This window comes from Amblyomma maculatum, chromosome 11 (assembly GCF_055883805.1).
Source record: "Amblyomma maculatum isolate TAMU_Amacu chromosome 11, ASM5588380v1, whole genome shotgun sequence".
In the NCBI taxonomy this organism is placed as follows: Eukaryota; Metazoa; Arthropoda; class Arachnida; order Ixodida; family Ixodidae; genus Amblyomma; species Amblyomma maculatum.
Window position 1 is genome coordinate 75,052,590 of NC_139354.1, and position 249,936 is coordinate 75,302,525.

Sequence of the window (249,936 nt, forward strand, 5' to 3'; positions counted from 1 at the left end):
TTCCTATCAAAAGCTAGAACAAAAACAGAAAGAGAAGTTATCGAGGCCTTTTTAATTTCCAAAAAGGGCGGGAGTTGCGTCAGCTCACCTTCTTTATCACTTTCAAACAAGGAGATACAGTTCTTAGATGGCCATATCATTCCTTCTCATCAGCCCTAAACCACTCGTGTACGCGGTGTTCCTGACCTACGCAGTTTTTGCGTATTGATCCTTGTATTATCTTGTTTAGCGCCTTTATAAGTGCCTTGGTTCTTAAAAATAAATTCAGTCGGAAGTTCTGCGCTTCGTGTGTGCCTCTCTGTTCTTCTTGTCCCGTCTTTTTTGCGCAGTTTTGTATTTCCTTACGACATGAACCGACTAGCCCAACATCACATTTTACTTCTCTTTGTTTGACCATATAAACTCAGGTGAAGGTCCGAATTATTCGCATTCACGCCAGGTGTGTCAGGCATGTTCCTATGACCAAAGAAATTCAATTGAGGTGGAAAGAAAACTGCGTTAATTGTTGTTGCGACTCTAGGAAAAAAGAAAAGAAGATAAACAGGCCTGGTACTGGCCTTGTAGTTGAATCACCTCTGCTCTCCAGTGCCTACAGAAGAGAAAATGGGAAGAAACAAAGAAAAAGAGGGATAGGGAAAGACTCGTGGCAGGTGGGTGAGCCTTCGTAGTGGGCCACCATTACCAGCCCCCTAAAGCCACGAGCAGCTCCCTCCCCCCCCCCCCCCCTCCGACCCCCGCGTTGGGGTGCTGTTGTCGTTGCAAAAAAAAGAAAGAGAAAATGCACGGGCCTGCTACTGGCTCTGTAAGAGAGCCATCTCGGCTGCCTAGTGCGGTCAGAGGAGAAAATAGAGAAGAAAGAAAAATTAGATGGAGATTTTGGATGGGAGTCAGTCTCATGGCATTTGAAGAAGCCCACGTTGCTCATAAGCTAAAAACAGTAGTTTGCTGCAGTTAAGAGAAGGTGTGCCTTATCAATGCATGCACGGCCAGGAAGGACTCTAAAAAGCGATCGCGTTCCATTAAGCAAACATTTAAAAATAAATGCACCATACGAGAGACAAACATTTTCTTCGACGAGCGCATAATATCCTCTCCAGCTCGTGAGAAATAAACTTCTTGAAAGTGTTGGGTTTTGACATTTTAGAAAGCGCAGGTTGTCTTTATGATGCGCTTGATCCCACGCTCGCGTATTCATGCAGTGGCCGCATTTGTTTTCTTGATGTGCAAATGCTCCTTTTTTGTGCTTCTGTTGACTTTTCAATGGGATATGATACCTTTATAAATATGTCTGCTCCAACACTATAGCGACCTTTGTTGCTTGCATGAGCCTCACGTATCTTACCTACAAAACCTGGCACAATTGGGTAGCAAAAGAAACTACGAAATGTACGTGCCAAGCCGTGGAGAGCAGACGGGGATTGTATGCCGTACACGCTACTCCACTGTCGATGCAGCATTGCTACTGAAATGCAACATAATGAAAATAGTGCACAAAGGTTCCTTTAGTGGCAGCGTTATTTGGGCTGTTTCTGTTTATGCGGGAGATACATACCTTTGACCAACAATCATACCACAGCGCAGTGGGTTAGATTAGGCGTAAACCCGACGAGACCGCTAATTGTTCAGAGTTCTATCAGAGTGTAAAAATGAAATTAAGGAGACCCTTAAGCTCCGGCAATAAATGTTAGACGCGATAGCGCTTCACACACTGTAAAGTAGTTTTCTGTGTTTTTATCTTTATTTTTATAATTTTCTTTATATGGCCTGCTGAGCGATGACGTCAGCGGTTAGCTCGAACTCCTCTTCTTAAAACTCTATTGTCCCGGTGGCACTACTACTACTACTACTACTACTACTACTACTACTACTACTACTACTACTACTACTACTACTACTACTACTAATAATAATAATAATAATAATAATAATAATAATAATAATAATAGTATTATAGACTTTCTCAAGCTAGTGCCGCGTCCGACATGACGCGCATTGAAAAAGTATGCGCCGCTAATCGCTAGGCTGCTTGGCTCCTGGGGGCGGTAGATGCTAGTCGGAACAGCCCGATTTCTTCGTCTCTTCTGTCGTTTTGTCCCTTGCGGAGCCACCGTACCGAGCAAAGCAAAATACGCGTCCCCGGTGCGTGTCCAGGGTGCTGTTTGTGCTCAATGCAACGGCGAGGGGACGCCGCCGTTAATTACGCAATAGCGTATGCACGAAAAATGTTTTTCGCTTTTGTTTTCTATCATTCATTGTGGATTTTCGCGCTTCAACCACTGATAACAAAGCCGACACCGGCATTGGTGCGACACGGGGCCCTTACCTCTTGCGCAAAAACGAAACGCCAGGAAAATGACGCCACAATATGGGGCAGCTAAATGAAAACTCATCAGCATGCTAGAAATGACTACCAAAATGTCGATCTTTGCTTACTCAGAAAATACGCTATTTGCGCAAACCTCGCAATGTACTCTAATTGTTCCAGGCATGCTGGCAAAAAGAGGCCATCACCTAACCTCAGAGCACAAAATTTGACCCGAGCGGTTTTTGTGCAGACGTCCTTCAAAGCCTCAATAGTCAAGAACAAAAGGGCCGATGTGGCCCTCGAACCGGAAGTAGCGGACGCGGGTCGAGCTGGAACGGAAGGGCGGAAGCATTCGCTCTGCCGCAGACTGGAGTTGCCAGCTAGTGTACCGAGAGCTCTGGGCGCCACCGGAAGTGGAGTCTAATCGAACTTCCGCCCACTTCCCCATCCCCGTCCACCTCCTCTTCGCTCCCCCTCGCCCCCGCCAACACCACCCGCGTGTTTTCGGTCGGTTGTTGCTGCTTCTGCTGTTACACAGAAACCAATCATGCAACGCGAGTAGGCGTGAGGAAGTGAATAATTGCGCCTTTCTGCACGCGGCCTCTCTTGCTCTTCGACGCGAGATTCGCCAGCTTTTGTTACTTGAAATCGGAGAAGCGCGTATGTAGCAGTAGCGAATGCCGAGTCAAGGTGGCGCTTCGATCGCCGCCGCGTTCCTGCGTCGTCTGCTACTGCCGCAACTGCGGACTCTTCTTGGGTTGCAGACGACACCACCCCCGCTTGCGGCGTTGAGGACGAGGAGAAGGGAGAACGCAGTAGCGGCACATGACGAAAGGGGGTGGAGAAAGAGAAGATAGGCCTTATCGGAGGTCAGCAAACGGTTCCAAAGGTTCCGTGCGAAGCTATTCCTCCGCTAAAGCAACGCATTGTGACCGTGGTCGACGCTGTGTCTATCTCAGGCCTGTGTATCTCCGCTGTGCAGCAGAGTAGCGGACCAACATCATCCGGCGTCCGCGGTCAGAGAAATGTACTCGGCTTCGGGAATTGTGCAGCTGTGCGCGTCAGAGTAAAATGACATGCCCCGGCGTCGGGCTGCGTGCTGCCTCGTACTCGGGTGTTTTCGTTGTGCATGATGGGGCGTTTTCGAGCCAAACGCGGGACGCTGCTCGCCTTGCCCACGGCATGGACCGGATTTGCGGTAATGCTCCTCTCGTGCTCGGCTTCTCTAGCGGTGAGTAGGATGTTACAATTTCAATCTATTCGCTAATATGCATTTATAGACGATGTCATGAGAATATTGCCTTGAAACATAGATGCTTATTAAGGTGTACTATTGTCCCTAACCAAGCTGCCCGGTTTCAGTTTGTTGCCGCTCGTATAAAGTAGCACTTCGCTAGTAGAAATGTATTGGATATTTTTTGCAATCTTTGTTGGAGGGGAGGGGGGGGGGGTGCAGGTCTGCAACGCATACGCTGTGAGCAGGAAGGGTTCTCACGAAAATACTTTTACCATACTTACGAATCCGTGTTCAATTTTGAAGCGCATGCTAGTTTGGCGATATGAGAAGGAATTTTGTTAAAAGATAAAATAACCCTAATACTGTTTTAAGACCAGTATTTGTGCTACTGCTAGCTTTAGGAGACTAGTGAGTACGTTGTAGCATCTTCTTAACAAAACAAAAAAAAAACTTGCGAACTTTCTTTTCCTCTGTCTTGTCAAAACGTCGCCAGAAAAATTTCGACATACTGATTACTAATTACGGAAAATAAGTACATCGGGCCTGCATTTCAGAAAAGATGATAACTAGTCAATATGTGTGGCTCGCAGTGCATTGTTAGTATAAATTTACGCCCTTTTATATCATGAAACATTATATAATATCAAAGCTTTTTTTGGTCGCAGTTGTAACTACTATTCGAAGGGTGCACCGTAGCGCCCGCTAACGCTTTACTACAAGCAAAGGACGGCTATGTAAACGCGGCAGCGAAGGCTATGTAGTACGGTGATATCATGTAAGACAAATTTGAGAAAGCTGCATTTGTCGAATAACATATCTCAGCGATATCAAACATGTTTGTTAGCAGGATACAATATTTGACCCAAAATTCAGAACGTTTATTTCTGCGGAGATGAATAGAGAAAATGAACTACGTTCTGTGCTGGATATGTATTGCGTTCTCTGCTGTTGCGTACGCCTAACATCCTCTGGAGTTTCTAGTGTTGTGATACTGAGCCCTGTGCTCAAATAAAATTCCATGATTGGACACATTGTCGACCGTGATATACCACGCTAAATTTAGGAGCCTATAGACATTTCCGAGTGACTCACTGAGTTCACCGCAAACGCCACACGATGACTATCAGGAGCGACGCAGTTTGAGGGCAGTTGCTATCAAACTACTGTGGCGTGAAGCCAACGACTTCATCAGCTTAGGTGGCAGCAAACAGCAGCTAGATTTGCCGCATACTGGAGAAAAAATTGCTGCACTTACATACAGAGGTGGCATTGCTGTCGCACTCGCTGCTGTGATATCACTATTTTTTCTAATCGCCTTCGTTGGGATTTAATAGATCAAAGTAAAAGATAGCGTCTCTTACAAGCGACTTTCATTAGGGATAGTTTTATTTTGTTTCCATTGGGCAAGTGTGCCAAGTGCTCGAAATGACCTGCAGTCAGTAGCGCTTCCAAGTTTTTCTTTTTTGTTTGCGAACAGTGAAATATTTAGTAAAGGTGTTCAAATGCAAGTAAAATAGAAAAACCTACCTACGTGATAAGTCTTTCTTTCTTAGCAGCTATATTTTTACTTGTACGTCAATAATTCTGCTTTGGAATTTGCACTGAAAGGAAATATTCCAGAGACATTGATGTGATCACCGCTATAGAATAGGTATGAAGAGAACTTCTGCAATCGCATTGGTTCTTATCGGAGATTATGGCTAAGTACTGCCATTTTTGTGTTGTAGAAAAATTCAAAGCTCTTTTCAAAGCTAAAAACTGTAGCACTAACGTAAACAGCTAGGTTGCTGAAATAACTCCTTAACGCATATGTCACCCACAAAACAAACTCTAAATCACGCTTTTGAGACCGCACAGAAAAGATGATGCCTACAAGAGCATGGGATAGCCTTCACACAACATATCCCTGAACATGATAAAAATCAGCGTTGGTGCACTGACTGTCCGGCCGAGCGACATGTTATTTTGAATAGGCTAATAATAATGCAGCTCGTCAGCACGATCTCTACATAGGTTTTTCAGTGCCAGTGACATATCATATTGCGGCGGAACAAATTTAAAGATAAACGCGTCCGCGCAGGCTGTGCGGCCATTGCTTAGTGACTGAGAAGTCTCAGCGTACGAAAATATTTATTCAGCCAGAGGTAAACATCCGGGATGCTAAAGACGAAAAAGAATGCAGGAAATGCCTCTCTTGCAGAAGCAGTCTCTTCACTTTTCAAAACGTCTCTCGCGTAAAGGCTTTCATAAAATCCTGTCGAAATACTTTTAGCATACGCCGTGTTTTCTATATGACTCTCCGTGACTATCATTTACATTGAGTAATTCAGGGACCATTGCATAGAGAAACGTTTTCCTTATCGTTAAGTTTAATAAAATAAAGTTCAATTAATTTAACCGCCTGCCTGTCGATGACCAGAATCTGTGGTCTGTCCATATAAAGTGCGTGATGAGCACTGGTGTAATAAAGGAGGAACTGAATAATATCAGCCAAAGTATGTAGCCCAGACAAAGGGCCACTATACTTTAGTGCAATTATTTCCAGGATATTTTCGCTATTGGGTAGGGCTACAATGCTGCCATTTTTCAAACGCTTGCTCAATGTAAAGTTGCAATAAAGTTCACACATAATACTTCGTACCGTGTTTGTTTTTCCTGTGTGTGTCGTATGTTGAGGCAGTTTCTTCAAATCTTAGTTTCTCTCCACATGAGCCGAAGACAGCACTCTACCTCCTGCCTGAAGTTCCTGTTGCTTTAGAAATTGCCTTTGTAGCTTAAACAGAAAGTCTATTACTAAAATTCAGTCAGAGTATTTAATCGGGTAACCAAAATGTTTTCGTCCCTAATTGTAATGAACAAAAATAAATTTGTGTCCTAGTCCAGTTGTTTATAATATTAGGTCGCACCCATTTATAGCGTGCAATGCTCTTCAATTCACTTGCAACAAGGCTCGTGTGAATTCGAATTTACATCCACTGTTAGACAAATAAATCTGAAGTGGGCACGCGAGTGTGTTTCCTTTTTCTATAGCGCTGTTTATTGCTTCAAAGCTTTAGAGGTTTGTTGAGATGAAAACAAAGGCAGTGTAAATGTAAGTAATGTTTGTAATGTGACCAGTTGGTTGTGCATAGCGGCGAATTGTGCAAAAAATAAAATGGGTTTCTTTTTTCATGTTGTCTCCGGTTCTCGCCCATGTATGTCTACTTTAGAGTTTACTCCTTTTTCTATGCAGGGCTAAATGGATGCAAACATTGTGGTTCGTTATAACGAGAACATGAAGCGAGCGCTTATGGTATCTATGCGTCAAAGCGCGATATACGTAGCGTTTGTGCACTGGGAGATTCGCTGCTACCAGGGGTCGAATTCTCATTGTCTTCAGAGCTTTGTAAAGCCAAAGAAAATTCAGTGTCTATTACTCTGCTCTAGAAAGGACGCTTTTAGTGCTGGAAAGCAGGTACAATATCCGCATGATATATACATCACGGCAGGGAAACAACAGGACGTTACACGACTTTATTTTCTCGTAAATTTCTTAAATATATGTTTTTTGGCATGGTCACAATTAGACACATATTTGGCTTGAAAACTAGAAGGTTTAAGGTGAGAAAGGTAGCAGTTCTAAATCCTCCAATATTGCAATGCCTGTGCCCAGCTTTCGAATTGTTTAATGGTGCATTTCTCTCCGCTTTACCGCGTGTCAGCAATTTTAAGCGGCAGAATTTTATGTGTAAATCAACACGTGTAACAAAAACAGCACCCATCTCGTCCATCAACTCCACTTCCATAAGCGCATGAGGCCCAATGAATTGCTCTAAATTTTGAGCAACAATCTAAATAAACGGTTAAGCAGTTTGTTATTATCTAAGCTTGTAAGCTTAGATTGCTATATATAACAATTTGTGAAAAATATAGAACGCAATATAAAACCTTCTTGACGAAGTAGTTGCAAAATTTACGTGAATTTTTCTGATCTGCTCTTTTACGTAAGAAATTGATAAAATTATTGGCTGCCTAACATTAGGAACCCAAATTAACTTACTGAGGAGGTCCTAAAATGCCAAATTAAGAATACAACTCAGTAAATGCTCCATAATCATCCCAGGCGGAAATTGAAATCAGTCTAGTCTTTAGTGCGCACCCTTCACACTTAGGTTCGAACGTAAATACGTCAGTTAATGAAAATGCTTCTAAAGCTGTGTTTTAGTTAAAAAAAGAACTCAAACATCCCTGACTACAAGGTACCACTGAGTGGAATGTTTTAGAGGAACACCAGATGTTCTCGTATCATCACGTGTGATAAACTATACAAATAACTCTAATTAACGCAATCAAAATCTACCTCTCCGTGTTTAAAGACAATAACCTCCTCAAATAACCTACAGTAAACATTACTGCCATCATTTTTGTCCTTATTAAATGCAGTGTTACCATCAATGTCTCCTTGTCGTCTTCAACTAGAATAAAACGCTCTGGAATGTTCTGCGAGAGCTACTCAACGCACGTTTCCTACTTATTCCTATAAGCCCAGAAATGTTCTCTCTATGGATGATCATGTTGTGCTCATTACATTTCTCCAGCTTATAGCGGCGAAGCGGTACCATGCAAAGCCACATGCTACATGCGATCTAGTTGTGCTTTTTGGTTTGTGGAATGTTCAGGCTATCAAATGAAACAGTGATCAAAGGAAAATCAGCCTTTCCTTGAAGCTTGACAGTGCTCCGCCACATAATTGAAACATAACCAGCTCTTTAGCTGTTTATGATAGAGCGCTGCTGCTAAAGCACCATTGCTGGGTTTCGTATGCACAGTTCAAGTGCCACCTTGGCGGCCTGCTTTCAAAGCATGGTCACAGAGCGAATAAACAAGGGGCACCTCAAGCAGATGATAAAAGCGTCAAGTTCGCAGTCTGGGAGTCTGCAGGCTTCTCGTACATGTTTCAGACTCTTTTCAAACGATAAGATACGCCGACCGAGGACCTTGGATGCTGTCTTTGCGCTGTTGAGTTTCGACAGTGTCAAAACTTGCGCATGCAAAGAAAAAAACAAGGATGTACAGAGGGCTCGAACACGACCCCAGACGACAGCGCAAGTGTGAGAACTACAAAGTCAGCAGCAGTAAATGTCGGTTGTGTTCATTGTCGAGAGCGCTGTGGCCCTCACGAATTCTTCTGTCAGAACATGCTCCACTAAGCGGGATTGACTTGAGCTGAAGACAGTGCATCCGACACCTTTCGCAATTTTGTAATAAAGTGAAGGCATCTGTATGCGTGCATTAAGAAAAACTCTAATAAAACTTTCACTTATGTCATCCTCCTTTCTCTAATGTTCTATAAGCGGTAATAAGATTGTTTCAGTCAGAGTGATAAAGAGTTGCAAAGCGTTATGAGCCAAGCGTAATTTCAGCTTCAACTGCTTGCTGTTACAACTCCTACTGGTACTCGACTGTTGTTCGCAAAAAGGCGGGTTTTATATGCTCCGTGGCAGCAACGGTACCATTAGGCGAAAACACGACACAAGGCACCTTGTGATGTGAGTGAATGCTAACAGCCCCAGGTTACCTAAGTTCCCGAGCCCTTCGCCATGGAAGTCTTCCCAGTGTGACTCGCTTTGGGATATTAAACGCCTTATAAGCCAATTTCAGCATGTAAGCATTAAAGAAGTGCGAAGTGAAAATAGCGTTAGGTGCCTTGAAGAAACCAAATGAAATTTCAAACATTGAAATTTACAAAATAAATAAATTTTTCTTACTTCAGCAGAACTAATGACGTGAAAAAGAAGGGCACCGCGTCAAAAAAAAAAAAAAAAAAAAAAAAAAACCTTGGGTAACTCCTGTAATTACGAACACAGTAACATTTTTTGAAGCAGCAATAATACAGAACAGTTAGTGCCCGTTAATGCCGTCGGGCGCAACAGCCCTACCCCTGCAATCGAAGCTTCATAGAAAGACGCGCTGCATGAAGGGAAGTGAAACTTTATCCTGGTTCAGTGATCTGTGGTAGGGAACAGCTCATACGAAAGAGACAGGAATTACTTAGGTTACTTCACCTTATTCATTTTCTACGTATATTGCTTCCATGTTCATTTTTTTTCGTTTTTTTGTTTTGTTTTTTTTTCGTTTTTTTTTTGTTTTTTTTTTCTGGTTTCATTAGTCTTTCGAGCTGAAAATAGGACAGACAGTGCTGGATATACTGAACTGGGGCCTCACTGTAAGGAATTCTCTCTTCTGTTAGGATGACTTTGGGCACTGTGATTTTGCAGTCATGGATGTAACACGATAGCTAAGCGGCCCAGTTAGTGATACATTTTCCAAAATATAACAGCGCGAACAACGGCAACGAAGGGTAGAAAAAAACAGGACAAGGACTTGACCTGTGTTTTTTCATCGTTCGTCCCCATTGTTCGCACTGTTATTTTTTAGAAAATGGATTACACACTTGCCCTACAAAGGTCAGCATCAGGTTGTCACTGATGAGGAGCTTTATTAGTGTTGACTAATGCAAGATATCTAGGTAGCACTACTTATTCACTGCCATAATGATATGATTTCTTTTTATCTCTGGGTGTAAAATTGCCGTTAATTATTATCAGTTATTGTGTCATTATATCTTTGATAAATCTATTTTTCTTCGTAATTATACAAAGGATATTGCGGCATCACTGTGGATGTTCTTTGGAACTGTAAGACTGGCAGGAAGTGGTCAAGGGATATGAATGCACTTAAACCTTTTTCTGCGGAGTAATATTAGCTTGTCTGAGATATATGGGGAGGAATAAAGGGGGTTACATTCTATTTTCTCCTGTGACAGCACCAGCAGTTTATATAGTGGGGATACACGATCGTTTTTTACTACTGACGGCCCGCAAACGTTTCCCCTCGATAGCGTTATCTCTACAGATTTGCTCTTATTTAGAATACTTGATATCAGAAAAGCGAGAAATGAACAGAATGTTTGGCACAAAAAGTTTCAGGACGTTCAGCATTATATTTGTCTGCTAAATATATCTGTAAAGTTTTTGTTCTGTAAAGAGAGTCAAATTTCGTTTGCACTTTAATCTGTAAAACCTTCGAGTCGTGGTATCTGGTCGAAAAATGAAAAAAAGATTTCAAATAAGAAAAAAATTAAAGCAGTGAAATTGAGTTTAAAAACCTTAAACGGATACCATTATCAGCAAGAATGCGTAGTCTAAAAATATTTTATTCACTAGCCACATACTGATCTATTCATTGGAAGTCAACAGCCACTCGTGTACATTTAAAATTTCCCTGCCTTTCCTCCTCCTCCTCCTCCTCCTCCTCCTCCTCCTCCTCCTCCTCCTCCTCCTCCTCCTCCTCCTCCTCCTCCTCCTCCTCCTCCTCCTCCTCCTCCTCCTCCTCCTCCTCCTCCTCCTCCTCCTCCTCCTCCTCCTCCCGCCCATCAATCTGTCTCTCTTACCCTAGGCTGCAGCTTCTCAATTCTCCAAATTTCGCATTGGCTCTTGTACACGTTAAGATGTTACAATATGCATGGCCAAGACGATTAGAATGAAAGGGGTTCAGGTATCCCTCACGTTTTTTCTTAAGCACCTACACACGAAATGTTTTGGGTTTTCATGGAATCCACTTTTCAAATATATCAGATGACTTCTTCACATAAAGGCGAAACAAGTACTCGACAAACGCGTTCAGTACCGTCTACTCGCAGAGGGCGAACAAAAACAGTGAACGTTTCATAAAGCATTAACGCAGAATTCAGAGTGACCTCTACGTAGGTGTGCCATATGTTATTTTATATTAAGTGAGCTGGTTTTGCTTTTGCTATATTTATTGTACTCAATAAAAGATCCACTGTGGCAGCGATCACACATGTAGAAGCGTAGGGCGAAATGACAAAAAACAGCTCGTCCAGTTTGGTAGACCGCACGTTTATTAAAAAAACAACAAGAAGGAACCCAGTTTCAAACTTTCTCCATATTTCTAGGTAAAGAGGGGTGTCCAGAAAAATTAATAGGCACCGCAAGGTTGAGGTGGACCTACTCAAAGTTTGCGTGCATGAATAACGTTATAATGCGGTGAATCTGACATGAAAAAAGAAAAAATGTGGAACTTACAGTTGCACCAGTAAACACGCCACGTCGGTTCAAAATTAAAATGTCAAATAGCCGTCGCAATGATGCCGCTCGCTGAGATATTTTTGGGCGTAGTTTTAATACCATGGTGTATCTCCAGCACAGAATATATTTTTGCGACCAGAAACATATTGCCTGCCTGCGCACGGCAAACAATTTAAATGCAGTTAGGAACATTTGTCTCAGCATTATTATGCAGGAAGGAATATGAAAAAGCAACCATGGTTGTTTTGTTTAAAAAAAAAGCATGGTTGTTATTTTGTTTCCGAGAGCGCATTGGTGGTTAGATGTAACGTTACTACTTCATCCAAAAGCAACTGCTTTAGGATGAAGCCCCCCAATGCCCTCTCTGCCGCATCAGTGTCTCTGAGGCTTGTGCATACCACCTGTTAATAGGAAATCCCTTCTCTATCTCCTGCTCTTTGTGTGTGCTATGGCAGCGATGCTAGTGCTGCAGGACTGAGTCGCATCCAGAGTCACCGGTGCACACCGTGAGAACAGAATGAGCTTATCCTTAGCTATGTTTCTCCTGTAAATTTCTAGACAGTAGAGAACGTAGTGTTTCGTGCAGGAATCTTCTCTTGGCGAAGTCCCCTTGCAGTTCATGCTTTTTTATGTAAAACAGGCTTTATTTTGTATTACAGATTTATTGTTCTGTCGCATAAAACAGACCACGAACTATACAGGAAGAGTAGTACTGAGATATTCTGCGTGGACTTTTATTGCAGAAGTCAGGTAACAAAAATGGTCTACGTAACTGCAGTACAACATTTTTGGTGCAGCAATATATTTGCGCAAATCATGTGGGAGTTGGAGATAACAAATATTTAAACATGATATACGTGAATTTAAGTTCATAACTTTTTTGAGCAGCTTTGCACTAATTCTTATTCAGTTTCACAAGAGTTTCCTTCAAATATTTTTACGCACGTTCACTTAGCGTGGGAAATGTACTTGGAAGGTCATGTACGACTGCCAGGATCTCCGCGTTAGTTTTCTGTCTGAAATACACTAGAAATCAACAAGTTTGTATTTTTCTTTCTTTATCTCTATTCCACAGTATTATCTGCCATACTGAATCAATTCGAGATATATTGAGGGAAGCGCTCAAGAAACTACGTTAACACATTAGGCTGCCGTCCACGTCTTAGGGCTAATTTGTGGTTATTTCAAATCGCCTATCTTGCTAATTGGATTGCAGTGCTGTTTTTGTTTTGAACGGAGGTGCTGCAAAGTCAGTGGAGATAATGTCCTCCTGTATGCCATACAATCGATGCTCGTATCAGAGAAGGCAATAAGATACAGAAGGTGTTAGCAAGGATCTATGGGTTCATGTGTTTTATTTTGGTCGCTGGGCTCGACGCCACAAAGCGACACTGTGAGTGATGTCGTTTTGGAGGGCATCGAAAATTTCGTTCACGTCGCTCAGTAGACGGCTTACAATGCGTTCGAGAAGCGGCCGCCACAGCCGGGATCTAAGCCATGCTCTAACACTGAATCACCAAAGCAGGTTGTGTGCATATGTATTTATGTATGTGTATATGGGGAGGAAAGAGTGGATGCATGTAGTATTATATATGTGCGTGTATATGGATGTGTACGCTTGAATGTATGTATGTATGTATGTCTAAATGAGTGCCTGCAGGGTGTCCCGGAATTGTGCGTCATAAGTTCCTGTAATGTCTGATTCAGTAAGGTCACGCATGAGATGCACCGACATTTCCGTTCAGTGCGTTGCCGTAACGCTTACTGCCGAGGAATTCTGTCTTTCTCCTAGGCCAGGATATTGAAAAACATCCTTTTCTACAGTTTATTATAACCGTGTTTGTATCATTTCGGACTGCCACTCTTCGCCCTCCTGCCTCAATGGTCCTAAACCCTGTGAGACACAAGTATGTGTGCATGCAATATGTATGCATATATGCATACATAATAATAATCATGCATACTGCATTATACTGCATGCAGAATATACCACACGCATACTGCGTGCATCTTTGCGTACATGCGCACATACATATATCGTTATCATCATCAGCCGGACTATTTCTAGTGCAGGGCGAAGGCTTCCCTTCCTCCGATTAACCCGGTACTGCGCTAGCTGCCTCCACTTGGCGCTGCGAATTTCTTAACCCCACCCGCCCACTTTTCTGCCGTCCATACATACATACATACATACATACATACATACATACATACATACATACATACATACATACATACATACATACATACATACATACATACATACATACATACATACATACATACATACATACATACATACATACATACATACATACATACATACATACATACATACACACATACATACACACATACATACATACATACATACATACATACATACATACATACATACATACATACATACATACATACATACATACATACATACATACATACATACATACATACATACATACACACACACACACACACACATACATACATACATACATACATACATACATACATACATACATACATACATACATACATACATACATACATACATACATACATACATACATACATACATACATACATACATACATACATACATACATACATACATACATACATACATACATACATACATACATACATACATACATACATACATACATACATACATACATACACGCACACGGCTGTCAATACCCGTTGTTGACATTTTCCCCCGTCCCTTGCAAGAGCTCTTCGCCGAGGCTAGTCTCACCTGTGGAACCATGTTCCCATCGTCATTACTTTGTGTCAATAGGTCGTAAGCTGGCACCAAATTCCAAATGATTTCCAGTGCGGAATCTGCATGAAAAAACGCTCATCCCAACCGAGATCCTTGGCGTGGCGCCAAGGCCAACGACTTGCCTAAGCAATACGCGCAACGTCGAAGGCGTGATTCAGAGCCGACGCTTCCGCTAAACGGGGAACACTCGCCTGAGGGGGAACTTCTGTGTCGAGGAGATCTCATCGGAGGGAAACAGGATGCCGTAGCGACAGGACTTCTCGCTGCTCTCGAGATGCCTTGTCGGCGTTGACGCAAACTGAGGCTGGAACGAATACAGGAAGGCAGTCACCCATTCAATCACTTCGATCCTGGCAGCGATTTCAGTTTAAGAAATTTTATTACGAGTTACGTACGTACACACTTAGTCAAAAGTCCTGAAGCCAAGCGATTTTTATTTCAGCGGCAGAATGGAGCCGCCAAACCATTATTAAAGGCCAAAAACATTTAAATTGCTTAGAAATGATTTCTTATCACACATACAAAATCTCTTGTATTATTTCATAGTATTATATACTTTATTGGCACTATGACGGCTTTCTTTTGTGGCTGAGACGAAAATCCTTTGACTTCAGGAGCTTTGGCAAAGAGTTTCATCATTATCATCAGCCAGGTTGTTCTCACTGCAGGACAAAAGCCTCTCCCATTTTCTTCCAATAAACCCGGTCCTGTGCTAACTGCATACACTTCATCCCTGCGAATTTCAATCTCATGCACCCACCTAATGTTCGGCCTCCCCTTGATACGCTTACCTTCCCTTAGAATTGAATTCGCTACTCTTATAGACCATCGGTTATCCTCTCTTCGAACCACATGTCTCTGCCCATGCGAATTTCTTCTTTTTTTATTTCAACTAGAATATCAGTAACTTGAGTTATTTCTCTGACCAACTCTGCACGCTTCCTACATCTTAACGTGGCACCTACCATTTTCCGTTCCATGGCCCTTTGCGTTACCCTCAAAATTAGCAGAAGCCTTTTCGTTAGGTAACCTTCATGTTTCAGCTCCACAGGTCCGTACCGATAGTATGCAACTGGTTCACACTTTTCTCTTCAGTGATACCGGCAAAGCTGCTAGTCATAATGTTTAGTACCTTCTAAATGCGCTCCATCCCAATCTTATTCTGCTAGTTATTTCCCTTTCCTGGTTCGGATCTGCGGTCACTACTTGTCCTAAGTAGACATATTCGCCTAACAGTTCCAACGCTTTGCTGTATATTTTAAACTGCTGTTCTTTTCTCAGGTGTTTCACCATTACCTTAGTCCTCTGCATATTAATCTTTAGGCCTACCTTTCTGCTTCCCCTGTCCAGATCATTTATCATTAGTTCCAGTTGGTCCCATGAGTTACTTAATCAGGCAATGTAATCAGCCAAGCGTAGATTACTGAGATATTCTCCAATACAAAAGGCATCTGAGCAAGTAGGTCCATATACACATGCGTGCAATTATGTATAAATAAGTGAATTCGTAATAAAATAGAGCATATATTACCTTGAAATAACAGGTTACAAAAGGTTTTTTAATTTTAAGGTGTGCAAGGTTAGAGAATATAAGACTTATAGAATTTTTACACTTCTAAATATTTAATGACACAGCCTTGTGTGCAAAATTGCGCAAAGTGCTAAGTGTTAAGTCACAAACGTGTTAGAGGGTTGTATTTCGCTGGCTCCAGAAGTAAATACTGTGCATTGTTTTCTGAACAAATGCTACCGTAAACTGAAGATGAGACAGGAATCAAGACGCACCCGCAGGCATTATTACACAAAAATGAAGCCCCGGGCATAGCTGTCTTAATAGAGCTCCGTAGTTCTGGATATATTCTGGATATATTACTTTGTCAGATGACGAATCAGGTTACCTCGAATAGCCCATGCATCAGGAAGATAAAAAAACTTATTGTAATCCTTGACTGTTTAAAAGAAGGCACGCAAATTATTAAAAAAAAACAGATTTATCAGTGAAATAAAATACTTCATATACATTCCAGTACTGCCAATTACTATAAGCACATCCTTCCTGCGGCCTTCCTTCCTTCCTGCGGCCTTAGAATGAGGCGGCCGCGTTCGAATCAGCATGCATATTCCAGTAAGGAGCGTTCCAATCGCTCTATACTAACAGGCGATGAATGGTACAAGATTACCTGCAGTTATTCTGTGCTGTGCTGAAATTATACAGAAATCGAAAAGTGGGCACGAATTCCGACAGAAGTAAGCTACATAATATGCGGTCAATGTGTATATTATGCAAAACGCTCAAAAGTTACAGCTTTAGTACCACAAGGAGAGGCTGGTGATATTGAAGACGTGTGTATTTAATGCCAAATACTGTTCGCGAAAGTTGGGAATTTGCAAAATCGGAACTTTAACGCCTGCCTGAATTATTTCAGTATGTATATAACGCAGTCAGCAGAGATGAACTATGGCGGAACTCAGGAATGTTTATAACTCTTTATCCAGTATATGTGTTCTAGACTAGCACATTAAGCAAAAACTGCGGCAAAGAATTTCAGACACAATTACATATAATGGTGGACATAGAGTGAACTATGGCGGAACTCAGGAATGTTTATAACTATACTCCGTTTCATACATCAGGTGCAACGCAGCGAAAGCTACGCAAGTAGTCCGCAAGAAAAAAAAAGGAGGCGTATCACTACGCGCTCGTTTTGTAGCCGAGTGGTTCCTGCGGAAAGGGCTCTATTCCGAGCATACACGTTTGCAATAACTTGCTTAGCCTGCCTAGACATCTTCGCAGTGCGGATCTTATAAAAAAAAATGCACACCGAAGAACCATTTTCTCAAAAAGAGATGCGCAGCGAGGAGGGCACAGCCAGCGCCATCTAGTGGCACAGCTGGCAAGGTTGTGCAGCAGCGAAAAAGCGACACGAACGAAAACGGCATAAAAAGCATACAAATTCACTGAATCCGATCCTTTCTCCCTAAAAATCGTGCTCTTTATGAAGTTGATAGCAAATGTAATATGTAATAAGCTTGCAGACAAAATAACTATTATTTCCTCTCGTCAAGAGCAGGCACAATTTTTAATCGTGGATGCAGAGAGCGCAAACAAGAGCTGTAGTTTTGGCAGTGTTGCACTTGATGTATGAAACGGAGTATATTTATCCGGCATATGTGTTCTAGACCAGCACATTACGCAAAACCCGTGACAAAGAATTTCAGACGCAATTACATAGAGTGGTTAGTGGAGAAAGGTTCTTTGTGTTAGCATTACGAAGCCAGTACATTTATTGAGAGCGGCCCAAATAATTTTTGGACCTAATTCACCCCCAGCGGAAAGAGAGGACATACCAATACTTGTGAGAAAAAGGCATGACAATGCATCTCGGGCATATATTTGTGAAAACTTAAAAGCATTGCGATGGCCACGACCGAGAGAAAAACGGCACGCAAAACCCTTCTGAGCATGTGTGGATGGTGTGGTAATCGTCCCGTGTTCTCTTAATTTACTGTTCTGTAGAAGAGAAAAACCCAGAATCATATTTTCAGCAGTTTTGGACACTATTTGGCTGTCATGTTCAGACTACATTCTGAACGACAGCACTGCACATATATGGACATAGTCCAGTGCACCTGAGCGTTGCAGTCAAGGCCAATGAATGTCCATCGTAGGACGCATTTTGAAACAGACTAGCAGAAAAGAGCCACAGCCATCAGGCATTTCGATACTTGGCTTTGATCTGTTTTCGAGCAAATACTGCTATCTATATGCAAAGCTAAAGCCATTTAAACTCATCAAGCTTTAAAGAGATCAGATGTTGTGGAAAATGGAAATTTAATGCACCCATAAAGAGACGTTGACTTCATTTCATGTAGCACATTCGAGAACGAGTTAATACCTGCGAGCACACGCCGATGCCACGGGATATTTCACACCTGTGTCAGAGCGCACACTCAGACATAAGTCAAAGCAGCACACTAGCACCGTGAATGAGTGATAACACAGTGCTATTCATAATTGCTTTATCATCGAAATGCAAATTATCACATCGTTGCTTACCTGTACATTGATAGAAGGATGAACGCCTTTTAGGCGAACTTTCAATTGCAGGTAATATTGCTCCATCAAAAAGTTTTGCGATTTTTTCATATTTTAAATGAAGAGTGAAACAAATACCTACCTTCCTGGCTCCTTACTTTCACTGAGCTAGCCATATGGTTTATATTTTGCAGAAAAACTGTTGTCTGTGGGTCTATCTGTGCCGTACAACTCATGGGCATGGCTCCGCCAGGTGATAGTTGTGAGGTGACTTGGCCGGTCCCTGTTTGCTCGGCGGATTGTGCGACGTCACGGGAGTAGATGACATGGCCGAGATAGCGGGAGCTGTCAGCTTGGTCTAGTCTAATCTATTATTCATGATGTTTTGATTCTACTACATGAGTCAAGGAGGAAGATATAAAAGGGGTATCAAGACGTCGTACACAGGCCTGTTGTCTTGAAAGGGCATCACAGGCTTTCGGAAGATGTGAAAACAAACGATGTACAAAAAATTAGTATTAGTCGCGAACACGGCGGTGGATAAATATACGCACTACTGTTCGTTTAATCGACGTTCCGATGAGCGTTAGCAAATCTTTGTTTGCTAAATTTGATAGGGAGCCCACCAGTAGATCGATCTTTGTAACTGGCAGGCGTTTTGAATTGAATGTTTTTTTTTTCTGAAATTATAAAATCAAATCACAATAATTCCTTTGGTAAATGGAAATGTGTGCTAGTAAATGAAAACAAAAGGAAGGGACTTTTACATTTTTTGAAGGGCTATTGGAAATGCCATTTCATTGTGACCTTCTATTTAAACCTTATAGCTGTCTGTCACTCTAATTTTCTTATATTTATATATGTGCTCCCAATTACAAGAACCACTAATTGTTGTCCAGTTGTAGTTTTCGAGAAGCAACTATCTACTTTGCTCACTGATGAAAACTAATTCACAATTCGCTGAAGAGCTACATTAGGCGAATGATCTAGGGAAAACTAAGTGTCATAGCTAATGAATACCTCAGAAGAGGACTGTAAGGGCTGTTTTATAAAATATGGTGCAGTGAGTGCACCTAATAAGCTTGGTATTATAAAATGTGAGAAGTTAGGCTGTTTGTGACATAATATAAAGTGTTTTCGTGGACGTGATGAAACGCCATATGCACAGCTCACTTAACTGCCATGACCTACCATTCCAGGAATGGTACATGAATAACGAAGGTCCCTACACTTCCTGAGATTCTTTTGTTATTGAAGAAACTAATGGTAATCCCATGCAAAATGCCAGTGTATAGAAATGCATAGTTGTATTAATATTCAGTCATGTCCGCAAGTGGTACACCGGTCCGTATTTCTTCATTTCGGTGAACGCATGGACAAAGAAAGCGGAGAAATAAATCTATAGTTATTTCCGATAATTTCGTTTTAAGAATTGATAGGTAACGAGTGACGGTAATACATTCGCTGTGTAAAATATGCACGAAAGGCTCAAATTACTTTCACTGCCCCTTTCTGTGAGTATAAAAACTCTTGTATTGGCAGTCTTGCAACGTAGCCTGATATTGTCGATACGACCTATTGCATCGACATTGCACCGTAAAAAGGAGGCTTAAAGTACATTTTATTTTATCGCTATTATTAAGTCCGAAAGGAGAAGTAAATGCACTCTCAAGCTGATCAAATTGAAGACATAAAATTGGAATCTTTGCTCTATAGAATGTGACTGGAGTATTATTGCCGTACGTTATTTTGGGCACGTTGACTGGCACTCGAATCACGATATCAACAAATTCTATCTAGCTAGCTTAAACTGACCGCCTCTTACGAATTTGAACGCGGGAACTATTGTTATCATCATCAACGCCCTGAATATGCCGAGTGCAAAAATAAATGCATCTCTAATATTCTTCCAATTGTCCATAGCATGTTCCAGCGCAAGCAGCCGCAAATTAGCGAAATTCTTAATCTAATGCGCACACTAATCTTTCTACGTTAGCTAACACGTCTGCCTTCTCTTGGGATAAAGCATGTTACCTTTGGCGGCCACCTCTTCTTAAACCATTGCATTACATTTCCTGCCGCTGCCCAATTCTTATTACTGATGTCGACTAGTTTGTAAGTGAATGGTACGGGATTTCGGATCCACTCTGCGCACTTGCGGTGAACGACACACCTATCATTTTCCTTTCAACAGATCTCCGTGCTGTCCTAAATTTAGGTTGAACCGCCTTTTTCCTCCACATTTCTGTCCAGTACTTGAGCAGCGCTGATATAAAGCTGTTATGGGCGAGGACTTATAGAAAGGTATTTCAGCAATATGACACATGTGACTCTTGCCTCGCAACAAGTAGCGGCGGCTACCTCTGCCCGCACGCTGTCTCTTCGGGTTCAACGGCATCGACGATAGTAGGAGCGGTTTGTCATAATCAGGTTTCTAAAGGCCCCTCTCATGATCATTAGTGATAGTGGCTGGTACTGGTTGGAACTACTTTGCTCGTCAAGTTCACGTGCGCTGCATGAGGAGGGTGGATGATGGGAGTTACACACATACCATTTTAGCGTGCAGGTAGGTGTGCAAGTTTGCAGAGTGGGACATGTGCATATTTCAGCTACCACTATCGCACCTTCTTCTTATGTTCAAAGTCGCCGCCTAAAGCCTTATTGTGATACCGATTAGATGCACAACAGCCTCCACAGTGCTAGAGAGCCCTGCACAGTATATTGCAATTGACCGTCGTCTGAGAGAGCTGCTGCCATCTCACCTTGGCAGATTTCTCAGTATAATCCACCCATATAGTTCTCATTGAATGCATGGTTCGTGCTCAATAATTCTATTGAAATACACTAGGTTAGCCTAAGTGACCATCGGTTATACGCTCTTCGCATTATATCTCCGACCCGTTCATATTTGCTCTCGTAGATATGGATCCAGTTACTCCATCTTGCATGGTGCAATGCCAACGTGTGCTGGCAGTGCATTGTTTTCAGTAACCATGTGTAGCGCCGAAACGTCGAACGCCACTATTGCATTTTTTCCTAAAACGTTCTGAGAAAATATTCTTTGCCCTTGTTTTTCCTCTAACACTCTGTGTTTTGTAACTTTTAGCGTTCACATTTTCCTTACGATATGCCGCTATTCTCATTTCAATTGGACTTACATGATCCCAGTTTAAACATTCCTATTTCTTGATTCACAACGACGTTGGCCGGTCTTCACCAACTCATTAACAGCCGTGCGACAAAATTGCAAAAGTAACCTCTTTTAATCTCAAGAAATTCGGCAGCTTTTAAAATGCAACCTCTTTATAGTTTTTTTTTTTTTTTGTTTTCAATCTTGTTGCCAAGATGAAAAATTAATAAAAAAAAGATGTGAATGCTAAGGAATCCGAGAAAGGGTCTGTTTTATTGCTGACAGGTTAATTAAAAAATAAAAGGGGCTACACGGGCATAGACAAAAGGACAGAGGACAGCGATACGGGTGCGAACCTTACTGTTTATTGTGGCCATAAGGGCGCATACATTTAACAGCCGACATTAACCTTATTCTGTGCTTAGCATTGTCTGAAATATAATTTTTGGATCTTGATTTCTTAACATGCGCTCCAAAATACATATACGATCGCGAAAATTTCAGCCTTGCTTGCTGCCACAAGTGTAAGCTACCGTAGTATACGTTTTCGAGTATTGGATCACATCTAATGCACTGGAAGGTACTGTCTTTAGCAATGTCATGAAACTACCCTACTGAAAAACCAAACGCTCTACGTGGCAAACCCCTCATAAAATCTCATCTAATCGCATAGACCCTCATACGGTTCACAACATTATCACAAAATATCATACATAGTTTATGATAATGTACAAGAAACTTTGAGAACTTATGCAATTATATGCGACTTGTATGCAATTTTTTATGTGAATGGAGTGAGATTATGTGAGAAAATGGGAGATTAATGCCTCATACAGTTTTTTCAGTAGAGTATCATCGAAATTATTTACCCGTTGGTCTTTTTTGCTGCAAAGACACAGCCGTCACCTTAATGGCGGTTATAATGGGCTATAAACATTCATTATCATAGCAATGCACGCAGCCCTGTTTTGGCTAATTGTTCTTAGTTAATCCCAGTTATTTTGTTTCGCTGCGAAAGCAGCTTTCACAACTTCAAGCAAGAAAGAGAATCAGTTATGGCTACTCGTAACCAGACATACTAGAAATTGTCGCAATAGGCTGACACGCGTGATAGGAGGCACAACTAGGAGGTGATCGACTCCACAGCCGTTAGCATCGTACAATTCAAGCGTGTTCTTTGATAGTGCAGGCACTGCCCAATGAAAAACAGGGCTGAACAATTAACGTTTATCTCTGCACCTGCAAAGTGACGCGGATTCGAATGATTAAGATGGGTTGTTGGCAGAATGGCTCTTGATACAACTTTTCGTCATTTTCCTCTTCTTTTTTTGTCAGTCAGTGGCCTGACGTTATGAGCACGGCCATTGTTTCTACGAAGAGCACTCATGTACGCTGACCACGCAATACAGCCGAAGCGTTGCGACATTTCCGCTGTGTAGTGAGATATATCAACGACTATCCCACGTTTTCCAATTATGCTTGGACGTTATTGCTCTTGCGTGGTGGTTTATGTAGAATGTTTATCACTTGTCATTACGCTATAACTGTAGCCATTCAATACCAAATTCATAAATGCCTTTATGACTACGACGTTGAACGTCGTGATTATTCATGAGGCGTGCGCCATGGCTGTGTTCAGAACTGGGCAAACTATAATTAGGTTGTGCTGAATGCGACCTTAAATCAGCTACGTTTTCCGTGAACTTCTGTAAAATGATTTATTGCTCGCTTGTATTAAAAATTCTTTCTGTGCGAATTCAATCTAGATTCCTGTGAAACTGCTCAATGTAACAATGGACTGTCTTTCTATTGCCACTTATCACGGCCCATTGCCCCCCTCTGTCCTGGTTTTATTTACTTGGTTGTTGCTCTTTGGTACCTAGCATAGGGCCAATTTGCTTGATATAAGCGAGCCTTACATATCCCAATGGGTAGAGTTACGATGATTGAGAATAGAATAAACGTCTTTCTACCTCCTCCTCTCTTGTAATTTCTCTGCAGCAATGAAATATGTTAGAAACACAAAATTTATTCATTAAACTTTCGTGTTTTTCTTGTTGAAAATTTGACAGGGAACGAATTTTGCAATATTACCTCGCTAGCACATTTTTTTTAGAAATGAATTCCAATAAATGATAGTAGATGTAGAATAATTGTAAAAATATATATATATAGCCACAGATATTTGATTATTAGCCGCTCAGTGATGACTGTAGGTCCTGTGCGAATACCTTCAGCTCCTTATTGTTGCAGACCAGGGGCTTTGTGACCTAAAAGATGTAGGGAGCTCAGAATATGCTTAACTAGTAGAGAGCTGCTGGTTTCTGACATTTCGTATAATTTTGACAAATGCTGTCGAAACGTTAAGGACGTTAGTTTTAACTAAATTTTCCGTTTATGGGTTACGCCGTGCGTGAAACATTCTCTCTGTTCAGAGGGTCGCCCTGGAAGCGAGTACCGGTGACGGTTTCTACCGTCGTAATGCCTCATATCCTGCCCAAAGTACCTGATGAAAAATGTTGTCAAACCAAATCGTTGACATATCACAAGACGAAAACAGTCGTTGAATGAATTATTTTATCGGGTCAGAAATAGGTCGCTAATTACACAAGCGAACAAAATTAAAAGGTATGCTCGAATTCACTCTCTATGCGACCAAGTGTCACCCGCTGAGCGTTTGGTTAAAAAGTGATCATATTTGCGAACAAGAACAAGCTTATTTATCGGCACCTCTGCAATTATGCATAACCGATGACTTTAGATTGTGCTTTTTAACACATCAGCACATCTAACACATTGGAGGAAGTTGAAAAGAGAACTCACTACGGCTGACGAGCAAGTAAGTTCATGTGCTCTCGCTGTTCCGGTCGAGTTTACGACTGTGGTAGCCATATCTGCGCAGTTACCGCTGCCCTTCCGTCTGCTAGGCGAGCTCCTTTTTCTCGCTTAGGAAATCCTGCTGACGAGGTCGGTGACCTCGTGGCTGCCCTAACAGCGCAATACCTCATTGCACCTTCAAGTTGTTGTCCTGTGCATCCGCATTGCTTCACGCGACAAAAATATGCCTATGAAGGAACTACTATGTCGGCCACACCTGCATGCCGCTTTAAATGGAGTACCCGGTTTCGCAAGGAGGTTTTATAAGGAACCTGCACTTGCAGTTTATAAAGTGTAGATTGGTGCATTATGGGTTAGGTTGGTTCGTGCAATGTTTTTGTTTTTAGTGTTTTTATAAACAGAAGTTTTCTGGAGTACGTGCATATTTGTTTCCTTACCCATCTTTCTCTCTTTCTCCTCTTTTAAATGTACAATGCGCTTTCGGGAGAGTAGTAGCGCAGAAAAGCAGACGTAAAAAATCACTATTTTACAGATGCATGTTTCAGTGCTTGTATTCGGTTTACTTCATTCGAGCTTTCGATTTTGAGGTGTTTTCTATATATAAATCTCGTCCTCTAAACAATGTTCAGCAAGCAGAGTAGCTCTGTTACACATTTAGCAAATGTTTGTGGTTAGGATACGACCATGAAGACCCGGGAAAAAATTCGTAGATAGAATATTACTAAATAATATTGACGTTCTAATTGTTTGTATTACGCTGGCGCATAAGTATACAAAACATCCAAATCCAAGATATATACGTACTATTCATTTACTGCGAACGCTTTCTAAAACAATATCTACTTATTTTCGCCGCCTTTGTATTTAGCCTGTTATGCAGTCTGCAAAAGAAACATGCAGTAATCATCCCGCTGGCCCCCTCCTCATCCTTGAGAAGTTGTAATGAGATTTCTTCGGCTTCGACTATATGTTGAAAAGAACAGTTTCGATAAGCAGGTTCACGTCTGGTTTTAGACGCAGATGTAACCGGTAATGACTGCAGAACAAGGAGACACGAGAAGGCGTTGCTCTTGAAATTACTTGTAGCTCCCATGGCTCTTCGTTAACAAGTAACGTTTTTGAGATAATAATAAAGTCATCTTCGGGCAAACAAATCCGACAGCAGTACCAACAAGCTGGCTTGCCTCCGAGCACCTGAGAACACGGCAGAATACACCTGCCTTTTCGTCCCAATCTACCCTTCACTGACTCCACCAAAATAAATTATCGCATACTTCACGAGACTCGCGGTGCGATACAACTGTCATCTCGCACTAGAGCACTCATAAAAACAAAACGAAACGCTTTCAAGCTGTTTGACGTGCCGAATATGAATATCGAGGATTAGCTCATTAAAAAGCCATAGCTGAGGGCACAGCTCTATAGTAGCATTGCTGAATAAACATTAGGCTAGAAATTGAGTTCTATATTCCATTTTGCTTGAATGATTATTTGTCTTCCTTTCGTATTATTATGATAATGTAATCATGCAGCATGCATTAGCTGACGTGGTAGGCACACTGTCTCAACGTTGCAGCAAGCACGTGTGGTAACAGTAATATCAAGTGCCAATTGCGGCGTTACCCCAGACGCGCTGAATGTGCACAGGTAACGCTCTACAAGAAGGCGCAAGATCAACCAGTAACCACGGAACTGCTACTTCAGCGGCCCCACTGAACTTTTCAGTGAGCTTCAGCACGCTGCATTGAAATAAGGCAAGGGATATATCTGGAGACAAGAAGTATCAGCGCCTGTAGGATGCCTCAATCCGAGTTGTCGCCTTTAGATTGCACTGTAAAACGATTTTGTTTTGTTGAGATGGATGAGATATTATGTGTGGCTAAGATGACCAGGTTGGTGTACTAGTTCACTATTGATATAACATGTGAAATTAGATGTATTACATACATATGACAATCTCATAGGGAAGAAAACAATAGAAAAATTATCCTGGAACAAAGATTATTGATCTAAGAAAGCAAACAAGGAAAAAGTCTTAATGCACAAGCCAACAACAAAGGTCTACAGGGCGGCTGAGACAAATTCCAGAAGGAAAAGGTTTGACAATTCCTAAAGAAGGAACTTACTTTTGGTCGACATAATATGGGCCAAACTCTGACACTACAGAAGACAGTGGCTGGGTTTGCATTCAATGGAGGGAAACCACAGAGCATATACTTAATCATGGTAAACATGTGAACCCATAGAGCTCGATGCCGTCAAAGAAATTCTAAAAGCGTTGCGATTCCACACTGCCATTGCGCGCACAATTTTCACGCAGTTCAAACAAGGAAAAGACATCTGTGATATTGGTGAACAAGGTCAAAAGACTAGTTTGGGACTGTGGAGAATAATCAGTTAGAGAGTCTTAAATGTTCAGTATTTGAGGTATGAACAGCCAGGTAACACCGTTTAAAAGCAGGGGCGAATAGTTATCTTGCTATTTGTTTAACTCTGATCCGCCTATAGTCGCATGGAATGAGCTTTTTGCTTCGGGCTGCATGCAGCTCTGCTCCTTGTGCACATAGGTTGCACTGCGTGCCTAGACAAACAAGCATACGCAGGTGCAGAGGCCATTTCATTCCGATCTTTACGAGCGCCGTCCAGCTGACAGAAGCGTTGCGTTCCGCGCATACTATTGCCTGTGTATCAGACAGCTCCGGTTACCATGCCGACAAGCAAACAGGAAACGATTTCGGGGGAGAGAGTAGGTGAGCACTGTGTAAGCGGTTCCTTTTTATTTCATTTTGTCGCTGTTATCTAGCCGGCTCTATCCATAAGGGAGTTAGTTTATTAAAAAACGAGCAAAAGAGGAAAGTGGCACGAGGTCCGTGCCGTTTTCCGCAGACTGGTGGCGTAGCAGGGTGCGACGCGATATGACCGCGAAGAGATCAACGGCAGCTGGCGAGCTTGATAAGGGGGTGGTTTTGATGGCAATTGATGTGACAGAGATTAGCGTTTACGCACTGTACCTAAACTCTGGCGGGGTTAATCGCGAGTCAGAAAAAAAGGCGTTTCTGACAATACAGCGGGCATTCCCATGCACATTAGAAGGCATCCTGCGCTGCTCAAAAGTGCATTATTTGAATACCTTTGTTGGTGCTGATACAATTAGGCATGCATGCTGAGAGTCTACTAAAGGGTGGTGGATTAGCAGTACTCGTACATAGAAATCGTAGCAGTTCTACTCTCATCACGTTAAACATCATATCTTTAGCTTACCTTCTAGCACATGTAGGTAAAAGTGATGTAAATAAAAAAAAGCTAACCGTTTTAAAAGGTAATTCTGGTGTGGTTGTTTTTCTGTCATTTCGAGTTACTGATTACAATAGATTCCTCTTTCTTGTTTGTGCAACGAAAAACCGCTTTTGGAAATTCCAAGCAGAACTATTTTTAAAAATGAAGAACAGCAGATCAAAACCTAAGCTGGTTGCGTGGTAAGAAGCGAAATTCCATTTGGCGGAACGGTGACGTCACATACAGCATTTGAAAAACACTCGCACGCACATCAAATGATGAAAATAACGTCTGTAAATTATGCCATAGTGCACATAACGTCTGAGATAGGTAAAAAAATGCTTCGAAATTTCGTGATCCCGCTACGAGCGGGCAATAACGCGGGTATAATGTCTGTGACGTCACAAATTCAGTGCTGCCCTCAGAAATCGTCTGAACTGAGGCCATAAAACGGCACAGTTTAAAATAGAGTTGCGCCGGTATGAATTATCTCACAGCATTCAAATTTGTTGTAAAGTAAAGGTATAAAAATGAGGACGCGCTTTATAACGATATATATCTCAGCGCAATTGACTTGCAGGGTAACGTGTGAGCAACTATATCGCCACTAAAATAAAGTTCTATCGAACGGGCCAGAAAATTTCAGGTGGTGAAGCGCGCTTCATATTGTACCGGCAGTAAGTATATGTGTATGTCGAACACTCACGACGCCCCTTCGCATAGACCCTAGCCGCTTGTTTCGATATTGTGTTTTTAACAATGATAACACATATTATAAAAATCTTGTGCTAAGCTATCCCCATAAGAGACATTTGTGCATTAAATCTATTCTGCACAGCAAGCAGCATGCAGATTCGCTACGCAACACCGCAGACATGAAGCAGCTATGACATTCTTCTCCAGTTTGGAATTATCAGCACAATAGATAGCGACCGCGTTTTCTTTACCTTGGTTGTGGTTTGTGGGGTTTAATGTCCCAAATCGACTCAGGCTATAAGAGACGCCGTAGTGGAGGACTCCGGAAATTTCGACCACCTGGGGTTCTTTAACGTGTACTGACATCGCACAGCACACGGGCACCTTGCTTTTCGCCTCCACCGAAAAGCACCCGCCGAGGCCGGGATTCGATCACGCGTCCTTGGGAACAATAGTCGAGCGCCGTAACCACTGCGCCACCCCGGCGGGTTTTACCTTGCACAATAGAGCCAGCTAGTATCCACGGGAATATAATTTAGCCTAATATCCAAAAACTGGAATTTATCCACTTCGGTAACTTCGAAGGTGAAGTTCATGCCTGACATTGACCGGTAACCGGAGTTCTGAACAGCTCAAACACGTAAAGATTTTCATTTCATTTCAATAGCCTAGGGAAATATTCCATCATACTGAGCTGTCTATATTTAATGGTCAGGTGTCCAGATTATCAGAAAGCTGCCTAATTATTGTTATCCTCCTTTCAAGTGTATATATAATGAAATTACACACAAATCAATAAGACCAAAAAACAATAAAGAATGCCATTATCTTGAATACCCGTGAGAAAAAGCACGTGGCAAGAAGATATGATGTGATAGCAGCCCCTTCCTCCCTTTTAAAGGTGCATGTTTATGTCCGAGGTTTAACCCTCACTATATCAGCAATTTACCCCAATAAAGCACCTGCCATCAAAGCTGAGTATTTAAAACGCTGGGCTACTTAAACGGAGTGCTCAGTTTCGAACACGACTATCTGGAATCCAGTCCGATAATTTCTTTTCGTTTACTGTTGCATCGGTACAAACAAGAAAGGCAAGTATTCTTGGTCGGTGGTTGTCGTTGCATTTATTTAGCATACCAGACAAAATACGAAGCCTTTGTTGTGCCCATAGCTAATGGCTGGTTGCGGAGTCAAGATAAACTTTGAATGCTAAAGCACAAATACGCTGTTTTATTGTACAAGTGGTGAGCATATTAGTGCCTTCGCATTTAAAATTGACCGCGATGGCTTGTCTTGCAAAATTAAACACAGAATTAAATTTATGCGGTGAGAATTTGCTGCCTTATTCAATATTTCCCTCATATGTGGACATGTGCACGCAAGCCATACCTGGCGTTATCTTGACATCCGTCTTAGATAGCATAAAAACGATAGCTCAGCCGCTGTGACTCACAGCGGCCGCCAATGCTGACACTTCTGCGGCCTCTTTAAGCAACGTCAAGCCCTGTTACGCCACTTGCGTCAGCATATCATTCAGGCGATGGGATGATTTCACATCCTTTATGGTAGTAATGGCATGTAAATACAATCGCTAGCTTTCAAAAAACTTGTATATTTCCGGAAAATTTATTTCTGCGTCTCCTATTTCACTCTGAATTGGTGGGCGATACTTTTTTGTTCTGTCTTTAAAGTTTTGTTTTTCGTTTTGTTGGGTTTAACATTATAAAGCGACTGAGGCTATGAAAGACACCGTAGTTAAAGATTCTGGAAATTTCGACCACCTCATCATCATCAGCAGCAGCCTGACTATACCCACTGCAAGGCGAAGGCCTCTGCCATATTTCTCCAATTAACCCGGTTCTGTGCTAGCTGCATCCACTTGACCCCTGCGTACTTCTTAATCTCATCCGCCCACCTAACTTTCTGCCGCCCCCTGCTACGCTTGCGTTCCCTTGGAATTCAGTTTGTTACCCTAAGCGACCATCGGTTATCCTCTCTTCGCAGTACATGTCCTGCCCATGCCTATTTCTTCTTCTTAGTTTCCACTAGGATGTCTGTAACTTGAGTTATTTCTCTGACCACCTGGGCTTCTTCAACGTGTACTGACATCGCACAGCACACAGACTGCTTGCTTTTCGCCGCCCTGGAAAAGCGGCCGCCGAGGACGGGATTCGATGCCGCATCATTGGACAGAGTAGTCGAGTTGCCTAACCACTGCGCCATCCTGGCGGGGTGTTTTGTCTTTATTGGTTCATATTTAAGTCACCACGTCCTTTCCAACATAAGCACTGTGGAATTGGTTGTGTCGGTTGTCCTCTTTGTCCTCGTAAAATTTGCGCCAATTACTTGTGGACATGAACAGCTACCAATAATAATCAATTGACCCACCAATGACGGTGCTGCCTATTCTGCCGCTGATTCTCCTTTCGAACGCAGCTGCTGATGGTATCTCATTAACTAAACTACTAACGAGTTTTCCAACTGCGATTAGAAATGACACTGATACTTCTGTAGCCTTTGATATAATGATATTTCTACTGTATGTACCGACCACTATTAATGCCGCTGCTTCTGATACTGTGACTGCCACTACGTATTGAAAGGCGATGTCTTCTGCTGTGCGGAGGTCGGTAGGCTGTCGCTTAGTGTTCCGTGGGCGAACTAATCGACACGCAGCTGCCACTAACGTGTTCTCCCAGCGCGGCATTTGAATGTATTGGAGATTGTTTTATTTCGTGTCATCGCCAGAGCACTCGTCTAGACAGTGACCATTTGCGCCTGAGAGCGCAAGCATAAGTTCATGGCGATGATCCAATGCGCTCCAATGGGCATGTGCCCATCTGAGCCAGCGGGCACCGCCAACGTGACGTTTTCGTTTGCGACGATTTTGAGAGTTTGTGCGAATTCTAAATCACTAAAACTGACATTATGGACATTGTCCATGTCTCAGGCAAGCTACCTCTTGTTACATGTAGCTTCCATGAGCATCAACGTGGAATGGTAGTGTTTGGAGGACTTTCATGGAAAGAACCAACTTATTGGTAGCATTTCTATTTTTCCCCTCCCCTTTCCTCTTTTGCTGCCGCTGTAACTATGTTTAACAACCTAAGACGTGTGATGTTACATTGAATTCGCTATCGGTGTGTGATGAATTCGTGTTAATGCAGGAGAAAGAAAAAGTGCCGTCTTGCATATTGAGCACTTGGCACGGGAGAAACATCACTTTGAACAAACTATAAAGTTTAACACGAGGCCTTGGTGACTTGTGCATGGAGATAATCAGATGTCGTTAGTAAAGATTAAGGAATGGCACTGAAGCGAGAGACAGGAACGTTTTTTAAGTAGTGCAAATGGCGAGGCTATGCCCCTGTAAGAGTTTAACGCGTGCAACTGCAGCTTCTTGCTGTGTACGAAGAAATATAACTGCAGGCGTAAGCCAGTTCCTCCTTTGAAATGAACAAAATGTCGTGAAGGCTTCGTTTGACCCAGATGACATGATTTAATTTAGGATCACTGCGGGGAAGTATTTACAGACAGGAGCTAATGAGTCAATGCAGTCGCCAGCGAACAGCGAGCTGCAGAAGCAGTTCATTAAGAATAGTTTCGCAGTGCTCTTCCTAAAAGAATGCAACAAATGGTTTAGCGTGCATGGAATTTGCATGGATGTGGACTTGATGATCACTGAAGAATTTTACTAAAATGGAATACATTCATTGTGCCCTAAATAAGAGCAATAAATTCTATTCCAAATGCTATTTCTATATAAGCCTAATAAAGCGCTCGCACCCTTATTTGCGCATCATAACAACTTTTCGTCACCGAAACCCGGTGATTTGTATTAATGAGCTGCGGCATTAGAGTATGCAAAATTACGCCTAGTATATGTGCTCGAAGGAATAGAACAGCCACAAACGCTTCACATTACTAACTTTGTGGAATGCTTTCATGCTTCAGCTGATATTTCTGGTTTTCTTTCTCATATCTTATGCAGGACGCGCAAGTATCCGGCAACTGCACGGAATTTCCGCAGCTGTACGTAACAAGGAAAGGCACCACGTTGACAGTCGTCAGAGCGGAGCCCTTTGTCGCTAATCAAACTGAAGAAGACGTCTGCATCTGCTCACCAGTTTTTGATGTGGCAGGTGTCAACGCAACCTGCTCAAGTAACCATTCAGAGGAAGTAAACTGTCTTACATTACCAACAGACGACGAGATCGAGGTCGAACTGGACAGCAAAGTGCTCACCGAGAATGCGTCGCTATGCCTCTTCTCTGAATGTGGTAACAAAGACTGCACAATTTTTGACCGTGAGTGAAGCTTTATTTCATATCTTCGCTAGCTTATCACGCTGTCTACGTAACGTTTCATACACGCTTACATAGAGTGATTCAGGGCTGAAACCGTCTGGAACAGTATGAAGAGGATTGCACTAAACGAACGTGCTGTGAATGCTCCGTCATTTTATTTTCTAAATTTCACTTAAACTTTTATTGGTCTTTGCTAGCCATTCCCTTAATAAAACAAATTAAAACAACTATGTGAACTAAGCTCCGTGGATGGCTATCTGAAAACAAACAGCATCCGAAAAACTATAAAATGCCCTACACTTTCTCTGAGTCTAGAGCGGTGTTCGTGATTGGATCAACGCAAACTGATCACATCTCTTGCCACTGCTTGTTGCGTAGCTTTTTGAAAACGGTCACCTTCATTCACTTTCCTTCCTAAATGGTACTCTATAAGTCCTCCAGAGACATTTTTTTTCTGAATCGTTGTGTTCATCAAAGTTCTTACATGTGCAAAAAGTCAAAACACAAGATCAAGTGAAGCAAGCGCGTGCACGCCCAACTTCGAACACGCGACCAGTTAGAAGCTTGCCCTTGAGTAAGCGTTTTACTGAGCTTGGCACATCGTTTCTAGAAACTCCCTACATATCAAATGTCGAGCTTTTGACGACGGACGCCATGCCGTAGCAGCGGCGTGCAGAAAGCTCTCCATGTCCTCGGCGCTTGCGTGACTCTGCATTGAAACGGCATTTTACAGTGGATTTGGGAAAAAATGGCCAACTTACTAGCGCTACCTCATCGCAATCAAGTCGATTCCGTTCACCCGGTAGTTCTCTCACATATTTTCCCCAGCCAATTTTCTCCTGACTGCACACTGTGCGATGAGAGAGCTACGCTCAACTATATATTCTGGGAATGCAAGGAGAACCCCCCACCTCCAGAATCAGGAGAAATTCTGCATCCAGATGACTGGGAGACCCTGCAGCGCAGCTCGGACCCGGCCATACAAGACCGGATCCTCAAGCGTGCTATGAGGTCGCCAACAGGCTTGACCTGCTAGCCATCTAGTGGGGCAATGTAACGCGGCCCTATGTAAATATTCGGCAAAATAAAGGTTTCTGCTCTCTCTCTCTCATCTTGATGAGGAAACAAATATAGCGTTTGTACACGTGAAACTTGATGACAAATGCTGCTAGACGTAGCACACTAAATTCCTGTTCGGGCACCTTAGTGGGAAATATTTTGCATTTTTTTTTTCACAGATACAAATTAAAATTTATATTTTATAGCACCGGACCTCAGCTCAGAGCTGGAGCTTCATTGTAAATCCCTATCACAGAGTTAAGTGTGAATATGCACAACGTACTGAATATCAGTTCAACTATGCACAACAAACTCAATTAAGCTTTTTCACTATCCAAAACGTGTCTGATTAAGCAGCAAAGCTACACTACTAGTCCTTGCTTCGGATCAGGAGAAGGTGTCATTCACGTAAGGCTAATACCTGCTCCTTTTTGTTCCAGCCTTTCGGGACAAAGAGGTGACGATTAGTGCACTAGACGTGGTTCCGGAGAGCTCGTCGGCAATTTCTTTAACGTGGAATGTATCGGGAGTGTACGGAGATACCGTAATCAGGTCCCACGTCACCTGGTGCACCGAGGACAATAACTGCTCTGTACAGGCGACCTGTTTGGAAGAAAAACCGCCTCTCATCTCAGAACGCGACGTTCTCCACACCAGTGTACGCATTGACGGCTTGAGGCCGGCTGCAAGTCTGAAGATACGAGTGTCGCCAGTTGGTCTTCTCGGAAACACATCGGAGGGCTGCTTCCTAACTCCTTCGGAAGGTGAGTTTGTCATCACACCATTTGGAACAGAAAGCTACATCGGTTTTTGGGTATGCACAGATATAGCGTAGTAAGACACAATAGCGTAGCCGCACACCGCTTCACTGGATGTCGCTACGCACCGCAGAGACAGAAATGGGGGAAAGGTGTGGCCACTACGCATGCGTAGGGGGACACCAGGTAAGCCAGTGTACGGCTGCCCTAGTATGTCTCCGTTACGCTAAATCTCTTATATATAAAAGTACTTTAGCGTACCTTCATACCTTCGCTAATGGACTTGAATGGCAATTGGATTTTGCGAAAAAATTGATAGCCTTCTTTTGCAAAAATGGCAATTATATTTCCAAGATCACCAAAACAAAAATATAGACGGCATTTTTAAAGCGGTCAAGATAATTTACATGATGCTTGTAATACACGGAAAAGGTTGCATTAGTGGACCTACATGTGTCAAGCCACTTAAAGCGTCATTTGTTACAGCAACACGCAATTTGACAGGCTGCTATTCATTGCATAGTTCCAATGTGGATCACATATTCTACGAACAACGTGATCAATTGAGATAAAGCACACTTTCCATGTGTTCCATCATTTATTTAAAAACAAAATTCAGTTATATAGTTGAAACCTTTACTGACGCTGCGAAATTACGGCTTGAAGAAGTGCTTAATAGAGGATGTTAAATTTCACCCTTGATACTAATGGCGAGTAAGGGCGCCAGCACCTAACCGTGTGCGTTGAGCTGCAGGTGAAACCAAATGTCCGGGGAGCGATACTAGGACAGTAACCGTAAACCATGGTGAACGTTAACTGACTGCATTGAATAAAACGCTCCCTAACATCTAGGTGGTTTCTTTGCGCCTTACCAAGAATATTTTCTGTCATTTACAGTTCTTGACCCAGTGGCAAGCATCAGTGCAGTGGCAACAGAAATTGATAGTCTCCGGATATCATGGACACAGCCGGCGGATTATAACGACTCAATTGACAGCTATGAACTTCGTTATTGCCTCCGTGAAGAAAACGTAGACTGTCCTCTCAAACAGCAGCAGCAAGAAGGCCTAAACAGCTGCCTTGCTCCTGGAAATGTCATTCTAAAAGAAGAAGGCACCTACAACATCTCCGGCGTTATGCCGGGCTCTATTGTACTTGTTGGAGTAAACAGGACAAGGCGATATCCAAGCGGGGTTCAAGGAAGTTCGGCAGAAACTGTGGAATGTTTCAAGGCATTTTGTAAGTACAAACTTATGAGGAATTTGAAACTATGAATGAATATTCAAGCATCACTGCAGAAAGCAGCTGTTCTTGCGTGTAGGCATATACAGTTTTCATGTGTCTTCTTCGACACAGCCAAAGCCTAAAATGTGTGCTAAAGAATCGCGGTCCGCTGAATTGGGTTCAAGCAGTTCTCTTGTGCGTGGGCATGCGCTTCGTATGTGCTACCTCTAACGAGGGAAAAGGCATCATATGGTAACAAAGCAGAGAATGAAACTTTCCAGGTGTCCCCCCCGCCTACAGAAGCGTATCACAATTTTACAGAACAAAATAGCTGTGGTTTAGCTTGTAGTTATACCTGGAGTTATGCGACCGCAATCTGGAGGGCTACGCTTAGGTTCGGCTTAAAAGAAACGACGTGGCCTTTGTACATTATAGTTTACTCTATAGTTTCAGCTTTATTTATGCCATAGGAGATTCACTTCACGTATGAGCGCCCCGTGCCTCTCGTCGTTGAACCTTCTCATTCGGGTCTACAAGAGTTCTAGTGATACGTACATACGTCGAATTCAGGGCACACCGCTGTAACAACGTTCGAACGAACCTTCTGTCCTAGCAACTCCCTGTTGTCGTTCGCCTCTACCAGCTAACGAGTTATCTGTCTTCTTCTTCTTCTTCTTTTCCTCCGTCTTCGTCTTTCTCTTCTTTTTTTCTTTTTGTTTCTTCTTCGGACAGGCACGGCGAAATAGCGAGACTGTGGCCTGTGTAGCTTTCGCTACAACAGCAGCACAGATGACCTTAGCTTTGCAAAGTATGATTTCGATTAACAGTACTGCTCGCGTGAGTACAAGCAATCACCTAAAAACCTTCTTCTAGTTTTAATGAGGTCGGGTTTTAACAGATTAATTACCACGCACGTAATATACCCAGCACGACATAAGGAGCTTATAACAGTGTCTTTAATCGAAATATTAGGTGACAGTTGATTTCATAGCCATCAAAATGAAAGCACAGAACCCACAGGACCAGGGAAAAGTTGCAGGCTACATTTACTGGTAGCCTGTCTTTGTCGCAGTTGAAAATGCGCTCAAGAATGTTTGGCCTCACGGGTTGGATCCTAACGGACAATTTTTGTGGTAAGAAGGCTTGAAAAACTGCTCTTTTCCTCACGCGCAGCTCCTGGAAACGTCACAAATGTCGTGGAACAAGACATCGGTAGCCGACGTCTTAGTCTCCAGTGGAACTTCTCAGAAGAGGCGAAACAACAGGTGCAGCCATCTGCGTACAATGTCACCTGGTGCGTGTTTAGTACCGATACAAACTGCACCATCGCAGACTGCAAGGAAACCGAAGGAAACAGTACAACTGTGCAAGGAGATACTCTCGACATTGAAGATTTGATGCCTTGGAGTGTGGTGTCTGTGAAAGTGTCGCCTCTCTACTGGAATGGAAGTGAACAAATCTCTCTCGGTGCACCTGGTTCAACGTGCTTCAGAACACTCGCGGAAGGTGAGCCTAGATGTTAAATAGATGTTTTTATGGTTTACATTATTATGAAACGAAGAAGTTTTTCTTTCCATGACGCTAAATGATTATTTGTTTGCATGCTATAGGAAGCATATGGTTGTCAGTACAAATATCCCTCGAGAAACTGCCTCCGTTAACAGTACTGAAGGTGAAGACCAAAAGGGAATTCCCAGTAACTAAAGCCGATTATACTGATGATAATACGGATAGTCATTGCTTGAAAACTATTTTGCTATCTCCCTATTTATTATTTCGTACATTTTGGCGGTCAGTGAATTATTCCGGGCCAATAACGTTTAAAGCGAATGCTTTATATGATCCATTAGCAACAAACCCGGGCGTCATAGAGCAACAATGTGGCCCCGAGAATATTAGATTAATCAAGCGAGACCATTACATCGTTACTCTAGAAACCAGTCAGCACTAGGCAGCAAATTATAAGGGGCCGCTAGCCCACGTTTTGCTACAGGTGAAGCAATCGCAATCGCAAGTAAAAAGCAATCGAGCTGAACAGGAAATGGTGTTAATTATGGTAGGGCAGGAATTGGACCCAGTACCTTCATATCTGCGACGGAACATTGCCGACAAGGTACGACGTTGTTATTTGTTATTTTTGCAGAGAGCACGAAGGCTCATCGGTAGGCAAGCCTAATAAAAGCGAACCTAGCGAATACTCAAACTAGTCAGTAATTCAGTGTTAGAAAATGAGGGTGAAAAAAAAAAATTGAATTAAAAAAAAAAAGCAAAACTGAGAATGTTTAATCTTTTCGCCTTCACAGCCTGTAAGCAGCCTTTAGTGTCCTCTCTGACTTGTTCTCCCTCGTTTCTTCTTGGTGCCCCGTACTTAACTTTTGTTGAGAGGGAGACGTCGGTGAAGCGTCATGACGAACCCAGACAAACAGCTACTCAGAGTTAAGATTAGAAAACAATGACAAAGGACGAATCTGAATCGAGACCATGCTGTTCTTCTGCAAGTACCCCGATAATATGAATGGTCATGAAGGGGAGGAGATTAAATTAATACTCTAGTTATTATCATCATCAGCAAAATGCCGACAATATCCACTTAAGGGCAAATGCGCCTTCCATATTTCTTTGGTTACCCGTCCTGTGCTGGCTGCATTCATTTGATCCGCACAAACTTCTATATCTCATGTACCCACCTAACTCTCTGCTGTCCACACCTATGCTTGCTTTCGTTTGGAATGTACTGTCATTCTTAGAGACCACCGGTTACCTTGCGTTCGCATTACTTGACCTGCCGTTGCCCATTTCTCTTTCATAATTTCCAGGAAAATGTCAGTAATCACCGTTCATTTCCTTAACAATTCGGTACGCGTCCTGCGTCTTAATGTTGCGTCTGTCATTTTTCGTTCCATACCTCTCTCAGTAGTCCTCAATTCAAGCTGATCTCGTTTTTTTTTTATTCTCCATTAACCTCACATAAAAACAGTATATGTAGCATAAGATAGCAAACAGAATAAGCATATCAAAATGCGAGAAATGCAACTATTATTGCCATTTTTCTCAAAAGAGCCCATTCTTTACCATTAAGGTGCTTTCACAGTAACTTTGTGGATTAGAAGAACGCGCCGAGGAACAGGCGCGCCCCATTCCCCCTATGTCAGAGGAGTTATCGAAAGCCAAGCAGACATTAGTCCGACGCCTCGCAACTAATACTATGTTAACCCCGTCATTGAGACAAAAATTATTTCAGAACGACCATGACGAACGGATGTGCCGTCACTGCCGATGTCCAGAGACCGCTGCGCATATAGTATGGGACTGTCAAGAGTATTCTGACATTCGAATCAGGGTTCGCGCCGATATTCCCACTGCCACCCGCCCGGCCAGCTACATCGACTGGGTCATTCCGCTGTCTCTCGACAACGCGGCCATCGCTATGCTCTGGGCAAAGCTTGGAGAGTTTGCTGGCTTAGGCCCCAGAGCTGAGCTTTACGGCAGATGTTAAAGACAATCTAACCTGCACCCTCCTTGACCGCCGTGATTGTGGTGGAGCCAGATGCCCGCATAGATGACAGCAGCAAAAGTGCATTACAGGGCTCTCAATAAACGTGTTTCTATCAATCTATCTCTTAATTGTTAATTTTAATAATTTATAATTATGGCACCTTCCCAATTTACTGCTACACTTGTTATAAGCTGCGTTTTCAGTTTTTGGTTATTCCTTAACATTTCGTAGAATCGTCGCTTGGCAATAATGAAACTTGCTGGCACCAAGTACAGATGTAGCATGGAAAGCCAGCCCTTTTTTTCGCGCCTAAATACAGGCCGAGTCTTGAATTACTAAAACAGCATTTTACTTGGACTTTGGTGTCTGTGCATTGAAGTACACTAGGAGAGGGACACAACATCACATAATTGCACCTCCTTTGTGCAGGCCTTATAATAACTGTGCGTGGTCGTTGTTAACAATGTCTAATCGACTGGGTTTCCGCCCACGCATTGCTCTGTTGTCGACGCGTCATTACTAGCGCTGCAAATCCGTTAAAAAACTAGCATACTCGCACTCGTATATTTAGAATATCGGACATTCTTGAGCGAGAAAAGAGGCTCATCGTTCTATTTGCACCACAACTCCTAGGGCAACATCATTTATGCAAAGCGTGAAGTTGAAGCGTAAGATATCAAAATGGTTGCTACAACTTTCTTTTTTCCTTGAAAGCTACATATAGCAAAATAAATTGTAGAATGCTCCACATTAGGCGAGGGAAGGCAAATTTCAAGATATATATATATATGTGTGTGTGGGGGGGGGGGGGGTCAGCTGCGAGAAGAGTTCGACAAGAGTACCTGTAGTAAGTAATTTCACCATACAAATATAATCAAAAGCACCAAACTATTCATTAGTAATAGGGCACTATTGGATGCAGGACTCCGATTAATTGGAGCAATATTGGAGAGGCCTTCGCCGTGCAGTGGGTATAGCCCGGCTGATGGAAATGTAGCACGGAGGTCCTTTATTATTGTTGAACCAGAATCAAACATTAGTATTTTTTTCTCAGTCGTTTTACGTTTTTAATGATAGTAGGATGAAAAACAAGCATACCATTGACTATTTACTTATGCGTTCTGCTGGCAATCAAAAATAGGAACGGATAGGTTATCGCGAATTATGATTCCAAAAATTACAGGAATAATTTGTTTGAAATCTTAATAGTGAAAGCCTTCCCTCCTTTCTCTCTCCTTCCTCTTCTGTCTGCCTCCTCTCTTCATCCACCTTGCGTGTTTATGTACTCATTTTAATTTTGTTACTTCTTTGACTTCATCGTCAAATTTATTGTCACGTAATTACCAGGGACATTATGCTGAAGTCAGAACCTATTGCGACGTCTTGCTGACATATCTCGCGAACAGATCGCTCGAAATCTCGCGGCCGCATCTTGCAGACGCGAGGTATTGACTATGAGCCTAGACAGGCTTTTGTCTTAAAAAGTAACCTGCCACTCCTGAGTCTTTAATGTCGGTTCCCTCTTAAAATTGTGTCTTTTAATAAAAATACGAGAGCAGCCTTCATATTGTTTCGAAAAAATTTAACCCTCTCGCATTCTCCCAGCGCCTGCAACAGTGAAACACCTGCAAGTTCGACCTGAAGCCACGTGGGCCATAGTGGAGTGGAAGGAACCAGAGCGGAAAAACGGCCCTTTGGATGGATACATATTGAAGTTATGCCATGCCACCGACTACGCGCAAGGCTCGTGCTCAGATGATGCAAGTGAGAACCTCACAATCAACTCTTCGATCAATGAGCAAAGAGTGGATGGACTCACTCCATGGACGAACTACACTGTCATTGTGGTGGCATTCAACAATGACACGAACGGCTTCGAGATGACGAGCGCTGAAGTTGTGATGGAGTTTCAAACCGAAGCTGCTGGTGAGTTCAATATTTTTAAGGATAATACCTTGCAATAGAAGACAAGGCGATATTCATAGATATTCGGTGCGCATCTTTATTCAACCGCTTTTTAAAGAAAAAAAACGCATGCAGAAAACAAAATGACGCCAGCAGCACATACATGTATTCTTGATGCTTCATTTTGGTTCCTATATTAGGTTTCTCCTTATATTGTAGCCTGAACAGAATCTTCTAGGCGTACGGAAAGAGAAGCAGTTGTAGACATAAAAAACATTTATGCACTGAAGAAGGAGTTCATACATGGTCGCGTTGAAGGGTGAGAGTGCAATTTAACTAACCCCCCAAAGAACATACTATCAAGGAGAATCCTTAACGAAGCATTTTAGTCGTCAATAAGAAATCGAAGAAGCACTCAAAGGGCGCCTGAAATGCTGCTGGTGCCAACATTCCGGTACAAGAAATTCATACGGGTTCTCTTTGGAATTATTCGAGTCAAACTTCAGACCTTTGCGTGGGGCGTATAATTTAAAGATATTTTTAAGAGGTGCTCCTGGCGACCACTCGCAGCCGATTGGGGCGACACATCCTTGCGCGCTGTGGTGGCACAGTGGTTAAGATGCTTGACTATCTTTCCGGAGTAGACAGGTTCGAACCCGACCGCAGTTTTCTGCGTTTCGATGGAGGCGAAACGGAGAGGCATCCATGTCGCTACACGTAAAAGAAAACCCAGTTGGTCGCAATTTCTGGAGCCCTGCATTGCGGCGTCTCTCGTAGCCTGAGCCGCGTTAACACGTTAAACCCATAAACCAACCAGCCAACATCCTTGCATGCCCCGCGCAAACTTCTCACGTGATGTCAGTGGGGCTTGGTGCTCCCGCCCCTTGATTGGACGCTCAGCGGGCGGAAAAGGAATGATGGAGCGCCTTCACAACTTGTTTTTTTTGTTATGTTCCTTTTTTTTTACTTGCGTGCTGCCGTGGGTTGAGTTCAGGATGAGAACATTGAGGGTGAGGGTGAGGACATCCCTTTCGATCGCCAATATGTTCGGTGCTAATGAAGGTTACTTAACACCTTGCGGAGATGATTGGTGATATATCTCTTACTCATTGGTGTTTTCTAGATTTAGTAAATAGTTTTCCGGGGAGCTTCGAGCTCTGCACCTCAGGATACCACGAGATAGCTGTTCTCTTGCTGATCCTGGTTCAACTGCATGCCCTTTGCCACCCAGTAGATTACTAATGATCTAATTTTTGCATTGATTACCTCGCGCATATTCACTCGCGTATATATTTAACCTACACAGTTAGGCGAAAGAATGTCTAAAACGATATCAAGAAATTCTGGCTTCAATCCAGCCGTGAGGACGTGCCTGTGTGCCCTACTGAGAATGTCTTCCTGATCTCCCAAGAGATCACTTCCTACCTAAAACTTGCATTTCAAAAACCAAAGTCTGATTTGGCAGTTCCTGCCATTGCCATTCCATTTGGTCTAGGGTCGTCGCAGAACTCACCAACCATTCACTATCCGGTCACTGCTCTTGCCAAGTTTCTCGCGATAGGACTATGTCCATGACTGTTCGCGCACAACAGCTACGATATCGCATTTTAAGCAGAGCTGGGCTTTTAGCAGTCTCGCAATAAAGCTACATGTCACGCTGAGCTTACATCTAGCCAGCGCTAGAAAACTATCATCCGTAGAATCACAAATTGAGCTAGTCTGAAGGGAAATAGTTGGCGCAAAATGTGGTTCAAATGTGAATTTTGAAGCAGTGAACCACCTCAGTATGTGCATTGAAAGCGCTGTGAAGCACCCTATGTTTTAAGCAGCTTGTGCCGCTTCGGTATAAGCAATAAACGCTGAACATTAACTAAAGAAATGTGAAATGGAAGCGCCTCCTGCTGTTAGCTCAGGCGGCCAACAGAACTATGCCCGACGAAAGCATGACGCCTTATACGAAGCGGCAAACTGAACCCTAGCAGGTATACAGTTTATTTTTGCGTTTGACCAGTTCCATGGGAAATCAAAAATAAAAAAAAAAGACAGTTTCCCGTTTGCAGGAAAAAGAAGCTAACTAACCAACCATCCTGCTAGGTCGGTCAATTTATACGCTGAGATGTTTGGTTGCATTCATATTAACACAACTGAAACAGGCGTGCGCAAAATCAAATGGAGGTAGCACTCCAAGTAAGGGATATTGCAATATTAATAGAGTAAAACACAATTCATATATTACATGCTTGAAGTTCCTGTGTGTGCTTAAGCATACCTTTCTAATATCATTAAAACCTGTATTGTACACCAGCCCAAATATATTTTGACTTCAAGAGAATGAATAAAAGCTAAATGTGCCGAAGGCATTTTCAACCTCACTTTACGCCTGGAGCGTCAATGTGCTTACTCGAAATTTAGCTGTGCTTCTATCGGAACACTAAACGAGTGCTTAGACGCCAGCAAATAAATATAAATGTGAAAGAACGGTTGAAATAGTGCCCTCAAGCGATACAGAGTACAAGATTTAGAACTCCATGTTAGCGAAATATTTATACGAGTGACTAATGAGGGGAGCCGGTCCTAGCTTCCACTTGCGACTATTATGAGCGTAACAGCATCTGCCATGCTAATGCTGTATGTAAAGTAGCGCCATGATGAAGTAAACAACCGCCCCTTCTGAGCCCATATTGATGTTCTGGGCTTTAGGAGAACTGATAGCCGCACGTGACTAAGCATCTACCAGACATTATTAGTCTGGAGAACCTCAAGTTGCACAAGAGCAATCTACGGTAGAAATGCTGGAGTATATCTAAAGCGACAGCTTAACTACTGTATTCCAAAACAAATAAACAAAACACAGCAATGAAATCTGGATAAGGAAGAAAGTCAAGCCAGCTGATGTGATCTTCCCAACGCTATTCGCCGCATGTTTATAGAATGCATTCAGCGGCCTGGCTTGGAAACCCGGGCACAGAATATTTAATGGAGATACCTTAATATTCTGCGACCAGATCAGCACATAATCCTAGTTGGTAAACTGAGGGAATGAAGTTCAATACTTGATTATTGAACTAGACAGGCACACAGAAAGGGGAGCATAAATATTACGCATAAAGTACAGCAGTCTCGAGAAAAAAACAGCAAAGTGCTTGTAGTAGCAGTAGATAACTACCAAAAAACTGTAATAACTAGAAGAATAAGACGAAGTGGAGCGCATTTTGCGGCTATTTTTGCATTATGATTGATATTTTTGTCTGTATCCATCGAGACAAAAAGAACGTAGTAACCATTTCATACCAGTAATTACCAATGGGATAGAAATGTGCATGCTGAAAAACGGGTTGCACTTAAATTAAAGAAAACGCAGCAAAGTACAGAAAGGAAAGGGAGAGGTGTAATATTATGAGAGAGAACGGTAGCAGGCTTTATCTGTGAAGAAATCAGCGTTAAACTGATCGGAGTCCAATTAAGAAAGAAAGCGCTTGGACGGAACGCGCTGTGCCAAGGAAAGAAAGCCGACGGTCGCCAGGGGTACTAGACTGGACTCCGGGAGAGGGAAAATGCAGCAGCCAACCACAGAATGTTAATTAGAGGGGTAAGCATGGGAAGTTTGCAGTCCTAACGTGGGAACCGTAACCACAGAAACGAGTTATCCGAGGGGTTATGGCAGACGCTATTGTTGTGGGCGTAGTCTGTCCAATGATAATTATGGCATTAGGGTCAACAAGCTTTTATTAAACTCATTAGCGCAGTTCTGACCGGCGTGAACACATAGCAAAATGCCCAAGCACAGCTGCCACCTCTTCCCCTGTAGTGTTTATTTCATCTTTTGCCGAGCAGCAGCGAACAGCACACAAGTAAAAAAAAATTGTCGGTTCTATCCCGCCACACTGAAAGCGTTCTCGGTCATATTGAAGTTGACTGGTGACAGCTGTTTGTTGCGAGGTCTTCCAGTCCTCATATCTGCTTGCCTTCTGCTTTGCACAACTATACATAAATATGAGACGTCCAGGATTCACGGATATACCTTAATAAATGAGATCAGAAGTAGAACAAGCGTGATTCCTATTCCCTGCAATCAACACTGGGCATTTTAAAATATTTTGTACGTAATAATGCAATCGCTTACCTGAACGAGTCAGCTGCAGTACTCAAGCAGGCGGAGGACTACGTGGAGAGCGCAAGAGTGTCGTTATTCTATTCGTGCTTCTTTCACTTCACGTTTGCGCAGATCCTTAAAGGCCTACAGGAACAACAACAGACAAAATTTGGCTAAGTATTTGTGGTCGAAAATAAATTTGCTTTTTTGGCGTCTCGAAAACTACACGCCTGGTAGTTATGTCATAAGTAGAAAAAGAATCGTACTTTCATAGAGTCTGTGATAATGATTAGCAGAACGATATTTTCTGAAATAAAAATATGGTTAGAGAAATCCTCCAAGGCGCTTCATATATACGAAATAGGTAATGGTCGCTTATCAACGTGTAGCCGGGCACGGGCACGCGACCACAAGAGAGCGGGCAAGAGATTCATCTCATAAGGCGATCGTATTCTGAACTGAGCACATATGTGCTAGAAAAGAGCCTCAAACGTGTGTTGCGTCGAACACAGTTAATCTTGTCGGGACGCTGCCTGTGAACAAATGCCGTGAAAGCGTAGTTTTCACGTATTAGGCTACCCTTGCAACACAGCAAAAGATCAAACCGCTATCCTAACGCTTTAAGGTGTGGTGCCAGAAACAAACACATGCCGCAATAGGAAAATTAGAAAGATGTCTAGCTAACGTTCGTCCAGACGGGCGGGTGTAATGAAGGTCTTATAATTTTCTCCTGCAATTACAAGCCCGTTTTAACGAAACGTAATCAATATTATGGGCGTGTGCATGTTGTGTTTCCTTGGCAGGAATGGAGCTAATTTTTAAAAGTGAAATTGTCTTCCGCTGCCATATACAGGCCTACCTTACTGTGTACGCTAGTTGCAAAATGAAAATTCACCGATGCTAAAGGTCGAGGCCAGCCTGCTTGTTTGCACCACATGCTTTGACTTGCGGTGCGACGAAGCCCGATAAAACGTTGATACAGATTACAGTGCACTCAGGAATAGGACGGTGAAAAGGAGACAGAATAACTGGCATCACTCAAGCACTCAATATAGTAATAATTAAAACAAACCAAATATATTCTGAGTCTATATGTCTTCGTGGGCTGAATGAACGCCTGTAGATATAATTTTTCTTCCACATTTAAAGGAACACTCTTACTAGAGGCTCGCGGAGCATCGGTTGGTTCGAGGGCACCAAACAGCAATTGCCTCTCTCCGCGGATGGAGATATCATGATTGGCACTAGTGCTTCACTTATAATGGGACAAAATGGTATGTCGTAATATCACTAAAAATCGATAATTTTGCTTTTTCAGGTTAGAAACATAGTACCAATATGTGAAATCACTGTGAAGCGCTCGAACTTTGTCCTAACCTAGAAGCGGCGCCAGTAATGGCACTTCGCACTTCGGCTTCGAACTATGCGAACAATATAAAAGATAGCAATTTCTTTTGCTGCCAGTTTTCTAGGTGAATTTAGCTATCGATCTGACTTACCCTTTCTCCCAATAACCCTTGCGTTTATGTCATAATAGTGCTATGTCCGGTCGAGGGCTATAATAGTTCCCTTTTTCCCCGTCTTGTCCCTCTGTTCGACAGAAAAACTAATTGCGAAAAAGTATCGTGATTACATATAAATTCATCATTCTTTCACTCGCGTGTTTGCAGCTCCTGAGGAAGTGAAAGACCTCACCGTTAAAACCGTCGAAGCAACGAGTGCTACTGTGGAATGGAAGGAGCCGAAAGTGAAGAATGGTCCTCTAGACGGATACATTTTGGTGTGGTGCCTTTCCAGTGACTACGTAAAAAACGAGTGTGCAGAAGCCAGAAGTGAAACCGTGACAATTAACTCATCTGCAATAACTGAGAAAAAACTCACTGACCTCAATCCATGGACAAAGTACAAAGTCACGGTGGTGGCGTTCAACAAAGACAAGAATGACTCCGAAATGATGAGTGACATAGCTGTGGAGGAATTCGAGACAGACGGCGAAGGTGAGCTTGTGGTTTGCACGAATAATAGAATTACCTGTAAGTGATAGTAAGGCGTGATTCAGATAAAATTGGTGTACAGTGTAAATCATCTCCATTAAAAAGCGGCCGCCGTGGCCGGGGTTCGATCCCGCTACCTTTGACGAAGCAGTCGAGCGCCCTAGTCACAGCAACACAGTGGCGAGTTTTTTTGCGCTGAAGGGAAAAAATAACTGCTCAATAATTATATTGGGCAAACAGTTTTAGTCATGCTACTACCGAAGGGAAAATAACAACTTACACAGCATGTCACGCATTAATCAAAGTAGTTTGTACGCGCATTTTGAAATGTTCCGAGTTCGGCAATAACGAAATATCATTTGGCAGGTTGGGCGTTTACATTCGTCTCTTGACTGACAAATACTTTAAGAAAGCAGTTTATTAGGGTACTATTTTTATGTGTTTAGTTTTTGCTACCGAGTGATGTGCAACATCTTATGAGCTGAGTGATGGATTGCGCATTCGGGCGATATACGAGAGATGAAATGGGAAAGTATTTAGGGTGTTGGTTATAGGTGTATTGAAGTAATATGTAACATACGCTGATCTGAAACACAGGCCATGAGTGCTAGAAAAGCCGCCACCTTGACTAGGCGAAGAGATCCTGACAGCCCGTATCAGTTTTCGTGCTGTCGGCGACCCGGCAGAGCGTATGCGAATTCTTCTACACCTGTGTTATTCCCCTAGACCCAATACAAATATGTTATCATGGTCGTTGCAGTACGGTTAACGCACTCTGATAAAATTCTATCCCATAGTTTACATTTATGTGAGGAGCGAACTAAATGAATAAGCATACCTGGCTGTTTCATTCCTCGGCTTTTCAGTGCCATGTTTATCGGTAATTAATCAATCCCTCTGAAAATATATATTATTGATCTTCTGTCGGGACGTGCACGATCTCTTTCATATCGACGCTGACTGCTTTAGACGCCGCTGGTGCAGACGTATTTATGACTAAGCCTTGTATCAATGTCTTCCTCTTGTCTGCACATTTGCTTTCCAAAATAAAAGTGACGCTGTCACTCACAAACCGTGAACAAAGGAGTTATATTGTAATATATACGGAGTACGTCACGAGTAATTCTTGCATCCTCCATACGTTTCGCGACACCTGAACATGATTGCTGTACAGCGGTGAACGCGCGTAGAAGGAGGCCTAGATTACAATACTAAAGCAGAATACGCGCTCTGTTTGATGCGCAATTGTTGTGACTGCGCATCTCGCGCTGCCATAATTTCTCATTAGCGCAGTCCATAAATGTTGACTTGTACAGATGCAAGGAAAACCTTCTTTTTTGACGGGTTGTGGCTAATGTCTCTACAAATCCAATACCTAGCGAATCAAAGTATGTTATTGATGCAAACAGTTGAACAATCCTCGGCACCTCACAGCTGTAGATTAATAAGCTGTTTATTAATCGTCAGCGCGGAGAAATAACAGTATTTGTGCATACTCATTATCGAAGAAATTGTTTTTGGCTGCTATTCCTTTAACAAAAAAACTGTTGTTGGACCAACCTCATGCTGCTTCTTAGTATAAACCACCAACTTATTAGAAACAATAATTCCATGTATGGTGTAATATTTCAAGTAGACCAGTAGGTATAGCACGTACAGGCTCACTGTAATTCACGGATGCGCTTCCACACTGTTGGAAAGAAAAGCGCTGCAGCTTTCACAGACGTTCGGAAAGGCAATCCTTGGTTGTGTTGTAATAAAAATTGTAACTTCTGCCGCTCCGAAACAGCGGTAACATATCGTTACATACTTGCTACTACAACATGGTTTAGTCCAAATGCCCTATTGGTCCTTACGTCATGGAGAAGCCTAGTTTTTTACTTTTTGCTCTCCCTTTCTGTTCAAACCGAAATTACTGCAGTTAATGCTACACCATATTCGAGAGCTCTTAATGCAATGCCAAAGGAGCCAGCGGAAAGTATGACCCCAGTGCCGGTGACCTTGATAACCTTGCGATTTATTATTTCATAGCTTCCTCCACTATCTTTATTTGCTCCTTTGTCTGTGAAGCCATGTTCAAGGAACAGCTGCAAAAGGCATCAAATGTTGTGCTTCCTTCTGAAACAGTCGTGCATCTATCCATGCCTTACACTTCTGAATATATTCTGCAGTGCGTAACAGACAAAAAAGAAATTTTACACAATTTCGGTATATTTGGCGAAATTATCGATGATAAAATTTTCTACATCTTGCTCATATTCTTTTTTGACGACTGAATTTTCACATCAGCGGCTATCAGCGATGCAATGCCTTTGGAAGAATTCATCACATGTAGATAATGTAATTGCATCCGGTCTACGGCATGAGTGATACAGGGCGCGTGGTTGAAAAAGACTGATAGTGTGTTTATCCTCTCCAAATTCAGGCCATATGTCATAAGGTCGTCTAAAAAGCAGCAGACTTACAGCTCCGGGTGTTTCCATGAAAAATAAATTGTTGTGGTCAGCTTTTTAATTTAATTTGGTGCACAGAACGAAAGCAGTTTCCCCGCGTAGAAGTTCACTTCTCAGCATGTTCCAGGTTTTTATCTTAAAATACTGAGAAGACTCCCAAGCTCGGTAAAAGAAGTTCTAAAATAAAACAAGAAACAGTGCACTGGAACGCTACTCTCTCGAGGGTTTCCTCAGCTTCATAGTTTATAGCTATATAGTTGTTAAAGCAAATGAGCAGTTTGGTTTCACCTGCTAGCAATTTTGGCTGGCTTAGTCAGTGGAGCGACTTCCCAAACAACCTGTGCATCCTGCTGAGGACGGTAGGCGTCTCATAGTACAACACATACAGAATAGAGAAGCGCCAGATGTCGTCAGCTTTGTGTAACCATCTAGCCCGCATGCGTTGTTTACTACGCATCCTGGGTTTATTAGGTGGACCGAAATAAATCTTGTCTGAATTTCGAAGTTCCTCAGAAAGCTTCATAGTTTTTACTTCGCAGACGTATATCTCCCTTTTTAGGAAAGGAAGCCCTTCAGTCGTATTTACCTAGAATGAGATACGCATTTTTTTGAGGTACTTCTGGCGTTTTTTATTACGACCGAATTTCATCATTGTGGTCGTGACACAACAGCATTTGGTGAATTCTCACAGAGCTCCTGTAAGCTCTACGTACTCATAATCTTTGCAGGAAAGTGTACTTGGCGACGCGTTGCCGATTGAGGTTTGATATATCCTTTGTCTGATTTCTTTTCAGAAACCGTTTTTTCAAGCACGGAGTATGTATTATTAAAGCGTCATTTTATGGTTTAGTTTGTTTTGTAGGGTTTAAAGCAACTCCGGCTATGAGAAAAGCCGTTGTGGAAGGCTCCGGATATTTCGAAAACCTGGAGTTATTTAACGTGCACTGACATCGCACAGTAGACAGATACATTGCTTTTTGCCTCCATCAAACATAATAATATGGTATTACACTGCAGAATGCGAGTAAAATATATCACAGGTCAGGCAGCTCACAGTGTCATTTCATTTTGGTTGCCGGTCCCTTTTGGTGTTTCAAGTACGAAAGGAGAACGCAGTCGCAATAGTATGCGGACAGCATAATTATTCTGCGCAGCAGGGTTCATACAGAAAATTTCTAATTCCGCTAACAGTTCACTGATTTTCAGCAAATTCTTGAATGCAATGCTTTTATCATTATCATCATCATATCATAATTTATTGACCCTTAAAGACTCCTACGAGGGGTATTACATAAGGGGGGGGGGGAGATATCGTAACAAGACATGACATTTTAGCTCAGCAAACAAAATAGGTGAAACAATCGTAGGGCAGGCTTCAATGCAAATGGGGGAAAAAAAATAAGCGTATCAATCACGAAGACAGGTACAGTGAATCATACAATGAAAAAACGGAAAGCCAACAGTTACCACATTAGGATTGTAAGTGTAAAGACAGAATTGGCCGTTATTTAGAAGCATCTCTTTAAATTTTAATACATTCCGGTAATGACTTTCATTCTTCAATGACAAGAGGCAGAAATGACGTTAAATTGTACAATTGTAGTGAAAAGGAACAACGAATATGTTTCTTCTTGAATTCTGTGTGCACGCTTTTATGCCGTCAGTGAAAGAACCACCGAAGTGATCTATGTAGCTTTCTTACCCCAAAACTGAGGTTAGTGTGTCAGAAATGAGATTTTCTGAGAAGGAAAACTAGAGGCAGTAAGCTCTGAGAGCGTCACTATTTGCACCTGTCTACATAATCGGCCTTTTGTATACGGTGGAAAGGTGATGAGAGAATAAAAGTGATGTGTTTCTCTGCAAATCTATGCATAAAATGTCACATTGGACCTTTTTTCGAGTCACCAATTTTACATAACCCAAAAGAAAAGTGATAGATTAGCTTCTGTTGCAGTAATTGCTCATGTAGTCGTGTTCAAAACTGCTACTGTAACGAACTATTCTTCCTTATTGATAGAACCCATTGATACCAAATATTGTTCCAGGTTTTCTTTATTTTTGCCGAACTAAGCCGAGGCGTTCACAGCTACTTGTAGGGTGCTAGAATGAACTGACTTTAGAGCCGTGCAACCTGTTCTCCGGTAAAATGTTCTGCGATATGAGGTCATGTATAAGCGAAACGGAATGGAACGAAATCTAGCTATGCTTTTCTAACATTTTAGGTTGTTTACCGTGTTATGTTATAAAATGATAAAACAGGAGGCCTATTGTTTCGACCTATTACGCTGTTTCTCCAGAGTTCGTGCCTCTTTTAACTCCTATGCGAGTGTAATAACACTTTTATCCTTTATCCAAATATAACTTGACGAAATATTATGAGTATATGCTCATGGCAAAGTACTGTTGTTTTTCACTGCGGCCGGATGGTTTTTCTATTCCCCTTGTCCTTCCTCACAGAAACTATATAAGCAGGAAAACAAAACAAACACTCTCTGTACTGCACACTATTAAACTGCAATGCAAGCATCTGGTCGATGCTACATAGCAATCAATCACGGCGTGAGGCATTGTGAATTTACTCGTGATAAGTGATCGCAACATTACCTTTTGGGACCAAAATTTATACGAAAACTGTTACCGATTTGTCCCTCCCTATCATTCAACGGACGCTTGATGAACAATGCTATTATAGACATGTGAAGCTTAATGTTCAATCCACAGCGCCGCTAATGGAAAGAGTATAATTTGGGGCTGTTGATAGGTCGTAATAAACAAAGAACAAAGGTAGAAGTACATACATAGCAGAGAAGTGGATGGAACAAGCGCTATCTGTGCCATCCAGTTTTCTTTTGCGTTCGTTGTAGTTTTTTTTTTGTGTTTTGTGTTGTTGTTTTGTTGTGAGATTTTGTCTTGGCGCTCTCACACCTCATCATGCTCAAGAGAGGATTACATATTGCCACCTAGCGTTGCCAGGTGGCGCATGACTGAGCGAAGGACGACGAAGTGTCGCTTGTGGGTTTTGCGTCTGTGCTGCTCACCGCTGTTGTATCGGAGCTATTCTTGATATTCTTGATATCCTCAATCACCTTGTACGTGACATTCTGGTGGAGGTGCTGGGTAAGATCACCTATGCAAGAGTCTCCATCTGAAAGACGTCGCGCCAGCCCTGTGCCATTGGACACCCCCGTGCATCGCTGCAGTCGACGGCTCCAGGGACTGCCTCCGGAGTTTCAGCCATCACCCGCCGCCATGACATCTAGTGCTCCTGCTCAGCAGGTAACGGGCGTCGCACCGGCCTGTAACTACACCTTGCAGGCCCCTCGGGTACCGAAGTCTTTTCACGGTGACCTCTTTGAGGATGTGGAGGACTGGTTCCTTCAGTTTGAGCGTGTCGCTGCATTCAACCAGTGGGACGATGCTGCCAAACTAAGGAACGTCTACTTCAGCCTTGAGGATGGCGCCCGGATCTGGTTCGAGAACCGAGAGCAAATGTTAACGTCGTGGCGGGAATTCCGTCGTCAACTGCTCGAGGCCTACACTAGCGCGGATCGTCGCGAGCATGCAGAACAGCCATTCACTCCCGCATCCAGATGCCCAATGAGAGTGTCCAAGCGTACGTCGAGGACATGATGCGCCTTTTCAGGCGAGCGGATCCCGCCATGTCCGAGGACAAAAAGGTCAGGCACTTGATGCAGGGTTTGAAAGAGCAACTGTTCGCAGGCCTTGTGCGCAACCCACCGTCGACTGTAAATGGATTCCTTGCGGAGGCCACCACAATGGAAAGGGTGCTCCAACAACGTGCCGCGGCTTATAACCGACCCCTCCATACTGGCACAACTGCGGAGTCATTTGCATCTTCCGAGCGGCATCCTGATGCTTTGCGTGAACTGATTCGCAGTGTCGTGCGCGAAGAACTGAGAAAGTTCTGGAACCCCATGCAGCAATCGCCAGCTTCCATTTCTGCTATAGTGCAAGAGGAGGTACGACAGGCGCTCAAGAGCCCTCTTTCGCCTATAGTTACGAGCCCACCATTGCTGTCGGGGACCGAAAACCGTCCCACATATGCTGAAGTTCTGCAGAGTCAGGCTTCCCCTTCACCACCACCCATTCCCGCGCCGCCTACAGTTTCGCTGCCCTCAGTGCAACCAGTGCAGTACTTCGACGAACGTCCCCTGCCCCGACGCAAAGCCGACATTTGGCGCACGCCTGACCGCCGTCCACTCTGCTTCCACTGCGGTGAACCAGGCCATCTTTACCGGGATTGTCCTTATCGACGCCTCGGTCTTCACGGCTTCCGCATCGACGCGCCTCCTCCCCGGTTTGGTCAACGACCCCGAGTTATTGAAGAGTATCTGGCGGAACAGCGTTCATCTCGTTCGCAGCGTCAGTCCCGCTCCCCTTCACCAAGGCGCTCATTGACGTCCACCCAAGGTTCCTCGCGAGAGGGACAAGGCCGCTCGTCTAGCCCTGGTCGGGAAAACTGAAGACAGCGACCTTCGGGGGCGAGGCCGCTGGTAGTCGCTGCGTTGAAGACCTCCCGTCGTCGCCGCTTCGATCCGACCGCGAGCTGCTGGTACCGTCCCCTAGGGAAGCCAAAAGCGTTTCTCTGGACATTCCTGTTATTTTAGACGGTCGTACTCCAGTGAATGCATTAGTGGACACCGGTGCGGATTATTCGATTTTGAGTGGTCGCATGGCGACTGTTTTGAGGAAGGTGCTCACTGCTTGGCCAGGTGTGTACCTTCGAACCGCCGGCGGTCATATAGTTACCCCAAAGGGAATGTGCACGGCTCGTATTCAGATTGACAGATATACGTTCGTCGTTAGTTGCGTCGTTTTGAGTAACTGTTCCCGTGACCTTATCCTCGGCATTGACTTTCTGCGAGAATACGGAGCAGTTATCGACCTGCGAAATAGACGCGTCACATTTTCGATGGGACAATTTGCCGAACGAGATAGTAGCAGTCCTTGCAATGCCGCACTTCGCGTTTCCGCCGAGAGCGTCTCGCTGCCGCCGCGAAGCAGTGTTCTTGTGGAAGTTACCTGTGACGATTTCCGTGCCGGCGATGCTGTAGCGGAAGCGAACCATTCACTCCTGCTTGCTCAAGGCATCTGCGCTGCTCGAAGTTTATTGTCGCTTCACAATGGCCGGGCTGCACTCCTTGTCACAAATTTTTCTAATGAGCACCGGCACTTGTTTCCGGGAACTGCTATCGCTTTCGCTGACCCTGTTACGCACGATCCGGTCTGTTTTACATCCACGGCAGTCGAAACTAATGAACCATCTTTTGACAACATCGACATTAACTGCCACTTGTCGAAGGAGAAACGGCGGGCCTTAGAGCTACTGTTGCTGGACTTCAAGCACTGTTTTGCTTCTTCCTCGAAGGTTCGTCAAACGCCCATCACACAACATCGCATCATTACTTATGAAGACGCTCGCCCTATACGACAGCAGCCTTATCGTGTGTCTGCCAAAGAACGAGAAGTGATCCAGACGCAGGTTCAGGAGATGCTGGATGATGGTGTTGTACAGCCTTCACAAAGTCCGTGGTCTTCACCAGTAGTCCTGGTCAAGAAGAAAGACGGCACTCTTCGATTTTGCGTCGACTATCGGAAATTGAATAATGTGACAAAGAAAGATGTATACCCGTTGCCGCGCATCGATGACTCACTGGACAGACTGCGACGTGCGAAGTATTTTTCATCTATTGATTTGAAAAGCGGCTATTGGCAAATCGAAGTAGACGAAAGAGACCGAGAAAAAACCGCATTTGTCACTCCAGATGGCCTATATGAATTCAAAGTACTCCCATTTGGATTGTGCTCTGCCCCAGCTACATTCCAAAGGATGATGGACACCGTCCTCACTGGACTCAAGTGGCAGATCTGTCTTGTGTACTTGGACGACGTAGTTGTTTTTTCCGAAACATTTGACCAACACCTCGAACGCCTTCGAGCTGTACTGGAAGCGCTCTGTTCTGCTGATCTCACGCTGAAGCCCGAGAAATGCCACTTCGGGTATACAGAACTCAAGTTCCTTGGGCATGTTGTGAGCGCCGATGGGGTGCGCCCGGATCCCGAAAAGACTGCTGCCGTCGCACGGTTTCCCGTTCCAGCTAACAAGAGGGCTGTTCAGCGGTTTCTCGGCCTGTGCGCATATTATCGGCGGTTCATTGCGGACTTCTCTCAAATTGCGGAACCTCTAACGCGCCTCACAAGGAAGGACACCGCCTTTGTGTGGAACTCTGAGCAGCAGACGGCCTTCTCTTTGCTTCGCGAGCGCCTTCAAACATCCCCTGTTCTGGCGCACTTCGATGAAGCGGCTGACACAGAGGTGCACACTGACGCCAGTAGTATCGGTCTTGGTGCAGTCCTTGTTCAGCATCAAGACGGGATTGAGCGAGTAATAGCCTATGCTAGCCGCACACTCTCTCGCGCCGAAACGAACTACTCTACCTCGGAAAAGGAATGCCTGGCGGTCGTGTGGGCCACTATGAAGTTTCGCCCCTATCTTTACGGCCGACCATTTAAAGTCGTCACTGACCATCATTGTTTGTGCTGGCTGGCAAATCTGCGAGACCCATCGGGACGACTTGCACGCTGGAGTTTACGACTTCAGGAATTTGACATAACTATTGTTTATAAGTCAGGCCGCAAACACGAAGACGCTGACGCGCTGTCACGAGCCCCCGTTGACACTGACGATGCTGCAGCCGATGGCGACAGCGGCTTTCTAGGAGCTCTCAGCGCATCTGAGCTCAGGGATCGACAAAGAGCTGATCCAGACATCCTTCCATTCATCGATTATCTGGAAGGGCGTGATACGCCGCTCCCTCGACGCCTATCTCGGCACATTGGTTCATTCTGTATGCAGCAAGGCGTCTTGTATAAAAGAAACTCCCAAGGCCAAGAAAGAGCTTACCTTCTGGTAGTACCATGCGAGCTCCGTGCGGATATTCTACTTGCTTGTCACGACGAACCGACGTCTGGTCATTTGGGTTACTCACGGACGCTTGCTCGCGTCCGCAACATGTATTACTGGCCAGGACTCTCCGCAACTGTGAAACGCTATGTAAGAAGCTGTCGCGAATGCCAGCGCCGTAAAACACCGCCTCTGAAGCCTGCCGGATTTCTCAAGCCCGTTAGAGCACCACGTATTCCGTTCGACCAAATCGGCATGGACCTCCTTGGCCCTTTCCCTTTGTCGCAGGCGGGAAACAAATGGATAGTAGTCGCTACTGACTACCTGACCCGATACGCTGAGACAAAGGCAATCCCTCATGCAACAGCTTCCGAAGTAGCAGAGTTTTTCATGCATAACATAGTCTTGCGGCATGGCGCCCCTTCGTATGTCATTACCGACAGAGGCACAGCTTTCACTTCGCAGCTCATCGACCACATATTTGAGTTGAGTTACACGACGCATCGCAAGACCACAGCGTACCATCCGCAGAGCAATGGTCTCACCGAAAGGTTAAATAAGACGATTGCGGACATGTTGTCAATGTACGTCGATGTGCAGCACAAGACCTGGGACGAGGTGCTGCCGTACGTCACATTTGCATATAATACAGCCCAACAGGAAACAACGCGCTTCACACCATTTCGACTTGTGTACGGGCGTGAAGTTCAGAGCATGCTCGATTCCATGCTTCCGTGCCCAGATGATGACCAGCTTCCACCAGGTGCCCAGCAGTATGCCATCCGCGCTGAGGAAGCCCGCCAGCTTGCCCGTGTGCACATCGGGCGGCAGCAGACCTCTGACGCGCACCGCTACAACCTCCGGCACCGCCAGGTTCACTACAAACCTGGGGACCAAGTCTGGGTGTGGACACCAGTTCGCCGTCCAGGCTTGTCAGAGAAACTCCTTTCCCGCTACTTCGGGCCGTACAAAGTGTTGCGTCGTGTGAGTGATCTCAGTTATGAAGTTATTCCAGACGGCGCCGCACTTTCAAAACGCCGAAAGCCCAGCTCGGACATTGTGCACATTGTGCGGCTGAAGCCGTACTACCAACGATAACGCACGGCCACCTCCTGTGACGACTCTCTTACTTTCACACCTTTCTCACCGCCCGTCTTCACTTTTTTTTTTTTCATTTTTTTTTTCGGAAGGGGGAGTAATGCCACCTAGCGTTGCCAGGTGGCGCATGACTGAGCGAAGGACGACGAAGTGTCGCTTGTGGGTTTTGCGTCTGTGCTGCTCACCGCTGTTGTATCGGAGCTATTCTTGATATTCTTGATATCCTCAATCACCTTGTACGTGACAATATGAAGTGAAGTTGTTTATTTTAGGAATCGTGGGCCATTGAGCCCATGTGTCATGCGGAATATTTCCCGCCCATAAGCAATGCCATTAGGATGTTTGAAGGCGTTCGTTCGCATATCAGTCATTTGCATATTGTGCTCTCATTACTCTATCATTTTTTCGATCTAAAGTGCCTCACCCGATTGCGAAACGTTCGGCGCTTTTCTTAGGTTCTTCCAGTCTCCAACCTTCGAACTTTTCTTTTGATTGAATAGTAAAGGGATAGCAATTTGAACGTTCAGCCGCAAAACTGCGCTCATGTAAATGAGAATTCTAACTAAATTGAGCCGCACGCGTAGCGTGCTGTCGTCGGACGTCTTTCATTATATACAAAAACTTGAGTTATGTAATGGTGCACGCAAATTCGAACCGCGTCTTATTCAGTAACGCTTTGGGTAAAAGCCGAAATGTGTCAGAAGTAGTCGAAAATATTAAGATCATCGGTGGAGCCGAACATGAAAGTGCATGTCGATTAAAACGCTTTTTGACTAAGAGATTGGACATCCCTTTCCACTTCACGTTTTCTGGCACTGCTGATATAGATGGTCTAAAGCAGTTAAAGGTCGGTAAGGGCCAAGCCCGGTTCTCATAGGATGGGACACAGGACCCCTCTGTTTCAGCAGTAATTTGAAAACGTTCATATAAACAGCCATGTTGTGGGCTTGTTTGAGCAATGACCAGTGCCACTTCCTCTCACATGGTATATGCAAATGAGAGCAGGGGCCAGTGCAAAAGAATAAGCGAACGTTAATTAAAACATAAAAAATACGGCACGTAGTAAGGAATAGACAGTGTAAAAGCAATAAATAAAATAACCTATAAGACCACTAGATTCCCAGAACGATCAATATTTAGTCCGGGGCTTAGGGCTGAGTTTTTAGAAAAGTTGACTTTTCTCACGCAAATGAATATAAAAGAAAATGTCGTCAAAGCGTTCCTAAACTGAGAGAAAAGGCGATCGAAATTCCGGGTACGTATTGTCGGCTATCCAGGTTTATAGCCACATAGGATAAACATATTTATTTCTTATTTCTTGCAGCTGTATAGCCATTGTCGTCTAGAGGCACGCCTTCGTCGTAAAATCTGAAATCTCACTTGTGGAACGAGTTCACTGTGGGCTTACATCAGCTCAGTTAGGTGTTCTGTAAAAAAAAACAAAAAGGGGGGGGGGGGGGAGGGGGCAATCGTCATCCTGTGGCCCACGTCGTCTTTAATGTTTTTCTAAGTTCCAAGAATGCTTGAGGGGGCGAGCATGGTGTGAAGCATTGGTATTTAAGCCTCGTTCAGAGGATCAGAAAAATTTCTCCGGATTTCCGATTAGATAACAAAAGGGCTATCAGTACCACGGATTCTCGTCTATCGGTTCAACCGCCTTTATGCACACGCCGGAAAGCATGTCAGCTTAAAAACAAAATAAGATTAGTATGTAGGCAACCGGCTGATAAAAGCTAATAATCGAAACGCTTTTCCGTGAATGCAAGCAGGCACACCACATTTTTGCCCGTCGGAAAGCTGACTCAATACCTAACGTCTGGAGATAATGTGTCTGTATCTAAAGCTAATGATAAGGTGCCCATTGTGACTATGATTACTCGTATCCTGGCATTCTGAAATTGAGGAAACTTCTCAGTGATTAGCCAGTCCCACAAGTTCCAAATTCATAGAAGGCCTCTAAAGAGATCATTACTGATTTTTATTACATGTCTACCTCGTTTTAATTGGACGGACATAAGAATAATATAAGAATGCGCATGGGCAGGACATGTAGTGTGAAGAGAGAATAACCGATGATCGCTTAGGGTAACAAACTGGATTTCAAGGGAAGGAAAGCGTAGCAGGGGGCGGCAGAAAGTTAGGTGGGCGGATGAGATTAAGAAGCTCGCAGGGGTCAAGTGGATGCAGCTAGCACAGAACCGGATTAAGTGGAGAAATATGGGAGAGGCATTCGCCCTGCAGTGGGTATAGTCAGGCTGATGATGATGAAGAAGAACAATATGGAGAAATTTTGATGTGTTTTTGCTCGTATATTTAACCGTACTGCGTGATGGCCAGGAAGTGCAATATCTGAATAATTACACCATGTCCGGCCAGCTCACCAGTCAAGACATTTTTGTGGTTAAACAAACTAAAACTGTTGTCAGCAATAGAAACACGTTAGCAGCATACGCCAGATAAATAAAAATGTCCCCGCCTGCCCTTTCTTGGATTATTGGACGGAAGATAAGAGAGTTTTCGTCAATACTGAGTGGTTGCAGATGTCATCTTGCTCGCTTTACTTCATATATGTTAATTGTTTATAAGAATTGCTTTATAAAGGTGCATCTCATTTCAGTACACTTTTGTTCCCGCACTTCTAACCTGATGTTATCTCGCTACTTTTGAGGTGTCTAATTTCTAAACATTTTTTGCGGATTTGTAAAGTTGTAAATAGTCTGCCTTGTTCAGTTTCACATTTAGCAAATTTGTCGCGGTTCATTTCGGTACTTTTCATACTTTTCCAGTTCCCGGAGCTGTGACCAAGCTTTCCGCCATAGAAGTCACCAACCAGAGCCTCTCGTTGACCTGGGCAACGCCGGATATCAGCCCTGACTATCCACAGCACTACAGGATTACGTACTGCCTTACTGACATCTGCAGTAGTGCATTGCCTATCAGTGACAGTGTGAATTGGAATTCCAGCGAATGTAAGACAGTAAATGCAACACGCAAGGACGCGAAATTAACTGGATTGCGTCCATGGACATGGATTGCTGTTCGTGTAACAGCGGCGAGCATCAGGAGGGACGGGACAGAATTGTTCGGAAGCGCTGATACAATCTGCGAGAGGACGAAGATGGGCGGTGAGTTCCAATCTGTATCAATTCATATTTGCTCTCTTTAAAGCAAGGGCTCAAAACTCTTTTGTAACAGTACGTTAGGCGTCCTTGTCGACAGGTTTTAGGGGTCTGTGCTCGTAGGACAGCAAAACTTTTAATACTGCGCACTAAATTAGGTAAAGCAGAAAAGTTGTTATATTGGAGCACAAATAAAATGGGAAGTTCTGTTGTTTCGACAGAGGCACTTCTCGTGGTGAGACGATGCGAGGGGAACCTGTTTGGTCTATTGAAACTTCGATTACATATACTGAGCTATCGTCAATATTGTTGCACTCCCAATTTTCCTGGTTGTAAGCAGGGACAAAAATTCCTAGAATTCGCGAACGGTGAAACTAATGCACGCCCCTTTCGTATCGGCCTATGGTTACAGACGATACTCTTTGGTGTGGAAGTTAACACGTGTGCTAAAAAAAATGACATATCCCTGCTGTCTTGTTTCGAATCCAAAATCATGATACGGGCTTTAAGGCTATTCTCGCCGACAGTAGATTTTCTGAAATATAATATCCAATTTTTCAAATTTTCTCCTAGTCAGAGTTTTGGGCTCAAAATGAAGCCAAATATCATATTTATAACGTTTGATTTCCTATGCGCCGACGCCATCCTCTTAGCAAAGCGTGTTAAGCACTTCATGTGATATCCTATACTGCATTGCTGTGCCAGTGCTTGACATTCTTTTTACTTGCGCAACGTAGTCACTACTTCAGACTCTTTTTTCACTTGCCCATTTACTCGCAATAAGGTGTGAATAAAAGACGGGCGATATTTTGAAAATTATCACCTGCTTAAATTCTTAATTCGGGCTTGATGTCTATCAAGAGCTCCAATCTCACGAATCGCATAAGTACTTAACACTGAACTCCAAAGGAAGTGAAGCCTTGAAAACGCATTAGACATTAGAACGAAGCGTCGTAAACTCGTAGCCTACCGAAAAAATTGGTATTGCGGCACGTTCCAATGAAAAGGTGATTTTAGAAAGAAATTGAGGTTGAATAACATGCTCTAACATCTCCCAGCACAACGGCATTATTGAATTTGGTCCTCATTAAAATGCGACGCTCACGTGGGCGTTCGACCGGCCACGGCAACCTTGTGCCAGGGAGCCGAATTTGAAAAACAATTTGCCGTCAGGACGACTGAGTGTGGACTTGAGTAATTGGAAAATTGAACGAAACTAATACCCGCTCCGCCGAATTTGTGCAAAAAGTGGGGTCCTATTTGAGTGAACGCATTATAACAAAGAATTTTTCATATTCCTTAAAATTTGGGTTGGTAGCCCAAGCACTGAAAACTGAACGTTTACGAGATAATGTAATAAAACGCAGGCATAAAAAAAAGGCGCCTGAACCTGCGACTTACGCTCCCTGCACGGAATTTGGAAAGCTCCTTTTAAGTGAATATCAAAACCCGCTGCCCTGTTGCGCCCTTTATGACCCACTCTCCTTTGAAGTGCGTCTCTTGAGAACCAATTTGAAGTAAGCAACGAAGCAATGCGAGCTGGTAGGTTGTATATTTGTAATACATTTAGCGAGGCACACGAAGAATTACATCAGGCAAAGCGACGAAAGAATGCATGGAACAACACCAACAAATAAAAACAAAAGAGGAACCTAATGGTGTTTGTCCAGTTCAGTACTTCGTTCCGTCTGGTCTACAGCGTAATCTAGCGCGTTAAGACGATCAAAAAGTTGTAGCAATCACGAACTTAATTTACACCACAAAGAAACCTACGATACAAGTACAAGGCACGAAATTTGTAAAGAGCGCATGAGGTACCCTAGTGAAAGCAAATTTTTAGGCTTGCTTGGTAGCCCGCCCTTGTGATGCTTTGCGAAAACGTGCGCTAAGAAGTTTTTGATGTCTGCTAGAAGGTGGCGCAAAAGTTCTACAAATAGGGACTTTATGCAAAGATTTACCGTTATTCACCGCGCTTAAAACTGGCTTGCAAGCTTTCTTAACGGGAGGGGGGGGGGGGGGGGGGGGTGGCGTGGGTGTAGTGTGTTCAACAGTACCAAAACTTTACTTTAAATGCTGCACAATTTTTGCCCCAGAATTCTCATGTTTTCTTTGGACATCCGACGTGCAATTCGCTGATGAATCGTCTTTTATCGAAGCATTGGGACTATGAAAGGGCTGAATTTTCTTAATCACAAGCATACACTCTGGTGGGGAGGAAAGGCGGAATTCCACGTCTCTCTGAATGTGTTACGTACCAAAGTGCGCTCTAAAACTATAATAAAGTTCTCGCTTGCTCAGGCATTTCGAGGTAACTATATTCAGCGAAAGCCGCACACATGATTACGCTTAGTAGACTCTTTCGTAGCCCTATTTCCTGCCATTACTGGCGATTTACTGGGTGACGTAACGCCATCCACGTGTTGAATCATGTGCTACACCCTCTTACACTCTCTTCTAAGCTCCAAGTTTGATATATCGAAGATCAAAGGGCACCCAAAAGTTAAAGGGTAAAGGTCATGACCTTGTTGTGCGACACCAAGGTGATCCACAAGATTACACTTAAAGTGGTCTGATGATTTGGGGAAAGGAAGGCACGGTGTATTTTAGTCACACTTATCTGAGTGTTTTTGAAGGGAAGAGGCTTGTACGAGTTGATATTGTGAGTTGGTTTACAGGAAAGGAAAGACATAGTATCTGCCGCAATTTTCTGTGGACATCTGAACCGACAAAAAAAGAGTCTCACCCTAGCAACGAAAAGAAATGTCCAGTATCGATCACATTTCTCTGCAGACACCTAAACCGCATATCAGCAGTTTGTCCTTCAGGTCCTTGAGGGTCAAATGATGATCAAAGTGAAGCTCATGAGAAGACTGGTTCTACTTAGCTTAGTGAGGCTTTCACTTCAAAAGTGGTCTGAAAGATTTTGTGAACATCAGGTTAAATGCATCGCAGAGCGACGAGCCCGAGCTGCCTCGAATTTGTCATATGATATGAGAGACGCATAGAAAACATGAGTCCATCAAAATGCCCCAGTGAATAGCCCATCGAATACAACTACAGACTCTTTGGAATGGAGCAAGAGTTTGGAATAATTTGTTAAATTATTGCTTATTGCCTCAATCATGCGACGATTACCACGTGTAGCGAGCGCTGACGAGTATTATTGTTTGATATGTTTGAGAAAAAAAATTGATAATTAGCAAGATGAAAAACAAAATAACAAGGAAAATGCTTTCAAGCCTCCCGTGCGTTTGCCATTCAGCTCTATCCGGATAGATTTTCCTGCTATGGTAGATCAGTACCTGTGGTAGTATTAATAATGAGGGCAAATAGTGCAGGCGGAATTTTGACTGTACTCCGAGACACTGTAACAAAATTGCACAACACAGGAAAATAGATTTCTTCTACGTAATAGAAACATTCGAACAGCCTACTGCCTATAGCAGAGTCTGGAGGAGAGAGAGTTTGTGTACAAATGTTCTAAATGTCGATTATTTTCAACTAGGTTTTGAACTGCTGGAGCTATAATTTAATTCCTCGTCACCACCTACTGGCCTCTGCGAGAAACCTCCGAAAGGAAGAAGGCGTGATTGTTTAAATAGTGATCTTTTATTGGTCACTTGGCATTACGAGTAGCCAGAAGTTTTGTATACTCATATTTTTTATTTATTTAGAACATACTGCAGGCCTACAGTAGGCCCAAGCAGGAGGGGCGAATACATAATATATGCAAAAAGTACAGGATTAGCAAAATTGAAAAATGTTAAATACAAATTGTAACACAAAATACAACAATAAATACAAGGCTCAGATGCAAAATACAAAAAGTAAACGTAGAAATAAATGGCTCTCAAATTAAATGCTGTGAGGAAAACATTGAGTCAAAAGAATCAGCTCTGGTTAAAATATCTGGCGGACACCTGTTCCACTCCTCAATGGTGCGTGGAAAAAATGAGTATTTAAAGGCGTTAATCCTAGCACTGTAAGGGGTTAATGATTGTGCATGATGATTTCGTGTTTGGCGCGTAGTGTTAGGTTTAAGGAAGGGGTCTGCATTCATAGACAGTTTATGGTTTTTTAGTAAGAAAAGTAGTTTCAGGCTTTGAATTTTCCGATGCAGCTGTAATCTTTCAATACCGTGAGTTCTCATGAGGGTCGTTGGTGAGTCAGTTACACGATACTTTGAAAAAATAGAACGGACGGCTTTGCGTTGAATCATTTCAAGGGCCTCGATGTTACGTTTAGTGTAGGGATCCCAGATGGTGCATGCATATTCTAGTGATGGCATTATTATTGAAAAGTAGGTAAATTTTTTATGTTCAGGTGGGGCAAGTTTTAGTTTATGTCTAAGAAAGCGGAGTTTACGAAAGGCTGAGGAGCATACGTTTGATACATGTTTATTCCAGCTAAGGTTTTTCGTTATTGTAACTCCTAGATACTTGTACTCGCTGACCTCGGTCAGGAGGTGAGGTGAAATATTGTAAGGAAATGAGAAGGAAGCCTTTTTGTTAGTTATCTTCATGTATACTGTTTTTTCTAAATTTAGCTTCATGTCCCATATGCTGCCACATGCAGTAAGAACACAAAAAGTGATAAGTCGAATGAGTCCGAATGCATTCAGATGCGATGGTGGGCTTGTATATCTGCAAATTGTATTTTTTGGTTTTCCAAGTAAGCAGGCAATGCAGCTCAGAGAACGTTATGTATAAGAAAACAGCTCAGGAAAATATGTGAAAGGGCCATTGATTGTTTATCGAACCGTTTCACTTGAGACAATGTTTCTCGGCTCTCGCTAAGTTTTCGTAATACCGTCTTGCAGGCGGGCTGTCATTGATAATTGAATTTGTCCATGAGCTCAGAGTAGCACCTTCGGCGGAGTTTACGTTGTTGTACTTGATAGCTGCCCTATAGACAGCTAACCCATGTGGCTAAAATGTCAGTGCGCATGATTGGCGGAAAGTCTCTCGCTCAGCATGGATGTATGTGAAAGCGACGCTGGGCGCAGCACTGGACAGATGTATCCAGAAGCAAGTGGATGATGATGTTAGAAGGAATGACGCAGATATGGCGTCACTAGTTCATTGCTTCAGCGTTTTATATTTTCCTTGTTATCTCGGCGTCCTCCACCAAATCTTCATTTGTTCGGAAGCAGAAAAAGTTGTTGTAAAGCTACGTACTACATGTTCCTGTGCTATCTTCTTTTCTCAAGCTCACCGGACTCATGCAATATGCATCTGTCAATATTATAACACAGATTTCCAATTGATCTGCGTGTTTTGATTACTCCGTGTAAATCAGTATGAGCGAAAGACGTTTTTCTGCCAAGTTATTGGTAAACTGTCGTTTATGCCATTTTGTTGTAACAGACATATCAATGTACTTGCCTAAAAAAATTATAGAGGCTGCTTTCATCCCAGAATATTGCGTCAGTCGATGGCTATGCAGCTCCATCCAACAACAGATATCAAAACTGGGTTTCAGAATTCTAGGCCTCAAACAGTTTTGACAGAAATGCAGGTTTAGATTAAACCCAGACTGTTCGTTGTTCCTGATGCCATCGTTTCATGCTGCTAAGATGAGACTCAGTTGATAAAATAAAGTGGCCGTGCGAGCTCGTTTAGGCGAAGACTTCAAAGCGGCTTGCCTGTAACAGTGAGCGCTGCATATGAAACTTCACACCATTCAGTAATGCCCGGTTATGTAAAACGTTCGCCTGCCCGAAGAGGCGTTTTTTTTATGGCTATCTGTGGCGGCTCATTCTACAATTCGGACGTCTTTATGCATAGCTGCACTGGGCAGCGATTTCGGAATCTTGTCTATGGACTCCAGACAGGCAGCTCATTTTACCTCAGTCATAAAAAAAAAAAAGAGGTGAACGTGAGAGAAACAAATGGCACCACGATAACTTCCTACTAAATTTTATTGACGGCATGGAAGCATCAGGCTGATGTGGCTGGAAGCTATATTCCATTCACCATCGGTAAATCACCAAGAAATAAACAAGAAAACAAAGAAGTCGAAGCGCAGTACCAGGTGAAAGTGCCGCTGCTAATCAGTATCGCAGATCTGTCTTTTTGATTATGCAGCGCTCCCAGACACGTAGTGCTTTCCGTTGTTGGGAAGAGGAAGTATTTTTTTGTTTTGTAGCGCGTCTTGTACAAGTCAAGCTGAAAACCCCGGTATTCTGCTCTGCACTTCATGTTTCTCAACCGACGGGCCCCTCCCCGCGCGCATAACACGAACTTCCAACGGCCCTGACCTCTACGACCAATCTAGGTGGTGATATCCCTTATACATGGGACCTACGCCGGTGCCGTCTAGTATTGGCCGCGGGAGTCAAAGCCTTGGTAAGTTTCTGCCGGCTGAAATTAGAGGGCGCGCAGTTCGATTTCGCTTTTCTGTTTCCTTGTTCGACAGCCGCAGATTGAGCGCGCTACCAGCGGGTACGTCTCGCCTCTTTTTATGGTGGCTACTTTGCTCGTGCGGGCCCAGCAACGCTAAAGTTTGCTCTTTCGGGTATAACCCAACATGGCTTGTGATTCTTCGCGCTCCGAATTCCAAGTTCAGGCTCATAGCTGACGCTTAAAATAACAAGGATTAATGAGGAAAAAGTGAGGAATGGAGCTTCGTGGTATTTATAAGTTTGGATAATAAATAAAATCGGCAGGAGGTGGTGAATGGTCTTGTTCTATTCAAAGGTGATGCAGGGCGAAAATCAAAAATAAATTAACAGAGCCAGTCTGCCGAACTGCGTCAGGCCAGACATTGATAAGGTAGCACTGTAATTCTGAATGTGCACCACACTAGAATATTAGAGTGGAAATAAACTAACGATACTATGAGTGAGGGTGCTTGAAAATTGATTATTTTGAGTGTTTTATTAATGATTTTGAAGGCGATGCTCCTGAGGTCATCAGTGAAGCAGCCAGCACTTGAAGCTCTAAAAGAACATGTCTTTTGTTTTTCAAAAACCATCAATTTTTGCGCTATTCATGCAGTGCGTTCGCCCATACTTCACAGTGGCTGCTGAATTTGTTTACCTTTTGCAACCTTAGCAGTTTTCAGCAACGCGAAACATTCACTCGCATATTGTCTTGCCAAAAATACGCACGTAAACCTCGACAGAGATTGCGCCGAAAGTATCCGGAAGAAATGGGGCATGAGTGGCATATAACTGAAAACTAAGCAATTAAACTTACAAGGGTTCAACGCTGCTGAACCAAATATTGAGCGAAAGCATTACCTGCGAGTGACCGAGCGTTCTTCTTCTCTTCTTCTTCTTCCTCAGCCCACATATAAAACCCCGCTTTGACCAAGCCGTATGAACGTGCCTTAGTGGCCTATAGGGGTAACGAGAATTCCAGGGTCCCAGCAGACTGATTCTAACATAACCGTCCCATGTGAAACGAGAGACCCAAGTTGGCAGCTCCTGCCAGCCCATCTCTCGCTTTTGTGTCCCGTGGGGTGTGACGTCACGCGCTGCACCGTGGCTGCGACCGCGCTACGCTGACAGCTTGAGTTGGTAGCCCAGCTCTCACACTAGTGTCACGTGGGTGCGACCGCGCCACGCCGAAGGCTCCAAATCTAGAGTTGTGTTGCTTTCGCAATAAAATAATAACCCCACCACATCAATAAACTCAGAAATTTGGACGTCATCACTGTCGCCAGTGCTGCTGCAATCACAGCGGCATTAAGGGGGCTTCAAGGTATGGAATAATGTGTTTAAACTTGACGACTTGAATCAACAAATGCTAAAAAATCACCTCTACTGTAGTAGCAGCACCTCTCTACATTTTAGGAAAATTATGACGTTCCAAGATAGAGCGCCACAAACGGCCCGAGCATCAAGGTTATGGTAAGAAAGTACTGCTTGCGTAGACGATTATACAACACACTCATATGGTTAGGGACTAAGGCAGGGAAGATGAGGATATTATCGCTATGAAAGCTTTAGAAGCTAATTTACTCTTGAATGTGAAAACGCAAGGCAATTACATAATAACGGACAACTGAATAATGTACTATAGGCTTGTATCCAGCCCCTTGGCCAAATTTTTCTCTAGGGCTACAGATTAAAGAGGCGGTATATACTTTAAATCAACGGCTTTGAAACGTAGCACTTACGAAAATATTTATTTCAGTATTCAGTGCCGCATCATAGAATAGACATGTGAAACCTGACGGTATGTGTGTGCATTTATCAATGGATCACTAGGTACTCTGAAGGAATCTGAGAAACAAAGGAAGTATATGCCATTTCCCAGATTGATTTCAATATACAAGGTAATTTTCAGTTGTCAACCCACCTGTCCAGAGCACGATAGCATTATGCTACGAAAAATGCAATATGTAGACTGTTCTACTCTCTGACTCGCACTGGGTAACGGTCAGGGCAAATAGCAGGGCCACGAAAATTCTCTAGCGCTAACGCTTTCCTTAAAGCTGAGTGTGTGCTTAAACCATTTTGCGTTTTCATGGTGACAAGGCGGGGTTCGAGGGCCGTAGAGAGGCGTGCCGACTTGTATACATATTAGCGATATTACTAACTGGAGAAACAAAAGACATGACGAACAAAAAAAAAATCTAAGTTTGAAATTTGCAGAAATGCGTCTCTATCGGGATCGCTATAAGAACACGATTCTCTTATTTCAGATGTTTCCCTATATTCTCAGTTTTGATTGATTGGCGTGAGATTCAAACCTATAAGTTATTATATATATGTTTTCTCACCCGCATTGCAGTGCCTGGGAAGCCTGAGAACATCTTTGCAGAAGCAGGTATCGATGCTATAACTATTAGTTGGAAGCCACCAGCGGTGCCAAACGGGGAGATAACGAGCTACAAAATATATGTTTGCATAGTCGAAAATGATACCTGCGACACCTTGAACTGGCCTGGTAACAAAACTAGGGTTGTCTTGGAAAACATGCTGCCCTGGACGCTGTACAATGTATCACTGGCTGCACAGAACAAGGAAGACGGCATCCTTCTGGAAGGCGAAGCTATCGCAGCGACAGTGAAAACACTTTCGGCGGGTAAGTCTGCAGCTTTAAAATCTCCACGCAAATCGATTTATTGATGGGTTAATTGAAGTGTCTAATACATCGCTGTCCTTGAAAAAAGAGCAGAAAACTGAACCATGTCAGCTCAAAACCGCCCGCTAAAAAAGCATCTTAAAAATTAAATCTCTTATTTACTCGCTACACTCGTTTAAGGTGTAATAAGAAATCAGCACGCGTAATTCTCGATGCATATCTTCAGAATAGCGAAGAAATAACTAAACTATCGCGATATCTTTGAAGCGTATTATCAGCGACAGTATGAAGGTGTCGTCATTCAACAGTCGATTGAGCCCCGCCAGGCACCGGCCTCGTCTAGCAGTTCTTTCATGTTCAGCGCTCCAATTGCGAGGCTCTGCTGCTGCTGAGAGGATTCTCGGGCATCAAGTTTCCTATTAAGCATCAGAAGCACATTGAGCCATAATTACCTGCGCTCGCCAGGCGGCCCTTTGTTACAGGATGTCTTCCTACTGTAAAAACACTATCAATATGCGCTATAGGCTAGACGTTATATATGCATCCTTGCCCAGTGACTACAAAATCACTCATACCCGGGGTGTTCAGCTGTTGGTTACTACCCAGTGACAACAAGATCACTCGTAGCCGGGATGTTCAGCCGTTGGTTACTACTGCAAAATAACTAAAAGAGTTGTCGCTGAACAGCAACTTGCAGAATTATATTACACTTATCTGCGCTTATCGGCGAGGTACACGTTGATAAAAAAGGAAAAAAAAATCATCCCTTTTCCGTTCCTTTGTGTCAGTGACTGGTGGCTACCATATATGTGCTTCACAGTTCCGGAAACGTAATCTGAACACGAGTAAATGCTTATACAAAAGTATGCTTTCCCTCTTTGCATTCATCGCTGATATAAATGTCTAATATGGCATGCTCGCCAGTTGGCTACGCTAGGCAGTGTTGCATTGACACCGAAGATATTAGGCTAGGGTTAGAGGAATACTCTAATTTTTCTTTTTCTTTTTTTTTTTTAACAGAAACCTGATTTTTAAAGTTGTGTGTATTAGCCATCACCCCACATATGACCTGTTATGGGCGTTACAATAGATAGTATCGGATTTTTTTTTTTGGATTTAAGCATCATTAGGATTCATTGATAAAGATTTTTCAGTTGCAACAATGCATCGGTTAGACTGATCGGTTCACTACTGCCCTATGCATAATGTACTGCTTCGGAAGCGCATCTTTAAAATCTAGGAAAATATTGTCGTGTCCTTTCATCAGTGCCATTAATTTCGCTGTGGCTTTTTTGAAAGCTGATTTGACTTGCTCATTTTAGTTTCTTGCATAGAACGGTACATACAATGCTTCTTATCATGGTATCTGCAATGTCGGTCATGTCCTGACAAGGTATACCACGCAGACCTATTGATATTATGATAAACATTTGGTATACAATGGTTCTAATGCATTTATGTACTAACAAAAATATAGATTTACACATTGTCATTCAAGCTCCATTTCGGTTGTGTCAGATACATCCACCATTTCCCTTTTCAAGAGGCTTGGGCGTGCCGAAATTGTTATCTGCTGTTACTAAGGTGCCCCTGCACGACATATGCGTACTCTAGACATGAGAGTCGTAAAATTGCAACCGCACAATGTTTATGACTGTGGGGTTGCGAGCTTGAAATGTCCGTTAACACCGGCCTACAAGAAACACAAAAAAAGCCTATGTATATTTTTCCCAAAGTTTCAACTTCCTTGAACGCATTTAAATGCGTAAAATGCTGAGGCGTGAGCAACAATGCTCCTATCTGAACTGACGCCGAATGTTGTTCAGTATTGCTTAGATCTACCAGCCAATCAGGCGAGACTAAAAGACCGTCTGATTTTCTATTCGGACGAAAGGGGAGGAAGGCCGCATTCATTGTTTTAGCACGCAAGTAAAAGCGGGGAGGAGGTTAGGCAAAACTTTAGGGAAGTTTCTAATGAGTACAGTTGTACGCACCTTGCAGCAGTAGAAACAAAGCATGGCGCAAATTGGCGGCCCTTCATTAGCAGCAGATCTCAGAGGGTTGTGTTGAACACTGATGGGCAGAATGAAGCTCTAGTTCAGTAAGACAAACTGACATCACAACAACATGTGGTGTTGTCAGCACAAAAATTGCGAACTATAATATCGAAAAACAAACGTCTGCAAATATTTTTTCTTGGGCCTTTATAGCGCTATGACTCACAGGAGAATTCTAACTTCACATTGTGCACCGCAAACAAGAGGCCTTCTTAACCCTAAACATACACGCAAGGAACTACAACAGGAAGCATGAAATGTGACGAGCGACGCTAACTTTGCTTTCACTTGATTTGGCTTTGAGCTTGATCGCCGGCTTGGCCGGCCAGGCCGGTTGTTCCAAGTGCCGGCCGTTGATGGAATGCTAGCGATTATTATATAACTGGGGCCGGTTTCGCTAAGCTCAATCTTGCACGTGTACAGACAACTTATCGGAAGTTTTGGGCAGTAGTCATGCAATAAAAAAGTTGTATAAAAAATCAGGAGTCTCCCGCGCTAATCTGGAAGATTGGGAGGTAATTACTAGTCCCCGATGAAGCGGTGGCGTTATAGTAAATCTGCTCTCATCGTCACCCTGACGACTACAGAGGCTGTTTATTAATGCGAAAGCCTTTATTGCCTGATCGCTGTCGTCAGCAAAAGTGTCACGGGATGACGCAATGGAGGTCTCGACTAATCATAGCGCCCCACCACAGTATGCGCAAATGCGTGCCTTATATGTCATATGGAAATCAATGATCAATTACTAATTGATGACTGAATAAATAAATATTTACTTAATACGGATTACCAATTTAATAAATATTCACTGATTACTAATGAATAATTATTTAGTAATTACTGACTACTTATTTACTCATTAGTGACAGTTGCCTAATTATTTTATAATTACTAAATAACACCGCGCACCCATTAAAATCAACTACACAACCGTAAACGTAGAACAACTGCGAAGATACAAGGAGCGCGATCTCGTCGCTGCCAAGCAGAATTCACTGATTACATGCACTCGAAGAATGTGAGAGAGTAGTCGCTCGCTTTACTCGTAGGATCATTAATCGCTACATGCGCAACAGTCGCGTAGCGGAATGCAACACTTAGGCGTTCGCCTGTCATCACTTTAGTCGCCAAAGTGCCCTCGATTGTTTTGTTTTGTAGCAGGGACAAGCACAAATTCTGGCTTTTCATTTGAGCCTTACTTTTCTTGAAGTAATTCTAAGCTAATGTTCTTGAAGAGTAGGATGCCAGAAAAAAGTGGTTAAACGCACTGAGCCCTCCATTATCAGCGTCTGATATCCTGATATTCAAGGCGTTAAAGGCATCACTTATTAGTTTTTACGGTCACGTCTCTAAATACTTGTCTACGCTTCTGTGTTTTTTTTTTTTTTTGCCTACTCTTATTAACGCCTTAATAGCGAAGTATTTCTCGTCATCTCGTTGCCTGCTAAAACCGACGGCTGAGGGATGTCAGTTTATGTGATAATGGTTTATCGCTTACGTGCGGTTGCTGCGTTGCTTAAAATATTATGCGTGATTTTAACGCAGGAAAATACAATCGTATACATGAAAAGACGTTTCTAAACGTGCAGAGAACGAGAGTTGTTTAGAAATTTGACCGCGAATGATAAAACGAAGTTGTGGTTTTTTCAGCTCCTAGCGAGCCACGGAAGCTTGCATGGAACGAAATGCGAGAGAACATCCTCGTGACGTGGGAGGAACCAGAGAATCCAAGGGGGCCACTGAGTGGCTATGACGTATCGTGGACAATCACAGACTGGCTCGGGAGGACGACCGGGAGCGATTCATTGAACACCAGCGATAAAGAAGCTCAAATCCCGAGGCTGGCTTACTCGAACTACACAATATCAGTCAAGGCTTTCAACGACTTGCAACATGGGGCCCGCCTTTACGGCGCTGCGACATCAACAGCTTTCAGGAGCGCCGTAGGAGGTTAGTTGTGAAAACTCTCTTTATACTGCAAGGATTTCATTTTATTGCGAAAACAATACTACGCCAGGTCTAACCGCTCGTCGCTGCGTGCCGTGTCCGTGTTCGTGGTCCCTCATAATAAAATCAGTTTCCCATGACGTTGGCATTCACGTTACCCCTATGCCACGGGTAGGACATGCCAACACCGGTCGCTCCTTCCATACGGGAGGGTAATATCTGAATCAGCCTGCCAGAAACGTTTGTATTCTCGTTACCCCTACCACACGCAGGCACGTAGGGCAATAATGTAGCAGACAAAAGAAGCTTCCGCCGTTGCTTTCGCAATTCAACTAGGCTTAACCAAAGCTAAACCAGAAATTGACTTTTTTTTTTTTTTTGCTGAGAGCGTGAATTGTGTGATATGTTTTCTTTTCGATCACATTGCTCGCAGCTTTGCATGCAGTAAACGGGGCGGAAGTGCAAGCAATTGCGATAGTATATACGAAATTGCGTGCCTCGCTCGCTGCGGGTACACCACTGCAAATTATACATTCTTTACTGACTTCAGAGACGGAGATTTGTCATGTTCATTATTTGTACATTGAGTAGGAATCGCGGTTAAACCACATTCTTCTTTATGGAGATGCTAGCGACAAGCAGGAAACAGGACTACAACTAGTGGACTATAAGACAGAAGAGGACGTGGTAATAAAAGGAACGAGAATTACCATAACAAGAATAGTGTAACGAAGTCGCAACGAAGTGTGTCTTATGACAAAGGGTGTATGTAGTTCACGCTCCAGGGTTGTAGCTACGTTTTGTTGAAGAAGGCGATTAGCAAGATTGATTAGGAACACCGAGGTATCTTAGTTATTAGAGACAGCCGCCTCCTAATTTCAACTGAGAAACAGAACCAGTGCAGAATAGTAAAACGCTATGCTGCACGAACTGCTAGCAGTTGTGCTACCGAGGAGCGACCAGGTGTTGGGTGTTGCCCTCTTGAGTATCGAGACAGTCCCCGATCCCCTTGGCGACAAAAAAAAAAAATCTTTTTTTCTTATACATTTCCTCGCATTCTGGGAACACACGCAGGAACCAGATGAAAGAGGGGGGACGTCGGTTGTGCTCCACGCTGCCGATTGGGCTTTTTACTTCTATAGCGCCCGTTGCCGATTATAAGCGTCATTTGCTGGCTCCTAATGTCAGGGTGAGAATTCGAAAAATGCCTTGCGAGTCTAATGGAAGACATCTTCAGACCACGACTTCAGGATGGGAACTTTCTGGCCTCTAGTATGGCGCCGAGTCGGCCCACAAGCAACTATTAGGGGGGGGGGGGGGGGGGACAACAAAATGGATAACGCAGCCACAGACCCTGTCCGCGTATCTGGTATTGGTTAGAAAAGCTGCTACACGAAAATAGTGCGAACATGACGTGCTATTTGCCTTTTTTAAAGACATGCGTGTAGAGGGCTCTATTCTACAGTCCGCAAATATCGTAATTTTAAATTTTAAATATACCGGCTTTGTGGATGGCATTCCAAAATAAAAGCAGGTTTCATGGCAAATAGTGACAGGGACGTTGTTTGCCGATCGGTGATTTCGGTTCTGAGGAACCTGCAATGAACGTGCAAGACGCCGTGGGAATGACTGCAGATTTTTAGGGTGTGCTGGCGGTTGTTCTTACCTTCACTGATGTTTTAACCCGTAGCGCTGTGATCGGGGATTTTCTAACTTCGCTTTCGTAGGTCGCACTGCTGTGTTTAATATCTATCGGTAGGTATTGTTGAAAACACTATTGTTCCGAACATGTAACCTGATTAAACTTACGCTCTCGGCAAGCAAAGCGTGTGGAGGAAAATCTTGTGTTGGTCTATTTTCTCTGGAGACAGGAACCGTATGCTGAGCGACCGGATAAACCTCAGTATTCTGAAATAACGATTTTTGATTTCTTAGAGTCGAATATCCGATTGACTATGTTTTGAGGCTTAGAAAAGGACTCCATTTTTTGTTCAATTAATATCTCAATTATTCTACTATAAAGTGCAAGAGGAGAAATAGCATTATTTTTTGTTTTGCTCGTATATGGTGAGCAGGATTGGCTCTGCACTATATTCGATAGACCAAGAGGTGAGGCGATATAAGTTACGCCATAGATACAAGGAATATTGTTGATAGGACGATGAGACAACCGAATGTTTATTGGTCCTTGCACTGTAGCATCAGCGAGAACCGAACATGCAGCAACTTTGTAATGGCTGTAGTGCTTCTTATGTAAAACCAGTTATAAGAAATTCACATAAAACAAGCCTCTACTTTTTTAGTAACCAAGCGTTATTTATTACACTTTTCGCATGTTACGTTCCACCATTTGCAGCTCCGGGACTGCCAGCGGTGGACATGGAGGTAGGCGCACGTACGGCTGCCGTGTACATGAGCGTTCAGAAGTCACCAAATGGACCCCTGGACGGCTTCCTTTGGACTAATTGCCCTACTGCCCAAAACAACGAACGCGAAGCCTGCGCCAATGAGAACACCCCAAAACATCTGATAATGCTGAAGAAGCTGAAGCCTTGGACGGAATACACATTCCGCGTTCGGGCCTACAATCTTGGTCCCAATAATGCGACGCTGACGGGCCCTAGCAACTTCAGAACTTACAAGACGGATCCGGCTGGTACGTTTACTCAGCAGTTATATGAGAAAACGGAATGAGCGGAGAAATGTTGGTTAGGCGCTGCGAAGACAGCTTCAAAATTTCGCTTTCTCTCTGGTTAAACGTGGATGTTTTCTACCGCTATCTTATCGTAAAACTATCAGTTAATAATAAAACATATCTAAAAAACTGTAAACTAGTAGGAAAACAATATCTAGGCAATTTTTAAAAAACTATAATTCATTCGGTAGGAGCTTTCGGGCTGTGAACTGCATCAAGGGGACCATTTTTAGCAACTTTATCTGTCTGCCGCTCCCCAACATACCCAGGACATCAAGAAATAATTGAGAGTGTTTTCAACTATGAAAAACAAGCTACTGCGCATCGGTAAATGATGGGAAGGTATCTAGTAATATGTTCTTATTGGAATCAAGAAAGAAAACTAGAGATGGCCAAGAAACGTGATGTCTAAAACAAACAAACATTTAGGGCACGAGACGTACTAATGCCAAAGAAGAGGGAAGAGTCAAAATCGACGAGAAGGCAGGAAAAAAACACTGCAGTATAAGCATGGACAATGTCCCCTCAGCAAGCGAAGGTAAGGAATGAGTCGCGTTTTTGGTGGCCAACCATTTTATATTGACAAGTTTTATGTGGTTGCTCTGCCCCTCCATTTACATTTCACTAGGTTTGGGTTAAAATTATGTTGAGCAGACTTGTTCATTGAAATCTGTATCTAACAAAGCAACTAATGGATGCAGATGGAGGCAAGCAGTTCAACGTGGCGCTCTAGGGATTATTCGTTCATGTGGCGACACTTTGTGACATCATGAGGCCTGATACCAACAAAAGTGTTACAGAAACACCCTTTGCAGCAACGACTGTCCAATATTAGATTAAATTGGCTGTTGTAAAACCGGGTGGGGAGATGCAGGATAGCTTAGTTTACGGTTTCTTTATTCTCGCCTGCTAAAATATTAACGCATGCCGTCGAAGTATGAAATGACACCTAGCAACAAACTTCCCATTGAGCGAAGTAAAATGTCACCTCTATTGAATGTCAGGTACGAATGGCAGGCGTAGGCAGTGCTAAAGTGGGGACATTCAAGCTCTGTAGCCAGGGATAAAATGTATAGTGACGATTCCTTCTCTCTTCAGCTCAATAAAAACATCAATATGTTGGATTATGAACCAGAGCAATAAAAGGTATTCAGCAGTAATTTGAGTGACTATTTCTGTTGAGCCGGAATTTAGCCGACTTCACATGAACGGAAGTAGGAAAGTAGAAAGAAAAAGAAAAAATTGCAACAGATTGATTAAAAATTCAAAATTTTGAAACAGCCTTAATTAAAAAAAAGGTACACATCATTCATTATAAGCCGTCAGATAACATTAACGCCTGCAATTCTAACCGTATTTCTAGCAGTGAAACACCAAGTGCCACTCCGAATCCTCATGGTCTGATGCCGTCACATATGTATCACAGGTATTGTCATGAGTGCCTATAAGCCTCCTTGACTGATTTCTTGTTTCCGTTGCTGATTTGGTTCACTGCAAGCATATGCTGCTACTTCCGTACCGCACTTCAATCGCTAAAATGTCTTCTATCGACCTAAAAAATACGTGCCACCTAAGCTTTACTGCGCGTATTTCAATCTCATAGTGAAATGAAACCTTCGACGGCTTTTTCTGTTTTGTATTCTCAAATTCGAACGAGAGGGTATCGCTGCTATTTCAGGGTATTGGTAATGCTCATGCTTGGCGATATCGCTCAAAAGCGCTATGAGCAAGTGTATGGGTGTGTAGTCAACTGCTGAACCTTTTACCAAAGTAGTAAGGCAGGATGACGAGATTAGCGGTTCGGCAGTAAGCTTCGTTAAAAACATTCCAAGAGTTCTTGCACTGTAACAAAGCACCAGCGTTACCTGCTGATGTAATCGAGAGCTTTTTAATTTGAAACTGCACTGCTGCTCAAGGCACGAAATTGCTGCTGAATTAAAAATATTGTCTAATTAAACTAAAATGACTAATTTGCCTTTTGCTATACCATATGATATCCTTGCAAAAACAACCCCTAAAATTCTGCTGTGTATTATAACCTAGATAGAATCAGGGAGATTTTATTCCTTTCATGGTGCACATATTCTCGGTAACGAGATCAAGACTTATGTCAGACGCCGAGGTCAATAGGAGAAAATTATATAGGAAACTGCTACGGTAGGTCCGAAACGGGAACGCAATTAAACATACTGGCAGGCGGTAGCGAGGTTGAACAAAGTTATTAAAAAATATTTCACAGTGAAAACTTCATGGAGTACATACTTCATCAAACAGCCAGAATCACACAAGCAGCCAACACCGGATATTATTTAAGGACTGGCGTCAAATTACTTTTTTCATCAACCTATTGGTCTGCGCTACTGTATATTTGTGTTACTCCTTCTTAAAAAAATTAAAAAACATATTGTTCTTGTAAAATTGGCGAAAACGCTTCCATTTTCTAATCTTTCACACTTTTCACTGCTCGCAGAGCCTTCGGTGGTCAGGAACTTCTCTGTGGCCAAAATAGAGTCAAGAACTCTCTTTGTCAACTGGTTGGAACCCGTCGCGAAGAACGGCGATCATCCTGACTATGTGCTTAGCTGGGGCCCTGTCGGTGATTCTGAACAGAATCACACGGAAGTGACGGCACGAAGTGTCGCATTGCCTTACTTGCAACCTTACACCGAGTATTTACTGGAAGTGTTCGCCTACAACAGATACCAAGGTGAACGCCTGCAGGGACCTTCGTCATCGGCTAAGGCTCGCACATTGCCTGAAGGTGAGATTTCATGGCGTGCCTCTGGGGGACTTAATAATCAACCATGGTAGAAAAAATAAACGAATGTATAGATACAGGTTAACATCTACGTCGGAGTTCTCCGGAAACGTAATCTCAATCGTTCCGTATACTAAATTGTTCACGACATCTAGGCCTGTCGAACTGTTCAATGTACTTTATTTCCTTATATCAGGACATTTAAGCTTTACCGTGATTTCTGGCGGTTATCCTATTAGCACCTCAATCGAATGAAATTCAATAAGGAAGTTGCAAATGGCTGGAAAATGAATTTCTCCAACCAATGATATGAAGCGGCTGCGATTCTGCAGGTGTTTATCCTCTTAAACCTGCCACGATCACATTCGAGCCACTAAATCGGGCAAGCCGGTGTACTACGAATTACATCCGTTAACGGTGACGTCATGACGAATGGTCGAAGATAATCGCCGAATTGTTTCCTCTGAGTTTCCTCTGAGGGGAACCTGAGGTGCCACTTTAGAGCGTAGTTCTAAATTGGTGAACGCGTAGACAGTAATAGCCTTCTAGCGGCGAAAATTAAAGAATAGTAAAAAGAGAGACTGTTCTCGAAACTTCGAAACTTTCGATCGTAAAATTTAACCATGGCATGAAAGACGACTCGTGGACTTCAGAGATGTTCCGCGCGGAAGAAGAGTATAACAAAGCTAGATTTGCTGCTTTTAAATAACGTTATCTTACTATTTCGTACCTAACACGGCGAGTGATAAACCTAGCTGATATTAAATCAGCTTTTTTCTTCAAATAGCCTGTGTTAACGCCTGTAAATTTTCAATCTCTCTTAAGAACATTTCCTAGTGCAAATATTACAATGCTTTATCACTAACCTGAGGCAGCAAATTAATTTTACCTTTTGACCACGAGCTTCTTAGCTCAAATCACTCTCTTCGGCATGACTCAGGGACTTTTTTTAACGGTCTCTAGCGAACGTTGAATGCCCCGCTTTCAAGAAAATGGGTCTCCATAGCCGTGCCCAACGAGTGACAAATCCAGTCTCCAAAAAAACACCGGTTTATTCAAGATAAACGAAAAAAAACAACATTCAAAACGAAAATTGGGTGTAACTGCGCTACAAACATTCAGTAGAAATTCGCGACAATGGAACACCAAAAATAAAACAAAGCGAGGGTCAGGGCAGAATAAGAAGTTCGCAGGGGTCATTTGGTTGCAGCTACACAGGGCAGGGTTAGTTGGAGAAATATTGGAGAGGCCTTCGCCCTGCAATGGACATATTCAGGCTGATGATGATAATGACGATTAGTAATAAAGCGAATATATAATAGCAGTAATGATAAGCAGTAATGTCGCTCTTTTCTGGCCTGCCTGCAGCAGGGAAGAAATGGCAGCCCTGATACTGTGAAGATGAACTTTAGGTCTCTCACGCCCGGCTGCGTAAAGTTGACGAAACGTGTAACATGCTTTCCGCTGTTGAATTTGGAAGAAGCTCCGTAAAAACAGGCCAAGATCGCATTTACGCCGAAGAAAGATATATAACTTTCTCTGGGTTTCACGGCATTCGATTTCAGTTCATTACTGTCGCCTTCGTTGCACCACCACCGCACTGGCTTGACATCGTCAGCTGGAGTATCCACGATTGCAGGGCTGCAATAGATGAAAAAAAAAAAAAACGTTTTATTAAACCTATGAAAGCTTTTATACCCAATCGAAACAACCACAGAAATGTGTCGAAAATACGACAAAATAACCTCTAGTTCTGGCGTAACCATCACATTTTTCTGTAGTTCTGTAGATTTCTGTAGTATATTTCTGTTGTCTGCAGTTCTGCAGCACTTTTCTGTTGCAACTACAGAAATTTCTGATGTTACGACAGAATGTTCTGTTGTCACAACATGTTTCCCGTCAAAAGCCGCACAGAAATTCTGTCGTAACATCACAAAATTTTCTGTATTTTTTTCCGACTGGGTACCCTGGCCGCTTTAGAGCGTGTACCCTTTCTTGAGAGAAACTTCATGTACAGCATAAAAATAGGGAACTATGAATTGTCGTTTCCTTCTGCTATACCGAATGGCCTTATGATCTCGACGAAACTAGTGTTGGGCTAAAGCTGCATTTTCGCATCAGCTGCTAGAATCGGGGTGCGTGACGGTGATGACCATGTGTTCAGGGGTTACAGAATGGCGCAATACAACAGAATGATTGTAGCTCCAGTCATTCTTCCTTCACCATTGACTGAACAAAAGGAACAAGTCAGAGTGTGTGATATGTGGGAGATAACCTAACGAAGTGACACAATGGCTGCTAAGGACACTATGTGGAAAGTTGCGTAGTAATGTTATCCTACCGTATTCTATAGCGCACATTCTATCTTCCCGGTGGCTTGGCTCACAGGCGATGTCCTTTACGTGATAGCAAATTGAACGTATCCCGTCAATATATGACGCTGTTATATTGTATGTTGCTCTATGAAGATCACGATCACATTTGATTATACAGGAGGACACAAGTTCGGCTAACGAACGCAAATGTGGGAAACTGAAACCGTTGAGACTGTAGGGGCAGTGTTCCCGCCATACTATGAATTTGTGGTTTGTATTTATTTAGGGAGCCGTTCAGATGTTGTGCACACAGAGATGTCAGGTTTCTATAGTTTGCGCTCATTTAGTCCTTGTATCTGTATGTTTTATGCAGTGCCCGGTCCTGTTAGAAACTTGATGGCGAAACCGTTCAAGAACAACACCGTGCTCCTTACCTGGAGTGCTCCGACTGAACCAAGAGGAGTGCTTTTGGGCTACGTGGTAATCTACAACGCTACTAAGGTATACAATTCTTTTTATACAGAGCAACATCTATTTTCAGATCATCTATCAACAGATGGCCAACAATCACAATCGGTGTATGCCGCAATTTAGCTCAAGCATTTTTTTTTTCAATAAGAATGTTACTGTTGGGTCGCTTTTATTTTATTATGCCTGAGCAGTATTCATCCACTTCAGCTGCATTTATCTAAAAGGGCTGTGATGTTCTCATAGGAATTATTTAGAATATTGATGTAAGCTTATTTTATGCATTGTTTAGGCAATACTTCCATCACTGCTTAGTAGTATTTCTACACAATGTAGCTATGTGGCGCTCTACGAGGACGATATATAGCATTTCACTATCCACGTCCGTCTGTGCTGTTCAGATTTATTTATTTATTAGTGTCCCCAGAATAAAATGGAGCACACGAACGAACTAATTTTTTTTTCGTTGCGCGCCCTGTAAGCGGGTACGTGTGTGTATAGCTTGGATGCATGGGGGCCACCCGGATGTTCAGCTTCACATTTTGTGTTCGCCTCATCAGTAGCCCGGATGAAGGAGACCACTTTTTCCTTAAACCCTTGCCTCGCTTTATTTTATGGGCGCTAGTACACGGTCCATCGCAATGAAAAGATTGTATGAGAGAGGGGTTACCAAAACTGAGCATAAAAATGTTGCAACCGTCGATATGAAACAAAACTTCTTTACAAATATTGCTCGGCACTTAGAAAACCTAATGACGGAAATTATGTACAGCCTTTATCAAAAGTTTACAGCCGAGAGGGTTTCATGTTAAGCCTTATAATATGACATCTGTAATAATCTTGAAAGTCCCAGCCATTGGAGAGGGTAGCACGAAACATTTTCTTGCCTTCAGCAAGTATGGAAACCTGGGAATGCATTACAAGCCACATAGCATTGGTCAGAAGTAGACCCCCTGGGCTGTAAACTTTTGATAAAGGCTGCGCAGTCTTGAGCAAAAGTGGTATACAACGCTCAGCCGGTCGCGGAGCTCGGAAAACCGGAATTTGAAATTCATATAGAAACAGCTACCTGGGATCGAGGCAATAGTAGCGGCGCCCCATTTTCTCCACATGCATGTGTCGCTGTTGTTGTCCCTGTCACCGCTCGATGACATTTCAATGCAAGTTTCTCGAGCTCTGTCACCGGTTGAGTTTTGCGTACAAATGTTTGCTCACGACGCTACAAGCTACAGGACTAAACCCTTAAGGCGGGATGGAGGGCGAAACTGAGCAGAAGTGCATTTTTCAGCTCAAAAGCCAAAACTTATTATCATTGTTAGAAAATGTTTCAGATACGCACAACAAATTATTTAAGAATGGCCCAAAACAAGCACCAACCCCCGCAGTTCCGCTTACTCAATGCTTGTTTAGTGCGGCGGGAAGTGGTGTTTTCGTTGTTATTTTTTATTTAAGGACGCATGAAATCTTTTACTTCAAATAATATTTAGGCATAAAATATAGAACGTCTTCAGTGTTTTCTGTAACGCCGCAACGGTACTGCGTAAGCACCATGCAACGAGCTTTTGGTGCGAAAGATTTCATTGCGTCTGGTGCGTCAGGTCGGCGTTCGGTCGTTCTGCTTTAGCATGCTCAATTATTTACCTGAACCCCTATCGCAGGTAAGCTTGCTCTTCAAGCAGCAATATTTCAATTTTCTTCTCATCCCCTCAAGAAGCTTTAATGCAGCGGAAACAAACACCCGAAACAAGCCCCAACGTGTCAACCGATTTAGAATAAAAAAAGGCAGGCCTTCAGCCTCTGCTGTAGGCAAGAAAGGAAGGAAAATGAAGACAAGTAAGAGAAAAAGGCTTACCAGGCAATCCCAAGCGAAGAGAGGCAAAGAATACATATTAGGGGCGTTTTAAGACGGCTTGGCTGAAGGTAAATTTTGAGTCGCGATTTCTCGAAACTTATTAATGCTGGCAAAACGAACATTTTCTCTGCATCCTTTCAAGTTAAAACAACTATTGTTTTGTGCGTTGTTTCTGAATGCCAACAGAAAAATTTGAGCCGAACAAAATGTAATGTCGCAATTATTATTTTTTGTTCCCGCTCCTTCTCTGTAAGAAACTGTTAAATTTTGAGTATTCCTTATCTACATATTTTCAGAAAGCAATGGTTAAATCCACTAGTATTGCGTTAGTTCAAATGAAATACTATTTACTTATTTAGAACAGCGATAAAAAGTTTCCGGAGGGCCTCTATTTACCTTTTCTAAAGATACTTCTTCAAACAACGGAAATTGAAAACGTCTCATTATCATATTTTAAAAAGTTTTCAAAATTCTTGCATCTTGTTTCACAGGCTTTAAATTCAGACAGCCTTTAACATTGCAGCTCAATTCTTTAATAAACGGTGAAGATACCAACGGGCGCATCTACACATGTAAGGTCGTTGTCCATTTCCCCTTAATATGCAACAGGCAACTGAAGAGGTAAAAAACGTCAGCAACGAGTTCCTTTCCTAATGGTACTTGGCAAAAAAAAAAAAAAAAACATGGCTTTCAGAGATGGTATTGAAATTAGTGATACAAGTGTGGAAGCTATGGCTATAATGTGATACTCCTCTATTTTCAATTTCGAACTATATCAAATGACGAATCAAAATTCTGACAAATATATAATGCTCTAAGGCACTGAATTTGATTCTACTTTAGACATTTGCAAGCACTGTCGGTACCAGATAATTTTCCGTACTCACGCACTGGTATTAATATTCCTTTGTGAACCAGTACTTAATGCTTAGCACTATGTGTACTATAGCATACGTTGGCAAACAGTACTGAAGGGTTGTTCTCCCAGATTATAAACACGCCCTTACTCCTTTTGCTTTTGACTTATAAGCAACTGTTTTGGATATCGCTTTGCATTTAATTGCCTTAAATTTTAAGCCTTCTTTCTAGATTCTCGTATGGGTAAAGGAAGGAGTATTGTTCAATAGATAATAAAATACTTGTTCACCAGTTCTAAAAACGGGGAGACTTTTGCGTTTGCTCAATAGTGAATATCGTGCCATCGCCTTGAAATGTCTCTAGAGAGGTCACATATATTAACATTAACGCTTAACCGGGGAAGGCGTTCACATGGCGTGAAGTACTTTCGCAATATTCGCCTAACGTAATGGGTCTCGCCTAAATGTGAACCAAGTGTTTTTTACTTCTTTCTTTTCTTTTCTGTCACGCTTTTTCCAGCCAGACAAGCCATCAAAACCTACAGTTGAAATTAAAGATGATTCCCTCCTGAGCTCGAGTGCCTGCGAAGGATCCCAGTGCACTTTCGAGCTTAGAGGCCTAGCAGCCGAATACCGGTATATATTCGACGTTCGAGGCATAAACGTCAATGTCACCGGTCTTGGCGACCCTGTGGGAAGCCCGGAGGTAATTCTGCTACCAGCTGGAGGTGAGTGAACTGCGTCAGGATGTAGGCAAACCTTCAGTATTAATTTGAATTAGTGACAAGTTTATGAGTAGGGTGTGGGACGTAAAATACCCCGCTAAGTGACGTTGTGGGCTGAAAACATTTTTTGCGAATTTATAACTCTAGCCTGTAAATTCTCGATGCCTACTGTTTTATTTTTGCTTCCTGCTCCATAGGCGCATAGGGGTGCACATATGGCGTCATTGATTTATAGACGAATTGATTGGAATGCTTGGTGCATTTTGCATACTAATCTGTTTTTGCGTTAATGGCTAGGGCAACTATGTAGAATTTAAAATATGGGAACATCAGCCGCCCATATGCAAATTACAGTCACTAAACGCAGCTGCTTTTTTTCTAGGCTGGTCATGGGAGAATTAACTATTTCTGGCTTTATCTGCATTGTAGCCTGAGAATCGATTCTTTTATGATATTAGCTTTTTTTAGAGGCAAAACATTCCTATACGTGAGTTACCGATTAATTCTGAATTTCAGTAGCAGGAACCAATGCATGTTTTTCTTGCTGTGACGTAAGGAGATACGGGCCGTTCACAAAAACCGCTTCAATCTGTCACGAACATGCATTCATGGGACACCAGCATATCTGATAATAAAATCATAATAATAAAACAAAATGCTACGAAGTGCTTTTTGTGATGACGCCTGCGCTGATAGCTTACCCTATATACTTTTATGCCATAGGCATCCAGCCCTTCTCTGCTTTTAACCTGTTTTATTAATTAATATGTTTTGCCCTAAATTCTGCCAAATGTTCCTTCAGTATTGCTAGTGTGCATGTATCGGGCAGGAAAATACATATTCATTAGCGGCATCGGACTGTGACATGAGTGTAGAGCTTTCAGGGGTGTCCAAATATATTAGGCAGATTAAGGTGTGAGGCATTTCGGAAGAATAGAATCAAAGAAAAATCTCGTTGAGTCTTTATCTATCTACATAGCAAACATTCCATCATGCTTGCATTACGATACCCGTAACCTGCATGGTGTTATTGAAGCTACAGGTTTAGAGCCCACATTCTGAGCAAAATCATGAGGCTTTCTGCATTTGTCACCAACTGCTTTAGGCTTTCGGGAAAATCTCTTATTGGCCGAGAGAGGCCATAACGTCACCCATGTCACCAGCCAATTAGCTGTCGGACACGTCATATCATCTCGTGGTGTCATGAGGCCTTCGAGCAATCTGGAAGTTACGTAGCCGATTTGGTAGAAGTCCTGGCGGGTAGATATTGTAAGAGGAAATGCTTAAGCAAGGAAAATGCGCAAAAACAATAAATACGAGAAGAGCCCAAGAACAGGCGCATAATAAAATCAGAATCATTGTTCATTTAAAAGGAATAATTGTTTACAAATATTTCATAAATACATGAGGATGTCCCGAAGCCAAATGCTGCACAGGCAACCTTCTTTTACAAACATGCAAAAAATAACGGGACACAAACAAAAGCGGGCGAAACTGAAACTGCTGTGCAATGTGATAATAAGGCACGCGCAAATACAAGATGACGTAAATATAACCAGAACATAATTTGGGAACATGTTACATAAACGCATAAACAGAGGAAAGCAATTAAATGAGTGCTTCATATTCTCTTATCAATGAAAATAATTATTCAGCGTTAGAGAAGAAAAGTGCGAAAACTACATATGTACCCGTCCTTGCGTTGTTCTCGTCCGCGCATTTATTTGCGCATTTCCATTGCTTACGTATGTATGACCGACTGGCACAAGACACTGACCTATCTACGGAATCTTATGTCACAGTACCATGTCAAAAAGCCGAAACGGCAGTTTTTTTGACAAGGGGCCCTGCAGTGTTTCACCCTCATACAGATGGTGGAAACATAGGTCTTAAGACGTTCCTCTAGTATGAAGGAATAGCCTTTGCTCAAAGCTAAACACACCGATGTAGCATTGGCCTCCCAAGATGCGTTACAGGTGAGAGCAGGTTTGACTGATGAGCTTGATCCACCCCTAAAATCGAATTCGAAAAGCTTTGTTTATCCACATTCAGACCGTAGTGCCTACCTTCGAAATTAAATCGGTAATTCGTCAGCTGTGAATTGGGAGTCGAGACCCGGATGTTTGCATAATAGCACGGTATTCGGCGGAGTCAAACTATGACTAAGTGTTTTTGTGTTACAGTAAATATTTAGGAGAGGAAAAGAATGCACCAATGTCATTGGTGCAAAGTTATGAGTCAGCTTGTTTCCACGTTGATCTAAACTTCTGCACTAGAAACTATCCTCAACACAATAGTTCAAGACTTAGACAATCAGTTTTTATTTTAGCAAATATTTCGAATGAAGATGGTACTTCAGTCTACAGTTGATGCCTCAGAAGGTGTGTGTGTTGGTTTCACTAGGCTAGGGAAAGTTCTTTCTAAAAACCTTGCCTCTACTCACCTGGCAAACCTGGTATATATAGCTAAGGCACAATCATTTTTCTACCCATAATTGTCCTTCAACTGGAAGTCATGGGCCAACTTTTGATTGTTATAAAGGGGGCGTTGTGATATAAGAAAGGAAAAGAGATGGTTTGCTGCCACTGAACGAACACCAGCTGATTCTCAAAGACGCTATGTATGCATGACTTACGTCAGGGCGGCGTAACTGGGGCGGCTGTCATCGCGCCACGTGGCGTGGGTTTGGCGCGGGCGTGGTGAAACTCTGAGGATTCATATTTAGCATGGCGCATTAAGCATAAGAAGGCGCAGACCGAGTCCTGCTACTGCAGCGTGTCCTCTCCGTAGCCTCTGGTTACAGCTTTCACCTAAATGTTGCGGTTTGCTCCCTTTCGTATCTGTTTTCCCTGTCCAGTGTCGCTTTGAAGTTGTAACATTCCACCCCTTTCGCTATAACTACTGCATTTGAGTAGCTACCTTTCGCATTTTCCTCGTAGGCGCCCACGCTCGGGTTGCGTATGTTTCGTGATACGACACAGCGTGTTCCATCCATGGAAGGTGCCATTCGGGCTGTTGTCGTGGAAGCCCAACTTCCAATTAAGCTACTGACAACTTGCTTTTATTTTTAAAGCGTCTGTAGCAAGTTAAACGTCTTTTACTATTGTTAGCGTTTTTCATGTTTGTTTTCACCCGGTCACCCTTGTTCTTACTCCCACTCCCATTCATGTTTTTGCCAGTTCATCTCTAGTTAGGTTTATTTTGTCATGAGCTGATCGACGGGCCTTTTTCTTCATCTTTTCGCTCAGCAAGTTGATTCTGTCTGTCTTGATTGCGTAGTTGCGGCTTACACACATACATGCATACATACATACAACACACACACACACACACACAAACACACACACACACACACACATATATATATATATATATATATATATATTGTAAAAAGCTCAAGCTTCTAACTAATCAGCGCCTGTCTCCATCCATTGTTCGCGCTGATCTCACCACGAGGCTTTTAGAGACGCCGTAGGAGAGCGCACCGGAAATTTCGACCACCTGGGTTTCTTTAACGCGCACTGAGATCGCACAACACGCGGGCGCCTTGCTTTTTGCCTCCACTTTAACGTGGATGCGCAGCGGGGATTTAATCCCGCATCCTTGGGCACCGCAGCGAAAATGCTATAGGTCTACATTAAACAAACATTCGTGGGTCACACACATGATATACTTTGATTCAACTTCGCCTATACATGAAAGCACTGGATGTAGAGGTTCAATTTACATACGCATTTGAGGCACGCCGTCCCAATGAGTTACGTATGCTATGAGACACAGATCTCATAGTAATTTGACTTATTTTTTAATCCCGTATAGGGCCAAAGATTGTTCCAAGTACCGCACGATCGCGCTTATATCGCATGCTAGCGAGGTGATGTTGAAAATCCTCCACGGTAGGCTGCAGCATTATGTGGATCGGGAGCTTCCGAACGTGCAAGCTGGGTTTCGCAAGGGCAAAGGAACTAGAGACCAGATTGCCAACATTCACTGGATCATGGAAAAAGCAAGAGAGTTCCAGAAACCCATCTACGTCTGCTTTATTGATTATGCGAAAGCATTTAACTGCGTAGATCACAGCAGATTGTAGCAAGCTCTCCAAGAGATGGGAGTTCCAATTCACCTCATCTGTCTCCTCAGAAACCTGTATGCATGGCAAGAGGCCACAGTCAGAACTGGGCATGGTCTTACTGATTGGTTTCCGATTGAGAAAGGAGTGAGACAAGGCTGCATACTGTCGCCCTGCCTATTTAACCTATATGCAGAGTGCAACATGAGGGAGGCCGGTGTGGACGAGTCTTCAGCTGGAGTGAAGATTGCTTGAAAACGTATCAACAACCTTAGATATGCGGATGATACCACTTTAATGGCAGAAAGTGAAGTGGAACTCAAGAGACTTAAGATGCGCGTACAAGAAGAGAGTGAGAAGTTTGGGTGTAAACTGAACATTAAAAAGACAAAGATCATGGCGTCTTGCCCTATCAAGTCCTGGAGCATCAAGGGACAAGAAGTGGAAGCTGTGATAGATTTTCTCTTCTTGGGCTCCAAGATTACCCCTGAAGGAGACTGCAGCCATGAAATTAGGAGACGCCTGCTTCTGGGAAACAGAGCCATGGTTAGCCTTGACCGCCTAGTAAAGAGCAGAGACATTAGTCTGTCAACCAGGATCCGTATAACTCGTGCTATGGTCTTTCCATTTGTGATGTATGGATGCGAGAGTTGGACTGTGAAGAAGGCTGACCGGCGAAGAATTGACGCGTTTTAATTGTGGTGCTGGCGGAGAATCTTGAGAGTTCCTTGGACTGCCAGAAGATCAAATCAGTCGATGTTGTCGACAATAAACCCTGACTGCTCCATGGAGGGTCAAATTCAAAAGTTAAGGCTCAGCTACTTTGGTCATCTGATCAGAAGAGAAGAGTCGCTGGAGAAAGATTTGACGTTGGGAAAGGTTGAGGGTCACCGGAGAAGGGGTAGGCAGCGAACGCGATGGTTATAATGCATTCTCGAGGCGCTGCAGGTGAAGTTATATGATGTTAGGAAGATAGTGAGAGACCGGAAAGCGTGGCGTGATATGATTCATAAGGTCACGATTAGTCGGACACGCTGAACTGAACTGATAGTTACCACACGCATCCATACCAAGCTGCATAGGGATTTGTAGTTTGTCTTTTAGCACTATTTCAAGGCACCCCAAGGTCTGCATTTCATCACGTAGCATATGGCCAAGCCACCGTACGTCATAGTCGTTAAGCGTGTTCTATTACTGTGCCAATAGTGGCCAGTTATGTATTATCGCTCGCATCGATCCTACCACATTTCTGAGGCACGGAGGCCCCACCCGAAAAAGAATGCTTGTCACTCGTGCCTTCAGGCAACCCCAAATGCATTGCGTGGCATATTTGCGTATGCGGGGAAGAACAGAAAGCGTTTACCATAACACGAGGGCAGGAGCTTTCTGCGGTGAGACAGAAGCTTGCAACACGCTATGTAGCGTGAGGAAACATCTGGTATTCTTCAGAGTTCTCTCTTCTCGGTGCATACATACGTGGTTCCTGAAGATGTTTGCCGCGCGATGCATTAGCGAATGCACACTTGCATATTTGTGAACTGGTGTATTTGCGCAGGTAAGTGGGGAAGCGGGGGTAGCTAAATATACGTTAGGAATTATACGATGTGCTGTTTATTGCTAGTGAGAAACCTAATTCGCACGAAACGTAATGGACTGTATACCCTGCCAACAAGTTAGTTAGACGCGATCTCATGCTTGGAAAAAACTGCGCAACTATGCAATGCTTCTCTCACTTTCCGTTGATATTTCGCCACACTTTTGTGGGCTATTCGGATGTTGCTTAGATAAGATGCAGGCACGCAACAATGCAGTCAGGCTGTCGGGATGAAAGTATTATGGCGGGCGATCACTGTTTAATGAGTAGCTGCGAAACCAGGAAATCGGCAGTGTTTAATTACTTAGCATTTAACACTGAAGAAGTGAATTAAACATGCATTAAAACTTTCTATATAGGGTACACTGTAAAATGATACTTATATTGAAACGCGTAAATATGTGTGAGGTGCAGCAGAAGGGCAACACGATAACAGTGGGCAATGCATTTCTAGCTTATATTATGGAATCCCTCACAGCTGAAGCGAAATCCTCTGAGACAAATCAAACAGGCAATAACTTATTTATTGTTTTCACGCACTCATCAATAGCATCGCTCCAAGAGTGTCGGAGGTTGCGATAATGTAAAGCCATGTACGTGGAAACTACAAAAACAGTGGCGCTCATCGCAGTGTCATGGCAGAGGAAAGGCGTTATAAGCGTAGACATTTGAAAAATGTTGCACGAACTGCGGAAAAAATTCAAGAATCAGGTGGACATTTTGTACGCAGGAGAAAAATATGACAATATAAAAGTGACATTTCAACCAATTATTCGGTAATGCCTATTAAAGGCCACTGCCCAATAAGTCTTCGTTGGTACGGACATATAGACAAATGGGACGTCAAAAGGCGCCTACGTCGCCAAATATATAGAGAAAAAGTTGTCGAATATTTACACTGCCCTCCTGTGCGTCTCTACTCAGTACGTGTGCAAACAAACTGCAGTTTGTTAAATGATGTCAGCGACAACACGGGGTATAACATGGTTTGGTTTGGTATGTGGGGTTTAATAAAGGCGAGACAGTCACAGGATACTTCGCCCTGGGCAAAAATTTTACGCTGTGTTTCACATAAGTTTAACCAAGCAATAAAAACAAATTGTGCAGAAAAACTTGGTGAAACCAACGGCATATCATTTTCCGCTATGTAGTGCTACTCAGAGTATTTTTACATTGCCATAAAATAGTTAATAAATTACATTACATTTTTCTACGTAACTAATATTCACTTAGGAACCAAGTGGGTTTCATGAAGATGTGGAGAGGTTTCGAAAACAACCTATCCCGTTTTTTTAAAAAAACGTTCCTATGACGTAATAGTTTTATCCGGCATTTGAAGAAAGCCCGTGAAATATAAATATGTCACGTGACTGCGCCCGTGCATTACAATATCGCAGCACGTCCAGTTAAGTTTGAATGAACAAAACGAACCCAAGTGAGCTACCGCCGGTCATTTTACGGGCTGCACCATAACACAAATATCAAAAAACGAACCTGCCTTTCTGAATTGCCTTTCTGCTGAGGTGTATCGGGTACGTGCTTCCGCGTTTGTGCCGGCATGCGCGTTCAGTGACAAGTGTTACATGCTGAAGACATAAGCGGCATGTTGAGTTCGATGAGTGTGCATCGTCTCCTTATGTGCGCGAGTACCACATTCGTATGTGGTACTTTGAGATTTTTTTTTGTGAAATGAATCGTGTGCACGTTTATGCGTTTGTGCTGGCATGCGAGAGTGCAGAGTTTTTTGTCATTGTTGCAGCGTTCAGTGACAAGTTATGTCTGTCTAAGACATGTGAGGCATGTGGATTTAACGAGTGTCGTTAAATCTGTGCATGGTCTCCTAGACAACTAGGACCGCAAGTGAAACCTCACTTTACCATGTAGAGGCTTTCACGCACAAGTACTTACAATTAATTGGACAGGTGGACTCGCCGGAATGTTCAACTTGTGGCATCCCAGAGACTGTGAGATCATATATTATTGGTGTGCCCAGCGTATGCGCACGAAAGAAGTGTGCTAGCGACTTCCTTGAAGCGTTTAGACAAGAGGCCTCTGTCGGAGGAACTGCTGCTGGGCGCTTGGCAGGACAAGGGGAAGGGTGCCCAGGCAGTGCATGCTCTTTGCCGTTTTTTGTGCGCCAGCGTACTTGATTCGCGCTTGTAAAACAAGCTACTGTGTCTGTATATGTATTTCATATGTATTCTCCCACATCGTCACCCATCATGACCTTCTTTCTTCTCTCCTTCCCCTTCCCCAGTGCAGAGTAGCAGGCCAGATTTGAATTATTCCGGCCAACCTCTCTGCGTTTTCTTTTCAATAAATACATCTATCTATCTCACTTTACCATGACATTATCACCCTTCATTCACACCCTACCTATCTTTTACTTCCTCTTGCCCCCTTCCCTAGTGGGTATTAGCAGCCGAGGGTGTCTTTAGCGCCGGCCTACCTCTCCACCTTTCTTTTCAATAAATTGCTCTCTCTCTCTCGAACCTGCCTTGAATTAGGCTTCTTGAGCTCGCGTTTTCTTCCTTTTTTTTTATGTTGTAGCTCAATAAAAAACTCAGTCCGCGATTATTGTCTATGGCTTTTTGGGCTCCGCCAGGTTGTGCCGAAGAAGGTTTGAGACTATCCTGATAGTGGCGTCCGTCGGCCATTCATTTTGAGGCGGAACGCTTCCTTTATTTCAAACGCGTTTGGCATCGCTGCAACACGGTAGAGCAATACCGCAGTCACGTGGTGTTTTCATTTTTCGCGCGCTCTTTTTAAATACTGGAAAAAAACGATCATGTAGGAGTCAGGTTAACAGAAACAACTGGGTTGGTTCTATCTTAACTCCTTCTACAACTTAATGAAGTGCACTTGGCCCAAAGTGAATAACAATGCTTTGTATAATTCATCTTAGTTCATTAGGCAATTCACCAGAATATTAGGACATTCTGAGGAGCGCTACATGAACACAAACAATATGCCGTTGGTTTCAGCCAGATACACATTTCACTTTTTCTTTAAATCCTTGGTTCTAGCTACGTGAAACATAATGTATAAAGAGCCATATAACCAAGGGCAAGGTGACGGAAGCTACACTAGTTTCTTTAAGAGAAGCATTCCATGAAGTAGCTGGCAGTTTTAGTCTTGCTTTTTCTGATAATTGTTATCATTAATGCGTTTCCATTTAAACAAAGGAGCTCTGTGGCTACAATTGAGAGATTTTTTAAACGTTGCCACTATGTAAAAGCTCGCACGAAAAAAGCTTTTTAATGAAAAATACCATATAGCCCCGCAAGAATTTTATCTAAGTTGTGTGTTCACCAATTTGTCAGTCAGCACAATAAATGCTTTTTCGTGCAGATCCACCACCACCGAAGAACTTGTCGCTAATGACCCCCGACTGCCCCTCAGCATCACAGCCAGACAGCCAGAAGGCGTTTGTGTTTTCAAAAGACATGTTCGACGACACGAACGGCGAGATCATCTACTACGAGGTAGTGGTCGGATCAGCGGGCCTCATCAGTAAGTGCTACTATGATTGCACGGATTGTCTGCACGATTTTACAGCGAGTGATTTAATGAGTCAGTAAAAGCATCTTCAAAAATTGCCAGAAAAAAAGAGCGTGATGACTGGCGTTTGTCGTAAAAAAAGCTATCGATAATCTCTATGATCGCACCAGACCATGAAGACGGGCAGCGTCATGACATAACCGTCTTTCCTCCTCCTCCCTATCTATCTCAATCACAGCGCGCAGCTCAACGGAGATGTAGGTTTTCAGACACGGCTGAAGGGCGCGGCGGCGGAGCTGGTAGAGCAAGCAACGCTTGGCGCTATTACTGCGTGCGGGGCAAGTACAGGTGGCGCGCAGCTCTAGCTACAGGTGGTGCGCAGCTCTAGCTATGTGGTAACTCCAGTGAAACAATTGACCAAATCATACTCGAATGTAATGGTATCCATCCGGATGTTGATGCAGGCGCAGCCACTGTTCCTGAAGCTCTAGGGTTTAGAGATACCAGTGGCCTGGTGAATGAACTGGCGGTGGAAGCTAGCAAAAAATGACTGGAAGATTGGTGGCTTAAAAGCAGAAAAGTGACATAATGTTAGCAATGTAGAAACAAAAATTTAATAAATAGAATGATGGTTTATAATTAACCAATCTAAATCAATAATTAAGATATAGGGAGAAAAAGGAGCATAATAGCTACTGCTACCACCCCGTTTCAAAGGGGACGCTCCTATATTCCATCCATCCATGAAGTAGTCACTGGAAACATACTAAACCAGACGAGGCCAGAGGTGGCGGAGCGTATTGTAAAGACGCTTGGTAAAAGCCATGAAATCAGAAAAAAAAAGAACAACTTACCTGTAAAGCTGCATGAAAGCAGGAAAAAAACGATAAGAACAAAATAACCCTCATAAGGAATTTTTTTGTGATCGCAACCTTAATAAGTAGTGTGACTACCTGACGTGTAGTTTTCTTCTTATAATTCGCGAATCTCATTTAAGTGATTGAAGACTTGCCAGACTGTAGTCGATACTGCCGCAACTCTCTGAAAGGGAAACACGGGATAATTATGAAAGAAAGGAGCACAGAAACATAACTCGAAGGCACGCACGATACTTTGGTGCATTTAGAAGAAGTTGCGTTGTACGACATAAACCTTTTAGGAGAATCATACTGAAGACAGCATTGAGAACAAAAGTCCTTCTGTGCTGTGTTGTCTTTCTAGAAGATATATTTCAGTACCGTCTGTGAAGAACGCCTTCTGTTTTTCATCTTTTAGCAAATATTTAACCTTCTGTGGATTTTTTCTGATTGTGTTTATGTTGTTTTGCGCTGAAAAAAGTAATGATTGCTGACCCCTTTGCAGTTGAATATATAGCATTCTCTACCGCCAGTTTGTTCAAACTCTTTGCATTGGTTATGGCATTGAAATTCTGTGAAGTGTATGATCCTCCATTGAACAGATATTAGTGGCGACTGTTTGCTGTTTATTTTTTCATGAGGTTGGTAAATCCTAAGCAATCTGATAAAAACGCATGTTAAGGGTAAGGCGCTACGCTAAATTCTTGGAACAGAGCTAAAAAAAAAAGGCCCATAGCAGTGTTTACAGCTTTGATCTGCAATAAAAGGTGATCATTTTTGCTTGTCTTTGGTAAAGAAAGAGTACCTTACTTATCAATGTGCCATAAGGAGCCCATAATTGCGTGGCGCCGTGTTGCGTCTTATATTATTAGTTGGAAGAAAAAATAACTTAACTGACGGCCTCTCTTTGAGTATGAAAAGAAAATCAAACTCAGGAGCGAAGTTCTGAAGCCAGGGGGGCAGCAAGGTGAGCCACTGGCTTTCTCAACTGAGCGTGCTCTCAGGTGAATTGGAATGGATAAAGTCGAGAGAAAACGGCGCCGTGTAATCAACGGGTGGCGTAAACGCAGTGCCCACGGCAGATTTACGGAAATCCTGGAGAGTTCATTGGGGCACTGGTGCTGCTGGTGCTAGAAAATGGGGGCGGGGGAGGGGGAGCAGCCGCTTTATTGGGTAATCTTAAATAGAGATGAATCAGCTTAACGCATCTCAAATTTAATGTAAAATAGGGCCGGTAGCATTCAATCATATTGAAATCCGGATACTCGGGACGGTGTATGCTTAAATAATTTGGGATGACCGCAAGTAGAAGTTGTCCCCGCTGTAATACGTTGAGGAATGAGCGCAAAGAATTTCCAAGACAGGCTCACTCTGAAAAACGCAGTAGTAAGCATTCGTCACTTTTATCAACGGTATGCTGCAAAAGTTGCGGACACATGAAGAAATATGGCGTCATTTAGAGAACCGTGGACATGTGTTTGAAAATATTTCGCAGAGGAGTGAAAACTTCAGTTCAATAATATTATCTCGACCACTGTACAGGCACTGCCAATGCACTACTTTACGCCCTATTTTTAAGCAGAGATGTCTAAAGCAACAACATTCATGAGTTTGATTACAGGGTTCAACGCCGAAAGCGACTCAGACTATGTGGGATGCCGTGGTAGAAGGTCCGAAAATTTTTACCCTCTCTAGTTTTTAAATGTGCACAATACACGGGCACATCAAGACAAATATTACAGTGCGTCTCGAACTCGTGGAAAGGGAATCAGAGTTTTGTGCCATTTATTTTATACTCGAATTTTGACTATAATATTCTGCATACCTTTATTTATTTATTTATTACATACTGCAGACCCTTGGGTCCAAGCAGAGGGGCATAGTTGAGTACAAAAAAGAGCAAAGAACAACAACAAAAGTAATAAGAAATTATGCAATATTAATCGCAATGCATAGCCATCTGTAAAATAGTGTTCCAATCTGATATTGTGCGAGGGAAAAAGGAAAACATAAACGTGTTAGTTCGAGCATAATAGGGCGTCAGTGAGTCAGGATGATGATGTCTCGTATAGCGTGTTGATGCAGAAGATATATAAGGGGACTGGTTTATTGCAAGCTTGTTATTTATCAGGAGAGAAAGGAATTCTAGCCTCAGCTGTTTTCTGCGGGATTCAAGTGTGGGAATAGAATTTTCTATCATTGTTTGAGAGGGTGAGTCAAACCTAGCGAATTTATTAAATATAAACCGAACTGATTTTCTTTGTATTTTCTCAAGGTGCTTGATATCTGACTTAGTGTGAGGATCCCATGCTATGCATGCATACTCTAGCTTCGGTCTAATGAAAGAGATGTAAGAGAGTAACTTTACGGAAGAGGGTGCATTTTTTAGTTTGTGTCTCAAGAAACAGAGTTTGCGGAAGGCAGAGGAGCAGATAGTGTTAATATGTAAGCTCCAGGACAGAGTAGAAGTTAAGGTAACACCCAAGTATTTGTAGCTGTTAGTACTGCGCAGTGGTGAAGAACCAAGTGAGGAAGAGAAAACAAGCGGGGCTTTTTTACGAGTAACACGGAGGAATACTGATTTGTCAGCGTTTATCAACATCCCCCATTCACTGCACCAATTTAATATGTTGCTTAAATCATTTTGAAGGACAATGTGATCATGTGGAGTTGTTACATCTTTATACAAAATGCAATCATCAGCAAACAGTCTGATTTGAACACCTGGACTCGCAACATTCACGATGTCATTAATATATATCAGGAATAACAGGGGACCCAGAACACTACCTTGGGGCACCCCCGACGTGACTGGAAGAATGGCCGAGCTGCATTCGCCAATTTTAACGTACTGCGTTCGTTTAGTGAGGTAAGCAATAATCCAGTGTACAAAAATGTCAGGTATGCCAATCATTCTTAGTTTAAATATTAATTTGTCGTGCGGCACCTTATCAAACGCTTTGGTGAAATCTAAAAATATTACATCTATTTGTCCATTATTGTCGAGGGATAACGCAAAATTATGAATTACGGATACTAGTTGTGTTACAGTCGAATAACCCTTTCTGAAACCGTGCTGAAACTCTGTAAGCACATTGTTTTCAGCCAAGAATTCATTGATGCAATTTCCCACAATGTGCTCCAAGAGCTTGCAACATTGAGATGTTAAAGAGATGGGGCGATAATTTTGGAGTATTTTTCGATCTCCCTTTTTGAATACCGGAACAACTCGGGCCACCCTCCAGTCAGCCGGGAGCTCCCCCGATGAAAGTGAAACAGAAAAAATTTTAACAAGAAATTTCGCGACATGTTCAGAATACCGCTTTAGGAAGATATTCGGTATTTCGTCAGGGCCACATGTAGTTTTGGTTTTGAGATTTACCAGCATATTGACAATACCAGCATAAGAAACAAAACTGGCATCAAATTCACGCTTCTCGGAAAACCCGGTAATAACATTTGATACTGAAAAGACACTTTGAAAATATTCATTAAAGTGCTGCGCTATGTCTATGTCATCAGTTATCAGTGTGTCATCCACTGTTAATTGCGGAATTGATTTCTTTTTCTCCTTCATATGCTTCCAGAATTTATCAGGATCATTTTTAATGAAGTTGGGCAGTGAAGTAGTATAGTAATAATGTTTAGCTGCGTTCACCTTCTGTTCAAGCACATCCTGAGCTTCTTTTATTTTATTCGGATTGATACGCTTTTTCTTTAACCTTTTTAACTTTCGTTTAGCATGAATCACATCGCGTGTCATCCAGGCTGTACGCTTATGAACTTTCTTTCTCTTAGTAGGTATGAATTTTTCTACGCAGTGAAGACACATACTTTTGAAAGTATTCCAAAGGGAACAGACACTGGCGTTGTTAAAATCGGGAAGACAATTTTCCATGTAATTTATGATAGAAACGTCATCAGCATGAGAATAATCTTTGTAAGAAAGCACTGAAGAATAGTTTTCCGCTATTTGCATAAGTGGAAGGGTGACGCTCACCATGCAGTGATCAGACAGTCCTTGTTCTATAGAAACGAAATATTCTGGGAAATCCCGGCTAACAAAAACCAAATCCAGAATTGAGCTGCATGTTCCCTGCACACGTGTTGGTTCATGTACCACCTGCGTTAGGTTGTAACGCAGCATAATGTTGAAAGTAAGGCTAATGTTTTTGTTCTGCACATTCCCCGCATTAAGGCGCTCCCAATCAATATTTGGCAAATTAAAGTCTCCCATTAATACAATATTATTATTCGCATGTCTGACCATTCCTTCTTCCAATTTCTGCAAATATTCAACAGGGGCATCGGGTGGCCTGTAGATAGCATAAACAATAAAGTTGTGTCCCCAACACTTTATCTTGACATGCAAACATTCAAGGTCAGGGATATCTTCCAGCTGATAGGCAGATATGCTATTTTTGATAAGGATGGCTACACCGCCACCTCTGGTGCCTCTATCTTTTCGGAAAACAGTATAGCATGAAGGAAATACATCGTCACCTATTTCTTCATTTAGCCAAGTCTCCGTTAATACTGTAATATGAGGATCATGCTTCAGTAATAACATTTCTAATTCATCAGTTTTATTTCTCACACTGCGGGCATTGACATTTATAAGCCTGAGCTGCTTAAGAGGTCCTTTAGTGTCCCGTCAATCCTGTATGTTTGAGGAATCGCTAGATATGTCCGTTCCGGGAGAGGTTGTTAGGGACATTTGTACACGTTTGTTTAAACTTTCATCCCAATAAAAAGTGTTTTTACCAACTTTAAGCTTATCATGGATTAGTGAAGCTTTTATTTTAAGATCTCTTTCCCGTTTACAACTCTCCCAGAGAAGTTTTCGTTTTTTTAATGTGGATGGAGAATAATCATTCTGGACATAAATATTGGACCCTTTTAGTTTCTTGCAGTTTGCAAAAATCGCCTTCTTTTCTTTGTAATCTTGAAGATGGATAATTATTGGTCGGTTTTCCTTGTTTTTTCCTAGCCTGTGTATTCGGCCAATTGACTCACACTTCACGCCCAGCTTGTCCTGAAATACCTCATTGACTACTTTTTCTTTTATCGTAGATTCTGTTTCATCATCCGACTCCTTAATTCCATATATAATCAGATTGGAACGCCTGCTATAGTCCTCCAAATTGGTTAGCTTCTTTGTCTGAAAGGACATCACAGATTTCAGCGTCGTTCCTACTTGACCAGCTTGGAACTCGGTTGTAGAAGACTGATGTAATTTAGTGTCTATTTCTTTTACTGCACTTTGCAGGGTGGCAAGTACATTGTTAAGGCTGCATAGCTGTGTTTTAATTTCATTTACTTCATCTAGAATAGTTTTTTGGCCCTCAAATATTTGTTCGTACAATTCCTTTTGCGTTGGTCCTGGATTGGTTTCTACATCGCCGCATAGAACTAATTTACACACCAGAAAACACTCGTAAGCAAGACTGGCACACTGCTGTGGGCACGGCAGGACCACAATGCAACGGTTGTCACTACGAACGCTGCTAAATGTTTCAGAAGGACCAACCTGCACAACGAAGAACAGTTGCCTGGTCAGCATCGTTGCAGTGCCGGGTCCACCGTGCCCACCTTTAGCGCCACGAAAGCTAAACTGACACCACACTGGAATCATATTCATATATAAGTAAACGTGCTATCTTTCTTCAAACACATCGATAAGCCGGGAACAATGCAGTTGAGCTCCGCGGTGTTTTTTCTTTATATTGCAGAGCCGTGTTCGCTCTTCCACAGAGCCATGTCTACACTGGCGGAGACAGCTTACAGATAGCACTATGAGCTTACTGTTTACCTGTGTACCGACGGCACAGATGCGTTTTAATGTTCATCGGTTAGCAAGAATTGAATATATACGGCCGCGTGATGTCCGAGTCATGCTTGAGTTCACCAATTACATAGCTAAAGGGATTCGATCTGCCCAATACAGCTTGAAAAAAAAAAACATACGGCGCAATGACGTTTCCGGAATACTTCCATATACGGTGCACTTCTGCAGCAATTTAAAGAAAAAACATTATTCACCATTCTATTGGGCAGAAAACGTTCCGTGAAAAGCAAGAATGCTCTCGCGTTTGCTGAACTGGTTATGGGGTGTATGGGCAGCAGACGCCCTTTGCCGTCTTTCCTCTGCGGTGCGCTGTTACAATGGCAACAGCAGCAAGCTTGGAAACGCCTGTGACATCGCGGAGGCAGTGGAAAGGCAGGTGCTAGGGCGGATGAGTTGTTCAGGAGTATGCATAGACACTGCGTTAGAAAGAATCTTGAAGCGCCACTTAGTTACGCGCTTGACACAATATCAATCCCCAGGAGCTATGTGCACCTGGCGCGACAAAGCACCCGCGGCCTACTTGTTTACCTCGCTGTCGCAGTCACTCTACAGGTACTTAGCGATAAGTTTTCCACGAATTTTGAGAGTATAGTGCACGTGCGGTGTGGCACTGACGGGGGCGGTTAATTATGAAGCTCGTGATGCCTGCCGGGAATACTATCGAGCTGAAGACTGCGAAAAAAAGCCATAGGGTGTACATCAGCTCAGAAGGGCACCCTGCAGTGCAGACACCTGGGAAACTTTGAAGGAGGACCGTCATTCCAGATGTAATTGTTTCAAATGACGATCAACGTTCGTTCATTAATGCACTTCGCTAGTAAGCTTGTCCAAAGGATTTTTTCCCTCGCAGGACTTGTACACTACCGCGCAGGATATTTTATTGAACCACTTCGGCTGCTTCTGAAAAAGTAATCGGTATTTTGTTGAGAACATAATGTACAATGGCATTCATACACGAAAAATATTGCGTAATTTTTCTGGACATTGTATTGTCATGTAAGGGTGACAAGGCCGTACACGCCAAACGAAAACACAGGCGTGATGGTACTGAAATAACTCTGTAATGGGGCCGACTTGCGCCCGCAAAAGAACTAAGCAAATCGGCGGCGGCGATAGCAACAAACGCGCTCGTCGAACAAAGAATGCCCGTCACACTCGTCAACGCTCAATTTAAAGGCTGCTCAGAACAACCTAGATAACGTAGCAAACAGCTACCAGCACAAGCTGGAACATTGTAGAAAGACACACCAGTGGCCGGAATCTTCGGCACGGATCTCGGTGCATCTTGCGCTACAACGAAACTGATAAAGGTGTGACTCGCGACATCGAGCCTTAAGAAACAAAGAATACAGAACTGATACGCGATCCAGAATCAGAGTGATAAGGCCGTACGCCGGTGGCTGTTAAAAAAACAACAAATACAGTTTTGAAGGTTTCGCCGCAGTATTAAGTTGTTACCTGTGCTTATACGCTTGCAGGCGAAAACATCACTGCACAACAGGCCTGGAGTGAACTATCCCGAAAGCAACCCACACCGCCTCACAAAATTACTCCGAAAGGGTGGAACCCTTTTAAAAAAGGTGAGTGCCACGTCTTTTTAAAGCGAGGCAAACCTCACGTAGAATGCGCCTCGGACTGAAATGAGGCTCAAGGCTTTACTAGCAGGATTTGATTACGTTCTTTTTTGCTTTGTTGCGTTTTTGGCGTGTGCAGGGATAGCGACGTGAGCAAAGACCTCTGTCATTGCCTCCGGAAATAACACCTTGCTCTTTGATTAGGAAATATATGAATAGAAGTATCAACGGTGGACTATACAAACATTCAGCTAATCTGACTGACCAGTATTGGTTGAATGTTCCGTTTTAGGCACGGCCGTTCGTCATTGCATATTTAAATTCGAATTTGCCTTCATTTTGCAATCCTCTGATGCATGGGTTGCTGCTAAGTGAAGGTTTGAGAAGATAAAGGCTGATGCTGGGTTAAGGTGAATAGACTAGAAATGTGTAAAACGGCTCACTTCAGTGAGCAGCTTAGAACGGCTCAGCTCCTCTGAAATGAACTGGCTGATCTGATCGGCCTGCCGGCTGACTTAAATCGGTAACGGTGGCGCGGCAGCCACGAGGAGCTTTCATCCGGTCTCAACTGTTTTCTTTGCATGTCGGCTCTATCTGCCTCCCTTATTTCCTTTCTATGTCGAGCGTACTTTTTTTTTATCTCATGAAGGCAGAATCGCACGATGGCGATCATGCCGTCGTGCGCCAGGACAAAATAAAGCTTTGTAGTCCTATTGAAACACAATCAATGGTTGGCTTCGGTTTATTAAGGTGCTTATGAAAAACGCTCACGCTCAGAAAACACACATAAATTGATGACATGGGCAACACTTTCAGGACTACATGATTGAGTACAAACAAAAAGCAGAACACAGACTGTGCCTTAAATTTCTTTGTTTAAAGATACGGAAGAAATCATTTCTGAAGAGTGATGTTACACCAGAGCACGATGCACGTGTGGTGAGTGTCATGAGACATCGCTCGAACAGCATCAGGCAAAGAACGGCTCCATCATTTGCAAACTAATCCTCCTTTACCTCTCCCTTTAGTGGCCTCGGGTGTCATACTATAAAACGCATTCAAAACCAAAGGGGCTGCCGCGCACACCGTACACAGCGGAGGAGAACGAGTAGCGCGAGCCTAACCCGGCCCGTCGCCACTAATCGGTCAGAAAACGAAACTACGAAATTTCACGGCAAGAAAAAATAAGTGAACGTGGGCTCTAGAGGCTGTGCACCCGCGGCGACATACGAAGACGAGGGGTGCTTGCGACTCTTGCAAGAAAAGGCGGGTATGCAGCTGTTCGCACCGGTAATAGATGGCACAAGAGTCGCAATGAGCAGAAGACACTGCTCTGACAGGACGGTTCGCACGGCTCATTGAATGAGAGAACCGCGTCCCCAAAAGAACCGTCGCTCACTTTTCTTGAATCACAGCTTACTCGCTCTTTAAAATGATGGATAAAAAGTACTGGCTCGCTCCTTAGCGACCCAACTCTAGAAGAGATTGTTAAATAACTTCACGAAGCTGGATGTGAGTCAATAGCTTTAGTGTGGAGGGCAAAGAAGGTGCAGCTGGCTTTGTGGAGGTTTTTAGACTGGGTAAGGGTTTTACCCGTGGGTGTCCAGGGATAGATCATTCCAGAATCCCTAAGGCTTGGGAGGAGAGGGTGTCGTAGACTGTATGGAAGGCATTTGATCTGCCCTGGGTGTCCAGCGGTACATTATCCGAGGATGCTGAAAGACAGGGGGAGGGGGGGGGGGGTTGTTGACTCTATGAAGGCATCGCGATCCGCTCTAAACATTTACGCGGGCTCTTGGGCTGGAGGATTGAAGCACGGGGACGTAACAGGTTTTCCCCGAAGGAAAGCACCACTGCTAAAGCCGAAATAATACAAAGAACTAATAACGCCGGCGCCGGATTTTTTCGTCAACGGGGAGTTCAGCGTTCTCACGTTAAAGCGCGAGACCAATTGTAAAATATTTCAGGAAGTAAAGATCCATTTTACTGTGAAGTAGGTCTTGATGATCTATAGAAAACACCTGTAGTGGGGGAGTACTTATGGAAGATTAGAATTGACAAATTGTGTTTGGCCCTTAGGGGAAGCGGAAAAGGATTTCGACAATTTTCCATGATGCACTCATTAGAATATTTGAAAGTCGTAGATTAAGCTCACAAAATGACTTCACGCTACCATATAAAGGTATGACGCAATCTGCTCTTATATTTGCCACAATTATCAAGCTTCTCCTCACAGCACTGCAGTAGTGTTGCGAAACTAGACAATGACGTCATTATGGGTGACATTTATATCAACATCTTTCGCCCGATTCTATCTGCAAGTCACCCGATGCCGCCAAACGACGCCTCGCGACCTTTACCTTCATTGGCGTTGGTCTTCTTCCTGAGAGCAAACGTTTCCGCATTGGAAATGCATCATTTCTAGAGATGACGTCATCACTGGTGTCCCCACTTGTCACCATGTACAGCGGTGAAGCCTGAGTGCCGAAATATTTTTATTTAGCGATTACGTGGTGAATTTACATGCTAGCGCAAAAAGGCTTGGCATGAATTAAACATAGCTTTCAAACATTTCACGCTGAAAGCTATTCAGTGTTCCTTTAAGCATTTGTGCATGCCTTCCTCAGTGCGCAGGACTGCATTCCTTTAGCGTCTAAAACCATCATAGCACACTGGAAGGGGTACAGTCAGAAGTAGCGCTCCATTTATGGTCTTCCCAGCTAGCTACGCAGAACAGATACCACACGCGGCATAAATGAAGCTAATGAATGCTATTTAACGAGTTGTTGTTTTTTTTTTCTCATGATTCAGCTTAACGCATCCCGCGTTGACAGCGGCATAGGAGCCTTCACTTTAGACGAGAGAAGGTGTACAGAGGAAATTCGCAGAATGGAAGGTAAAAGGGGAAATGGGGGACAGGGCGGTTGGAGGTGAATGCGAAGGGCGTATAGATAGAGCTTGTTATTCGATACTTGTTTGGCATCGTCTTGTCATCTACTCCTAGAGTCCCAACTCATAAGCAGCTGCTGTGCCCGGGTGGAACATTAGTGGCAGTGGACTGTGAGGCGAAAATTATATTGATCGTGTAGGCTATTTTAAAAATTTCGGTGTTGCGTAGTCTATGCATTGCCGGCAAGGTCAACTAATAGAATAATAAAGATTTAATACCACAGGTAGAAATTATCAGCGAATGGTAATTTTTCGCATTCCGCCAAAAATGAGCAGTTGTAAGAGAGTTCTGGAACTCAGAACAAACTATACGCAGTTAACTACTGTTTAACAAGCAATTTGGAGCACCAATATGGATGGAAATGAAAAACAAATTGAAAGGTTTCGGCTTTTCAGAAATTCTGAGATGTAATAATAGCTGCACTGGATTGAGAGTAAACCCAGGTATCACCGACCGCAGCGGTTTTCCCAACTGCATCTAAGAGGAGATTTATTTTGTACGGCTATTCTAACCACGATGGCTAGCAATTGCCAAAGCATACACGATTCGATTCGAAACGGGAAACAAGAACGCCACTAATTTCTGCTTAGGGCTGCAAAGTAGCCCCTGAATCTTTGTCAGTATTCTTTGTAACCGTGCGGTGGATCTCAAGCGGATGCTAAAAAGTAAATAATCTAGAATTCCATTCTTTTCATCCTAGTTTCCGGAATAGATAGGACCACCTATCAGTAACGTCGTATTAGGTCATGTTTTAAGAGCGTTAGCGTAATTTGCTATGCACAAAGACAACTTATTTATAATAAACAGACCCAGACAGCTTTTGCACAGTGCAGCGTGTTTCTAACAAACGCAACAAATCTAGATAGCTCTAAATTATAAAAGGAATAAGGTTGGTTATGCTGCGTGAGGTATCTATGCTGAGCACGAATTCACTCTTTTTTAAACAAACAAGCATGAGTTCACGGATGATGAAAATGCGGGAACAGAAGAAAAATACGCGCGCTAATTTACTTACGCCTGTGCAACTCGCCTTTTTTTTTTATGCATACTTCTGCTGCAAAATAGTTTTGGTTTTCGGCCGTGAACTTATGTCCCCATCAAGCAAAACTGTTTAACTAACATTCGTGTAATGTTGTGTGCTGCCTGTTTTCGCTGTCAACGGCGCTCTCTTTAACGCAGGTGTGGATAGCGTGGATCCACTCAACTGCCAACCGATGCATGGAGAAACAGACACTGTGGTGTGCACAATCGGGTTGGAGAAGTGCGACAGCACGAACATGGAGCCGTGCAATGGACCTCTGAGAGGCGGAACGGAATACGCGTAAGTGAGCTAAGTAGTTTTAATAAAAAATCTGAAAACTAAGCGAGCGCAATGCATATTAAAAACTATCATATAATGGATGAGCGTACATCAGGGATCACAGAACTCACGAATAACTATTGGCGATCTTTGGCCACATCGATGAGTATGTACTCCAGAAATGCATTCCAGGGAGCCGAGAGGGACAGTCCCAGCGATAGCCACGGGGCGTATCCAACAACTGATAGCACATGTGGTATGCTCACGGCCGCAACGTGGTTTTTCTAACCGAGCTTACCTCTTAAAACGACAATAAGGGGGCAACCGGGAGGCAAACGACAGGTTTATTAATGCCAAGGCACATGCGAAGAAAATAGTTTTCCCCATGTTCTCAAGTCTGATCACTTCCTAAGATTGTAACGTTGCCTCTATTGACTTACATAGCCAGATAAATTCCGGTTTTTGACCAAAGTTTGTATTACAATCGTGTGAAACTTATTGCGTTTCATGTTATTGCATTATAAAAACTTTTTATCGAAATGCACTGGTAATTCGGCACGATGAATAAAGACAACTGAACATAAAGACAGAAAGTTGTATGAGAAACAATATTTTCGACTAAGAAATAATTTTTGTTTTGCTTAATTATTTGCCCCAGCGAGTATGGTGTTCGTATTTTGGCCAACGTTGACAACCGCAACCAAGCGACTCGCTTCTTAATTGGGAGATAATCCATACAAAAATTATCACTCTAACGAAGTGACAAAGAAAGCGTGTGCTTATATTTGGGAAGTAAGCCACTGTAATTCATTTCTTAGTTTCTTTATAATTTCTTCTCTCAAGGGTGCAACCTGCTCATACACATAATTGGCAGCACTTAAAGAATTATTAACCACAAAATAGAAATCTAAACAGTTCCAGTCACGTCAATATTGGCTAAATATTATAAAAATTAGATTTGCTTACTATATTATTCGACATTTTCTTTTTTGCAATTGAGAGTCATTGAAAGGGTCTTCTATGCCGTTTTGTGCCTTCAGCATGTACGTAATTGGGCACACTCATGGAGGAAGCCGGCCCAGCGATCCAGAAGTTTTTGTGACAGGTAAGGGATTCCTTGCTACCTAGGTGATTAATTTCGGCGCAGAAATTCAGTAATAAAACCACCGTTGCCGGGGAGGACAGCCTCTAATATTTCGGTTGGTTTCTTTTGCTGATAGTTTCGCCTAAAAATTGCGTGAAATGTTTTTTTAGAAAAGGCTGCTTTTGGTTTGAAGTGGGCATGAATAATCATGCGTGGACCGAGATGGTGCACAATAGTGTTACAAATTATCAAGCAGGAGGCATGTACACTATTTGTCATAAATATACGGCCCAAAGGTATCGCTACTGAGCCTCATTACGCGGCTCTTTGAGAATCTCCATCGTTCGAAGTCTCCCAGGTGACAAACCTCGTCCTCACTCTTGTCCAGCTTGCCTACATATGGCAGTATGGCTTCCAGTTGGTTCGTTATAGTACTTACAAGCGAAAAATTTGGGCCGTATATTTTTGACAAAGACTGTACTAAAGTATTGCAGCTTTACGTGACGTTTTAAGTTTGGCTGGCTAAGTTGACTGGGATTGTCGCGAACAACGAAGCTTTTTACTCTACAGTTAGTTTTTCAGTTCTGCATAAAGAAAGTAACAAAATTCCCATAAAGAAAAGTGTTAGGCAAGGAGACACAATCTCCCCAGTACTATTCACAGCTTGTTTAGAGGAAGTATTCAGAGACTTGGAATGGGAGCAGTTAGGGATAAGGGTAGATGGAGAATACCTCAGTAATCTGCGATTTGCTGATGACATTGCCTTGCTAAGCAACTCAGGGGATGAACTGCAAATAATGATTGATGACCTAGACAGGAAAGTAGAAAGGTAGGCTTGAAAATCAATATGCAGAAGACTAAGGTAATGTTCAACAACCTCGGGAAGGAACAGCAGTTTGCATTAGGTAGCGAAATACTGGAAGTAGTGGGCGAATATGTCTACTTAGGACAGATAGTAACCGCAGATCCGGACCATGAAAAGGAAATAACAAGAAGAATAAGATTGGCATGGAACGCATTTGGCAAGCACTCGCAGATTATGACTAGCAGCTTACCGGTATCGCTCAAGAGGAAAGTATACAACAGTTGCATCTTGCCTGTACTCACCTATGGGGTTGAAACGTGGAGACTAACCAAGAGAGTTCTACTTAAGTTGAGGACAACCCAGAGGGCTATGGAACGAAAAATGGTAGGGGTAACATTAAGAGATGGGAAGCGTGCAGAGTGGGTCAGAGAAATAACTCAAGTTACCGACATTCTAGTGGAAATTAAGAAGAAGAAATGGACATGGGCAGGACATGTAGTGCGAAGAGAGGATAATCGATGGTCGCTGAGGGTAACAAACTGGATTCCAAGGGAAGGAAAGCGTAGCAGGGGGCGGCAGAAAGTTAGGTGGGCGGATGAGATTAAGAAGTTCGCGGGGGTCAAGTGGATGCAGCTAGCACAGAACCGGGTTAAGGGGAGAAATATGGGAGAGGCCTTCGCTCTGCAGTGGGCATAGTCAGGCTGATGATGATGATGAGTTTTTCAGATAGCGTCGAGAACGTAATTATCTTCATCAACTTAGGTTTAGACACAGTATTTGTTTGCCTCGAATATGAAAAAGAGCGCCGTGCGTACGGACTCCATCCGTCAAACGCATTTTAGTGTGATACTGTTCACTACCTTGCTATCAGAAGGATTCGACCTCTGCTCTATGTCTACATTCCTTTGAGCGAACGCAATCACAGATTACCCCAGCAGCCCTTCAATTTTTTTATTCTTATATCTGTTGCTGTTAGAGGATGGCCTACCATTGGCTTATGGTACTGGCTGTGAAAAGTCCAATACCCCAGAGTAATATGGTGTTCACTTTCGCAGCGCTTCTACCAGAGACAAGCTCGGCCGGGGCTATTGTAGGCGGCATCTTGACAGCCGTTGTTATCATGGTTGCTATTCTGGCTGTGCTTATCATTCATCGGAGACGATTGGCACGGTAAGACACGACCGTTAATGGCTTTCTAGCAGGCATATTATGGCTCAGAGGAACACGTGTACGGAGCGTAGCGACTAAAAAAACCTGCACCTGCTTCAGATCCTGAAAGTTCTTGTTTACCTTTCACTGCCTCTTTGTTTTCTTTAACTGTAACATTGCGCTCCGGCATCATGGGCGTGCATGAAGCTTCCTTAAAATGAATTTCTTTTTGTCCTTGCAAAATAAAATATTTAAATATTTGCAAGTTATTTTCTTCTTTCATTTCTAAAAAGTTACTTTTCAGCTCATTATACACCGTCATATACTAGGAAATAATTTCTGTCCACCTTGGTAAGTGTGATAGAGAACACTTTTCTATACTCTGGAAAAATAGCGCCAAATAAACATACTTCTTTGGAAGGCCTTACATAAGTTTTACCTGAATTTCGACTCTTTGGATGCTAATCAAAATAAAGGTAAATGAGTAGTGTGAACATGTAGTTTTGGGGCGATGCACTATATGATAACTTTATCCTAAGCAGGTAATCAAAAATTAATAAAAAAAGAGATATATAATTAGGTTGGGAGTTTGATGATCACGAAGTCCAGTGCGTTTTCTGCTGGTGCTCGTCGAGACCGCGCCAGACAGGAATAGAATGCCGCGTTGTATATAAGGGCTGTCATCATATCGGACAGGTATTATTAGCAGTCTATGAGGCGAGTACAAAAATGCCTCCCCGATCGCATTTCACTGTTTTACCTGTAGGCGGAAATACAGGTTACTTGAAAATTAATATAGATGTTGCCTAGTCTAAATAACGTCCGCTACCTGTGGCATCGGTACTGGTAGAAAAAAAAATGGCGAAATTACTGGATACCAGATTTTTGAAACTATCGAGGCAAAAAAAAAAAAAAAAAGACACAGGCAAAACATAGTACAGGTGGTCGGAAAGTTTGGCAGTGGATATTATCTTTACGTGTGCGAGGATTCGGAGGTGATAGCTGGGACTGGAATGCGTTATATGAAGCTCTATGGGACAAACATTCTGCCTATAGTCCGAATATAATGATTTCGAATACCCGATGGCTACTCTACATACTTATGATTACTCCTGCACATATCTGTACGTTTCTCTAGGGCAACTCGCCCGCCGCGGAGGATGGGGGACAAGGGTGTTCGAGTCTTAAACCAAAGACGCCGCATCAAATCCGGACCACCATCTGTGCTTTTCGTTGGAGGCGGAAACAACGGCGCTCGTCAACTAATGGTCGAAACTTTTGGTTTCCAACATATACGGCACATTTCTTATGGCATGCGTCGCTTTGGAACGTCAACTATTATAAGCAAAAGAAAATAAAATCGCAGCCAAGAGCACATTCAGTCGGTCTGCTTTTACAAGCTAGAACTGACGTGTTTTTGTGACTTAAAGAGGTTAGCTTTCCTTTCTACCAATCCGACGATCCTGGGTTTGAATCGCACTGCAAACCAAATTCGCCCAAATTTCTTTTGTGCTCACAGTGGTTCAGGAAAACGTTTTTGAGCTTTTAGCGCCGATACATTGTTTCGAACCTGTTTCTGAATTGTGTTAACTATTTGCTTCCATGGTAATTTTTCGCTTGCGACCATCAGTGCCGGCATCGACGGTGACGACACGGCATCCTTACCTCTATCGCTTTAAATATTACCGTTATAGTGTCAGCGGTACTGAGTCTTAGTGGGTGCATGAGCCGGACGAAGATTTGAAACGGGGGCCACTGAAAGGTTGCATAAGCAGCAGTTGTACCAAAAACGGATCTTAATAAAATACTAAAGCTTTTTGCGTTGCATTTGCTTTGCTCTGCGGGGTTAAACATATCCCAAAGCGACTCAGGCTATAAGAGACTCCGTAGTAAATGACTCCAGAAATTACGACCACCTGGGGTTCTTTACCGTGCACTGATATCGCACAGCACACGGGCGCCTTGATTTTGGCCTCCATCGAAAGGCGGCCGCCGATGCCGAAATTCGATTCCGCATCCTTTGGAACAGTAGTCGAGCGTTGAACCACTGCGCCACCGTGGTGGAGAAATACTAAAGAATATACGCTATAATTATTTGCTGAATTCCATATTTTCATTCAGCTTGATAAATATGCTAGAGCTAACTGGCCAATACGTGGGACAATGTCACGTGTACTTAGAGCTGTGGATATTGGAAAATTTTGAAAAAAAATACAAGAGACGGAGTTCTGTTGTCGTAACTGCAACATGGCAATCTTTTTATCCGTTACTTTAAAGCAGCAGTCAAATAGATGCAGTTGCACATCTTTTCCTTCAAAGCTAAGGAAAAGAAGTATAGAGATAAAGATATCGTAACTCGCCTTTTTCGTGTCTGATAATTTTGTTTCGTCTTTATGTCACGTGTATTTCGCACTTATTTCATTGGACAGAAGTTTGAAGCTAATTGACTGCACTGAATAAATAAGGAAAACTGGATGCCTAAGGATAGGCTAATTTTTTCTCGCGTTCTCCTTTGTCTCGTTTTAATATGGTGTATATTTGGAGCCAAAAAAATTTGGAAACTAATTTCTGAGCATGAATTACATAAGTCGCGCCTGTTAGAGCTTTTCTTATTTTCTTGATGCCACCACTTCCACTGAAAAACTGCTATCTCTAACTTTTAAAAACATTTCCAATTTTAAAACCTTTCCTATTTTTCCAGGGACTCAATAATCTTTTTTCTTTTTTTTATAAAACATTGGGTGCATTTTTTGAAACTTTCTTTTCGCGTCAAATTTCGAATGCCCTTGAACACGATGTTTCTGTCCTTCCCTAGACAAGTTATTTTTTTTTTTATTGAGCATGCAATGGTATTATTGCTTCAGCTCTCTAAAAAACTAAGCTGCATCGTCACCTTCGAACACTTGCGACCAGAGGGCAAAAAAAAAAAAAAAAATGTCAGCCTTTCTGACGCCATTGCTCTAACACTTAATTTTAACTTTTCTTTTCAAGGCAGAAGCAAGCGAAGAGGCCGTCCTGTGACAGCGCCAACATGAACAACTCGGTCGATCATTTCATATCGAGGTCTGAGTAAGTTACAATGCCTCTTAGCAAATGCTTCCTAAATTCAAAGCTGGGGGCTGAGTGCCCGATTGAATAGGAGTACCTAGGCGGCGGTATAGGTCTAATACAACCTTAACTCTACTCAATAAGGGGTTTATTTACTTGTGTATTGTGAAAGAAGGCCGGGTCGAGACGCCAAAGTCGTGACGGCAAGGCAAGGTACGCCGTGTCAGCGTTTTATTCTGATGGTGAACCAAGGCGCGTGCTGGAGCCGGCGCCGCGGGACGATAATGATGGTATATACAAAAGAAAGAAGGAGATTATGGTATGTACAAATGAAAGAAGATCCGTGGAAGGCTCACAGTATTTATTTGGTTGCTTTATTTATTTCTTATTTATTTATATTCTTAAATTGTTTCACTTAGTTTTTCTTTATGCGCATAACTCAAGACCGGAATATCCGATTTGAGCTTAACATCTGCTATAAAGGTATCATGAGTGTTAATGCGGCTCTTTGGTATCTTGCGCAAATAGGCGAGTAGTATGATGCGTTTCTTTTAACGATGGTAGATTTTATCAACAGGTACGCGCAGTCCATAGTTTGCGCTGCCGCCGCTCAATTTCGCCACTGCTTTTTATGTAGGTTGCAAGCTGTTTTCCTGCCGTAATTATTTAGCTGCCCTCTAGACCACACGGATTATTTGTTCTTATATGCCCCTCACTTGCTCAGAATGTGAAATTCACCTACGCCAAAGCTGGCGCCTCCCTTTCTTCCTACCGTTGCCGTACGTTCCACGATGTGTTGAGATGTTACAAGCTACGTCCGAGATGCATTACCATCATTCACGCAAAGGTATGGCAGGGATCTCTGACAGCCTTTCATAAAATTGCTCGAATGGTAAGTGACTGTGAACTGCATAACATCAAGGTACATGTTTATATCAGCTAGAAGTAGTATCATAATTGAACTGGTTTGTCTCTTTAGAGTGAATAGCTTCTGAGTTAATATTTGGAAGTAACCATTGCCAGCAATCACTGCATAAATACATTATAAAAAATACATTTCAATAATATCACGAAGCAGGCACAAAAGAAGGGACATTTTTAAGTTGGACTCTTATCTTTAGTACGCGGATTGTTTCATCGTCTGAAATGTGTAAATATGCAGTGATGTTCTAAATTTTATCTTGCGCCGAAAGTGTCGTTTTCGGAATGAAGATATGCGAAGTATATCGAGGCTATGAATTTAAAACCTTTTACTCTACACACCTTAGTTATTTTGTCACCATATTTAGTGACATCACTTTTACGGATTGTCTGCAGCAACCTTTTCACAAATTTGATGTTTTTATATTTCACAATACTGGGAATGTATGCGATCGAGAACAAGGTATGAAAACTGATAAATGAGCTTTTGCAGAAATAGATTGGATTGGGTGAGGCGGAAAGGCAGGAAGCGTGCATTGCTAACCTGTTCTCACGCGCTACGCAACGACTAATGTGAATGAAGTGAAAGTGACTGTGTGGTTGGAAAAGGAGGCTGGCGAAATGCTAAGCAAGAATTCCTGTTCTTCCCGCAGTTCATCCCCCATCATCTATTGTCATCTTCTGTGAATAAACACATTCTGTCCATGAGAGTATTTGGGGAAGGTCGGCTGGGAACATCGCCCTGTATCGGCTGCAGCCGCCGCTTAGCTGCTTTGCCACCTCTCCAGTCAGAAACCAATGTCATCTCATTTCCAGAGGATCAAACACAATCTTCTGAACAGCTCAGGTCTTGGCCACCCCATCGGAAACTCCGCACGTTTACAAGTGAACCTGAAGACGTCCTTGAAGACTGGTTGACCCGCTATCAACGAGTCAACAAGTATAATCGTTGGTATCCCCCTGCTCAACTCTGTAATGTTTCTTTCTCGCCGGGACCGCGCTCTTGTGGTTTTAGAGCCACGAGGACAAGCTCACCTCTTGCACACGGTTTGTGAACAAAAGCACCAAGTGCTTCGGTGATATTTCGGCCAAGAAAAAGAGAGCCGAGCAGAATATGAGACATGCACGAAGTACATCGAGGAAAGGCTAACACTCTGCCGCCTTGTCAACAGAAACATGTCCTAAGAGGAAAAGGGGGCCACCTCTTGAAAGGAATCACCGAAAACGTTTACAACCTTTTCATCACGAAAGACAACATTTGGCTTTAAAGCTGATGTGATGCAGCAGTGGCGTGCGTTTCAGGCACTCAAATTGCGGCGAATTGCCCCAAAATTTGGTTAGCTATCTAACGTCAAAAGTGTCGTCAGCATCTACCTTAGCTTCGGAAGACATCGCTTTAATGTTTCGGCGCATCGTGCGTGGAGAGTTGATCTCTCAGCTTTAAGTTGCCGCGACGATAAAGCGTACCACGCATGCTGGTTGCTTGAGCCAAGTATTCGCCAGCCTACTCCCTGGGCTCAACGTAACAACGAGTGGCGTCCTTTTCGAACGTTACGTACACCGACATCAACCGGATCAGTATTCTTACGAGGAATTTCCGTCTGAAACACCACGACATACTCCCATCGGATATTCTGGTTACTGAGAGGGGCCGGTTTGTTACAGTTGCGGCCTTCGCGGAAACGTCTCCTGCTATTGCCAGCGTCATCGATCTGAGCGTTCTTCCGTACAACGCCCATCTCGATTTCAAGACAACTGGCCATGACAGTCGCCTGCTTCTTTTCGCCAACTCTCTTTTTCCCGTACCGATCGCGCTGGTTCTCCTGCGTCCGAGCGCAGTACGACTCCGCCTTCTATCAGACCGCGACGTTCATCGTCACCTCCCCGCCGCTCCAGCCCGCCAACCATAGGAAGTTAGGTGGTGCGACCATAGGAGGCAGGGTCACCGGCCAGTCGACATCGCCCATACCTTTTCCTGTTGCAATTCTGAAGAACAAAGTGTGTGTGTGCGAACAATATTAGTAAAATCGCTTTGGTAGACACTGATTCCATTGTGTCTGTGATGACACTTTCACATAGAAATCGTCTTGGCCAGAAAGTTATGTTTGCGTGGGACCGAGCCACCAGATTTTGTTGCTTTAGGGGCAAACAATTAACCTCTGTCGGCATTTGCAGGTCCTATGTTGAATTGGGTGGCACAAGCTTCAGGACCAAATTTATTGTGTTGCCTTTTGCCGCACGTGACGTGACGTCATTCTTGCAAAGACTTCTTGCTCGAGTGCGGCGCAAAACGCGGCATTGGAGCCGGCAAAATTTCTGTGCGGCGACAGATGCTGTCTGCCCCAGTAAAAGATCCGTACCCGAGTCGCGCCAATTAGCTTTTTCTCACGGAAGATGTGGTCTTATCAGCTCAGACAGCCGATTTTGTCCCCGGGCAGTCTTTTCTGTTCAGCGCAGCTGACCGCTAAACAGAGCGACAAGGGACTCCGCGTCCCCGCAGTCGAGCTGGCGCCTCTTGCCCCAGCTCCAAAGCAACTGCTATTCCCAGCGCTCGCCAGCACGAGCGCCCTATCGCAAGGAGTAGCTACAGCAAAAGACACTCGGGCGCCGTCCCGCGCGCCGTCCCGCGCGCCAGAGATGAGCCGAGAGCGCGCCCCTCTTCACACGTAAACAAAAAAAAAAATACAAATGCAGTACTGTAGCTTCTCTTTCCCGCAAGCGCATATGTGTGCTACTCATCTCAGCCTGTCTGATCGTTTCGCTTACTTGCGTTGGTGTACTAGTAATCTACACGTTACGCAGCGGGACGAAAGCCAGACCCTTCTCGCGGGATTAATGGCCTCGGCCCGTTCTCACTCCGGCGAAGGGACCGCGGCAGGCCGCGTTAATGAGGGCCCGCTCAAGGGAAGCAGTGCCCTTCCCGTCTCCCGCAGTAGAGGGAAATGTGTGGCGGGGGTCCGAACGAAGAGCCTGCGCTCTTAAACTTATTGTCTCCTTCTAGGAACCAAGTTTTTGAAAAGAGACCAGACGCGCAGTTCACAATACGGCACCCCACCAAGACATTCCTTCACAGCCAGGTACGCCCCCCCCCCCTCCCCCCCCCCCAAAAAAAAAACGACAACGCGCCGGACCTTACAGTCAACTTGTCATTGAACATTACACCTGCAGTGTACTGAAGCAAATGTGTTGGTACCTCGTGCTTGAACCACCTGCACAGCCTGTGCGTCGGCCGGCTGGTTCTAAACTCGCAAACACCAATACGTGGCAAGAAGGTTAGTCTTTAACGTCCAGCGACGCAGGCCATATATAAAACAATATTAACAGTATGTTATCGAAGCTTTTCCAGCTATTTCTGATTGCCCCTGAACTTCACTGAAGACGCCGGATTATTCTCATGAGTTAAGAGCGATGATCATAATGGTCGCTGTCATCTACCGATAGACGTGCACTGCGGGATGTTTTCGTGCTTTATGCTTTTCTGTTTGACTTTGCCTGGAGAGGATCTCTTCCTTCTATGCCAGTCTCTTGTATGCAAAATCCAATTAACACGGCAAATGTCAATTACATCCGGCAGAAACCATATCTTCAACCAAGCTCAAAATTATTCATGATCAAGTCCAAGAGATGTTGCAGAAAGGAGGGATTCGGGAGTCTTCCAGTATGTGGGTCATGTCCGTAATACTAGTGAGAAAGACGGGCAGTTCATGGCGATTTTACGTCCATTATCGTAGCTTTATTCCGGTAACAAAAAAAAGGACGTGCATCGACCACCGCGCATTGATGACGCCTTCGACTGTGTGCGCCCGGAGTCTTACTAGTCATACGCTAATCTCCGCTTCGGGTATTTGCAAATACCGATGCTCCCACGCGACACAGAAAATACTGCTTTCAAGACTCCTGGCGGCTTGTTGGAATTTATCGTGATGTCGTTAGGCTCGTGTAATGCGCCAGCGACGTTCGAGCGTTTCGTGGATACGGTTTTTCGTGGCCTCTAATAGAATATTCGGATGTGCTATTTACATGAAGTTATCTATGGCAAGACATTTGAGGAGCACAATGAATGCCTTTGGATTGTCCTCAAAACTATCAGAAAGACTGGACTTATCTTAAATTCTAAGAAGTGCCACTTCAGAGAAACATTTACTCCTCTCCTTGGCTTCAGCGTGGATAACGACGGCATTCGGCCTGGTCCGGAGAGGCTTGCTTCAGTTACGTTAACAAGCCACGTATGGTTAAAAGTCTTCGGCGTTTTCGTGGACTGTCTTCATATTTCCGTCGCTTTATCTCTAGCTTTACACATCTTGCAAATCGCTAACTGCCATTCTGCACAATGAATTTCAGTTTGTTTGAACACCAAACTGTGATTTGACTTTCAACCAGCTGGAATTTGCTCTGATCTTGGTACCACTTTTGCGCCACTTTGTTCCTGCCGCAGGCACAGAAATTCACACTGACGCTAGCGGCGTCGGCCTTTCAGCGGTGCTAGTACAGATTGCAAGACTAAGGTAATGTTCAACAGCCTTGGGAAGGAACAGCAGTTTACATTAGGTAGCGAAGTACTGGAAGTAGTAGGCGAATATGTCTACTTAGGACAGGTAGTAACCGCAGGTCCGGACCATGAAAAGGAAATAACAAGAAGAATAAGATTGGGATGGAGCGCATTTGGCAAGCACTCGCAGATTATGTCTAGCAGCTTACCGGTATCGCTCAAGAGGAAAGTATACAACAGTTGCATCTTGCCTGTACTCACCTATGGCGCTGAAACGTGGAGGCTAACCAAGAAAGTTCTACTTAAGTTGAGGACAACCCAGAGGGCAATGGAACGAAAAATAGTAGGGGTAACATTAAGAGATAGGAAGCGTGCAGAGTGGGTCAGAGAAATAATATAAGTTACCGACATTCTAGTGGAAATTAAGAAGAAGTAATGGACATGGGCAGGACATGTAGTGCGAAGAGAGGATAACCGATGGTCGTTTAGGGCAACAAACTGGATTTCAAGGGAAGGAAAGCGTAGCAGGGGGCGGCAGAAAGTTAGGTGGACGGATGAGATTAAGAAGTTCGCAGGGGTTAAGTGGATGCAGCTAGCACAGAACCGGGTTAAGTGGAAAAATATGGGAGAGGCCTTCGCCCTGCAGTGGGCATAGTCAGGCTGACGATGATGATGATGATGAGTACAGATTGATAGCGGTGTCGAGCATGTAATTGCGTATTCCAGGCACATCTTAACGAAGTAAGAGGACAATTAAACCGTAACTGAACTAGGATGCTTAGCATTTGACTTTGCTGTCCACAAGTTCCGCTCATACATATATGGACGTTCGTTTACGATCGTGGCCGGTCATCACTCCTTATGCTGGCTCATAGCATTTCGCGTTCCATCTGGTCATCTAGCACGTTTGACCTTACACTTGCAGGAATATGACTTTTTTGTCGCTTATAAAAGTGGTCGTCGCCACAATGATGCTGACGGCTTGTCGCGCCATCCGTAGCCAACAACTACTGGAGAGGCAGACTTCGAGGAATGTTTGGCCTGGCTGTCCACGCAATTTCCAAACACAGAGACTTTCGTCGAGAGTGACAAAATCAACTCACGTTGCAACCTTTTACTGCATCGGCTAACACAGAAGAATGTTCTACACCTTTTTTTAGGCAAGGTGGGCTCCTGTACAGGACGAATTACTGGGCTGATGGAGTTTCAGTGCTTTTGGTGTGCCCAGAAAATCTCCGCAATTTTGTGCTACATAGCATGCGCCATGAATCGTAAAGGGTCACCTAGCGTTCTCCCGTACATTGCACAAACTTCGCCGGAGTTTTTATTGGCCGATGATGTTAATGTGGTCAAAACAATACGGCTCGATCCAGCTGTGACCAGTGTCGCAACCTCAGGTCTCGCCCCACTCCTCCTGCATTTGATAAAGCCACCATCGGCGCCTTTTGAAAAAGTTGACATCGACTTGCTTGGTCCATTTCCGAAGTCTTCAGAAGCACACAACTGGGTTATAGTCTGTGTGGATTATTTGAGAAGATAGGTGGAGATTGCAGCGGCTCGTATCTGTCAAAGCTAGCGATGTGTCGTTGTTTAGCTACACTCCATCGTTCATCATCATAGTGCTCGCTGTGCTATTATCAGCGACCACCGACGGCAGTTCACTGCTGACATCGTAAAGACATTCGGGTGTGTGGCTCAAACTACAGCCACTCCACACATTGCCATCTATGGACGAATGGTCACACTGATCGCACAAACCGCATCCCATTAACACGCTGTCCATGTGTGTTGCATCGGACCTTCAGAACTGGGCACCGTGCTGCCCTTCGGGACAATTGCATAAACACAACGAAGCATGAGATCATCGGATATTCTTCGTTCTATTCGCTCTACATCAAGATGCCGCACACGTCTGTAGACACCATGTTCCCCTTTTAACCTCACGACGACCCTTCTGTCTATCAGGTGGTGTGTCATGCTGAGAAAGATCGTCGCCCGGCCCGCTTGCGCAATTGGTCCTCACAGCTCCCCTCCAAAGAACGCAATGGCAGAGGCCACGTTGAGCCACATAAACTGCTGGAGAATTCGTGTGGCTTTCGAGAACTTTACGCTATCGAGGCTTGTACCAGAAGTTTTTGTTCAGGTAAACTGGCCTCTTCGTCGGAGCTTGTCGTTTAAGTTATGGGGACTATGTGATCGCCAAAGTTACCGCCCACAATCACTGCTTCCGCCCTACCTAAGTAGGAAATTTCGATCGTCTTAAGCGCTGCATGCGTCGTATAACCTCACTTGCTCCAGGACAAGCTTCGGCTGCAGCGAGTGAAATTGTCCCGCGCTACGCAGTGACTGACACGAAAGAAGTGGAAGCGACTGAGTGGTGAGAAGAAGAGACTGACGAAGTTGCGAAGGACGTTGGCCTGGCTGTTGCCTTCTTCTGCCTCGAGTTCATCACCGATCATCTACGCTTATCATCTGTGAATAAACACAAGAAATCAGTAACAATGTCATGTTACATATACTTCAATAGTGATCGTTAGTGAAGAAAACTTTCCTAAGAACGTTCGCACATTTTAATATATACCACTGCCATTAGCAGGTCAGTTTGACTTGAGGTCCCTGTACAAGTTATGAACTGTTTCGAATATCTTCATTCTTATGTAATAAAATAGGTTCTTTACCTTCATATTGAACACCAAAAATCATTTTAGGCGTGCTTTAGCGCCACACGTTATAACTCACTCCACAGTCTACGTATTGATTTAAAACTTTTTTGTTGTAGAGGAAACACTGCTTCCGAGAGCTCAGTGCGCCAGCCGTACCCAATTTGTTTTTATGATTTCTCAGCTCACATTTATCTGTTTACCAATTCATCGCCAGGAGACCATCAAATTTTTTAGCAGTGACAGTTCCTTGACTCGTGTTGTTATTACAGAGTGTTAGTGTCGCTACGGAGCCTTCGCTACTCAGCTATTTGCTTGCCCCTCCATGTATTGCACTAGCGTTCTTATTATGTCGCTTAAATCTGCGTGGCATTTTTCGAAGGGGCGCATTGTAGCAATAAAAAAAATTTATTGCTGTCCTTCTAACAGCTCGTAGCTTTGTGCAAGCAAAACACAGAGCTGACTAGATATGAGCGTTAAGCTTACTTTTTCCACTTTAAAAGAAAAAATAACTCTGTTAGTTGCAGGTGTCTTTGTCCATAATGAAATTAAAGAAATTTACGGTATGTATTATTGAAAGATGACTGAATTTTTACCTATTACGTCTCAATCGCAGCGTTAACGGCATACCGCGTAAGCCTATACCACCGGTGCCACAAGAGGAGACGATAGAAATGGAGCACCACGTCATCAAGGACATCAACAAGTAAGCAAATCTGAGCCTGATACTTAATAGGAAATTAGTCCATACAGAAGTATGTGAGGCTAGCAATGAGAAATAAAAAGGATGGTATGTGCTTGCTGAAACATTGAACAGGGAAACTCAGAACCGCCTACATGTATTAAGGGGAAGGTCGCTCGCTCAATGTGCTGCTTCGGCGCCCGACTCCTACGCTTCCTCCTTTGGCACCCACCACAAGTGTTGGGCGCCGCTTTTTTGTTGACAAGAAGCATCCAGCTGCACCATCATACTTTTCTTCGATTTCGCATTACTCCGCTCAGTATTGTAAACAAATATACCTAGCGAGATCTTCCATATGCCACTTGGATAGAAAAAAAGAAAATTACGTTGGGCAGAGCCGCGTATTTAATTATTTTTATGCTTGTACAGCTAATTATAATAATAAAAAGAAATGCTCTACTTCAGACGCTCAGGCTACATCTGATAATGTAGATTTCTAATAATAATAATCATTATTATTATTATTATTATTATTTCGCGTTGAGTCTGGCGATAACTACAAAGGAATGACATTTCAATTTAGCCGCTCACTTCTGATGCTCTTAAGGATGAAAGGACCCTTTGAGGAGGTAAACTCCAACATTTGCCGATATAATACGCAATTATTAAGTGGAAATGTGTCACCTCATTTTGTTTCGAAGTGTGAAAACCTCGTTATCAAGGCACTTCATCTCGAGAATATCCAGAAACGTTATTGGAGGTTCCGCACCACACGTGATCGTGGTTATTGGCAGTCGCACGTCGTGTGCATGGTTTTCTAATAATTTATGCAGTAAGCCATGCTTACTCGCTACTTTATGGCGATAGAATCTGGTTTTCATTTGCGAAGGTGACTACCGCGTTTCGCAAGACAATCACGGCCGGTAATGTAACTTGCGATCAAAACACTGCAGAAACCAAGACAAGACAGAGACAGAATAACGATGACTAATAAGCTCTCAGTTTTGCATCGTATTCATCCGGTCATTATTCAAACAACACTATTTTCTTTGTTTTAAAATAGAAGTCGTGCGCTTCATTTAGCTTCTGGCCAGCTATTCTGCAATGCTAACAGCCAAAGGGAATGTTTCTGCTGCCGACGCTGATGTTTTTAGCATATGCGGTACAGAAAGCACCAATACGGTTCTGAACGGCCTAAAAGGTTGTTCAAAATATCATGTCTCAATGATTCCCTTGCATGGAATATTATGCACCTTGCAGTAACCTCCGTATTACTCACAAAACAATCAATCCAGAAATAAAAAAGAAGCCAGCAATTACGTTTCACATCAGACATGGTGCAGATAGAGGCGGAGCATTCCACAATAAAAGTTGAATGTATGGAGTAGGCTACGTCCGAAAACATAATGCAGGTCAAAATGTGGACTACTGTTCTCACGCCTCAATCCGCAAAAGCATGGCACGGCCAGATGTCTTTTCCAACTTATTCCTCAAGTCATAAAACAGTCGCTGATGTCTCTCAGAAATCAAACGTATATAGTCGCCCCGAACTCATGGCTTTTAGCAGAATTCAAGCCTACCAGTACCAGCTGCCAAACAAAAAACAAAAGACTTCGGTCTGGTAGAACTTGTCGATCGCACCGTCGGCACGTAATCTCTATTTTCATAACGTGAAGCTGGTTTTGGTTTGGTTTGGTTGGTTCTGTGGGGTTTAACGTCCCGAAGCAACTAAGGCTAGTAGAGACGCCGTAGTGGTGGACTCCGAAAATTTTGACCACCTGGAGTTCTTTAACGTGCACTGACATCGCACAGCACACAGACGTCTTGCTTGTCGCCTCCATCTAAATCTGCCGCCGAGGCCGGGATTCGATCCCGTGTCCTTGGGAACAGTAGTCGAGCGCCGCAACCACTGCGCCACCGCGGCGGGGGTGAAGCCAGCCCTCCAACCCTGTTGAAGTAAATATTTCGCGACTGCATCGAAGAGGCCCGTATCACTCATCGTAGTTCTTGAATATCATCCTGTGCAATTTGTTGAGGCCTGACAAAGAGATGACACCCGTTTTTTTTTCAATCCCGCTTATAGCGTAGCTGTTACTGCAGAGGATTTTAAACCGGGACTGGTATTCGTAATTAACCATACGCTAGCGTGACAGTCGGGAATCGAACGGAAGCGTTAATGCAGGAAGCCATTTCAGGTTTGCATTCAGCAATTAGCATGCACAATTGTCATAAAACGTGCCTAATGTTATGCAGGGAATTGCATCAGAGGTCGCATTTAATGAAACGCGACACGCTTCGTGCCACGTAGCCAAAGTGTTCGTAGCTGGAGCAGTATCCAGCGTCGCGCCTCATCGATTGGGGCAACCGCAGAGTATTTTGGAAATCGATTTCAATAGAGCCCTGCCGACGCAAATGTGTTTCCATAAGCGCGTGCCGCGCAGGGAGCGTCGGATCGTAAGAGGCCGACATATTGTGCTATGGAATGGACGACTTCCTCAGATTGCGCGCACTCGAACGCATGTCCGAGCAGTTTCAAACTGCTGCCGTATGAGAAGATGAATACAGAGGCAGGGAACCACCGGTTTTCAACAAAAATTGATTTCTTAGTGAGGACTTGCGCAGCCAAATACATTTGGGGAAGATGTGTTATATCAAGGCGGCTTTGAAACAGCCATGGTGTAGGGTCTGTTCTTGCCGGTATAATCTTTAGTGCTCACGCGTCCTAACAGGCTAGTATTTCACCGGCCTGGATTTCGCTGATAACTTTACCCATGTGGTCAGGGCGGGGGCAGTTTGCTCTCTCGAGGGTGCCCAGTACGACTTGGAGATAAAACTCGGGTTAGCGCATTAAGGCGCTGGATTCCGTAACGCGGGTTAAGGAACACGCGAAGAGAATGTTAGTTTCCAGCTGTTACTACTACATCATTACTGTTTCTTAGTGGAGTGCGAGAGGGGTGAATGTTTCTTTTCTAATAAGAAAGTAATTCCTCATTGGTTTCCACCTGGGCGCAGCCTTAAGGCAAGAAAAGAAAGCTATACAGCGTGCTCAGAAACTTCGTGGTTAAAAAAAAAAAAAACATCGTCCTGGTCCGCGGTTTTTTTAACTTGAAAGTTTCTCTGAAAGCTGTGTAACTTTCCTTTCTTGCCACATGAGTATGCTCAGGGGGACGCAAAATGAGTAATTACTTCCTCAAAAATCTACTCTGCACTTTAAAACGTTGGAATAAAGTTTATGTTACCTCCTCTTGCCCTGCTTGTTACCTTAGCGCGAATCCAATTTGAAGTAAGCTTACAGGTTGGGAACGAATATTTATATACGTTAAGAGAAATATCACTTGCACTGTACAACATGAACCAAGGCCAACATGCGATATACTATTCCCTCTCATCATATGCAGATATGGTTTTAAATAAATAGGAGATTGGGAACCAAAGGTCCTTTAGCGATTCGGGCTTTTTCAATGCGCTTCATTTTGTGGTATTGCTGGAAAGTGGTTAGCCGGAACATCGACCGTAGAATATGAAGATTTTACTTTCATTTCTACTTCAGCAAAGAAAAATGCCTTATTAGGTAGAAGGCTCATTCATGGACCGTTACAATACGATATCACGCTTGCAATAGACTCTAACAGGAAGGCCTTCATTATTTTCAATTGCCAATACTCACAATGATTAAAACGGATGAATTGGCAACTTGTGCAGCAACAGCATAGCGTTATGTTTTGGTTTTGGTCCAAAGATCATAAGGACATATCGATGTACACAAAACTCGTTATGGTGTAAACAAAATGGCGAAATGGAGGAAAACCAAAGCTAGAAGGTGCTTCATTCGCACATAGATTGTAAACGTTTTATTAATTCAATTTTTATGCATACAGAGGTTGTGATACGCTTCTAACTCAGGACGCTAGGCATTTAACCCGTATGGAGAAGCTCATATTGCATCGGAGCCACCAGGCAATGCTCAGAAGGAAGGTCTTCTGAACTGAGACGTTTTGACAAAAACGTCTGCGTTGATCAAAATGCGCAGTTGAAATACGGGAAGCATGTAATAATGTTGTATGAGTTATAAATATTCAAAAAAAAAAAAAAAAAAAAACATACGCTCGACTTATGAGAAGGCAAATCGAGGACTAATAGCGTAAACATTCATGGTTGATTTACAGAAGAGTTGAAAAGACGCAGGGATTAGATAAAATGAAAGAGGTATATTTTTCATCCTACGAAAGGAATGGCATTTCTTAAAACGTAGATGTTAAGGGGATTTGGGGTTTTTATTCCAGCCTCAAACGTGTTGCTTCTATAATCGTGCAACTCTCTGATTAAGAAAAAGAGTGAAAAACGGGCATTTCTAAAATGGTCAAATGATAAAAAGCAGTGTAAATGCATAAATAATTGATTACGTCCTATGCAGACTGAACATAAAAGCTAGGTTCACAGTACGAAACCGCACAGCAAGCGCTGGTAGGCACATTCCTGCCACTAGAATCATTGTGCAGCCGTTCAGGCTGAAAGATAAATAAGCAATAACTGCACATTCCCTGCACATAGTTGCGAGGCAGAAGCTAAGAGGCTAAGTAAAATTTGGTCATTGGGTTTCAAACCACAAGTAAAGGTACGGGAATTGATGTGACAGAAGTCTGGAAGAGAGCAAAGAGGAACATAGAACAAACGCTTGTGTATAATATTATGTATCTATTCAAGAATAAAAAATCAGCATGTGCAATCAATTTAGGTTTGGATGAAAAGTAGATGACCGACTCCCTCTTAGTATAACTGAGTGGATTCTAATAATAGGTGGATGTAGCGTCCACCTATACCGAGATATATGCACTCGGAGCAGGTGACGAAGCCCGTGAGGAGAAGGTCGCTGAAATTGGCGCAGAAGAAAAGAATTGAAAGATAAGAACGATACATTTGTCGAGCAGTAGAACAAGCTTCTAGGTAATTTTTGTGCCTATAAAGTCGCCCCATGCTCATGCTTGAACAGAACAGAATGAGAAAAGAGACAAAAGGAAACGGCATGGCGAGTGCACAGATATGTAAACTAACGCCAATTTACTGTCTTCAAAAATGTCTATTTCTGATATGAATGATATAAAGAACCTTGATTCCAAACAATAGATAGTCGCTCACACAGCACGTGTCAAGAAGTACTATGAACGCAAAATGTTTTACAATTGTTTTCACCAGCATTGTTTCTTGACCTTGTTCTGTTTTCCCGCTAAAATATCGGCAGTGCTGACGAAAGAAAAGAATACAAAGGGCAGGGCCCATGTTTTTAATGGCACATTTGAATTTTAAATTGTTGTCATAGGGCATGGTTGCGACCTTTTTGGAAGTGCACGGCCATGCATACTGTTACACCACAATGCTCGCAGAAAAAAGAAATCAGCGAAGTTGATTCAGAAAACATCAACTGCCCTACGTATTGAACCCGTGGGGTGCTTTTCAACAAGTAAACAAAAACAGACTTCCGACGCACAAGCGGAGGAAATGCCCAATGCGAATACGCCCTATGTAGCTCAATAAAAGGGCGTTATCCGAAGACGTGCCTTTTGCGTATGCAGCATTATTGTCTTAGTGCGTGGGAAATTCATTCCCCTCTAAAGATAATATTGAACTGCTGTATTCTCCAACGCGTCACAAAACAAAGCCGATACAGAAAGCAAGAAGACGTCGGAGCTGTGGCTAGAAAGGAATCCCCCCCCTTTTTTTTTTGCTATCTGTTCATTTAATACATCCGTGCTATTTAAAAAGAATCAACGATACGAGAATATTCTGAATTTTTACTCGGGTCTCTCAGGGAACAGAGACATAATAATAGTCCACTGATGAATGTTCTGTCATGCAAATATAGATTTAAATAATATGGAATAGGTCATTGCGTCCCTGAGGTTTGAAATATTCTTCGTGGAGAACAATAATTAGGCAGTATAAAACATAGTTCCCTTTTTGTTCACTTAACATTATAAAGCCAACATCTGTAGACCTACTAAAGGTTTATTCTCGATATCTTCACAGCCTACGCCAGATTTCGTTCGCATCGCTTCGAAGAAAAGCTTTTGTGAGTAGAACAACAAACAACATCCGTAACGCCAGCGTTCAGGAACCTGCTTAAATAGGCTTATTAACTTTTTAGCGGTGTTTATCAAGCACGGTGGTTTGGGCCATGTGTGGCTACCACAACTTCAAAAGGCAGCAAAATCACGGAGCAGACAAATTGAAAAAGCTTTTTTTGCCTAGAGTTTCCGATAGGTATGATACAATGTTTATACATCATACGCAGTTAGCTTGGCTTCTTTGACTCAGAAACCACTACTCTCTCACAGCTCATTTATATAACAGTTTATGCCACTTGGGAAAGATGAATGATAAATAGGAAAGAAATGAAAACTATTTCTAATATGGCGAAAATCTTGCCGTGTCCTCGAAATTATAAATATAGGTAACACCTGGGCTGTGTGGCAGAACATGATGAATTATCTATGCAAAGCAGTGTGCTTGTTATTTTCAAGCGTGAATTTATAATGGCAAAGCTTTGCTATCCGCATTCAGGACTCATAGAAAAACACTTTTGATAAATTTTGGCCTCATTTCTTGGGAGGAGCCGATCTTGGCGAACAATTCCTTCTCTGTGTGTTTCGCCTTGAAAGTGAAGCTTCATAATTCCAATGTATGCGGATATTCTACTTCACTATTTTACATTGTATTATTCCCCCAGCTTAACGCTTGGGTCCCGCTTAAAATCTAGCGTCCGTGTTGAGAGCAATAAACCACCAGCATAACTCTGGTACGTCGTAATTGGCAGACAACTAGGCAGAGGCCTGCTTGGTAGGCTGGTTATGTGATGTCACAAGAGTAGAACGTGCATTTCGTTGTTGCCAGAAGCTCTTTAGTGAGGGTGAGATAGGATTAAAACCCGGTACCCTTGGGTTTTTTGTGAGACACGCCAATGATAGTGCGTTCAGGCACATTCGCACTGCTATGAAAGCGCTGTTTTGTGTCTATGACGTGCGGTGTTTACACATTGCGGCAGCTTACGACCGTATGATCATGAGCGTATGTGAGGTAACAGAGGCACAAATGGAGGCATTAGTGCGTGAATGAAAAAAAAAAAAAGGATACGGGAACGGAGCCGCTGTGGGAGCCATTATCACTCTCCCGAAGCGCTTTTACAGCTGATAGCAATATTATTTAATGTAAGTTATACATAGCAGAAAGTAGTATTCTGCACTGCCCCTGTCGAAAGGATTTAAATAATTCTCGACTTGCGAAAACCTACGTACATTCGGTCGGGAAATTTTTGCAGGAGCGTTATAAACTGGACAACAGTGCCAATGGAATCGATGAAGTGGATTCAAGCAGGCCCTCTTATGTTTCACGTGTGAGCTCACAGCCAACTGCTTGGTATCCGTACCATGAACGCGTTCTTCCTTCGAAATATGACACCGGGTGCCCTGCTTCGAAAGACCGAAATTTTAAATTTCAGCCCAATTTCTAGAAGCTAAATATAAGCGACACCTTCCTATGTGGGTATAAATGCAATAATTACTTATGCTATTCTCATTGACCTTCAAACCCCGTTTCATTGCTAAACAGTTTTAAATCAGTATACATTGAACAAAGGATGAGTTATGTTGGAGAAACGGTCAGATATCGTCACACAGAGCTCGACTATAGCAGAGAGCAGGAAAAGCAAATCCCCAGAGTGAATGTCACTAGCTTTGATACATGAACTATTTGTAGATTAACTGAAGGCATGGAAAGCTCTGTGAAATCGGGTAGATTGTATCGAAGGTAAGGCATGGCATGCCATCGCTAGATGGCAGAGAAGCGGTGGCATACGTTCGCCATCTTGAATCAAAACGGCCCCGAAGAGCGATTCGTCGCGATTTCCAAGTCTCCATTTTAATTAAGAGGCCGTCCAGAAGCGGCATCGTGTGAGCCGCGTGTTTGCACTCCCCTTCCTGGGCGGTCTGCCGAGGTCGAGTCTGGGCAGTGCCTTTGTAACGAAGTGGAATCGGTTTCTGCATGACGCGATATGCCCCGGGGTACGGACCCGCGGTCACTACCGCGGCTTCAACGGCGTCGTGCCGACTGTGAAAGAATGCCATCAGGGATTCAATCAGAACTCGAACGTTTGTTCCTGTGTGTACGTGTGTGTGCGTGCTCTCATACGTGCATGGGAGCATTCAGGGGATGAAATTTCTCTCTGGGATCAGCGACCGAGCGTAAAATGTACGCATCATTAGGCTTGAACAGAGAGCATTAAACTTACCGAGGCCGTGTCTTGTAGGCAGAATGATGACAATATTCGCTGGGTGAGCCTTTAGGAACAACGTTCGCAGGGTATCTTGCGCTATTATTCGCGACATATGTAACATGCATAAGGCAGGAAATCGTTCGTAACCAATTCACTGCGTCCTGATAATAACTGCTATTGCAGCCAGCGTTTTTGCTTACTGCTAAGTGAGAGTTCAACAACAGCACCCATGAATCCGCGTGCACCAATTCGGTGAAGGAGGATAGCATATTATTCTGTCAAAACAACGCGAACGATTGACTGCTCTAATTCCAACTAAAATGTTATCGTAATTTAAGGAGATACGAAGAAAAACGGCCCACTCGTTATTTCAACGGTATTTTTTTTATGTGAGCACATTATTCGCATGCAATCATTAAAAGCGAAGAACATAATTTCCACTAGATTTCTTCTCACGCATGTTTTTCAGTCCACTGCATTTGAAGAAACTAGAGTGGGACTACAGCCGTTACTGAGGCCAAAGTCCTTGAATGCTGAGGCGTATGGGTAACATCGAAGCAAGATGCGGGATAGGAAATACGAAAAATCAAACAGAATCAATGTTCATGAAATCTGATGGCGTTAAGCAACAACAGCCGCTGATTTTATCCTCTTTGATTATTTCATGCATTCGCATTTCTAAATTTTCAAACCAAAGCCGCCGCATCAAATGCAAACTGCTGTATTAATAATGGCCAAAGGATGGCGAAGGTGAGTTCTAAGTATGCTTTCTTATGATCGAAGAACACACATCGCATGTGATGGGGAGTGAGTGAGTGATTGAGTGACGGGGAATGAATGAGAATTCTACTTCTAAAGAAAAGCTTGATTTTTCATAATCTTTTGAACCTAATTTTACTTGGGCCTCAAGAGGCTGATGGCCCTTCGGAGAGTTGAGGATGATAGGCTGCTGGCGGTAGGCAGTTGCGTAAGCGGCTGTTATTTATCTGTAGGTCATTCCATGCCTGAAGCGCACAAGTTGTTGCTTGACTTTGTAAACGTTTTTTTCGTATATACTATGTAACATTGTTCTGAATTGTGCAAAGCGGCTTGCCCTTGTATATTTAGAAGCTTTTTCCTGTCTTGTCACAGTTACTTATTTTTCCCGTGAGCCTATAAATAGCTCAAATGATAGCTTGCACGGGTCAAATATTTTACGTTATTTTTAAAGTGATTTGAAAATAATGCCTATGAATCGTGCTCTATCGTGATCAAGAAATATTTCGTAGAAGTGTATTTCCGTTGTTAAAGCTTTTCGGTTCTAGTCCAAAATAGAAAATGCAAAATGCAACATTACACTGAAACAGGCTCTTACTTAAGAAACGAGATACGCGTCTATAGACTCGTAAGCAAAAATGTATGTTATTTTTATCACTAAGAAATGCTTGAACGTGTTTTTCTTTCTTCGTGTGTGTAATTCCGCTCCTTAGCCAAAAAGAAAAAAGCCAGGGACAGGCGGCTCACTTGTCTAGGCTGGTATGCGAGTGACTGCGCTCATACACTGATAACTCGTAGCTAGGTGTAAACCACATTCGAGGTACCGTTTAAAATCTTTATGTTCCATCATACTAAATGCGGAAAACTTTTTGTTATGTAAAAAAAAAAAAAAAAAAACTTGTGCAGTAAATTATTTCAGACGCAAATAGCATGCCTCTTGGCTTCAAGAGACCAAAGACTGTTCTAAGGGTAGGAAATTTACAGAAAAAATAGCATTCACAGTAACAGTGCCAAGTAAATATGTTTAGGCTGTGAAACTGGTATATCATGTAGGAAATATGTGGGGGCCCAGATAGAAGAAATAGACGAATATTGTGCGCCCTTCTTTATGTGGAGCGTGTTTTTGAATGCTTTAGTTAGCAAGTGACCGTTTGCTGTCTTGAGGGCGGGTGTTGTCCTTCTTACCAGGCTATTGCTTGCTCTCATAGATAAGGTTTTGCATTATGCACGCGAATATTACAATGGTAAGAAAAATCTTTTGCTATACAGTGTTCTCCGGGGAATGGATAACAAATGATGACTCACACAATCGGAGTCACTCTAATAGCAGGCAAACGCAGCGGGTGAGGGTGACGAAGAAGGTAAAAACGTCAGCTTGGGCAGAGACAGTATGAATTCGAGGAGAGAATAGTTTAGACGATGTTGTCAAAGACAGCTAATTGAGAGGCGTTTATAAGAAGGGGTTTTTTTTCCGCAAATACGTTCGCACTACTTAAATTGATTTTAACTCTGAAGATGATGTGGGATGAACCCTAAGAAAATGATGAAGAGCCTACCAAGCGCACTGCCTTCACGTGAGGTTTTACTGAGCATATAATGATCGAGTGATATAACAATCAATATAATAATCGAATGAGGTCACTCGATCACTATTTACTTTTAAGGAAGTTATGTTAGAAGGCTGTAGCGAATTAAGTATGCGACTGACTCACTCTCGAGATTTGCTCTTAGCGTTATACCGCTATAGCGCTTAAATCCTCTTCATGTACAGACTCCCGTACAGAACGGCTGACGCTGCTACCTTGAAACGTGATTCCTGCATGAGTATCAAACATTATGAAAGGAATTAAATGAAAAGATACCATGCGATGTTATTTGTCCAAGGTAGCCTAACCTACTTCATCTTACACAAATTGTTCTGCACCTCACCACCGTTTTTTGGTGCGCCACTACTTCTATATTTAGCCTCCAGCTAAAAAGTTCCCTTGTTCCCTTTCGCAAACGTATTCTATCTCCTAATGACACTACTGGGCAATAAAAGATTGAAACTCTGAAAAAGATGCGATGACAAGCTGTGATTCCGAAGATATTTGTCGCATCTAAGCAGTGCACTAGGAAGCGCCGAGCATTATATCTATCAATATACCTTATTTCTTGCTTTTGTGTCTTTGGGCCTTAAATCGCAGTACCGCTCAAATATTTTGTTGCGAGTTTTCAGATCACCACATGAACCTTTATTATTTCAGGGCTACAGACTTGCCGTGATCCCTACTAATAAAGTTAGCTGTTATTAAGGCCTTTCTATTCCGTATGATATTATATTAAGCCATAAAGCATGGTGGACGTTAAGGGCTCCCTTGAAAAGACAGCGATATTACAGACTATACGAAATAAGAATTCGAAGACTCTTTAGGCCTTAATCAAATGTGACATGCAAAAGTGACTGCAAATGATCTATTTTTAGATTTCATTCAAAACTGCCTCCAGACTGTGTTAGCCAGGGCAGGTGTAATGGAAGGTTACATCATTGTACAGTGGGATGAAAAGTACAAACAAATAGACGAAGAAGCCTGCACATAACATGCAATAACTTATTACGTTACGTAGCAGAAAGTACGCGTAAAGTAAGCATAACGAGGAGACTACGCTTGTAAAAACAGAGCACGCGGGATAAAAAAAACTCTGGAGTTTTCGAGCACACCCCGTAACTCAAACTCCCTTTGAATTCCAATGTCATCTTTAGAAAAAATGAAACTGGCATGCTTTTGTTAGGAAGCGAAGATTCAAGATTGTCGCGTTCTATTTCCTGCTTGGTGGAGGCTTTGTCCCCATCATGGATCACTGCCTTGTCGTGGCGGAGGGGCTTGCGAAACTCGATGAAGTCGTGAGCTCTGCTGTGTAGGGCCACCCAAGATAGACAGGTCACGGCAGAGAGTTCTGACAAAATGTGATTCACTGGAGAAGGTAATGGCAACCCACTCCAGTATTTCCTGCCAAGAAAACCCTATGGCCAGTCACAATACCATTAATGATATGGCGCCGGAAGATGAGCCCCCCCCCCCCCCCCCCCCGGTTGGAAGGAGTGCCACATATTATTGGGGATGAACAAAGGGCGATTCCTAGTAGCTACAGGACGAATGAAGCGGCTGCGCTAAAGCCAAAAGGACGCTCAGTTGTGGATGTGTCGGGAAGTGACCGGAAAGTCCGATGTTGCAAGGAGATATATCACATAGCAACATGGAAAGTAAGATCTATGACGCAAGGTAAACTGGATGTCGTCAAGCGAGACATGGACAGATTGAACATTGATATCTTGGGTATCAGCGAGCTCAAGTGGACCGGAATGCGAAAGTGAGATCTATGACGCAAGGTAAACTGGATGTCGTCAAGCGAGACATGGACAGATTGAACATTGATATCTTGGGTATCAGCGAGCTCAAGTGGACCGGAATGGGAAAATTTAACTCCTTCGACCATTATGTCTTTTATTGTGGGCACGAATCCAAGAGAAGGAATGGGGTCGCTCTCATTGTAAACAGAAGAATGGGCTAAGCAGTGCTAGGGTACAACCCCAAAAATGACCGAATGGTTTCACTTCGGATCCAAGGTCACCCTTTCAACATAACAGTTATCCAAGTCTATGCACCGACCACTACTGCTGAAGAAGCTGACGTTGAGAGATTTTATACGGACCTGCAATGCCTTTTAGACCGCACCCCATCATCAGACGTCGTTTTTCACATAGGAGACTGGAATGCTAAGGTCGGGAGTGAAGAAATATCCGGAATTACAGGCAAGTTCGGTCTTGGTGAGCCAAATGAAGCTGGGCAGAGGCTAGTAGAGTTTTGTCAAGAAAACAACCTGACCATAGCGAATACTCATTTTCAACAGCACAAGAGGCGCCTGTACACATGGACTTCACCGGACGGTCTGTACAGGAATCAGATCGATTATATTCTTTGCCGGCAGAGATAGAGAAGCACTATACAAGCAGTAAAAACAAGGCCTGGGGCCGATTGTGGCACCAATCATCAGCTTCTTGTTGCCAAAATTAAGCTTCGATTGAGGCAACCCAGAAAACTAGAAGTCTTTTCAGGTATGATCAGGATCAAATTCCATTAGAATAAGCTGTGAAAGTGAGGAATCCATTTCAAGAATTAGGTCTAGAAGACAAAGAGCCCGAAGATATGTTGACTGATGTTCGTGATATAATACACGAAGTTGCTACTAAGGTAGTTCCAAAACAAAAGAAATGCAAGAAAGCAAACTGGTTATCTGAAGAGGCTTTTCAAATAGCTGAGGAAAGGAGGATGGCAAAGTTATGGGGGAAAGAGAAAGATACAACGTTCTCAATGCGGATTTTCAGAAAATAGCTAGGAGAGATAAGAATGCCTTCCTGAACATACAGTGCCAAGCAGTTGAGGACAACAGCCAATTAAGGAACACAGGAGCTCTGTATAAGACAGTCAAAGATATCAAAGGAAGCTTTCGTGCTAAGCTGGGCGTGATAAAGGACAAATGAAGCAAGGACCTCTCTGAAGCCTCAGAGATAAACAAGAGGTGGCAGGAATACACAGAAGAACTGTACAAGAAGGACCCGAATGTGCAAACCCAACATAAGACGGTTGTGATTACTGACCTCGAGCCGGCCATCCTGAAGAGTGAAGTTGAATGGGCCTTAGCCATCCTTGCCTAGAAAAAAGCTAGCGGATTTGATGGCATTCCAGCTGAGTTGCTTCAAAACCTCAACCATGATGCTGTTAACATTCTGCATACATTATGTCAGAAGATTTGGACAACTCTGCAGTGGCCACAGGATTGGAGGAGGTCAGTTTAGATCCCTATTGCTAAGAAAGGCAGTGCCAAAGATTGTTCCAACTACCGCATGATCGCGCTAATTTCGCATGCTAGCAAGGTGATGTTGAAAATCCTCCAAGGTAGGCTGCAGCAGTATGTGGATCGGGAGCTTCCGGACGTGTAAGCTTTGTTTCGAAAGGGCAGAGGAACTAGGGACCAAATTGCCAACCTTCGCTGGATCATGGAAAAAGCAAGAGAGTTCCAGAAACCCATCTACTTCTGCTTTATTGATTATGCGAAAGCGTTTGACTGCGTAGATCACAGCAGATTGTGGCAAGCTCTCCAAGAGATGGGAGTTTCAATTCACCTCATCTGTCTCCTCAGCAACCTGTATGAAGGGCAAGAGGCCACGGTCAGAACTGGGCATGGTCTTACTGATTGGTTTCCAATTAAGAAAGGAGTGAGGCAAGGCTGCATACTGTCGCCCTGCCTATTTAACCTATAATCAGAGTGCATCATGAGGAAGGCCGGTCTGGACGAGTCTTCAGCTGGAGTGAAGATTGCTGGAAAATGTATCAACAACCTTAGATATGCGGATGATACCACTTTAATAGCAGAAAGTGATGTGGAACTCAAGAGACTTCTCATGCGCGTACAAGATGAAAGTGAGAAGTTTGGGCTTAAACTGAATATTAAAAAGACAAAGATCATGGCGTCTTGCCCTACCAAGTCCTGGAGAATCAAGATACAAGAAGTGGAAGCGGTGACAGATTTTCTCTTCTTGGGCTCCAAGATTACCTCGGAAGGAAACTGCAGCCATGAAATTAGGAGACGTCTGCTTCTGGGAAAAAGAGCAATGGTTAGCCTTCGCAGCCTAGTAAAGAGCAGAGACATCAGACTGCCAACCAGGATTGATATAACTCGTGCTATGGTCTTTCCTGTTGTGATGCATGGATGCGAGAGTTGGACTGTGAAAAAGGCTGACCGCCGAAGAATTGACGCGTTTGAATTGTGGTGATGGCGAAGACTCTTGAGAGTTCCTTGAACTGCCAGAAGATGAAATCAGTCGATATTGTCGACCATAAACCCTGACTGCTCATTGGAGGGTCAAATTCTAAAGTTAAAGCTCAGCTACTTTGGTCATCTGATTAGAAGAGAGGAGTCGCTGGAGAAAGATTTGATGTTGGAAAAGGTTGAGGGTCTCCGGAGAAGGGGCAGGCAGCGAACGCGATGGTTAGATGGCATCCTCGAGGCACTGCAGATGAAGTTATGTGATGTTAGGAAGATAGTGAGAGACCGGAAAGCGTGGCGTGACATGGTCCATAGGGTCACGAAGAGTCGTACACGACTGAACGACTGAACTGAACTGAGAGGCTTTGTGGTGTGACGTTGTAAGTGATGTTAATATTTATTTTTATTTTGTTATCATCCTTAAGCAATTCAACTTGAGCCAGAAGTGTCTGGACCGCCTCCACAGGATTGTGGGAGAAACGAGTGTTTTATAGCCGTGGAGGAGGGATTTGTTTTTGCGGCGCTTTATGCAGCCTAATACCCCTTCCACACGGAAAATATTTTCATTCATATCGCACCGCATTTCTTCAGTTGAATGTCATTTTGTCCAACTTCTGCCGCACGACGAATACTGATGCCATTTGTAAATGATGCCAACTGCTATAGATAGACAAATGTTGGTTCTCCTTCAATATGTTTCGAAAATGACTGCCTTGTGAACGAAAGCAGCCTATAAACTTATATTCATGTCTTGAATGCCTCGTAACCAAGCTGTTGATTACCACTATCCGTTACGAAGTTGGCGGCTTTGTCGGCGGTGTTTGTTTAGTACGGAAGGTGTGCGCGTGTGTGTCCGGTTGGCAAAAGCGCACGAATTTATCACTTAAAACAACCTACACTTTGCATAAAAACAGTCTCAAAAGAAACGCATAAAACAGGTCGTGTCTAGTGTACCATCAGATTGGAATTTTCGAGTGTTGCCCGAGAGCGCAGCCTCGCCGAGTCCCGACTCCACAATATCGTTTGGGCGTCGTAAATTCCCGTCGAAAACAGCCCACCCGCCCCAAGCCTAATCATGAAGGCAGTCTACAAATTCACAACACTTGCAACACCGGACACCGCGAGCTTACCGCAACGTTGCTGTCCGCAAGAGCGCCTGACTACAACACTCTGGCTGTGTTCTACACCCTAGTGGTAACCAAGCCAAAACGGTGTCGCATCGGAGCCTCAGTGGACGGCGCTTCGGAAATAGTGCATTCCCTATTAGTTGAACTGCCTTGCTACAAATTCAATTGTTTTGCAAACTTTTCCACACTAAACGGAAGGCGTAATTTTGGCGACGCCATTGGAACGGAGCTAGAGTACAAGATCGGTTGAGATGCGTCAAATCTGTGGCAGCTGCAAGGGGGGAGGTGAGGAGTGATTTGCTTGTGTTGCAGTTATCACTCTTACCAGAAACTTGTTATAAATCAGTCATTCTCAGCGGAAAGTATTTTGTGAGACTTCATTATCCAAGTGCGTATCATTTAAGATCAAGATTTTAGCATGCTTTTCTAACGGTGGCGGGGCGGAGCCGACGGATTGCGACAAGTATAACTGTAGCCGCCGAAGCTGAATGTCAGCGTGGGGGGGGGGGGGGGTCTTTAAATGTCATTTGGCATTTTCGTGCATCGTGAAATATAATGATTCTCTACAAACGTATAGGGACACAAAACTATTAAAATGCTTGTGGAATTTTTGTAGGTCATTTGGGGTTTATATTCTCACTTAGTGTCTGATGATGAGAAAACACATTTCCTCCTTGATCGCATTCGAATGAGTTACTGAAACTCATTTTTTGTAGAATTTTTTGTACTGCGCGGATGAGTTGACTTTTCTGTAACGTTTGCGGCTTTCCTGCCCCCTAGCAGAAGCCAGCTGCTACAAAGCTAAAGAACATTATCCCGTAAAACAATGCGAAGAGCGTGCCTTTAAAATACTTGGACCGTTCAGGAAGATTGTGGTTTTTCTCACGTGAAATAACTTTATTCTCCTGCTGTGCAGGCCGATACCGAAGACAGAATTCAAGGAATACCTGGAGGTGATGCTGAAAGACTCTGGCTACAGATTCGCCGACGAATATGAGGTACCTGGCGGGTTTACAAGCGCAGAAACTGGCTCTAGAAGACTGTGGTGTACCGATAAGTGCTAATTGAACAAAACGTTTTAAGGACTACTACGATGCTCCCTAATTCGCAGCATGAACGCAGCTATTTTAGTGTTGTTGCGATATATTGAGGCAAAAATTTTGACAGAAGCTTGTGTGTATCTATGTGCAGTCATAAAGCACTCTTTATTTTACTCCCGAGTGAAGCACAATTCTCAGAAGTGGGAGAACAGTCATAAGTGAGCGTTGTCGAGCTCGCGGCTCTTCTTTCTCCTTTTTTGAGAAATTCTGTTTGGTTCGTGACTCTGTTGTGGCTCTCTTTGTCTCGGTTACACCGCCAACGATACCAAGGCAATGCGACGGAATCCTCTAAACGGGCTCATAACTCTTCTACTGACGCCCGCAATAACTGTGTCGAACACCGCAAGAAAACAGATCACAATCATAATGCTTATAGATTTTGGGAACCACCGTCATATTGAGCCTATTTCAATTGGTTTGGGTGAGCAGCTAAAAGTAAAGTTATGGAGTACTCGGAGGCCTACGTAGTATATTCATAGCGAAGAATATTTTATTTCAAGTAGCGGCAATTGTTGAATTCAGCCTTATTCAGCTAGCACTTCACGCGTTTTCATCGAGACATGTATGTTTTGAATAAAAAATTGAAACGTAAAAGGGGGGGGGGGGGGGGGGGCAGGCCCGCGTTGGGCACAGGGTGGGCCCTATGATACCTCAGTTGCTCTCTGCGTCGCATTAGCTCCTGTCACTTTTTTTTTGTTATTTTATGTTGGTTTTTGTTTCGGGAGTGCACTGTGAATTCTGACTTAGTCGGCCGAACTTTACCGGCAACTCTTGCTATGCGAACACTAGAAATGCATTATCAATGTGGAAACAATTCTTTCTTGTAACTGGTTCTTCGCTTGCAATCCCACCGCAGTTTACGCAGTATACATGCAGTACAGATGTAATTAGGAAGCCTACGTTATAAATTCCTAAACTTAAGATTACTTCTGATATAGTCAATTATCTCACAGAATGTGTCTTTACGATAAGCAAAAATATGTTACCTACAAGGTTTTAGTGATCTGGAGACCTTTATAGTTTCGTCATTTGTGGAACATAGCCTCAAATAATCATTAAAAATAGTGGCAACATAATCTTTCTTATGACCTGGGTCAAATTTCATGCAATCTGTACAATAAGAGAGAAAAAAAAGTCATAATTGTAACAGTGCAAACTACAAGAACTCGTCCTGCGTCCCTCCTTTTCTTCTTTGCTTTGCTTTTGTGCGCTGCTTCTGCTATGAACGTCTACCAACTCTTCCAATTTAACGTTTTGATGAAGAAACGAAAGTTTTTACTGTCAGGCAATCAGCTGCGCAGAAGAATGCTCATTGTACTGGACTCTTGTTGAGTTCACGTAACCAAATGTACTGCTCATTCTCAGGAAATAACGCGTTTTATGCAGTGGAGAAAAGGCGTGGCTTTTACATGGGTATTGCCATGTTTAGCTGACAGGAAGAAAAAACGGAAATAAAGTGATTCAAGGTGAAACGAAGAAGTATCAGGGGAGAGCTTCTTGACGATCCCTCGTTCATTTCACTTCAGGAACTTCATTCACACTATTTTGTTGTTTTTTGTTTTATTCAGGATTGGCCCAACTAGCTCGAAAACGTTCTACTGGAATACCTTTCTTTCCTCTCTTTTTAACATTATATCTACCGGGTATTCAACGCTACTGTTAAAAGTTTTCTACGCGCACGCGTGCTATTTTTAGGAGGTTGCACTTAGCGGTTCTGCGGCCTTCTTTTGCACTGTACTCTGTGATCGAAGTGTCCAATAAATAACCGTCTTGCGCAGCACAACTGAGGCTCGTGCTCACCGCCAGCTCTATGGATTGGCCTTTCGTCACGACATTTCTCCCCATTTCATAAACGTGGATTAGATGAACGGCACATTTCTGTGTTCTGATACGTTTCAGATGAATTTGATGACACTAAAGCTATACCGAAGTGCAGTCTTTATTCATCCTACTTTCGAAAATAAATGCCATCTAGCAATGTCATAACCTTTAGCTGCTGATATGCACATGAGTGTACACATAGCAATAAAAACAAAACAGGCTGCAGTTTTAAAATTCTTGAGAATATAAAGACAGGCTGTATATATATACATTGGTTTACAGGAATTATAAAATATTTATTTATTTTATGAATCGATAGTAGTGGTGTGATTTAAAACCTTGTAGTTGGATATGACATGAAAATCTGCTTGCCTGCATAGGAAAGCCGCTAAAACCAAAATCATGTTCCTGGATCGAGGCTTTGAAAGTCATAGCTCTGATACCGCAAACAATCAAAAATTGAAGAAGAATGAAGTAAAAGAAAATCACTCAAACTGCGAAACAATGGAGCGAACATAACCTCTCTTTCTGCAGGCTCGTGCATTCTTCCAATAAGTGGCCTGCACTGAAAGGTGCTACTAGGGCTCCATACAAATGGTTTGTGAAAGTGAAAAAAGAAATTCCTGAAATTAGAACTTCAAAAATCTCAGTGCACGTAGCTTTCCTCCAGTTCCGCAAGAAAATTTCAAAAGTTACCCCTCAGATCTGCGACAGTTGAATCTGTCTTGCAGTACTACACTTGAAATAAAAAATATTTGTTCTGAAACAAGGCATGTGCAAAAAAAAAAAAGGTTTAATCCCTACCCCTATACTGAGGTAAATTATTTTTTTCTCGGTTTCAGAGGCTCGTTGAGCTCAGCCCCCAGTACCCTTCAGATGTGGCAAGAAATCCGGCGAATAGCAAGAAAAACCGCTTCACCAACATCCATCCATGTAAGTGCGCACAGTACTGCACCTAGTGTCGAAAGTTCTTGTAACGAAATTCACAGCATTAAATAGAAAAAATGCGATGCAGAGGTAAATTACTATGCGAATATAATTCCGCGCTCCTTACACACGTCTCTGGGAAGTGTTAATGCCAGAATAATACAAAATCATGCTATTCCAGTGACACAAAGCATTTTTAATTGACTGCGCTCATTATATATAATAATCTTCGTTGAAAGTTTTCTATGATATGAATATTACTCTGGATTGCTGTAAAACTGCAGGAAACCAAAAACTTACAGAGAAATAACGAGATAAAACCTTAACTGTGGACATCTTGCTACTTAAGTTCCGGAACTGCTCTCCTTCCAGAAAACTAAAGTGGGTCACAAAGAAACTTTTCACTGCTGTAAAAAAGAAAGACAAAAACGATAAGCGCTGCCTGCAGTGGAATTTCATTTAACAACAGACAGCGCTAGTTCTGATTTGTCAGTTTCAGAAATACAATCATAGAATTCTTCCCTTCTTCCCTCGTCCATGACACTAGATCAGGGCCTACATACGTATAATAAAATCACAGTGATAAGGAGGAACTACACATTAGCATCCAGCCAAGCGCAGCCATACGCAAAAAAAGGAAAGCTATACAGCTTTCTCAGAATCTTCGTAGTCAAATAAAAATTTATTCTGCTCTTGGGGCTGAACCCGGTACCATTGACTTTCCGCGTGGGTTCGCTCTACCAACTGAGCTAATGAGGTCGCTAAGCACACCCAATGGTAGGGCGAGAGCGAACTGACGAATAACTTGAAGTGGGTGTCGATAGAATATTTGATTAAAATCCCAGTGATGTCAGAATGCGCAGACAAAACGCCGGCCTTGACTGCTATCGTTCGCGTTTTGAGGATCAAGTGACTCTCACAGAGCATGAAGTGAGCGTTTAGCTGGGGAGTTGAAAGGAGTCTTTCAAAGAAACGCTTCTTTTTCCTGTCTTCTGAAGCAGTACCTATTCGATTAGGTCGACTCTTGTTGCGCTAATAGGAAGGTCATACCTGCTAAATCCATCGAAATGCTTAAAGAGGCCTAGTGTGGTGCTATTTAAAGTGGCATATTCTAGACTGCAGTTTTTTTTTTGTGTGTGTGTGAAACGAACATAGAAGCAAAAGTTACATTTTTAAATGTTAGCGCAAGAAATTAAATTGAATTGGTGCATGATGTTTGCACCCAGTTATTGGCGAGCTTTTTCCCAGTAGCCGGATATAAAGCCGCAAAATAGAAATGAAATAAGCTACAGTGCATGATGCTACTTGAGAGCGCGAAGGAGCGTTTCAAAAATAAAACTGTGGGTTAACATATAGAGCCATGGACGCGGCAGTGTATTTCGGAAGCGCTAGGAAACTTCCGCATTTCTGGACATGTTTTTGCCGGAAATAATCTAAGTTGAGTTAATTTGTCTGAATGATATTTGCTTTGCGCATTGAAAGCTTTACTGTAAACTAGTTGCCCGCCGACATCAAGCGTTATCGGGCGGTTTCGTTAGAATTCAGCACTCCGCATCTGCGAGCCCTCGATTATTTTTCTCTGCGAAAAGCTATATATATTAGTAACCAGTAATGCCTCTAAAATCACAACTCGCAGCGCGTTCTCTAATCGAGGTTTTCGTGCAAAATCTAAACTAGAAGCCGGGTAATGGTCCTTTATGTGGACCATTCTGCTTCATTTTTTAAAATTAAACTTATCTCCATTTAGCACGGATGTCCAAGCTTTCCAGATAACCTTCTGCAAATAGGGTTGCAATGCGCTGCGGCCGTGTTCCACTGTTTACATTTCACATTTTGAAATTCTTTTCCCCGTGCAGTAATTACATGACTGTAACTTGAGCTGCGCTTAAAAAGCTGCCAATAGTCGCGCTGAGGGAAGACAGCAACTGAACCTGTTTTTATAATGCCGCTGCCGAATGCCAGTACACTGCGTCTTGTAAGGACGAAATTTATTGACAGTATCTAAGAAGAATTAAAATATAATCACTTGTGGTGTATGTGTTGCGTATCATATCGTGGTCAGACTACACTGTTTGGTTTATAGCTATCTATATGACATCATGCCGCGTGCAACAACTTGCTGGTGTACAGAAAACGTAACACAATGGAAACCAAGAATGGATATACAACAAAGCGTTTGTTCTGACATTGTAGACGTACTAAATGAAGACATGCATTTCTCTTTATTAGTGGCATGAAATCTAATTGAGATCCAGATTGAATACACATAGGCTGGCAATATAATGTGTTCACGATTCAACCTATGGGCTCTTGGGGGGGATGGAGTAGATTCTCAGAAAAGGCAATCTCAGTCAGGAGCAGTAAGCGTAGGACGGCTTCATAAAATTAAGAAGTACATGGAAATGAAGTTAGCGCAGCTGACGGAGGGCTGTCAATTGTCGGCATATAAAAAATCGTTTTGTGTGTCAGGAAATAAATTAGTCGTATGATGATGATGGCAGTCGTGGTGGCCACCTGCAATCGGTATATGGGCTAATTAAGCCTTCTCTCTGTTTTCTTATTTTATTGAAGAATTTATGTCTGTGGAGTCGAGCTTGTAGCCTGACGCATGCGTTTTGCGATCAAGTTTTTTTTTACACCAAAATCAACACATTGCTTCAGGCTGGTTTTGTTATACGGTCGCAAAATTCCGGTCTTCCGGTACCTGGAGTGTAGTTTTAATTTAAAGAATGTAAACATATATATAGCATTTATTGCACACCAAACATTTCGCTATTAGGTACGTCACGCGCCAATAAACATGATCAGTTTATTAAGTACATCCGGAAAAAAGTATTCGATGCTCCAGCGTACGTTCAGATGAAATTTCATATGGTAATGTAGCCGCCATGATAATTGATTACATTGTGGCACACGAAAATTCAGGATGTCATTAGTGCGCCCTTGAGCAATGCTGGCTCTGTGTTTCTATATCGTTGACTATAAACCCTTAAGCAATGTTTGTTGCCGGACGAGTTGGTTGATCATCATGAAAAAACCAGCGCTGGCAGACGAAGGACGAGTAGAAGGAAGACAAAGATTACATTTATTTAGCCTTTTGCTTAGATTCGCGCTGTGACAACTCCGTATTTTTTACCTGCGCAGTCGACAAGTCGAGGGTGCCTTTGTCAGTACTGGGCGAGGACGAACAGACATCGTACATAAACGCCAGCTTTGTGAAGGTAAGTTTGGAAGGCTGCAGCCAAACGCGGTAATCTCACAGGACACCGTCTACAGCATATAAAAGTGAAGAAAATCTATTGATTTGATTGCCTTGCAGGAACAAGCTTCATTAGAGAGTGCATAAGTTGAAAAATCTTCTTAGTATGAAAACGTATAAGCACCACTTATATCTTGTCACTTAAATATTTATTTACAAACCAGCAGCCAGATGTTAAGAGGACTGTTATTTAATAATGTCTCATTGTTGTCATAAGCCTATCAGCCACAGGCCCGGGCTGAACGGCAATCATATACTATTATATTTACTGGTCAAATTTAACTGATCGCTTAGCGTGAATGTTAAAGTGTGGGCCTTCAATCCGGGCTTTAAATAAAAGCAAGGATTTGTGTTTCGTATACATCTATTTAAATGGTCTTTATTTTGCAAGTTTGTTCAAATTTTCCGCTGTGACATTTATTTGATGACCCTTTGAAATCATTTAGTACTAGCGTTTTCAATGTATTATAGAATTTTATTTCACCTCACTATATTCTGATTAACTTAGCATTCATTTGTCTTCCATATTTTAATGCGCGCACCTTATCTTGTCTCGAAAACTACTAGAACTGAGCTAACCGGGAATGCACAGTACATCATACCGCATCAGCTTGTAATAAAAGCTGAAGAGCCGAAAAAGTGATCCTTACCTGACCTTGTTATTTCTGAAAAAAAAAAAAAACATTATTTTTATAATTCAGGGCTGCAACTCTGACCGAGAATACATCGCCGCTCAGGGCCCCAACTCACTCACCGTCAATGACTTCTGGCGAATGATCTGGGAGCACGATGTGAAGACCATCATCATGCTAACTCAATTCGTCGAAGCAAACAAGGTGTGCTTCCCCTGATTCACGCTGCGATGACATGCCTGCCTAGACGTATGCAACTGCAGAGGCACACCGGTGCATGCATCTAGACCTATTGTAACAAGAACCGCATACTACTGTGCTTAGCTTTGACCAGCTTCTATTGCTGAACAAAGCGATACATATTTGGGTCTGCTTTACTTGCCACCGTCAACTGTACAAACTATTTTTAGCTCAACGTTTTATCCAAATTTGGACGACATGTACTTCGCTAATTACGTCCCTTCTTGATCGAAATAAAGAAAATTCAATTCAAGTGAAAAAATACTGACCAAAATACATGTTAGGAAAAAATTACAATTCAGATGTTATGCAGATGCGAGGAAGTTTGGTGCTCAAAATTTGGGAGGCTTAAAACTTACTGTAAGCATGTTCGAAATCATAAGCCTAATACTTGGAATATCCGAGTAATCAAGAAAATATTTTAAATTTGCTGGAGTCACTAGTTCATGGGTCTTTCGCCTTCACTGACTGCAGTTTGACGTGTTTACGGAAGCTTCCTTATGACGCCACAGTTTAGAAATAACGCTTGTTTCTTTCTTCTTTTACGCGAACAGAAAAAGTGCGAGAAATACTGGCCTGACGATAACAAGGAGCACGCCTACGGAAGTGTTCTAGTACGCAAGGATACGTCAACCGATTTCAATGACTACACGTTAACGGAATTCAAGATCAAGGTAACGGTTCTAACCCGGTTCGGCCCTTGATGAAGCATTACCTTCATTTCTTAAATCCGATAAAGACTTTCTAATTTTTATATTGTCAGCTAATAAGATGCATAGAACTCTGAACTATATGGGTACATTCAGAAAATGCACATATACAAAAAAAGAACCAGCCGTAGCTCTCGGAGATCTGGGTTCTCATGAGGAATATGTATACTGGATCAACTAAAGAAAGTAATAGTTTTTACACTTATGTGTACGCCCTGCAAGGTGGCAAATGCTATGCATGTGACTTGTTGCATGTTTTACTTTTTATAGTTGTGCTCGTTACTTGTATTTCTCAATCATTTCCTTCAGCGCATGTGCCAGCCCTGTGTTAATCTTGCTGCTTATCCAAGTTGTACTTCTAACTACTTACACTGTTCCACAGACCTCCGCAGAACTACGAGAGACGATTTGGAGGTCTTGCTGGCCATAGCCTTGTCGTGTACCACAGAGAAGAAAGTCTACTGTGAACACTGCAAAAACGCGCAGCCTTTTCTCAGCTCATAAAGCAGGATGTTGAGGTCGACAGTACTCTCTGTTAGGTTTTTTTGATTGGGAACTTTATTACGATAACAAGAAATATGCGCAAACACTGTTTGGACCGATAGCTATAAAAGCTAGTGGCCGGTCCAATATAAAAATTACTTGTAGTTCAGGCGCAGAGCGCCGAAGGCTGAAAAAGTCAGTCATAATGTTCACACAAGGATACGTTTACAAGGTACGCACCACAAAACCAAGAAGAATATAGGAGACTCTAAGGAAAATAAAAAAATGCATAATACTATGGAATACAAAATTACAAAACAATACACAGAATGCATACAGAAATGATGTGTCAATAATTCACAAGACAAGAGTATCAGGCAAAATTTAATTGGACTTTTGGACTACTTTTACCTCGATCGGCAATTTGTTTCATATTTTTGCTTCATTCAACTCTACCCAGCATTCGCCATAAACATTGCTACATTTGAAAAGGTTAAAGTTACCAATGGATGCTTGTCTTATATTATGGGAAGGTAGGGCAAAAAGGCTTCACGGAAGGGGAAAATTAGTGTTTAGTATGTTGTTCATCAAGAGCGAAATTTTATAGTGGCGCAAGGTTGGGGACCAGAGCACATTATTTGCATGAAAAAGGTTTCTAGAGGGATCATAATCAGCTCTTATCATCCTGAATGCACGCTTTTGAAGGCGAAATAGAGGAGATAAGTACCCCAGGATTCACAACAGTAACTAATATGTGAATGACAGAACGAGTAGTACAGTGAGCGTAATACATATCTCGCCTTAATGAGTGTGTGGCGTCCGAAAGCTAATTTTTTACACACGTTGTTAATTTGTTCTTTCCAATGTAAATGACAATCAAACATTACTCCTAAGTATTTGAAGGACGAGACTGGTTGTATTAACGGGCCACTTAGAGCAAGACTAAAATTTTAAGTTGTCTTGTACCTAAATTGAAAAGTAACGTACTTAGTTTTGGCGACATACAAGGTTAGGTAGTTTTCAAAAAATTAGGAAGACGAAATTTTTAGTTCCCTCATTAATGTTGTTTGAACTGCCGGAAGATATTCACCAGTATCTATTAAGGCGGCATGGCCAGCATACATTATTATTTGTGAAAAGCTAGGCGCCCGCGGGAGATCATTTATATATAAAGTCAAAACAATAATGGACCCATAACAGTGCCCTGTGGTAAACTATAAGATATATTTTTTACATCTGCTTTATTGATCCAACAATCCTGTTAAAATGAGATCGCTCACGTGAATTCCTGCGTTAAATCTATCACATGGAAGCCTGTAGTGTAGTTCTTTATTGCCAAACCATGTACAATTTAACATTGTCAGTGAACATCGACGACAAAATAAATAACACAGACTCAAAGTTCATGAAACGAAATAGCAATCTGCATTTCTCTACTCGATTTTCACCTCTAGTATAGAGCGTGATCCTTAGTCCACCACAGCTCCCCTACAATGTTGTGTTTGTGTCAATATACAACACAGTGATCATTATAGATAATATGAGAATAACCACAAAAATACAAATACCTATTTAATTAAAAAAAAATGAAGTAGTTTTCAGGTCAGGCTCCCGAAGAAGGTCATTCAGCCCGCCTCGGTGGTTCAGTGGATAAACCGCTCGACTCGTGGACCCAAGGATGCGGGATCGAATCCCGGCCGCCGCAGCCGCTTTTCGACAGAGGCGAAAAGCAAGGCACCTGTGTTCGGTGTGATGTTAGAGCACGTTGAGGAACACCAGTTGGTCGAAATTTCCGGAGTCTTCTAGTACGGCATTTCTTATAGCTCTAGTGGCTTTGGGACGTTAAGTCCTATAAAAGGAACAAGCTAAAAAAGCTCAATGTGGCAGTGAGACTGACTGACACGCTCACAGGTGCAGTATATTCAGATACGCGAAAAAGATCCGCAAAAGAGCCGAATAAAACGGGCGATGGATGCAGCCGTTATCCACCGGCCTTTAATTTCTTGGGCGAAGCCACCAGCGCCTGATTCTTACTCATCTACACGTTCCTCTATGTCTCCTACAAAGCGTCCTTTAAAGGCAGGCGTCCTTTAAAGGCAGCAAACGCATTATTGCACTCGATTACAAAACAACTTTCTTTAAGGCGAAAGCCTTTACTGGCTCATGCTGTCGTGGAGAAAATGTCTTCCGATTTTGCAGCGACTCTGATTGGTCGAGGAGGAATGGCGTCATAGAGGTCTCGACCAATCACAGAGCACCACCACAGTATTAACGAATGCGTGCCTTAAATGAGTATATGTCAAGCAATGATCAAGTACTAATTAATGAATAATTGATTTGTTTTGTCGCACCAACGCTCGGTGATTGTCGTAAAGAAAACAAGCGTATGTCGAAAGGCGCGTACTAACAAAGAAGACGTCAGATAAGGAAGACGACGCATGAGACTGGCTTGCTAGTTGAACGTTCGACCGTAACACCAACCTAAGATTGAATGTACCGTTACATTTGTCGGAGGTGCTGGATAAATAATTAAGGAATTTTTGACTAAATAAGTAATTCTATATTTGAATAATTAGTGGTTTAAAAATAGGTAATTTATCAATTATCTATTAAATGATAAGCCAATCATTTAATGAATGATTGATTACTAATTAGTTCTAGTTGCGTAGCGGAATGCGGCGCTCAGGCTTTCGCCTTACATTACTTTAGTCGCTAAAGTCCGTCGTAATTGTTTTTCTTTTTGGGCCTTTCCGTAGTCTGACGATTCCAGCAAATGGCGGAACGTACGCCACATCTTCTTCACTGCTTGGAAAGACCACGGCGTACCGGAGAAGCCGCAGACTCTCATCCAGTTTGTCCGTACCTGTCAAGGCATGTTCGGACGGCGCGGAGGAGCGCAACCGCCCATACTTGTTCACTGCAGGTTAGTACGTCTGCTTCGTGAGCTCAAGGCGTCATCCTGAAAAAAGAAAGCCTTAGGAATGAAAAAAAAATAAGAGCTGTGTCTATAATCTCAGAATGTGCCATCTTTAGAAAAGAGTGCAAAAGCAGATCACTGTAATTTCTACTCCGTGCGTCGAGTAATAAAACTTCAATTTACAATGTCTAGAACGCTACCGTTAAATTCAAATTATTGATTCTATATAACATTTTTTCACAAATACTGTTGAAACAAAAATATATTTATGGGGGAATTACGCGCGCAGTTTTTTTCTTTGTCTTCACTTTTACGGCGTCTCACGGCTGCAAAGTATTATTTTCCAACATCCTTAGCAGATTTGATCTCACTTTCGAGAAGGTTACGAGTCTCCCTTCATATAAGTGCTATCAACATTGGGAAACACTTTTTAACACCTTGCACTAATGCAGTAAATACCTCAATACAGCTGCAGCCATGTGCCCCTCCCCGTTGACGTCTGCAATGCGTCGTGCGAATGTGATTATGTTTAACTTGGGCATATCATATGCGCTTCACAAATATTTAATTTTGCATGTGTACGATGCACGCGATCCGTAGCATCGTGTTTGTGCATTCTCGACGCGCACCACTCCCAAATTCTAATGTTTTGGGGACAGAACTGCTAGTTGTAACTTTTATGTGTGGCTTAGTGCGCAGGCGTTGCTTTTAAATAGTACATGGGCTATCACCGGCGTGCCTGAATATTCGATCGTACGCGAATGCGAACCGTGGAAGCCTTACTGAAGTATTGAGATTACTTGGTTCTAGGATGATCGTGTTAGTTGTGCGTGGGGTGGCGCTTTACATACTTTATTATACGACTATCCCGCACCATCTCAGCAGTATTTTGTTCCCACTCACTATGCACTTCTTGTCAATTTATATGGGATGACCGCTGTTCGGATTCATTTCAAGAATATAGCAGATGCCGCAGGCCACCCAAAGGTTTTCCTTCGTTTTTTCTTCTCCTGCAATAGTGTCAAAAATGTCTCAGAATGATGAAGTTGTCTGGCGGCGTCTCTCACTTTTGAACCGGTGTCCTCAGACGCGGCCTAGTTAGTCATACCTGCGACCGATTGGTCGAAACGTGGCTCGGTAGTTTGCAAATTTCTAAGATTTAAATAAATAAATAAATAAAGAACGTGCTTGTGGGCCAAAAGCTGGTCTGGACGCCGTGGCGGCCCAAAATTCACCGCGTTCTTGGCGGGAGTAGTAGACAGTCAAACGGTCCGATGATCCCCGTTGCGGCATCTACAAATGCCTATTGCCTAATCAGCCTTTCGCGCTTGAAACAGTTGAGATTTTCTATAAAATAGTAGCTGTGTACATGCGGCAAGGAGAAAAAGGCTCATCCTTAACTGCACACTTTTGCGAGCATAAAGCTAGCAAAGGTTTTACGTCGAGTTGTCGGACACCGAAAATGCCTGCCCAGCTTTCGCGGAACCTCTAGCCGTCCTTTTATTTCTGTATTCCATCATGATAGCTCAGGAAAATATACGCTTAATAACTGAATTCAATAATGCAATATTATTTTGTTGAATGCATATTTGTGTCCACATATGGCCTTTAGCTTGATTGGGCTGGTTGAATATACTTTGTCCTGACACATATTGTCTGGTTGTCGTCCCAAGTTGCTGCGGTCAGTTATCTTGCTCGCCAATGGATGTTTGCCCGGTCGCTTTACAATGACGATCTCTATACTAGTGGGAATAGAACTAGCTTTCTGTGTGAAAACGGCTGCGTGAAACCCGTTTAAATATAGTCATGTAAGAGCGTGAGCTGCATTGCTGAGAGTTCAACTTCGGATTTCGCGTCACTGGGTCCGAATGACCTTTGACCTCACTAAATGTATACTGTCCAATGAAACGAAAAGCGAGACAAGTAGATTGCCTTCCTTTTCTTAGAAACTTAAGGAAATTTAAGAAACTGCGAATTCAGAGGCGGTGTGACCTTGACTTAGTTAAATGTTGATGTTCATCGAAAATTGAGGAATATAACGCGATTTCTGTATTTTAAAATATATATGTATATATATATAAAGCAATTTTTGAAATTGTTTTTATATAATGCACTGAATTGAAGTCTTTGCCAAGGCCAATTGTAGTTAAAATTGAAGACCAACGACTGAAACAATTTATTGACGTTTCGGCTGTGGAAGAGCTTTCGTCATAATGTCCATTCTGACGAATAGACACTGTAACATTCTGGACATTATAGACATAATGGACATAACATAATGGGCATTCTGACGAAGGCTGTTTAACAGCCGAAATGTCAGTGAACTGTTTCACACGTTGGTGTATATATATATATATATATATATATATATATATATATATATATATATATATATATATATATATATATATATATGCACGTATCCTGTGTACCCTCACCACTCTATAATGTATATTTGTAGCCTGAGGGTATCGTAGATAAATAAATAAATAACATATCCTAAATTCACGGAATAAAAAAAAAAGCCTGCGTTAACTCGCATCTACTCTCAAAGCGAAGACTGAGCGTCTAATTCAAATCGTCCTACCCTCTACAACTGTGATAAACCTTGCAAAACGATGTTTAACAGAACTTTCGCCCGTTTAACTCGGTTGAGTTAAACGGGTGAAGCCATTTCTTTACTGCGAAGCTCTTGGCAGGCACAGGAAACAAAATCCCCTGCTTGAAACAACAAGACCGAGCCACGTACCGTACGTTTTTGCACTCCCTGGAAAAGCAGGCGCGGCCGTGTAAGTTCGCCGACCGCTAACTCTTGCACACGCAACACAGGGCTGTTGAAACTTAGGCCAGTGCTTGTGGCACGATTTAAATATTGACGCAGAGACTCCCGCGGTTCGGGGGTAAAAACATGCGTCCCTGTGCAGATCTCGGCGGAGATGTATCCGCCCATACAATGGGATTTTGCTTTTTTTATTGCCCTGTGGACACCGATCAATCCAGCAAGGACATTGCGGGTGGGAGGTAATTTTTCATGCGTGTATATATTTCATGCGTCGGACCACAGTGTTGTTAAACCTGCGAAGCACGTATGCGACGACGACATACTTTAGCCTGAATTTCTGATAGCGATTGTGAAGGAGTCGCCAGCGGGGCCTAGACGAAACTAGTTCCAATATGGAGAACAATGGCTGTTCGATAAAATTTTGCACCTAGAGCTAGGCACCAGCTGCAGAATCATACTAAAAAGGAATATGCCATGTCCTTTCCTGTATGCACTACTTTATTGGGGCGGCCAAGTATGTGCTGCTTTTCTTTATCCGACATGTCGTTTAAGATACAGGACGTTGAGTCCATCTGTCGAATGATGAAAATCGCTGGTCGGTTCCAGCGCACTTTGTTCAAGGACATACACGTGTGGCGACGTTTTGTTTTCACATATTTTAGATGCGACTCACTGGAAGTCTCTAGAAAAGTTCTTGTTGCAGTGGTTTTTATTACTTTCCTTACTCGGAGGAAGCTTAATGTAAATTTCACGTGAACGTTTAGAGAATCTTTGCAATTTGTTGAGTGCTGCATAAATTAACGGCAGTGATTTTCTCTGCTTGGCTTGCTTTGTAGACTTCTCATGTTTTAAATCGATGTAGTTGCTGTTATTTGTAGGCAGCGGTTGGGTTTGTGCTAAAAGAACGTTACGGTTCATTTTCTAAGGAAGCTTGCGGATATATTTTTGTGGGACATTCTTCACTTTTGCCTCGGACACTTTGTGCTGGTTAGTTTTAGTGCGGTTTGTGCCAGCAGAGTCCTTTTCGTGTTTGTGGGATGCCAAGCCTTGAATGGAATTGAGTTTCGTAGATTGCATGTCAGTATGAACACATGGTCGCTACAATATAATTTTAAGTACGATGACCCCCACCACAGTCGCTCAGTGGGCGACCATTTCAGGTATGTATATTTCGAAAAGTTTAAAGCCGAAAGGTGTGATGCAAACCAATATCCTGGCAATAGTTTAATGTCAGGCGCTCGACAAACGAATCAATCTGCACGAGGGGTGACGGGTTCAATGTGCCCATCAGATCGATCTCAATATGTTTCCGTTTATCGCATTCCATTTGTTCTGAGCTGTAAAATTGCTGAAGGTTCGGATGTAAAACTGTCTAGATATTTTGTTCCTGCTTGTTCTCATGGTGAGGCAGTGAAATACAGAAATGTAAAACGTAGATATGAAATATGTAGCCCGGATGCGCATGAACCATACGGACATTCATATGTCCGATGTCAATACCGCGAGTATAACTTTATGCAAGGAAATAAATTGAATGCGGATAAAAGAAGTCGGCTTCAGAAAAGCTACTGTGCAGGAGTAAATGAAAGCTGCAGAATTAGTGGAATATATAAAGATACCAATGAAGGCGAACAACGCAGAACCTAGGTCTACAGTGCATGAAGCGTTCTCAGTCTCTTACCCCAAAACACAAGGGCCGTTATCTCCTAGCCTGGAAATCCGCACATATTCCAAAGTGCGAACCCACGGGTTCGATGGAATGCACGCCGGTGAATAGCGCCAGTAAATATCCGCCGTGTTATTTCCTGGCGATGTCCGGACTCCCAGAGCGCCTCTCTTACGTCAGAGGGGGTCTCGCAAATACTAGAGGTACATCGTTGTGGTTAGCGCTCAGCAGAAAATCCGGCGTTGTCCCGTCGGATGCCGTGTCACAAAACCGCCGATTGGTCGGAAATGCCATGACACCACAGATACATTTGTGCGGGTATTTCAAACACACAAAAACAATATCGCATGGAAATTTACCTAGCGCGTGCATTGAAAGCGGTTCAAACATTACGTAATAGAATTTTTCGCGGTGCATCATAAACATTTGAATTATAAAACTAAATTTGTTTTGTCTGACGAAAAACTGCGATTAAATACAACTTTTAGGCCGGATTCGGACCTACGACCAATCGTGCCATGCAGCGCAATTACGCCCTGCAAAAAAGCGGGAGTGATATTTGTGTCACTTTACCTTTCGCGCAAAGCAGTATCTTAGGACTGTATAAGGAAACAAGTCTTCGCTATCGCATCACACCGATAAGGCTCCGCTTATCTGTATTCTAGATTTTTATGACAAGCATCTATTAATAAATGAACGCTTAGGGATATATCCAGATGTATGTCGGGCATTACGCTGTCTTCCGCTCCTAAGGCTTCCGCATAAAGTCCAGTCGTGTTCCATATTAGGTGTACTGCTATGCGTCTTTACTAATGCTAGAAACATTTATCAACGGCGTCTGGTTCGGCAGCTAATAACGCCTCCCGCGTAGAGTTCAGCCTACTAAATACCCGTTGAACTTTATCTTCATCTCATTGATTTCCTGCACCTCTCGGAATTGACTGGTGTATTTCATAGACTATTTTTGCAGCTAGAAGGAGGAGTCGATCCTGATAATCAACGTGTGCATGCCGAATCGTAGCAAGTTCCTCAGCTCTCTCATACTGCAATTTTAATATATGCATTAAGTTCCAAGCTGCTTGTTTTTGTTGTGAAACGGATGGCACTAGCTCCTCAAGGTTAAGTAAACTTGGTATTAGTTGCTGCTGTGATAGCTTCGAGTGTGTCGGTACACACTGAGTGTAGAGTCTCGGGTACATCGTTTTACGCCTCTATGACGTAGTAGAAATAGGAAATTGGTTATATATCTATTAGGACACTGTTCGCTCGCTTGCGCAACTCTCCCCCCCCCCCCCCCCCCAATCTGTAGAGAAACATGCATATCGCTTCTACAGCCAGCGAGACAACGCCCCGAAAAGTGATCCGTAGTGTGTAGTATTCGTACGTTACCTGCGCATTCTTGGCTATATGTTTCACTGGTGTTCAAATCATAGTGTCGTACAATGAAGACTAGTATGTAAAATATCAAAAGGTACCACATGATGTTACTGTGAACAAAGAACAAAGTAGCGATATCAGAGCACCTAAGTGAATGAATGATCTACTTGGACTTGCAGGCGCTAGAAATTGATGCCCGTTATCTGAGCATGTCAGCATTTACAGTGCTGTCATTGTGATGCATGATGACAGCTCTGAATCAACTATCAGTGCAATTATGTGACAGGAATAGTTCTTATCAAATGACAAGGGTTCTCGCAACTGGGACTCTTATAATAAAATAAGCGAACTATCTCCTTAATGCCATTGCCATGCTCGCACGATCACTGTGCAAAACGAAGGAAGCAATTGACTAGCGCGGTTATTGATTCAGGTTAATATCTGTGAAATGCGCAAAGAAGGTAAAACATATGCCTGACAAGCTTAAGTAATTTGTCTCGTATTTGTTGACTATGTGGAAAAAAAAGCGTTTTTTTTTTCGCTTAAGAGAGTTCTTATCCTTTAAAGTACGTTAAGTCTTGCTGGTGAGCAGCATTTACCTACCTAATTTTCCTTCAGCTAATTCCTCTTAAATAAGATCTTCATTTCTATCACAATATTGGACGCTTGAAGGGAGTGCATAGATTTTGTATGGGGTACTGGGACTTGTCTGCTTTATTCTGTTACTGCATAGTCACAATCAGTTCAGTTCAGGCGTTCAGTAGTGTCCAACTCTTTTTGACCCTATGGATCATATCACGCCACGCTTTCCAGTCTCTCAATATCTTCTTAACATCCCATGACTTCTTCTGCTGCGCCTCGAGGATGCCATCTAACCATCGCGTTCGCTGCCTGCCCCTTCTCCAGTAACCCTCCACCTTTCCTAACATCAAAGCTTTCTCCAGCGACTCCTCTCTTCTCATCAGATGGCCAAAGTAGCTGAGCTTTACTTTAGAATTTGACCCTTCAATGAACGGTCCGGATTGATAGTCGACAATATCGACTGATTTCATCTTCTGGCTATCCAAGGAACTCTCAGCAGTCTCCGCCGCACCACAAATCAAACGCGTTAATTTTTTGGCGGTCAGCCTTCTTCACAGTCGATCTCTCGCATCCATACATCACAACTGGAAAGGCCATATCACGAGTTACACAGATCTTGGTTGGCAGTCTGATGTCTCTGCTCTTTATTAGGCGGTCAAGACTAGCCATGGTTCTCTTTCCCACAAGCAGGCGTCTCCTAATTTCATGGTTGCAGTCACCTCCCGGGAAAATCTTGGAGCACAAGAAGAGAAAATCTGTTACCACTTCCACTTCTTATCCCTTGATGCTCCAGGACTTAACAGGGTAAGACGACATGATCTTTGTCTTTTTAATGTTCAGTTTAAGCACAAACTTCTCACTCTCTTCTTGTACGCGCACCAGACGTCTCCTGAGTTCCCCTTCACTTTCTGCCATTAAAGTGGTATAATCCGCATATCTAAGGTTCTTGATACGTTTTCCAGCAATCTTCACACCAGCTGAAGACTCGTCCAGACCGGCCTTCCTCATGATGCACTCAGCATATAGGTTAAATAGGCAGGGCGACAGTATGTGCCTTGTCTTACTCCTTTCTCAATCGGGAATCAATCAGTAAGAGCACGCATGCTCACTTCTGACTGTGGTATCTTGTCCTTCATATAGGTTCCTGAGGAGACAGATGTGGTGAATTGGAACTCCCCTCTCTTGGAGAGCTTGCCACAATCTGTTGTGATCTTCGCAGTCAAACGCTTTCGCATAGTAAATGAAGCAAAAGTAGATGGGTTTCTGGAACACTTGCTGTTTCTATGATCCAGCGGTCTGTAGTTCTTCCCTAGCGAATCCCAGCTTGCACGTCCGGAAGCTCACGATCCACATACTGCTTCAGCCTACCTTGGAGGGTTTTCAACATCACCTTGCTAGCATGCGAAATGAGCGCGATCATGCGGTAGGTGGAACAATTTTTGGCACTGCCTTTCTTCAGAACGGAGATGTAAACTGACCTCCTCCAATTCTATGGCCACTGCAGGGTTGTCCAAAGTTGCTGACATAAGGTGTACAGAACGTTACCAGAGTCATCATTAAGGTTTTGAAGCAACTCAGCCGGAATGGCATCAATTCCGCTAGCTTTGTTCTTAGGAAGTCTGGCTAAGGCCCGTTCAACTTTACTCTTCAGGATGCCCGGCTCGAGATCAGTGATCACAACCGTATTATGTTGGGTTTGCACATCCGGGTCCTTCTTGTACAGTTCTTCTTTGTATTCTCACTGCCTCTTCTTTATCCCTGACGCTTCAGTGAGGTCCTTGCTTTGTATGTCCTTTATCACGCCCAGCCTAGCAGAGAAACTTCCTTTGATATCTTTGATTGTCTTTTCCAGAGCTCTTGTGTTCCTCAATTGGCTGTTGTCCACAACTGTTTGGCACTGTATGTTCAGGAAGGCATTCTTATCTCTCCTCGCTATACTCTGAAAATCCCAATTGCGAACCTTGTATCTTTCTCTTTTTCCCATAACGTTTGCCGTCCTCCTTTCCTCAGCTTTTTGCAAAGCCTCTTCAGACAACCAGTTTGCTTTCTTGCATTCCTTTTCCTTTGGAACTGCCTTAGTAGCAACTTGTAACACGAACATCAGTCCACATCTATTCAGGCTCTCGTTCTTCGAAATCTAATTCTTGAAATCGATTTCTCACTTCCACAGCATATCCTGTTAGAATTTGATCCAGATCAAACCTGAATGGCCTTTTAGTTTTGTGCGTTTTCCTCAATCGAAGCTTAAATTTGGAAACAATAAGCTGATGATCAGTGCCACATTTGGCCCCAGGCCTTGTTTTTACTGCTTGTATAGCGCTTCTTCATCTCTGCCGTCAAAGAATATAATCAATCTGACTCCTGTACAGAACGTCCGGTGAAGTCCATGTGTGCAGGCGCTTCTTGTGCTGTTGAAAATGAGTATTCGCTATGACCAGGTTGTTTTTTTGACCAAACTCTACTAGCCTCTGCCCAGCTTCATTTGACGCACCAAGACCGAACTTGCCTGTAATTCCGGCTACTTCCTCCCTTCCCACCTTAGCATTCCAGTCTCTTATGAGAAAAAGGATGTCTGATGATGGAGTGCAGTCTAAAAGGCATTGCAGGTCAACATAAAATCTCTCAACGTCAGCTTCTTCAGCAGTAGTGGTTGGTGCATAGTCTTGAATAACTGTTATGTTGAAGGGGTGACCTTGGATCCGAAGTGAAAGCATTCGGTCGTTTGTGGGGTTCTACCCTAGCACTCCTTTGCCCATTCTTTTGTTTACTATGAGAGCGACCCCATAACAGTGACGATAGAGTAGATGTAAAAGCAACACGCATTGTTCACCGCTGTCATCCCTCTGAGCATGTCTAATACCGTCTTCAACTTCAGGTTTTGCACCAACATGGCGTCATCAAAGTAATTTCTTCCCGTTTTTTGGCATCTCACGAGGAATTAATTTCTAATTTCTCTATCGCCTGAAGTTGCAGACTAAATTTATATACTGTTAATAGGTATTTATTCGCCTCGCAGTGTGCAGCTAATTGTTTTTCAGCGGTTGTGCAACTGGTGGTATGTAGTTGTATTTCCATGTCCGTCAGAAACTTTGACGTCACTCGCCCCTCATATCACATACCACTGAAACATTGCACACAACCCTCTCTCTTGCCTTTTAAACGTAAGCAAGCTCAAATATGTTAAAGTCGTAAATAAACGCGCTGAGTGGTGTTTGCACACAGATCCTCTTTTCCAAAGCCTTTTCGCTCATCTCCAGCTGATTTTATTAATTAATTTTCGGAAGACACAGGGAGCAGGGTTCAAGGGTTAGCCTGATTTAGTTGTGAGGAAAAGTACATAGGCATAAATTGACAAGCGATAACGAAATGTTAATTACGCACTGGCTGCCATGACTCCAGCAGTCTAGTGCCGGTACTATACTATGAGAGCCTGAGGTTCTCAACAGGCAAGTAAAACCTCATTGACTAAATTGTCCTAATGGTCACGAAACTCGCACGTAAGTTTGGTTAGGTTAAATGTAGACTGTAGGGCACGACCGTAGATCGAGGAACTGCGAGCGCAAACGTGCTCCGGCGGCGAGTGGCACAGCTGTTGCAGAGAACATCCTTCAGTGCCTGTAGTGTTGTTTAATCTCTTAAGTGCTTTAACATTAGATTTTGTTCAACTGCAGTACATTTGACAGCTACCGACAGGGCATTTTTACGGAAGCTTTAATTCATGTGTAAGCGTCTGCCACTTATAGCTGACGTACACGACAGAACGGCGCTCTCGCTGTCTCTATGCGCGGCAGTATGGCTTGCATCCCAAGGCAGCTGGCTGCATTCGAATTTACATGCGATGAATGAGCAGCACATAATGATTTCACACTTAATCTTTTAGGCTTGTACAATCTTAGTTTACTTGTGCACATGTTTACAATATTCGCAGTAGGGCGCAACTTTCTATAATTACACTGCGATGGCACGGCGCTGCTATCTCCCCCTATGTGTCTATTCTGATATAAGAACATATTCTTGAATTGCGATGTATTTAACTACGCAACGCTGCACTGAACACCAGTATTGTCCCCTTTCTTGCACGGTAATTTTCCTGCAACTTGTATCTGCGTTCCGCTGTTAGCGCTGGAAATGTAAAACTTTGTCTTGTACAGAATTAGCAGTTAGTTTCCAAATTCCGCGAAAAATAAAGAAACAAGCCTTAGCGATCATAGCAGATATTAAAAGGGAGTTTACGTAGCGTAATATAAGAGATTCGTTAACTGCTGTAACAGCTATTGTGTGTCAAACAGGTTCGTACCAGCATGGAAATAAAAACAACGGAAACTCGTAATGTATTTGATGCATTAGGAGGATAGCTGTACTAACACTCTCTAGCTTGTCTACCTTCTCTTTCTACTACAAGTGTATTTTTCGTGTGCAGTGCCTGGGGCGTGGGTTAAGGCTGGGTAAAGATTTTACAGTGCGGCAGGATTTGTGTAATTTCGTTCAACGGCTTTCACTACAAAACGAGTCTCAAAACTCTCTCTATACTCCGCTCTTACTGGTTTTGCCTGAGAGGCGGACGGGACGATGAGAAGGAAAGGAGCATTGACGGCGTTAAAATACTGCTTCATAATGATGCTGCCAAGTAATCTCGCCTTTGTTGCGTGAGTATTTCTGAGCCTCTTGAAAAACAATACAAAGCTGTCATGTCGACACGTATACTTCTTCCTGCAATTCAAGCTAGAACGCAGTGACTCTAAAGAGCGATTTGTATTGATACTACATCTTGCAATCAATATGCTGCTTCAATAGCGCCTCCTATGGTCCGATAACTCACGCATTACCTACTCGAAGCGTCTGATGTTGACCAAGTGTCGGATGCGACACAGCGTCGTTTTACTTGACGGCCGAGAACGAGGTTTAGTCTCGGTTTCTTAACGTAGAAGGCCCTTTTGAATACTTGAAGTGGGACCTGAGGCATCTGACGTCACCCTTGGCAACACTTCCCCGTTCATCAGGTCGTGTCGAACAATATTATTGCGGTTGAAAAGTTTCATACAAACATGCACATCGGTGTATAAATGAAAAGCCACAGGCTTTTTGGGGCATTGCATGACACCACTTTTCTCGCATTTCGGCATCGTATGGGAAGAGAAGTTCTAAAGGGCCTTCGTCATGCCTCAAGAAGTCGTAGAAGGGGAAGATTCCTCATCAAGGTGAAGAAATGTATTGCTCAAAACACTCTTATTTACATACTTTCACCCTGGGCACGATTAAATATGCTATAAAAACGACGCAGCACTCAAGTTTGTTTGTTTGCCCAATTAAACGACCTCATGCACCACCTCTCGACAAAACATGCTCCTTAATGAACACTAGCGTCTGAATACGGCCACTAATTCTGGCTGAGTACTAAGCTGTTCATTGGAGGTACGCACTTTACCGACGAGAAAGCGCTATTGAAGGACTGTGGTGAAATGCAAGCCTGAGAGGCGGTCTCAGAACGTTCAGGCTCATTAGGTTTAACTCGCTTGAGCTTGGCTCCTTCTTCCAGTGGAAATTTCCTGCTTGCTGCTTTTCGACCGGTTTTAAAAAAGTTGTGCTTTCTGAAACTCATTATAACAATGGTAATTTACAAGCAATGCATCTCCCCTTGACTACAGCGCCGGAGTAGGCAGGACTGGCACATTCATCGCCCTGGACATGTGCCTGCAGAAACTCGAGCTCGAAGACGACATTGACATATTTCACTTGATACTGGACCTGCGAGAATGCCGGCGCTGCATGGTTCAGAACGAGGTGAGTGATTTCATCTCTTCCTCGGCGGTGCATGATTCCTGTTTCGCACCTTGTAGTTGAACAAATGGAATCAACTTTCGATTTAGTGGGCCCATTATATCTGATTCCCTGCCGACATGGAGTGGCAGGAGCTTCCTGACAACAATGCCTTACTGCCACTCACTATATAGTTTTTAGGTTTGGAGATAAGAGGCCTAATGAAAGGAAAGAAGGGATACACGCTGCAACTGAATTCTGCGCACTCATTAGAAAACTGGGACTAAATTGTTTACGCTAGTTGATAACAGTTGAATGTAAGTGCAGCTCTTTCAGCCTGGGGGGTAAAACGAACAAGCATATTTTTATATCCTCAGGTATGGGGTGACCATTTCAAGTATTTATCATTGTTTTATGTAAACATGTGGTTTAGGTCTTACTCTAGAAAGCATGGATGATAAAACTGCAAATAGTGCGCTATGACCATGCGAAAATGGTCGGGAAAATATTTTCGCCAGTCCACTAGCAACAACTCTAACGTTTGTCACACTGGCTTCCTTGCTTAGTTGTCGTGCTGCAATGTGCTGCTTTCACAATGTTCGGAAGAGTCCGAGTAGAGGCTTTGAATGCAAGCGCGCACACGAGAGCCACAACACCAGCAACCAAAATGACATGCGCAACGTTTAGGGCACATTGTATTGGGTGTGAAAGTATTTGATTTTATATTACAAAAATTGTATTGGTCTGGTATGATGCAATGCTTGGTACCATCAGTTCCCAGTGTTTCGTGCATACGCTGAGAGGAATCGAAGGCTAAACTTGCAAAGTTGAGACCATGTTTGTACGAGGAAGCAGTCCGAACCATCGAGCGAATACTTTAGGCGCAGAGCTCAACTTCAGGGAACACTTACTCGGATTACTGTAATCAAAGCGTGTTATTCAACACTTTCTAGACGTTCAGACTGGTTTCTCCTGGGATAATTTGTACGCAGTGCTTCCTCTTGGTGCACAGCGTTGGCGTAGAGGTAGAACATCCGCCTCGCATTCAAGCGGACCGTGGTTCGAATGCCGGCGCTGCGCAATTCCCCACCGGAATAAACAAAAAAGATTCCGCCTCATAAGCACGTTTTGGGTTTGACCTGATGCCGGTGAACCATCTCCAGCAACGCAAGATGATGATGATGATGCTTCCTCTTGGTAGTCGACTTATACATGTTGTATGTGGCAACACGCCTAATTTCGGCTTATACAACAAAAAGGCATGAAAACGTAAAACGTGATACTTATGAAAATTTTCAGGAAAATATTACATTCACCAATACGACATTATTCAGCTACAGAACATGTCTTGTATTGCAACCTGTATGCATAGCGGTAAAGTGGTCGCTTGAGAGCGCACGATAAATGAGCAGGAGAGAGAGATCGTGTCAGTTTAAATCCTGAACCCTGAATCGAACATCCTGAATCGACTTAGGCAATGAGGGACACCCTTGTGTAGGTCTCCGGAAATTTAGATTACCTGGGTTCTGGAAGGTGGGCATGTACTGTTGCAACACTCATGTCATACAGTACACGGGCTCCTTCCTTTTAGTGTTCCTCGAAAAAAGAATGTAGCTGCTGGGCTTCGATCCCTTTCTCCTGCGTGCACAAGTCGAGAGCCGTAACCAGTGAACCACAACGGCGAGATGGGAGGGACCGATTAAAGGAGGCACATATCGACAAATTATAACTATTACAGACTTTTGGCGGGAACGCATATACATACAATGTTATCAAGCGACCAATAGAAACATAAAATCCTAGTTCCTAACTTAACCTTATTATATGTTTCTAAGCAATGTCAATACTTAGTTTTTTGTCACAAAATGAAGACAGGTTCGCTGTAATGTTCTACCTTCCCAGTTTTAAAGTAAGATACATTTCACCTGTATCCGTATTTATCTTTAATATTTACTAGATTATATATCGGTATGCAGCAGTGGGTTTGAGACGGTTGTAATTTCAAAGGTAAAATTATACCTCCCGAAAGTAAAAGCCAATTTTCCAAAATATAAACGTTGATTTCATTATTCAAAAGGCCAGCAGAGAAGCTAGAGATCAGCTTGGAAAACGCAGGCCAAAATATGCTTACCACGGTGCCGATTACGCATCGTTATTTACGAGACCTAAAGGAAAGTACTAAATGCGCACTACTGTCGTACGTGTATCGCACATTGCCACGCAATGTTTTATTGTGGACAAACGGCCGGGAGAAATTCATACAACGATTGCTGAAACGCTCTTTAGAAGGATGAAGGGGAGGTAGAAGCTTTTGTGTTGTGTTCACTACATTTCAAAAACGGATGGAAGGTTTGCTTCATGCAAGTCGCACCTTGCGCGAAAGTCACTCCTCTCTTTTTCAACACCAAGTTTGGAAATTGTGCTTTTTATTTATGTGGCAGTAATTAAATGTATTTAATTAGTCTAGCCTAAAATATTACCTCCGAGGAATAAATACACACTTAAGCCTACGTCAATAGATGCTCAACAGTCTTAATTTTGTTCTGCCTTGTGTAGGACAAAAGCTTCTTAGGGCTTGGTTTCGTAAATGTAGGTACGCAGTATGTCCATTATATAGAGCTTATATATCCTAGCTATGTGTAACGTTCTAGGAAATCTGCGTGCTTTGTCTCCGCAGTCCACTCGCATGTGTGTTGTCAATGTGAAACACTGATGTGCGATGGTTTTTGTTCATTTTTATTTCCAGAAGCAATACACTTATCTGTACCACTGTGTTGCTGCTGTCATCGATGAGATGGGCGGGAAAACAATACAGGGTATGTACAGCTAAAAATCAACATCTTATCGCCCTATCGTTTTTTAAAAGAGTTGGCTTTCATTAGAGCTTTGCTATTAAGATCGGCGTGCTAGTTACCCGCATGTACATTTTCTAAGCCTGTCTCGAAGTTACATGTCTATCGCTAGCTATGTAGTTGACGCCTTCTACTGCGACGGAAACGTTTTTATTGCAACCATAAACTGCCGGGATAGGATCCCGCAATGGTCTGCGACGACGAAACCTTTTTTTTTTTTAGTTTTAGAAGCACGGAGCTCAGTACTTTTCATGACAAACAGACAAATATAAAAAAAAAATGTGTGGCGGTAAAGCTAGAAGCGCAATGCAAGTGATCCTAAATTTCCTTCGTTTTCTCAATGGAGCCTTATATTGTTTCTCTTTTTTATTCTACTTTCTCAAATTTTCATTAAAAGCGGCCATAACAGTGGTTTCACGAAGGGTACCAAGTGAAGCTACCGCCATTTACTTATTACGTGAGATCGTCTGCAAGTCTGAATTGACGCAATTGGTAAATCCTTAAAATAGAGCACACATATTAGAGACGATGGTTCACTGACCTAAACAGCGCATAAGGCAGGTATTAATGGGTAATATCGCGGGTATGGCAACTGAACGTTTTTATGGCTGATTTCTCCGCTATAATTTCCTCAGTGAAGCTTTACCTGCAACACTGTTTCCAAACAAACCTTTATTGCATGTCGGCTCGATTAAGACTAAAAAAGCGTTTTTAATAAAATAGAGCTTCGTATTAACAGTTATTAGGTCTTGTTGCTCGTGCTATGTGGCGCGAAAGCAGCCATGTCCTAAATGTAGTGATTTCAAAATAAAGTCAGTCAGTAAACGCTTTGAGTGAAACAATTGCAATCTTCATTTTGAATATAATATTCTCGGTCATACCAAATATTAGCAATAAGTTCACAAAACTTATAGCCGGAAAAACTGCAGAGTCGCATGAAAGGTATGAAAAATATTTCATAGTGTTATTGTAAAGCCAGATATTGTCTGTAGTTCTGAGTTACTTCCTAGCTGTAACTACACAAATTCTTGATATTACTGCAAAACGTTTCTTCTCACACCAGACTCACGACTAAACACCATACAGAAATACTACGGTGAAAAGAACTTGTGTGCGCCTATTCAGAGGGGATGTTTCTATACTTCGTAGTTGTAGCATCCTTCAAATTTTAAAAGGTAAAGAACAATGCATAAAATCGACCTTAGTACTTCTTCATTGCCAGCAAGCGCGGAAAATATTAATTACGTATGTTCTACAAGAACGGTCATGAGATTATTACATGTTGATAATGTGACAAGCTATGAGATGAGAATAATAAAAGCTAAAAGGCTAGAGCAAGTTTTCCAAGCCAAGCGCTTTTGTTTCTGAAACTTTGAAAAATAATATTTTGCGGAACTTTTGACAGTCTATGTAAGGGGTAATCCGCTCTTTAGAAGAAATTGACTGCAACATCAGCAGGGTCTGCCAGCCTTTTTAGTCCTCACTCTTTGTTGCCTGCTACGTTGAAAAACAAATGAGTACTTTCCAAAAAAAGATTTGTATTTAGGTTTGGTTGGGTTTGTGGGGTTTAACGTCCAAAAGCGACTCAGGCTATGTGAGACGCCGTAGTGGAGGGCTGCGGAAATTTCGACCACCTGTGTTTCTTTAACGTGCACTGACATCGCACAGCACTCGACCGCCTAGTTTTTCGCCTCCAACGAAAAGCGGCCGTCGAGGTGGGATTTGATCGCACATCCTTGGAAACAGTAGTCAAGCGCCCTAACTACTGCGCCACCCCGGTGAGGTAGACCATGGAGATACGTTTTGGCCGGCAGAAAATGTGACCGAGTGACTCTCAAACTGATCCCCACATTTTGGAAACAATAAAAGCGTAAGCGGCAATCGTGGCTTTATTTAAATGAACAATGTTGGTAAAATAAACGCTTTTTCATGTTTGCAGTACTTTAAGGTAACTTGTTTCAAAACGAAACTGACTGTACTTAGCGGTCTTGTACATTTTACATTTCTGTCTTTTTTTTTGTCGCGATTTCAGACGAGCCCATCTACGAGAACGTCAGTGTCTTGCTGTCCGGATCCACGTGCTGACAAGGAGAGAAGTGCGTTTTGCTACGCGCTGCTTGTGATAACCGTGGCGGTGTTGCTTAACTAAATGCTCAATTTTAGTAGCCGCCACGGAAAACTGTGAAAATTACTTGCAATTTTGGGTGTTGCCAGTCTTTCGACACTGTTTGGACGTCACGCAGGCCAGCGCCGGCCAGCCGCGTTTCTACATCATGCAGCAACAAAAGGAAGATGGTACCCAAAATCAGTAATTATTGTGCGCGAAACAGCTTCAATTTTCCTGATGGCCCACGTAGACTTCCATCATGCCTGTGATGGTGCTTCTATCTTGAAAAGTTTTCATCTTCCTTCAAACAAGAAACGAATATTTACTTTGTTTTCCTTCTTGCGATGACAGCGGTGTCGAAGTGCTATGAAAAACAGAGGAGCTGGATTGGCTCTCTTTCGGTCAGGCGTGCATAGTTCCATTAAAGTGGCATGAAAGCGTGCCGGTGAGCTGGAAACAAGTAATCACCTTAATGAAGTTCAGAATACAAATGAGCTGAACTTGGAGTTGTCGGCTTTCGAACCTTCCTCAAATATTTACAAGAAAGAGCAAACATTTAATTACAAGCTTCTGCTTTAGGAACCCTGATTGGACACATGCAAGAAAGCGGTAGCATGAACTTGTAGAGGGGTCGAATAATATAGCGATTCCAAAATCTATTCCATTCCCTCAACGATGACGTAAAAATATCGTATGAGGTCACTACTACGTGAACTTACTTCTGACGTCCTGTGACGTCCTGTGACGTCCTGCAACGCAACCATATTGTGCATAGATTCAAATTTTAACCGGCCAATGGTAGAGAAGGCGATGGAATGGAATAGTTTTTGTTTAGAAAAAAATCGATATGGTCATTCCACCCTAGGTTTAGAGCTACGGCAGTGAGCTTGCATTTAGACCGCACCGTTAAAAAATGGTGTTCATAGTGCAATCGCTTGATGACTTCTTTAAGTGTGGTGAAAACGATCAACTCCTTCTGCAGATTTAGAATTTCGCCCTAATCATACTTTCTAAATTTCGCTTGAGATGAATGCTGGAACTTCCTAATTATACATAACCTTGAGACAAGTTCTCATAAGATTGTTGAAGCTGTGAGACTCGTATGCTTTATCTACGAGAAAATTGTAAGGTATGACTATGTTTTGCAGTACGTGTTAATTTTTATGCTAGCCAGACCTACCTTTCTTTCTATCATATGCATGAGATCACTTGAACCCTTTCTTTATTTTATATTTCTTTGTCTAAACATTGCCATCATGAAACTTGCTTGTTTGCACATTTAACATTATTATTCTCACCGGAGTACTTTTGAAAGAACACTGTTGCGAAATTATTGTTTACTTGAAGTGCCTAAGGTGCCCAAATATTCGCTCCGCGGAGAATATTTAGGTATATGCGAAATGTGTACATATTACATTTAAAGAATCGCTCTCACGTGAGTTGCCAGAAGGCGCCCCTGCCAAATGTGACCCTGACATGCTCTTCGAATGTTCCGACACAAGAGTCCGTTTTTATCATTTTGCGACACATACATACATTCCAGTCGTGTTGATATAAAACGATGTTTTATTTGTACAAGTCTCTCTGGTATGAATAAAGAAAACGTAAAATATGTTGTGCCAGTTTGACTCATCGGTGACCTAAACATTTACGAAGTGTTTTTCGGCTTCATTTGCTTCCAGCAAAATTTATCGAAACATGTTTAACGCAGTGGTCATTGCTTACGCACGAATGTTGCAACGTTCTAAAATGTTACAAGTAATGCAAACAGTACGACTACTTGAATACACTGTTGAGTGGTGATGGTATTGAACGAACTATAATGTCGCAGAACTAAGGGCAAAGAATCGAATCACAAGATTAACAAGATCTGAAAAAAATTCCCGACAATTACATTGCGTCCTACTGCGAAATTTGAGCGCAGCTCATCAGCTGTTTCACTTTTTCGATAGGTTTAGGCAAATATTTCGAGCAAACATGAGTGTACAATTACAAACAATTTTGTTTTTTAATTCTTCACACATATTCCTTTAAGCAACACTCCACGAACAGTTTTTGACTGTCGCGAAGGAAGCTTTGTGGTCGTCCGAAGCCTTCCACTACGGCAACTCTTTCGTTTTTCAGTGGTGCTACCTTTCTCCTTTTATTTACAGCTCGGTTAAGGTGTCCCTGCAGAATTGTAACAGATACGGTGCCTTTTCCTTGATGACAACCATATTTAAACACCGCTGATGCCTGTTGTACTGCGTCTATTTCTATATATGCTCAGTGGTGCGGCTTTCGAGGAAGCGCAAATGAAAAATGCCGCACGAACGCCTGGATCGAACACCCGGTGGGGTCAGCTTCGTATGTGTGTATGTGTGTGTTTGTGTGTGTGTGTTAACAACTTTTATTTCCACCAGAATAGAAGCCCCCTACTCCCCGCACCTGGCACGCTCCTGGTGACGTCACCACCAGTCATGACATCACGGCGGATGACGTCACCAGTTAAGAGGCCGACGGCGACGTCAGCGGCGACGACGACCCGCAACATAGGAATGGGCGCCTAAGTGCTGCGCTCTAAAAGCACTATGATTTTATGTCTAGCTTTACTGGCAAGCGCAGTATTGCAAAAGATCAACACGGCAAAGCGTGAATAACTTATTTCGAGCTCTCCAGTCAACTCGTCGGAAATAACTACAAAGGCCCAGGAAATGTCGGAGATCGTGGACGTTTGCCGGTGTAGGAAAATTAGCGATGCCTTTCAGCTTGAGGCTGTCGGGGTTGATGCCCGAAGCCGAAATCTCGTTACCCAAGTAGCTGATTTTCTCTTGGAAGAACGAGCACTTTTTCAAGCGCAATGTTAGGCCAGCAGCTCGCAGTACTTCAAGTACCTGTGTCAAGTTGTCTAATCCCTCTTCAAATGAAGCTGAGGGAATCAGCAAGTCATCCATGTACGCCATGACTTTTCTGTGTCTGAGCGGTCCGAGCACCGTATTAATCATGCGCTGCAACCCGCTCGGTGCGAATGGCATGCGGGCATGCGGGTGAATTCGTAATGACCGTCTAGAGTGAGGAACGCTGTCTTCTCTCGGCTATAGGCACCTGATAATAACCGCACGCAAGGTCTAGGCTCGTGAAAAGTCGTTTGTCGTGGAGCATGTCAAGTTGGTCGTCATTTAATGGGAGCAGATACCTATCCTTCTTGGTTATTTTGTTGAGGGCTCGGAAGTCTACGCAAAGCCGTTTCTCACCGCTCTTTTTTGTTACAAGTAGGATAGGGCTCGGTAGGCAGAGTTAGAGTCCGTAACCACTCCAGCCTCTTTCAGTTCGTCGATCATAGTTCGCACAGCCTGCCTTTCCGAGTGTGCTAGGCGATGGGGGCGGTACGTTACTGGAGTGTCCGTGGTCACCTCAATCTTCATTTCAGTTGCGTGTGTACAGCCGATTTCTGATAGGCACGTCGCGAAGCAGTCGCGGTACTCGTTAATCACCGCTACGAGTGACTCCTTTTGCGTGTTAGAAATTGATGAGCCGACCGCTACATCATCTCCCGAGATTGCTTTTGTCGGCTTTCTTTCATGGCAGCTTACAAGAGTGGAGAGTTCGGAATATTCTTCTTCCATGCACAAGAATCCCCTTGCGATTTTCTGGTTTTGCGCGATGATCAGCGGAGACTCTGAGACATTCGCTACATGTAGGCATAGCTCGCACCCTTCGTTTTCCCTCAGCACACAGCTTGGTATACGTATTGGCCGCGTGGCTCATGCAGCTTTCCGTGGACGAAGATGTCACTGTGAGTAACGTTGTCACTGCCCAGTGCAACCAAGCCGACGTAATTCGGAGGTATGACAACAGCCTCCTTCGCCCACAAGTTCACTCGGCTAATTCTGAGGTATGACAACAGCCTCCTTCGCCCACAAGTTCACTCGGCGCGGTGGTGGGCTGGTACAGTTAAGTAGGCCAGAGTCCCGTCCTCATCCTCCGACTGGTCATGCTCCTTGAAAATGCGCACTGTATTTTTGCGGCGCACCACCGTTATGTGCGGCTGCTCGGTAAAGGGTTGCCCGACAAGCAGTGGGACAGCTTGTACATCGTCTCGGACAATGTGGATCTGGACGTCGGCTGTAGCCTGGTCCACCGTCAATTTCGCTTCAAAGCTGCCCATTGGCGTCGTTTTTCCAGATCCGTACCCGCTGATCGTAAAGGGACGGCTTAGAGGTTCGTATGAGAGTTTCAACTTTTCTGCTTCGCTCTCCCGCATCGTTATGCACTGGCTTCCCATGTCGACGTATGCCTTAATCGGCTTCCCGTTCACGTTGGCACTCATGAAATACTTCTGATTTGGCACCATGCTGCCCACTGTATCGTTGCTCTCTTGCGCAAGGACAGCTGGCTTCGCCCCGTTGCTAGTTGTCGAGACCTTCTTTGAATAGCAATCTTTGAGCTCCTGGCCCGATTTTCCACAATTCGTGCATCGCGGTTTGCGTTGAGGTTTTGGGCATGCTGCCGAAAAATGTCCGTATGAAGAGCAATTGAAACAAAGTGGCTCGCCTGTTTTGTTGTATTTCCGTCCGGATGCCTTTGCCGATTCGCCTCCGGTGCGAGGTGGACGTTGAGCAGTTGCCGCTACGCAGTGGTTGCCCTCTTGGACGCGGTGTGAACGTCGAGCATCCAACGGCTGTTGGAGCGTCTTGGGTCTGGTCTGCTTCATGGTGTCCGTTCTGTCGCAGAGCCGTTTCATGCACTGGAACAACTCATCTGGGCTTGCGTAGTCTCGAACGCTGAGGGTCCGCACCAGATCTTCGTCGTTGAGTCCAGTGATGACGTACTCGATACAAGCCGCTTCACCGATGTTGGAGCGCCTTGCTTTGGCCAGCTTGTCGTAGAAGTACGCTTCGACACTTTCGTGGCGCTCCTTCGTTCGTGATTCCATGCCCCGGAATGCGCGTTTAAAACTGTATGCCGAAGGAAACGCCCTCTTCATTTCAGCTTTCCAGTCGGCCCAAGTTCGTTGGACATCGGTGAGCCCATCATACCACGTTTTTGCGACGCCCTGGAGCTTCGGGAGGGCAAAGCAAGTGGTCTGCTGGTCGTTCCAACTGTAGGCTGCAGCCAAATTATCCACTTTGTTGAGCCACGTCTCGACCGTTGGTTGATCGTGCAAAGATGGGTCGAATATTGGCACTAGTTGCGCGCTCGCCGTCGCCAATCGTCCATCCGCGACGCCCGATGCACCTGTCGACGGGTGGTGTGGTGGCGATTGAGTCGACTGCATTAGCTGGGCTGCTCCCTGCAATGCCTCTCGTACCGCCATCTGGATTGCCGCCTGCATCAGCGCTTGGAAGTTGAAGGCACTGGGAACGGGCACTGCTTCTTTGGGGCTGTCCATGTCGTGGCTGCTTGCCGTTGCAGCGTTCATGGATCCCCTTTCGACGTTGGGCTGCGCCTCGCCTTCGTTCTGTACGCTCTCGTTCGTAGAGTGAGCCGGCCGTGATACCTCGCCCTCGGATCCCCCATTCGTTGTCTTCCAACGTAGCATCATCGTGGCTTTTCGTGGACGAAAAACTTCAGAGGCACTCGTTGAGGAAGGTAGCTGGTTGCAATCCCACGTCTGAGCAAAGTTCTGTAGTCGACACAGTCGTCAAAAACAAAACAACGGAACAGATTTATTGTCCCTTTGTTTACAACACTCGCTCGCACGGCGTACAGAACAGACACTGACCGAAAAGAGTCCGTTTCGGTGGCGGCACGGTCCACTCGGTCCCTCTCCGCACACCCTCTCCCACCGGATGTCCGGGGTCGGAATGGTCGAGTAACCCGAGAGCCACTTCGCAGTGCGGAGCAGAGCACCCCCCGTCGAGTCCGAGGCGGGACCCCGGAGAGGGTCTGCGCGCATTCCGTCCGTTGGCCGAACGTGCGCGGCGTCTCTGTCGACAACACCTTGAACAGATGTGAAACGTTTGTGTCATTGCATTTGTATTGATTTTGTATCCTTGTGGTGAAGTGTGTTCTGTTTAGCATCATGCAGCTAAGCGGATGCGGAGACTCCATCGTCAGGGTCAGTGCGCATTTCCAGGTTCCCCCTGCATGATTTTTGAAGCCGCCTAAAATTCAAAACGCTTGTAAATCAACCCACATCATAGAACCAATACATTTATTCCATTTTTTTTCTGACCTTTCCATCCTCGCCAGTGTTTGTGCTTAAAAGGGCTGAAAATAACTGGAGCCAATGCAGAGTGTACATGGCTTTGCGATCACTTAATAAAATAACGCGTTGTTCGCAGCCCGAGCGATGTTTTGTGGTGTGAGCTTTGAAGAGTGTGCGCCCTCTTCTACTTTTATGCAGTGCAAGGTACAGTCGGCATTGAAAACAGAGTAGGTTGCGGTATTAGTACATAATATCCTCGGTTTTCGTAATGGTGTAGGCATCGGCGTTATGGCTGTGAAAATTGTTTAGTCCAGATGTTTGCAAGTCCACCTATTGAGTCAGATTTCTTTGGGCTAGCAATGCGGGACTGCAACAAGATTGTGTAGTGAATATATTGATGGTAATTATGTATTTTTCTGCATGTAGCAATATTTAGCTTTTATTATTTGTTTTGCGCTCGGAGCGAAGAGTTAGTAGTTAGGACTGTTACTGAAAACTAATGGAGATGCTCTGCCCGTTTTTCGCAACATTTGAAATGGGAGAGCAAGGCTCTGTGAAGACCATAAATATTTTATTAAAATCAACTGTAAGTCGTTCAACTATGCATACAGGTTACTTCCAAAATGGTACGTGAAATATAAGACAAATACAAACCTGCCCTCCACTGAAATTCTTCCTCAATCAAACAGAGGAGGTGTACGGGCAGTTCTTCAGTCATCATTTGGTTGCTTGTAGGCGTACAGTGGGAATCCGGCACGCCTAACACAAATGCCAACGGAAATCATGCGTTTTACCAACACAATATTAGGCAGGTTTAAGCGGTTGTCTTCTGAAGGGTAAGACGTTCAGTACAGCTCGAATAACGGGCTTTTTATTGCGGTCAGCGTTGAGCCTCAATGCTGATTTCTGCTGATGTTAAAGAAGCTCATAAGACCTGCCTCTCAAGTTAGGTGGTAGCATGCGGAGATACCGTACTAGGAATTGGCGCGTAAACAAAAAGAAATGACCGCTCCGGTTTTTTGGCAACGACTGGTGCCACAGTCGGTATGTTAACTATTGAAGTGAAAGCGCTACAGTGACAATGAGAAACTGTAACAAGGCCGGCGTCCCAGTTGCTTTTACAATGCCTCCAACGACCGAGCGCTGATTACACTTGAAGTGACTTTGAGGAGAGGTATTGCTGCATTAGTACCTCGGCGCTGTTAAAACTGTTCTTGCAAAATGGCTGTTCTGATTATAGTAAACTTCACATCTTATCTTCCGACATGTATATCAACTCCTGTGCTAGGTCCTATCCTATATTGCTCCGAGTAGCTTGGTTCTATGCTAGCTGCATGCGCTTGAGACCTGCGAAATTCTTAAACTAATCCAGCCACCTAAATTTCTTCCTCCCCCTGCTAGGTTTCCCTTGTCTTTAAATGCAATATGTTACCCTTCGGCACCATCACTTATCCTTTCTATTCACTACATACTCTACCCGTGCCCATTCCTTCTTGATTTCCGCTAGAATGGCTTTACTTCGGGTTATTACCCTGATTCACTCTGCACGCTTCCTATCTTTTAACGTTACACCTACCATTTCCCGATCGACAGCTCTGTGCATTTTCCGCAGCTTAAGCAGAGCTCTTTTCGTTAGCCTCCATGTTTCAGCTCCATATGTGAGTATAAATAAGATGCAACTGTTATATACTTTTCACCTAAAAGTTACCGTTAAGCTGCTAGTCATGACCTACGAGTGCTGGCCAAATGCACTCCACCGTAATCTTATTCTCCTGGTATTTTCACTTTCGTACCTTCTTCACATGCACGAGTAAATGTATATTCGTGAAGGTAGTGCAGTAAATATCATCTGATTTCTAAGCTGTCTAGCATTGCAATCTTTATTGTGATATGGTGACCCTTTCGACACTCAATCAGCCTGCCACCGTACCCTGTCTATGCTTTTAGGCACACGCGTACATCATCGGGAAGGTACAGCTTTGCGGAAGCTATAAATGAGCGCTAAGGAGAGGGTGCCAGGGACGTTCCAATTAATTGTGCGCCGACCACGAGCAACAACAGGTTGCGACGGCGCGTAATCTACGGGCTGGTGGGAAAATCTCAACCCGTGATCGGGATGGGAGAGGCCCGTTCCTGTTTCCCGCATCATTCGCTTATCGCTACGGAGAAGTCAACGCAGAACAGAAAAGGTAGAAAGAGAGAATCAGAAAGCAGTGGTAGTGAATCTACGGCTTGTGTTGGCGTCGACAGACGAGCGATGGCTCGATTCTCTATAATGAATCGTCTGGGGCTAGCACCGGAGACAGCAGTGACACAAACTGATCTCGCGTCCGAGCAAATAATGCAGCCTTAATCAACCAGAAGCAGAGTCACTTATAAAACAGGCACCAACTGAATTACCGGCGAGAGTGGAATGGCGTTCAAGCTGCACAATTTACCAAACTTTCGGAAATACACTGATGGACGTTGGAGCGCAATTTGAATGTTAAAAAGAAACCATCCATGAATCAGCAAGGCTTGCTTGATGAAGCAGCCGGGGTGAACGCACACAATGTCTTTTTATTTTTCAAACACCGCCGCGAATCCACCTACGTGCTTGCATCTAGACTAAGCGGCTCTGAGAGCTGTTCGCACCCATGGCGGCAAGCTCTCCAAATTACCATTGTTTCAATTACCGTAAGTGCGCCTTGACTTTCCTAGCCAAGCCTGTGTGAGGATTGTTAGTTGCAACACACCGTGGCCGCCATTCTTTCAAAGAGCATTCACAGACGAAACGGTTGTTCACGTTACTATTTCAGAGTTAAGGAACAAATATGTTTATGTTCTCTGATTTTTGGAAATAATGCATTTATGATACTTAATGCTAAGATTATTTGACACTGTATTAAGGGCGCGATTTCGCTCTCGAAGGAATCTATTTAACATGCTTTATTCCCTAAACATAAAATTGGACGTGTCAAAATAGAACCTAACATATTGAATATATCATGCTTCGTAAAGGCGAGAACAGCGGTAAATTAATAATATATAGCATGTGTTCTAAATGACCGACAAAGAGCTGGAAATTTCTACCGCAATGCCAAAATTACGAAGCCGAACTCCATGTAGGATGCTAAATGAGCCCTGCAGTCGCGAAGAAAATATACAAATGCGGTTGTGAAACATGATATTTTGTTTTATATCGTACCGTCTCCACTGTTCCTGTTGCCAAGTCTATCAATTTCTCGGTATACAGAAATGATTTATATATATATATATATATATATATATATATATATATATATATATATATATATATATATATATATAGGATGCGAGAACATTTAACGTACTTAGCCGCTTAAGAAATTATAGAGCGAAGTGTATGCTTCATTCAAAGAAACATTTTATTGGACTCGACGTTTCGACCAGAAGCTGGCCTTCATCAGGAGTCCCAACATTACACTATCAACAACTGAGGGCAAGAGCTTGAGGTCTTCCAGAGGAGAGCTACAGAAATTTGGACTAAAAGTGTAAAAAATTTCAAAGAGATAACGTCCCTTCTTATATAAACCTTGAGCATGGCATGACACCACAACCGAGTAATTTTTTAAATCAGTGTAATCATAAAGCAAACGATTCAGGAACCCACCTGAACACTTCTAACCAAACACCGGACAGACCACACTTTCAGCAGAACATTCTTAACTTCTCAAACGCAACACTTACCCGGAAGAAACAGCACTCCTATACCATGGACTGAAATTCTGTCCAAATATAGGACGATATGACGAATACAAATTACTTAAGGATCTAGACAATTTTTCACCAACCTTAAGACTACAGAAATAGTTTTTCGAAAAACCTAACAGTAATTCTGCCTCACTTCCCCGGTCTGAGGAACAGTGGACCCCCAGATCTGAGAGGAAAAAACATCTGGATTTGTACATAAAAGCTGTACAGCGGCACATCCTTCGTGCTTTCGAGACCTACAGGCCCGGACCCTCTAACATTTCAAAAAAAGAACGTAACGCCTTAACATCACTTAGGCAGCGAACGGAAATCGTCATCAAACCTGCCGATAAAGGAGGTGGTATAGTAATTTTAATCAAAGACGATTATATTACCGAGGGATATCCCCAACTCTACAACTCAAATTTCTGTGAATTACTCCCATCAGATGCCACTGCCGAACACCAGGAAATTACAACACAGCTCTAAAGCAACTCACCGAGAAAGGGGAAATACTACCGCGAGTAAGAAAGGCACTAGAGGCAATAGATCCGTCCCCAGGGCGTTTCTACATGCTCCCGAAAGTGCACAAAGAAAATCATCCCGGTCGACCAATCGTATCCGGCATTGGCACGCTCACAGAACCAATATCTATTTACATCGATTCCCTCATCAAGCATATCTCTCCCAAACATACATCTTACATACGCGACACTAATCACTTCCTGAAAGAGTTATCTAAACTTACTGTCACCAAAGGTGCCCTTTTAGTGACCCTTGGCGTGGTGTCCCTTTACAAGAACATTCCGCACGAGGACGGGATCCAAGCTCTGATCTCATCATATAAAAAACATAAAGCCCCAAACTCCAAAAGCCCAACCGCCATCGCGTCACTTGCTAATCTGGTTCTAAAACTCAATTCCTTCGAATTCAACAACTCGTATTGCCTACAAATCAGTGGTACAGCCATGGAAACGAAAATGGCGCCAAACTATGCTGACATATTCATGGATCACATTGAATCTGACTTCCTACTCTCGTACCCAAAAAAAAACCCAGCTTTTTATAAACGCTTCCTAGACGATATATTTATCATATGGACAGAAAACGAGCATGAACTCATCCAATTCATTACCTGATTTAACAACATACATCCCAGCATCTCATTCACACATACCTACTCCTCCACTCAAATTAACTTCCTTGACGTATTAATTTCAATTTGAAGACGGGGCACTAATCACCAATGTCTACAGAACACCCACGGACAGACAACAATACCTTCAATTTAAAAGCTGCCACCCGCGCCACTGCAAAACATCAATTCCATACTCTCAGGCAATAAGTTTCAAACAAATCTGCTCACGCTCAGACGATTTTGAGGAAAATTCCAACCGCATGCGGGAGGTTCTGAAACACCAGCACTATCCGCCAACTATTATTGATGATGCCATCCAAAAAGCGGGATTAATTGATCGCAATGAAACATTTATGGAAGGCCGGCCGGCAGCACAAAATGAACACCGCTCAAATCTTATCTTAACTTTCGCAAACAACCTTCCGAACATCACGAAAATACTAAAAAAAAAAGCACTTTAACATCATCGAACAAAGTGATCGCCTCTCCAAAAGTTTTTCTGTGGTTCCGCGGGTTACATACAGACGACCAAAAAATTTACAAAATTATGTAGTACACTCTACTATCGATGAAGCAGATCTTGTGAGTTGTATGCCGTGCGGAAAGAATAGATGTCAAGTTTGCAAACACATGCAAACAACGACCACGGCAAAGAGCACACACTCTGATTTTAAACACTCCATCCGCGGAAATTTGAATTGTGACTCCAGGACGTGGTATATATGCTCGAGTGTGGCGAGTGTCAAATGCAATACATAGGGCAGACCGAGAACCCCTTCTGAATTCGTTTCAACAACCATCGCGCGCACACCAAATCTCTCCCCCACCTTCCCCTGTCCAAACACCTGCAACAGAAAAGTCACGAATTCGACAAACTTAAAGTTTTCCTGCTCCAGAGCGGCTTCCATAGCAACCGCGAACGGGAACAGCGAGAATCGTACTCTATATTTAAATTTAATGCCCTGCATGCCGGTATTAATGACAGGCCTGGTATTCTTTCTCCACTTCAAAGTTCAGTTACCCCGTAAATTCCTCCCTTAAACACACCAAAAACGGCCAAGTCAAGCTTACTGCAGGTGCCCCAAAAGACTGTCAGCCTCCCCCACCATACACACAATGAAGGTCACACAATTCCTGCTTTTGTCGCCTGGGGTCATACCTATTACTGTGCTTCCTTCCATGTGCCGTCTCTTTTTTTTTTTTTTGCTCTCCCCACCTGCACTTTCTTTCACTCCCAGCCTGCACCTGCTTTTTACCCCACCCACCACTACAATGCCATTGTACTCCTCTGCGCACCTGTTTCTTTTCCAACTCTTTGCATATAGAACCTACCCCCCTCGCTTGCGTTCGCACTCCTGATGAAGGCCACCGTCTGGTCGAAACGTCGAGTCCAATAAAATGTTTCTTTAAATGAAGCGTACAGTCCTCTCTCTCTCTCTCTCTCTCTCTCTCTCTCTCTCTATATATATATATATATATATATATATATATATATATATATATATATATCTTGATGTGCAATTTTCTCATGTCGGAATACCGCAAATATTCGTCGGTGTGTGAATGGCTTGGAGTGTGGCACAGAATAAGGGGCTTTTGAAGGTGCATTTTGTATGGGGGTGTGTGGAAGCTCTTGCTACGCAAGAGCTTCCACGCACGTAGCAACTCCTTTCACGTAGCAACTCCACAAAGTGCGTTTCGACAGTTTGCAGCAGAAGTGGAAAATTTGTGGGAGGTCAACGGAAGCTTTGGCAAATATAGAATTCGAAAATCCTCAAAACAAAGAAGGAAGGATGTATTTTGAAAAACATTCAGATTTCTAGGGCTCACAGAAAACACCAATTAGCACTTTGATGGTCACCATCTGTGGGAATTACACAGTAGACGATTGATAGCTACGTTTATCCCGATTTTACTGTGTAACATGCAGGGGAAGTAAGAATAGATCTTTCTAATCGGCAGGTTTCACTTGACGTCATCAGCAAGGGGCGCTGGCGGGGTGCATCCACCATGGCAATGGTCTTTGTAGTAAACGAGATGCACGCTAACGCGACTGTGATACGCGGTGCGACTGTTTTTCTCTCGGCGTAAATGTGCGGCTCAGTAAGCATGCGCGAGATCTTTGTGCAGAGAAAAAAATCTTTAATATTTGTTTTTATTTACGAATACCTGAAAGGCCCCATTTAAGCAGTATTAGATTAGGGAGGGTTACACTCAGCAGATGAAACTGTTGATGGATGATCTGAATGATGATGGGTTAGTGTCGTCCACGTTGGCACTTGGTAGGTCATTCTAATCTCCTGCTGATTTAACAGAAAAGGATGATAATTGCTCAGATGTCGGGCAGGAAGATGGTAGACAGCCTTCCCATCGTTTCTGCGGCCAGGGATGTGTTGAGCAAGGTTTATATTGAAGTTCAGGGAAGGATGGTAATAAAACTTATGAAACAAACAGAGTCTTGCCTATCTTTTGGTGGTTAGGTAAGGTTAATTGGCAGGTTAGCATTGCGCTTTAGTTTAAATATATTAACGTTATAAGAATAGACCGAGAAATTGAATCAAACAGCGCGATTTTGTACTACTTCAAAAGTAGCTGAAAGTTTTTTGTGATTAGGGTTTCAAATTAGGCGGAAACATATTCTAGTTTGGAACGAATAAGTGTTATCTAAACCAGGGATTTTACTGATGGAGGTGCTTGACGCAAGGTTCTAGAAAAGTTTCTATGCCTTGAAAAGGTTTGGCTGTGCGGCGATAACGACCCGTGTGACCAGGACGACTCCGAGCGATTGATACGACTGGAACGCAGAAATCATTGCGCTCTCCGTATTGTGATGAGCTCCTCACTTTTCTTGAAGTTGCTGGTAACATCTATATGAACGCTTAAAAAATATGATCTAAGCAGCGTTCTGTTCCTGGGGCCCTTCTAAATGATTTCTGCACTCGAACATAGCACTTTGGCTCAAACATTGCCTACGTCCTACGTTAAGAAAGCTGCAGAAACAAAGGTGGCCGTTGGCACAGTTAAGTCCGTTCAGGTATCTTGCGTGTCCCTACCAAAGCTGCCTGTATCCAATATAGCGAACTTGAAACTGCGATCTGATGGTTTTGGCTTGCGAACAACGACCAATAGAATGGCGCGCTAACCCGCGCGCTGCTAGCGCCGCCTGGGAGCACGGCGTCAGCGAAACATGCGCATGTACAATATGCAGAAAGTAATGTTTACTCTAACGATGTACACATTCCATTTATAATGAAAGCCGCAGGAGCCAATGATTAGACAATACTAATTGATCCTGTCTGCTCCACGATTAAAGTGCCACTGTTATTATTAGGACTAAATTGATGAAGAGGAAAGTGTTCAGTAATTATTTACAAAATCCTTTAGTTATACATATTAGCGGACAGCGGAAGGGAAAGAAAGTGCTTAAGTGGCCAGATTATTCAAGATATACCAAAACTCATTCGCATCCTGCCAATACGTTGGAAAACGTTTATACAGGCAATAGGAAACCATATTTGCATCTTACAACGATAGGCAGCAGTGTTGTTTGAAGACGCAACCCTGCGTCAGAAAAACAAAAAAAAAATGTGCTAAAACATTGATAGAACTCAATAAAGTTCATAAATCGCTTTCATATCAGTCCCATTCTCGATGCATGTGAAGTCTGAAGGTTCCGCCTTCTAGAACACGGGTCCGCGCCCAACGAGTGAAAAAACAAGTCTTCCTTAAAAACACCGGTTTAATCCGGATCAACGGAAAAGCATTAAATAAAAAAGAAACATTGGACGAAACTGCGCTGAAAACATGCCGTCGAGGTGCGCGACAATGGACAATCAAGGATAAAACGGAACAAGGGTCAGGGCTTTACCGCGGCTACACAAAACACACTGCGGCGCCAATAGGGAGAGTAGTAGGGCCAAATCGTTAAAGTCGGTACAAAAACTTTGCTCCTCGCGTGACAGCAACTCACGCATTTACTCTTATGCATTTCTTGCAGGCACTGCTTCCGTCTTTGTCTGGCAGGACATCGCTCCGCTGTCCGTGTACATCCCGCCTGCACGTGACGCTCACTGGCTGCCCTTCGCTGGCCTCCCGCCGGGCCAAAAGCCTCGAGCCTTGTTTCTGACCAAGGAGGCTATAAAAATATATATAACCTCCTTGCTCCCGGCGCGCTTATCTACCCTCGGTTTCGTGCCAATAACATGGCGCCCCCGCTCCAGGAAGCTCGCTCAGGCATGCTCGAGCTGTCGGGGCAAACACGAACACCAACAGGAAAAAGCGCGCGCGGTTTGAAACACTGAAAAGTGCTTTGGGGCCCCAAACGTCTCATTCAACATTTACTGCCGCGCCGTATACAACTTCGTCTCCATGCAGGTACTCACCCAGACAAGTTTTGATCTTCAAGCACCAATCATAAAAATGTGCAAAAAGTCGAGTCATTTTCAAGTGACAAAATGGCTTCATGTTTTCACTTCGACAGCCACCGCTAATTCCGTCCGCATTTGTTGCAAACACACATGTACGTTTTGCTCTTTATTAGTTACATGTAAGGACCATGAAAAAATGCAAACCAGTATGCCATTCGAAAGATCTTCCAGCTCTTCCAGTGATAAGGCTGCATTCTGGCATCTGTTGAACAAGAACAAATACTTTAATGTTTCCCGGCATCATAGGAAATATAGAAAGAAGGAGGAGAAGAAAAGAAGAGTGGAAGGCAGGGATATATAGAAAGAAGGCTAAAGAATGTAATCAGAGTTTCAATCTGTCATATCGAATAGGCTGAAAATTCATAGCACAGCGTCTCCCCAGTTTATTGTTTAGTAGTTGGTTAGTTAGCTCATCATCATCATTATCATCATCATCAGCCTGACTATGCCCACTGCAGGGCGAAGGCCTTTCCCATATTTCTCCACTTACCCAGCTGCATCATCTTGATCCCTGCGAACTTCTTAACCTCATCCGCCCACCTAACTTCCTGATGCCCCCTGCAGAACTCAGCGTTTTCCAAAATCGGTTATACTCTTTTCGCGCTACATGTTCTGGCCATACCCATTTCTTCTGGATGATTTCCCCTAGAGTCATTGATTTGAGTTATTTCTCTTACCCGTGCGTTATTTGTAACCGCCACTGACCGCATGGCACACAAGGTCATTTCGTTTAACAGCGCCATCGAGTAGGAGAATAAATGTGGCATTGGATTGAACAGCTTATCTTCGTTGCAAATAATCGTTGCTTCATTGGGTAGTAAGGTATCCGTAATAAGTTTCTCGTCAACGTTTGTAGGAAACTGCTATAAATAAGTAGTAAATATCTATAGGATTGATGAGATTAACGGACCTGCTTTGCAAACAACAAGTGAACGTACTGTACAAAAAGTAGTCTGTGTGAGTGTATTAACAACAAATGAGCATATTTTAGTTGCGAAAATTTCGACCTATAGACGTGCATTGTAAAAAGAGATATTTTATCGAAGATCATGCTTGAAATAAAGAAAGGAGACTGCCATGCTTTTCTTTTCGACTTCTAATACCCATTTACTACAATGATAAAATAGTCCTTCCTAGAAACATACGTCTTGTGTAAGAGCTGAGGGTTTAATAACGGTGCGAAAGGGTCCACTCTAGTATTATACGATGGAACACTTAGCATAGATGAATAAAAGAAGAAATAATGCTAGCTTCATGGCCTTTAGTGATTAGCAGGAAGGGCTCGTTGGCGCAGACTGAGAAGTGAAAGTGTTATCCTGGTGGTCGATAAAAAGACTCGGCATGCCTAGCAAGACGCCTAGCAGAACACGGACAGTAACGGTCTGAAACAAGCACCTGCGACGTGGCAGCAAAAATTTTCGTGTACATTACGGTTCAAGATCTAATGAAGTAAGTACGTTCCGCCGCTTCCACCTGTTTGCCGAGCAGTTACACGGAAGGTTATGTTCGATTCAGTCGGGTGATCCTCCTAACCTCTTGAGAGGTAAAGACAGCAGAAGGAACCACGTTTCATGGACTGCAACGGGAAAACAAAAACGCTATTCCTGCACGGTTCGATTCGGTAAATAGACGAGATAAATGAGCTGTATAGGAGGACGCCGTTCAATTCATTAGCAGTGATGTTTGGCGATTGATTCTGAGTTTATAACAAAAAGTGTGAAGAAAAACGTTTTGTCCATGGTTGACCCTTTACATCTTCGGGCCGGACAAGGCTGTTTAAAAAAGAAGACATATAAACTTATAAACTTCATGTGTACTAATTCAGGAAACAGACTAACATGAAGATCTAACCGACGTTGAGATATGTTCACATGAACGCCAGAACAAGTAGCCCTGGTTTACCGAAAAGCTACCCATATTTAGGGAAGATAGGCTTCGGGTGAAAGGAGAAAATATGTGGTACGAATGGTATGTACATCGCGGAGACAGGGCAATGAGCGAACGTCAGGATAAATATTTAGGTGATCGGGAAGATAAAGCCAAAAACATGCCGAAAGCAGTTTTCCAGAACTTCAATCAGAAAGAGCATAAGCTTTATAAAATGGAAATTGAAATATTTATTCTCCAGTCAGGCATTAAACTTCCAGGGGCAGAAAATATAGAGAGTCATATCTAATTCGTAACTTTAGAATTATGAACCAACATGAATAAATATCTGGAAAAAAACATTAATATACATACAATATATTCTCTCTGCGCCATAGTAACATGGAAAAGTATGCCCATACAGCGTTAATTGCATAGTTTGTATGAAGCAAGTGTGCACTCTACCCCCCCCCCCCCCCCCCCGTCCGTAATAGCATTAGCTGCACGTGTTCTTCCAAACATGTTTCTTTCTTATCGCTTCTTACTTTGGCTCCATTTTGAACGATCTTTTTCATATAACGCAAGGCGTGGCCGGTATGATTCGCTTGACTTGTTATTATTCTATTTCTTTGTCTCTCTCTCCTCCTAGCGGAAAGCTTTTGATCACTCTTTCCCTGCAGCTGTGTTCGTTATCAGGAATGTTTGGAATGCTTTTCCCCTTTCAAGAAGGGTGTGTCAGCATCAAACCTGTTTTAGGTGCGATCTAAGCATCCCCCCACTCCCGCATTCTAGTATTTCATGTTTCTGCAGCTTTTTATTTTCTTTTTCAGACGACGCGGGGGGGGGGGGGGGATGAAACTTACCAGGATAGGCGCCCGTACTCTTGTTTTGTGTTCTTTCATCTCCGTTTCGTTTTGGCACTGTTCTTTTTAATTGTGGCATGTATGAACCAACTGACCCAAATAACAATTTTGTTCAGAAATTTCCACTCCTTGCCCTGCTTCTTTCCTCAACCTCCTTTCTCCGCATCCCTAGCTTGTCTTCGACGGAAGCCGCACCATGCATCCCCCCTCCCCCCGCCCATGATTGTCGCGCTGCCCAAAGGAAGACAAGTCCCCTTATCAAAATATAACATTGGCTTGTGAACTGAGACCTCCCGCCCCCCCCCCCCCCCCCGGACTTTCTTCAATGGCCACATGCCGTACAAATATGTGACCCGTGCCATCGCGGCATCACTCTTTGGTTTCAGTTCAACCGCTAGTGCACGTCTCTTATAGCCTGAGTAGCTTTGGGACGTTAAACCCCATAAACCGACCAAATAAAACCATGCCATAGCTGAGAAATCGATGCCGGTGTCCACGCGAACGCTCATCGCATGGTCGTGAACAGACACCGACATGTCGGCGGATACAGTTCCTGTATAGTCGATGAACCTGGGCAGGGGGGCAATGGTAGTACTGGGGGTCGATGGAAGATGTTCGAAAGTGCGATCAGAAGCGGCCGCACCAAGGGAGTTCAGTATTACAGTTTGCCCAACGCGGAGGGGGAGACCGGCGCCTGGTAGGCTCGAAGGACCCAGGATGGCTCAGTGAAACATTCTGAGCAGACGGCGACTGAGGCTTGGTTAGCTGTCAGTGGAGAGACTGCTGCTTGTTAGGTATTCTTGAATTTTTTTGAGGTCGTTGGCCATAATGATGACGAGGTGTGTCGGACGTCAAACTCTGCTGGCCCATTTTAGGCGAGGAACACTTGCGATGTAGATGTCCTGGCTCTCCGCAATGGTAACAAAGGAGACGGCGTCTCTCAGTGGTCCGCCAAACGGCCACAATTCGTTTAGGCTTCGATGCCTGATCGCTGGGTGCTGAGGGCCAGAAGCGCTGCTAGGGTGGTTCGGCCTATGGAAAAAAGCAGGTTGGGATAGGCGGCGGTGAGCGGAGTACCTCAGCTTAAGAGGGAACTTTGAGTAGTCAGTTTATGTGTTTAACATCCCAAAAAAGCTCAGGCTATGGAGATAACTAAAGGATTTGGAGGCGGTTCTACGCTCGGCTGCGCTGCTTGCCCCAGCCCACCACGTATAATTTTGGAAATGGTGAGGGGGGGGGGGGGGGGGCGCTCAGTGTTAAGGTATCGGAATTCCTCCCGAGCAATTTGGCGCACAAATTCTCGGAGCGCATGATCATCTTTCTCCTCTTGGAAGGTTAGAACAACTAACGGCTTAGAGTATGATCCTGTGGTCAGACCGGACGGGTCACTTTTACAGGGCCCGTTTTTGGTGTTTATTACGCGCACAGATTGATCTCAGGTGGTTGGGGACTACTTAAGAGGCCATCAAATATGCCACACGTATCGTGTGAACTGTCTGAGTAGCAATATTGACGCCAATATTACAGATGATGTGATTGTGCGTGCTCATCATCTCGCAGGTAGTTAAGAAGTAGGTCGTTGAAGGCTTCTGACTGTCAAAATCTGGTCCTTTATCTCAAACAAATGGCGGTAGCAAAGCGCTTAAGTCTAAAAAAGACTGACGTGTCTGTTTCAGAGGATATTTCGCTTTCCACTCTCACCGGTCGAAATTGGTTGATTTGGACAAGGGTGTATCGAGGACGCCTAGGTTTCAGCTCCGATATACTAAAATATTTGTGAACGACCCCCCATACACCAATGATAGGTAACCTATAAGACTTGAGCAACAGGCAGCAGAAGTTTGCCTGCCACAGGAGACATGCACAGTGACCAGGCCAACCATGCCGATTGTGGACTGGCTTGTAACACTCAGGCGCCTACTGAGTAGTCTAATGTACCGACATCTCGTCATGTGGCATCTTAGGTGGTTTGAGCAACATAATGCAATACAAGTCGCGTTACATATAAACGAGATCAACTTAGCTCTATTGTTTCTTCTACAGACGCCGGTGTAATAATTTTAACCGAAACATGGCTCTTTGCGAAAATCGATAGTAGGGAATTTTTGATGTAAAAAAGATTTATGTACATCGCCACGACAGAGAAAGCCGTTACGATGACGGGACACTGATAACTACATCTAGGCGATTCGTCTCGTTTTGAATTGGCGTGAGTTCCAGCTTGTAAGTTTTATGGGTATCATTCTCAAAAATAGCGGAATAACACTAGGCGTCCGTCATCGCCATCAAGACACCAAATCAATTCTTATGAACGAACTTTATGGTGCTCTCAGTATCATACAACCTCAATACCTTGCCTTGCTCTCATTATCAGTGTCTCGCTAAAAAGCCTCCGAAGCGTTTTTGACGAGGACTGCCTGTGTACTGCACTTTTATGAATAGAACAAAAAGAAACTTCTTGCGTGCTGTGACACAAAATCTGCCACCAATTATCTTACCTGGAAAATGTTTTGAGGTCAACAGACAGGCGCGCCATATCCCCGCTATAAAAAGTGATGTAATCAAAAAATTAGTTGTGTTTAGCTTTAGTTAAGCCCGATAGGTTGCAAAAACTATAATAGCATGGCTGCGCTATAGTTCCGTTGCCGTTCTTCTTCTGTTTCCTGAACGCATCGTTGCCGCCTAGTTGCATTCCTACTTTCTTGACTGCTGAGTGAACGCGTCGGCAAAGATTCTTCACTGTTCAAAGCGTGCATTACATACCATTCGGAGTAGTCACTGGTTGAGGACGATTCAAGAGAAGCGCGACGCGCTCATCTAGCTGCATCTTGAGCGCGCCGTCGAGCAAGACGCTGTTCCCGTCCTTCAACTGTATCTGTACCACGCAGTAGTTTCCTGGCTTCATTGAGACGGTGTGACTTTTCTTTCTGTTCATCGGGATGCATAGTGAGTGCTTCAGCTGCGCAAACGCGAGCATTTTATACCCATCGTTTTTCTCCTCCTCCTTTCAACTGCAAGAGAAGAGATGACAGTAGCGCCAATGCTCGGTAGCAGCGCGGCTCCAGCTTCAGCGCGCCGTGCCTACCGACCGCCGCCACCTGACAACTAGACTTGTTTTCCCACCTTTCGCAGTTGGTATGACGTCACAGTCATCAGGGGTCATTAAAGGACAAACATGCCTACCTACCGCGGCCACGCGAAGAGCTGAAAATGGAAGTAGTATTGCTTTCGCAATCAAAAACTAAATTTGGTGCCAGCATGCTCCATAGTTCAAAACTGATACCACAATATGGAAAGATATACGAATGGGCCATGTGAAATAACAAACTTTAGACGATGTTTCGATATTAGGGATAAAACTGCTCTTATACTGGCGGCGTTCTTAGCAGGCTCTATTTTGAGGAGAGGTTCCAGTTGCGACATCATATGCCCCTCTTCTCGCTTCTCTGTACAGCGCCTCCCAGAGCTGTCTCCCTAAAAGTGTACATGTCCCGGAAAGGATTACTTGGCGCCGTGGGAGAACCATGACGCAAATATTGCCGCAGCTAGCTGGCGTCAAACCCAGAGTGCTTCCGGGCTGAAAGGATCGTGAAAAAACAAACGAACAGGGGGATGCCAAAGAAAGAAACCAATCATAAAAGGGATCGAAGCGACACACTCCTCAATGGCCGACGTCACGCCACAGGCAGCGCCGTTGTCCGACATCATATCGTAGAATACTCGTATGTAAAATACGTGTAACTAAGGTCAGTGCTTATCAATTATTTTTCTTGTGCTGCTAGGAAGTGCTTTTCCTACCAGCGTGTTCGGGATCAATCACATCTTTTTTTTTCAATAAAACAGCGAGTTGATCGAGTTAGCACATAGACAAACAAAAACGCAACAACGGAGACAAGAAAGAAAAAGGGACCGGTGCTGAGTAGCGACTAAATATTTTATTGGAAAGAACACAAATATACACTCCATCCACAACCAAGAGCACGCATAGGCAGTACTAACAGCACTGAAATCTGATAACTTGAATCTTAACGATCAAGATACCGCACTTCACAGCAATGAACGAGAACAAGTGGGGTGCTAATGCATATGTCGCAGTTTTTATGAATGTGAAATGTTTCGCTGATTTATCTGGTTTATCGCGGTACTTGCACAAGATCTCAGTATCTCAAAGAGCGGGCTACATGGTTCGGCGTTAGAACTATTAGGTGGCATTTTCTGTAGTGCAAAGCCAAGTTCGAGGAAGGGGCCCCATACAAAGCAGTATTGTGCTCACGTATGCGGGTATTCACGTATCTTCCCGACTGGCCTATATATTTTTTCCCACACGTGAAGGGAACATCATACACCGCACCCGTGGCACAAGTAACAAACTTCATGTCATGGCTTTACTGGCATGCTTTCTTTATTTTTTCTCTCTTTTGTCTTCGCTCTTTTTCTTCCTTAGTTATCCTATCAACCATGATACAAAGTTTGCTTAGCTTATTAGGTGCAGAAAAGAGAATATCTACACCGTATCTGCGACGTACCTTCTTTAAACGATGGGACAAATGATGAACGTAGGGCAGGACAACGATTTTTTGTTTCTCTTTACTTGAAGGTTCGGGAGCATCATGCCTACGGGATAAATTGATCTTTTTTATTGTCTTAGTGCATGTTGTATTATGGCTTTCTCTGGAAATCCGACTTCCCTGAGGCTGAGAACGATTTTAAAAGTTTTTCGTTTTGGCTTTAGAGCATTTACAAAGGTTCCAAAGTGCAAATGGCACAGCGGTGTCCAGTCAGGTTTGGCTGCCATTAAGCAAAGGAAACTATCGCGCGCCAAAGCTTATAGAAGTTCAATTGTACTATTTGAGAACAAAAATCACTTGAAGAGATAGGAAGTGCGAAAAAAAAACGTACATAAATACCTAGACACAGAGAGGTCCAGACTCGAGTGGATTCGTGAAGTGTGAACTAGACGAGCCTCAACTTCGCTGAGTCGTTCTGAGCTTTTAGTGTTGCCTCATGGTCAAACAAGTCGAGCCAGTCTTTCCCATCTTCATCCTGCCGTCCTAGGAAAATGGCAGGCTGTCGGAGCTGGACGAAATCCAGAGGCGATTTCGGTTCAAAAGACTCAATCTTCAGGGGTCAGTCCAGTTGAGAGGGTTAAGCACTTCCACCAGATAATACGTGGTAGTGATAATGTGGTCATGATCCAAGAATAGACTGGCGTGGTACTGAAAAGAAGTTTTCATTGGGTTATCTCGGGTCCTCAAACTAAAGAACTCTGCAACGGCGACAACTGCAAATTAGATCGGTGATCATCAAAATACAAATACCTGCAGTATTCGGCAGCGTAAACATTAAAATGCGCGAAGAAACATCAATATCAACAGGCCAAATTAGGGTAGAATGTTAGGGAGCAACAAGGAAGAAGTTGAGCTCTTCTGTAAATGTTCGAGAGATACCGTGATACATTTCGCGCCAAGAAGAAAGTGATAAGACCGCGTTTCGACGAATCTGGGCGAGACAAATGTCAGCCAGAAAAACAAGCAAAATAATAAGACGAAAATTTGGCCCAAGTTAAAAGCAGCATTTATTATTGCAGTAATTCGCGGATAAATCGCGAATTTTAAGGAGCCATACATTAAGGTGGTTTAGAAAACATTGCGAGATTAGATTCATTCTCACTCAGCAGGAGCTAGAACTACAGTGAATAAAAGAAGGGCTAAAGAAAGAACAGCGAGAAGTGAAGAGGGGTGGTCTTTTGTCATGTGTCTTTGTTTCCAATCAGTCAGACCACCTGGGAGACTTTGCGCAACATGCTGCTACCCCCTGAGGTAGGCGCCACAGTATGACACATTTGAAAGGCTGTTGCCACTGAAAAAATAAATAAAACCTGTTCAATACCGTCGAAATGGGTAACAGTGGCTTCAATGAGTTGAGTATACAAGAAAAGCGGCCACCTTAACTTGGGAAAGCAAACACTGGCAAACGTTCTTAGTGATACGTCTATATTAACACACAAGTCTTGAATAGCTTTTCCGTAGTATTATTTCCCTATGAGGATGCAAACAATTTTGACTGTAATGCTGCAAGTGCATGCAGTAGGGGGCTTACAATTTCCCTGCATTCGTAGAAGCCTCTGTGTAAAAGTGAAAACATTATCCGACATTCAAATGTAACGTCAGAAATTACTGCAGGGGAGAAATTCTTCACACCGTGAACGCAAAATTTCAAGACATGGGCGCTAATTCTTGAAGCTTTGTTATTAAATTGCGAGATGCCAACACTTCCATCCCTTAGATTTTTAATATCCTTTCTTATTTATTTTTTTTCTACCATAAATGATACATTGATTACGGAAGCAAATATAGAAGCACAATAAAATATCTGCAGGGCATGCAAGCTAAATTGAAAGCGCATGTTTTCTGTTTCGTTGCAGCAATATTTCTGCGCATTTTTATTTGTTGCTTAGAGGTCAGTTCCATTTTTGATATGTTAAAACTTGGCACCGACTGGATGGTGCTGGTGTTTTGTTTGTCGTGTTCCGCCTTTGTAATCTGTACCCTGTATCGCTCCTATCTTGGTCCTGACCGGACTGATAGTATCTCTAATAAAAAAATAAATTTTGTTAGCGGATTAAGTTCACTTTGTTTTGCTTACTATCACAAGCGCATTTCAAAACCATTGCACAATCTTATATTTAAAGTATTTTGCTCATTCTTGTTTTGCTAAAAAAAAAGGTTACGGACCCTCAGGGCATCTCGTGTTCGCCTCATTTAGGTTCCTAAATAAAACGGCCTCGCAGGCGGTTAATCAATATTAAGGAGCTAAAGATGATCCTTGTCACTAAATATCGCAACAGAAACGAGAGTCAAAGAGGAGCACCTAATATTTCACTTCGAAAACCGAGAATAGGAGATTGGACACGTGTCGTGCTTTATGTTTCTGAAAGACGTGGTTATGCCCTTTATATTTTATGTATAATTTGCTGTGACTCTGGCCAACATTTGCGACAGTAATACGGGTACACACGATTTATAAGGATTGTTTTATTAAACACGGATAGCGGTTTCTGCAACACGTGTTTTGATATATAGAACTACACTTTATTGGCTTTGGGCCACGGTCATTGATGGTCCGGATTTATGTTCCGGCTAGATTCCTATTAAACATTTACATCAGACCGGAACCACATCACATCATTTTCTCAATACCTGTGAAAAAAAAAAGGAAATTCTTGCCAAGGTTATATGATTTACACTCACTAAACCGGATAAGAAAAATCGAAACTCGTCCCGTAAGTTCATTTTCCTGGTTTAGTTATCGTGTACGGTCAGGTAACAATCGCCATGTGGAAACACGATTTTTCATAGGCGCTCCGGTACCCACTGCAGAAGCGTGGGCAAACAACCTTTATTGGCGTAGGGGTGGTGGTGGTATATGGCGACAGCAAAGTATCTAGGAGCATGAGAGGAACAATGAAGCATGCCTCCTTCACTAGGCCTCAAAACAGGAAACGTAAAAAAGATGCGAAATGACTGCGCTAAATCATGAATTCTAAAGAAAAAATGAAATTCAGCCATCCTTGAACAAAGTTTCATGAGCGTAAACCGTTGGCTGTAGCCGTATTCGTTGCTACCGCTTCGACCTTAGCTCACTTTCTGTCTTGATAAGCTCCTCGGAGATGGGCTAGTCTGACTTCTCTCGGTTCGACGGTCTCGGCACCCTGTCTGGAAAGGCTTCGATTTCCTTCCTTAGCCAGAGTAGCTTCTTCTACTGCGCGACGCCTGTTTTTGTCGCGCCGCTCGATGGATTCGCACGGCAGTACGATCGCGGACATCGCCCGCACCGCTCGGCCAGATGACGCGTGTGCAAGGCGTACTTTACTTAGGGGAAACGAAAGAGTAGTGAAATGACACTTCATGAAAATTACTATGTTCACTACACAGCACTTGACCATGTTGAAGTTTTAACTTTATGAAGATGATAGTGTTTGCTGCATGGCGGTACAGTGTCTTGCAGTTTTACACGGGGTGCATGTAATCGTTTGGCATTTTGAGAAGAAGGATTGATGATTGAGGCAGTTTAGCTATCGTTACGCAGGCCTTGGCTACCTTTGGCGACACCGGAACATTCGGTGACTTGGACGTAATATCGGGGTCATCGTCGCTGTATCTTAGCTTATACGCTTCTTCAGAGTGATCAGGCTGAGGACGGCTTGTGGACTTTTCACGCGCAGATCATATGATGAAAGTGGTCTCTCTCGCCACAAAATCAGCAGAGGGGATTCATATTCTTATTTATGGATTCTGATATGAAATTTAAGTGGGGAGTCTTCGCGTCTCTAGCGGTTTCCGAATGAGTTGCTGGTCTCTGGTCAGTGATTTGTGGGCTGGAGGGAGTGTTCTTTTGACTTTGTAATGTGCAGCGAGTTCGTAGTACGTTATGAGTGGCTCAACGAAGTGTTCCCTTTCCTGGTTTTGGTCCAGCGCTTGGGGCGGCAAATTCTCGAGTGTGTTAGCGGACACCGTCTTCATTTCGGGGATTCCCTGTGGGAGCTGCGGTCCATATTTGGTATCACATTTGAGACTTCAAAAATTTTCTCTGATATTTGAGAGTATATACGCGGCGGCATTGGAGATACGGTACCTCTGGAAAAATTGCTCATTACCAACTTCGAGTCGCTTACAACAGTAGCGGCCTTATAAAGCCGATTACCACGGCGATGGCGGCCCCACAGCAGCTGGTGGTATGGAGGGGCAAACCGTCTTCAACATAACCAGTCTGGCTGGTTGACTGCCGGGATGCGCATACACACACACACATGTATAATACTTAATAGGGCTCTCCCTGCGGCGTCAACGTAGAGAACATTCCACAGTTTGTTCAAGGCCTTGTGCAGGCTCCTAGAGCACTTTTCTCTACGGCCTTCATGTGAGTGAGGGAATTCGTGCTAGGAGACGTTTGATGGGGATCATCTTCCTAATTTTGCTTGTGATACCTTGAGGGAAGTCTTGCAGGCATTAAACTTCAGTGCCTACTTTGTCGAGTATTCTACCGGTATGCATGCTGAACAGGTACCGTACTTAGGCAGTTTGCTGTAGTTATTTAATTCCCTCATAAGTATTCTGGACACCAAGTATGAGTATCCACTCGCCGTGACACGAGCAAACCATGTCAATTGCTGTTATGTAACATATTCTAATGATGGTGTCGATCCTCCACACTTGTTATAGATACAGGCGGGACTATTTATTTCTGACTATTATAAAGATGTCTATGAGTTTTAAGATACTGCGCTCTTCCACACATCTTTTTCTATCGGTAGTTGATTCGATTCACTGTTTACTCGGGCGCCCATCGGCTGATACGAAAGCATTGTGTTTTCGTTTCTAGGTTTATAAAGTGCATATTTTCTGGGACAGATTTGGAAACCTGTAGCAAGTGCTTTTCAGGTGCAGTTGTGGCGAGGTCCTGATGATACTGGCACATGCGCACAATCTAGCTTGCGCAGATGAAGGAAGGTTAAGTATAGAGAAAAGTAGAATTTACGCTTTACCTCCCTGGGCTGAAGGTGAAACGTTCGAAGCCAGGTAACCTTGAATTTGGCAGAGGAAAAGAAGAAGAGGAGGAGGAACATGAAGAGGAAAGGCAGGGAGGTTAACCGTTAAGGAAACCGCTTTGCTACCCTGCACTGAGGGGTGAGTGGACATAAAAGTTGTGGGCAAGAGAGGTATGGGTGAAATCAGTACAGTCACATCACACATATATAACATCACATCACAACACAGTCATATCACGTATCACGCCTTTTGATCAGATCTGTGCTTCTCATAAAGCGGAGCAGTGCCTGGGTGGCCTTCACCGTAATCAATCGCCGTGGCCAGTGACCTAGAATCTTTCTTTCAGTCAGTGGACGTCCATCTAGGCGCTCCAGCGCACGGCATAGGCACTGTCTTACTTCACTGCATATGGGGCCCTAACAAATATGTGGTCTATTGTCTCGTCGCACCCGCAGTTTGTACATGGAAGGCTATTTGCCATACCTATCACAAAAGAATAAGAGTCTGTGAATGCTACACCAACCCACAGGCGGCACAGCAAGGTTTGTTCGCGTCGGTGTAGGGCAGGCGGAAGACGGAGCTTGAGGTCTGGGTCCAGGGATTTCGAATGAAAGTTCGCAGACTGGCCAGAATTCCACTAGAAGACCGTGTGTTCCCGCGTTAGTGCGCGAAGTCTGCCCGCTGCGTCTGCCCTGGAAAGGGGGATCAACACACAATCGCTATCTTGGTGGGCTGTTCGTGCGACGTCGTCCGTCCGGAGATGTCCCGCAAGGCCGCTGTGTCCTGGAAGCCATTGATGGAGAAAGTTATGTCCTCCATTGATGGTATAGCGATGAAGTTGTCGTCTTTCGCCGAGAAGTTGCTCATGGGCACCACGGCGAAGAGCCGCTTTTAAGGTTTGCAGGGCTGCTTCTGAATCTGTGAAAATAGACCACTGCCGAGGGAGCTACTGACTAATAAGCCTAATGCGACACGAAGAGCGGTAGCTCTGCGGCTGTTGAAGACGTCTGGCGAATTATCCTTTTATTTCTTCAGTAATTGCGGGTATGATCATGGAGGCAAAAGAACGCACGGCATTCAGTGAGCCTTCGGTGTAGACGTGCAAACGATTCGCATGGTGCTCATAGGAGTATGCAAGAGTGACTTGTTTTAGTTATGTCGGCGATATCTCGACCTTATTTCTGATGCCAGGTATTGAAAGAAGCGCGTATGGTGATGCAGGCCCCACGGTGGAGAGGACGGTCTAGATGCGAGTGTAAACTGGGATGGAAGAATAGCGCGATGCGCATCAACGGTCTCTGTAAACGATGTAAGCGGCCTGGTAATAGGAAGACTGGCGAAATGATCACAGGGAACCCAAGCGATGTAATGGAAATGGGCCCTCAGGTTGTCAACTGTTAGGTAGGTAGATATGGGATGCTCCTGAGCAATTAAAATGGTCGCAGCCGTAGACGCACATTTCGGCAATCCCAGGCAGGTTCGTAGAACTTGAGCTAGAACTCTCTGTAGAATTTCTAAGTTTGTTTCCATGACATTTCCTAGTGCTGGTAATCTGTACCGAAGAAAGCCCATAAATAATGCATTGTACAACACGAGCATTGACCGCATGGACGCTCCCTATGACTTTCCCCCAATAAAGACAACTACATGAGTAATTGCTGTCAGCCTGTTTTTTATTATTGAAATATTGGGAGTCCACAAAAGATTTCGGTCGATGATCACTCCCAGAAAACGATGGCTGCTTTTGTGGGGTATTGCTTTACCATCAATGCGTATGGTGTAAGGTGACATGTTCTTGCGTGTAAATGCAACTAGAGAACTATTTTCAGTTGATATCTGTAGACCTTGCAGGTGGAGGTAGGCCGCAACTATATTTGCCGCCTTTTGAAGTCTCACTCTAAACTGTCGGAGCGTAACCCCTGATGCCCAGATAAAGATCTCGTCTGCATAAATTGAAAGTTGCGCCTACTCTGGTATTAGGTCGACAAGCCCGATAAGAGTAAGATTGAAGAGCGTTGGACTTAGTATTCCACCATGTGTGACTCCACGGGAAGTGAAACGAGAAGATTTTGGGCCATCCTCACTCTGCAAAAAGTGAGATCTGTTGGATAAATAACTGAGTATCCAACTAAAACACGACCGCCAAGCTTGGCAGCTTCCAGAGCATCCAAAATGGTCTGGTGAGTGACGTTCTTTATGCGCGCTTTATATGCAGGAAAAACGCCGCGGGTATGCGCTTCAAAAGTTTTGGCTTTGTACAGATGATACCTGGTCCAACACGTTGTCAATTGAGGCACGTCTACGTCGAAAACCCCAAGTTATATCCGGATATACGTGGCAGCGCTCCAAGTAGCCCTCAATACGCGTAAGCAGCATTCTTTCCAGCACTTTACCGACGCAGCTAGGCAGTTCAATTGGACGGTATGATGTCAAGTCTAGAAGGGATTTGCCAGGTTTCAGGAACGGAACTAAACGACGGCAATTCCATTCGTCTGGAACTGTACCCTCACTCCATAATTTGGTGCAATATTCCAAAAGTGCATGCCTAGCTTCTTGTCGAAGATTTCCAAGCGCAGTGTATATCACACCTTCGGGACCCGGCGATGATGACCGTCTGCAAGAAGCCAGCGCAGCGTCAAGTTCCTCAAACGTTAACTGGCCACCACTACCAGCGCAGAATTCTTCAGCTACCTCGACCTCACCACGTCTTTGGTAGAGTGCGAGAGATTTTAATGGGTAGAGATGTTGAGGGGATGTTCGGACACCACGAACGACATTCCATATGCATGGTAAAGGCTTGCGGAGAACAAGCGTTTCGCAGAAATACCGCCAACGTTTTGGCTGGAGGGCTTCAATTCTGCGCTTAATTTTCTTTTGCAGGCGCCTCGCACCTCTGAGGTCGATGCGCGACTTCGTGCGTCGGGATCTACGCTCTGCCCCCATCGCAATGATCGCAGGCGCTGTAATTCCGTATCATACTCTGTGTAGGTAAGCAATGGGGGGAAGAAAGATGTCGCGGTTATCATGGCCTGTTTAATTTTCTCTGCAAAACCTGCAGTGGGGAATGTTGTGCAAGCATCTTTCATAAGCGCTTTAAATGCCGACCAATCGATGCGGCGCATTCGTGGGACAGAAGTGGATGTGGAAAGGCAATTAATGATCACATATGTAGGAGTGTGGTCGCTTCCGTGTGTTTCCATATCTGCAAACCATTGAACGGTACAGTTACTGTAAGTTGCCCCTCGAATAAAGGTCGGTGTACCGTCATTAAGACACTGCAGGTCATGATCAGAGGCAAAGGACACAACTTTTCTTCCCTTGAGGTTCATTCGAATACTTCAACAAATAATGTAGTGATCGTTAAAGTCTCTTATGATGATCCAAGCGTCAGGTGTAATCTCCATCAGGTCGCACGTTCGTGTGGCGTAAAAACGCCTTCATGGCGACATATACACACCCACAAGTGTAAACGTGAGATTGCGCTTCTTCACTGTCAAGCAAACGTACTGGTTATCGTTGCTGGGAGGAACCGGATGGATTACATACGTGAGTTCCCGTCGAATATAGATGAGGACCTTGCTGTTTCCCTGGTGCGTTTAGGATGCAAATGCCTCGTAGCCTCACAGTCGCAAGATCTTTGGTACATTCGGCTCACAAATAACAAGGATGGGGATGCGATTTGCATGAACATATTGTTGAATATCTGCAATTCGGGACTGAAGCCTACGGGAATTCCATTGAAAAATGCAGACGTCCTTGAGTTTTTTTCCCAAATATTAATGCTGGGGGAGCCATTGTGTCTGCTACTGTAGAGCCGCTAATGCTAATGTTAGCGCTTCCAGAACCTGTAGCGCATTCTGTGCTGCTGGCGTGTGAAGACCAGATAGCACAGCGTGGATATTGCCTTCATCATGGACGTGAGAATGGCAATTACCTGTAGGTTTTGGCATGTCCCACATCCCGATTTTTTTTTAGTTCGGCAGTAGGCGCAGGACATTCGGTTTGCGGCAAGTTTCCTGGCCCAGGGAATATGGTAGCTTTTGGTAGCGGTGGCCTGTTAAAGTCTCCGGCAGCAGCTCCAGCTTCCTCTCCCGTCGAGGTCCCTTGATTTAAGACAGGAGGCATAGGAGTAGGAAGAACTTCATCTTTAAAGCAAAGGGCTCTAAAAGGCGAACAAAAAGGCCGTGTTACTTTGCTGGGGTACATCAAAACTGCGCCACACACACAAAAAAAAAAGAACAAGTGATAAAATTTCAGATCTTCACAGTTAGTGAAAATACCTAAAATTATGTTATGTAATGTTTCTGAAGCGTACTCAACACGCACAGCAAACGTTCGTTAGCCTTACCTCTGCGGAAGCTTTGGAAATGCACTCAGAAGTGGCTGCCGTAGTGTTATGTTTGGGCACCTTGCCGGAATATTTGTGTTTAATTGGGTACTGAATGTTGAACCAAATTCTTTGTCTCTTGTGTTGGAATTTATTAGTACATAGGAGCACCTTCTGGAAACACGACTTTCCAATGAAGTGATTTTATTTAGCAGAAACTTTTGACGCCTCCCATTTACTTGATTCTGATTACAGATTCATTTTGTAGACGCTTCTTTACCATTGTAGAGTTTGCTATTTGGTGGTATATTTTCTGGCCTTTAAGGTGGTTGTGTGTATATCCGACAACAATGATGAATACCCTAACCTTGCGGACGCTGAGCTGATGGTCATACTTGAGGATGACAAACTGAAATATGCTCCAAAATATTTAGAAATTACATATTAAAAATACATCATTTATGTTAGTGGAAATCTCATTTTATGCTAATATGAGAAAACATAACATATAGACTCCTTCATTTATGTCAATTCACAGAGTAAATATGTGAATGTTAAGTGCATTCACCGTATATTTTGCAAAATAAAGAAGTATACCACCTTAATATGGCTTCATGTTTTACCCAATATAATCCATTTATATCACCGTGTTTATCTTGTAGTTATGCAGCTTTCTCAAATGGCGTGTTTTCAAAGAGGTCTAAGTACATGATTGCGGCTACAGTACCAAGATAGACATCTTCTCACGTCCTCAACCTTGCCGAAAATTTACCCCATGCCCGGGCATTCAACGTATAGATACGCCGACGTAGATATATTTGTCCAGGCGTAAAACTACTCATTAAATCTAATAGTTTACGGAATGTAGCAAACTTTTTATTATCTGTCTAGTGCAAAGAAAGTATAACATTCTCAGCGGAATTGTTCAGGCTGCCATTTTAATATATCTTTAATACGCATTGTACGAAAAAAGGAGAAATGACTCCCAGCTTCCATTCTTGATTACAAGCAGCGTATTCAGGCGGGAAAGACCTTTTAGTTTTTCAGTGTTAAGGAGGAAGTATTACATTGAATGCTCTAAGGGACAGAGCTAAAAAATGTAAAAAATTACCAAACTGTTTGTCCGAATGTAATTTCCTGTGGAGTTTATACTGGAGTACCAAAACCTAGTACTGTCACAGCTCTCGATGAGCCCGAGGTCTTCGCATTTATTTCACAAGCTATTGTTTAGTATAGAGCAGCAATTTTATCGCGAGTAATTAATTGAATTGTCATAGTTCCGCCAGAAAGAGTGATAAATAGTAATAAAACCCTGACGAAAGTCATGTCTTGATTTCCACTGAAGATTATTAGTAAAAATAATTTGAAATGCACTTTTATAAACCATTTCCATTATCTAAAAAGTGGTATCGCTCATCTATTTTCTAAGAATGATATTGTTACGAGGAAGATCGGCAGTAGCGCTAGAGGAGCCCTCGTGCTAGGCCAGGTATTAAATCATTGTTCATCTTGTCACCACGTAACATTTTAGTTGGAGGTGCGGCCTATGTCATCCCCGTCCTCGGCTTGGAGTATCGACGCCTTGTGTAAGCCGGGACCATCGACCGAGGGTCCTGCGACATCAACGAGCAGCTTCGCCCCAGCCCTTCCTGCCCAGACCCGACCAGCACCGCCCAGCCCCCAGCTCGGATCAAAACAAGGAGAACTTACAGACCAACCAGACCCGAAACGAAACCCGAAAGACCCGAACGACCCAAAAGAACCGGATATGTACACGCAACCCCCGCCCAGCTGTTCATCAATTTACTCGGAACATCCTGCATATCAGCACAGGGAAAAAATAAATTTAGTGGTTTAGTGGTTAGTGTTAGTAGTAACAAAATGACACGTACAGCCTGTGTTCTGGCCGATAACAACGATAATTGCACGATGCGCGAGGCAGGGCGTCTGTCACCTGTGGCCATGCGACCACTGGAAAAGCTGGCCAGACCTATCCGTGCGGAGAAGAGCTACGGCAGGAAATGTATCGAATAAAGAGTGAAAGGGATAGTCATGTCGTCTCCTGCAACACTATCATTACATGAAGAGCTCATCGGGTGAACGAGCCGTTAAGAGCTATCTGCGCGAAATATTCTATCCGAGCAGCACGGTCCACGATTGCTATGAAACCTAGTGCCCAGACGGGATGACCAGAAGGGCAGTAATAGCGTCCACATCCACATGAGCATAGTTAGAGCAGAATACTTTTATCAAGTGAGGTTAGAAGGAGGGCCACAAAGGATAGTTTTTTATTCAGAACCCACGGCATAGGCGATGACGATTTCTAATTGTCTCACGATCGTTAAGGCAGGACCGGAAGGCTGGTAAGACTGGAAGCTGTGCAGCATTTATTTTACCCAGATATAATTCAGGCGTTCAGATGTGGAATGCTACGTGGTCGGATATGCGCCGCAATAGGTGCAATTTACGGGGTCATATGCTGGATGACATATTTATTAACCACAAGATTGAAAAGTACCAGCCCCCCGTCGACAGTTGGCCGTCGTGAGGCTGCTTCAGCCTATGGTTGACAGCGCTGCTGATGAGGCAGGGTTCGATTACACAGGTAGGTTATTTTGCATCAGTGTGTACTGGAGTGTCAAGAAAAATGTTCCTTTCCCTCTGTACTATTTTTAATATCACTGACGGCATGTACTTTGAGAGCTGACGCTGTGCCAAGTGTTGCAGCTGTGCAGAACAGAGCGAGTTGCTTCTCATCGGTAATGACATTGTATAAATGTTTATTAACGTGAAAGTTTGGCCTTTTTGGTGCCTGTGAAAAATGCTTGCCTTGCACCTAGGCAAGGATGCATGAAGAACGGTATACATACGAGAACATTCTTTTCATGTATAAAGGTGCTGAGCATTGCATCAACGAAAGCCCGATCCCTATGCAAAAAGCTGGGTCACTGTTACAGGAATGTCGCAGTCTGGGGTAGTATTACACGACACTGGATCACTACTCAGATGCGTTTTAATGCAGAAATGGAGCCATAGCCTTGTGTACATTTGGTGGAAGTCTGGAGAAACAACATTGCACAGTAGCTTGTGTGTGGAGCTAAGAAATGAAAACGGTAGCGTTTCTTGACCTTAGGATTGCCTTGTTTTTCGTATTTTGCCTTTTTGTCTGCTACAGACGAGTGGGAATCCAGCAGCCTCGTGGAACTGGAGGCCACTGTGAACTAGCAGTGAGTGCGGCTAGTTCAGCTCCAGAACCAACTGTGGACAGTGACAGCAATTTGCCGGGCGTGGTGAGACCCGATGCTGCCGTTGCCAGCACAGTTGATTCTGGAGCTGATGCCAGCTGTGCCACTGCCCCGGAAGCTGCTGCCTGTGGCAACAGAGCACCAAAAGGGCGGATGGCCCTTTTAGAGAAGTCATTGGGAGGAGAAAATGAAAAAGAGCCAGTCTTATTCAAAAAGAGCACACTGTCCGTCTTCAATTATTGGACGAGGACCGCCAAAGTGTGCTCAAACAGCAGGAATTTAAGACCAAACTAGACCAAAGGGAGTCCGCAGCCAGACTGCAGAATTTAAAATTTGATCGCAATGACATGCTTGAAGAGAGGCGCAAGAAGAGGAAATTTGAAGAACAAATGCGTGAGATGGAACTGCAGCAGCGTCAACTCGACCTGCAAGAACGGCAGCTGAAAATCAAGTTAGAGGAGCAACTGCAAGCAGTCGAATTGGAGAAACGCAAGCTTGAGGTGGAAATTCTGAAGCACAAGCTTCGTAGATTAGAAGATGACGAAAACTTATCTTTTCATTTTCATTATTTTGATTTAGTTTGGTGGGTTTTGATGTCTCAAAGAGACCTGGATAATGAGGCACATCGAAGCAGAGAACTCCAGACATTTCCATCACCTGAGGTTTTTTAACGTGCAGTGACATCGCACTGTACACAGGTCCCCTGCTTTTTGCTTCCACCTTTTTGAAAAACTTCTGTCTTAACCAAGTATTTCCATTACCCAAGGTTCTATAACGGGCAGTGACATTGCACCGTACGCAGGTCCCCTGCTTTAAGTTTCCATCTTCTTAAAAAACTGCTGTTCCAACAGCGTATTTCCATCACCCGAGGTTCATCATGTACTGACATCTCAGAGTACACAGGTGCCCTTCTTTTGGCCACCATCGAAAACTGCCACCTCAACTGGGATCGAACCCGCATCTTTCTGTTCAGCCATCAAGCACCCTAACCACCGAACCACCAAAAACTCAGCTGAAAGAACAGATATCTGAAAAGGTTTTGACCCCCGCTGCTTCCTCCGCCGTTCATGTTGCCGATGCAACTGGAACTGCTGTTGGTGAAATATGCACCGCTCAAGTTTGTATTGCCAATCGTACTTCTCCTGTGCTGTTCACTGTTATAGACCTCTGTAACCTCTATTGGCCTGTGCCAACTCAGTTATAATTATACCTTTTGGTCTCTGCGACATGTTTATGTCGGCATGTTCGTGCTGCGTAGTTTTACGGGTGCAGCCGAAGCTGTCCTAATACTACTAGAATGCTGTGTGGACGAATGACTATGCTGAAGTTATCCAGAGATGCTCCGGACTAAATACTCTCCCGTAGCAATAGAACTTGCACTGCCTTGCACTTTTTCAATAAATGTCTTCTTGCTCAGGGTGGTCTTTTTTATCTGTCTGTTTGCATTTGAGTTTTATTTGTTTTACTTTGCGATTTTGGAGGGTCACATCTTGAGTAAATACAAAAGGGACTGCGACAGACTCGGCAGGCTGGTTGCAAGTTCAGTTGCATGTCCGAGCTATCCGGGCTGGCATAGGTGAACCATTGGAAGAGCATCTTAATGCAGAAATGTACAATGCACCTCACACTGGGCCTAATAAATATTAACCTGACTGCTGTTTTCAGTATGCTGTTGACCAGAAGATAGATTTTTTGCTCTGTAGGCTGTGTGCTACTACATACCTACTAGAACATGTCTGGACTTGCGAGGATGGCACCATTGATGACACAGCTTTTTCACAATGGGAAATTGGGTGCAGACAGGATCACCACAAACAAAAACATAAGTAAACAGCTGAAGCAAAATGCTGTGACAATGTTTTTATTGGCTCCTTCATTTAGTTACAAAGCAACCCTGCTACAATACAGAGGTTTGTCTGAGCATGCTTTATTTTCAACACTGGACCTTTAAAAATCAAAATCCTTGAGCAGTGAATTGTAATAATGGTTACAAGAATGGCACTGTTTGTGGCAGTGCATTAAAAGCACTACAGAAATTTTCAACAGATTTTTTTTGCAAGACTGGCATCTTGAGTTGTGTAAACACCAATGCGGCACCCCATCTTGCATGTGCAGCTTACAGATGATACAGTTTGTCTTTGCTTGACTGAAATAAACCTGCCCTATTGGACCTGAATAACGCGTACCCAATGAGAAGCTACAAGCAATGAGAAAAAGCAATCGCAACAAAGTAAGAACGCGTCAGTGTGCTCACCCAGCTGCAATAATCCTCAAAGGAAATATGAAACTGTTCAGCCCCATTTGCTCCCTTGCAACCAGCATGCAACAGCAAAACGATGCACTAACTCGTACCCAGTGCAATGAAGCACAATGTGAAGAGAATTACAAGCAATGAAAAAAAAAGAAAGCCGTGTCAAAGTGTGGTCACCAAATGCAATAATCCACAAAGAAAAGATGACACTGTTCAACCCTGTTTGCTTTTTTGCAACCAGAATGCAACTGCAAAAGATACGCTACCAACTTCTCCTGTTTTTCTAAAGCTGCTCTAGATTAGCCACTTTGGAGGGAAATTGGTTACGGTGAACCATAATCGGCGTGCTTGGAAGAAAACAAAGGACAATGAAAGCATGTGATGCTTGCTGTGAGAGTAAACAGCAGCCAATTCAGATAAAGGCACTGAAAGTCAACATGACATGCAGGAAACACATTCCTTGGCTGTATGAACTAGCCCTCCGTGTAATGGCCTGAATATTCTTGAAACGTCATGTTTCATTTCCTTGAATAAAATTTGGAGAGTGCATGCTTGTTTCTGCTGTTGGCAGTGCAGGTAGGTGGTCAGTGAGTTCACAGTACAGAAAGCTGCAAATGCAGACACCCAGTGTTTATGCCAGCAGAGCTTGCCGACTACAGCAGCCCTCTCAGCAGGCAGCACCAAAACGACGTAAGTCTACAATGGGACAGAGCCCCGGGGAGGTAATTTTAACCACAAATTGAAGAACTCGGGCTGCAAAAAAAAAATGAATCTACTTCAAAAACAAAGCTTGAACTAGAGGTTTCAGAACTTATATATATATATATATATATATATATATATATATATATATATATATATATATATATATATATATATATATATATATATATATATATATATATATATATATATATATATATATATATATATATATATATATATATATATATATATATATGAAGGAAAGAAGCCGACAGTTGGCGAGGCCAAATAAAGCATTGGGGATTGTCCTTTGTCTTTTTTTTTAATTTTCACTTCATAATCACGTAAATTGTTAACGTAATGTGTTTAGGGGAAAGATAAATAAACACAAAGTAGAAAGAAAAACAACGTGCCGATGGTGGGAACCGAACCCACGACCTCCGAATAACGCGTCCGGTGCTCTTCCAACTGAGCTACATCGGCCGCTGTCCCCCCTGCTACTTTCTTGGGTATTAATGTTGTCTGTATACGAACCTTGAGAGGTTCGTATATATGTATATATATATATATTACACACATATCAGAAGAGCTGCCTGGAAATGCATGACACACTCCAAGCAACACCCTAAACATATTTATAGGTCTAGTGTGAGATTCCATTGCAGAATAATAACTGTGCACACGTAGCAGCAATGAATTTGGAGCCGTCCACTACAGTTTCCCTCATAGCCCAAGTTGCTTCTTGAAGTTAAACACAACATACCTACTATATTTTCCTCAAATATGAGCCCTGCCGCGGTGCTGCTGTGGTTAGGGTGGTAGACCGCTGTACCCAAAGATGGGGGATCAAATCCTGGCCGCAACGGCCACTTTTTGGTGGAGGCAAAAGGCAAGACGCCCGCATATGCCAGTGCACGGTAAAAAACAAGAGGTGGATCTAACCAAACCAATAAAAAAAATTATAATTAGCATTTATTTAAAGTTTCAGATGCTCTGTGCAGAACTGTGTGATGCCAGTGCATGGTAAAGAACCGCAGGTGGTTGTGGTTTTTAACCAAAGCAATGACGAAGTTAATTTTAGCATTTATTTCAAGTTTCAGATGCTCTGTGCAGAATAGTGCAATGACAGGTGGCTTTGGGGTTTCACCAAAGCAATGAAAAATTATTGTTATCATTTATTTTAAGTTTCAGGTGCTCTTTGCAGTGTTCTGTACTTTTAGAAGGGGCTGTTCTGATATTTTTTCTACCTTGCTTCCATGCGTACACTATTGGAAGTGCATCACTGATAGTCTATCATGCAGTTTTGTTCACGAGAAGCTCTTCTGTATGAGAAGCTCCCGTGCTTGCATGCCTGTCAAACTGTCAGTCTGAGAATTGGCTGGTGACAGGTAGGGTGGTCGAGCAGCACTTTAGGAGCTGCTTGGAGGAGCAACACAAGGGCAACCTGGAGGCTGCGGATCCCTCATCAGGCAGGCTAGATTGTGCAAGGCTGCATACGCCGTGATGATTATGGCAGCTTTCTCGGGCTTGTGCTGTAGCCCCATGTCCAGAAAAGGAAACCGTCGCTTCCACACACCGAAGGCCCGCTCAACGATGTTACGAGTCTTTATGAGACTTGTTGTACCTGCACAAGGAAGGTGAAATTAGAACTTCACCTTTGTGAGCGGTGATGCAAGCAATCTTCTATGGCTGCGTAATTTGTCACTATGCTGGGAAAGTAATTTTCACTCAGCCTTTTAAAATTTCTGATGGTGTCCTTGCTTACAAAAACATAACATGCATGTGTTAAGTAGGATTAATAAAATGCCTACCTTATCAGCTGACAGCAAGACTGCAAAAATGCACTTGCACAGTGAACAAGTTACCATCAGTACACCTCACTTCTTTCTGGTGTAGTGAACTCTGCGAAGATATTATAAAGACGATGATGAACTAGGCGAGGATATCACAAAGACGAGGAGAAGAACAGCGAAGTGCCGCTGCGCTGCTCGAGCTCCCTTGTGGAGGCCTAGACTGGCTGTGCTCTTGTGTGGTTCTCTGTGCAACTTGGAGAGGGCTATTATCCCTTTTAAAGGACAGTAAACACCCCCTTTCACTGGGAACATTGGTGCATATTGTTCATTATAAAGATAGAGCTCAAAACATATACACAGACAGAGTAACGACACACAGCAAAAGTGAAGTTGGTAGCGAGCACAATTGCTGGTTTATTTTTTGCGCTCCAAGTTTAAAATATCAGCGTCACTGTATTTATGTTGACTTACGTTCCTCTGGGTGTGTTAGCTGGCCCAGGGTCTGTCAGAGGCGTCATCAGGAACGGATGGCAGGCATAACCAGCATCCCCCAGCAGCACTCCTGGCACACGCCGCTCCTCAAACAACACCCGCGCACGGGAGTTGTCAAATATGCGGCTGTCGTGCACCGACCCGAGCCAGCTGGCTACAATGTCTTAAAACTGCAGCTGTGGCCCGGTGACCGCCTGCATCAAATGGGCAAACGCTAGTCAGCACAACTCGCGGTAGCTGTGCATTTCCTAAGCTTGTAAACTAGCGCCTGTAGTAGGGTAATCTTTTTTTACGTCAGTTAACGTCGATATGACTGTTTAGCTACGGAAACACCGCGGAAAATATGTATTGAATTGCAAGAACGTAAACGTATGCAGAAGTACAGTTGTCCAAAGCTGCGCTGCAAAGGAGCCCTAAAGAAGCGCTGCGCTATTATTTACCTTAATATTTGATCCCCCACTGAAGAGCTCGAGACGAGCGGACGTGCGTTGTAAAAGAAAATGCGCGTATGCGCAGCTGTATGGAGGTCATCACTGCTTACCTGCACGTTGATCGAGAAGTAGCCCTTTCGGTACTGGAATACTTCCGCGTTTGGACCGCCGGGGCTCTTGATGCGTACGTGAGTGCAGTCGATCGACCCCAAGACGCCGGGGAACTCGCCTACACTGTAGAAGTCCCTCATCACCTGCCGAAACTGCGACACATGTGGGAAGCTAACAAGCAAGGGGTGCAGATGCTTTCCAATCAGGAATGTCAATTTCCCGAAGGCGCGGCACACATTAGACTGCGGGATTTGAACGAGATCCCCAGTCACGGTACCAAATGTTCCCGCGCCGTAAAATCTCTGTGTCAACCGCAGCTGGAGCATAGGAGGCACTGGCTTGCCCCTTTTATTGGCGCTTTTCAGCACGGGCGGCATAGCGAGCAGCCTTTGCACCGTCGTCTTCGTGAAGCGCTACTGTGCAAGAAACTCATGGTCGTCGTAAAGCTCCATCGAGTTTCCCCGGTCACGAATAGGTGGCCGAGGTATCGCAGAAATACGATATGCCTCAAAGAACGCGACATCCATGGAATGGCACGCGAACTCGAAGGGAGCAATGCGGTGAGCGACGTCTCTTTGGGGGGCGGACATGTTGAAAAAACGAACGAAGTCAGCTTCAAGACAGCCCTGGGGCTGACTTGAAAAATGGCTCGTTTCGCCAAGATGGGTCTTGTCTTCGAGCAAGTCAAGTCTAGTGCAAGTTGCCGTTGAAGTCAAGGTCGGTTTACGGCTTTGCGGCTGACGTGAGACCGCCGTAAGTCAAGTCGAAGTCAAGTTAGATCTCTGCATTCGGGGTTTAGCCGAAGACCTAATGTATCCAAGCAGATTGAATGAGCCGTGACGCACCGGCGACTGCTGCTACACAGCTGTGAACGTAAACATGGTTGTATCAATCCTGTACCCCTTATCACTTCTACCAACATCTCGGTACGGGCCAGCGATCCTCAATAAGGGTTAATTGTTGACATTCAGGTATCCCTGGGCTTAATATTTAGGGTTACAATAAAGTTTAGCACAATTGTTTGAAGCTAGAGCAAGAGATCCACGGAAAGCTATTGGGAGGCCAGGACGACGCGGCATGTGGAGGCAGTGCTGCCTTCCGACTATGCTCGAGGGCGGTGTTGTCGCAAACACGCGCGGCATTCCATACGCTGCTTTATAAACGACTAATAAATATGCTGCTTCGTTCTAGTGATCATGCATTTCGCTTGCTGAATCTAATCAGTAATTGTTGACGTAACCAAAAATGGTCTCTACCTGTGTAACAACAGTGAGCGGGACAACTATTTTAACTGCGGTATCCCCAGTTATACTCAACGACGGTGAAGCCAGCCGTGCAACAATTGTATTGACCTAATTAGGTTCGGGAACAATAACAGAGTGCCATCGGACTTCGGTTGCGCTGATTTAATTAGAATCCCAAGTGGCCGCAATCACTGCCAAGATTCGATCATCGTCATCGAACGAAAATCATAAGTGCAAAACACAGCTGATTTCATAGGCAAGAAATATCTCCTTTTCATGACAGAGACGCGCTGCGTAGAAATTTTCTTATCCTCTGGGAAACTACGAAGCACCATGTTGCCTTTACAGGCAATGTTCGCACAACGGAAATCTGCGCTGATATACACTAGTCGATTTACGTACCCACAGAGAATACTTATTCCTTAATGACACTAGGAAAATATTTTTCGACCTCAAAACTATGTTTATTTTTCAACTGAGCACTAGAGGTTCACTAGTCAGAGGGCGGCGAAGCGCGCCACTCCGCACCAGCTGCTTATCAGCTGGTTGACCTCGTGGAGTCTTTTAACACGTGGAACCTTCAGCGCAGACCGAACTGGAGAAACCAAACGGCATCAGACGTAGAGTGCGCTGATCCGTCGAACACGGAAGTCAGGGAAGCTTGAAAATTGCGTGGCATTCCGAGTTTGAGGTCACATCCGCCTGTTCTCCTTTCGGCGTCCCGCCCAGGCCTTTTCCGGCAGCGATGAGGGCGTGACTGTGGTGCATTTTTAACAAGCGATTTTGGTTTTTCTTATCGACAAAATTCAGGAAAACATTGGCACACATGAATAACAAACTTCCTTCTTTCTAACCACCGAATTTTGTGCTAATTGAAACCCATATCCGCTTCTCTTTAAGGCTGTCTAGTCACGGCTTTAAAGGCGGAGCTTGATATGCTTTCTTTGCAATGGCGCGGGGTGAACTAGAGAGGAAGAGAATAGTTGTCTCAGATGGAATGATGCAGGACAAGAAAAGAACGCTTATGTCGTGTTTGTAGAGAAATGGTTGTTTTGTTTACTATATCTACTTAGTTCTTCTATGGATGAAAACTGTAAACGATTTTAAAAGAACAGCACTAGTAAGCGCAAGTAATTTTGATGCAATGTCATTACTTTTGGACATCATACTGAGTAATGTAATTTATTTATATTAGTGCGGCTTTCAGCGAAACAATTTAAAATTTGATGTATTTCCTTTTCAAAAGCAATTCTGCCACGCATGACGTATTACCGACGTGTTTGATGAGACATTTAGAAAATCATATGATAACGATGCAGCAGCTACAACAATAATACCCAAAATCTTTTTATGTATGTGAGAATGTATGTGTTTGTCACGTAAATAGAAAGGGAACACAAATAAACACACATTTTAAATCTTTTAGAAATACCGAAAGAATCCCATACAGTTCTTTCAGAATTTCTATAATGCGTTATATATAATTGTTACGCGACCGCAGTAGTATTTCGACGCCGAATTCCGACATGGGAACTTACATCTCAAGATATATATATATATATATAACGTTTTTAACATTCTCTGTGAGCGGCGTGTTTCTGTCGTGGCTGTACTGACGCAACCATTGTTGCAGGAGGTGGTATTGACAGTGGAAAGTTGCTGGCCATGATCAGTCTCAAAAGAAGGACGAGGAAAAAAGTAATGAGCCTGAAGAAAGTCCGAGAAAAGTGTTTCAGCCTACAAATGAGTGGAAACAAGTTCAGCCAGGGGAAGCTATACCAGCTGGTCTGCATTTGCGAATGAATCTGAAAACTGGACAGACTGAAGCCAAGTTAATGGACGAGTCAGTCTAAAGGCACGCAGCAGCATGAGAGCTCTGGCACACATGGCAACCGCTTGCTTCTGGAGCAAGCTAAGGGTGGACCTTCTATTAAACTTTCTGAAAAGAAGAACCTTCCATGGAACATGAATTAGTTGAAATGAGTGGAGAAATATGGGAGAGGCCTTCGCCCTGCAGTGGGTATAATCAGGCTGATGATGATATATATATATATATATATATATATATATATATATATATATATATATATATATATATATATATATATATATATATATATATATATATATATATACACAACCAACGTCATATACAAGGCCAAAGCTTCCTAAAACACTGAAATTACCTCGTGGCTTTAGAGTTTGGCGTTGTCTTGCCTATAGTACGTTTTGTGTACCTTAAAGCTGGTTTGAATAGCAATGAAAGAGGAATATGCTTTTTAAGATTGTTGTCTACATGACCAATCGGTTAACTGATCAGCAGTTAAAGTCTTTAAGAAAGCTGGCTGCGATATTATCTGAAAGCTGCCCTTAAGCACGTTTATTTAAATGCTTTTAAAGACATGTTCAGTGACCTGACTCTAGTACATGCCTCAAGTAAAATGAACACGCAAACTTCAATCGAGTGGAGCAATTCGGAAATATACGCTTTTTCTCTTCCGAAAGACATCTTTGAACACTGGAGAAGCTCGGGCATACTTTTAAAGCCCTCTTTCTCGCTCAATGTTTAATAGCGGCTGAAATTTGTATTTTACTGACCTTGTAACATAGCTTGAGAACACGAGGATAGAAAGTAGCAGTCTAGGCAAACATTTTCTTCATAAAGATCTCTTTCAATAAAAGAATCAACTCCACTCGCCTTCTGTCAGGTTCACGCAACAATTTCAGTAGAAAATATTGATACCTTATCAAGAAATTTCATGTTATTCATAACCGAATTAGAGCACTCCGCCTCTTCATGCCAAAAAATACCGAGTCAATTTTTTTTCGGCAAGCAGAAAGCTAATTTGATGTATATGTGGAATGCACTAAAAATGCAGACTAGAATTATTCTGCATAGATTCAAGTGAGATTTCCCAACTACAAATTCAGGAGGTCATGAGGGAAAGTATGCATTTTCAAATATCACTCACGGAGAACGTGTGATTACGCAATCGATAAAAACTGCGAACCCAAGTACGATCTTCAATGCTTGCAGTAGCTGTGCCCTGAAGATTAAAAAGAGCTGGGCGTGTTTAATTTCTTGCCGCTGAAATCTGCAGATCTCAGCTTGAACCCAGAGCTTATTTTACAAATATTGGTCCCGAGAAAGCTTCGCAAGATTCGGTAGAGTCAATTTCATGCGCCTTTGCAGCAACGGCAGAATATTCGTTTTCTTCTTTTCCAGGGGGTCTCATTATATCTAATGCCCATTTTCAATTTCTTCACGACGGATGGAGAAAGAGACCATCTTTATCAAAAGTTAAATTCCACATTTCTGGGCTTAGCTATTTTCTCCCTGCTTTCTATGTATTGTATGCAATATGTGGAGATACCACGAACAGTTTGGAACAAGACTGGAAGCATCAATTATGGGTCATTTACCATAGCTCACTCTCAACCTGTTTATATTGCTACTTTCAGTTGTTTTGCTCTTATTTCTTGCCGTAGAGGGCGAAAAAGATGAGCCGCAGGTCGAAGGCTCGAATCACACCGATGACAGTAATTGTTTTGTCCTCCCCATTCTTATCAGTGATCTCTATAAGTACACAAACGTTTCATATTTACCAAATCAACAATTATCCTCCACTTCTTGTGTGCTCAGCGGATATTGGTACATTTTGTATGTAGCTCATTTTAAGATGAGACTCGCACTGTCATATGGGAGGTGTGCCGAAATTAGGGTACTCTGCAAGCTTTCAACAAAATAGTATAAAGGTTACTTAGCCTATTGTCGCCTGGTCGGTTAAGGCCATATTTCTCTTTTGCGAAATCGACTAGCTGCTACAAAGCCACTAGTGACATGATTTCTGTGACTGTAGTTATTTCATTGTGGTTTTCATTTGTATGAGCACTGTAGTAGGAACAGACTCACTAAGAGGTTACTTTATTTCTGTCTGCCTTCTCAGAAGTGGCAACCTGCAATATAGCGTCTCATCAAAATCGTACATAAAGAGATGCATAACACTAAAACGTATATAACGCAAAATAGGGTTGTTATATAATCTACGTTTCACATATCAAAACAGATCTCGGATATGGACAACTCTGTCACGGCCGTAAAGCGAATCCGAAGTCGACTCTATAGATAGCCAAAAGTTGTTACATTTTTTTTTTTATAATAAAAGGAACACTATGTTCTTTGAATCGTTTTTTTTTTTAATGTTTGCGAAACAGAAGATGTTGGACCTGGTCGCTAAGCATCCTTATTATTTTTTTTTAACACAGCAGCTCACTGCGGGCGCTTTTTGCAAAATTTACCGGAATGTTTTATAATTCAGAAATATAAGTTAGCATTTACGGCACACATAATCATTATTTAAAGTTATACATTTTCGCAAAATTTGACGACGCACTGAGGTAAGAAACTGCGAATACCGTGCCTTTCACGCAGATAATTCTGCACGATCATGAAATGAAGTTACATGCTAAGACCGACACAGCATGTTTTTCATCAAGCACGCAAATAATTTCAAGCACTGCATTGACCTCATTTGGACGCGTTTCACACAAAAAAAAGGATCTTTCGGCTTTGTATGGCTTTATTAACGATTGCATCTTTAAAATGGAATGTCCGCAGCCCCGGAAAATTGCACACGCGGGTGTATTTTGAATAAGCCATTTTCTTTCACCCCTACACGGCCACCAGGTAACATGGATAAGTATTAAAGATTGAAAGGAAGATTGCACTTGCATTGCAGCACTTGTACCAGCAGGAACAATAGTCATGTAATAAATTGAGAAATCACCGTTTGAAAGAACGAACTTCTGGTACGATAACTTTGTCGACTTAACCTCTGGTGAAAGCTAAGCTTTTGAGCTCAAAGAAAGGATCTTCGCTGATCATTGCTCGATATCTTAGTTTAAGCGTGTACGGCACCTCTGTTTTTTTTTCTTTACGCAGGCGCATCTGCACAGCAGTAAAAAAACAACTATGTAATTAAGTTAACGATTAGTGCTAAAAGAGTCGCTAGGCAAGGTTTTTGCCTCTACTAGCCAAACAGTGGTCGGCCTTCCATTGTAGCATTCTTTGCGCCGCAAATGACGCTTCACAAATATGATCGCGTGGGCAATTTAACTTATGCAAGCACTACCTGCTCCACAGTATGCGGGCTGCTAAAGCTCTATTTCGGACGCACGACATTGCTGCGCCCTCCATACCACGTGACAGTTGCTGCCGCTGAGATAAAATATTCTAATTGGTCCACTGCACGGCGGTGTTATGTAAGACTGTATGAGACTGTATGAGCTATATATTGATCATTCAGCGTCTCCCAGAATGTGGCAGACATTCGCCGTGCGTTTCCTACATCTCAGAAAATTGCCGCATACATTCTACGTTGAAACGCGCTTTGAAGATTACCTTTAAAATGGCCTCTTGTGGATGCTGTGGCCTAATCACGTGATCACGTATTTAGAGGCAGGCTGCTGTCCTAATTGCTGGCTTCGTTCGGAGCATTAGTGTAGTTTTAGATTGTATTGGCATTTCGGAGTAAAAGTCTTTGCGAAGAGTTATTCCACGTCAGTATAAGTTAATCTTTGAATGTCGTAAAGTGTACGTCACATTGATACCAACCTAAGGGCCCATCTGCACAGTAGTGAAGCATAGACAAGCCACATGAGCCGTTAAGTTGTTTCCAAGAGCCACTTTGGTGGCCTGAAAAGCGGATTGTTATAACTATTACAGTCATATTCCACTTCTGCAAAGGCGGCAGGCTCGGTGCCAAGTCTCCTGTCGAAGTCATGCCTGTCACTACCGTATGACCACTGGTTGGAGGCATCATGACCCTTGACATGATGATGCCGGAATAATTGAAGGTTTAGTTTCAGCATTCGCATTACAACTTTACTAAGGCTTTCCATCAAAAATGGAATATCAGCAGTGATGTTCCGCTTAGGTGGCGCCACGCTCGAGATCCCACAGCCAATGCATGAGTATCCCGCAGGCACGTGAGAAAGCCGCAGTGGTAATATGTGCGTTTAATATAAAAAAACTATATAATAAAGATGTAAGGCTATAAAAGAGACGCGTGCATCTGAATTTTCAAACTTTGGTCAGAGGCATGATAACAGTAAGTAGTTTTGTGTCGTAACGACACGTCGATTTACGGAACGTCCAGTTCAGGGGCGCACAGAAAGTTCATGGTAATGCTTCGTGACAAAAGAAACGACAACATTGTTAGAAGGCTCCTTGTCTGCCTTTATTGAATAAAGGAAAGGTTAATACTGCTACTTGATACTTCTCATTGGAACCGCATTGTCGTGCCTAATATGTGTAGGCATGAATTATAAAAAAAAAAAATTCTCTCCGGCATAACCCGAGTCATAGAGCTTTGGAAAGATGCGAGAAAAAGTACGACATGGTCTTGAAAATAAACGCCCTTTTGCGACTGAAGACAAGGTTAATACTACATCTTAATACGTCACATTCAAAGCGCATTTTTGCGCGTAATATATGTAGTATTATATTACAAAACTACCTTCCTATCTCCGACATAGCCTCACTGAGACAACTTTGTACAGAACTGACAATTAATATACTTAGCAAAAAGTGGAATCAGCGGGTCGAAGAAATGTTTGATAAACACAAAGGTTGAAACCGACTTGGAAGACTGCAATATCACCCATGTGATGTCACTCCAGGTGCTTTAATTGCGATTGTGGCAAGAAAATGTGCCTTCCTTCCTAGGCATGCAGAAAAAACAATCATAAACCATAAGAAGCATCTGTTATAAAATGTGTTTGATGTCATTCCGCGGGGTGTTTTTTATATATGCAGAGAAGCGCGTTTCTTAGAGTTTTTCATATGATTTTTGTTACAATACGCCGAAAACATTTCTTATAAATGCGCACTCTCTACTACACTAACTGCTGCCTTACGTTCACGAAACGAGACACTTGACAGTATGTCGATAGCTCTAGAATAAACCACGTTCTTGCATCAGTAAAATTTTTATGCCAAGTTGAAAAATCGGGGAAGCTCTTTGTAACGTGAATCTGAAAAGCCTTTGGCAGTGTTATGAATGCGTTTGTTCCGTGCTCGACAGTGTCAGAAGTAGTACAGAGCCTCAACCTGCCCCATCTGCGCATCGTGACGATAAATACGCGATGTCGTCGGATCAAAACAGCTAGGTGCATGACCAGGCTTTTAAGGCTTGCATTGCATGATCTCACACCGGTCCTGTGAAAGCCTCACTGTTTTGCATATTTCTGCGCACTTTCCATGAACCCTAACCCGCAGATTCGCTTCCCTTGCGGTGTTATGCAGATTTCGTGTTTTGAGTGCAGTATCTTGTTATTCTGTTTAATTTCGCTTACATGCGCTTGCTTTTTTTGTATGCCTTGGCAGTTTCGAAACATTACGGCTCCAGTGTGGGCACGGGCTCCCTTTGTTATCTATGGTTCGGACGAAACAAATGAGCCGTGTGCATGCTCCCACTGCCACTTTATAAGAGAAGAAAAAATTACGCATTGTGTACGTTGAGACCTTCAAATCTGCCGCAAATAAAAAAGATTTTTTTTTTTTTGAACGGTGGTTACAGCAATAATCGGCATTGACTGCTTACAGCACTGAACTTTTTGAGGGATTATGAGCACACGTGCTAAGCTAAAGCATGACCATCGAATTTGTTGCAAATGTCACGAACGTTTTGCACTCTTTCATATTTTCATATTTTTATTCTTTTAACCATAGCTACAAGTCATGTTAACGTTTCACAGTGAGAGAGAGAAAGCTCTTTTTGTCGTAGCACTAAGGGTCAGCAGTCCACTGAACCACAGTTAACGAGAGAACGTAGTTGGTCAGGTAGTGCACCGCAAGTCAGGCTCATCATAATCTTTAATGTAGCATGTATTGCATATAACTTGTACGAATGTTAACTGCTCTTTACCTCGTTCTTTAGGAAGCGTCTTTTTGGTCTCGAATTCACTGTTAACCTATCTTAGGTGAACAAACCGAGGAAAGATAAACGCGGCAGGCAAGGCCTCCGTTTCTATATTGCCATATCTCATTTCAATTAGGGATTATTAGTATTGGTCCTCAATTCTTTCCTTTCCCGGAAAGGTTCAGTGGGTACGGTGCTCGCCGGCTGAACCCAAGGTCGCTGGATAGAATCACGGCCGCGGCGGTTGCTTTTCTGTGGCGGCAAAAACAAGGCTCCCTTGTTCTGTACGAGTCAGTGCACTTTAGGAACCAGATGTGGTAAACTTTTGCGGAGCCGTGCACTACGACGCCTCTCATAGCCCGACACGCTTTGGGACGTTAGACTCACATTAAGCGAAATCAATACTAATCCACTTTTCCGCCATAGATCAAGCGCCAATTTCAGTTTTTGTTCGCCATTTCTTTTAGTCCAACACAAGTCTTGATATGAAATAATGTACTAAACATACATCACTCTGGAACAAGACGCATGCGTGCTCAGTTTGTTTTTCTGGCAAATATAAAAAGTGGCAAGTTTCAATGCGATCTTTGATTCTGTAACTCATCACTTTGGAAGCCACAATTACGGACGAGCGTCGCTTCTTGGACCGGTTTTGTAGATGAAGCCGGATTCAGGCGATGATCACTAGATTATATGATTGGGTACCTTTGTGGTAGGGTTTTCAAAAATTGGGTTCCAATTAATGCGCGCTGAAAGGGAAATGAGAGGGTCGTGTGTTCTAGTTCAACTGTGCACTGGTGGAAGTTAAAGAAGACCAGGGGAAAAATGCAATGCAAGAGCCTCGCAATTAAGCATGCGGTATGTTTAGATGTGGCGTCTCGTTCTGCCCTTTTTGCATTATATGTAGCGTTTGTTACAGCGATATAAGCCATATGTACATAAATTATTTAGAGAGCTTGAGGTGATGGCACACATTGCGTCTGAATATGAACTACTGGTAAGGAAACCACAGCAAGGCTTGTAATGACGATCCCGCCAACAAGAGAGACAACCGTTTCAGCGTAATAAAGGTCGCTTGTTCTTATAATTCTTTTAGTTTAATTACGTTTTTTTTTTCAGAAATGACACTGTGGAAACAGCCAATTCACTGCGTCGATCTGTTATTGTAAATTTCCGTAACAAATAAAGAATCCATCAAGATTGTGATCATCGAACTGCTCTTGATCAAGGTGTCATTGATCACAAGGAGTTAAATAAGTGCTCAGATTTAATGTGTGTTTTAATAATTCGAGGAAGGCAGTAGCACCTTGGCATCTCAACTACTGGGGTGAGATATAACCAAATGTTTGTTCAGAAACCACATATATGGCGTAGGAACCATCGCCGAGAAAACATAAACTGGGCATTAATCAGTCGCAGTTGAAGATTGATTAAATTTAACGCCCCAGTGCGGAAAGGACAGAAAATGCCATCTCCTTTCTTGTAATCTAGAGATATGCCCAATATAAATGCCCTAAACAATTCGAGAAAGCGGTCACCAGAATTTTGATGCAGTGAATAGTCGGCAGCACCATAAACAACTTTCGCTAAAATATATTGCAGGTGGGAGAATTTCCAGATACTGACAAGTTAGGTAGAACAAGTGCATTAGCCTAGAGGTGTGCAAGCTTATCACGATATTTAAAATATTTTTCTGGGCTTGTACTTGCTAATGTGACAATTCAGAAACCGTGGACGCCGACATTTCCGTACAGCCGAGGGATCGAAACCAACTTGCCGTCTTGACCTATTTCTTTTTATTTTATTTCATGGTTAAAGTGGAACGAACGACAACAAAATATCACGTAAATCGGCAACTGCACGGTTATAGTGCTAACACACAACCGAGTGAAGTATCTCAAGCAAGCCCTTTGGAAATTGGTATATGTACTCCTCCCTCTCATTTCGCAATTCAGCAATAAATTTGCGTGTAGGTGAATTAAAAATACGGAAATATTTGATGTATTTCATATTAAGGCGAATAATACTGATAGGTCTGGTCGTGAAAAAGCTAGACTCCCGTCTGAACACAGTTACTGATTAGCGGCGGCCTTGCACTTGAACTTTGTCTCTGTGGCAGAATGCCTTACCTTTCTTGCATTCTTCGTCATCATAACTGCATGTGACATATATAGGCAATTTTTTTTTTCACCTGAATTGTTTGTGCTGCGCAAATTATGTATACTAAGTTTGCAGAGCCCCCCCCCCCTCCCCCCCACCCCCTGAGGAAATTGCAAAGCCTCGTCTTGTACAAGCGGGGATTTTAACATAATATTCTTCTACTGGATGCCAACAATTACGTCGTCGGAGCCGAAGTCTTAGGTGGGGGGCTGTGATCTTATCATAACCGAGGTGACGCGCTGAACCTTAGTGAGTAGAGCTAGATGGCGTCATTAGACACGTTTCATTGTATTGTCACTACGTTCACGTCGCTGCCTCTAGACACCTTCATGGAAACATCAAACAACCCGATATATGAGTTCAAGCAAGAAAACATATAGGAGTTCGCACACACCGCCACGAGAGAAAAACTCAAAGCTCACTGTTCAGGCTTAACAGCCTTTAGCATACTTGCGTTGTCAAAACGCAATATAATGAGGAGCCTCTGTAAACTTTCTTCTAGAGGTACACATATTGCACTCTTACTAGAAGCCCTGGTAGAAGCAGGGCGCGCTTACTGATGGAGGTCTCGCTCCTCTTCTTATGCTTGGCAGAGCTGGAACGGATCGCATAAAAGAAATAGGACATTAATAGCGCTTTCATGCTCACAAAGCTCTTATTTTATTCATTCCGCTACTGTACACTGTAGGTTCCAAATCACATCTACGTGGGAGCCCAATTATAGAGCACAATTTTCTTTTGGGTAATTCACACTTCGTCCACATTGAGATGTGGAACACAAAGTGCCCACTGGTGCGCACAAAATCTGTGGTTCCAACGGAGACAGAGGAGGTGAAAAATAGCTCATTTATCTAAGGGCAAATTTTCAGAAAGCATACTACAATCGGCTCCAAAGCGTAACATAAAACTGGAGGACTCTTTGACAATTGAGTCGTTTTCACAACTGTCGGAATACCCACCAATCACACACACGAAAAAATAATCGTTGAACAGGCTGCCTGAAATATCTAACATTTTTCGGACATATAAAACTGTCTAATTTTCTATCATGCCTGCGCATTGCTTCCAGACAAAGCGTCTGTGAGCTCAAAAGAATATAGGGCCACGTGTGAAGCGTTCGAGTATGCGAATCCGTCGAAACGAATCGCTGCTCTGCTGAATACGGTTCCACCCTTGGTTCCTGTATCGCCTTTCAGGAACACAAACACCTCATCTTTCTTCGCGAGAAAGGTCTGCTTTTTGAAACGCTTTGATCGAACTGAAATATATCCTTTCTAGAAAGAGGCCTGTTTAAAAGCGAGACAAATGGCTCTGAACAAATCCTATTGATGGAGGGGGCCCGGTTGTGCGTCCCAGTAGGGTGTAGAAGGATTCATTAACAACCCCCTCCCCTTGAACCCCGTTTATATAAAAGATTCAACGAGAGCTGGCATGGAGCAAACTTGCACTAGAAATGCTTTTCTGCAGCTTTAATCACCACAGTAGGTTAAAAAATGCACCTTCTCATCAAAGCCCTTCTTAGCAAGTTATTGCGTCAAAAGCTGAAAGAGTGCGCGACTATACACAAAGCTGCCCGCGGAAGACGGGACGCGCCTGATGATTTACTTTTTCTTTTGGCACCAGTTTGTTGAAGTGCTTTGTGTATGCGCGCTGGACACTATTTTAGACCCCTGTTGCGTTCTTCATAAGGCATACTACTGCTTTTATATCGATGGCCCCATGATTTGGCCATGTTTTGGTATAAACAGCGCTGTTTGTTTGCAACCTTCATATTTCGTCCCGTCCTTGAGCGCTCTGAGCAAAACTATATTAGTTTCACTTTCGCGCAGTTTGAACTAACTTTTGTTGAACATAAGTGCAAAGCTTTGTTCTGACCGCGAATTTTAACCGGATTTGCTTATTTTTACTGCAACGGTATACATAATAGCTTGACTGATCGAAGACGTGTGCTAAGCCCGACTTTACCCTTATGGATGTAAACAGTCCTCCTACGCAGTTTACAAAAGGCGAAAAGTTTATACCATCGAAAAATTAAAAGAGGGGACACTAAAAGGAGGGAGATTTAACGACTAATTTTCATACCTTTATTATCTAATTTCATCACTCCTCGAGCTAACTGATACACAAAGACCCAGAGGGTATTACGTGAAGTGTATCTTGAATACAAATACCCTCTGTATATACCCTTCAATAAGGAAAATTCTAAACGTCTTGTGAAATACGGTAACAATTCAGTTTAAAGATAGCTATGAGCTCAGGCCAAATCGTTGTGGTTGCATTTCTAGTTGCCGGCGCATCGCTTTGATCCCACTTTGAAATTGACGTATCCTTCTTAATGGAGGTGTAATGTATTTAAACAAAAATGCCCTCAAGGTTACCTTCCAACATTTTACTATTCGATTATACGAGCAGTAATCAGGTGTGCACTGCTCACAAAAGAACAGACGTGTTCTGCACAGGGTACCTGCCCAGTGACCTTCCAAAGCAACGAAGATGCTCTTAGTTTTGACTGCGCTACGATCACTCCTCATGCCATAAATAACATCATATCTTATATCACATCAGCAAATTATATCATTATTTCAAACCATTGGGAATAGATATTATTCGTTTTCGAGAAGTAAGCTTTCATTTCAGTAATATAAAATATCTGATTTTATAGGTACTTCACGACACAGTTGAAACCGGCATTATGCCCCAAGAATTAAAAATGTCCATGGTAAGGCCAATCTACAAATGGGGAAAAAAGATGACTATAACAATTACCAAATTGCAATTTTTCTGCGCTATAGTGCGAATAATAAAACAAAAAACATTGCATCTGTGCCAGATTGGTTTTGTGAAATATTTGCACTTCATAATCGTGCCCAATCGGATTCACAAAGAATGAAAACACAGTCGCATTTCTTCAGAAATTTTTTTATCGCTTAAGTAATGTGTCTGAAAATAATCTTGCCGCTTCAGCTTCTTTATGGACATCACCTAGGCGTTTGATGGTATTGACCATGCACTAATGAGAACAGTTAAATAGCGTAGGTTTACGAGGTCTGTTGAACCAGTTCCTAAACCACTACTTTTTCAATCGACTGAAATATTTTCGAATAGAGATCGAATTAAGCATTTAAAAATTAATAATTAGTAGTTTATAAATGCCTAATTGTCAATCGTGTATTATACATTATCTTAAGATATGGTATAATACAAGATTGCATTTTAGGACCAATACTTTTAACATTACTCATCTGAGTAATCAACCATGAATTTTAAAATATTTCAGTACACTTTATTATAGCAAGGATAATCAATGTCATTGTTCATGCTTTCAACATGACATGCATAAAGTAATGGGCTGGTATACTTAAATGTGCATTTATGTCAACCGCTACAAAACAAAATGTTTATGTTCCAGAACAACACATAAAACTGTAAAACCGAAGAGGCACTTATACCCCAGCCACAAGAAACATTGATTTTCTTTCCATTCGAATGATATTTGTTCAATTTCATGCCATTTTTGAACCGCTGCTACACGACCTGAACCGATGCAATTTATAAATGATGGCAATTGCGATGGATAATTAAATGTTGTTGCACCTTCTATACGTTGCTAAAGTGACCGCGCTGTGAAGAAAAGCAGCCTTTAAATTAATATTCATGTTTCGCATGCTTCGTAACCAACTTGTTTATAACGACTATTCATAGCCAAGTTAGCGCCTGTGTCGATGGCGTTTGTTTACGGAAGAGTGATGAAGGTGCGTGCATCGGCGCCCGGGTGTGAAAAGCGCTATGGAGTTGTTTCAACAACGTACACATTGCAAACTAAACCAAGTGCCAAGAGCGACACGTAATACAGGCAGTGTCTAGTTTATTGACCGACGGACGCTTTTATAGAACCTTCGAGTATAGTCCGACGGCGCAGTGTATGTACCACAGTCTCGTCGAGTCCCGCCTTCCCAAGATCGACCGTTCGGCCTAAATGCCCGTCGAAAAATGCCGGACCCCAACCTCGCCAAGAACGCAGACACAAATTCGCAACACTTGCTACACCGGATGGTGCGAACTTGCTGCAACGGTTTCTTTTTTTTTTTTACTTTTTTTTCTTCAGCGGTTCTGATAGCGAACGGACGTGACTTTCGCGTGCTCCGAGCACCGTTACGCGAACTCTGGACCACGCCGCCCCCAAGATCGGGCCTCCCGGGATGCCACACGCGCCTGCACGAAGAGCCCTGCTTTTCCGGCCGTTTCTCGATCCCAGTGATCGTCGTCGCCTGCGTTCAACTCGGGTTTCACACGCTGGCAGCACTTTTTCGACACCAGCATCCAGATCCTGTCATCGGCACAGATAGAAGAACAGCTTGCCTCGGTTAACCAGGCTGAGGATAAGTTGAGTTCTTAGTTTGCACTATTAAATAAAGTGTTTCTCTCTCTCTCTCTCTACTGCAACGGTGCTGCCCGCGAGAGCGGCGGACTATGTATGGCCCACTACTCCCTAGTCGTCGCTAGGCCTAAATTGTTTAGAATCGAAGCTATAGCGGACGGCGTTTTGGAAATAGTCAATTAATTGCCTATTCGTGTAATTGGCATACTATAGCTTCAATTGTGTCCTTAATTATCTCACAGTAAACGGAAGGTGTAATTTCAGCGACGCCTTAGTAACGGAGCTACAGCTCCACATCGGATGAGCTTCCCCACACCGGCTCAGCGGATGCCACGGGACTGTGAGCAGAAAATCGCTTTGGTTATATATAAGCGATCATCTGCGAAATTTATCTTGAGGTTCCTTTATCGAAGCGTGTATTGTTTAAGATCGACAGATTTTAGCATGTTTTCCTAACGGTAGAGAAAGGGATGGCGCCGTGTCTGCGCCGATAAAGTGCTGTCGCTCCGATGCCGCCCGCACTGAGTGCACGGGGTGACTGGTTGGCTGGCAGCGAGGGTAGCTTTTGTTTTTTGCGATACTATTTGGCATGTTTCACATAATTGAATGACTCGCTACAAAACTACAAACTCACAGTAGTATTATAATGCCTGTGGCGCTATTGTAGTTGATTTTGGGTGTATATTCTCATCGACTCTCTGGTGTCAAAATAACACATATCCTCATTGACCGCATTCGAATAAGTTCCTCAAACTCATTCGATGCCTAATGTTGTTCTCATCGAATGACATTATATTTACCGTGTGGCAGCAAACAAATGGCATTTTGAACGAATGTCATTCAATGCAAATATCAATAAATGTGCCGTGTGGCAGGGGTATTATACTTGCATGCTTCTGCGTGCTTTTTATGCGAATTTTCATGTGCCTAGAACCAGTGGTAAAATATTTAGGCGTTTTTTTGGACCAGCATTTAAACTGGCAAACCGTGTGGGACACTTGTCTTAAGGACTAAAACTTTAGACGGCCCGTTTTCAACAGTATGCGTATAAATAGGGCGCCTAATTTGAGGCTCACAATATGTAAAATGACCGTGGAGACTGTTTCGCTAAACGGAAGAACTCTTCATGAAGCTGGGTCAGTATACTAAATGTAAGTGTTCTATACGCTCATCAATACAATAGTGAATGACATCCCTTACGGAGAAGACCTACATACGGCTTTCACACAAGAAAACTACTCTAAACTTGGGACACTAAATCTGCCTCTAGTGTTTCGGTTTTTTTTTTTTGGCCGCGCCATATTATTTCCCAACTGATTTGAAAGTAAATGTTAAGGGAGAGATGCTCGACTGAAAATAAACAGAAAACATAAAGCTAAGTTAAACAAAGAGCTTCACAAACTATGGTAAGAAAACGAAGCATTATGTCCCTGCTATATTCAGCAAACTAAGAGATAACCACTTTAATTTGGATAAAATAACAATCAGAAAAACCATCAGAAAATGGCGCCTACAAATAATGCAAGAACAGAACTTTGTATGGCTTTAAATGAATGAACTCTAGATGGTCAAAAGTATTTTGTGATTATTATTGCTTAACTTTTCGCACCCTGTTTTTGCCGAGGCCAATAAGATGCACCTACTTGATTTCGTTTTTTAAATGTATGCGTTTGAATTTTATAGTATATTGATTGGCACCCATGCCAATTATGAAGCGCTATGTGCTTAAGCTAACCAGCAGGTTCTATAATACAACATTTTGGGCGAGTTGGTTACGTACATTCATTATTACAGCGCAAAGACGGACGGGACAAGAAGAGGACACAACAGCGCTGATTCATTATTACAGCGCAAAGACGGACGGGACAAGAAGAGGACACAACAGCGCTGTTCATTATTACAGCGCAAAGACGGACGGGACAAGAAGAGGACACAACAGCGCTGTATTCATTATTACAGCGCAAAGACGGACGGGACAAGAAGAGGACACAACAGCGCTGATTCATTATTACAGCGCAAAGACGGACGGGACAAGAAGAGGACACAACAGCGCTGTTATTCATTATTACAGCGCAAAGACGGACGGGACAAGAAGAGGACACAACAGCGCTGATATTCATTATTACAGCGCTAAGACGGACGGGACAAGAAGAGGACACAACAGCGCTGGTCTTCTTGTCCCGTCCGTCTTTGCGCTGTAATAATGAAGCAGCGCTGTTGTGTCCTCTTCTTGTCCCGTCCGTCTTTGCGCTGTAATAATGAAAGCAGCAGGTTCTAGGTATGAAAAGGGACTGGCGAATTAATTGTAGTGTATTGTACTCCCATGGGAAGTTTTAATTATCGTTTATCTGCACCAACGTAAGGAGACCACTTTAAATATTATTTTGTTTACGTTATAATTCCGTATGAGATCACAGCAAGCACCAACTGCAATAAATCAACTACATGATTCTTTGGCTGACTATTTAGGACGAACTTACATATTTAGGCACAGGCGCATTCAAAATAAGCAGACTTCTCTGAGTGTGTTATAGAAAATGCAAATTTTTTATTCATAATTAATATCAATGACCTTGCAAATAGGAAATGTTTTTGCCAGCTAACGAACACGTGAATAATAATTCCACAAAAGAGTTACCAGGGTGACATGTAGGCAGGCGTTTAAATGTGACACCATTCCAAAGCACACTCTCTTAAAACCAAGAGCATACAATGCATTCTCCTCATTTACCAATATAGTCACGACGTCGGCTGTGTCATTATGGCTGTATGATATTTATTACACTGAAACAATGCCCTAGGTGCATAGACTATGTACAATGATATAGAAATCAACATGAAGTCATCACGACAGCCACCATGTCAAAACTCTAAACAAGAGGCAGTGTAGAGCACACCACTAAGAGTGAGTACCAGTCCGGTTGAAAGTATGTCTGTGCATACAATACACCTCAAAATCACAGCTTGAGGGGCTAGTTGGGGCTGCATTGTGTCTCTTCGCTTGTGTTTGTGTTTATTGCACCACATTTCTGGGTATTATACAATAAACCATACACCACTCTGCATACACTACTCTGAAGCGCTTATTCAGCGCGATTGTTTAGAAGCTTTGGGTGATTTACCCATCCTTTAAAGTGGACAACAACCACACAGTACATTACAGCAACAATCAGTATAAATACAGTCCACTATACAGCTCTGCTAGCTAGCACTACGAACTAGTTTGTTCACAGTGCCTGAGAGAACTACTATTTGGTAATGTTACTAAGAATTACCAAGTCGAAATATACCTAATCATGCTAGGTAGTCCTATTGCTTACTTTTACAACTTTTCTCGGCCAAGCAGCACACTCACTTAGCTCTAATTGTAGTACTACTAATTAAATATACAAATTGAGAACATTGCTCAACAGCAGTGTTCAATATCTAGTGTCGGTGGTCTTGCCGACATAGGTCTTACCGGGTGACCATTTTAGCTACCAGGCGACCACTGGCAGCTGAAATGGCCGAACACTGACTATTTTGATGGTCGCTGCGACCTAACGAGAGCACGTTATATAAAAAATGATAAAGGAGCTGCCAATTTGTATTTGTCATTCCAGGTGGCATGGTAGAATAAGATAAACCTTCCAGTCCTTTTGCACGTTAGTCATAAACCACCGCAGGCGCGTTCATACAGCCACGGCCGGTATTGAGGGAGAGCGCGCGCTCTTTCCTACGGCCTTCTCGATCTCCGCGAAAGCAAAGGGAACGTTTCTCCTTTAATTACTATAGCTTTTCTAAACTTTTTATAATCATTGCTTTTCTAAAACATGGGTATAAGACCGATACTGCTGTCTTAAATGCAGAAGGTGGGGTATTCCGAACCCTTCCTTGCAAATGACCGTACTGGACTGTCAAGTACTATAAGTGAGCTTATTAATGCAAGGTTGCCATGTGGCGTGCCTAGCGGGTTCAACGTCCAAAAGTAGCTAAGGCTATGAGGGATGCCGTGTGTAGGCGCTGGAAATTTTGATCATCTGGTTTTTCTTTAATCAATGTACACTGTATTCAGCAGTGCAGGCGGCCGGGATCATGATAGTACGCCTTCCATCGAGACTCGGGCACCGCAGCCGAGAGTTCACCCGAGGAAAAGTGAAAACACAAATTTTTCAAGATAGCATTCTATGATGTAAAAGCATCTCAGACGACTGCTGCCGCCAAATTCCCGTTTTCTTGACATAGAAGCTGTGGGATTCGGGCTTGCTGCGGCTGCCCTTTGCGCGGCCGCCGCCCGCTTCCCAGTTGTTCTCCCCGTTCCCTATCTCCCGCCTGAGGCGGCGGAGAGGGGCTCGAGCGACTTGTCACTGTCGTTCGGGCCACAGCTCCGCCCTGGCGTCCCAGTGGCTGTTCTCATTGGCGCCTTTTGGCGGGAACACGGCACCGCTTCGACAGCCGCGCTCGCGCGACTGTCCGAGCGGAGCCCAGAGAGAGACTCCTCCGAGACATCGCAAGGTGCGTACGCAACTGTTCTTGTCTGCCGGCCTTTGTCCGCGCAGACCAGTGTGTACTCGAGTTCGTCTGCCCCGGGTCTTACCTGAGAGCGAAGCTCGAGCCTGTCGATCGTTATCCAACGATCCGCGACAGGCGTACCTTGCGGTGGTTGCCCACACTCTCTCAAAGGAACCCTTTGGTCACTGCGAGAGAGATCACAGCACGCCCTTGCGTGCTTGCGGCGCGCACTCCGTGTCACTTGTGCGCGCAGGGGAGCCTTGCTCCTCGCGCGCTCCCTTGACACGGTGACTGCGTATGTGCGTTTGTAAATATGCGTATGTGCGTATGTAAATATGTGTATGTGTGTGTGCGTGTGTGCGTGTGTGTGTGCCGCTGGAGGATGGCGTTTCAATAAACGTCTCCTTTGTGAACTTGGAGGTTTGTGTCCTTGCAGCGCAGTGCTCTCCTTCCTTTGGAGGTTGAGTGCGCGCTGCAGTGTTTCAGTGTGCGCGTGGTGACGGCTGATCAGGGCTTCGGCTTGCGCGACGCTCGAACCCGCGGTGGTTGGTGGCCTATGTCCACGTAGAAACCACACCTGGCGCCCAACGTGAATTGTCCCTGGCTCCATGAGTCGTTGGACAGCACATCGGCCGAGCCGGTCGCCTTGACGATCAAGCTCATGCGCCATGCCTGCCGCCCCCTGTGCGGCACTCGGCAAAGGCACTGAAACACGAACATGGTTCTTCGGACCACCCTGCGGTGTGACCGTTGACCATATGCCTCTGCTGTTTCAGCTTTACGCCGTTGCGGAAGCAATGTGCGCGACGCCGCCGCTGCCGGCACCTCCGCACAACAGCACCCGTACCCCGCTTGCAGTCATTTCTGTTCGGGGAACGGCGAGGCGTCGGCCGGGCTCCCTCTGGAAACCGCACCGACAGCGCGCTCAGTTGGCTGATGCGGCTCCGTGAACTTGCGAGCCGGCTGGCGCGCCATTCTCTCTTGGTACAGCATTTCGACTTTTCGGTGCAGTATCTACAGAGGAGAACGAACGTGGTAGCTGACGCGCTATCCCGTGCCCCACTCGCCCGCGGCGGCGTCTTTACGCCGGCTGGCGAAGGGGGGCGAAACAGCGGACGAGCCGCAGATCGGCACGGAGGGGACGCCCGCAGACGGGTTCCCCATTCCGCTATCCGGGTAAGCAGCTCTTCGCAAAGCAGGCGAGGGTGAAAGCTCTTTGTGAGCACATCTGAAACGCCGATGCCAGCGGAAGTTTTGCTGCGAACCTGCGTGGGGACGAAACCAGGCTCTCCTTTGGGATGACTGGGATCGTTTTCAGCCATGAAGAGCTACGACGGTCCAGCAAAATGACCCGTTTTGTCGCGATGTCAGCGACGGTCTCTGGGAGACGAAGCGCCGTTACTCTGCTTGTATTGCAGCGGGCGCAGCGCCGTTACGCTGCTTGTATTGAGCGGGCGCAGGGGGCACGAGCCAGCGTGTGTCGCGGCGTGCCCCGGGGATTCATGTTTGCTGGGCCATGACGGGCTCGCGCTGAAATACATAACCACGGATGATGAGTCCATGAACCATTTGAAGTGGCTATTCCCCAATGTCTGAGCGGCGCTCTGTTGCGTTTCTCTCATGACAAACCATTGGCTGGTCATCTGAGTGGCTCCAAGGTTTCAAGAAACTGAGTCAATCGGTGACTGCAGCCCGGCATGAAGCGCGACATTTTCCGCTGTTGCCGTTCCTGCCATGTCTGTCAAATGGATAAGTCAAGGTGTGGCAAGCCACCGGGCATGACGACACCAACTGACAGTGTGCGTCCATGGCAGATGGCCACCTGCGATTTCATGGGGCATTTCCTCAGTAACAAGCAGGGGCTCATTGCTGGAGAATTCCCCTATGGGGAATGCCAGCCGTGCCTACATTGCAGACCTGAAGGCCTATGCGTAACGGTCTGACAAGCTTGCGTGGGTGCCCATTGTCACCACAAGCAAGCGCCGAGGCACACCCGATGCGGTGGAACGCAGCCGTGCCCCGCACCGGTACAAGGTGAGGCGACGTTCACCTATGTGATTGATGCCGGACGGCGGGCCTTTTTCCGCAACCGAAGGCATACCGCTTCACCGAGCGAGCTTGCTCGTTCAACCCTACCCGGAAGCAAGGTTGGTCTCCCCCTTTTCTGGCTCGCTCAGTTCCAGCCTGTGTGCTTTATTATTCTTTTTTTTTGTGTGTGTGCCTCTGTTCCCATTTTTCGCTTTCTTCTGTTTCCATTCTTGCTTCTTATCTTGTAAATATTGTACAGCGAGTGCCTTCTTTAGTACACCGCGTCTCTCTTCTTCTTCATCTTTTTTTTTTTTTTTTTTTGAAATTGCGAGGGTTGGTCATTAGGCAGCCCCGACGCGCGGTTTTTTTTCGGTGTGTGTGGAAATGAAGTTGGGGCCGTTTGGGGACGGGGAGCATGACGATGCCCCTTTCACCCAAGGCCGCCGCGGTTGCGAAGGTGCTCGGGACAGGTTCGCCGCTGAAGGTCGGCATCACCCTTTGTTTGGTGTGTGAGTGGCTGTGCGTGGGCGTGCCTGGGCGTGGAGGCGACGACGTCGCGCCATGTGTGCTTGCCGGCGTGTGCGGAGCGCGGTGGAAAGGAAGCCCCGCGCGGTCTTCCCATGTGCGCCTTGGATCGCCACGGAGTCACGGACTTTCCACACCCGGGGCCCCTTCGGCGTGTTCGCTGTCCCTGCACCTAACCTGTACCACCACCGACTGAGATCGTTTGCAGCCAAGGATGAACGTTGGCCACCCAGAAGTCAACGAGCGGTGAGTCACCGCAGGCTCCCAGAGCTGCACCGACGAACTTTGAACTTCTGTACATAGTTGTGTTTGTACATAGTTGTTCTGTACATAGTTGTGTTCTGTACATGATTGTGTTCTGTACATAGCCGTTGTTACTTAGCCTCCGGAACTTTGTACATTATTCTTTATGTCATCTTGTTCATTTTTTTTTTTTTTTGTGCGCCTTGCTAATGTTTGTCTTTCTTGAGTGTCTGTCTTTTCGAGATCTTTCTTGCTGGAACTGAAGTGTAGTTGACTTGTTGCGTGAGGATAGCATTCTTTTCCTCATGCTGGGGACCTGCCGCGTGCTTTCACTGATGGGTAGGAGGGCAATTAAGGAGAGGAGGATGTGGGATTCGGGCTTGCTGCGGCTGCCCTTTGCGCGGCCGCCGCCCGCTTCCCAGTTGTTCTCCCCGTTCCCTTTCTCCCGCCTGAGGCGGCGGAGAGGGGCTCGAGCGACTTGTCACTGTCGTTCGGGCCACAGCTCCGCCCTGGCGTCCCAGTGGCTGTTCTCATTGGCGCCTTTTGGCGGGAACACGGCACCGCTTCGACAGCCGCGCTCGCGCGACTGTCCGAGCGGAGCCCAGAGAGAGACTCCTCCGAGACGTCGCAAGGTGCGTACGCAACTGTTCTTGTCTGCCGGCCTTTGTCCGCGCAGACCAGTGTGTACTCGAGTTCGTCTGCCCCGGGTCTTACCTGAGAGCGAAGCTCGAGCCTGTCGATCGTTATCCAACGATCCGCGACAGGCGTACCTTGCGGTGGTTGCCCACACTCTCTCAAAGGAACCCTTTGGTCACTGCGAGAGAGATCACAGCACGCCCTTGCGTGCTTGCGGCGCGCACTCCGTGTCACTTGTGCGCGCAGGGGAGCCTTGCTCCTCGCGCGCTCCCTTGACACGGTGACTGCGTATGTGCGTTTGTAAATATGCGTATGTGCGTTTGTAAATATGTGTATGTGTGTGTGCGTGTGTGCGTGTGTGTGTGCCGCTGGAGGATGGCGTTTCAATAAACGTCTCCTTTGTGAACTTGGAGGTTTGTGTCCTTGCAGCGCAGTGCTCTCCTTCCTTTGGAGGTTGAGTGCGCGCTGCAGTGTTTCAGTGTGCGCGTGGTGACGGCTGATCAGGGCTTCGGCTTGCGCGACGCTCGAACCCGCGGTGGTTGGTGGCCTATGTCCACGTAGAAACCACAAAGCAAGTGGCAATTTTATATTCTGTAATATGCATCCCGGTAAATACTGTCGAAATTAGCCTAAATTTCGTGGACACAAACTCTTCGCGTTTTTTGGTAGTTGCATACCTCATTAAAAAATAGCCCTTTCGAATAGCCTGAAAAAAAGAAACGCCGTAAATAATTCGGGAAATAAAGTTCTGAGATTGTTACGCTCCCCTGTTTAGAAATACAAATGTAAATCAGGCCGTCTCTGCCGTGGCGGGTGCGTTTTTTTAGAGGTCGTGAACATTTCAGACGATATCGGCACATCAAGAGCTGCTCAATGGTGTCACGTGCTCCGCGCTATGACTTGCGCCGCAGGCCAGCTTCTTCGAAACCCTGTATAGTTATAGCTACAGTTCGAAGACACCAGAAACACCCCCAACCTCACACCCTCCTGCCACAGATTGTACATAGGATGAATAATCAACAGAGTTTAAAAAAAGTTTCTTTTTTTTTTACAGCAGAATATGAATTTCGTCTTCGTTATTTTCCTTTAAAAAGGGGTTAGATTTGAGCTCCTTACCTTTGGAGCATGCATCTGTACCCGATGTCTTGATCAAAAGCTTTGCCGTCAGGCAAGAGACTACATACTCTTTCAGAGGAGTGATACGATTTGAGCGTAATGCATACACAACTTACAGACTGTGGCTAAAAGTTCGGCTTTCAAATGCAGTGCCAACTGCCAAGATATACTGTGGCTCAAGCGACGACCCTGTAGCCACACTGAATGGAGCGCCCGGAAGCTGAATTTATCTGCATTTTGTACCATATAGATAAGAAATATTAGGCAGCTGATAGCGCGGTCATTTTGTGGACTATAAGGATTGAAAGCCTCGCCGGGGTGGCGCAGTGGTTAGGGCGCTTAACTACTGTGTACAAGGTTGCGAGATCAAATCCCGGCTGCGGCGGCCTCTTTTCCAGGGAGGCGAAAAGCAAGGCAGTCGTGTGCTGTGCTATGTCAGTGAGCTTTAAGGAACCCAAAGTGATCAAAATTTCTTAAGTCCTCCACTACGGTGCCCTCATAGATTGAATCGCTTTGAGACGTTAAATCTTAGAAACCAAGCCAAACCTATAAGTATTGATATGCGATGATTTGCGGGTTGCTATTTATGCGAGTGGAGCTGGGAAGGAGGGCGCATTTTCCATACGTGTGAACGGCGGTAGCAGACGCTGAGCAGTGAGGAGGTGGCGACCCTATCTAACAGCGGCGGGAGGTGGAAACACTCCATTCTGAAGGCCGTAAGAGGAAGGTTTGTTGAAGTGGGGCAATATATGTGGGATGGTAGCCTACGCTATCGCGTCATACTCTTGAAGGGTGAGGTTAACAGTCCCACATAATTGTTATTGCTCACACGTTTCGCTACAAAAATGAAATTCTTTTATGCACCGCAACTAATAGTATCGCCGATATATTAAGAATGACAGGGGCCAAACTTTCAAAGATGATAATCTCAACCCCCGCAATATTAGACACTTCTAGCATACCATGTACAGTAGCACCATCAGCGTTACCGGAGTATCGTGAGCCAGTCGGCTGCCTCCTAAGTTCTTATGGCGACTGGTACCGATGCGGCTGGCATAAGCTTAGTTGGCTGGCACCTGGCCCTTCCCGGACCCGTCAGCGGGTTCACACTGCTAACAGGCGGCTTCACTGTGTCCTGTAACCCAAACGTCACATTATCAACGCTTGCTGAGGTCGTGAAGTAATAAAATCTTCGAAAAATACGTTCACAATAGTTTTTATTGCGTAAGCAATACAACGCGAGATTTCAGCCCGTTGCGTAAACGAGGCTGGTAGACACGCCGTGCCGCAGATTGCGCGTCGTTGCCATAGCAACAAGAGCGACCGCAGACTGGGGCCGCTCTTCAAGCCGTCGCGCGTAAACCCAGCCGGTAGCCACGCCGCGACGCAGATGGCGCGTCGTTGCCATAGCAACAAGAGCGACCGCAGATCGGACCCCTCTTCACGCCGGCTCGTAAACGCTACCGGTAGCCACACCGGGCCGCAGATTGCGCGTCGTTGCGAGTGTTGTTGCCATAACAACAATAGCGACCGCAGATGGAGCCCCTATTCAAGCCGTCGGGTAAACCCGGTCGGCAGCCACACCACGCCACAGAATCAGAAGAAGAAGAAGAAGAACAGAAAGAAAAACTAAGTCGGATTTCCTTACGGAACCTACCGGGTTTAACGAAAGCTAAACCCCAGCAATTTTGTCTGTTCTTTGAATAGTCGTTTTAACATCAACAAATCCATTATATCTGGGGATGCTCGAAAGCTCGCAATATAGATGACCGAACAGAGAAATGTATTTTATAATTTGCGGGGCTTGCGCTGACTACCACAAAGTTGGAGAATAATAGAGTTGGAGGTGACAAATTCAATCAATAAAGAAGGTCACTCACCAGTGTATTTCAGCGTTGATTGTATTCAAATTCTCACTCTTCTTGCGTTTCCATTTTGCTCCTTAATACATTGAAATTCCTATTATAATCTTTTTCTAGTTATTTTTCCAATCTCTTTTGCTTATTTATGCTCGGTTAGATTTTAATTTTATGTTTCCGGTGGCTCATTCATATTCCGACCTCTCCCACCTCTCTCCTACAAGAGGTGAGAGCAAAATCCAAATAAACGCCGTCTGACACTTATCCTGATTAGCTGCAGAAAAGTCTCATTGATGAAACGTCGCAGACACCCGAGTGATTTTGCTTTTATGGAAATACTACTGCATAAAACAATAAAAATATATGGTCCGTGGCTCAAAACGGCTAGCAATCATATATGCATCAAAATAAAAAAAAAAAACAACGACATTGCTACAGAGCGCAGTTCGCTGCAATAAAAGACACCATAATCTTTATTATTATTTAAATTGGTGAGCCGCACATAGTTCTACCTAATTCAGTTGCATTGTGGCCACCTTCTAATTTTCAATCTGCGCGCGCTTTCCCACCGCTGCTGACCATGCCAGAGCTTGTTTCCACATTGAGCGTGCTGCTCTATTTAATTATTAATAAATATATCTATGCAGTAAAGAATCAAGCCGTCATGCCTAATGGTAGTCATTGAGAATCGCTTTGTAATGCTAGGAGCATTTTTTATTCATCACATATCTTAAGAAAAATAAAAATTATATAATCTTCAGGGATTCAGGATATAAATACATATCTACGTAATGCTCTAAACTTGATTCGCAGAACATTTTCATGGTGCTGTTTTTCGTAGTCTTTTTGGCCCCGGCGGAATTCATCTGGCTTGAATAACGGGTAATGTCATCACGTTCTAGATATTCGGTAGGAAATAATGAGCGCTTGCAAACTCATGCCTTTCGCATTCATAAAGCGCGTCAACTTCTTCTCAAACCGAAATCGCTGAGCAGTGATAAATAATTTTGGTTGGCGGAAAACAAAATATTGTCACGTAGTGGTGACGAGGTCAACGACACAAATGAAGGGCCGATGATAGCACTGAAGAAACTCTTTATTTGGGCTGACTTGCGCCCACAAAAGAACTAAGCAACTCGGCGGCGGCGATAGCAACAAACGAGCTCGTCGGTCGTCGGACAAAGAATGCACGTCACACTCGTCAACGCTCAATTTAAAGGGCGCACAGAACAATCTAGATAACGTCGCAAACAGCTACCAGCACGGGCTGGAACATTGTGGAAAGACACCCAAGTGGCCGGAACCTTCGAGACAGATCTCGGTGCATCTTGCGCTACAACGAAACTAATAAAGGTGTGACTCGCGACATCGAGCAATAAGAAACAAAGAATATAGAACTGATACGCGATCCGGAATCAGAGTGATAAGCCTGTATGCCGGCGGCTGTTAAAAAACAACAAATACTGTTTGAAGGTTTCGCGGCATTACTCCCCCCTTAAAAAAAACATCACCTCGATGTTCCAAAACAAAGAAACTTAAACATAAACACTACCACGGATTCTTTAACGCGCGTAATATGGCTTCAGTCGTACAACATGTACAATTTCTGGGCGTGCGCGTCGCCTTTGTGATGCTGACGTTCCGTCGGGAATGACTTCATAGTCCAGTGGTCCGACGCGGCGAATGATTTCGTATGGCCCAAAGTATCGACGCAACAACTTTTCACTTAATCCGCGACGGCGAATTGGTGTCCAAACCCACACTTGGTCTCCTGGATTGTACTCTGCGTGGCGTCGTCGTAAATTGTATCGTCGTCTGTCGGTGCGCTGTTGGTCTTTAATACGCAGCCGTGCGAGTCGTCGGGCTTCCTCCGCACGCTGCAGGTAGGCGGCGACGTCAAGGTTGTCTTCGCTGGTTACGTGCGGCAGCATTGCGTCGAGCGTCGTCGTGGGCTCCCTGCCGTACACAAGCTTAAACGGGGTCGCTCTGGTCGTCTCCTGGACTGCCGTGTTATACGCGAAGATCACGTACGGCAAGATGGTGTCCCAGGTCTTGTATTCAGCGTCGACGTACATAGCGATCATGTCCGCGATCGTTTTGTTCAGGCGCTCCGTGAGGCCATTGGTCTGGGGATGGTACGCAGTTGTTCGTCGATGGCTTGTGTGACTGTATTCCAGGATGGCTTGCGTCAACTCTGCCATAAACGCCGTTCCCCTGTCCGTGATGAGCACTTCTGGGGCGCCGTGTCGCAAGAGAATTTGTTCGACAAAAAATCTGGCGACTTCTGCCGCGGTACCATTTGGTAGTGCTCTTGCTTCGGCGTAACGAGTAAGGTAGTCAGTGGCCACGATGATCCACTTGTTACCCATAGACGAAGATGGAAAGGGGCCGAGGAGATCCATCCCAATTTGCTGAAAGGGCAGGATTGGGGGCGGAATCGGGTTTAGTAGTCCTGCTGGTCTGATCGGTGGCGTCTTGCGTCGTTGGCACTCACGACACGTCTTCACGTAGTGGGCAACTTCGGCAGGCAGTCGCGGCCAGTAATACTTCTCTTGGATTCGACGCAACGTGCGCGCAAATCCGAGGTGGCCTGCTGTGGGCTCATCGTCCAACGCCTGCAGAATTTCTTGCCGAAGGGTTTTAGGCACTACGAGAAGCTGCGCGGTCTTGTTCGGTGCGAAGTTCTTCTTCACGAGGAGGCCATTGCTTAACGTGAAGGATGATAAATGTCGCCTGAACACACCAGGAGGGGAAGCGGTCTTTCCTTCCAAGTAATCGGCTAGCGCTTTCAGCTCAGGGTCTGATCGCTGTTTTTCTGCGAAACTGCTGGCGCTTACCGGTCCCTAAAAGGCGTCGCCGTCATCGTCCTTCGGGGGAGAATCGACGGGAGTGCGTGATAAGCAGTCTGCGTCGGAATGCTTCCGGCCCGACTTATAGACTGCAGTCATGTCAAATTCTTGAAGTCGTAGGCTCCATCTGGCAAGGCGGCCGGAAGGATCTTTCAAATTAGCCAGCCAGCAGAGCGTGTGATGGTCGCTTACCACCTTGAATGGTCGGCCGTATAGGTATGGACGAAACTTAGAAGTGGCCCAGATGATTGCAAGGCACTCCTTCTCGGTCGTCGAGTAATTGACTTCGGCTTTTGTGAGTGACCTGCTAGCGTAGGCGATTACTTTCTCCTGTCCGGCACTCTTCTGGACGAGAACGGCTCCTAGGACCACACTGCTCGCGTCGGTGTGAATTTCGGTCTCGGCGTTTTCATCGAAGTGGCCAAGTACGGGAGGGAATTGCAGGCGGCGCTTGAGTTCGTCGAAGGCTTCTCCTTGCGGCGCTTCCCATTTAAAAGGTACGTCAGCCTTTGTAAGCTGCGTCAACGGTTCGGCTATCCGCGAAAAGTTTCTGACAAATCGTCGATAATAAGCGCACAGCCCAAGGAATCGGCGCACAGCTTTCTTGTCGGCAGGCGGTCGGAATTGTGCGATTGCAGCTGTTTTCTCCGGGTCTGGGCGGATACCGTCCTTGCTAACGATGTGACCTAGGAAACGGAGTTCTTCGTAGGCGAAGTGACATTTCTCTGCTTTTAGCGTTAGTCCCGATGACTTGATGGCTTCCAGCACTGTCTGTAATCGTTTTAGGTGGTCTTCAAAGTTTGATGAGAAGACAACAACGTCGTCCAAATATACCAAACAAATTTGCCACTTCAAGCCTGCCAGGACTGTGTCCATTACTCGTTGAAATGTGGCTGGTGCGGAGCAGAGGCCAAATGGCATCGCCTTGAACTCAAAAAGTCCGTCCGGTGTGATGAATGCGGTCTTCTCGCGATCTCTTTCGTCGACCTCAATTTGCCAATATCCGCTTTTTAGGTCCATCGATGAAAAGTACCTTGCATTGCAGAGCCGGTCGAGAGTATCGTCGATGCGGGGAAGCGGGTAAACATCCTTCTTCGCTATGCTATTCAAGCGGCGGTAATCAACGCAGAAGCGAAGTGTGTCGTCTTTCTTCTTCACCAAAACGACTGGTGCAGCCCAGGGGCTGTTCGATGGCTGGATTACGTCATCACGCAGCATTTCCTCAACTTGATCGCGAATGGCCTGGCGTTCTCGCGGCGATACACGATAAGGGCTTTGGCGCAGAGGTCGGGCGTGTTCGTCCGTTATTATGCGGTGCTTGGCCAGTGGTGTTTGTCGTACCTTTGATGATGATGAGAAGCACTCCCCGTAGCTTCGAAGCAGACTGAGAATCTGGTCTTTTCTGCTGTGGGTCAATGCCGGGTTGATGTCAAATGTAGGCTGACGGAATAGGTCCGGTGCGTCTTCCAGCGTTTGGTCGTGGAGGGTGAATACATCTTTGAGGTCCGCTAATTCGTCAAGAAAAGCGATCGTCGTGCCCTTGTTGAGATGCCGGTATTCTTCGGTGAAGTTTGTTACCAGAACCTGAGCTTGACCTCTCCGGAATTTCGTGATGCCTCTTGCGATGCCGACACCTCGTTCTAGGAGCAATTGGATATTTCCTTCGACGATGCCTTCAGCGGTTTCGATGTTTGCGCTACCTACGCAGACTGCGATGCTTGATCGGGGCGGGACGGTCAATTCTTCATCGAGGACGTTTAGGGGGATGTGTTGCATCGACGTCGTCGTAGTAGGAATGGCTTTGTCTGCAGAGAGCTTGATGAGCTTGGATCGCAGGTCGATGATAGCCCTATTTTCATTTAGGAAGTCCATGCCTAAAATCACGTCGCGGGAGCACTGCTGCAAGACCACAAAGCTGGCGGGGTAAGTACGCCCATTTACAGTTATTCTTGCAGTACACCGTCCCGATGGAGTTATCAAGTTGCCACCTGCGGTGCGAATCAGCGGGCCATCCCAAGCGGTGGTAACTTTTCTGAGCTGAGAGGCTAACGGTCCACTAATGACTGAATAGTCAGCTCCGGTGTCTACTAGGGCAGTGACTCTGCGACCGTCGATATCAACTTCAAGGTCACTTGTTCGCGTCCTCGCATTGCACGTGGGCCTTAGTGTCCGATCTCGGCTCCGTCGTTTCTTCAGGTCATGGCCGGGGCATACCGTTGTTACTTCGCTGGGCGGCGGTGTATGCTTGCAGTCTAGTCGTGTTGTCGTCGATGACGTCGTGTGGAGTGGCAGTGAAATGGCTGCGTCGTCGTTAGTGGTCGTCGGCGGCGGAGGATGTTCGTCTTTTCGCCGTTGAGCAACCTCACCTCCAAAGGTTGCTCTGTTTAGTTTCCCCTGCGCGGGCTTGGGGACCTTCCGCGCATACTCTCATCATAGGTACGGCCTGGCGACACAAAGCGGGCCCTGTACGGCGATGGAGATCTGAACCGACGGCTTGGTGGCGCAATCTCACCGCTACGCAGGTAGTTGTCAATTTCTTGTGGTCATTCACCTGGGCGTGGTCGTGGAGCGTCGACTGCAAATCCGCGGAGACCGATTCGTCGGTACGGGCAGTGGCGCAGAATGTGGCCGGCCTCACCGCAGTGGAAGCATAATGGCCGGTTGTTTGCAGTCCTCCAGGCGTCGCACTTCCTGGGGTTTGGGGGTCGTTGGTAGGCTTGGCGGGCGGGGGCCAAGGGGCGGTTTTCAGGAACAGGATGGTAGCGGCGAGGGCTGGGAAAGTCATCACGTCGGGGCGGAGGGCGACGTAATGCACCAGCGTAGTTCATTGCTGTTGCCTCTTGAGCTGGAACAGTAGCAGCCGTCGCTTGAGGAACGCCCAGTGCCTGCTGAACTTCTTCACGGACGACGTCCGCGAGCGTCGCTACCTGGGGTTGTTGCGATGATGGCAGCATTCGGCGGAGCTCCTCTCGCACGATCTCCCGGATTAGGTCCCGAAGGTTCTCTCCGCTTGCAGATGTGCTGGGGTAGTGGCATGAGTACTTTGGTTGAAGTGGTCGCTCGTAGTGGCGCATCCGGGTATCCAACGTCTTCTCGATGGTCGATGCTTCACTCTCAAATTCTTCCACAGTTTTCGGCGGGTTCCGGACAAGCCCCGCAAAAAGCGACTCTTTAATGCCTCGCATTAAGAATTTCACTCTGTCATTTTCGGTCATGTGAGGGTCGGCGCGGCGAAACAGGCGTTTCATCTCCTCTACGTAGGCCAGGACGGGCTCGTTTGGTAGTTAAATTCTTGATTGGAGGAGGGCCTGAGCTCTTTCTTTTCTGACAGAACTTGTAAAGGCCATCAGGAACTGTGCTTTGAATATCTCCCAATCCTTGAAAGAAGTCTCGTGATTTTCAAACCAAACTCGGGCATGTCCTTGAAGAACAAAGTAGACCTGCCTGAGTTTCGCAGCGTCGTTCGAACCGTTGAATTCTGCCACACGGTCGAAAAGGTCCATCCAGTCACCCGCATCTTCATCCGATCGTCCATGGAAGCAGGGGGGCTCACGAGGTTGGACGAAAACAACCGGTGCTGTAGGCTGGGCCATTTTCAGCGTCGATGCCTTCCGAGATCGAATGGAGTCAGGCAGCAGACCGTGTTCGGGTTGTAGGCCTTGAAGTCGGCGGCTGGCTCGGTGACCTGTAGGCTGGTCTTCCAGGGCGTCAGGAACACGGCTTGGGTCTTCGCTTGAAGGATCAAAGGCAGCACCTCCACCAGATGTCACGTAGTGGTGACGAGGTCGACGACACAAATGAAGGGTCGATGATAGCACTGAAGAAACTCTTTATTTGGGCTGACTTGCGCCCACAAAAGAACTAAGCAACTCGGCGGCGGCGATAGCAACAAACGAGCTCGTCGGTCGTCGGACAAAGAATGCACGTCACACTCGTCAACGCTCAATTTAAAGGGTGCACAGAACAATCTAGAAAGCGTAGCAAACAGCTACCAGCACGGGCTGGAACATTGTGGAAAGACACCCAAGTGGCCGGAACCTTCGAGACAGATCTCGGTGCATCTTGCGCTACAACGAAACTAATAAAGGTGTGACTCGCGACATCGAGCAATAAGAAACAAAGAATATAGAACTGATACGCGATCCGGAATCAGAGTGATAAGCCTGTATGCCGGCGGCTGTTAAAAAACAACAAATACTGTTTGAAGGTTTCGCGGCATTACTCCCCCCTTAAAAAAAACATCACCTCGATGTTCCAAAACAAAGAAACTTAAACATAAACACTACCACGGATTCTTTAACGCGCGTAATATGGCTTCAGTCGTACAACATGTACAATTTCTGGGCGTGCGCGTCGCCTTTGTGATGCTGACGTTCCGTCGGGAATGACTTCATAGTCCAGTGGTCCGACGCGGCGAATGATTTCGTATGGCCCAAAGTATCGACGCAACAACTTTTCACTTAATCCGCGACGGCGAATTGGTGTCCAAACCCACACTTGGTCTCCTGGATTGTACTCTGCGTGGCGTCGTCGTAAATTGTATCGTCGTCTGTCGGTGCGCTGTTGGTCTTTAATACGCAGCCGTGCGAGTCGTCGGGCTTCCTCCGCACGCTGCAGGTAGGCGGCGACGTCAAGGTTGTCTTCGCTGGTTACGTGCGGCAGCATTGCGTCGAGCGTCGTCGTGGGCTCCCTGCCGTACACAAGCTTAAACGGGGTCGCTCTGGTCGTCTCCTGGACTGCCGTGTTATACGCGAAGATCACGTACGGCAAGATGGTGTCCCAGGTCTTGTATTCAGCGTCGACGTACATAGCGATCATGTCCGCGATCGTTTTGTTCAGGCGCTCCGTGAGGCCATTGGTCTGGGGATGGTACGCAGTTGTTCGTCGATGGCTTGTGTGACTGTATTCCAGGATGGCTTGCGTCAACTCTGCCATAAACGCCGTTCCCCTGTCCGTGATGAGCACTTCTGGGGCGCCGTGTCGCAAGAGAATTTGTTCGACAAAAAATCTGGCGACTTCTGCCGCGGTACCATTTGGTAGTGCTCTTGCTTCGGCGTAACGAGTAAGGTAGTCAGTGGCCACGATGATCCACTTGTTACCCATAGACGAAGATGGAAAGGGGCCGAGGAGATCCATCCCAATTTGCTGAAAGGGCAGGATTGGGGGCGGAATCGGGTTTAGTAGTCCTGCTGGTCTGATCGGTGGCGTCTTGCGTCGTTGGCACTCACGACACGTCTTCACGTAGTGGGCAACTTCGGCAGGCAGTCGCGGCCAGTAATACTTCTCTTGGATTCGACGCAACGTGCGCGCAAATCCGAGGTGGCCTGCTGTGGGCTCATCGTCCAACGCCTGCAGAATTTCTTGCCGAAGGGTTTTAGGCACTACGAGAAGCTGCGCGGTCTTGTTCGGTGCGAAGTTCTTCTTCACGAGGAGGCCATTGCTTAACGTGAAGGATGATAAATGTCGCCTGAACACACCAGGAGGGGAAGCGGTCTTTCCTTCCAAGTAATCGGCTAGCGCTTTCAGCTCAGGGTCTGATTATATAATCTTCAGGGATTCAGGATATAAATACATATCTACGTAATGCTCTAAACTTGATTCGCAGAACATTTTCATGGTGCTGTTTTTCGTAGTCTTTTTGGCCCCGGCGGAATTCATCTGGCTTGAATAACGGGTAATGTCATCACGTTCTAGATATTCGGTAGGAAATAATGAGCGCTTGCAAACTCATGCCTTTCGCATTCATAAAGCGCGTCAACTTCTTCTCAAACCGAAATCGCTGAGCAGTGATAAATAATTTTGGTTGGCGGAAAACAAAATATTGTCACGTAGTGGTGACGAGGTCAACGACACAAATGAAGGGTCGATGATAGCACTGAAGAAACTCTTTATTTGGGCTGACTTGCGCCCACAAAAGAACTAAGCAACTCGGCGGCGGCGATAGCAACAAACGAGCTCGTCGGTCGTCGGACAAAGAATGCACGTCACACTCGTCAACGCTCAATTTAAAGGGCGCACAGAACAATCTAGATAACGTCGCAAACAGCTACCAGCACGGGCTGGAACATTGTGGAAAGACACCCAAGTGGCCGGAACCTTCGAGACAGATCTCGGTGCATCTTGCGCTACAACGAAACTGATAAAGGTGTGACTCGCGACATCGAGCAATAAGAAACAAAGTATACAGAACTGATACGCGATCCGGAATCAGAGTGATAAGCCTGTATGCCGGCGGCTGTTAAAAAACAACAAATACTGTTTGAAGGTTTCGCGGCAATATACAACAAAAATAATACTTTTGTGGAGCGAAACTATGAATTCACGTTCGTGACCTTCACGATAGTCTTAGGACAGGTTTGGCACATTTAATTATTATTGAATTCCCTACATCTAACTCTGTACCATATTAATTTTCGATCTCGCTCATTTACCTGGCGCTATTAAAGTTAGCATTGCAGTCAGCTCCCAACAATTTATAAGTCAACTGAAGTGTAATTTTGAACTATGTAATCTTATAGAATGTCGGAAGCTATCGCTAATTAAATTTACTTGTCATTGGGTATTAAAACTGCCTTAAACGTAGGCCCCGAAGGTTTTGCCGAACCTATAGCCGAGAGCACAAAAAGATTTAAATCATGCGACAAAAAATGCTGGCGCAACTGCTGTTGATAAAACTGAATATAAAAAGAGGCAATAGATCTTTGTACATTTGCCGTCACCTTTTCAGTTAAACTAAATGTACCGTTCCTTTGACCTGGCCTAATTATATATAAATATGTAGTCTTCATGCTTGTAGTGATCTTAATTGGAACACGCATTCGCGATCATAAATTCAAAGAAAAAACGCTCTCACTACTTTAACCCGTCGCCTCTCCTCTTTCGTTTGCCTCTCGAAGCCTCCCGCATGCAAATCAATAATAATTGAATAAATACAACATGCACATTTCATTTAGTCTCATAACAAACGCGCCTCGCAAACATATTCGAAGCCGATGAATATGTCGAAATAAATTCATTCATTCCTTCCCGCCGGGGTGGCGCAGTGGTTACGGCGCTCGACTACTGTTCCCAAGGACGCGGGATCGAATCCCGGCCTCGGCGGCCGCTTTTCGATGGAGGCGAAAAGCAAGGCGCCCGTGTGCTGTGCGATGTCAGTGCACGTTAAAGAACCCCAGATGATCGAAATTTCCGGAGTCCTTCACTACGGCGTCTCTCATAGCCTGAGTTGCTTTGGGACGTTAAACCCCACAAACCAAACCAAAATAATCATTCATTCCTTACTCCTTTTATATTAGCATAAAATATTTAAATAGTAATCTAACTTTCGAGTCGGTGAATATAATGTGTGCATTGTTTTCTTTCTTTTGCAGTTATTGATTCGCAGCACTAGCACAAATCTTTTTCTGCTCGCACTTAAGAAGAGCCAATTCGAACCACCCGTCCGCTTCAGCTGATGTGCTGAAAACTTGGCCGCAAAACTGTCTTGTCGATGTCATTCTTCACTGACCACAAGCGACCGCAACGGCCTTTCCAAGAACTTGTGGTAATCGCCAGCCCGTAAACATTGACCGACCATAAAACATGATGTGATGTTTGTATGCGAAAATGTTTACGCAATGAAGGCGCTCCAAACTATTCAGTTATGATTCTTTTTTCGTCTGCATGTTCTCCACCTTAACGGTACGATGCTCTTACCAGTGTTCTTAACATCATCAAGTGAGAGGGAGCTGTGCATGCTAGCTTCTAGAATGAAACAAGCTTATTCACGCCATAGTTTGTCTTTCACTGACGGGCGAGGCACTTAAGTACTATGAAGGAATTTTCTCACTTTATGATTCATTACTCGGATCTAAATCACAGCACAAAATGTTGTCGCATCTCATAATCACCCCATCCCATACGTGTGCTCATCAGCGTAACGCTCAACCACTCCGCCACACAGAGGGATGGCTAGAACTCAAGAACAGTCCTCTTCAGGGTTAGTTTCGGGAGCCGTTGCAACTAATGACATGGCCCATCCTCGTGTAATTGCTTCCACATATCACGAAGCGTAGGACGGTGGGCTTCATTTAGCCTTCTTGAGCAAACGGGTCAGTGCCCTCTATGAAAGCAGGTCAGTGGTTACAGCGGAGCAAGAGCGTCAGTAGAGCGGCATTGCGCCACCAAGTGACCTTTCTATAGGACACGCTCCTGGGTCAAGCTTATTGCTCCGTCCAGCGCATCGAAGATAAACATGAATGTGTTTTCCAGACTTGTTCGCGTAATAGTTTCTCCACAACATGCTGTTAATTTAAGAATGACCTTTTTATTTTAGAATATTTTAGAATATTTGTGGTATCTGTTGAGAGTATTGCGACGTACAGAAGACTGCAAAGTGTATTACACTAGACGGAAACACATTATGCTTAATGAGATAATTTTAGTGGTCCCGTCCTCCAGAAAATCCGGAGCCAACATCGACGCAGGGATTGCAAGCAATCGTTAGCAGGCACGATGACCAAGTAATGGTAGGTAGGCGGTTTTTGTGAAGCCTCAGATGGCAGGAGCTATCAGCTCGTTATTCTCCACCTTTAGAGTAGTGGGACTTAGTGTATTGAGGCTTAGAATAGTGAGGCTTTAGTAAGGCTCCCCTCTACATTTGTTCAGTGCTCTTTCATACCCTTTAGAATAAAGTTAGATAAGGTTGGCCCTCAACAAGCAAACAAAGTAGTCACAGAAATTGTGGGCCGGTTTTAGAGGACTTCAATCAGTCCACGTGCAAGAAACAAAACGAATTGGAGATAACAGAAGCTTTTATTGCTAGGACTGCCGGAGCCGAGAAATTCGTTATTAATTATTTTTTTCTCCTACTCAGATAAAAAAGTAACACTCTCTCAGCAGTCGCGGAGAATACGATGATGATTAGCTTCATTTTGTTGCAAGATATGTTTCTCTTAATTGAACTGTTTACGAGGGGTGATGAGCCTGACAATATTTGCTGCCGAGCTTTGGTTTTCTTGTGAATTGTTTCATCTCACGCGCCTGCTGCTTTTTTTTCCTTACAATTCTAACTTTGGGGCACATGACCTTACATGCATAAATATGAAAGCGTCCTTTTGCTTACCAGCGCACTGTTTGTCTTGCTTCCTCCAGCTTCGCCTTTGTAATAAATAATTAAGCACATGTAAAGTAGCAAGGGTAGGGAATCAGAGATAAGTGATGGCATGTATGCGAATGAGGATATGCAAGGAAAGACGGCAAGTGTGAAGCATTACCGCTGCCTAGTATTACTGGTCAATTGGTGCCATAATTATCTCTTCCATTTCTTTGGATTTTAAAATAATTATCATGGAAGCCAAAGGACGCATTGGGCAATTTTTATATTTGGTATTTTCATCAACGGAAAAAAGAATATATCTCTTGGAAGAAGACAGCAGAGTAGGTAACAACACAAAACATAAGAAGCACACACAAACACAGGGACAACGCTGCACTGACAACTATATTGACAAGAACCCGCACATCTCCCTTCACTTCACCTTTGCAGCCAACTTCTTCCTTGTCTTTAACATCCTGCCTGTTTGCGCTGAAGTTCTAATTTCTTCTTCAACAAAACCACTGAAGGCATAGTGCCGCATTGGTCTTCCGAGTCACAGATTGCATATGCTGCATAAATTTCGCTTGCTAACTTGTTCTTCATCCTTTTCACAACCTTAACATTGTGGAGGTCAGCTGGAGATTTTTGGTCTCTATAACCAACGCAGTCTTCGCAGTGCACTGCGAGATTAGTGGCAGACTTGTCCGATGTTGCCATGGCGTGCTCTCTAATCCTTTCATTGAGACATCATCCGGTCTGTCCAATATATTTCTTTCCACAAATATATATTTATTTCCACAAAAGAATATTGTTTTTCATTAGGAATGAAATAAGAACATAAGAGAATTTGGTTGGAGACTGCCTAAACATGGGCTTCGACCATATACTATGGCTTGCATAAAATAGCAGCCAGAAAAAAATTCTTGAAGTTGTTCTAGCAAACCTGCAGATATTTCACTATCAAATGAACGCAATTCCGCTCACATATACTGTTGATGACTTGTTACCTTCGGTTTGTGGTCTCAGATTTGCACATGAGGTGTATTGGAACAAAGTAGGTTCACTGTTGGAAGGTACAGATTGAAATTGCGCATGTGGGGCAAGATAGTAAAGGAGCAGCAATGTTATCGATCATCGTTGGTACACGATAGTGTAATGACCGGTCTGGAAAAATGGCAAACTTGAGGAAGAACGTGACATTTTATTTGATGGCAGCTTCTTGAGGAAAGACGAGTGAGATAACGTAAAGTATTAACACAACAGTAGATCTCGCAATATCTCTGAAGTGCAAAAAACGCTTGATTTCCGTGACACCATATCTATTAGTGCGGTATTGAAAGACAGCACATAAAGAAATCGCTCAATGTATTTATAATTAGTGCTCAGTAAACTAAAAGACTATGTAGCTCGCGCCACTGGAACAAGTATTGCGCTATGTTTTCGCATTAAGGATAGGTGCTACCGTATTAAATATGCCTCCTAGTCTCACAATCCGCAAGGAACACCTCAAAATGGCGTGGTCAGGGCGCTAAAAGCCAGATAACTATAAACAGCTTCAGCAGAGAGACCTCATTGAGGCTCTTGCTTTGCGTAAAAGCCGGCTTTAGCATTAAGACCACCATACTGGCAAACGACAGTTTCGAGGGGACATGGCTGCCCATTGACTCGTCACTGGGTTGTTTGTGGTCGTGCGCCGCATGAAGTGGTCCTAATACCAGGAGGCACAAAAGCGACAAAAAGCAATAGTTTGAATATATTAGGTATGTCCAATAATATTTTTCTGTTGTGTGTTCAAATTATCCAATACTGAGATACTTTTTTTTTCATCCTGCTTTGATCAAGCCTGCAAGATATTTCGTTTTAATCTAGTTTATTTGCATTCGTCAAACCTCAGGACTCAAGAAAGGTTATACGAACGCTTTAAACAGAGTCATGTTTTTAATGCCTACTGAAGTAACTGGATTTGTGCTGCAACATTCTAAATCGCATTTCAGGATCAGGATGCCACGTCGTAGCGAACTACATTTTGAAACAATTTGTTATTTATAACGCATTTGCGACGCCAAACTTAAACTTTAGGCAGAAAAGGAATCACACGACATGCACGTACGCACACCAGCAGCAGAAAGCTTGTTCTTGCAGCGAAGATATTTAGCTGGGACCCCACAAACAACAAACGGAAGTTGCACTGCATAATTTAAATTCTCTTCAGTTTCTTCACCTCAGCCCTTCGCATCACTAATATTTAAGTAATAATGTTTCCGGTAGTGTCACATTTTAGGCACATCCTCAGTACTCAGTTGTCGTTCAGCTAAATGCCTTATTATATTCGCTCAATATAATATATAAGGCGTAAACGATCGAATCAGGAAACCCGGTATAAAAACGGCTTCCTGGGCTGTCAGGAATAATATTAGCAGTACCACCATTTCGAATCACGTGCTTAGTAATATATGAGTTTATTTAAATTAAAACGTTAAAATTGTTTTCCTATTCTTAGAACCATATTAATTTGTAATAATGTCTCTCCAGAAAAGAAAATATTACATTCCCCATATTTCCAATGAGTAGGGGACAACATGCAGCTAGCATAGCACCTATTTATTTATGTGCTATGCTAGCTCAAACAAATTCTTGTATGATCACTTTAGTATCAAAATTCGTTTTCGGGTTTCGGTAGTTCCTTCCCATTCAACAAATTTGTGTCTGCGCTGAATATTCGTTGCTTCTTATATTTGCCGCTATGTCTTATATGATACATTTTATTCGATTTATATCTCCTATAAGAGCCTTGTCGGGGTTGCGATAAATAAATGCGGCAGGTGTTGCTGACTGTTGCGAGTTTAAATTGTCATTTTGTTTCATTTTACTGTATTCTTACGCGAGGATTCGTACTGTTAAATTAAGCAGCCGATAATTAAACAGCTATACTTTTTCTGCAAAATAATTACACAGTAAATTTTTTTTTATAATAGTTCAGTTTTGAAAGTAAAAGTGTGTAATAAAAGAAAGGAGCACAGAAAAGCATTAATTTTTATGACCTTCAAGAATTAGAACTTTTACTGTTTAATTATTGTTTAATGACAGGGTATGGTGTCAAAGCGCTTTAATGCTTTGCTTCGCTCAGAATCAGCCATT

At 43.7% G+C, this 249,936-nt stretch overlaps 1 protein-coding gene across 6 annotated transcripts; it reads left to right on the plus strand.

Moving 5' to 3' along the window:
• The first annotated feature begins 2,920 nt into the window (after nucleotides 1–2,920).
• LOC146174189 (receptor-type tyrosine-protein phosphatase H-like) lies at nucleotides 2,921–168,845 on the plus strand. Of its 6 annotated transcripts, none has more exons than XM_084584375.1 (30): nucleotides 2,926–3,536; nucleotides 32,385–32,700; nucleotides 34,200–34,523; nucleotides 35,415–35,756; nucleotides 36,915–37,247; nucleotides 40,843–41,163; nucleotides 46,906–47,232; nucleotides 60,492–60,830; nucleotides 69,566–69,859; nucleotides 73,567–73,866; nucleotides 76,220–76,519; nucleotides 79,029–79,319; nucleotides 82,005–82,132; nucleotides 85,329–85,536; nucleotides 94,548–94,709; nucleotides 102,881–102,982; nucleotides 107,106–107,247; nucleotides 108,267–108,331; nucleotides 110,171–110,285; nucleotides 113,256–113,327; nucleotides 121,999–122,088; nucleotides 138,938–139,019; nucleotides 141,785–141,875; nucleotides 145,014–145,090; nucleotides 145,830–145,964; nucleotides 146,555–146,674; nucleotides 149,950–150,116; nucleotides 162,163–162,298; nucleotides 165,021–165,090; nucleotides 167,159–168,845. In XM_084584375.1, the coding sequence occupies exons 1-30, from the start codon at nucleotides 3,435–3,437 to the stop codon at nucleotides 167,209–167,211; spliced, it is 5,604 nt and encodes a 1,867-aa protein (XP_084440501.1). In that variant the 5' UTR covers nucleotides 2,926–3,434; the 3' UTR covers nucleotides 167,212–168,845. The 6 variants fall into 6 exon arrangements, 4 of the variants coding, with proteins under 4 accessions (XP_084440503.1, XP_084440501.1, XP_084440502.1 ...); XM_084584376.1 differs by having other exon boundaries at nucleotides 2,926–3,503; nucleotides 113,256–113,333; XM_084584374.1 differs by having other exon boundaries at nucleotides 2,927–3,536; nucleotides 113,256–113,333.
• Nucleotides 168,846–249,936: the final 81,091 nt, after the last annotated feature.

Coding starts and splice junctions, on each gene's coding strand:
- LOC146174189 (XM_084584374.1), top strand. CDS start 3,435: ATGATGGGGCGTTTTCGAGCCAAACGCGGGACGCTGCTCGCCTTGCCC. Junction 145,091..145,829: donor TAAACGCCAGCTTTGTGAAG/GTAAGTTTGGAA, acceptor TTTATAATTCAG/GGCTGCAACTCTGACCGAGA. Junction 146,675..149,949: donor TAACGGAATTCAAGATCAAG/GTAACGGTTCTA, acceptor GCCTTTCCGTAG/TCTGACGATTCCAGCAAATG.